Source organism: Loxodonta africana, chromosome X, assembly GCF_030014295.1.
Source record: "Loxodonta africana isolate mLoxAfr1 chromosome X, mLoxAfr1.hap2, whole genome shotgun sequence".
Taxonomy (NCBI): domain Eukaryota; kingdom Metazoa; phylum Chordata; class Mammalia; order Proboscidea; family Elephantidae; genus Loxodonta; species Loxodonta africana.
This window is the reverse complement of record NC_087369.1, coordinates 178,082,585-178,370,942: the sequence shown is the minus strand read 5'-3', so window position 1 is coordinate 178,370,942 and position 288,358 is coordinate 178,082,585. Positions and strand designations below refer to the sequence as shown.

General features: G+C 40.8%; 5 protein-coding genes across 15 annotated transcripts; 3 read left to right on the top strand and 2 right to left on the bottom strand.

Moving 5' to 3' along the window:
- Positions 1 to 68,526: 68,526 nt before the first annotated feature.
- Positions 68,527 to 221,872, top strand: TMLHE (trimethyllysine hydroxylase, epsilon). 11 transcript variants are annotated; one of them, XM_064277831.1, is made up of 9 exons: positions 68,535 to 68,658; positions 69,763 to 69,900; positions 124,772 to 124,953; positions 160,568 to 160,744; positions 171,824 to 172,103; positions 178,415 to 178,534; positions 181,108 to 181,344; positions 215,143 to 215,281; positions 215,998 to 220,012. In XM_064277831.1, exons 2-9 carry the CDS (start codon positions 69,842 to 69,844, stop codon positions 216,127 to 216,129), a joined length of 1,326 nt encoding a protein of 441 aa, XP_064133901.1. In that variant the 5' UTR covers positions 68,535 to 68,658; positions 69,763 to 69,841; the 3' UTR covers positions 216,130 to 220,012. The 11 variants fall into 11 exon arrangements, with proteins under 11 accessions (XP_003421790.1, XP_064133901.1, XP_064133906.1 ...); XM_064277836.1 differs by lacking the exon at positions 69,763 to 69,900 and adding an exon at positions 114,266 to 120,581 and having other exon boundaries at positions 68,548 to 68,658; XM_064277833.1 differs by lacking the exon at positions 68,535 to 68,658 and adding an exon at positions 220,035 to 221,872 and having other exon boundaries at positions 68,668 to 69,900; positions 215,998 to 216,090.
- Positions 221,873 to 222,347: 475 nt separating this feature from the next.
- Positions 222,348 to 222,910, top strand: LOC135228960 (histone H2A-Bbd type 2/3-like). The gene has a single exon (XM_064278506.1). It carries the CDS (start codon positions 222,348 to 222,350, stop codon positions 222,723 to 222,725), a length of 378 nt encoding a protein of 125 aa, XP_064134576.1. The 3' UTR covers positions 222,726 to 222,910.
- Positions 222,911 to 223,904: 994 nt separating this feature from the next.
- LOC104847078 (coagulation factor VIII associated 1) lies at positions 223,905 to 225,664 on the top strand. The gene has a single exon (XM_010601067.3). The coding sequence runs from the start codon at positions 223,921 to 223,923 to the stop codon at positions 225,082 to 225,084; it is 1,164 nt and encodes a 387-aa protein (XP_010599369.1). The 5' UTR covers positions 223,905 to 223,920; the 3' UTR covers positions 225,085 to 225,664.
- Positions 225,665 to 263,218: 37,554 nt separating this feature from the next.
- Positions 263,219 to 264,978, bottom strand: LOC135228825 (40-kDa huntingtin-associated protein). The gene has a single exon (XM_064277829.1). It carries the CDS (start codon positions 264,960 to 264,962, stop codon positions 263,799 to 263,801), a length of 1,164 nt encoding a protein of 387 aa, XP_064133899.1. The 5' UTR covers positions 264,963 to 264,978; the 3' UTR covers positions 263,219 to 263,798.
- Positions 264,979 to 265,972: 994 nt separating this feature from the next.
- LOC100670474 (histone H2A-Bbd type 2/3) lies at positions 265,973 to 266,535 on the bottom strand. Its single transcript, XM_003421704.3, has one exon. The coding sequence runs from the start codon at positions 266,533 to 266,535 to the stop codon at positions 266,158 to 266,160; it is 378 nt and encodes a 125-aa protein (XP_003421752.1). The 3' UTR covers positions 265,973 to 266,157.
- Positions 266,536 to 288,358: the final 21,823 nt, after the last annotated feature.

Genomic DNA, 288,358 nt, shown 5'->3' with positions numbered 1-288,358 from the left:
TTGCATTGGGCAAATCTGCAGCAAAAGACCTCTTTAAAGTGTTGAAAAGCAAAGATGTCACCTCGAGGACTAAGGTGAGCCTGACGCAAGCCATGGCGTTTTCAATCACCTCATATGCATGTGAAAGCTGAACAATGAATAAGGAAGACCGAAGAAGAATTTATGCCTTTGAATTGTGGTGTTCTTAAAGAATATTGAATATACCATGAACTGCCAAAAGAAGGAATAAACCTATCTTGGAAGAACTAAAACCAGAATGCTCCTTAGAAGCAAGGATGGCAAGACTTCGTCTCACATACTTTGGACATATTATCAGGTAGGACCAGTCCCTAGGGAAGGACATCATGCTTGGTAAAGCAGAGGGTCACCAAAAAAGAGAAAGACCCTCAATGAGATGGATTGATACAGTGGCTGCAACAACAGGCACAAGCATAGCAACAGTTGTGAGGATGGCGCAGGACCGGGCGGTGTTTCATTCTGTTGTGCATAGGATCGCTACGAGTAGGAATCAACTTGATGGCCCCTGACAACAACAACAACATTCAGTCTGTATGCTGAGCAAATAATTCAAGAAGCTGGACTATATGAAGATGAACAGAGCATCTAAATTGGAGGAAAATTCATTATCAAACTTCATTATCAGATGACACAACCTTGCTTGCTGAAAGTGAAAAGGACTTGAAGCACTTACTAATGAAGGTCAAAGACCACACCTTCAGTATGGCTTGCACCTCAACATAAAACAAAAATCATCACAACTGGACCAACGAGGAACATCACGATAAACGGAAAGAAGATTTAAGTTGTCAAGGATTTCATTTTACTTGGATCCACAATCAACAGCTATGCAAGCAGCAGTCAAGAAATCAAACGACGCATTGCATTGAGTAAATCTGCTGCAAAGAACCTCTTTAAAGTGTCGAAAAGCAAAGATGTCACCTTGAAGACTAAGGTGCGCCTGACCGAAGCCATGGTGCTTTCAATCCCCTCGTATGCATGTGAAAGCTGGGTGATGAATAAGGAAGACAGAATTGATGCTTTTGAATTGTGGTGTTGTTGAAGAATATTGAATATACCACGGACTGCCAAAAGAAGGAACAAACTGTCTTGGAAGAAGTACAACCATAATGCTCCTTAGAAACAAGGATGGCAAGACTTGGTCTCATATACTTTGGACATGTTATCAGGAGGGATCAGTCCCTGGAGAAGGACATCATGCTTGAAAAAATACAGGGTTAGTGAAAAAGAGGAAGACCCTCAAGGAGATGGATTGACACAGTGGCTACAACAATGGGCTCAAGCATAGCAAGGAACATGAGGATGGCGCCAGACCTGGCAGTGTTTCATTCTGTTGCCCGTAGGGTTGCTGTGAGTTGGAACCAACTCGATGGCACCTAACAACAACAGCATTGTTGTTGTTGTCATCGTTGTCATTATTATTCAGCCCTTGTTGAAACTGCAAGGAGAGCATACTCCACTATCATAGCATGGCCCACTGGAGTATCAGTGACATTTAAAACACCAGAAACAGAATGGAAATCTCAGGCCAGGTACATGATTGTTTACCTAAAAGAATGGAAATGCAGGCAAGACTGCTGGAAGGCACTATTCGTGCTTCCAAGAATCTTGACATAGCTGTAGCAAGGTAAAGGACTCGTGGTTAACCGGGCCTTCCTCTGCTAAATTGAGCTGTTTAAAAATTAGCAGCTTAGCTTCTTGGTCTGAGGCCCTTGGTACCAAAAGTCACTCCTCTTTTTGCATTCTTAACGGAAACTTTTCTTGCTTCCCTTTCTTTAGCTGTGGTAATGGAGCCCTGGTGATGCAGTGATTAAGAACTAGGACTGCTAACCAATAGGTTGGCAGTTTGAATCCACCAGCCACTCCTTGGAAACCCTGTGGGGCAGTTCTACTGTGTCCTATAGGGTTGCTATGAGTTGGAATCAACTCAATGGCAATGGGTTTGTTTGTTTTATAGCTGTGGTAAACGGGTATTACACGTTGCCGTCAAGTTAGCCAGCCTTATATTACACCTACTTTTGATGTTAATGATTATGGTCTTTCATAGTTACGTTTGACACTTCCTGCTGGTTTCCAGTGGTTATATCAGTGACTTGATCTATACCTTTATCAAGTTGAATAGTTTCTTTCCAGTTCTAATGTACTAAGAGGTGTTTGTCAGAAATGGGCGTTTAATTTCATCAAATTTCTCTTTAAATTGGTTAATTAAAATGCATTACATTAATATTAATAGATTTCCTAATTTTGAACCATTCTAGCTCCCCCTAGTTAGTCTGTTAGTGAGATTAAACTACAGGGTTTTTTTTTTTTTTGCTCTGTTTCGTACTAGCTGGCTTTGTTATCAAAGCTGTGCTACCACCACCACCAGTGGCCATTGAGTTGAACTGGACGCATAGTGACCCCATGTGTGTCAGAATAGAACTGGGTTCCGTAGGGTTTTTCAATGGCTGACTTTTTGGAAATAGGTCCTCAGGCCTTTCTTCTGAGGCATCTCCTGGTGGACTCAAACCTTCAACCTTTTGGTTATCAGCCAAGCACTTAACCTTCTGCACCACTCAGGGTCTTCTCAAAGTTATGCTAACCCCATAGAATTATTTGGGAAGTTTTCAGTGTTTTTCTGTGCTCTAGAATTAAACACTGCAAGTCAGGGAAGGAATATTTTTAAGGTGAAAGCAATTACACATTTGAAAAATGTAAATATGGCTTTTGTATTACTATTTAGAAGTTATAGGAAAAGAATCTTCAACATTTTCTCTATTAAACTTTTTATATTTTGTTATATTTTCATAATATTCATCTTAATATAGCCACCTTATTAGTTTTAACTTTGTCAAATATAGTTTTCCTTCCCTGACTTGTAGTTTTTAATTACACTCACATTTCAGTGGAACTTACTGAAGGATGTCTAGATATTTCACTGTAGATTTAGGTATTTCCTATTGGTTTTCATTTGGGAAAAAATTCTGTAATGCTAAACATGACTAGCCATTAATTGAAACAATACTATGGGCACTGCTGTGATTAGCAGATAATGTATCAGCATAGGGATTATAAATATGCTTATGATTCATCATTCTGGAAGGTGTGAGACTTTCAGTTTGAGCTCAGTTTCTTAGAGATCCAGGTAATAATGTGGGAGAATATCGCTTATAGATTTTGTACACCTTAAATAGTTCAATATTTTAAAAAATGGGAGATCAGAGGCCCAAGGATAAATTTTAAAATGTTTTGTGGAGGATGGCTTAGGAATGCATTAGTATTAGTATTTAAAATAAATGGCATGATGTGAAGGAATAGAAACATAAGGATAGAGGAAGAATATGAAAAGAGGTCAAAGGAGAATTAGCTTAAAGGTAACTCTATAAAAGCCATTGATGATTATTTAGAGACACATTAGGAATTATTCAGTGGATACTTAAAGCCCTGAAAGAAACCTTTATTACTTGTCTGATCTAGGTTGTTTATCTCCAAAAGCAAATCACTGGAACGGGGCCAGTGTTGCATTAGAGTTACTAATGCCTCACTGTCTATGATGGCCTATTTTTTTATTTGAAAGACACTTAAAGAACAAATCCTCCATAAGTGCCCCTGAGCCCTTGGACCTTTATATCATGGACAATACTAAATCATGGAACAGGAGGAGGGCAGAAATAGAATATCCTAGAGCTGATGGTTATGGCTTAGAACATAGTGAGTGGAATATTCTATAAGATTGGCTTAAGGTAAAGGAGATCAACAATAGAATAGTGAAGACAAGAAAACAGTATGGGCCCCAAGGAAAGAGAGTTACTCTGGGACCCCCAGGATACAGTTGTGTTTCATGGTCTAAAGCAGAGGTTCAAAATAAGTGAGTGAGAAGAGATGGAATATAAGAATTACCTCAACAGTTTTTAAAATTTTTATTAAGATATAACATACATACATAAAAATGCTTAAACTTAAGTATATAGCTAAATGAGGGAGAAAGATGTGGCAGCCTGCTTCTGTAAAGATTTACAGCTTTGGAAACCCCTTGGGGCAGCTCTATTCTGTCCTATAGTGTAGCTGAGTCAGAGCTGACTCACTGGCAATCGGTTTGGTTTTTTGGGTTTATACAGCTAAATACAATTGTACACGTGGCTACACCTGTGTAACTCTTATTCAGATCAAGACATAAAATGTTTCCAGTATCTCAGAAAGTTCCTTCTGGCCATTTTTTATTCTATTTTCCATTTGTCCTCCCCAGGAGGTAACGACTATTTTGATTTTTTGTTACCGTAGATTAGATTTGACTTTTCTAGAAATTCATATAAATGGAATCATACACTGCGCACTTTTGTGTTTGGTTTCTTTTGCTCAGCATAATGTTTTTGAAATTCATTCATATTGTTGCATGCGTCAGTAGATTGTAATGATATTGAAAAAAAAGTATCCATTCTACTACTGATGGACTGTTGGGTTATGTCCAGTTTGGGGCTCTTACAAGTGATGTTTTTCTGATCATTCATATACATGTCTTTGGGTGAACATGCACATTTGCTGCTGTTTGGTATGTAATTAGGAATAACATTGCTATGTCATAGGGTATTCATACTTTCGGCTTTAGTAAATACTGCCAAATATATTTTAAAGAAATTATTCCAAGTTATACTCCCATGAGCAATATATAAGATTCCAGTTGTTCAACAACGTTGCAATGCTTGGTATTGTCTACTGTTTAATTTTAGCCATTCTGGTGGATATGTTGTTGTTGTTGTTAGGTGCTGTCGAGTCGGTTCTGACTCATAGCGACCCTGTGCACAACAGAACGAAACACTGCCCGGTTCTGAGTCATCCTTACAATCGTTGCTATGCTTGAGCTCATTGTTGCTGCTGCTGTGTCAATCCACCTCGTTGAGAGCCTTCCTCTTTTCTGCTGACCCTGTACTTTGCCAAGCATGATGTTCTTCTCCAGGGACTGATCCTTTCTGACAACATGTCCAAAGTAGGTAAGACACAGTCTCGCCATCCTTGCTTCTAAGGAGCATTCTGGTTGTACTTCTTCCAAGACAAATTTGTTCGTTCTTTTGGCAGTCCGTGGTATACTCAATATTCTTCGCCAACACAATTCAAAGGTGTCAATTCTTCTTCGGTCTTCCTTATTCATTGTCCACCTTTCACATGCAGATGATGCGATTGAAAATACCATGGCCTGGGTCAAGCGCACCTTAGTCTTCAAGATGACATCCCTGCTTTTCAACACTTTAAAGAGGCGTATATGTAGTAGGCACATTGTGGGTTTAATGTGCATTTCTTGATAAGTAATGATGTTAAGCATCTTTTCATATGTTTATTGGTCATTTACATATCCTCTTCTGCAAAGTCCCTGGTCAGGTAGTTTGTTCATTTTTAATTGTCAATTCTCTCCCATGTTGTTGTCTTGTTCTTATTGATTTGTAAGAGTTCTTCATATATTCTGAACACATATATTTTGTTAGACATCTCCCCCCAAAACCCTGTTGCCGCCGAGTTGATTCTGACTCATAGCAACCCTACAGAAGAAAGTAGAACTGCCCCATAGGGTTTCCAAGGAGTGGCTGGTGGATTTGAACTGTTGGCCTCAAGTGTATTGCAAATATCTTCTACACAGTGACTTGCCTTTTCCATCTCATAATGTTGTCTCTTGATGAACAGAACTACTACACATACCACTATCATCACAACCAGCACCACTATTCCCTCAGCAGACAACCTTACTTCCTACTTTGTTGTTGTTGTTAGGTGCTGTCATGTCGGCTCCAACTCCAGGAAGTCTTATTTACAATACAGTGAAATATTGCTTGGTCCTGTGCTATCTTCCTGATTGTTGGTATATTTGAGTCCATTGTTGCGGCTACTGTGTCAATCCATCTCATGAATAGTTTCCTTTGTTTTCACTGACCCTCTACTTTACCAAACATGATGTCCTTTTCTAGCTATTGCTCTTTTCTGATGATGTGTCCAAAGAAAACAAGTCAAAGTCTCACTCCTACTTTATAGAGATAACAAAACCCATCAGATATGAGTTCCCTCATTTTCTTGCCCCAACCCTACACTTCCTACCTCTATCCCCATTCTATTTTCCTAACAACTTATTATAATAGAGAAAATGTTCTTCCCTTTATCTAACATCAATCTCTTCCTCTATACTTTGCATCCCATCCTATCTTAACTTTTCAGAAACCAGGCATTACCAATTGTCCCCTCTTTGTCCTGTATCTTCAAACTCTCCCTTGAACTGCCTCCTTCCCATTAGTATTTAAGCATTTTTCAATTTTCTTCCATTTTGAAGAAAACAATAAACAAAATAATCCTTTGCTTTTTCATCCCTCAACTATATCTCTCTGGACCCCATTCTCAGCCAATTTTATCAAAATAATTATCTTTACTTGCTTTCTCCTTTTCTTTACTCCTATTTACTCCTTAACTATTTCCAATCTGATTTGTGCTCTATCTAGCTACAGAAGTCACTAATGACTTCAGTATCACTAAATGCACCTGACACTTATCAGGCCTCATCTTGTTTGATCTCTTAGTGGCAGCTAACAAACTTAACCACTATATGTTGTACAAAACACTCTGTTATCTTTAATTAAAGGACTCCATACTCTCTTGGTCTCCCTCCTGCCTCTCTTGCATCTTCTTTTTGGTATCCCTTGCTGAATCGTCCTCTCCCACCAAGCCATTAAATGTTAGACTTTCTCAATGCTCTGTTCCAGGTTCTCTTCTAACTTTAAACTAGTGCCTAAGTGATTTCCTCCACTCCCAAGGTTTTAACCATTCATATTTCAAAGACTTCCAAATCTACGTTTCCATTCCAGTCCCCTCTCCTAAGCTTTAAACATATAAAAACCAAAATGAAGTCATCATCTCCATCCCACATATTCAATAAAAACATGCTTTACCTCCATTGTTACCATTGTTAGCAATCTTGGTAAATGACCCAGTTCTCGAATCAAAAACCTAGGAGTCTTGAAGGGGACTTCCGGCAAACATGGCACCTTAGACGGAAGCACCACACTGTCCCTCCACAGCAAAGATCCAAGAAACTAAGCAAAACAGAGACAAACATCAGTCCTAGAACCAAAGTGTCAGATGAAGACATAGAGAACTCAGCCAAGCACCGAATGGAATAAGAAACTGATAGAGAACCAAGAGCAAGGAGAGATATGTGCGGAGGTCCCTTATCAGCTAACACAGCATGGATTCACCATCTTCGACTCCTAACTCCCAACTTTCTTCCCCCCTCCACCCCTGGCCTCCTCTGCTTCCCACTGGCCACAGTCTTTTGGCCCAGAGGCAACTACTTCGGCCCCAAGCTGCTTGGATTCACCCCACCTATACTGGCTGGCTACCTGAGTGCCATTTGTCTGTTGCTGATGCTGCTTTTTTCCATTTCTTTTGGTTTCTTCCATGCCTCCCACCACTTCCCCCTCCTTTCTCCCGAACACCTGACTCCATGTGCCATCTTTGCTACCTCTTGAAAGACCTTGAACCACCACTCAACTGGGAAAGCACTCCCCCAGCCTGCAACACCATGCTGGTGGGATCCTCGAGGTTTTTTTTTGCTTTGTTTTGTTTTGCTTTGTTCTGTTTTGTTTTGTTTGTTTGCTTTCTTTTTCTGGCTTGGGAGCCCCTTCTATCCGGGCTGCACTGCATGGTTTAGGAGCCACTCCTCCAATCTGCACAGTCACATAGGTGGAGATCCCAGGGAATATTTCTTTTTTCTTTTTTTGTCTTTTATCTTTTCTGTCTTTCTTCATTTCTCAGTTCTCATGTCTCTATACTTTCCTTCTTTTCCTGTCTCCTGAACATCTGGCACTGTGTGACACCTATAACCCCTCTATCCAGGCTGTATTGCGCAGCCTGGGAGCCACTTTCCTGGTTTTTGCAGCCACACCAGTGGGACCCCTGGGGGCTCTTCTTTTCTTTCTTTATTTTCTTCCAAATTTTTATCTTGTTTTTTTTCTTTTTCCCTTTTTTCTTTCTGTTTTTCTCCATTTCTTGGTTTCTCATATCTCCACCCCCAGGACAGGCTCCCTTAGTGCTCTTTTGTTTGTTTGTTTTTACTCCTGTTTCTGTCTCCTCTTTCCCATAACCATATTAGCTCCACACATCACAACCTCCCCCTCCTTCTTGCGGTAGGCTTAACATCACACCCCCGAGCAGCGCAGGCACAGCCTACTGGAACCTGCCAACCACTGATTCCCAGCCAGCCCACCCAGTCAGCCCTAGTACATACCACAAACAACCCATCCTAGACCCTCCGCTTCAGCTGAACCTGTCCTGCTGCACCATAGCTGAATGACTGTCCCTGCCCATTGGAAAAGGAAGTGAAAATTATCATGCCCACAGATGACCAAACAACAAGGAATGCACAGCCCGCCTGCTCAAACATAACCAAATAAAACAAAAAAGCAGGACGAGACAAACAGGTCTACAATCAAAAAATGAAGAAATTAACTACTGAATGCCCTGGAGACAGCAGACAATATCAAAACATATTTTTAAAAAATGACAGGATGGTTCCATTAGGTGCCCAAAATAAAACACAGATGACTTTCCAGTAGAAGAAAAGAAACTAGAACTATCTAACAAAGAATTCAAATCTCTACTATTCAGAGCTATCCAAGAGTTGAAGCAAAAAGCAGACAAAAATGAGGAAAAAAATAAACAAATTCATTGAAAAGGCAGACAAATTCATGGAAAATACACGCAAAAAAAATGGAAGAATTCAGGAAAATAATACAGGAACAAACTACCAAAATAAATTCACAACTAGAAATCATACAAAAACAACAATTAGAAATCCAAAAGATAAACAAGCAGCTTTCAGAAATGGACAGTGTCATAGAAGGGCTGAGGAGCAGGTTTGAAATAATGGAAGACAGGATCAGTGAAACTGAAGACAAACACCTGGATACAACTCTGTTTGATGAACAAACAGAAAAAAGAGCAAAGAAAAATAAAGAAACCCTGAGAATTATGTGGGATATAATCAAAAGCAAAAAATTGCAAGTGATCAACGTTCCAGAACAGGGGGAGAAAACAAAAAACACAGGGTGGATCATTGAAGAATTGCTGACAGAAAAGATGAAAAAAAGATGAAAAGCTGACCATCCAAGAAGCTCAACGAACCCCATATAGAATAGACCACAAAAGAAAATCACCAAGGTATATAATCACACTTGCTAAAACGAAAAACAAAGAAAAAATCCTGAGAGCAGCTCAAGAAAAACAAAAGGTCACATACAGAGGAAAAACAATAAGACTAAGCTCTGATTATCTGGTAGAAACCATGCAGGCAAGAAGGCAATGGGATGACATATATAAAACTTTGAAAGAAAAAAATCACCAACCAAGAATAATATACCTTGCAAAACTCTTGCTGAAATATAATGGTGAAATTTGGAAATTTCCACATAAACAGAAATTAAGGAAATATGCAAAAACCAAACCAAACTTAAAAGAATTATTAAAGTGAGTCCTTTGGTCTGAGAACAAACAACATCAGACCACAGGCTGAATCTAGGACTCAAGATTGTACCAGCCAGATACCAACCTAGGAAATGAACTCTCAAGGACTATCCAATACCAAAACAATTACAACGGGGAACCCGAGAGGTTAATCTGTAAATGACAACATCAGAACAATAAAAGAGGAAATAAACAGTGTAGGTATAGAACTTTCTAATTGAGAGGAAGGCAAGGCAATACCAAGTAAAATTAAACTGGTTCAAGTCTAGGAAGATAAGGGTAATTTTCAAGGTAACCACAAAGAAAGTTAACAAACTACTCATCAAAATAAAGAAGAAAAACATGAAGTCTCAAAAAAAACAAAATCTACAAAAGCAGAAGAAATGAAGAAGAAAACCACAAAAAAAAAAAAAGGAATTCAGCACAGGAAAGTAAAAGGAACAAAGAAAATATCAGCATCATAAAAAAGCACTACAAAATGACAGCAATAAACTCACACTTATCAATAATTACACTGAATGTAATGGCATAAATGCACCCATAAAAATACAGAGAGTGACAGAACGGATAAAAAAAATAGGATCCATCAATATGCTGTCTACAAGAGGCACACCTTAAAAACAAAGCTGTAAATTTACTAAAAATCAAAGGGTTGAAAAAAATATATCCACCAAATAACTACCAAAAAAGAGCAGGAGTGACAATACTAATCTCAGATAAAATAGACTTTGAAACAAAATCCACCATAAAAGACAAAGAAGGGCACTATATAATGAATAAAAGGATGACCCATCATGAAGACTTAATCATAATAAACATCTACACACCCAATGTCAGGGCTCCAGTATACATAAAACAAACTCTAACGGCACTGAAAAAAGAAATTGACAGTTCCTCAATAATAGTAGGAGACTTCAACAAACCACTCTTGGTAAAGGACAGAACATCTAGAAAGAAACTCAGCGAAGATACAGAAGAACTAAAGGGCATGATCAGCCAACTTGACCTCATAGACATATATAGAACACTCCACCCCACAGTTGCAAAGTACACCTTCTTTTCCAATACACATGGAACGTTCTCCAGAATAGACCACATCTTAGGCCACAGAGCAACCCTCAACAAAATCTAAAACATTGAGATAATACAAAATATCTTCTCTGACCACAACACCATCAAGGTAGAAATTAAAGACAGAAAGCAAGGCAAAAAAATCGATTACATGGAAACTGAATAACACCCTGCTTAAAAACTACTGGGTAATAGAAGAAATCAGAGATGGAATAAAAAAATTCCTAGAATCAAACGAGAAGGAAAACACATCATATCAAAACTTTTGGGAAACAGCGAAGTCAATGCTCAGAGGTCAATTTATAGCAATAGATGCACACATCAAAAAAGAAGAAAGGGACAAAATCAAAACATTAGCTACACCAAAATCAAAACCAAACCCAGTGCCGTGGAGTTGATTCCGACTCATAGCAACCCTATAGGACAGAGTAGAACTGCCCCATACAGTTTCCAAGGAGCGCCTGGCGGATTCGAACTGCCAACCTTTTGATTAGCAGCCGTAGCACTTAACCACTACACCACCAGGGTTTCCATTAGCTACACAACTTGAACAAATACAAAGAGAACAGCAACAGATGCCCAGAGCCACCAGAAAAAATGAAATAATAATAATCAGAGCAGAAGTAAATGAAATACAGAATAGAAAAACAATACAAAGAATCAACCAAACCAAAAGTTGGATCTTTGAAAAGATCAACAAAATCTACAAACCAATGACCAAATTGACAAAAGAAAAACAGGAGAGGACGCAAAAAAAAACCCAAATAAGAAATGAAATGAGGGACATTACAACAGACTCAACTGAAATAAAAAGGATCATAACAGAGTATTATGAAAAACTATACTGCAACAAATTTGAAAACCTAGAGGAAGTGGGCAAATTTCTAGAAACACACTATCAACCCAAACTAACACAAAATGATGTTGAAAATCTGAACAGAAAAGGTAATTTAAAAATTCCCCCCCCCAAAAATAATCCTTGGCCCAGATGGCTTCAATGGAGAATTCTACCAAACATTCAGAGAAGAGCCTAAGCCAATACTACTCAAAGTATTTCAGAACAGAAAAGGAAGCGATACTGCCAAATTTATACTATGAAGCCAGAATAACCCTGATACGAAAACCACAAAAAAAGAAAATTAGAGACCAACATCTCTCATGAATATAGATGCAAAAATTCTCAACAAAATTCTAGCCAACAGAATTCAGCATCATGTCAAAAAAAATAATACACCACGACCAAGTAGGATTCATAAAAAAAAAAAAATACCACTTGATAATCCTTGACAACTTAAATCTTTTTTTCTGTTTATCATGATGTTGCTCATTGGTCCAGTTGTTAGGATTTTTGCTTCCTTTATGTTGAGGTGCAATCCATACTGAAGGCTATGGTCTTTGATCTTCGTTAGTAAGTGCTTCAAGAAAAGGACTTGGAACCACCGATATCATTGCTGATGTCAGATGGATCCTGGCTGAAAGCAGAGACTACCAGAAAGATGTTTATCTGTGTTTTATTGACTATGCTAAGGCATTCGACTGTGTTGATCATAACAAATTAAGGATAACGTTACAATGAATGGGAATTCCAGAACACTTGTTGGACTCATGAGGAACCTTTACATAGCTCAAGAGGCAGTTGTTCAGGCAGAACAAGGGGATACCGAGTGGTTTAAAGTCAGGAAAGGCGTGTGTCAGGGTTGTATTCTTTCACCATACCTATTCAATCTGCATGCTGAGCAAATAGTCTGAGAAGTTGGACTATATGAAGAAGAACAGGGCACCAGGATTGGAGGAAGACTCATTAAAAATCTGCATTATGCAGATGACACAACCTTGCTCACTGAACATGAAGAGGACTTGAAGCACTTACTGATGAAGATCAAAGATCACAGCCTTAAATATGGATACTACACATAGAAAATCCAAAAGACTCCACAAGACAACTACTGGAACTAACAGAAAGATTCAGCAGAGTAGCAAGGACACAAGATAAACATACAAAAATCGGTTGGATTCCTATACAACAATAAATAGAATGATGAAAAGGAAATCACAAAAACAATACCATTTATAATAGCCCCTAGAAAAATAAAATACTTAGGAATAAATCTAACCAGGGATGTAAAGGACCTATACAAAGAAAACTACAAAACACTACACCAAGAAACCAAAAGTGATCTACAAAAATGGAAAAACATACTATGTTCATGAATAGGTAGACTCAACATTGTGGAAATGACAATTCTACCCAAAGTGATTTACAAATACAATGCAATCCTGATCCAAATATCAACAACATTCTTTAAAGAGATGGAGAAACTTATCATTAATTTTATATGGAAAGGGAAGAAGCCCCAGATAAGTAAAGCACTATTGAAGAAGAAGAATAAAGTAGGAGGACTCACACTGCCTGACCTCAGAACCTACTATACAGCTATAGTAGTCAAAACAGCCTCATACTGGTACAGGACAGACGAATTGACCAATGGAACAGAATTAAGATCCCAGATGTAAATCCATTCACCTACGGTCACCTGATCTTCAACAAGGACCCAAAGTCCAACAAATGGGGAGAAGACAGTCTTTAACAAATGGTGCTGGCAACTAGATGTTCATCTGCAAAAAAAAAAAAAAAAACGGGGCCCATACCTCACACCATGTACAAAAACTATTCAAAATGGATCAAAGACCTAAATACAAAGCCAAGAACTATGAAGTTCACAGAAGAAAAAATAGGGTCAATGCTAGAGGTCCCAATATACGGCATTAACAGGATGCAAACCACAACCAACAACACCCACACTCCAGAAGATAAGCTAGATAACTAGGATTTTCTAAAAATTAAACACTTATGCTCATCAAAAGACTTCACCAAAAGAGTAAAAAGAGAACCTACAGACTGGGAAAAAATTTTGACTATTATAAACCAGACAAAGGTCTAATCTCTAAAATCTACAAGGAAGTTCAAAATCTTTGCAACCAAAAGACAAATAATCCAGTTAAAAAATAGGCAGGGGAAATGAACAGCCACTTCACCAAAGAAGACCTTCAAGCGGCCAACAGACACATTAGGAAATGCTCCGGATCGCTAGCCATTAGAGAAATGCAAATCAAAACCACGAAGAGATACCATCTCGTCCCAACATTACTGGCACGAATCAATAAAACAGGAAATAACAAATGTTGGAGAGGCTGCGGAGAGATCAGAACTCTTATGCACTCTTATGGTGGAAATGCAAAATGATATAACCATTTTGGAAAATGATATGGTGCTTCCTTAGAAAGCTAGAAATAGACCCAGCAATCCCACTGCTAGGAATATATCCTAGAGAAATAAGAGTCATCACACGAATAGACATATGCACACCCATGTCCATTGCAGCATTGTTCACAATAGCAAAAAGATGGAAACAGCCTAGATGCCCATCAACAGATGAATGGATAAACAAACTGTGGTACATACACACAATGGAGTATTATGCAACGATAAAGAACAATGATGAATCTGTGAAGCATCTCATAACATGGATGAATCTGGAGAGCACTATGCTGAATGAAATAAGTCAACTCATGAAAAAGTTTACATACAAAAAGAAAACAATCTTTGATGGTTACGGGGGGGGGTGGGAGTGGAAAAACACTAAATAGACAATAGATAAGTGGTAACTCTGATGAAGGGTGGGACAGTACACAATACTGGGGAAGCCAGCACAACTTGTACAAGGCAAGGTCATGGAAGCTCCATAGACACATCCAAACTCCCTGAGGGACCTAATTGCTGGGCTGAGGGCTGTGGGGACCATGGTCTCGGAGAACATCTAGCTCAATTGGCATAACATAGTTTATAAAGAAAATGTTCTATATTCTACTTTGGTGAGTAGCCATCTGGGATCTTAAAAGCCTGTGAGTAGCCATCTAGGATACTCCACTGGTCTTACCCCTCTGGGAGCAAGGAAGAATGAAGGAAACTAAAGATACAAGGGAAAGATTAGTCCAAAGGACTAATGGACCACATCTACCATGGCCTTCACCAGACTGAGTCCAGCACAACTAAATGGCGTGCATCTACCACCATTGACTGCTCTGACAGGGATCACATAGAGGATCCCAGACAGAGCTGGAGAAAAATGCAGAACAAAACTCTAACTCAAAAAGAGAGGCCAGACTTGCTGGCCTGACAGAGACTGGAGAAACCCTGAGAGTATGGCCCCTGGATGCCCTTTCAGCTCAGTAATGAAGTCACTCCTGAGTTTCACTCTTCAGCCACATATTGGACAGGCCTATAAGGCAAAATAAGACTAAAGGGGCACAGCAGCCCTGGGGCAAGGATGAGAAGGCAGGAGGGGACTGGAAAGCTGGTAATAGGGAACCCAGGGTCGAGAATGGAGAGTGTTGACATGTCGTGGGGTTTTTAACCAATGTCATAAAACAATATGTGTACTATCTGTTTATTGAGAAACTAGTTTGTCCAGTAAACCTTCATCTAAAGTACAATACAAAAAATAAAAAAAGAAACCTACAAGTTTTACTTGGTTCCCAACTCTCACCCATCACATACAGTCAATCACTAAATTCTATTAATATATTCCAAGGAGCCCTGGTAGTGCAGTGGTTAAGAACTCGGCTGCTAACCAAAAGGTTGGCAGTTTCAATCCACCAGCTGCTCCTCGCAAACACTATTGAGAAGTTCTACTCTGTGTCCTACAGGGTCATGAGTGGGAATCGACTCGACGGCAATGGGTTTATGGGCATATATTCTGAAATCTGTTCATTTTTCTGCTTCTCCAGTGTTATCACCTTGGTATAAGCCCACACCATCTCTTACGTGGATTATAGCTCCTAACTTGTCTCTTTACTCACATTCTTGCGGCCCACAGTCCATTTTCTACATTGCAGCCAGAGAAGTCTTTTAAAAACAACTCAATTCAAGTCATCCTCCCACTTGAAACCCTCCAATAGCATTCATCACATTCAGATTAAATTCAGGGTTCTTACCCTGGTTTAAAAGATCCGCATGATCTCGCTCTTGGCTACCTCTCTGGCCCATCTTCTACTTTTAGTCCTGCTTAGTCTCCTTCAGTTACATTTCTCTCCTTAATATTCTTTTAACACTCCAACAATGTTCACACCTCAGGGCTTTTGTACTTGCTGATTTCTTTTCCAGAAATGGCCTACCCCACCAACCTGCATCTAGGTTTTACTCATATTTCAGGATTCAGCTTACATGTCATTTCCTTAGGGAAATTTTCTTCAACTTTCTAAGTGTGTATACCACCACAGCATCAGTTTGCACACTTGTAACCTTACAGTATTTTTAAAGCTTTTATTTTTTAATTAACATTTCAAACATATAGAAGAGTAAAAAGGCACCTATGTATACATATGCTATGTTATGCTGCTGCAGCCACTGTGTCAATCCACCTCATTGAGGGTCTTCCTCTTTTTTGATGACCGTCTAAAAAGCATGATATCCTTTTCCAGGGACTGATCCTTCCTGACAACATGTCCAAAGTATGTAATACGCAGTCTCGCCATCCTTGCCTCTAAGGAGCATTCTGGCTGTACTTCTTCCAAGACAGATTTGTTCGTTCTTTTGTCAGTTCATGGTATATTCAATATTCTTCACCAACACCACAATTCAAAGGTGTCAATTCTTCTTTGGTTTTCCTTATTCATTGTCCAGCTTTCACATGCATATGATGCGATTGAAAATACCATGGCTTGGGTCAGGCGCACCTTAGTCTTCAGGGTGACATCTTTGCTCTTCAACACTTTGAAGAGTTCCTTTGCAGCAGATTTACCCAGTGCAATGCGTCTTTTGATTTCTTGACTGCTGCTTCCATGGCTGTTGATTGTGGATACAAGTAAAATGAAATCCTTGACAACTTCAATCTTTTCTCTGTTTATCATGATGTTGCTCATTGGTCTAGTTGTGAGGACTTTTGTTTTCTTTATGCTGAGGTGCAATCCATACTGAAGGTTGCGGTCTTTGATCTTCATTAGTGCTTCAAGTCCTCTTCACTTTCAGCAAGCAAGGTTGTGTCATCTGTGTAATGCAGGCTGTTAACGAGTCTTCCTCCAATCCTGATGCCCTGTTCTTCTTCATATAGTCCACTGTCTCGGGTTATTTGCTCAGCATACAGATTGAATAGATATGGTGAAAGAATACAACCCTGACGCACACCTTTCCTACTTTAAACCAATTAGTATCCCCTTGTTCTGTTCGAACAACTGCTTCTTGATCTATGTAAAGATTCCTCATGAGCACAACTAAGTGTTCTGGAATTCCCATTCTTCGCAATGTTATCCATAGTTTGTCATGATCCACACAGTTGAATGCCTTTGCATAGTCAATAAAACACACGTAAACATCCTTCTGGTATTCTCTGCTTTCAGCCAGGATCCATCTGACATCAGCCATGATATCCCTGGTTCCACGTCCTCTTCTGAAACCAGCCTGAATTTCTGGCAGTTCCCTGTTGATATACTGCTGCAGCCATTTTTGAATGATCTTCAGCAAAATTTGCTTGCGTGTGATATTAATGATATTGTTCTATAATTTCCACATTCAGTTGGATCACCTTTCTTGGGAATAGGCATAAATATGGATCTCTTCCAGTCAGTTGGCCAGGAAGCTGTCTTCCATATTTCTTGGCATAGACAAGTGAGCACCTCCAGTGCTGTATCTATTTGTTGAAACATCTCAATAGGTATTCCATCAATTCCTGGAGCCTTGTTTTTCACCAATGCCTTCAGAGCAGTTTGGACTTCTTCCTTCAGTACCATCGGTTCCTGATAATATGCTACCTCTTGAAATGGTTGAACATAGACTAATTCTTTTTGGTATAATGACTCTGTGTATTCCTTCCATCTTTTTTTGATCCTTCCTGCATCATTTAATATTTTCCCCATAGAATCTTTCACTATTGCAACTCGAGGCTCGAATTAGAGAACAAATTAATTGTTGCCCGGTTTCAGGGCTAGTGAGGAGGTGGTAGAAGGTGGGTGTGACTATAATAGGGCAGCACAAGGTGTAGTGATGGAACTGTTCTGTGTATTGACTATAAAAATTGACTATATGACTATACCAACGTCAATTTCATGCTTGTGATACTGTAGTATAGTTTGTTTGTTTTTTTGCAAGATGTTACCATAAGGGAAAACTGGGTAAAGAATCTCCTTGCAAGTTAATTTACAATTATTTCAAAGTAAAAGTTTAATTAAAATAAATCAAATGAAAATTCTAGAACTTAAAATGTAATAACCAAAACTAAAAATATAATAGATTAATGTAACTGCAAATCAGACACAGATGGAGAGGGAATTAATGAACTGAAAGATAGGTCAGAAGAAAATTTCCAGAATGAAGCATGAAAACACAAAGATAGAAAAAGTGATTAGAACATAAGAGACATATGGTATACAGTGAGAAGGTATAATATACATTTAATTTGTTATCCAAAAGTAAAGGAGAAAGAGAATAAGGCAGAAGAATATTTCAAGACATAATGGCTGAAACTTTTCCCCAAAAACTGAAGGAAATAATCAAGCTTAGAGATTAAGCAAGTGCTATAAATCCTAAGTAGGAAAAATAAAAAGTAAACCACATCTAAAACCATCGTAGCAAAGTTGCTGAAAATCAGACATATTACTAACAATGCACCCAGAATTAGCCTTACAGTTGACTTCTCAATAGCAACAATGGAATCCAAAAGACAAATGAAATGCTGTCTTCAATATGCTGAAAAAAAATTTATTAACTTGAAGTCTATGCTCAGAAATTTTTCTCAGAAACTTGAAGTGAAATGAAGATATTTTCAGTATCAAAAAAAAAAAAAAACCTGAGAAAAATTTTCAGCAGTGGATACACACTAAAAGAAATGCCAAGTAGATGCTCTTTGGTTTTTTGGGTAGAATGAAAATAATCCTAAATGAATGCAGAAAATAAAGTATGACCAAAAAAATGGTAAATACATGGACAATTTGAATATTGATGAAAGAAACCAATAGTTATAATAATTTTGTGGAGTTTTAAATGTGTATAGAATGAAAATACACCACAAAAAGTTCATATACATTAGAAAGGGAGTAAATGGAGTGGTCTAAGAGCTTCACACTGTCTTGAAAGAGGTAAAAGTATCAATTTATATTAAACTTTGATAAGTGAAGGAATTATGTTATAATCTCTAGGGCAAGTAAAAAATTTTAGTAAAAGTATATATAACTTTCTTCCAAGCAAAAAGAAAAAATGCAATGATAAAATAATGCTTTATTAATAAAAACACAAGAAAGAAAAAATAGCACATGGTACAAATAGAAAGTAAATAACTAGATGAAATATTTAAATACAAATAGGTCAGTAATTAATATTAAATGAAAATAGACTAAATGCACCAGTTAAAAGACAAGAATTAGCAGACTGGATTTAAAAAAAATAGGTAAACTCTGCTTAAAAAGCTCATATATAAAATCTAAGTCTATACAGAGATCAAATATAAAATGATGGAAAAGATATACAATGTAAATGACCAGAAGAAGCTGATGTGGGAATACAAATATTAGACAAAGTGGGCTTTAAGAGAAAAAGCATTACTGGAGATAAAGAGGGACACTTCACAATAATAAAAGTTTCAAATTACCAGGAATATATAACAATAAAAACTTAAGGTATATAATAATGTAGTTCAAAATATATCAAGCAAAATTTGGCAGAACTAAAAACAGAAACAGAAAAATCCACATAGCAGGAGATTTTAATAGTCTTTTCTCAGTAGCTAATTTAGTAAGTTGTATCACTTAAGGCGTTCCGGGAAGCAAAAACCAAGAAAAATTTGAAAGCGCAAAAAATTTATTAGGGGTAACATCTGTGAAAGCCAAAGAGAGACCAGAAGCAGGAATAGGGAGATAAAGTCTTCAGACTGAGATGCAGGTCTGACACCTGTAAAAAGAGGAGGGAAGGAAGTAGAATTGGATAGGAAGAGCCTTAGACTATGGTGCCGCTCTGATAAAATCCTGTCCAACCCTACACTTGAGACTATGTTGGCATCTCCTGCCTGGAGGGGAGATGAGAGGGTGGAGGGGGTTAGAAGCTGGCAAAATGGACACAAAAAGACAGAGTGGAGGGAGAGAGCAGGCTGTCTCATTAGGGGGAGAGTAATTGAGAGTGTATAACAAGGTGTATATGGGTTTTTGTGTGAGAGACTGACTTGATTTGTAAACTTTCACTTAAAGCACAATAAAAATTATTTTTAAAAAAATCCTGTCAAATCCAAATGGGAGCTCAAGAGCAAAGATTCTCTTTAGAAGAGTACTACATTGGGTAATAATAGCCAGGATTTAGTACCTTTATATATTATGCTCAGTTATTGGCTGGGTATGTCTCAGGAAAACTGTGGCCTCCTATCAAACACTGTGGCAGATCACAAAAGTGCTACAGCTAGAGTTTGTCAGCTTAGTGAAGATTTGAACAACTCATTAACAAAATTGACCCAGCTGACATGTATAGAACACTGCATATGACTATTGCAGAACACATATACTTTTCATGTACATTTATACAAGTTGACTATATGCTAAGTCATAAATCAAGTCATAATTCAATTAACCTCAAAAGAAAAGACAAACAAAAATCTAAAAATCCACGTTTGAAAATTAGGCAACAAGCTTTAAAAGCAACTCAAGCATCAAAGAGAAAATAATCACGGAAATTAGAAAATATATTGAACTAAAAGATAATAAAAAATCATATATCATAACTAAATTAAGGCTTAGAGGGAAATTTATAATTATAAATGCATGAATTAGGAAACAACAAAGGCCGAAAAGCAATGATCTGTGCCTAACTCAAGAAATTTGAGAAAAAACAGCAAATTAAGCCCCCAAAAAGTAGGAAGAAGAAAGCAAATCATAAATATAATAAACTAAATGAAATAGTAGACATATAATAGATAGAAATTATTGAGAAAGACAAAAGTAATGCTTTAAAAACACTAATAAAATTGCTAAAACCCTGGAAATAATGATAAAGAGGAAAAAGAGAAGGCACAAATAACCAATAATAAGAAAAAGGGGACACCACTATACATCTTACAGATATTAATATGATCATAAGAAGAAATTATTAATAACTTCATGCTAATAAAATATAAATTTTAGATAAAATGGACACATTTTTAGAAAAAATGGAATTTACCACACTCACAAAATAAACAGAAAATCTGTATTTTCCTATAATTATAAAGTGATATAATGTAAATGGTCCACTGCTATTCATAAGGGTTTCACCAGCTAATTCTATTCAGAAATAGACAACCTGCATTATGCAGATGGCATGACCTTGCTTGCTGAAAGTGAAGAGGTCTTGAAGCACAAAGACCACAGCCTTCAGTATGGATTACACCTCAACATAAAGCAAACAAAAATTCTCACAACTGGACCAATGAGCAACATCATGATAAACAGAGAAAAGATTGAGGTTGTCAAGGATTTCATTTTACTTGGATCCACAACCAACAGCCATGGAAGCAGCAGTCAAGAAATCAAGAGACTCATTGCATTGGGTGGGTAAATCTGCTGCAAAGGACTTCTTTAAAGTGTTGAAGAGCAAAGATGTCACCTTGAAGACTAAGATGCACTTGACCCAAGCCATGGTATTTTCAATCGCATCATATGCATGTGAAAGGTAGACAATGAATGAGGAAGCCGGAAGAAGAATTGATGCCTTTGAATTGTGGTGTTGACAAAGAATGTTGAATATACCATGGATTGCCAAAAGAAGGAACAAATCTGTCTCGGAAGTAGTACAACCAGAATGCTCCTTAGAAGCGAGGATGGTGAAACTTTGTCTCACATATTTTGGACATCTTATCAGGAGAGGCATGCTTGGTAAAGTGGAGGGTCAGCAAAAAAGAGGAAGCCCTTCAATGAGATGGATTGACACAGTGGCTTCAACAATGGGTTCAAGCATAGCAATGATTGTAAAGTGGCGCAGGACCAAGCAGTGTTTTGTTATGTTGTACATATGGTGCTATGAGTTAGAACTGACTCAATGGCACCTAACAACAAACAACAATAACGTAGATAAAGAGAATTAAGAGAAACTCAAGATGACCTGAATAAATGAAAGGATATACCACTACATCAGTCAGGATTTCTATAGGAAAGAGATAATTAGGATTGTTCAGGAGGGTTATTTACAAAGGTTTAAGTATATTGTAGGAGAACCACAAAGGATACTGTAGGACCCAGGGCTAATAACAGTGAAGTAGCAGTGGAGATATCTGCTGCTGCTGTAACAGAAATACCACAAGTCGATGGCTTTAACAAACAGAAGTTTATTCTTTCACAGTCTAGGAGGCTAGAAGTCTGAATTCAGGGCACCAGCTCCCAGGGAAGGCTTTCTCTCTCTCTCTGTCTCTCTCTCTCTCTGTTGATTATGGGAGAAGGTCCTTGTCATCAGTCTTCCCTTGGTCTAGGAGCTTCTTGGTGCAGGGGCCCCAGGTCCAAAGGATGAGCTCCGCCCCTGGCGCTTCTTTCTTGGTGGTATGAGGTCTCTCTCCTCTCTGCTCAATTCTCTCTTTTATATCTGAAAAGAGATTGACTCAAGATACAACCTAATCCTGTAGATTGTATCCCGACTTGTTAATATAACTGCCTCTAATTCTGCCTCATTAACATCATAGAGGTTAGGATTTACAACAGATAGGAAAATTACATCAGATCACAAAATGCAGGACAAGCACATGAGTCAGAATTGACTTGGTGGCAACTAACAACAACAGGAGTTATCAAGCCTAATCCTGGAGGAACATGGGCGGGAAGCAGTTATCAGAACCCAAAAGGGTAGAGTCCTGTAGATAAACGTTTTGAAATAAGCAGTGAGCTTCAGTTGAGTCCAACCCAAGACAACCTTTCAAAGAGTAACCCAGGGGAATAAATACTCCAACCTCACCCTCCTCCCCATTCTGATCTCCTTCTTGTGTACCTCATTCGCCAAATCTAACTAGGAGGCAAGGAATTCCATTAATGTAGCCCATACTGCTGGAATATAGAAAAATAGCCCATACTGCTGGAATATAGGGTAGGGTGAAAAAAAGATCTGGATGGGTAAGTGGATTTACCTGGTGCTACAGGACTGCTGCTGCTCTAGCACCTCCAATTGATGGAGAGTATGAGGAAGCCAGATGGCAAAGCATAGATGTGGTTTGCAGAATCCAAGCCCCAACACCACGGAGCAGAATGTAGAAGTGTGGGCTTGAAGTTGAGAGACGATTTCTTAATAACCAGCACAGTCTATCCCTTTGGCTACCCAACATCCGTACAAACCCTTCTACACGTGTTTTCACTTCCATACACCAACAAAACAACTTTATGCATTTGCTTAGCAAGCTGTAACTATCCTTCACACAAACAAAAACATTGTCACATTCTCCCAAAATGAGGAAAGACGAAGTTTCAGTAGTCACTGTACCTATCTCTGGGAAACAGTCTGCTGGTCATCTCTGGGCTATGTTGATTTTTCCTCAAATTCAGTTACAATTTCATCTGAAAATTCTGTTACCTAAAGACTAAATGTAAAGTTAACCTCCAACAAAAATCTTTGTTTAAACTAATAAGGGAGGAAGGAGAGAAAAAGACATTAGCCAATGCTGTTGTTGTTGTTGTTAGGTCCCGTCAAGTTGGTTCTGACTCATAGCAACCCTGTGCACAACAGAACGAAACACTGCCCAGTCCTGAGCCATCCTTACAATCATTGTTATGCTTGAGCTCATTGTTGCAGCCACTGTGTCAATCCACCTCGTTGAAGGTCTTCCTCTTTTCCACTGACCCTGTACTCTGCCAAGCATGATCTCCTTCTCCAGGGACTGATCCCTCCTGCCAACATGTCCAAAGTATGTAAGACGCAGTCTCGCCATCCTTGCCTCTAAGGAGCTTTCTGGCCACACTTCTTCCAAGACAGATTTGTTCGTTCTTTTGGCAGTCCATGGTATATTCAATATTCTTCACCAACACCACAATTCAAAGGCGTCAATTCTTCTTCAGTCTTCCTTATTCATTGTCCAGCTTTCACATGCATATGATGTGATTGAAAATACCATAGCTTGGGTCAGGTGCACCTTAGTCTTCAAGGTGACATCTTTGCTCTTCAACATTAGCCAATATGTGTATATGTGTGTATATATATATACGTATATATGTATGTATATATGTATGTGTATATATATATCACATACATAACAAACTAGGAAGAAACTATGTCTCATTTGTACAACTGGTCCTGAGGCTGCAGTTAATATCTATAACTTCCTTTTTCTACTACCCATTCATCTATCCTTTGCCCCAGCTTGTCACAGTTTGTCACCTAGTGAGGAGACCCACAGCTTTATTCCTGAAATGTTTGAATCCTTAATGGTCTTGATTATTTTGCAGTTCCTGTAGTTTTCTGTTAACTTTTACTATTGGGCATGTAAGTACTAAGAGGAGCCCCCAGAGAATCCCCTGGGTGCCAAACAGAGTCCCAGCTGACCCGTTTGTGAGGCAACAACCCAATTTTCCTTTGAGGATCACAATCAATCACTCCAGGGAGTAGAGTAACCCCCTTTTCCTGACTGTTCGTTCAGTGTCATGAAGACCTCCAAATTGTCAATATCAGGTGGCAGTATCCACTTCCAATTCAACTGAGCCACTGTTGTGTCCCCTGCTTAAAACATTCCTCCCTTTGTATATAAGACCTACAAGCCAGCAGAGCTCAAAGTTGCCAGAACAGAGAGCAAAAAATCTGTGAGTTATTGGATATTATTGTGAGAGGAACCACTTCCACTTCCATCTCTTAATTCCTAGGCACATGTATTTAGGGTGCTTTCTCCCAACTGATGCTACAACTGTGTTTTCAGGGGCCCATTCCACAGTTCCATAAGCCCATCTAATTTTGGCGATGTGGCATATGGCAAGATAAATAATTCCATGGCATGAGTCCATTTCTGTACTTCTTTTGGTGTGAAATGAGTTTCTTAATCAGAATCAATGTCATTAGAACACCATGATGGAGAATAAAGTATTCCACAAGTCCACAGATAGTGGAGCTAGCAGAATCAGTATGGTGAATCCATATAAAGGGTGCCCCCATGTATCTGTCAGTTTGTTGTACTGCAGGGGCTTGCATGTTGCTGTGATGTTGGATGTTATGTCATCGGTATTCAAATACTAGCAGGGTCACCCATGGTGGACAGGTTTCAGCTGAGCTTCCAGACTAAGACTGACTAGGAAGGAGGGCCTGGTGGTGTACTTCTGAAAAGCATTAGCCAGTGAAAACCTTATGAATAGCAGTGAAACATTGTCTGATATAGTGCCAGAAGATGAGCCCCCCAGGTTGGAAGGCCCTCTAAAGACAACTGGGGAAGAGCTGCCTCCTCAAAGTAGAGTCGATCTTAATGATGTGGATAGAGTCAAGCTTTTAGGACCTTCATTTGCTGATGTGGCATGACTCAAAATGAGACGAAACAGCTGCAAACATCCATTAATAATTAGAACCTGGAATGTATGAAGTATGAATCTAGGAAACTTGGAAATCATCAAAAATGAAATGGAATGCATAAACATCGATACCCAAAGCATTAGTGAGCTGAAATGGACTGGTATTGTTCATTTTGAATTGGACAACCATATGGTCTACTATGCTGTGAATGGCAACTTGAAGAGGAATGGTGTTGCATTCATCAAAAAGAAAATTTCAAGATCTATCCTGAAGTACAATGCTGTCAGTGATAGGATAATAACCACACGCCTACAAGGAAGACCAGTTACTACAAGTATTATTCAAATTTACGTACCAACCACTAAGGCCAAAGATGAAGAAATTGAAGATTTTTACCAGCTTCTGCAGCCTGAAATTGATCGAACATGCAATAAGGATGCATTGATAATTACTGGTGATTGGAATGTGAAAGTTGGAGACAAAGAAGAAAGATCAGCAGCTGGAAAATATGGTCTTAGTGACAGGAACATTGCCGGAGATCACAATAGAAGTCTGCAAGACCAATGATTTATTCATCAGAAATATCATTTTTTGAACAACACAAATGACGACTATACACGTGGACCTCTCCAGATGGTTTACACAAGAATCAAATCAACTATCTGTAGAAAGAGAAGATGGAGAACCTCGATATTATTACTCAAAACAAAGCCAGGGACCAACTGTGGAACAGACCATAAATTGTTCATATGCAAGTTCAAGTTGAAGTTGAAGAAAATCAAAGCAAGTCCATGAGCTCAAAAGTAGAACCTTAAAAATATCCTGCCTGAATTTAGAGACCATCTCAAGGATAGATTTGATGCACTGAAAACTAACCAGAATAACAAATGACTAAAGTCCAGAAGAGTTGTGGGAGGACATCATACATGAAGAAAGGAAAAGGTCATTAAACAGGAAAAGAAAAGCCAAAAACAGATGTCAGAAGAAATTCTGAAACTTGCTCTTGAGCATAGAGTAGCTAAAGCAAACAAAAGAAATGATGAAGTAAAAAAGCTGAACAGAAGATTTCAAAGGGCAGCTGGAGAAGACAAGGTAAAGTGTTATAATGATATGTGCAAAGACCTGGAGTAAGAAAACCAAAACCAAAAACATGCTTGGCATTTCTCAAGCTGAAAGAACTGAAGAGAAAATTCAAGCCTCGAAGTACAATATTGAAGGATTCTATGGGCAAAAAGGAGCCCTGGTGGCATAGTGTTTAAAGCACTCGGCAGCTAACCAAAAGGTCGGCAGTTCGAACCCACCAGCTGCTCCATGGGAGAAAGATGTGGTGACCAGCTTCCGTAAAGATTTATAGCCTTTGAAACCCTAGGCAGTAGCTCTAGTCTGTCCCATAGGGTCCTCTGAGTTGGAATCAACTCAACGACAGTATATATAAAAAAAGGAAGAGGGTAAAAAAATTGAATGACTTACAGAGCATCAAAAGAAGATGGAAGGGGATACACAGAGTCCCTGTACCCAAAACAATCGGTAATGTTCAATCATTTCAGGAGGTAGCATATGATCAAGAACCCATGGTATTGAAGGAAGAAGTTCAAGCTGCACTGAAGGCATTGGCAAAAAACAAGGCTCCATGAATTGATAAAATGCCAACTGAGAAATGTCAACAAACAGATGCAACACTGGAACCACTTACTTGTCTGTGTCAGGAAATGAGCAAGACAGTTACCTGGCCAACTGACTGGAAGAGATCCATATTCTTGCCCATTTCAAAGAAAGGCAAGCGACCGTGGCCAGCTGGGAAATGGTGGAGGCCTAACAGGGGGAAGAATGGTGGGGGGTGGGAAATTCATGTATCCCTGGTTACTGAGTGCTCTGTCTCCTGCTGGAAGCTCCATGAAGCTGCTTTCCCGTACTCCCTTGACCACTGATCTCCGATGGGTAATAATGTTTATCACATACATGAGGCAATTGGAAATTAGAATACTGGCTGGATATTTAATGATATAAAAGAAATATTGTTTGGTGTGATAATGATAACCACACCATGAAATATGAGTCAGTTCTACTGCAGACAGAACCAGCATTAGATACAGCAGTATCTAACAACAGGTGAAGACAGGGGAAAAAAGTATTATGTTGAATAAGAGTCCTTATCTTTTAGATGTTGTCATTAGGTGCTGTCGAGTTGACTGTGACTTATAGAGACCCTATCTATATACAAAGGAACGAAACACTGCCGTTCTCACAATTCTTTCTATGCTTGAGCCCATTGTTGCAGCCACCATGTCAGTCCATCTCACTGAGGGTCTTCCTCTCTTTTGCTGACCTTCTACCAAGCATGATGTCCTTCTCCAGAGACTGGTCCCTCCTGATAACATGCACACAGTATGTGAGATGAGGTCTCGCCATCCTCACTTCTAAGGGGCATTCTAGCTGTGCTTCTTTCAAGACATATTTGTTCATTTTTCTGGTATTTTTTAATATACATACTGAAAAATTTACAGATGAAATGATATAATATAAGGGACTTGCTTCAAATTAATCCAGTGGGGAGGAGTGGATGAATGCATAGACAAAATAAAACTCATCATGAAATTGAACAGTTGAAGCTGGGTGATAGGTATATGGGGATCATTATACTATTCTCTCTAGTGTTGTTGTTGTTAGTTGCAGACAAGTAGCTTCCAACTCATGGCAACCAAATGTATGCAGAGTAGAAGTGCTCCCATAGAGTTTTCAAAGCTGTGTCCTCTCAGAAGCAGATCACCAGGCTTGTCTTCTGAGGCACTTCTGGGTGGGCTTGAACTACCAACCTTTCATCAAGTAGTTGAGAACTTAATCGTTTGCACCACCCAGGGACTACTTTAGTACAGGTTAGATGTTTTCCGTAATAAAAAGAATTTTTTTTTAAGGAAAGATGCTTCAAGGTTGTGCAATGTGGAACAAAGTTAACAGCTTCTTTTATTCCCCTGTTTCTTCAGGCTTAGTGACTTAGATGAATTGACTCAGCTATTCTGAATTGCATAGGTAGTTGAGAGAGAAAACTTACTTTTGTATTAGAGTGTAACCTCCATGACAGCAGTTATTTCTGTCAGTTTTGTTTCCTACTCTATCCCCAGTGCCCAGAATAGGTATATAAACCTGCTGGCATCAGGTTGATTCAAACTCATGGCAACCCCATGTGTTACAGAATAGAACTGCTTCACAGTGTTCTCTTCGCTGTAATCTTAGCTGAAGCAGATTGTAAGACCTTTCTTTCATGGTGCCACTGAGTGGGTTCAAACTGTGAACCTTTAGGTTAGGAGTCAATTGCAAACTGTTTGCGCCACCTAGGGACCTATAAAAGGAGGGCTGGTTGCGCAGTGGTTAAGTGCTTAACTATTAACTGAAAGGTCAGTGGTTGGAACCCACTAGCCTTTTCATGAGAAAGATCTGGCAGTCTGCTTCAATAAAGATTACGGTCTACCCTGTATCCCTCATGAACATAGATGCAAAAACCCTCAATAAAATTCTAGCCAATAGAATTCAAGAACATATCAAAAAAAATAATTCACCATGACCAAGTGGGATTCATACCAGGTATGCAGGGATGGTTCAACATTAGAAAAACAGTTAATGTAATCCACCATATAAATAAAACGAAAGACAAGAACCACATGATTTTATCAATTGATGCAGACAGAAAAGGCATTTGACAAAGTCCAACACCCATTCATGATAAAAACTCTCAGCAAAATACGAATAAAAGGAAAATTTCTCAACATAATAAACAGCATTTACACAAAGCCAACAGCCAACATCATCCTAAATGGTGAGAGTCTGAAAGCATCCTGAGAACGGTAACCAGACAACGAACCCCTTTATCACCACTCTTATTCAACATTGTGCTGGAGGTCCTAGCCAGAGCAACTAGGCTAGATAAAGAAATAAAGGGCACCCAGATTGGCAGGGAAAAATTAAACGTATCTCTATCAGCAGGTGACATGATCTTATACACAGAAAACCCTAAGGATTCCTCAAAAAAACTACTGAAACTAATTGAAGAGTTCAATGGAGTATCAGGATACAACATAAACATACAAAAATCAGTTGGATTCCTCTACAGCAACAAAAAGAACATCGAAGAGGAAATCACCAAGTCAATACCATTTACAGTAGCCCCAAGAAGATAAAATACGTAGGAATAAATCTAACCAGAGACGTAAAGGATCTATACAAAGAAAACTACAAGACACTACCCCAAGAAACCAAAAGAGACCTACATAAGTGGAAATACATACCTTGCTCATGGATAGGAAGACTGCACATTGTAAAAATGTCTATTCTACCAAAAGCCATCTATAGATACGATGCAATTCCAATCCAAATTCCAACATTTTTTAATGACATGGAGAAACAAATCACCAACTTCATATGGAAGGGAAAGAGGCCCCAGATAAGTAAGGCATTACCGAAAAAGAAAAACAAAGTGGGAGGCCTCACTCTACCTGATTTTAGAACCTATTATACCGCCACAGTAGTCAAAACAGCCTGGTACTTGTACAAAAACAGATACATAGACCAATGGAATAGAATTGAGAATCCAGACATAAATCCATCCACATATGAACAGTTGATATTTGACAAAGGCCCAAAGTCAGTTAATTGGGGAAAAGACAGTCTTTTTAACAAATGGTGCTGGCATAACTGGATATCCATCTGCAAAAAAATGAAACAAGACCCATACCTCACGCCATGCACAAAAACTAACTCAAAATGGATCAAAGACCTAACATAAAGTCTAAAGCAATAAAGATCATGGAAGAAAAAATAGGGACAACTTTAGGAGCCCTAAATACATGGCATAAACAGAATATAAAACATTACTAAAAATGCCAAAGAGAAACCAGATAACTGGGAGCTCCTAAAAATCAAACACCTATGTTCATCTAAAGACTTCACCAAAAGAATAAAAAGACTACCTACAGACTGGGAAAAAGTTTTTAGCTATGACATTTCCGATCAGCGCCTGATCTCTAAAATCTACATGATTCTGCTAAAACTCAACTACAAAAAGACAAATAACCCAATTAAAAAATGGGCAAAGGATATGAACAGGCACTTCACTAAAGAAGATATTCAGGCTCACAATCATTAGCCATTAGAGAAATGCAGATCAAAACTACGATGAGATTCCATCTCACTCCAACAAGGCTGGCATTGATCCAAAAAACACATAGTAATAAATGTTGGAGAGGCTGTAGAGAGACCGGAACACTTATACACTGCTGGTGGGAATGTAAAATGGTACCATCACTTTGGAAATCGATTTGGCACTTCCTTAAAAAGCTAGAAATAGAACTACTGTACAATCCAGCAATCCTACTCCTTGGAATATATCCTAGAGAAAGAAGAGCCTTTACACAAACAGATATATGCACACCCATGTTCATTGTAGCACTGTTTACAATAGCAAAAAGATGGAAGCAAAGAAGGTGACCATCAACAGATGAATGGATAAATAAACTATGGTATATTCACACAATGGGATACTACTCACCAATAAAGAACAATGTTGAATCCATGAAACATTTCATAACATGGAGAAATCTGGAAGACATTATGCTGAGTGAAATTAGTTAATTGCAAAAGGACAAATATTGTATAAGACCGCTATTATAAGAACTGGAGAAACAGTTTAAACAGAGAATATTCTTTGATGGTTACGAGAGGCGGGGAGGGAGGGAGGGGGTGTTCGCTATTTAGATAGTAGATCAGTTTTATTTTCGGTGAAGGGAAAGACAATACACAATACAGGAGAGGTCGACACACTGGACTAAACCAAAAGCAAAGAAGTTTCCTGAATAAACTGAATGCTTTGAAGGCCAGCATAGCAGGGGTGGAGGTTTGGAGACCGTGGTTTCAGGGGACATCTAAGTCAATTGGCATAATAAAATCTATTAAGAAAACATTCTGCAACCCATTTTGGAGGGTGGCATCTGGGGTATTAAACGCTAGCAAGCGGCCATCTAAGATACATCAACTGGCCTCAAACTACCTGGAGCAAGCAAGAATGAAGAGCACCAAGGACACAAGGTAACTTTGAGCCTAAGAGATAGAAAGGACCACATAAACTAGAGACTACATCAGCCTGAGACCAGAAGAGCTAGATGGTGCTTGGCCACAACCGATGACTGCCCTGACAGGGAACTCAACAGAGAAACCCTGAGAGACCAGGAGAGCAGCGGGATAAAAAAAAAATCTCGTAAAAAGATCAGACTTAATGGTCAGGCTGGGGCTGGAAGGACCCCGAAGGCCATGGTCCCCAGACCTTCTGTTAGCCCGAGACAGGAACCGTTCCCAAAGCTAACTCCTCAGACAGGGATTGGACCGGAATAGAGGATGGAAAACGATACTGGTGAAGAACGAGCTTCTTGGATCAAGTAGACACATGAGACTATGTCGGCATCTCCTGTCTGTAGGGGGGATGAGAGGCCAGAGGGTGCCAGAAGCTACCCGAATGGACATGAGGAGAGAGTGTGGAGGGAAGAATTGTGCTGTCTTATTGGAGGGAGAGCAATTAGGAGTGTATGGCAAGGTGTGTGTAAATTTTTGTATGAGAGACTGACCGGATTTGTAAACTTTCACTTAAAGCACAATAAAAATTAATTTAAAAAGAAAAAAGAAAAGGATCATATTAAAAAAAAAAAAAGATTACAGTCTAGGAAATCCTATGGGGCAGTTCTCTTCTGTCCTATAGTGTTGCTGTGACTCAGAATCGACTCGACAGCACACAACAAGGCCCTATAGAATAGACATATAAGTGTTTAATAAATATATTTGTTGAATGAACGGAAAAAAAAAGAAATATTCTGTTATAGTCAACTAAACTCGTTATTGTTACTGCTGTTAGTTGCTATGGAGTCACTCTCCTACTCATGATGACCCCATGCACAATGGAAGGAAACACTGCCGGGTCCTATGCCATCACCATGCTCAGTTGTGGATTGAACTGTTGTGATCCATAGGGCTTTCATTGGCTGATATTTGGAAGTAGATTGCCAGGCGTTCCTTCCTAGTCTGTCTTAGTCTGGAAGCTTCACTGACAGATGTATGGTAGCTGCACATGAGGTGCATTGGCTGGGAATTGAACCTGGGTCTCCTGCATGGAAGGCAAGAATTCTACCACTGAACCACCATTACCTCAAACTCATACTAGAATATTAAATTACTGTCAGTGCACAATTTAAAAATCACTTCACTAAAATTTACGTATGTCTTAGGCTGTTTTTTTTAGGCTGAGTTCTCTAGAGAAGCAAAACCAGTGAAGTATGTGTGTGTGTGTATATATATATATATATATATATAGTGACAGAGAGAGAGAGATTTATCTCACATAAACGGCTCATGCAGTTGTAGAGGCTGGCAAGTCCCAAGCCCATGGGTCAGTCATCAGGCAGGAGGCTTCTTCTGACTCACACAGCTGCAGGGGCTGACAAACCCAAGATTGGCAGGTCGGACGGCAGGCTGCTGGCTCATGGGCTGCGGAGGCTGCCAAATCCAAGATCGGCAAGCAAGACAGCAGGCTGCTGGCTCACAGGCTGAGGAGGCTGATGAATCCTAAGACCAGCAGGCACTACATCAGGCTGCTAGCTCAAGTTCCAAGAACCAGAGGTCAGATAATGGCAAGCCAGATGAGGATCCAGAGCAAGCAAGCAAGCTTTGCCAGAATGTCCATATATATATATTGGATGCAGGCCACTCCTCCTCAAGGAAACTCCCCTTACAACTGATTGGCTGATCACATCAGATCACATCATGAGGATGACTACATCATTACATAACTGCAAACCACTGAGAATCATGGCCCAGCCAAGCTGACACACAACCTTAACCATCACAATGTGCTATTATATACTATATCAGGTCTACTAATAACATCTAAAATTAATCTGTGAAAATACTGCATTACAAAGTCTCTTGATAGAAGCAAACTGGTTATTTAAAAAGGATTTTGTAGTGTTGCCTTGGCCACAAACACACATATATGGCAAGAGTAATGAGATTATGAGTATTTAAATTTTCTTCATTTGTGTTTTTCTGTAGCTTCTAGTTTTTTTCTAGAAAACACACATTATGTGTATAATAATTTTCTTAAGAGATATGTAGATATCTTTTACATATTACTGTGGTAATCTGGTGCATGCTGGTTGGTCAAAAAGGAAACCAATTGTAAACAAGTGTCAGACAAATCCCTGAAGAGAAGAAAGGATGCTTTAATTGAATTAATAAAGTAGCCCAAGAATTCCCTTAAAAAGCCAAAAATTTTCACATAAACCAGAAGCAACATTTCTTATTTGTACTAAGGACTCAGAAAAGAAATAAGCAGCCTCCTATCTAACACGGAATGGTCAAAAGATCAAATAAAGCTGTCCCTAATAATGTATTCAACAGAGAATAATAATAATAGTAATGGTTTATTGAGCTTTAAATACGAGCCAGGTGCTTCACATTCATTATCTCATTTAATTCTTGCATTAATCCTGCATGGTATGTATCATTAACCTTATTTTACAGATGTAAAACCAAGACACAGAGAGGCTAAGGAACTTGCCCAAGGTCACACAGACATTAATGATATCCATTTTTATTTCACTCTAAATCCAAAGCTTTTAACCTTCTTCATGAAATGTCTGACACTAGGTATACTTCGAAATACAGAGATCAGCAAAAATACTTCATGGGAGAAGGGCATTTGGCAGAAAATAAGTTAACTGCAAGTTCTTCTGATGTACATTAAACTAGAGAGTCTGGATCCACAAACAAGCATTGACAAGTCCTAACCAAATCATGAAATATTCAGGACCAGTTAGTTCTGCTGCAGACAGAACCAGCATTAGGTAAAGCAGTGACTGATAACAGATGACGACAGGAGGGAAAAATATTTGTAGTTTTTTGAGGTATAAGTTTCCACATCCATAAAATAAGAGTTTAAATTGAAAAAAGTTCCTTGCATCTCTAAAATGCTACAATTCTATGAAATCATGATTTAAATCAGGTATCACATGATTTGCATATCTCAATATGTTATGGCTGATATTTAGAAAAGTGTCCATTTCTCTATTGGAAAAAAGAATGTGGACTCTTACTAGGAAAACTCTCACTTAGGAAAATGAGTCTAGGAAGCAAAGAAGTTCATGGAGAAATAAGTAATGAAGAGCAACAGGCTTAAAGAAGGGATGATATTAAGATAATAGCTGAATATCTTATTTACCTCTATATCCCTAGTATCTAAAACAGGACATTAACTTATAAAATTTGGCCCAGCATCTCTGAAGTTGCTACAAATCTGTGAGGCCACAAATAGATAGCTGAAGATGTGACAGCAATAACTCAGCTGCACCCAGGAGTCAACCCTAACTGTGGTTCAGTGATGGGAATCAAAATGTGGGATCTTGCATGTGTCCTATGTATAGAGCTCCAGCAAAGGCAGTGATTTAATTGCCACTCCTACTGGCTGCTGGATTACCTGTTAGAAATGCCTCTTTTTTTTTCTTTTTTACTGTACTTTAGATGAAGGTTTACAGAGCAAATTAGTTTCTCATTAGACAGTTAATACACATACTGTTTTGTGACGTTGGTTGCCAACCCCACAACATGTCAACACTCTCCCTTCTGGACCTTGGGTTCCCCATTACCAGCTTTCCTGTCCCCTCCTGCCTTCTTGTCCCTGCCCCTGAGCAGGTGCACCCATTAATTCTCATTGTGTTTTATGGGCCTGTCCAATCTTTGGCTGAAGGGTGAACCTCAGGAGTGAGTTCATTACTGAGCTGAAAGGGTGTCCAGTGGCCATACTCTCAGGGTTTCTCCAGTCCCTGTCAGGCTAGTAAGTCTGGTCTTGTTTTGTGAGTTAGAGTTTTGTTCTACATTTTTCTCCAGCTCTGTCCAGGACCCTCTATTGTGATCCCTGTCAGAGCAGTCAGTGGTGGTAGCCGGGCACCATCTAGTTGTGCTGGGCTCAGTCTGGTGGAGGCCGTGGTTGTTGTGGTCCATTAGTCCTTCGTACTAATCTTTCCCTTGTGTCTTTGGTTTTCTTCATTCTCCCTTGCTCCAGTCAGGGTGGGACCAGTGGAATATCTTAGACAGCCGCTCACAAGCTTTTAATACTCATCAAAGTAGAATGTAGAACATTTTCTTTATAAACTATGCTATACCAATTGATTTAGATGTTCCCCAAGACCATAGTCCCCAGTCCTCAGCCCAGTAATTTAGTCCTTCAGGGAGTTTGGATGTGTCTATGAAGCTTCCATGACCTTGCCTTGGCCAAGTTATGCTGACTTCCCCAGAACTGTGTACTGTCTTAACCTTTACCAAACTTACCACTTATTTACTGTCTAGTTAATGTTTTTCCCTTCCCAACCTTCCACTCCCTAGTAACCATCAAAGATTGTTTCTTTCTGTGTATAAACCTTTTCATAAATTTTTATAATAGTGGTCTCATACAGTATTTGTCTTTTTGTGATTGACTTATTACACTCAGCATAATGCCTTCCAGATTCATCCATGTTGTGAGATGCTTCACAGATTCATCATTGTTCTTTATCATTGCATAGTACTGCATTGTGTTTATGTACCATAGTTTGTTTATCCATTCATCTGTTGATGGGCACTTCGGTTGTTTCTATCTTTTTGCTATTGTGAACAATGCTGCAATAAACATGGGTCGGCATGTGTCTATTTGTGTGATGGCTCTTATTTCTCTAGGATATAGTCCTAGGAGTGGAATTGCTGGATCATACAACATTTCTATTTCTGGCTTTCTAAGGAAGCACATATCATTTTCCAAAGTTGTTGTAGCATTTTATATTCCCACCAGCAGTGCATAAGAGTTCCAATCTCCCTGCAGCCTCTCCAACATTTGTTATTTTCTGTGTTTTTTTTTTTAATTTGTGCCAGTACTGTTGGGGTGAGATGGTATCTAATTGCATCATTGTAGTTTTGATTTGCATTTCTCTAATGGCAAATGGTGGCAAGCATTTCCTAATGCGTCTGTTAGCCCCCTGAGTGTCTTCTTTGGTGAAGGGTCTGTTCATATCCTTTGCCTATTTTCTAACTGGATTGTTTGTCTTTTTGTTGTAGAAGTGTTGGATTTTCTTGAAGATTTTAGAGATTAGATATTTGTCTGATTCGTAATAGCCAAAATTTTTTTCCTGGTCTGTAGGTTCTCTTTTTACTCTTTTGGTGAAGCCTTTCGATGAGCAAAAATGTTTAATTTTTAGAAGATCCCAGTTATCTACCTTATTCTCTGGAGCTTGTGTGTTGTTGGTTGTGATTTGTATCCTGCTAATGCCATGTATTGGGGCCTCTAGCATTGATCCTATTTTTTTCCTATGATCTTTATAGTTCTGGGTTTTATATTTAGGTTCATTTTTTTAGAGACGGACATCCAGTTCCTCCAGCACCATTTGTTAAAAAGACTGTCTTTTCCCCCATTTAACAGACTTTGGGACTTTGTCGAAGATCAGATGACCATAGGTAGATGGATTTCCATGTGGGTTCTCGATTCTGTTCCATTGGTCAATGTGTCAGTAATTGTATCAGTAAAAGGTTGTTTTGACTATCATAGCTGTATAGTAGGTTGTGAGGTTGGGTAGTGCGATTTCTCCTGCTTTATTATTTTTCTTTAATAGTACTTTACTTATCCGGGGACTCTTTCCTTCCCATATAAAGTTAATGATTAGCTTTTCCATCTCTTTAAAGAATGCTGTTAGTATTTGGATCAGTATTACATTGTATTTGTAGATTGCTTTGGGTAGAATTGACATTTTCAGAATGTTGAGTCTACCTATCCATGAGCATGGTATGTTTTTCCATTTATGTAGATCTCTTTTGGTTTCTTGCAGTACTGTTTTGTGGTTTTCTTTGTATAGGCCTTTAACATCCCTGGTTAGATTTATTCCTAAGTAATTTTTTTTTTAGGGGTTATCATAAATGGTGTTATTTTCCTGATTTCCTTTTCATAGTTTTCCTTATTGGTGTACAGGAATCCAACTGATTTTTTATGTTTACCTTGTATCCTGCAACTCTGCTGAATCTTTCTATTAGTTCCAGTAGTTTTCTTGTGGAGTCCTTCGGGTTCCCTATGTATAGTATCATATCATTTGCAAATAAGGATAATTTTACTTCTTCCTTACCAATTTGGATTCCCTTTATTTCTTTTTCTTGCCTATTGCTCTTGCTAAGACTTCCAGCACAATGTCAAATAGGGGTGGTGATAAAAGGCATCCTTGTCTTGTTCCTCTTCTCAGGGGGAACGTAGAAATGCCTGTTGATGATCCCAGCTGGGGCTTTGCTTGCAAACAGGTGCCCTTCTGTTGCTCTGCTCGGCTAAAGAAGTTACTGCAAATAGTGCCATCTTCAAATAACTTGTGAATCTTGAGGGACAGTTGTTTTTTAAATAGGAGGTAACTTGGAGAGTGAACCCTGGGAATGTGAGGCATTCTAGTCCAATCTACCAAAGCCATTGCCAGGACATTGTGATGAGAAAACAGTAATTTCCATTCACAGTATTATTTTCTTCTCTTTTAATTCTCAATTTGTATAAATACTATGTTTTCTGAAGAAACTGCAACATTTTCTTCCTGCAATGAAGAGAATTGTGCACTGGGTATCTTTTTTTTCTTTTCCCTAGTTAGCAGACATAGCCCAAATAAATAGGAGCATGGGTTCCATTACACAATGAAGTTCAGGTTTGCTGTCAACAAAGAATAAAATATTAAGATCTGGGCAAGGTCGAGAGGTATAGCCAGAGTTAGGTCTTGAGATAGTGAATTACAGAGTTCAAAATCTTACCAAGATAAATCATACAGTTGCAGGGTGCCTGGTTATTACTGATTTTACAGCATGGAGTTCCCATTGTCATTAAAGATAGTGATTTTACTTCCAGTACCCATAGTACTTCAGGGATGAAACACACCCTGAGGCCACTAGAACCCATTTTCCAAAAGCAGTGATGTTATTAATTCTTGTCAGCTCTCAGTTATTAGACTTTGCATCACGCGTACTTTATAGTTCAAATTGTCCTGACTTTAGAGCACCAAACCAAAACCAAACCAAACCCAGTGCCATTGAGTCGATTCTGACTCATAGCGACATGAAGAGTGTAAATTGAGGGTTTTTCTGATTCTCCGCCACATTCTACTGAGCACAGGTGTTGGTCTGCTATTGCTTCCGAATGAGGCCTGTTGACCCTAGTGCCCATTGGATTGGGTGTCCCTATACTCTAGAGAGGCTGAATTTATAGTGGGAACCACCCACCTACACCTTGGGAGTGGCCTTCGGCTGCTAAGATTTCATAGTAAAAGGATGGGCGGAGCAGCCCACCACCTGTGTGGGGGTCTCTTGCACTGCTCTGTTGAAGAGGCCCTTCTCTCAGGTGCATAGATGTGCTTAAGATTGGGTGTAGCTGAAGAACTCCCTGAATGCCTCGGGCTGGTCTGGAGCCCCAGAGATCCTGTCTCTTGCCCTGGATGTCAGTCATACTGGAGAAATTGGGCCTAGCACTGCTAGTAAAACCCTGTAAACCCCAAATAAGTCTTTGACCACCCTGGAAACAGGAGATTTTGGCTGACTTTCTGAGTGGAGAGGACACCATTTGGTTGCTTGGCCTCCAGACTCTTGAAGACAAAAATTTTTCCTGTTGGCATATGACAAGAGTTCAACTCATTTTATAGGAAACACTTGAAGCAATGGGGAATGTTTAATCTAGGGAAAAGAAGACTTGTGGAAGTGAGGGAGTGGTAGGACAAAGGGAAATCCAAGAAGGGTTACGGTGGACCAGGATTAGATTAGACCAGGATTAGAACCTAGGTTTGTCATACTCCAGATTAGATTAGATTAGATTAGACCAGGATTAGAACCTAGGTTTGTCATACTCCAGATCCCAGGGTCTTTGCCTCAATAGCAGTAACACTGGAAAGAAAGTAACAGGTAATAAGAGAAAAATAAATATTATTTGGTGAGTAGAATATACTTGACTTGTATCCAAAATTGATTTGAAGACATTTATAATGCATGACCTGCATGGAATAAGTCTACTAAAACAAAGGTTAAAAACTGTTTAGAATCACACAATATAAAGAGAATGACTAATCTGTGAATAATACTAGTGACAGAATTTTATCACAAAACTTAGCTCTGAACTTTCTGGACACCCATTTTATTAAATTTTTGAAGCCTGCTATATGTAATCCAGCAGGTTGAAAATGAGAAGACACTTATTTTTCTTTTTGGTCACTCATCATATGAATTCCCTTCCTGTATTTGAGGGGTTTTCATGATGAGTGTTTGTAGGATGCAGAGACCAGCTCCCATTATAGAAACTAAAAATGTCAGAAGCTCATTTTCCCAGCCAGTGTTGAAGTTAGGGCACAAGCATGTGATCGAGACTTGGATCACTCACACTGTACTCATCTGTAAAATGAGGACAAATGTATTATCTATCACAATATTGTGAAGATTATATCAGATAAGCATTTGAACAATAATTAGAAATAAAAGCAGAGAGGATGATGAACTGTTTTTGCATCCTCTTATATTCTCGCTCTATGAGCAGCAATAATAGTTGCCAGATTGAGTTTCCAGGATAGAAGCGGCAACTCTGAACATTATCGATTACAGTAAAGTTGAGTTTCTGTTGTAGAAGAAGTAGTGGAATGGACTATAGTATGTAGTGCTTTAAAGTAGCAAAAGAGATTTTCTCACAACACTAGTTATGCAGTGAATTTTTGGTGGTAGGTCCTGAAAACTTAGCCCCATGCCTGGTTCTCCCTGTCTATGGTAAGCTACCAAATATCCTTTGTTTCCAGCTTAATTTTTATTGAAGTATATTTTATATACACTTAAATGTACAGCTCTTGACTATACAGATCAATGAGTTTGACAATTCTATACACTGTGTGACCAACACCACAGTCAAGATATAGAACACTACCACAATCCCAAAAGGTTCCCTTATTCCCCTGTTAAGTAAATCCACTTCTCCCCCTTCTCCAGGAAATCATTATTTTGCTTTCTATCACCATAGCTTAGTTTTGCATTTTCTAGAATTTCATATAAATTAAATCATAGAGTATGTACTCTTTTGCATCTAGCTTCTTTAGCTCAGCATAATATTTTTGAGAGTCATTCATATTTGTATGAGTAACTCATTTCTTTTTTATGGATGGGAAGTATTTTATTTCATGGATGTACAGTTTGTTTGGGGGCAGTGGTGATTCCGTGGTATAATTCTAACCTTCCATGCTGGAAAGAAACTGAAGTTCAATTCCCAGTCAATATATCTCATGTGCAGCCAACACCTCAGTAGAGGCTTGTGTGTTGCTATGATGCTGAGCCAATGTCAGTGGGGCTTCCAGACTAAGAGAAAAGGCCTAGCAATCTACTTTCGAAAAACAGCCAACGAAAACCCTATGGGTCATAATGTTTCAATCCACAACTGATCATGGAGATGGCACAGGACCACGCATCATTTCCTTCCATTTTGGATGGAGTCACCATGAGTTGGGGCCTGACTCTAGGGCAGCTAACAACAACAGTTTGTTATCCATTCACTCATTGATGTTCCCAGTTTGGGGCTACTATACATTAAGCTGCCATAAACATTTGTGTACAAGACTTTGTATGAAAGTATGTTTTCATTTCTCTCAGGTTTCTGAATCATGGGGAAAGTGTATGCTTAACTTTATAAAAATCTGCTAAACAGTTTTTAAAGTGATTGTGCCATTTTATTTTTCCATCAGCATTATACGAGAGTTCTAATTGCTCCACATCCTCACCAACAGTTGGTTCTATCATTTTTTTAATTTTATATATTTTAATTAGTGCGAAGTATTTCATCTTTATTGCTTTACTTTTTTTTAAAGAGTAAATGATGTTGAGCATCTTTTCATATATTTGTTGGCCATTTATATATCTTCTTTTGTAAAGTGTTCAAGTCTTTTGCCCATTTTTAATTGGGTTTGCTGGCGTTTTTATTTTTTATCATTAAGAGTGTTTTCTCAGGAGGCGGAGCCAAGATGGCGGAATAGACAGACACTTCTAGCGAGCCCTCTTTACAACAAAGACCTGAAAAAACAAGTGAAACGAGTATATTTCTGACAAGCTGGGAGCCCTGAGCATCAAAGGCAAGCTTAGACAATGAACGGAGGGGCAGGGGGAGGAAGAGGCCGTTCAGAAGTGGAGAGGAGTTACCTGACCGGAATCGCGGGGAGCCCTCAGCCACCATTCCCAGAGCAGCGGCGGCAGTGGGCTAGTCCTAGCATTCGCTGCAGTTTCCTCAGGGAGAAGCAGCAGCCACACAGCCCACTCACACCTCCGGGACCTAGGGAGAACGCACTCTCGGCAAAAGCTAAGTACTTGCAGATATTTTACCGCAACCCCCCCACCCCCAGCTGGCTTCAGCGGCTGAATCCCTGGGCCTGAGACAGAACCTGGTAAGCACCTACAGCCATCCTCCCGGCCTTGGGGAAGGAAAAAAATTGCAACTGGGGAGGGGGAAGATAATTTGCTAGCTCCATTCACTGGGGGAGCTCAGGACAGAAGCAGCTCCTCTCCAGGAATAAACCGTCCATGGACCTTGAGCACCTTTCCCTTCTGCATGGACCTGTGTGGGCCTATTTCGGGAAAATAGGCCCTTGTTGGCAAACTCTGACCATTTCAGCAGTGCGGTAGAGAGGTGGGTGTTTGACGTTTGACATTGCTTTGCCTATTAAACAAGGTCCTCACCTACCCACGTCAGGGACCTAAGGACTGGTAGCTCCACCCAGGTAACCCTGCCACCCGCGACAGGGGTCCAAAGATAACTGGTACCTCCAGTCCTTACAACCAAAAACTTTGGGTGCCCATGGTCCCTCTGCAGAACCCACCCACCAGCACACTCCAGGGAACAGAGATGCATTTTCTTCAGAGACACTTGGGGGTCAGTTCTCAGCCCCTTGCTTTGTTCAGAGCGTGACCCCCTGCTGCAATCAGACACCGGTATATAGGCCAATCACCCTTGCCCCTCTAAGACTGTAGAACAGGGCCTGTACCACACACTTGATGATCAGCTACCTGGAAACCTGAGCTGAATTCATACAAGAAAACCGAATGGACTCCTAGACTGATATACCTGATAACAGCTCTAGCCAGCTGGGGACAGGACACCAGAGCTCCAAAGGTGAAAATAATCAAGCTAGCTCACTCAAGCAACCCATAGGGGTATACTGAAATAAAACAAACCAAGCAGCTACGACACAGTAAGCAAGCATAAACTAATACAATAACTTATAGATGGCTCGGAGACAACAGTCAATATCAAGTCGCATAAAGAAACAGACCATGATCACCTCAACAGGCTCTCAAATCAAAGAATCCAGGGATCTTCTAGATGAAAGTGCATTCCTGGAATTACCAGATGCAGAATACAAAAGTTTAATATACAGAACCTTTCAAGACATCAGGAAGGAAATGAGGCAATACACAGAACAAGCCAAGGAACACACAGATAAAGCAACTGAAGAAATTAAGAAGATTATTCAGGAACATAGTGAAAAGTTTAATAAGCTGGAAAAATCCATAGACAGACAGCAATCAGAAATTCAGAAGATTAACAATAAAACTACAGAATTAGATAACTCAATAGAAAGTCAGAGGAGCAGAATTGAGCAGGTAGAAGCTAGAATTTCTGAACTCAAAGATAAATCACTTCGCACTAATATATTTGAAGAAAAATCAGATAAAAGAATTTAAAAAAATGAAGAAACCTTAAGAATCATGTGGGACTCTGTCAAGAGGAATAACCTACGAGTGATTGGAGTACCAGAACAGGGAGGGATAACAGAAAATACAGAGAAAATTGTTGAAGATTTGTTGGCAGAAAACTTCCCTGAAATTGTGAGATGAGAAGATATCTATCCAAGATGCTCATCGAACTCCACATAATGTAAATCTTAAAAGAAAGTCACCAAGACATATTATAATCAAGCTTGCCAAAACCAAAGATAAAGAGACAATTATAAGAGCAGCGAGGGATAAAAGAAAAGTCACCTATAAAGGAGAGCCAATGAGATTAAACTCAGACTACTCGGCAGAAACCATGCAGGCAAGAAGGCAATGGGATGACATATTTAAAAAACTGAAGGAAAAAAATTGCCTGCCAAGAATCGTATATCCATCAAAACTGTCTCTTAAATAGAAAGGTGAAATTAAACATGTCCAGATAAACACAAGTTGAGGGAATTTGTAAAAACCAAACCAAAACTACAAGACTGTTTTCTCTAGATACCTGCCCTTTGTAAGATATACACATTACGAATATTTTCTCCCTAGTTCATGCTTACCTTTACATTTTTCATATCAATGTATTTGATATGAAGTTTTTAATGTTGATGAAGTTGTATTTACCAATTCTTCATTTTATGGTTAATGATTCTTTCTATTCTGAGACATATTTGCCTAACGCAAGGTCATGAAGATATTCTTCCATATTCTCTTCCTTAGGCTTCATAGTTTTGGCAGTTATGTTTGGGTCTATGATTTTATTGTGTGTGTGTATGGCATAAGGTAGGGTTTAAAGTTCATTTTCTTCAAAATTCAGTGGTTTAAGGCAATTCCATTCCCATTTAATGGCATTGGTAACTTTATAAAAAATTAATTGAAGTAATCAAGACAGTGTGGTATTGCCAGAGGGATAGACACAGATCAATGGAACAGAATAGAAAACTCAGAAACAGAACCACACAAATATGCTTAACTTATTTTTGACAAAGGTGTACAAGCAATTCAATGGATGAAGGATAGCCTTACAAGCAATGGTCCAGGAGCAATTGGACATTCATAGGCAAAAAAAATGAACCTCCACCTAAGTCTCACACCTTAAAAAACATTCACTCAGAATGAATCACAGAATTAAATGTAAAACACAAAGCCATAAAACTTTAGGAAAAAACACAAGAAAGCCTTTGGGATATAGTCTGAGTCAAGAGATCTGTCAAGAGTTCTTACATTTGGCACCCGAAGCATGATCTATAAAGGGAAAATTGATAAATTTAAAATTCAAAACTTTTGTTCTGTGAAAGATCTTGTTAAGAGAATGAAAAGACAAGCAACAGACTGGGAGAAAATATTTGTAAACCACATATCTAACAAAGGGCTACTATCTTAAATATATAAATAGCTCTCAAAACTCACCTGTTAAAAAGCAAACAGTCAAAGTAGGAAATGGTCAAAAGACATGAAGAAATATTTCGTTGAAGATATATACAGATGGCAAATAATCACATGAAAATATGTTCACTATCAGTTATCATACTCGAAGGCAACAGCTTTTTTTTGATCAGTTATCAAGGAAATGCAAATTAAAACCACAATGAGATAGCAGTTCAGAACTATCAGAATAGCAGAAATTAAAAAAGAGTGACAACACCAAACTCTGGCAAGGTTGAGGAAAAACTGGATCTCTCATACTTTGCTGGTGGGACTAGGAAATGGTACACCTGTTCTGGAAAACAGTTTGGTAGTTTCTTATAAAACTAAACATGCACTACCATATGACCTAGCAATTGTACTTCTGGGCATTTATCCCAGATAAATGAAAACTTGTGTTCACACAAAAATTTGTACATGAATGCTCATAAAAGCTTTAATTAAAATAGCAAAATACTGGAAATGACCCAAATGGTCTTCAATGGATGAATGGTTGAATAAATGATGGTACATACATACCATGGAATACCACTCAACAATAAAAAGGAGGAAACTATTGATACACACAACAGCTTAGGTAGATCTCAAGGGAATTAAGCCGAAAGGAAAAAGCCAATCCCAAAAGGATACCAACCGCATAATTCAATTTATACTTTGTTGTTGTTAGATGCCATCCAGTTGATTCCAACTCATAGTGACCCTATGTGTGACAGAATGAAACACTGCCCAGTACTGCACCATCCTCATGATATTTGTTATGCTTGAGCCCATTGTTGCAGCCAGTGTGTCAATCCATCTTATTGAGGGTCTTCCTCGATTTTAATGACCCTCTATTTTACCAAGCTTTATGTTCTTCTCCCACCTGATAACATGTCCTAAGTATGTGAGACACCATCCTTGCCTCTAAGGGGCATTCTGGCTGCACTTCTTCCAAGACAGATTTGTTCCTTCTTTTGGTAATCTATAGTGTATTCAATATTCTTTGCCAACACCATAATTCAAAGACATTAATTCTTCTTCGGTCTTCCTTATTTATTGTCCAGCTTTTGCATGCATATGAGGTGCTTGAAAACACCATGGCTTGGGTCAGGTGCACCTTAGTCCTTAAAGTGACATCTTTACTTTTTAACACTTTAAAGAAGTCTTTTGCAGCAGATTTGCCCAATGCGATGTGTCATTTGATTTTTTTTTTAATTGTAGTTTAGATGAAGGTTTACAGAACAAACTAGCTTCTCATTAAACAGTTAGTACACATACTGTTTTATGACATTGGTTAATAATCCCATGACATGTCAACACTCTCCCTTCTTGACCTTGGGTTCCCTATTACTAGCTTTCCTGTCCCCTCCTGCCTTCCAGTCCCTGCCCCAGGGCTGGTGTGCCCCTTTAGTCTCATTTTGTTTTACAGGCCCGTCTAATCTTTGGCTGAAGGGTGAACCTCAGGAGTGACCTCGTTACTGAGCTAAAAGGGTCTCCGGGGGCCATACTCTCGGATTTTCTCCAGTCTGTGACAGGACAGTAAATTTGGTATTTTTTTGTGTTAGAATTTTCTTCACCATTTTTCTCTGCCTGTCTGGGACCCTCTATTGTGATCCCTGTCAGAGCAGTCAGTAGTGGTAGCCAGGCACCATCTAGTTGTACTGGACTCAGTCTGGCGGAGGCTGTGATAGTTGTGGTCTATATTAGTCCTTTGGACTAATCTTTCCCTTGTGTCTTTGGTTTTCTTCATTTTCCCTTTCTCCTGAAAGGGTGAGGCCAGTGGAGTATCTTAGATGGCCACTCACAGGCTTTTAAGACCCGAGATGCTACTCACCAAAGTAGAATGTAGAACATTTTCTTTATCAACTATGTTATGCCAATTGAGCTAGATGTTCCTCAAGACCATGGTCCCCACAGCCCTCAGCCCAGCAATTCTGTCCCTCAGGGAGTTTGGATATGTCTATGGAGCTTCCATGACTTTGCCTTGGACAAGTTGTGCTGGCTTCCCCAGTATTATATACTGTCTTACCTACCCTTCCACCAAAGTTTCCACTTACCTATTATCTAATTAGTGCTTTTCCATCCCCACCCCTGCCCTTCCTCATAAACATCAAAGATTCTTTTCATGTGTAAATTTTTTCATGAGTTTTATAGTAGTGGTCTCATATAATATTTGTCTTTTTGTGATTGACTTATTACACTCAGCATAATGCCTTCCAGATTCATCCATGTTGTGAGATGCTTCACAGATTCATCATTGTTCTTTACTATTGCGTAGTACTTCATTGTATATATTTACCATAGTTTGTTTATCCATTCGTCTGTTGATGGGTATCTAGGTTGTTTCCATCTTTTTACTATTGTGAACAATGCTGCAGTGAGCATGGGTGTGCATATGTCTATTCGTGTGACGGCTCTTATTTCTCTAGGATATATTCCTAGAAGTGGAATTGCTGGATCATATGGTATTTCTATTTCTAGCTTTCTGTGAAAGCACCATATTGTTTTCCAAACTGGTTGTGCCATTTTGCATTCCCACCAGCAGAACATAAGAGTTCCAATCTCCCCGCAGCCTCTCCAACGTTTGTTATTTTCTGTTTTTTTTTTTTGTGTGTGTGTGCGCGCACACACACGCATCAGTAACGCCAGGGTGAAATGGTATCTCATTGTGGTTTTGATTTGCATTTCTCTAATGGCTAGTGATCCTGAGCATTTCCTCACTGTCTGTTAGCTGCTTGAATGTCTTCTTTGGTGAAGTTCTGTTCATTTCCTTTGTCCATTTTTTAATTGGATTATTTCTCTTTTTGTTGTAGAGGTGTTGGATTTTCCTGTAGATTTTAGAGATTAGACCTTTGTTGGATTTGCAATAGCCAAAAAAAAAATTTACCAGTCTGTAGGTTCTCTTTTTATTCTTTCGGTGAAATCTTTTGATGAGCATAAATGTTTAATTTTTAGAAGATCCCAGTTATCTAGCTTATCTTCTGGAGTTTGTGTGTTGTTAGTTATGGTTTGTGTCCTGTTAATGCCATGTATTAGGGCAATTTCAGAGAACACTAAATTGTGCTCATGAGGAACCTGTACTTAGATCAAGAGGCAGTTGTTTGGACAGAACAAGGAAGTACGGCATGGTTTAAAGTCAAGAAAGGCATGCATCAGGGCTGTATCATTTCACCATACCTATTCAATCCGTACGCTGGGCAGATAATCCGAGAAGCTGGACTATATGAAGAAGAACGGGCATCAGGTTTGGAGGAGACTCATTAATAGCCTGCCTTATGCAGATGACACAACCTTGCTTACTGAAAGTGAAGAGGACTTGAAGCATTTACTAATGAAGATCAAAGACCACAGCCTTCAGTATGGATTACACCTCAACAAAAAGAAAACAAAAATCCTCACAACTGGACCAATAGCAATATCATGATAAACAGAGAAAAGATTGAAGTTGTTTAAGATTTCATTTTACTTGGATCCACAATCAACAGCCATGGAAGCACAGCAGTCAAGAAATCAAAAGGCGCATTGCATTGGGTAAATTAGCTGCCAAAGACCTCTTTAAAGTGTTGAAAAGGAAAGATGTCACCTTGAAGACTAAGGTGAGCCTGACCCAAGTCATGGTATTTTCAGTCACATCATATGCATGAGAAAGCTGGACAATGAATAAAGAAGACCGAAGAACTGATGCCTTTGAATTGTGGTGTTGGTGAAGAATATTGAATATCATGGACTGCCAAAAGAATAAACAAATCTGTCTTGGAAGAAGTACAACCAGAAGGCTCTTTTGGACATGTTGTCAGGAAGGATCAGTCCCTGGAGAAGGACATCATGCTTGGTAAAGTAGAGGGTCAGCAAAAGAGAGGAAGACCCTCAAGGTGATGAACTGACACAGTGGCTGCAACAACAGCCTCAAGCATAACAAAGGTTTTGAGCACCATGAAGGACTGGGCTGTGTTTTGTTCATAGGGTTGCTATGAGTTGGAACTGACTCGACGGCACCTAACAACAACAGGGGCTCTAGCATTCATCCTATTTTTTCTTCTATGATGTTTATAGTTTTTGGTTTTATATTTTGGTCTTTGATCCATTTTGAATTAGTTTTTGTGTATGGTGTGAGTTATGGGTCCTGTTTCTTTTATTTTTTATGCAGATGGACATCCAGTTTTGCCAACACCATTTGTTAAAAAAATCTGTCTTTTCCCATTAGATGGACTTTGGGCCTTTGTTGAAGATCAGGTGACTGTAGGTGGATGGATTTACATCTAGATTCTCAATTTTGTTCCATTGGCCAATGTATCTCTCATACCAGTACCAGGCTGTTTTGACTACTATAGCAGTAGGTAGTACAAGTCCTCCTATTTTATTCATCTTCAATAGTGCTTTACTTACCCATGGCCTCTTCCCTTTCCACATAAAGTTAATGATTAGTTTTTCCATTTCTTTAAAAAATGTTGTTGGTATTTGGATCTGGATTGTATTGTATTTGTAGATTGCTTTGGGTGGAATTGTCATTTTCACAATGTTGAGTCTACCTATTCATGAGCATGGTATGTTTTTCCATTTATGTAGCTCTCTTTTTGTTTCTTGCTGTAGTGTTTTGTAGTTTTCTTTGTATAGGTCTTTTACATCCCCGGTTAGATTTATTCCTAAGTATTTTTTTAGGGGCTATTATAAATGGTTTAGTGGCACAGTGGTTAAGAGCTATGGCCACAAACCAAAAGGTCAGCAGTTAGAATCCACCAGGCGTACCTTGGAAACCATATGGGGCAATTCTCCTCTGTCCTATAGGGTTGGCATGAGTCAGAATCGACTCGATGGCAATGAGTTTTTATTATGGATGGTATTGTTTTCCTGATTTCCTTTTCATCATTGTCTTTATTGGTGTATAGGAATCCAACTGATTTTTATATATATTTTTTTATCTTGTATCCTTTTACTCTGCTAAATCTTTCTATTAGTTCCAGTAGTTTTCTCGTGGAGTCTTTTGGGTTTCCTATGTATAGTATATCATCTGCAAATAAGGACAGCTTTACTTATTCATTACCAGTTTGGATGCCCTTTATTTCTTTGTCTTGCCTTATTACTCTAGCTAGGACTTCCACACAGTGTTAAATAGGAGTGGTGATAAACGGCATCCTTGTCTTCTTCCTGTTCTCAAGGGGGCTGTTTTCAGCCTCTCTCCATTAAGAATGATGTTGCCAGGGGCAGGGCCAAGATGGTGGAGTAGTCAGATGCTTCCAGTGGTCCATCTTACAACAAAGACCCAAACAAGCAAGTGAATCAATTATATATGACAATCTAGAAGCCCTGAACATCAAAGACAAAGTTGATGAATCAGACTGAGTGACAGGGGGAGGGAGAGATGGCTCAGAAGCAGCGAGGAGTTGCCAGACCAGACCCGGCAGGAGCCATCACCCTGCAGGCCAGATCCGCTGATGAGCATGGTGAGGCATGCAATGGCATTTGGGACACGTTTTCCACATTGGGAAAGACTGAATGGTGGAGAGTCTGCTCAACCCTGCAGAACCATCAAGAAGTGACCCTCAATCTGCAAAAGATAAGTACATGTATCTAACCTACCGTGCAGATAAAAAAAACACCTTGTTTGAGAAGAACCGCTCTCCCTGCTCCCTCCCCACTCTGCACAGGGTCCTGGGCCAGCTTCAGCAAATGCTGATTGACACTTCCCCTGGGCCAGAAGTAGGGCCTGTCACACACCCTGAGCCATTCTCCCAGCCTGGGAGAGGGAACAAATTAACAAACAGATAAAAATAATCTGCCAGCTCCCCTAAGCTAGAAACTCAGGACAGGCACAGCTCCTTTTCCTAGGCACAGGAATAAGGGGTATAAGGACTTTGAATGACTTTCACTCCTCCGTAGACCTGTGTGGACCCATTTCAACAGCATAGGTCCTCGTTAGCACAGTACAACAGGGTATATACCTGAAGCCTAACTTCACTGTGTCAGCTATATGGTGGAGCGGCAGGTGTGTTACATTTGACACCACTCTGCCCATTAAGCAGGGTCCTCACCTACCCACATCAGGGGCCTGAGGACTGGTGGATCCACCCACGCCACCTAGCCACCTGCAACAGGGGTCCAAGAATAAGTGGTACCTTCCAGTCCTTACAGCCAATAGCATTGGGTGCCCATAGTCTGGCTTCAAAACCCACCCACCTACTACGTGCTCTAGGGAATAGGAACATGCTTTCCTCCCAGACACTCAGGGGCAGCCACCATCCCCCTGTCTTGCTCAGCATGTTACCCCTACTGCACCCAGATACCTGTGCCTAATCCAACCATCCCTGCCCATCTAGGACTGTAGGTAAGAGCCTGCACCATACACTTGGTGACCGACTATCTGGACACCTGAGCCGAATCCATATAAGAAAAGTAAATGGACTCCTGGGCTCACATACCTAGTAACAAATCTAATCACCTGGTGACAGGACATTAGAGCTTCAAAGGTGACAACAATCAAATTAGCTCACATGAGCAACCTATTTGGGAATATCAAAACAAAACAAGAAGCTAGGACACAGTAAGCAAACATAAGATGAATAAATAACTTATTCATGGCTCACAGAAAGCAGTCAATATCAAATCACATAAAGAGACATACCATGATGGCTTCAGGAAGCTCCCAAAACAAAGAAGAAATTTTCCAGAGGAAGAGAACTTCCTGGAATCACCACAGGCAGAATACAAAAGATTAATATAGAGAATTCTTCAAGAGATCAGGAAGGAGATCAGACAAAATGAAGAACAAGCCAAGGAATACACAGACAAAGCAATAGAGGAACACAAGACGTTTATACAAGACCAAATGACAAATGTAACAGGCTGCAAGAATCCATAGAGAGACAGCAAACAGAAATCCAGAAGATTAACAATAAAATTTCAGAATTATACAACTCAATAGAAAGTCACAGGAGCGGAATTGAGGCAATGGAAGTCAGAATTAGTGAAATTGAAGATAAAGCACTTGACACCAACTTATGTGAGGAAAAATCAGACAAAAGAATCTTAAAAAATGAAGAAACCCTAAGAGTTATGTTGGACTCTATCAAGAGGAATAAACTACCAGTGATTGGAGTACCAGGACAGGGGGGGATAACAGAAAATACAGAGAGAATTGTTGAAGATTTGTTAGCAGAAAATTTCCCTGATACCATGAAAGATGAGAAGATAGCTATCCAAGATGCTCATTGAACCCCACACACGGTGGGTCCCAAAAGAGAATCACCAAGACATATTATAATTGAACTTGCCAAAACCAAAGATAAACAGAATTTTAAGACCAGCTAGGGGGAAAAAAAAAAAGGGATACACAAAAAGCAATCTACAAAGGAAAGTCAATAAGACTAAGCTCAGACTACTCAGCAGAAACCATACAGGCAAGAAGGCAATGGGATGACATATAGAAAGTCTTGAAAGAAAAAAATTGCCAGCCAAGAATATTATATGCAGCAAAACTGTCTCTCAAACATGAAGGCGAAATTAGGACATTTCCAGATAAACAGAAATTTAAGGAATTTGTAAAAACCAAACCAAAACTACAAGAAATACTAAAGGGAGTTCTCTGGTTAGAAAATCAATAATATCAGATATCAACCCAAGAGTAGAGCACAGAACAGAGCAACCAGATGTCAACCCAGATAGGGGAGTCACAAAAATAAAACATTGAAAATAGGGAAACAGAGACATCAATATATAAAAGATGACAAAAGTAAAACAAAAAAGAGGGACTAAAAAATGTAGTCATAGATCTTTCATATGGAGAGGAAGTCAAGGCGACATAAAGAAATAAAAGATTGGTTTAAACTTAGAAAACTAGGGGTAAATATTAAGGTAACAACAAAGAAAACTAACAATCCTACATATCAATACAAAAAAACAAGAAAAATAAAGACTCAGCAAATGCAAAATCAACAACAATGAAAAGAATATATATCATGAAAAAAGCACAGAAAATTAAGTAGAACAAAGAAAGTGTCAACACACGCACAAAAAAAAGACATCAAAATGACAGCACTAAACTCATACCTATCAATAATTATGATGAATATAAATGGACTAAATGCACCAATAAAGAGACAGAGAGTGGCAGAATTGACAAAAAAAAGAACACAATCCATCTATATACTGCCTACTAGAGACACACCTTAGACTTAAAGACACAAACGAAAACTCAAAGGATGGAAAAAATATATCAAGTAAACAACAATCAAAAAAGAGCAGGAGTGGCAACATTAATCTCTGACAAAATAGACTTTAAAGTAAAATCCACCACAAAGGATAAGGAAGGTCACTATATAATAATTAAAAGGTCAATACACCAAAAGGACATAACCATAATAAATATTTCCTCACCCAATGACAGGGTTCCAAAATACATAAAACAAACTCTAACGGCATTGAAAAGAGAGATAGACAGCTCCAGAATAATAGTAGGAGACGTCAACATACCACTTTTGGTGAAGGACAGAACATCCAGAAAGAAGCTCAATAAAGACACAGAAGATCTAAATGCCACAATCAGCCAACTTGATCTCACAGACATATACAGAACACTCCACACAACAGCAGCCAAGTATACTTTCTTTTCAAGACATGTGGAACATTCTCCAGAATAGACCACATATTATGCCATAAAGCAAGACTTAACAGCATCCAAAGTATTGAAATATTACAAAGCATCTTTTCTGACCATAAAGCCATAAAAGTAGAAATCAGTAACAGAAAAAGCAAGGAAAAAAATCAATCATACGGAAACTGAACAACACTTTGCTCAAAAACTACCAGGTTACAGAAGAAATTAAGGAGGGAATAAAGAAATTCACAGAATCAAATGAGAATGAAAACACATCCTACCAGAACCTTTGGGACACAGCAAAAACAGTGCTCAGAGGTCAATATATGGCAATAAATGCACACATCCAAAAAGAAGAAACGGCCAAAATCAAAACATTAACCCTACAACTTGAACAAATAGAAAGAGAGCAGGAAAAGAAGCTCTCAGGCACCAGAAGAAGACAAATAATAAAATTAGAGCAGAATTAAATTAAATAGAAAATAGGAAAATAATTCAAAGCATTAACAAGACCAAAATCTGGTTCTTTGAAAAGATCAACAAAATCAATAAATCACTGGCCAAACTGACAAAAGGAAAACAGGAGAGGAAGCAAAAAACCCAAATAAGAAATGAGATGGGCAATATCACAACAGATTCAACTGAAATTAAAAGAATCATAACAGAATACTATGAAAAATTGTACTCTAACAAGTTTGAAAACCTAGAGGAAATGACCAAATTTCTAGAAACACACTACCCACCTAAACTAACACAGAGTTAGAACAACTAAATAAACCTATAACAAAAGAAGATATTGAAAAGGTAATTTTAAAACTCTCAGCGCAAAAGAAGCCCGGCCCTTAACGGTTTCACCAGAGAATTCTACCAAGCTTTCGGAGAAAAGTTAACACCACTACTACTTGAGGCATTTCAGAGCATAGATAAGGATGGAATACTCCCAAACTCGTTCTATGAAACCAGCATAACCCTGACACCAAAACCAGGTAAAGACACCATATACACACACATACATATATATGAGGGATATTTGTCTATATATATATAGACAAATATCCCTCATAAATACAGACATAAAAACCCTCAACAAAATTCTAGTCAATAGAATTCAACAACATATCAAAAAAATAATTCACCAAGACCAAGTGGGATTCCTACCAGGTATGCAGGGATGGGTTCAACATTAGAAAAACGATCAATGTAATCCATCACATAAGTAAAACAAAAAACAAGAACCATATAATCTTATCAATTGACACAGAGAAGGCATTTGACAAAGTTCAACATGCATTCAAGATAAAAACTCTTAGCAAAACAGGAATAGAAGGAAAATTCCTCAACATAATAAAGGGCATTTATACAAAGCCAGCAGCCAACATCATCCTAAATGGAGGGTCTGAAAGCGTTCCCCTTGAGAACAGGCACCAGACAAGGATGCCCCTTATCACCACTCTTATTCAACATTGTGCTGGAGGTCCTAGCCAGAGCAATTAGGCTAGAAAAAAGAAATAAAGGTCATCCAAAATTGGTAAGGAAGAAGTAAAGTTATCTCTCTATTTGCAGATGACATAATCCTATACACAGAAAACCCCAAAGAAGCCACAAGAAAACTACTGGAAATAATAGGCTTCAGCAAAGTATCAGGATACAAGATAAATGTACAAAAATCAGTTGGATCCCTCTACACCAACAAAGAGAATCTCGAAGGGGAAATCATCAAATCAATACCATTTACAATAGCCCCCAAGAAGATAAAATACTTAGGAATAAATCTAATCAGGGACGTAAAAGTCCTATGCAAAGAAAACTACAGAACACTACTCCGAGAAACCAAAAGAGACCTTCATAAGTGGAGAAACATACCTTGCTCATGGACAGGAAGACTCAACATTGTGAAAATGTCTATTCTACCCAAAGCGATCTACAGATACAATGCAATCCCAATCTAAATTCCAAATGGCATTTTTTAACGAGATGGAGAAACAAACTACCAACTTCAAATGGCAAGGGAGGAGGCACTGGATAAGTAAAGCATTGCTGAAGAAGAAAAAAGTGGGAGGCCTCACACTACCTGATTTTAGAATCTATTACACCGGCACGGTAGTCAAAACAGCCTGGTACTGGTACAACAACAGATACATAGACCAATGGGGCAGAATTGAGAATCCAGATGTAAATTCATCCACCTAGGAACAGCTGATATTTGAAAAAGGCCCAAAGTCCATTAACTGGGAAAAAGACAGTCTCTTTAACAAATGGGCTGACATAACTGGATATCCATCTGCAAAAAAATTAAACAAGACCCATACCTCACACCATGCACAAAAACTAACTCAAAATGGATGAAACACCTAAATATAAAATCTGAAACAATAAAGATCATGGGAAAAAATGGGGACAACACTAGAAGCCCTAATACGTGGCATAAACAGAATACAAATCATTACTAACAATGCACAAACACCAGAAGAGAAACTAGACAAATGGACACTCCTAAAATCAAACACTTATGCTCATCAAAAGGCTTCATCAAAAGAGTAAAAAGACAACCTACAGATGGAAAAACTTTGGCTATGACAAATGTGATCAGCATCTAATCTCTAAAATCTACAAGATACTGCAAAACTGCAACAACAAAAAGACAAATAACCCAATTAAAAAATAAGCAAAGGATATGAAAAGGCACTTCAAAGAAGGTATTCAGGCAGCTACTAGATGCATGAAGAAATGCTCACGATCATTATCCATTAGAGAAATGCAAATCAAAACTACAATGAGATACCATCTCACCCCAACAAGCCTAGCATTAACCCAAAAAACACAAAATAATAAATTTTGGAGAGGTTGTGGAGAGACTGGAACACTTCTACACTGCTGGTGGGAATGTAAAATGGTACAACCACTTTGGATATCACTTTGGTGCTTCCTTAAAAAGCTAGAAATAGAAGTACCATACCCACTCCAAAACCAAACCCACTGCCATTGAGTCGATTCCGACTCATAGCGACTCTATAGGACAGAGTATAACTGCCCCACAGAGGTTCCAAGGAGTGCCTGGCGGATTCGAACTGCTGACCTCTTGGTTAGCAGCCGTAGCACTTAACCACTACGCCACCAGGGTTTCCAGAAGTACGATCCAGCAATCCCACTCTTTGGAATATATCCTGGAGAAATAAGAGCCAAAACACAAACAGATACATGCACACCCATGTTCATAGCAGCACCGTTCACGATAGCAGAAAGATGGAAACGACATAGATGCCCATCAGCAGACGAATGGATAAACAAATTACGGTATATTCACACAATGGAATACCATACGATGGTAAAGAACAGCAATGAATCTGCGAAACGTCTCATAACATGGATGAATGTAGAAGGCATTATGCTGAGTGAAATTAGTCAGTCACAAAAGGACAAATATTGTATGAGACCACTATTATAAGAACTCAAGAAGAGTTTTAAACACAGAAGAAAACATTCTTTGATGGTTACAAGGGTGGGGAGGAAGGGACAGGGGTATTCACTAACTTGATAAAACCCAACCAGTGCCGTCGAACTTAATAGTAGATAAGAATTATCTTAGATGAAGGGAAGGACAACACAATACAGGGGAAGTCAGCAAAACTGGACTAAACCAAAAGGTAAGAAGTTTCCTAAACACTTCAAGGGACAGAGTAGCAGGGACGGGGTTGTGAGGACCATGGTTTCAGGGGACTTCTAGGTCAACTGGCATAACAAAGTTATTAAGAGAACGTTCTGCATCCCACTTTGGTGAGTGGTGTCTGGGGCCTTAAAAGCTAGCGAGTGGCCATCCAAGATGCATCAATTGGAGCTAAAGCACCTGGAGCAAAGAAGAATGAACACCAAAGATACAAGGAAAATATTAGCCCAAGACCACATTAACCAGAGACTCCATCCGCCTGAGACCTGAAGAACTAGATGGTGCCTGGCTACCACCAATCACTGCCCTGACAGGAAACACAACACAATCCCTGATGGAGCAGCAGAACAGTGGGATGCAGATCTTAAATTCTTGTAAAAAGACCAAGCATAATGGTCTGACCGAGATCAGAGGAACCCTGATGGGTCATGGTCCCCGGACCCTTTGATAGCCCAAGATTGGAACCATTCCCGAAACCAACTCTACAGACAAGGATTGGCCTGGACTATAAGAGACAATGATGCTGGTGAGGAGTGAACTTCGCGGCTCAGGATGACACATGAGACTATGCGGGCGACTCCTGGCTGGTGGTGAAATGAGAAGGAAGACGGGGACAGGAGCTGGTTGAATGGACATGGGGAATACAGGGTGGAGAGGAGGAATGTGCTGTGTCACTAAGGGAAGAGCAGTTGGGAGTGCACAGCAGGGTGTGTATGGCTTTTTGTGTGAGGCTGACTTGATTTGTAAACTTTCACCTAAAGCACAATAAATTTTTTAAAAATTAGCCCAAGAGACAGAAAGGGCCACATAAACCAGAGACTCCATAAGCCTGAAACCAGAAGAACTAGATGGTACCCGGCTACCACCAATGACCGCCCTGACAGGGAACACAACAGAGAGTCCCTGACGAAGCAGGAGAAAAGTGGAGTGCACAACTCAAATTCTAGTAAAAAGACAAGACTTAATGGTCTGACTGAGACTGGAGGGACCCCGGAAGACATGGCCCCCCAACTGTCTGTTAGCCCAGAACTGAAACCATTCATGAAGCCAAGTCTTCAGACAAAGATTAGACTGGACTATGTGACATAAAATAATACTCGTGAAGAGAATGCTTCTTAGCTCAAGAAGATACATGAGACTAAATGGGCAGCTCCTGTCCGGAGGTGAGATGAGAAGGCAGAGAGGGACAGGAGCTGGTTGAATGGACACAGGAAATCTGGGGTAGAAAGGAGGAGTGTGTTGTCACATTATAGGGAGAGCAACTAGGGTCACATAACCAATGTGTGTATAAATTTTTGTATGAGAAACTAACTTGAACTGTAAACTTTCACTTAAAGCACAATAAAAATATTTAAAAAAGAATGATGTTGGCTGTTTTGTATAAAAAAATTCAAAAACCTGTTGCCACAGAGTTGATTCCAACTCATAGCAACCCTATAGGACAGAGTATAATTGCCCCATAGAGTTTCCAAGGAGTGCCTGGTGGATTCCAACTGCTGACCTTTTAACCACTATGCCACCAGGGTTTCCTGGTTTTGTATAGATGCCCTTTATTATCAGGAATGTGTGTTGGACTTTGTTGAATGCCATTTCTGCATCGGTTGAAATGATCATGTGATTCTTTTTTATTTATGTGGTGGATTATGCTGATTGATTTTCTAATGTTGAATCATCCTTGCATACCTGGTATGAATCCTCCTTGGGTGTGGCGTATTATTTTTTTGATATGATACTGAATTCTATCAGCTAGAATTTTGTTGAGAATTTTTTTCATCTCTGTTCATGAGAGATGTTGGTCTGTAATTTTCTTTTTCGATGGTGTCTTTGCCTGGTTTTGGTATCAGGGTTATGCTGGCTTCATAGAATGAATTTGGAAGTATCCCTTCCTTTTGTATGTTCTGTACTAGTTTCAGTAGTATCGGTGCAAACTCTTCTCTGAACGTTTGGTAGAATTCTCCAGTGAAGCCCTCTGGGTTACGGCTGTTTTTTTGTTGGGAGTTTTTTTTTTAATTACTTTTTAAATCCCTTCTCTTGTTATGGGTCTTTTCACATTTTCAACATCATTTTGTGTTATTTTGGGTAGGTAGTGTGTTTCTAGAAATTTGTTCACTTCCTCTAGGTTTTCAAATTTATTGGAGAATAGTTTCTCATAATACTGTTATGATCCTTTTTGTCTCAGTTGGGTCTGTTGTAATGTCCCCCATTTCGTTTCTTATTTCGGTTATTTGCATCCTCTCCTGTTTTTCTTTTGTCAGTTTGGCCAGTGGTTTGTCAATTTTGTTGATCGTTTCAAAGAACCAACTTTTGGTTTTGTCAATTCTTTGTATTGCTTTTCCATTCTCTATTTCATTTATTTCTGCTCCGATCTTTATTATTTCCTTTCTTCTGGTGGCTCTGGGCTTCCTTTGCCACTCTCTATTTGTTCAAATTGTCTACCTAATGTTTGATTGTGTCCCTTCCTCCTTTTTTGTTGTGTGCATCTGTTGCCATAAATTGACCTCTGAGCACTGCCTTTGCTGTGTCCCAAAGGTTTTGGTATGATGTGTTTTGATTGTCGTTTGATTCTAGGAATTTTTTGATTCCCTGTTTGATTTCTTCTATTACCCAGTGGTTTTTAAGCTGGGTGTTAGTCAGTTTACATGTATTGGCTTTTTTCCTTGCTTTTCCTGTTGTTAATTTCTACTTTGATAGCATTATGACCAGAGAAGATACTTCGTATTATCTCAATGTTTTGGATTTTGTTGAGGGTTGCTTCGTGGCCTAAGATGTGGTCTATTCTGGAGAGCGTTCCATGTGCGTTGGAAAACAATCTGTACTTTGAAGCTGTTCAGTGGAGTGTTCTATATATGAGCTCAAGTTCCCCAATTGTGGCCTTTAGATCTTCTGTATCTTTGCTGAGTTTGTTTCTAGATGTTCTGTCCTTTATGGAGAGTGATGTGTTGAAGGCTCCTACTATTATCGTGGAACTGTCGATTTCTCTTTTCAGTGCTGTTAGACTTTGTTTTATGGAGCCTGTCATTGGGTGTGTAGATATTTATTACGGTTATGTGTTCATGATGGATAGTCCCTTTATCATTATATAAAATGCCCTTCTTTGTCCTTTATGCTGGATTTTGTTTTAAAGTCTATTTTATCTGAGATTAGTATTGGCACTCCTGCTCTTTTTTGGTAGCTGTTTGCTTGATATTTTTTTTCCATCCTTTGATTTTTAATAAATTTGCAGTTTTTGTTTCTAAGGTGTATCTTTTGTAGACAGCACATTGATGGATCCTGTTTTTTTTAAATCAATTCTGTCACTCTTCGTCTCTTTATGGGTGCATTTAGGCAATTTATTTGAGTGTAATTATTGATAGGTGTGAATTTACTGCTGTCAGTTGGTAGTGCTTTTTTTGTGGTGCTGACATTTTCTTTGTTCCTCTTACTCTCCTGTGTTGAGTTCCTTTTCTTTGTGGATTTTTTTTTTATTACTACTTGGTATCGCCTTGCCTTCCTCTCCATTAGAAAGCTCTATGCCTACACAGTCTATTCCCTCTTTTATTGTTCTGACATTGTTGTCATTTACAGATTAACCTCTCTGGTTCCCTGTTGTAAATCTTTTAGTTTTCAATAGTCCTTGAAAGTTCATTTCCTAGGTTGGTATCTGGCTGATGCGATCCTGTGTCCTAGATCCTGTGTCCTGTCACGTGATGTTTGTTCTCAAGCTGAAGGGCCCCCTTTAATAATTCTTGCAAATTTGGTTTTGTTTTTATATATTCCCTTAATTTCTGTTTATATGGAAATGTTCTAATTTCACCATCATACTTGAATGAGAGTTTTGCAGGATATATTATTCTTGGTTGGCAATTTTTTTTTTCTTTCAAGGTTTTGTATATGTCATCCCATTGTCTTCTTGCCTGCATGGTTTCTGCCGAGCAATCAGAGCTCAGTCTTATTATTTCCCATCTGTATGTGACTTTTCATTTTTCTCGAGCTGCTCTCAGGATTCTTTCTTTGTCTTTGGTTTTAGGAAGTGTTATTATGGTATACCTGGCTGATTTTTTTTTTTTTAGTCTATCCTATATGGAGTTTGTTGAGCTTTTTAGATGGTCAGCTTTTCATCTTTCATGATATTAGGGAGGTTTTCCGTCAGCAATTATTCAGTGATCCTCTCTGTGTTTTCATTTTCTCCCCCTGTTCTGGAATTCTGTTCACTTTCAAAATTTTGCTTTTGATTGTATCCCACATCATTCTCAGAGTTTCTTCTTTTTTATGATTTTTTTCAAACAAAATGTTATCCAAGTATTTGTCTTCAATTTTGCTGATTCTGTCTTCTGTTGTTTCACACCTGCTCCTCAGACCTTCTATGACAATGCCCATTTCTGAAATCTTGTTGTTTACCTTTTGGATTTCTATTTGCTGTTTTTGTATGATTTCTAGTTGTGAATTTATTTTCACATTTTGTTCTTGTATTATTTTCCTGAATTCTTCCATTGTTTTGCCTGTATTTTCCATGATTTTGTCTGCCTCTTCCATGAATTGTCTATTTTTTCCTCACTTTTGTCTACTTTTTGCTTCAACCCTTGGATAGCTCTGAATATTAGAGATTTGAATTCCCTATCAGGTAGTTCCAGTGCATTTTCTTCTACTGGAAAGTCATCTGGTATTTTATTTGGACACCTACTGGGACCATCCTCTCCTGTTTTTTTTTATGTTTTGATATTGTCTGCTGTCTTCGGGACATTCAGTAGTTATTTTCTTCATTTATTGATTGTAGATTTTTTTTTTCATGCTGTTTTTTGTTTGTTTTATTTGGTTATGTCTGAGCAGGTGGCCTGTGCATTTTTTATTATTTGCTTGTCTGTGGGCCCAATATTTTTCATCCCCTTGTCTAATGGGCAGGGCCAGTTGTGCCGCTATGGTGCAGCAGGGCAGATTCAGATGAAGGGAAGGAGCTGGGATGGGTTGTTTGTGGCACATACAGGGGCTGACAGAGGGGGCCAGGTGTTAGCGCAGGCCAGGTTTTGGTAGGCTGTGCCTGTGCTGCTCCATGGTGTGATGTTCAGCCCATGGTTCAGATAGGTGGGGGGGTTGTGATATGTGGAGTTAAGTTCAGTATGGGAAAGAGGAGAAACAGGAGAGAGAAACGGGTCAAAAAAAAGTACAGAGGGAGCCTGCTGTTGGCAGTGGAGAGATGAGAAACCAAGAAATGAAGAAAAAGGAAAAAAGAGAAAAGAAAAATAAAGAAAGAAAGAAATGTCCCCAGGGATCCCATCGGTGCAGCTGCGTGACCAGGGAAGTGGCTCCTGAGCCACACAGTACAGCCTGGCTAGAAGGGGCAGAGATGGCACACAGCACCAGGTATTAAGGAGACAGGAAAAGAAGGTAAGTAGAGAGTGACAAGAAACCGAGAAATGAAGAAAAACAAAAAGGAAAAAACAAACAAAAAAAGGCCCCAGCGATCCATCAACATGGCAGCGCAGACTGGGGAAGCAATTCCTCAGCCAAGTGGTGCTTCACAGCCTGTCAAGAAAAAGCATAGAGCCAGAACATGGAGCCAGGTGTTCAAGAGAAAGGAGGGGGAGGAGGTGAGAGACAGGGAAGAAACCAAAAGAAGCCGATAAAAGCAACACTAGCAACAAAGAAATGGCACTGAAGGAGCTGGCTGGTATGGGTGGGGGAAAATCCAAGCAACATGGAGCCAGCACCTCCCTGCCATGTGACCATGGCCCGCTAAGAAGTGGTGGAGGCCAAGCAGGGGTAGAAGGGCTGGGGGTGGGAAATCATGTATCGCTGGTTGCCAGGTGCTCTGTCTCCTGCTGGGAGCTACGTGAAGCTGCTTTGCCATACTCCCTGACCGCCCATCTCCAACAGGAGTCCAATCCATACTGTGTTAGCTGATAAGGGACTTCTGCTCGTATCTCTCCTTGCTCTCTGTTCTCTGTCAGTTTCTTATTCCATTCAGTGCTTGGCTGAGTTCTTTACCTCTTCATTTGACACGGTTCTAGGATTGATGTTTGTCTCTTTTACTTAGTTTTTTGGGTCTTTGCTGTGGAGGGATGGCATGGTGCTTCTGTCTATAGTGCCATGTTGGCTCCCACAACCTTTAATTTCTTGACCTCTGCTTACATGGCCATTGATTGTGGATCCAAGTAAAATGAAATCCTTGACAACGTCAGTCTTTTCTCCATTTATCATGATGTTGCTTATTGGTCCAATTGTGAGGATTTTTGTTTTCTTTATGTTGAGACAGTCGTTCTGACAGAACAAGGGGATACTGATTGGTTTAGGGTCAGGAAAGGTGTGTGTCAGGGTTGTATTCTTTCACCATACCTATTCAATCTGTATGCTGAGCAAATAATACTAGAAGCTGGACTATATGAAGGAGAACAGGGCATCAGGATTGAAGGAAGACTCATTAACAACCTGCATTATGCAGATGACACAACCTTGCTTGCTGAAAGTGAAGAGGACTTGAAGCACTTACTGATGAAGATCAAAGAGCATAGCCTTCAGTATGGATTACACCTCAACATTCCATTTTTATAACACTCTTGACATGACAAAATTATAGAACTAGAGGACAGATTACTAGTTTCCAGGTGTTGAGGGAGAAAGGAGGGGAGTAGGGAGGCAGGGAAGTGGCTGTGGCTGTAAAAGGGCAGCAAGAGGAATCTTGTGATGATGGAAATGTTCCACGTCTTTTTTTGTACTTCAAGTGAAAGTTTACAACTCAAGTTAATGTCTCATACAAAAATTTATACACGTATTGTTATGTGACACCATTCGCAATCCCTATAATGTGACAGCACACTCCCCCTTTCCACTCCAGGTTTCCTGTGTCTATCCAACCAGCTCCTGTCCCTTTCTGCCTTCTCATCCTACCTCTGGACAGGAGCTGCCCATTTAGTCTCCTGTGTCTGTGTGAGCTAAGAAGCACATTCTTCACAAGTATTATTTTATTTTTTATAGTCCAGTCTAATCTTTGTCTGAAGAGTTGGCTTCAGGAATGATTTTAGTTCTGGGTTTACAGAGCATTCAAGGGCCATGTCTTCAAGGGTTCCTCAGTCTCAGTCAGACCATTAAGTCTGGTCTTTTTACTAGGATTTGAGTTCCACACCACACTTTTCTCCCCCCCACCATCGGTAACTCTCTGTTGTATTCCCGTCAGGGCTGTCATTGGTGGTAGCTGGGCACCATCTAGTTCTTCTGGTCTCAGGCTTATGGAGTCTCTGGTTTATGTGGCCCTTTTGCCTCTTGGGCTAATATTTTCCTTGTGTCTTTGGTGTTCTTCATTCTCCTTTGCCCCAGGTGGGTAGGGGCCAACTGATGCATCTTAGATGGATGTGTACAAGCTTTTAAGGCCCCAGATACCACTGACCAAAGTGGGGTACAGAACAGAAATGTTCTATATCTTGATTGTGGTGGTAAATATGCCAACACAAAACCCCACCAAACCCACTGCCATTGAGCCGAATCCAAATCATAGTAACCCTACAAGGCGGAATAGAACTGCCCTACAGGGTTTACAAGGGTATAAATCTTTACGGAAGCAGACTGCCACATCTTTCTCCCATGGAGTGGCTGGTGGGCTCCAGCCGCCAACCTTTTGGCTAGCAGCAGAGTGCTTTAACCACTGGCACCTTTACACCAACACACACATTTGATAAAATCACATATGTATCTGGCAAAATCTGAATACACTCTGTGATTGTACCAATATCAATTTCCTCGTTTTGATATTGTGCTAGATTATGAAAGCTGTTACTAATAGGGGAAACTGGATAAGTAGTACATGGGACCTCCCTGTACATTTTGAAACAATTTCTTATGAATGTGTAGCTATTTCAAAATAAAAAGTTAAAACAAAACAAAATGACCATATATGTATAGTCTATCACTGTATTTTGCTTTATTCCATTCATTGATTTGTTTCTTACTCCAATACTATGGTGTTTTAATCATTATAGATTTATAGTAAGTCTTGAGACCAAAGAAGTTTAAGCTCTATAACCTTCTCTCTCTTTTTCAAGATTTTCAGGAATCCCCAGACATATGTTTACCCAACCCATCTCTGTACAGCTTTATCTTCACTGATGCCTTACACAAGAGATTTTTGCCCCAGAGGTGCTTCTGTTACCTTTAAGTCTGATCTTTGCCTCCTCAGCTCAGTGAATCTGCCAAGATCAGCTTGGAATCCTGCTCTCTCTGCGTTAGGAAATTGTCATCAGGCAAACAGCTGAGGCGATCCTGGGGTTTACCTTGTGAGTTTTTCTTCTCCTGGGGATTGGAGTCATGTGCTTGCCATTGTCCAATGCCTATAAATAGTTGCCTTTATGTATTTTTTATGATTTTTCAATAGCAGAAGTGCTAGTATAGTGCCACCCCCAAAATAGTTTTATTAAACACTTTTTTTCTACTTAAATCAGCCAGATTCAGCTTCTGTTGCATGCAACTAAGAATTCTGACTGATCCAAAAAAAAAAAAAAACAGTGCCATCGAGTTGATTCAGACTCATAGCGACCCTATAGGACAGAGTAGAACTGCCCCATAGAGTTTCCAAGGAGTGCCTGGCGGATTTGAACTGCCAACCTTTTGGTTAGCAGCCATAGCACTTAACCACTACGCTACCAGGGTTTCCTTCTGACTGACATAAGCCCCTAATTTATGCCATGCTGTATGATAACCCACTGCCTTCGAGTCGATTCCAACTCATAGCAACCCTATAGGACAGAGTAGAACTGCCCCATAGAGTTTCCAAGGAGCGCCTGGCGGATTTGAACACGCTCTATGATAGGTGCTTGCAATTCATTGTGTAATTTAATCTTCATTTAGAAAAAGCCTTACTTATGGAAATCAATGCAATGGGCATGAGACATTTGCTTCTAATAGTGGGGGCAAGGGTAGGGAGGTTCAGTAAGAGAGGCATTCTAGACAGAAGAAGCATGTACAAATACACAAGAAAGTGAGCATGACAAGAAATAAAGTATAAGAGATGATTGGCATTTTTGAGGGATTAGTCCTGAGACCTTCATAAACTCTTATAATCCGATAAAACCACTATAGCATAGAATTTTCTCCATAAAATGCAGTAAAATACAGTTGTTTTTATAGTAGGTTCCTATAGGATTGTCTGGAAACCCTGGTGGCGTAGTGACTAAATGCTATGTCTGCTAACCAAGAAGTCGGCAGTTCAAATCTACCAGGCGCTCCTTGGAAACTCTATGGGGCAGTTCTACTCTGTCCTCTAGGGTCACTGTGAGTTGGAATCGACTCGACGGCAGTGGGTTTGGTTTTTTTGGTATAAAAAACCTGGCAGATTTGAACTGCCGATCTCTTGGTTAGCAGCCGTAGCATTTAACCACTACACTACCAGGGTTTCCTTTTTTGGTATAGGATTGTCTTAATTGCCCCTCCCACCCCCATTCACATGGGTGCCTCTAGGGTGACCAACCATCCCAGTTTGCCCTGGAATGTCCCAGTTTCTGTAGTGAAAGTCTTATATCCCCAAAAATCCCTCAATCCTCGCCAAACAGGGACATCTGGTTACCCATGAAAGCTGTATAGTGCAACGTCACTCACATAGCTACAACTGACTGGTCCCAGATAATCACCAGACTCACACTTGGCCAATGAATCCCTACCCCAGATTTATGGATATGGGATCATAATGTCTGTGGCAGCCATGACGGAGCCTTTCAGATCTTCTTTCAAAAGGAAACCTACTATGAAGACTGGAGTCAGCCAACAGCCTCCACCTGCAGCATTTTGAAGATCTTTTTGCAGCATTTTAGCCAAGGTCATTCCGTTATCAGGCATCTCCAGCAAATTTGTGAGCACAGGAAGCATATTAGGGCCATCTGCACAAGGAAGAATTCCTCCACACAGCAACCTTTGCTCTGGAGCTGCACTGCAATCAGAAGCCCTTCCTACCTAATCCTCCTTTGTTTCTTCTCCTTTCACAGGTATCAGACCTGCCTTATGGTCTGAAGGCTCACCCTACCTACTTCTGCTCCCACTCCTGTTTGTCTTCACAGGCATCACCCACAATATATCACTTGCACTTGTAATTCCATCTTGGCATCTGCTTCTTGGAGGAGTCAAACTTGCATAGTGTATTTCTCCAGTGGTTGAATGTGTAAAATGAAATCTAACAGGGTGGACTGGAGAAACAGAGGCTTGTAAGGAGAAAGAGAAAGAAGAAGAAATAGGAGAACAAGAAATAAGAATTATAAAATTTACTATCTGATCCTGATATTTTACAGAAAAATGAGACAAATGGATGAGCAGATTATATTTTGGAAACAGAGCAGGAACAAGCTTGATGTGTTCTGTTCTAGGAACAGAAGGAAGGCCAGTGTTGCTGGAATGTAAAAGGACCCAGAAAGCAGCATTTGTTTTTTTGTTTCTTATTTTCTAGCTCATCTGTACCTATTGTTTTTCATTCAACTATTAATTCACTCATTCAACAAATATGTTCTTAATTCCCATTTTGTGCCAGGCACTGTGTTAGCTGCTTGGAATACACTGTACAAAGCTCCGGGTGTAAAATGGTAAAAAAAAATCAAATACAGTTCACGCCCTCATGGAGTTTACAGAACAAATAGAAGTTAATGAGACAAACAGGAGAAGGAAGAACATTTCACAAAGAACAGATCGTGTGATAGGCAGGCGCATGACAGTAGCAACTAGAATGAATGAAATCAGTAAAGGTAAGGCAAGATGGTGATAGATAAATCAAGTTTTTTGCTCTCAAGAAGCTACTTGTTCATTGGAGAAGACATGTAGAGAGAAATTATGATCCAGAATGTGGTATACCTGAGGCCTGTGCAGAACATATTGGACATATTGGACACATGAAAAAGGGAAAATAAATTCATCTGGGAAAGATGGGGAAGTATTCACAGAGGAGGTAGTATCTGAATTGAGTAAAAACTGATGAGTAGCAGTTCTCCAATTAGACCAGTGGGGACAGAGCATTCCCAGGGGAGAGACTCTAGGGCCAAGTTGTGGAGGCTTTTCCTTGTTTTGTTGATCCTGACTCCTACGAACTGCTTCACTTATCACCTTTTTGCCATTACAGTAAAAATTTTCATATGTACTACAGTACACTCGATTTTCCATTTTTCAGTGTCTGTACATTATATTCCCTGTTTGTTCTCACTCTATTTTTTCCCCTTGGTCCAGTATTTCCATTGCACGTACATACTATTTCAGTACACTTTTTGGTCTTTCTTTGTAATATTTATTATCCTTTAAATTTTATGTGCAAGGTGTGCATTCCTAATGGCTTATTCCGTTTTCCAGTGTCCACTGCATTTAGCACTGTAATTGGACCTTGGATTCAACGTGCTGAGTTGAGCTGGTGGGAGTGCAGCAATGCGGTGGAAACATAGTGGAAGGGTTTTAGTTCCAGCAAACCTCGTACCGTGCTGGATAATGTCACTGCATTCAGCCAAGCTAAAACAAACAAACAAAAAAACCAAACCCACTGCTGTCGAGTCGATTCCCAAGCTGAGCCACCATAAAGCTGAAGCATGGTGTTGGGTTCGGGGCAGCACTGAAAAGGCAGGTGGGCGACCTGGGTGTTACTCGCAGTGTAGCTCTATGGGCTCGTCTTTTTTCCTCCCTGCGCCTTCAACTCCCAATCTGTTACATGAAGGAGACACCCTGGAGCTCCCTGGACCCGATCCTTCTGGATGGGATGCTCTAGAAAGTCCTCCCAGCGCGGCGGACGATACCAAAAAAAAACCAAACCCAGTGCCGTCGAGTCGATTACCGCCTTATAGCGACCCAACAGGACAGAGTAGAACTGCCCCTATACAGTTTCCGAGGAGAGCCTGGTGGATTCCAACCACCGACCCCTTGGTTAGCAGCGGTAGCTCTTAACCACCACGCCACGAGGGTTTCCTCTGCGGAGGATACAGCTTCTTTACTATCCCCGCCCCGCCCCCGCCCCCGCCCCCGCCCCGCCCCCTCCCCGCCCCGCCCCCGCACAGGCCGGAAGCAGAGGGGCGGAGCCTCAGGGTTCTCAGCCTGGCCTGAACGGCTGGCGCAGGGGGGGAGTGTGGGGCTAACAGCTTGAGGGGGGGTGAAAAGCAAAGGAGGGTGCAAAGCTGCCTTCGGAGGCCTTACCTGCTTGACATTCCGTCCGCTCTGCAGAGTTGGAAGTCGTGACCTCCAGCACAGGTGGGTCCCGCGCTGGAGTCCGGGCAGGGTTTGCCCTGGGTGGTTGCGATGGGTGAATTTGCACAGGCACTTTCAGGGCTGGCGCATTGTGGGTGGCGGCGTCTCCCACCTGGGCTCCGCAGCCCCAGGGGGTGGTGGTACTCACCGTAATCCTGGTTGAAGAGAAAGGCCACTCTTGTTTTGCAGCGGGGTTGTCGTCACGGTTTGTGCCAGTTGCGCGACACAGTTCGCCCAGCAATGAGAGCAGCGCCAGATGGGCCTAGCACTCAGGAAGAGCTGGAACAGCAAAGCAAGCTCGCATGGTGACTGACGCCCAGTGTACATGGTTTCAAACTTGGTCTGACTTCCCAGGCCTGGCACTGTCACTGACGCGTTGTCTAGCTTACAGCAAGACCCTTCCCTACCCTCTCCATGCCTCAGTTTGCTTGGCTGTGAAGTGGAAGGTGTAAATCGACTGTCTGCAAGACCTTACAGTGCTGACTTAATTTTGATCTATACGCAAATGTTTACTACTCAGATTTTACCCTTTATATGCCCCTCCAGAGCAAGGCTGGCCCAGCAAGAATCAGGAATGGCAGAGCAGGGCATGGGGACAGCTCAGGGAGTCCATTCTGAAAACAACTCTGAAAAACCTTTTTAGTACTACTTGTTCTTGTTGTTAGTTGTCCTCAAGTCGATTCCGACTCATGGCTACCCCTTGTGTGCAGAGTAGAACTGCTGCTCCATAGGGTTTTCAAGGCTGTGACCTTTAAAACCAGTTTGCAAGGCCTTTCTTCCGAGGTGCCTCTGGGTGTGTCCAAACCACCAACCTTTCAGTTAGTAGTCCAGTGATGAACCGTTTTTGCCACCCAGGGACTCCCTTAAACTGGAAACAATACATTGCCAAGCAAAAGTCACATAATAAAAGAGGTGGATGATTTAACTGTATAGCCAATCAAAGAAAAATTTGAGCTATCATTTTTTGGGAGCACTTTCGTAATCTATTTTTCCATTTATCTATGTAACACTCCTACTCTTTCAGAGTTGTTTCTTAGCCTTGTATTGCCCTTTTAGGACACACGGTAGTAAAAATTACATGCAGCTTATTCTACATTAACTATAAAGGTAAAGAAGAATTGCAAACACTATAGAACAGCATTGTGATGTCAACTTCCAATACCTCCTCATTAAAGAACTGGTGATAATGATAATGGCAACCAGATACTATTCAAGACAATCTAATCTTCACAGCAACCCCAGGAGGTAAATATGCTTATTTATCCATATTTATCCCATAGCAAACATTTCCTTTAGCACACTGGTTATGAGATAAGATATAACCTCTTTAAATATAACCTCTTTATTTAATTACAGAGGTTATATTTAATAACCAGTGTGATAAAGTGAATATTCCCTGTTGGCTTCTTTTGAGTGCCCCACCTAGTTCTTTGTTTCTTTGAGACTGGAACCCATCACTTCCTTGTTTTCGCATCTGCATCAGGAACCACAAGTAGTTTCAGATCTCTGCTTGTCAGCCCTGAGTCAGCAGTAAATATCAGTTTGCATTCCTTCCACTGATCAGGTGGTATCTACAGTGTTTCTGGCAGCTGTGTTTTCTGCCTGGTAGGCCTGAGGAGGGAGGCCTGGATTAATCAACATCCTTGCTTGTAAGAGTCTCTTCCTGCTTGGAGCCAAAATGAACATAGATCCACCAGTTGGGTACCACCATGACCCTCTTTCTACAGAAATACCAAATATTGCCCATGTTCATGTGGACTTAACATGCACATGCCATTGCCCCATGCAAAGATTTACAGGATAAGAGGCTCTTGGCCAAAAATGGCCTGTGCCACACCTCCTGCTGTCCCTTCCTGCCTTCTCATCGTGCCTCTGGACAGGAGCTGCACGTTTAGTCTCATGTATCTGATTGAACTAAGAAGCACGCTCATCATGAATATTATTTCATGTTTTATACTCCAGTCTAATCTTTGTCTGAGGAGTGGCTTTGGGAACGGTTTTAGTTCTCGGTTAACAGAGCATCCGGGGGTCATGGCTTTGGGGGTTCCTACCGTCTCAGGTAGACCATTAAGTTTGGTCTTTTTACATGAATTTGAGTTCTGCTCTGCAGTTTTCTCACACTTGGTTAGAGACTCTCTGTTGTGTTCCTAGTCAGGGCGGTCATTGATGGTAGCGGGGCACTGTCTAATTCTTCTGGCCTCAAGCTGATGTAGTCTCTGGTTTATGTGGCCCATTCTGTCTCTTGGGCTCATAATTACCTTGTGTCCTTAGTGTTCTTCATTCCCCTTTGCTCCAGGTGGCTTGAGACCAATTGATGCATCTTAGATGGCTGCTTGCTAGCATTTAAGACCCCAGATGCCAGTCTCCAAAGTGGGATAGAGAATGTTTTCTTAGTAGATTTTATTACGCCAATTCACTTAGATATCCCCTGAAACTATGGTCCCCAAACCCTCACCCCTGCTACGCTGGCCTTCAAAGCATTCAGTTTATTCAGGAAACTTCTTTGCTTTTGATTTAGTCCAGTTGTGCTGACCTCACCTGTATTGTGTATTGTCTTTCCTGTCACCTAAAGTAGTTCTTATCTACTATCTAATTAGTGAATACCCCTCTCCCACCCTGCCTCCTCTGCCCTCTCGTAACTATCAAAGAATATTTTCTTCTCTGTTTAAACTATTTCTCGAGTTCTTTTAATAGTGGTGTTATATAATATTTGTCCGTTTTCAACTGACTAATTTCACTCAGCATAATGCCTTCCAGATTCCTCCATGTTATGAAATGTTTCACACATTCATCACTGTTCTTTATCGATGTGTAGTATTCCATTGTGTAAATATACCATAATTTATTTATCCATTCATCTGTTGATGGGCACCTTGGTTGCCTCCATCTTTTTGCTATTGTAAATAGTGCTACAGTGAACATGGGTGTGCATATATCTGTTCGTGTAAAGGCTCTTATTTCTCTAGGATATATTCCAAGGAGTGGGATTGCTGGATCATATGGTAGTTCTATTTCTAGCTTTTTAAGGAAGCGCCAAATCAATTTCCAAAGTGGTTGGTCCATTTGACATTCCCACCAGCAGTGTATAAGTATTCCAGTCTCTCTACAACTTCTCCAACATTCATTATTTTGTATTTTTTGGATTAGTGTCAGCCTTGTTGGGGCAAGATAGTATCTCATTGTAGGTTTGATTTGCATTTCTCTAATGTGCTGCGTCTGACCTTGATGGTGAATTTAGGATTGGCTGTCTATCAGGGTCTGGTGAATGCTTTGTTTGGCCATATTTTTACTCCATTAACTCATTTGCTCACTTCAAAGACAATCAGTGAATGCCTGCTCTGTACCAGGGTGCTGGTCCACTCACTGACATTGGCAGCATGGCAGGACAAGCAAGTGGGAGGACAACAGGAATTCAACTTTAAGCACGCCAAGTCTGAGCCATCCTCCTATCCACTCCCAATAGCCAGTCAGTACAAAGTCCTGTCACTTTTACATCTTGAATATTCTAAAAGTCCATTCACTCCACTTTGCCCGCGCTGCTACTCCAAATTTCAGTCCAGCAACATTTCTTTTTTTTTTTTTAATTAAAACTTATTTTTTTTCTTTTTTTAAGACCAAATTGCTGCTTGGTCCTTAGCCCTCATGGGAAAACCACCATCCCTACCATTACCACAGCAACAACAACAACAAACAACAGCCTAATAAGCTCTGTATGGGCTCAAATAAATGATCAAAGTAAATAGGTGACCTCCTGACCCCCTTCCTTTCCTCCCCCCCTTCCTTTCTTTCTGTCCCCAGAGTGCTTCTAAAAAAAAGTTCAGCAAGGTATAATCTACATACCATAAAATTCGCTCTTTTTAATTCATTCAGATAAATGTCTTTAACATACCATCGGTGCAATAAATGCAATTTTCAGTGAATTTAACAGGTGGTGTGACCATCACTACAATCCAGCTTTAGACATTTCCATCATCTCAGTGACATCTCCTTTGCCCTCATGCAGTCAATCCCCATTACCACTCCCAGCATCAGGCAGCCACTAACCTACTTTCTGTCTCTCTGAATTTGCCTATTCTAGATATTTCTTATGAGTGGAATCTATAATATTTGTCTTTTTGTGTCTGGCTTCTTTCACTTAGCATGATGTTTTCAGGGTTCATCCGTGTCGTAACATGTATCAAAACTGTATCCCTTTCTATGACTGAATAATGAATAATATGTATATACCATGTTTTTTTTTTATTTCACCATGTTTTGTTTATCTGTTCATCTTTGATGAGCATTTGAGTCATCTCCACTTTGGGAATATTATGAATGATGCTGCTATGAACACTTGTGTAAAAGTTTTTCAGTGGATATGTGTTTTCAATTCTCTTGGGTATACAACTAGGGGTGGATTTTCTGGGTCATAAGGTAACTGCATGTTTAATATTTTGCCAAATTCTTTTCCAAAGGGCTAACTGTATGTTTAATATTTTGCCAAATTCTTTTCCAAAGGGGCTACACCATTTTATATTCCTAGCAGCAATGTATGAGAATGCCAATTTTGCCAAATCCTTGCCAACATTAGTTATTTTCCCTTTTACTTTTTTAGAATTATAGCCATACTTGTGGGTGTGACGTGTTATCTCATTGTGATTTTGACTCACATTTCCCTAATGACTGATGATGTTGAGCATCTCTTCATGTGTTCATTGGCCACTTGTGTATCTTCTTTGAAGAAACATCTGTTGAAATCTTTTGCCCAATGTTTAAATTGGGCTATTTGTTTTTTAAATTGTATTGCTGAGTTGTAAGAGTTCTTTATATATTTTGGATTGTTGTTGTTATTAGTTGTTCTCGAGTCAGTTCCGATACCAAACCCTTATCAGATACATGATTTGCGATTATTTTCTCTCAGTGTGTGGCTTGTCTTTTTATTTTCCTAATGGTATATTTTGAAGGACAAAGGCTTTGAATTTTAATAAATCTAATTTGTCATTTTTTTTTCTTTTATGGATTGTGCTTTTTGGTATTGTATCCAAGAACTCTTTGCCTAACCTAACCCAAGGCCATGAAGATTATATCCTATGTTTTCTTTTAAAAGTTTTGCCTCTTATATAAGTCTGTGATCTATTGTGAGTCGTTTTTTGTGCATTGTGTGAGGCAAGGGTCTAAATGAGAACTTTTTGTATGTGAATATGTAATTGGCCCAGCACCATTTGTTGAAAAGACTATCCTTTCACCATTTAATTGCTTTGGAACCTTTTTGAAAATAAATTGACCATAAATTTAGGAGTTTATATCTGTACTCTCAGTTATGTTCCATTGGTCTATAAGTTTATCCTCATGCCAGTTCCTCACTGTCTTGAGTACTATAGCTTTGTAGGAAGTATTGAAATTAGGAAAGGTGAGTCCTCTTATTTTGTTCTTTTTCAAAATTTTCTTTGATGTTCTTGGTTCTTTTTATTTCCGTATAAATGTTAGGATCAGCTTCTTAATTTCTGTAAATGATGCTGCTTTGATTTTGAAGGGATTACATTGAATCTATACATCATTTCGGAGAGAACTGCCATCTTAATATTGAATCTTTCAATCCATGAACTTGGAATACCTCTCCATTAATTTAGACCTTCTTTATTTTCCCTCAGCAATATTTTGTGTTTTTTATTGTAGAAGTCTTTCACTTTTTTTGTTAAAATTGTCCTAAATATTTTATTCTTTTTGATGCTACTGTGAATTATTATCTTAATCTCACTTTCAGGTTCTTCTTTGCATGTATATCCAAATGAAAATGATTTTTGTATATTGGTTTTTGTATCTTGTGACCTTCCTTAACAGATGTATTAGTTGTAATTGCATGTGTGTATGTATGGGCGGGGGGGGGGAGCGTTCCTCAGGATTTTCTCATACAGAATTATGTCAAAGATAGTTTTACTTCTTTTTTTTACATGAACAATTCAGTGACATTCATTATGTTTATTTATTTATTTTTTATTGTACTTTAGCTGGTAGTTTACAGCTCAAGTTAATTTCTCATTCAAAAATGTATACACATAGTGTTTTGTGACATTAGTTGCAATTCCCACATTATGACAGCACACTTCCCCTTTCCACCCCAGGTTCCCTGTGTTGATTTGTCCAGTTCCTGTCTCTTCCTTTCTTCTCATCCTGTACTTGGACAGGAGCTGCCCATTTGGTCTCATATATTTGATTGAGCTAAAAACATGTTCCTCACGTGTGTGATTTTTTGTTTTGTAGGCCTGTCTAATCTTTGTCTGAAAAGTGGGCTTCGGGAATGGTTTCACTTCTGGGTCAGAAGAGCGTCCAGGAACCATAATTTCAGGGGTTCCTCCAGTCTCTGTCAGACCAGTAAGTCTGGTCTTTTTAAGTGAATTTGAATTCTGTTCTACATTTTTCTCCTGCTGTGTCTGGGACTCTCTGTTGTGATCCCTGTCAGGGCAGTTGTTGGTGGTAGCCCAGCATTGTCTATTTCTTCAGGTCTCAGGCTGGTAGAGTCTCTGGTTCATGTGGTCTTTATAGTCCTTCATGCTAGTATTGTCCTTTTGTGTTTGGTTTTCTTCATTCTCCTTTGCTCCAGATAGGATGGAACCAGTAGATGTATCTTAGATAGCTGTTCACTACTCACCAAAGTAGGATGTAGAACATTTTCTTTATAATCTATATTATGCCAATTGACCTAGATGTCCCCTAAGACTATGGTCCCCAAGCCCCACCCAGCCCCAGGTACTCGGTCCCTCAAAGTGTTGGGATGTGTCGAGGAAACTTGTTTGTTTTTGCTTTGGTCCAATCGTGTTGACTTCCCCTATATTGTGTGTTGTCCTTCCCTTCACTGAAGTTGACACTTGTCTACTCTCTAGTTAGTGATTTCTCCTCCCCATCCCTCCCCACCTTTGTAACCAGCAAAGAACGTTTTTTTCTGTGTGTAAACCTTTTCTTGAGTTCTTATAATTGTGGACTCATACAATATTTGTCCTTTTGTGACTGACTTATTTTACTCAGCATAATACCCTCCAGATTCATCCATGTTGTGAGATGTTCACTGATTCATAATTGTTCTTTATTGTTGCTTAGTATTCCATTGTGTGCACATACTATAGTTTGTTTATCCGTTCATCTGTTTATGGGCATTTAGGTTGTTTCCATCTTTATGCTATTGTGAATAATGCTGCAATGAACATGGATGTGCATATGTGTATTCATGTGACAGCTATTATTTCTCTAGGGTATATTCCTAAAAATAGGATTGCTGAATCATATAGTGTTTCTGTTTCTATTTTACATTCCCATTAGAAGTGCATAAGAGTTCCAGTCTCTCCACAGCCTCTCCAACATTTGTTATTTTGTTGTTATTGTTTTGGATTAGTGACAGTATTGTCGGGGTTAGATGGTCTCTCAGTGTAGTTTTGATTTGCATTTCTCTAATGGCTATTTATCGCAAGCATTTGCTCTTGTGTCTGTTAGCCGTTTCAATGTCTTCTTTAGTGAAGTGTGTGTTCATTTCCTTTGCCCATTTTTTAATTGGATTATTTGTCTTTTTGTTTTGAAGAGTTGCAGTATCTCATAGATTTTAGAGATTAGACCCTTATTGGATATGTCATAGCCAAAAATTTTTCCCAGTCTGTAGGTTCTCTTTTACTCTTTTGGTGAAGTGTTTTGATGAGCCTATGTGTTTCTCTTCTGGTTAGTTTCTCTTCTGGCATTTGTGCATTGTTAGTTATGGTTTGTATACTATTTATGCCATGTATTAGGGCCCCTCGTGTTGTCCTTATTTTTTCTCCCGTGATCTTCATCATTTTACATTTTATATTTAGGTCTTTGATCCATTTTGAGTTAGTTTTTGTGAATGGTTTGAGGTATGGGCCCTATTTTATTTTTTTACAGCATATTTTTAAAATTTTTTACATATATTTTAATTTTTTTTTACAGCATATCCAGTTATGCCAGCACTATTTGTTAAAGAGATTGTCTTTTCCCCCATTTAATGGACTTTGGGCCTTTGTCAAATATCAGATGCTCATAGATAGATGGATTTACATCTGGGTTCTCAATTATGTTTCATTGGTCTGTGTGTGTGTTGTTGTACCAGTACCATGCTGTTTTGACTACTGTGGCTGTATAATTATGTTGTTAGGTGCCGTAGAGTTGGTTCTGACTCATGGTGACCCTATGTACAACAGAACAAAACACTGCCTGGTCTTGTACCATCCTCACAATCGTTGATATGCTTTCAGTCCGTTGTTGCGGCCACTGTCAATCCATCTCACTAAGGGTCTTCCTCTTTTTTGCTGACCCTGTACTTTACCAAGCACGATGTGCTTCTCCAGGGACTGATCCCTCCTGGTAACCTGTCCAAAGAATGTGAGACCCAGCCTCACCATCCTTGCTTCTGAGGAGCATTCTTGTTGTACTTCTTCCTAGACAGATTTGTTAGTTCTTTTGGCTTTTTTTTGGCCAAAGCCAAACCAAACCTGTTGCTGTTGAGTCGATTCCGACTCATAGTGACCCTATAAGACAGAGTAGAACTACCCCATAGAGTTTCCAAGGAGCACTGGGTGGATTCGAACTGCCGACCCTTCCGTCAAGAGCCATAGCACTTAACTACTACACCACCAGGGTTTCCACAATCCACAGTATATTCAATATTCTTCGCTAAGACCACGATTCAAAGATGTCAGCTCTTCTTTTGTCTTCCTTATTCATCATCGAGCTTTCATATGCATGTGAGGCAATTGAAAACACCATGGGTTGGGTCAGGCACACCTTAGTCCTCAAGGTAATATCTTTGCTTTTCAACACCTTAAAGAGGTCTTTTGCAGCAGATTTGCCCAGTGCAATGCATCATTTGATTTCTTGACTGCTGCTTCCATGGGTGTTGATTGTGGATCCAAGTAAAATGAAATCCTTGACAACTTCAGTCTTATCTCTCTTTATCATGATGTTGCTTATTGGTCCAGTTGTGAGGATTTTGCTTTCTTAATGTTGAGGTGTAATCCATACTGAAGTCCTCTTCACTTTCAGAAAGCAGGGTTGTGTCATCTACATAACACAGGTCGTTAATGAGTCTTCCTCCAATCCTTACGCCCCTTTATTCTTCACACTCTCCAGCTTCTCAAATTTTTTGGTCAGTATACAGATTGAATAGGTATGGTGAAAGGGTACAACCCTGACACACACCTTTCCTGAGTTTAAACCAGGCAATATCCCCTTATTCTGTTTGAATGATTACCTCTTTCTATGTACAGGTTCCTCATGAGCACAATTAAGTGTTCTGGAATTCCCATTCTCCGAAATGTTACCCATAATTTGCTATGATCCACACAGGTGAATGCCTTTGGATAGTCAAAACACAGGTAAACCTCTTTCTGGTATTCTCTGCTTTCAGCCATTTTCCTTCTGACATCTGCAGTGATATCCCTGGTTCCATGTCATCTTCTAAATCCAGTTTGACTTTCTTTATTTTTTTATTTACCTTTTATTATTATTATTGTACTTAAGATGAAGGTTTACAGAACAAGCTAGTTTTTCATTAAACAGTTAGTATACATATTGTTTTATGATCCTGGTTAACAACCCCATGACATGTCCAGACTCTCCCTTCTCGACCTTAGGTTCCCTATTACCACCTTTCCTGTCCCCTCCTGCCTTCTGGTCCCTGACACTGGGCTGTTGTGCCCCTTTAGTCTCATTTTGTTATATGGGCCTGTGTAATCTTTGGTTGAAAGGTGAACCTCAGGAATGACTTCATTACTTAGCTAAAAGGGTGTCCGGGGGCCATACTCCTGGGATATCTCTAGTATCTGTTAGGCCAGGAAATCTTGTCTTTTTTGTTTGTTTGTTTGTTTTTTGAGAGTTAGAATTTTGTTCTACATTTTTCTCCAGCTCTCTCTGGGACCCTTTATTGTGATCCCTGTCAGAGCAGTCGGTGGTGGTACCCAGGCACCATCTAGCTGTACTGGACTCAGCCTGGTGGAAGCTGTGGTATATGTGGTCCATTAGATCTTAGGACTAATCTTTCCCTTGAATGTTTAGTTTTCTTCATTTTTCCATGCTCCCGAAGGGGTGAGACCAGTGGAGTATCTTGGCCGCTCACAGGCTTTTCAGACCCCAGACACTAGTCACCAAAGTAGAATGTAGAACATTTTCTTTATAAACTATGTTATGCTAGTTGAGCTACATGTTCCCTGAGACCATGGTCCCCATAGTCCTCAGCCCAGCAATTTGGTCCCTCAGGGAGTTTGGATGTTTTGTCTGTGGAGCTTCCATGACCTTGCCTTGTCCAGCTTAAATTTCTGACACTTCCCTGTTGACATACTGCTGCAGCTGCTTTTGAATGATCTTCAGCAAAATTTTACTTGCATGTAATATTAATGATATTGTTCTCTAATTTCTGCATTCTGTTGGATCACATTTCCTGGGAATAGGCATAAATATGAATCTCTTCCAAACAGTTGGCCAAGTAGCTGTCTTCCAGATTTCTTGGCATAGATGAACATTTCCAGTGATGCATCCATTTGTTGAAACATCTCAATTGGTATTGCATCAATTCCAGGAGCCTTGTTTTCCCTCGATGCCTTCAGTGCAGCTTGGACTTCCTCCTTCAGTACCATTGGTTCCTGCTCATTTGGTGCCTCCTGAAATGGCTGAACGTCAACCAATTCCTTTTGCTATACTGACCCTGTGTATTCCTTCCATCTTCTTTTGATGCTTCCTGTGTCATTTAATATTTTCCCTGTAGACTCCTTCACCATTGCAACTCGAGGCTTTAATTTTTTCTTCAGTTCTTTCAGCTTGAGAAACGCCGAGCGTGTTCTTCCCTTTTGGTTTTCTATCTCCAGCTCTTTGTACATGTCATTATAATACTTTACTTTGTCTCCTAGAGCTGCCCTTCGAAATCTTCCGTTCAGTTCTTTTATTTCATCATTTCTTCCTATTGCTTTAGCTGCTCAACGTTCGTGAGCAAGTTTCAGAGTCTCTTTGGACATCCATCTTGGTCTTTTCTTTCTTTCCTCTCTTTTCAATGACCTCTTGGTTTCTTCTTTTTTTTAATTTTTTAAAATTTTCATTGTGCTTTAAGTGAAAGTTTACAAATCAAGTCAGTCTCTCACACAAAAACCCATATACACCTTGGTACATACTCCCAATTGCTCTCCCCCTAGTGAGACAGACCACTCCCTCCCTCCACTCTCTTTTCGTGTCCATTTCGCCAGCTTCTAAACCCTCTACCTTCTCATCTCCCGTCCAGACAGAAGATACCAACATAGTCTCAAGTGTCCACCTGATCCAAGAAGCTTGCTCCTCACCAGCATCCCTCTCCAACCCATTGTCCAGTCCAATCCATGTCTGAAGAGTTGGCTTCGGGATAGGTTCCTGTCTTGGGCTAACAGAAGGTCTGGGGGCCGTGACCACCGGGGTTCTTCTAGTCTCAGTCAGACCATTAAGTCTGGTCTCATGAGAATTTGGGGTCTGCATACCACTGCTCTTCTGCTCCCTCAGGGGTTCTCTGTTGTGTTACTTGTCAAGGCAGTCATTGGTTGTAGCCGGGCACCATCTAGTCCTTCTGGTCTCAGGATGACGTAGTCTCTGGTTCACGTGGCCCTTTCTGTCTCTTGGGCTCGCAGTCGCCTTGTGTCCTTGGTGTTCTTCATTCTCCTTTGATCCAGGTGGGTTGAGACCAATTGATGCATCTTAGATGGCTGCTTGCTAGTGTTTAAGACCCCAGATGCCACTCTTCAAAGTGGGATGCAGAACGTTTTCTTAATAGATTTTATGATGCCAATTGACTTAGATGTCCCCTGAAACCATGGTCCCCAGGCCCCTGCCCTGCTACACTGGCCTTCAAGGCATTCAGTTTATTCAGAAAACTTCTTTGCTTTTGGTTTAGTCCAATTGTGCTGACCTCCCCTGTACTGTGTGCTGTCTTTCCCTTCACCTAAAGTAGTTCTTATCTACTACCTAATTAGTGAATGCTCCTTTCCCACCCTGCCTCCCTCCCCCCTCTCGTAACCACAAAAGGATGTTTTCTTCTCAGTTTAAACTATTTCTCAAGTTCTTGTAATGGTGGTCTTATGCAATATTTGTCCTTTTGAACTGACTCATTTCACTCAGCATAATGCCTTCCAGATTCCTCCATGTTATGAAATGTTTCACAGATTCATCACTATTCATTATCAATGTGTAGTATTCCATTGAGTGAATGTACTATAATTTATTTATCCATTCATCCGCTGATGGGCACCTTGGTTGCTTCCATCTTTTTGCTATTGTAAACAGTGCTGCAGTGAACATGGTTGTGTATGTATCTGCTCATGTAAAGGCTCTTACTTCTCTGGGATGTATTCCAAGGAGTGGGATTGCTGGATTGTATGGTAGTTCTATTTATAGCTTTTTAAGGAGGCACCAGATCGATTTCCAAAGTGGTTGTACCATTTTACATTCCCACCACCAGCAGTGTGTAAGTGTTCCCATCTTTCCACAACCTCTCCAACATTTATTATTTTGTGTTTTTTGGATTAGTGCCAGCCTTGCTGGAGTGAGATGGAATCTCATTGTAGTTTTGATTTGCATTTCTTTAATGGCTAATGATGGTGAGCATTTCCTCATGTATCTGTTAGCTACCTGAATGTCTTCTTTACTGAAGTGTCTGTTCATATCTTTTGCCCACTTTTTGATTGAGTTATTTGTCTTTTGGTAGTTGAGTTTTTGCAGTGTCATATAGATTTTAGAGACCAGGCGCTGATCGGAAATTTCATAGCTAAAAACTTTTTCCCAATCTGTGGGTGATCTTTTTACTCTTTTGGTGAACTCTTTCGATGAGCATAGGTGTTTGATTTTTAGGAGCTCCCAGTTATCTAGTTTTTCTTCTACATTGTTAGTAATGTTTTGTATACTGTTTATGCCATGTATTAGGGCTCCTAACTTTGTCCCTATTTTCTCTTCTATGATCTTTATCGTATTAGATTTTATATTTAGGTCTTTGATCCTGTTTGAGCTCGTTTTTGTGCATGGTGTGAGGTATGGGCCTTGTTTCATTTTTTTGCAGATGGATATCCAGTTATGCCAGCACCATTTGTTAAAAAGACTGTCTTTTCCCCATTTAACTGCTTTGTCAAATATCAACTGCTCATATGTAGATTGATTTATGTCTGGATTCTCAATTCTGTTCCCTTGGTCTATGTATCTGTTGTTGCACCAGTACCAGGCTGTTTTGACTACTGTGGCCGTATAATATGCTATAAAATCAGGTGGAGTAAGGCCTCCCACTTTGTTCTTCTTTTTCAGTAATGCTTTGCTTATCCGGGGCCTCTTTCCCTTCCAAATGAATTTGGTGCTTGGTTTCTCCAACTCATTAAAAAATGTTGTTGGAATTTGGATCAGAATTGCATTAAATCTATAGATCACTTTTGCCAGAATAGACGTTTTTACTACGATAAGTCTTCCTATCCATGAGCAAGGTTTGTTTTTCCACTTCTGTAGGTCTCTTGGTTTCTTGCAGAAGTGTTTTGTAGTTTTCTTTGTATAAGTCTTTTACATCTCTGGTAAGATTTATTCCTAAGTATTTTATCTTCTTGGAGGCTACTGTACATGGTATTGATTTGGTGATTTCCCCTTCGATGTTCTTTCCATTGATGTAGAGGAATCCAACAGATTTTTATATGTTTATGTTGTATCCCGCTACTCTGCTGAACTCTTCTATTAGTTTCAGTAGTTTTCTGGAGGATTCCTTAGGGTTTTCTGTGTATAAGATCATGTTATCTGCAAATAGAGATACTTTTACTTCTTCCTTACCAAGCTGGGTGCCCTTTATTTCTTTATCTAGCCTAGTTGCTCTGGCTAGGACCTACAGCACAATGTTGAATAAGAGTGGTGATAAAGGGCATCCTTGTCTGGTTCCCAATTTCAAGGGGAATGCTTTTAGGCTCTCTCCATTTAGGATGATGTTGGCTGTTGGCTTTGTATAAATGTCCTTTATTACATTGAGGAATTTTCCTTCTATTCCTATTTTGCTGAGAGTTTTTATCATGAATGGGTGTTGAACTTTGTCAAATTCCTTTTCTACATCAATTGATAAAATCATGTGATTCTTGTCTTTTGTCTTTTGTTTTATTTATATGATAGATTACATTAATTGTTTTTCTAATGTTGAACCATCCCTGCCTGCATACCTGGTATGAATCCCACTTGGTCATGATGAATTATTTTTTTGATATGTTGTTGATTTCTATTTGCTAGAATTTTGTTGAGGATTTTTACATCTAAGTTCATGAGGGATATAGGTCTGTAATTTTCTTTTGTTTGTGGTGTCTTTACCTGGTTTTGGTTTCAGGGATATGCTGGCTTCATAGAATGAGTTTGGGAATATCCCATCCATTTCTATGCTTAAAATACCTTTAGTAGTAGTGGTGTTAACTCTTCTCTGAAAGTTTTGTAGAATTCTGCAGTGAACCTGTCAGGAGCAGAGCTTTTTTTTTTATTGGGAGTTTTTTGGTTACCTTTTCAATCTCTTCTTTTGTTATGGGTCTATTTAATTGTTCTACCTCTGTTTGTGTTAGTTTAGGTAGGTAGTGTGTTTCTAGGAATTCATCCATTTCTTCTAGGTTTTGAAATTAGAGTACAATTTTTCATAGCAATCTGATATGATTCTTTTAATTTGAGTTGGGTCTGTTATAATATTGCCCATCTCATTTCTTATTCAGGTTATTTGCTTCCTCTCCTGTTTTTCTCTTGTCAGTTTGGCCAATGGTTTATCAATTTTTTAATTTTTTCAAAGAACTAGCTTTTAGTGTTGTTAATTCTTTCAATGATTTTTCTGTTTTCTCTTTCATTTAGTTGTGCTTTAATTTTTATTATTTGCTTTTTTTTTTTTTTTTCTGGTGCCTGAGGGTTTCTTTTGTTGATCTCTTTCCATTTGTTCAAGTTGTAGGGATAATTCTTTGATTTTGGCCCTTTCTTCTTTTTGGATATGTGTATTTATTGATATAAATTGACCTCTGAGCACTGCTTTCGCTGTGTCCCAAAGGTTCTGATAGGAATTTATTCCATCCTTAATGTCTTGTATAATCCAGTCTTTTTTGAGCAGGGTATTGTTCAGTTTCCAAGTGTTTGATTTCTTTTTCCTGCTTTTTCTGTTATTGATTTCTACTTTTATGGCCTTATGGTCTGAGAAGATGCTTTGTAATATTTCAATGGATTCTGCTAAGGCTTGCTTTATGACCTAATATATGGTCTATTCTAGAGAATGTTCCATGTGCACTAGAAAAGAAAGTGTATTCATTGCTGTTGGGTGGAGTGTTCTGTATATGTCTATGAGGTCAAGTTGGTTAATTGTGGCATTTAGATCTTCCGTGTCTTTGCTGAGCTTCTTTCTGGATGTCCTGTGCTTCACCGAAAGGGGTGTGTTGAAGTCTCCTACTATTACTATGGAGCTGTCTATCTCACTTTTCCATGCTGATAGAGTTTGTTTTATGTATCTTGCAGCCCTGTCATTGGGTGCATAAATATTGAATATGGTTATATCTTCTTGGTATTCTGTCCCTTTAATCATGATATAGTGTCCTTCCTTATCCTTTATGATGGATTTAACTTTAAAGTCTATTCTGTCAGAAATTAATATTGCTGCTCCTGCTCTTTTTTGATTGTTTGCTTGATATATTTTTTCCATCCTTTGAGTTTTAATTTGTTTTTTTCTCAAGTCTAAGTTGTGTCTCTTGTAGCCAGCATATAGGCAGATTGTATTTTTAATCCATTCTGCCACTGTCTGTCTCTTTATTGGTGCACTTAGTCCGTTTACATTCAGTGTAATTATGGATAAGTATTTAGTGCTATCACAGTGATGTCTTTTTTTGGTGTTTCGTTGTCAGTTTCTTTTTCCCACTTAATTTTATGTGCTGCGTAGATTACCTTTATATGTTGTCCTTTCCTCATATTCATTGTTGTTGATTTTGGTTCTGCTGAGTCCCTATTTTTTTCTTGTATTTTATTTTGATGTGTAGGATAGTTTGTCTCCTTTGTGGTTACCTTATTATTTACTCCTATTTTTCTAAATTTAAACCTAACTTTTATTTCTTTGTATTGCCTTGTCTTCCTCTCCATATGGAAGATCTATGAGTACATTTTTTGTCCCTCTTTATTGTTTTAATGTTGTCTTTTATATAATAACATCACTGTTTCCCTGTTTTGAGCGTTTTTTTTTTCTTTTTGTCTTGAATTATTTTTTTGATTTGCCTATCTGAGTTGACTTCCGATTGCTCTGCCCAGTGTTCTACTCTAGGGTCGATATCTCATGTTATTGATTTTCTGACCAAAGAACTCCCTTTAGTATTTCTTATCGTTTTGGTTTGGTTTTTATGAGTTCTCTAAACTTCTGTTTATCTGGAAATGTCCTAATTTCACCTTCATATTTGAGAGACACTTTTGCTGGATATGTGATTCTTGGCTGGCAATTTTTTTTCCTTCAATTTTTTTATATAAGCCATCCCATTGCCTTCTTACCTGCATGGTTTCTGCCGAGTAGTCTGAGCTTATTCTTATTGACTCTCCTTTGTAGGTGACTTTTCATTTATCCCTAGCTGCTCTTAAAATTCTCTCTTTATCTTTGGTTTTGGCAAGTTTGATTATAATACATCTTGGTCACTTTCTTTTAAAATCTACCTTATGTGGAGTTCGATGAGCATCTTGGATAGGTATCCTCATCTTTCACGATATCAGGGAAGTTTTCTGCCAACAAATCTTCAACAATTCTCTCTGTATTTTCTGTTACCCTCCCTGTTCTGGTACTCCAATCTCTCGTAGGTTATTTCTCTTGATAGAGTCCCACATGATTCTTAAGGTTTCTTTGTGTTTTTAAATTCTTTTATCTGATTTTTCTTCAAATATATTAGTGCCAAGTGATTTATCTTCAAGTTCAGAAATTCTGCCTTCCACTTGCTCAATTCTGCTCCTCTGACTTTCTACTGAGTTGTCTATTTCTGTACTTTTATTGTGAATCTTCTGATTTTGTGATTGCTATTTATCTGTCTATGGATTCTTGCAGCTTATTAAATTTTTCATTATGTTCCTGAATAACCTTTTTAATTTCTTTAACTGCTTTATCTGTGTGTTCCTTGTCTTGTTCTGTGTATTGCCTGATTTCCTTCCTTCCTGATGTCTTGAAGGGTTCTGTATATTAGTCTTTTGTATTCTGACTCTGGTAATTCCAGGAAGGCACTTTCATCCAGAATATCCCTGGATTATTTGTTTTGAGAGCTTGTTGAGGTGCTCATGGTCTGTTTCTTTATGTGACTTGATGTTGACTGTTGTCTCTGAGCCATCTATAAGTTATTGTATTAGTTTATTTTATGTTTGCTTACTGTGTCATATTTTCTTGCTTTGTTTTGTTTTGATATGTCCAAATGGGTTGCTTAAGTGAGCCTGCTTGATTATTTTCACCTTTGGAGCTCTGACGTCCTGTCCCTAGATGGCTAGAGCTGTTATCAGGTATTTCAGTCTAGGAGTCCATTCACTTTTCTTGTATGAATTCAGCTCAGATATCCAGGTAACTGATCATCTAGTGTGTGGTACAGGCTCTGTCCTACAGTCTTAGAGGGGCAGGGGTGATTGATGGAGGCACCAGTATCTGGCTGCAACAGGGGTTACATTCTGAACAAGGCAGGGGGCTGAGAATCATCCCCCAAGTGTCTCTGAGGAAAGCATGTCCCTGTTCCCTAGAGCGTACAGGTGGGTAGGTTCTACTGACAGAACATGGGCACCCAGTGTTTTCGGTTGTAAGAACTGGGAGGTACCAGTTATCCTTGGACCCCTGTCACGAGTAGCTGGGTGACCTGAGTGGAACCACCAGTCTTTAGGCCCCTGATGTGGGTAGGTGAGGGTCCTGTTTAATAGGGAAAGCAATGTCAAACATCAAACACCCACCTCTCTGCTGCACAGCTGAAATGGTTGGAGTCTCCCAGCAAGGGCGTATTCTCCTGAAATAGGCCCACACAGGTCCGTGCAGAGGGGAAAGGTACTCAAAGTCCACGAACCATTTATGCCTGGACAGGAGCCGCTTCTGTCCTGAGCTCCCCCGGTTAGTGGAGCTGGCAAATTATCTTTTCCCCAATTGCAAATTTTTTCCTTCTCCAAGGCCAAGAGGATGGCTCTAGGTGCTGAACAGGGCCTATCTTAGGCCAAGGAAAACAAGCTGCCGAAGCTGGCTTTGCGGGGGCAGGGGGACGGTGGGCATGGCAAAATATTTGCAAGTAGTTAGCTTTTGTTGAGAGCACCATCCTTCTGTGGTTCCAGAGATGTGAGTAGGCTGTGTGGCTGGCTGCTTCTCCCTGTGGAAACTGCGGCTGAACGCTAGTACCAGCCTGCTCCTGTGCTCCCGGGAATGGTGCCCGAGGGCTCCCTGTGATTCAGGTCCAGTAACTCCTCTCCACTTCTGAATCGTCTCTTCCTGCCTCTGCCCCTCCGTTAATTTTCTAAGCTTGCCTTTGATGTTCAGGGCTCCTAGCGTGTCACATATACTCGTTTCACTTGTTTTTTTCCAGTCTTTGTTGTAAGAGGGCTCACCGGAAGCATCTGTCTATTCTGCCACCTTGGCTCCGCCTCTGACCTGTTGCTTTCTTCATGTATAATATCCTTGATGGCATTCCACAACTCGTCTGGTCTTCGGTCATTAATGTTCGATGTGTGAAATCTGTTCTTGAGATGGTCTCTAAATTCAGGTGGGATATACTCAAGGTTGTACTTTGGCTCTCGTGAACTCGTTCTAATTTTCTTTAGTTTCAGTTTGAACTTGCATATGAGCAATTGATGGTCTGTTCTGCAGTTGACCCCTGACCTTGTTCTGACTGATGATATTGAGCTTTTCCACTCTCTTTTTCCACAGATGTAGTCAGTTGGATACCTACATATTCCATCTGGCAAGGTCCATGTGTATAGTTGCCATTTATGGTGTTGAGAAAACAGTATTTGCATTCAAGAAGTCGTTGCTCTTGCAAAATTCTATCATGCAATCTCTGGCATCCTTTCTGTCACCAAGGTCATATTTTCCTACTACTGATCCTTCGTCTTTGTTTCTAACTTTTGCATTCCAATCACCAGTAATTATCAGTGCATCCTGATTGCATGTTCCATCAATTTCAGACTGCAGAAGTTGGTAAAATCTTCAGTTTCTTTATCTTTGGTCTTAGTGGTTGGTGCATAAATTTGAATAATAGTTGTATTAACTGGTCTTCCTTGTAGGTGTATGGATATCACCCTATCACTGACAGCATCATGCTTCAGGATAGATCTTGAAATTTTATTTTTCACAATGAATGCAACGTAATTGTAAATAAGAAAAAAAGAATAGATTCTAAAAATCAGGTAATGTGAGTCCTCCCCCATTGTTCTTCTTCTTCAGTAATACTTGTCTGGGGCCTCTTCATTTTTCATATAAGGTTGGTGATTTCTTTCTCTATCTTGTTAAAAAATGCTATTGGAATTTGAATGGGCACTGCATTGTATCTGTAGATTGCTTTGGGTAGAATTGACATTTTCACAATTTTTCGCCCTCGTATCCATGAGCATGGTATGTTTTTCCACTTATATAGGTCTCTTTTGGTTTCTTGCAGTAGTGTTTGGTAGTTTTCTTTGTATAGACCTTTTACGTCCTTGGTTAGATTTATTCCTAAGGACTTTATATTCTTGGGTGCTATTGTAAATGGTGTTGATTTGGTGATTTCCTTTTTGAAGTTCTGTTTGTTGATGTAGTGGAATCCTCCTGATTTTTGTATGTTAATCTTTTTTCTTGCAACTTTGCTGAAATCTTTTATTAGATCCGTTCACTTTCTTGTGGATTCTTTGGAGTTTTCTGTGTATAAGATTATGTCATTTGCAAATAGAGATAACTTTACTTCTTCCTTACCAATTTGGATGCCCTTTATTTCTTTTGCTTGCCTTGTTACTCTAGCTAGGACCTCCAGCACAATGTTAAATAAGAGTGGTGATAAAGGGCATCCTTGTCTGGTTCCCATTCTCAAGGAGAATGCTTTTAGTCTCTCTCTGTTTAGTATGTGTTGGCTGTTGGCTTTGCATAAATGCCCTTTATTATGTCGAGAGATTTCCCCTTTTCCTATTTTGCTGAGAGTTTTTATCAGGAATGGGTGTTGGACTTTGCCAAATGCCTTTTTTGTGTCAATTGATGAGATCATATGATGGATTACATTGATAGATTTTCTAACGTTGAACCATCCCCGTGTACATGGTATGAATCCCAATTGTTATGATGTATTTTTTTTGATATGTTGTTGAATTGTATTGTCTAAAATTTTGTTGAGTATTTTTGTGTCTATGTTCATAGAGAGATATTGGTCCTTATTTTTTCTTTTTTTTTGTGGTGTCTTTGCATGGCTTTGGTACCAGGGTTATGCTGGCTTCATAGAATGAGTTCGGGAATATTCCATCCTTTTCTGTGTTCTGAAATACCTTTAGTAGTACTAGCGTTAACTCTTCTCTGAAAGTTTGGTAGAATTCTCCAGTGAAGTCATCAGGGCCAGGACTTTTTTGTAGGGGGAATTTTTTTATTACCCCTTCAATCTCTTCTTTCGTTATGGGTTTTTGTTTATGTTTCCTACCTCGGTTTGTGTTAGTTTAGGTAGACAGTGTGTTTCTCGAAATTTTTCCATTTCCCCTAGATTTTCAAAATTGTTGGAGCGCAATCTTTCATAGTATCCTGGGCATAGTGATTAAGTGCTGTGGCTGCTAACCAAAAGGTCGACAGTTCAGTTCCACCAGACACTCCTTGGGAACCCTATGGGGCAGTTCTACTCTGTCCTGTAGAGTCACTATGAGTTAGAATTGACTCAACGACAATGAGTTTGGTTTTTATTCTGTTATGATTCTTATTATTTCAGTTGGGTCTATTGTGCTGTCATCACCCATCTCATTTTTTATTCGGGTTATTTGCTTCCTCTCCAGTTTTTCTTTTGTCAGTTTGGCCAGTGGTTTGTCAATTTTGTTGATCTTTTCAAAGAGCCAACTTTTGGACTTGTTAATTTTTTCCATCGTTTTTCTAATCTTTATTTCATTTATCCCCCACGTGTCTGTCAGTTTGTTGTACTGTGGGGACTTGTGTGTTGCTGTGATGCTGGAAGCTGTGCCACCAACATTCAAATACCACCAGCAGGGTCACCCATGGTGGACAGGTTTCAGCTGAGCTTCCAGACTAAGACAGACTAGGAAGAAGGACCTGGCAGTCTACTTCTGAAAAGAATTAGCCAGTGAAAACCTTATGAATAGCAGTGGGGCATTGTCTGATATAGTGCCAGAAGAAGAGCCCCTCAGGTTGGAAGTCACTCAAAATACCTGCCTCCTCAAAGTAGAATCGACCTTAATGACATGGATGGAGTCACGCTTTTGGGACCTTAATTTGCTGTTGTGGCACTACTCAAAATGAGAAGAAACAGCTGCAAACATCCATTAATAATTGGAATGTACAATGTATGAAGTAAGAATCTAGGAATATTGGAAATAGTAAAAAATGAAATGGAACACGTAAACATCGATACCCCAGGCATTAGTGAGTTGAAATGGACTGGTACTGGTCATTTTGAATCAGAAAATCATATGGTCTGCTATGCTGGGACTGATGAATTGAAGAGAGATGGTGTTGTATTCATTGTCAAAAAAAATTTCTAGATCTATCTTGAAGTATGATGCTGTCAGTGATAGAATAATATCCATATACCTACAAGGAATACCAGTTAATATGACTATTATTCAAATTTACTCACCAACCACTCAGGCCAGAGATGAAGAAATAGATTTTTACCAACATTTGCAGTCTGAAATTGATTGAACGTGCAGTCGGGATGCACTGTCAATTAGTGGTGATTCGAATGCGAAAGTTGGAAGCAAACAAGAAGGATTGGTAGTTGGAAAATATGGCCTTGATGATAGAAACAATGCTGGAGATCACATGATTGCATTTTGCAAGACCAACGACTTCCTCACTGGAAATAATTTTTTTACCAACATAAACAGTGACTACACACATGGACCTCGCCAGATGGAATACACAGGACTCAAATTGAATACATCTGTGGAAAGAGATGATGGAAAAGCTCAATATCATCAGTCAGAACAAGGCCAGGGGCTGACTGCAGTACAGACCATCAATTACTCCTACGCAAGTTCAAGTTGAAACTGAAAGAAAATTAGAACAAGTCCACGAGAGCCAAAGTACAACCTTGAGTATATCCCACCTGAATTTAGAGACAATCTCAAGAACGGATTCAGTGCGTTGAACACTAATGACCAAAGACCAGACAAGTTGTGGAGTGACATCAAGGCCATCATACATGAAGAAAGCAAAAGGTCATTAAAAAGACAGGAGAGAAAGAAAAGACCTAACTGGATGTCAGAAGAGACTCTGAACCTTCCTCTTGAATGTTGAGTAGCTAAAGCAAAAGGAAAAATGATGAGGTAAAAGAGCTGGACAGAAGATTTCAAAGGCCAGTCCAAGAAGACAAAGTCTTATGAGGACATGTGCAAAGACCTGGAGAGAGAAAACCAAAGGGAAAGATCACACTCAGAATTTTTCAAGCTGAAGAACTCAAGAAAAAATTAAAGCCTCGAATTACAATACTGAAGGATTCTATGGGGGAAATATTAAATGATGCAGCAAGCTTCAAAAGAAGATGGAAGGAATACACAATGTCATGGATTGAATTATGTCCCCCCAAAATGTGTGTATCAAATTGGTTAGACCATGATTTCCAGTATGATGTGGTTATCCTCCATTTTGTGATTGTAATTTTATGTTGAGAAGATTAGAGTGGGATTGTAATACCACCCTTACTCAGGTCACCTCCCCGATCCAAGGTAAAGGGAGTTTCCCTGTGGTGGGACCTGCAAGGCCTTTTCTCTCTCAAGAGATAAAAGGAAAGGGAAGCAAGCAGAGAGTTGGGGACCTCATACCACCAAGAAAGCAGTACCAGGAGCAGAGCACGTCCTTTGGACCTGGGTCCCTGTACCTGAGAAACTCCTCGACCTTGGGAAGATTGAGGACAAGGACCTTCTTTCAGAGTCAACAGAGAGAGAAAGCCTTCCCCTGGAGCTGACGCCCTGAATTTGGACTTTTAACCTACTTTACTGTGAGGAAATAAATTTCTCTTTGTTAAAGCCATCCACTTGTGGCATTTCTGTTATAAGAGCAGTAAATGACGAAGACACAGAGTTACTATACCAAAAAGAATCGGTTGATGTTCAACCATTTCAGGAGGTAGCATATGATCAAAAGCTGATGGTACTGAAGGAAGAGGTCCAAGCTGCACTGAAGGCATTGGCGAAAAACAAGGCTCCAGGAATTGACAGAATACCTATTAAGATGTTTCAGCAAATGGATGCAGTGGTGTAAGTACTCACTCATCTGTGCCGAGAAATTTGGAAGACAGCTACCTGGCCACCTGACTGGAAGATATCCATATTTATGCCTATTCCCAAGAAAGGTGATCCAACTGAATGTGGAAATTATTGAACAGTATCATTAATATCACATGCAAGCAAAATTTTGCTGAAGATCATTTAAAAGCAACTGTAGCAGTATATCAACAGGGAATGGCCAGATTTATAAGAGGACATGGAGCCAGGGATATCATTGCTGATGTCAGATGGATTCTGGCTGAAAGCAGAGAATACCAGAAAGATGTTTACCTGTGTTTTATTGACTATGCAAAGGCATCCCAGGGTGTGGATCATAATAAATTATGGATAACATTGCGGAGAATGGGAATTCCAGAACACTTAATTGTGGTCATGAGGAATCTTCACATGGATCAAGAGGCAGTCATTTGAACAAAACAAGGGGACACTGCCTGGTTTAAAGTCAGGAAACATGTGCATCAGGGTTGTATCCTTTCACCATACCTATTCAGTCTGTATGCTGAGCAAATAATCTGAGAAGCTATACTATATGAAGAAGAACGGGGCATCAGGATTGGAGGAAGACTCATTAACAACTTGCTTTATGCAGATGATAGAACCTTGCTTGCTGAAAGTGAAGAGGACTTGAAGTACGTAATGATGAAAATCAAAGACCACAGCCTTCGGTATGGATAACACCTCAACATAAAGAAAACAAAATTCCTCACAACTGGAGCAATAAGAAACAGCATGATAAAAGGAAAAAAGATTTAGGTTGTCAAAGATTTCATTTTAGAAAGGGCAGAGGGGTTTAGAAGCTGGCATAATGGACATGAAAAGAGAGAGTGGAGGGAAGGAGCGGACTGTCTCATTAGGGGGAGAGCAATTAGGAGTATATTGCAAGGTGTATATGAATTTTTGTGTGAGAGATTGACTTGATTTGTAAACTTTCGCTTAAAGCACAATAAAAATTAAAAAAAAATTTCATTTTACTTGGATCCACAATTAACACCCATGGAAGCAACAGTCAAGTAATCAAAAGATGCAATGCATTGAGCAAGTTGGCTGCAAGAGATCTCTTTAAAGTATTAAAAACCAAAGATACCACTTTGAGGACTAAGGTGTGTCTGACCTAAGCCATGGTGTTTTCAATTGCCTCATATGCATGGGAAAGCTGGACAATGAATAAGGAAGACCAAAGAAGAATTGACGCCTTTGAATTGCGGTGTTGGTGAAGAATATTGAGTATATCATGGACTGCCAAAAGAGCGAACAAATCTGTCTTGGAAGAAGCACAGCCAGAATGCTCCTTGGAAGTAAGGATGGCGAGACTGTGTCTCATATACTTTGGTCATGTTGTCAAGAGGGATCAGTCCCTGGAGAAGGACATTATGGTTGGTAAAGTATCCACCGCCTCCAAAAAAAACCTTTTTTTTTTTTTTTTTTTAAAGTATAGGGTTGGCAAAAAAGAGGAAGACCCTCAATGAGATGGATTGACACAGTAGCTGCAACAATGGGCTCAAGCATAGCAAGGATTGTGAGGATGGTGCAGGACTGGGCAGTTTTTCATTCTGATGTGCATAGGGTCACTATGAGTCGGAACAGACTCGAGGGCGCCTAACAACAACAACAGTTTCATTTATTTCTGCTCTAATCTTTATTATTTCCATTTTTCTGGTGCTTGAAGGCTCCTTTTGCTGTTCTCTATTTTTTTTTTTTTTAGTTGTAGGGTTAATATTTTGATTTTGGTCCTTTCTTCTTTCTGATGTGTGCATTTATTGCTGTAAATTGACCTCTAAACACTGCTTTTGCTGTGTCCCAAAGGTTTTGGTAAGATGTGTTTTCATTCTCATTTGATTTTATGAATTTCTTTATTCCATCTTGACTTCTTGTGTAACCTAGTAATTTTTAAACAAGGTGTTGTTCAGTTTCCATGTATTTGATTTTTTTTCTTTGCTGTTTCTCTTATTGATTTCTACTTTTATGGTATTATGATCAGAGAAGGTGCTTTGTATTATTTTGATTTTTTTGGATTCTGCTAAGGCTTGTTTTGTAGCCTAAAATGTGGTCTATTCTGCAGAGTATTCCATGTCATTGGAAAAGAATGTATACTTTGCTGCTGTTGGATGGAGTATTCTGGATAAGTCTATGAGGTCATTTAGATCTTCTGTATCTTTACTGAGTTTCTTTCTAGATGTTCTGTCCTTCACTGAAAGTGGTGTATTGAAATCTCCTACTATTGTGAAGCTGTTTCTCTTTTCAATGCTGTTAGAGTTTGTTTATGTATTTTGGAGCCCTGTCATTGGGTGTGTATATATTTATTATGGTTATGTCCTCCTGGTGTATTGACCCTTTAATCATCATACAGTGTGCTTCTTTATCCTTTATGGTGGATTTTGCTTTCAAGTCTGTTTTATCAGAGATTAATATTGCCACTTCTGTTCTTTTTTTGTTGTCGTTTGTTGATATATATTTTTTCCATCCTTTGAGTTTTAGTTTATTTATGCTTTTGTATCTAATGTATGTCTCTTGTAGACAATGTTTAGACGGGTCATGGTTTTTTTTTTTTTTTTTAATCCATTCTGCCACTCTCTGTCTCTTTCCTGGTGCATTTAGGCCATTTACATTCAGTGTAATTATTGATAAATACGAGTTCTCTGCTGTCATTATTTGTTTATTTGTGGTGTTGACAGTTTCTTTGTTCCACTTAATTTTCTGTGCTGAGTTTTTTTGTTTATGTATTTTATTTTCATCTCTTTCATTATTCTTGATTTTGTGTTTGTTGAGTCTTTATGGTTTTTTTTTTCTTTTGATGGATAGGTTTGTTAGCTTCCTTTGTGGTTACCTTGAAATTTATCTTTATTGTCTAAGTTTAAACCAGTCTTTTATTTCTTTATATAATCTTAACTTCCTCTCCATATGGACGTTCTATGACTACACCATTTTATTGCCTCTTTTTTGTTTTGACATTGTCATTATTTATATATTGATGTCTCTGGTTCCCCATTTTCAGTCTTTTAGCTTTTATTTTTTTTGGTGAATTCCCTATCTGCATTGATAACTGGTTGATCTGTCCTGTGTCTTAGTCTTGGATTGTTGTCTGATGTTGTTGGTTCTCTAACCAGGGGACTCCTTTAATATTTCTTGTAATTTTGGTCTAGTTTTTATAAATCCCTTTAATTTCTGTTTATCTGGAAATGCCCTAATTTTGCCATTGTATTTTGAGACAATTTTGCTGAATATATAATCCTTGGGTGACATTTTTTTTTCTTCAAGGCTTTATATATGTCATCTCATTGCCTTCTTGCCTACATGATCTCTGCTGAGTAGTCTGAGCTTAGTCTTATTGGTTCTCCTTTGTAGGTGACTTTTCATTTATCCCTAGCTGCTCTCAAGATTCTTTCTTTGTCTTTGGTTTGGCAGGTTTGATTATGATATGTCTTGGTGACTTTTTGGGGGGCTCTACCCTGTATGAGGTTCATTGAGCTTCTTGGATAGATATCTTCTCATCTTTCATGATATTAGGGAAGTTTTATGCCACCAAGTCTTCAACAATTCACTCTGTCTTTTCTATTATCCCCTCCCCTCCCCCATTCTGGTACTCCGATCACTCAGGTTTTTCCTCTTGATAGTATCCCACATAATTCTTAGGCTTTCATCATTTTTTTTTCATTCTTTTTTTCTGATTTTTCCTCGGGGACTTATCTTCAGTCTCACTAATTTTGACTTCCATTGTCTCCATTATGTTGCTATGATCTTCCACTGAATTGTCTAATTCTGAAATTTTATTGTTAATCTTTTGGATTTCTAGTTGCTCTCTCTGTATGGTTTCTAGTGCCTGTTTACTCTGTCGTTTTGTTCATGTGTTGTTTTCCTGAATTATTCTATTGCTCTGTCGATGTGCTCCTTGGCTTGGTCTGAGTTTTGCCTGATCTCCTTCCTAGTCTCGTTGAGAACTCTGTATATTAGTCTTTTGAATTCTTTATCAGGTAACTACATTGATTTATCTTCCTCTGGAAGGTTTTCCAGTTCTTTATTTTGGTCTCTTGCTGGAGCCATCTTGTCTTGTTTCTTTATGTAATTTGATATTGAGTGTTGTTTCTGAAGCATCAATAAGTTATTATATTTATTTATGTCTTGGATTGAATTGTGTCCCCCACAAATGTGTGTCAACTTGGTTAGGCCATGATTCCCAGTATTGTGTGGTTGTCCTTCATTTTGTGATTGATATAATTTTTCTATGTGTTGTAAATCCTAATCTCTGCCTGTGGTTAATGAGGCAAGATTAGATTATGTTAAGAAGGATTATAGTGGGATGTAACACCCTTGCCCATGTCAGATCCCTGATCCAATGTAAGGGGAGCTCCTCTGAGGTGTGGCCTGCACCACCTTTTATCTCTTTTGAGATATAAAAGAGAGAATCAAGCAAAGAGATGTGGGAATCTCATACCACCAAGAAAGCTGTGCCAGGAGCAGAGTGCATCCTTTGGACCTGGGGTTCCTGTGCAGAGAAGCTCTTAGTCATGAGTAACAATGTAACTAGCATTAAAGAAAGAGTAGAAGTTGCAGCAGTGCACCTGGTTGTTTACTTTGGTTGGAAGAAGAAATGGCCAGATGTGCAGTTGTATACTAATTCATGGGCTGTGGCCAATGGTTTGGCTGGATGGTTAGGGACTTGGAAGGAACATGATTGGAAAATTGGTGACAAAGAGGGATGGGGAAGAGATATGTGGATAGACCTCTCTGAATGGGCCAAAGAAGTGAAGATATTTGTGTCTCATGTGAATGCTCACCAAAGAGTGACCTCAGCAGAGGAAGATTTTAACAATCAAGTGGATAGGATGACGCATTCTGTGGAAACTAGTCATCCTCTTTCCCCAGCCACTCTTGTCATTGTCCAATGGGCTCATGAACAAAGTGGCCATGGTGGCAGGGATGGAGGTTATGCATGGGCTCAGCAACATGAACTTCCACTCATCCAGGCTGACTTGGCTACAGCACTGCTGAGTGACCAGTCTCCCAGCAGTGGAGACCAACACTGAGTCCCTGATATGGCACCATTCCTTGAGGTGATGAGCCAAGAAACCTGGTGGCAGGTTGATTACATTGGACTGCTTCCATCATGGAAAAGGCAGCCTTTTGTTCTTACTGGAATAGACACTTACTCTGGATATGGATTTGCCTCCCCTTCACGCAGTGCTTCTGCCAAAACTACCAGCTGTGGACTTATGGAATGCCTTATCCACCGTCATGGTATTCCACACAGTATCACCTCAGATCAAGGTACTCACTTCACAGCATATGAAGTGTGGCAATGGGCCCGTGCTCATGGAATTCACTGGTCTTACCATGTTCTCTGTCATTCTGAAGCAGCTAGCTTGGTAGAATGATGGAATGGCCTTCTAAAGACACAGTTACAGCGCCAGCTGGGTGGCAATACCTTGCAAGGTTGGGGCAGTGTTCTGCAGAAGACTGAGTATGCTCTAAACCAGTGTCCAGTATATGGTGCCATTTTCCCCGTAGCCAGGATTCATGGGTCTAGACATCAAGTATTGGAAATGGGAGTGGCAGCACTCACCCCTAGTGACCCACTCGCAAAATTTTTGCTTCCTGTCCCTGCTACTTCATGGTCTGCAGGTCTAGAGGTCTTAGTTCCAAAGAGAGGAATACTCCCACCTGGAGACACATCACTGATTCCATTGAACTGGAAGTTAAGAATGTGACCTGGCCACTTTGGGCTCCTTATGCCTCTGGATCAACAGGCAAAGAAGGGATTTACCGTATTGACTGGTGTGATTGATCCTGATTAGCAAGAAGAAATCAGATTGATATTACATAACAGAGGTAAAGAAGAGTATGTCTGGAACGCAGGAGATCCCTTAGAACGTCTCTTAGCACTACCATGCCCTGTGGTTAAAGTCAATGGAAAACTACGGCAACCCAATTCCGACATGACTATTAATGGCCCAAACCCTTCAGGAATGAAGGTTTGGATCACCCCACCATGCTAAGAACTATGACCAGCTGAGGTGCTTGCTGAAGGCAAAGGGAATATGGACTAGGTGCTGTAAGAGGGTAGTTCTAAATACCAGTTAAGACCACGTGACTAGTTGCAAAAACAAGGGCTCTAATTGTTATATTTCTTCCTTGATGTGTGCATAAAATATTTTTGTATTTTTCTCTTATAAAATATAAGTTGTAAACAGGGCTAGTGCATGTTCAGTTGTGTGTGTGTTCATTGTATCATATTAGGTGCAAATACGACTTTAAAATTTTCTTTATTCAGAGATTATGGTTTAAGAAGACGTGTGCAGGTGCCAAGTTGACATGGGGTTAACTGTGACCATTAAGGTTGTGTGTCAACTTGGCTGGGTCATGATTTTCAGTGGTTTGGCAGTTATGATGTAGTTTGGCAGTCATATGATGTGATCGCCTTCAAGATGAGATTTGATATAATGTGATCACCTCCGCGATGGGATATGCTGTAGGTGGCCAGTTAGTTGAAAGTGAGTTTCCTTCGGGGTGTGGCCTGCATCCAATATAGGTGGACTTTCTGGCAAGGCTCGAAGGCTTTTACTTCCTTTGGATCCCTCAGCTGACTCCTGTCCGTCTGACCTCCGGTTCTTGGGACTTGATCTAGGAGCTTGCCTGCTGTCTTTACTGCCAACCATGGGATTTGTCAGTCTTTGCAGGTCGTGAGCAAGAGCCCTGCTGTCTGACCTGCCAATCTTGGGTTCGCCAGTCCCTGTGGCTATGTGAATTAGGAGAAGTCTCAAGCCTGACCCACAAACTTGGGACGTTCCAGCCTCTACAACCGTGTGAGCCATTTCCTTGAAATAAATTACTCTCTCTATATATTTATATGCTTTACTGGTTTTGTTTCTCTAGAGAACCCAGCCTAAGACACAACTGCCAACATCCATTAATAATTGGAATGTGGAACATAAGATGTATAAATCTAGGAAAATTGAAAGTTGTCAAAAATATAGTGGAATGCTTAAAGATCGATATCCTAGGCATTAAATTAGTGAGCTAAAATGGACTTGCACTGACCACTTAGAATCAGACAGTCTTATGGTCTACTAGGCCCAGAATGACAAATTGAAGAGAAATGGTGTCGTATTCATTGTAAAAAACCTTTCAAGATCTCTCCTGCAGTACAACACTGTCAGTGATCAGATACTATCCATACACCTACAAGGAAAGCCAGTAAATACAACATTATTCAAATTTACGCACCAACCACTAATGCCAAAGATGAAGAAATTAAAGATTTTTACCAACTTCTGCAGACTGAAATTGATCAAACATGCAATCAAGATGCATTGATAATTATGGTGATAGGAACATGGCAGTTGGAGACGAAGAAGAAGGATTGGTTGTTAGAAAATATGTCCATGGTGATATAGATGACGCCAGATATCATGTGATAGAATTTTGCAAGACCAATGACCTATTTGTTGGAAATACCTTTTTTCAATAACAAGAAACAATGACTATACAAGTGGGCCTTACTGGATGGAATACACAGCAATCAAATCGACTACATCTGTGAAAAGAGACAATGGAGAAGCTCAATATCATCAGTCAGAACAAGGTCAGGGGTCATCTGCAGAATAGACCATCAATTTCTTGTATGCATGTTAAAGTTGAAGAAAATTAGAACAAGTCCATGAGAGCCAAAGTGCAGTCTTAAGCGTATCCCATCTGAAGTTAGAGACCATCTCAAGAGCAGATTTGACGTGTTGAACATTAATGACCGAAAACCAGACAAGTTGTGGAATGACGTCAAGGACATCATACACGAAGAAAGTGGGAGATCATTAAAAAGACAGGAAAGAAAAAAAAGACCAAAATAGATGTCCGAAGAGACTCTGAAACTTGTTGTTCAACATGGAGTAGCTAAAGTGAATGGAAGAAATGATGAAGTAAAAGAGATGAACAAAAGATTTCAAAGGGTGGCTCCAGAGATAAAGTATAATGAAATGTGCCGAGTTCTAGAGTTAGAGAACCAAAATGGAAGAACACACTTGGCATTTCTCAAGTTGAATTAACTGAAGAAAAAATTAAAGCTTCAAGTTGCAATATTGAAGGATTCCATGGGCAAAATATTGAACCATGCAGGAAGCATCAAAAGAAGATGGAAGGAATACAGAGTCACTATACCAAATAGAATTAGCCTGTCTTCATCCATTTCAGGAGTTATCACATGACCAAGGGTTGATGGTACTGAAGGAAGAATTCCTAGCTGCATTGAAGGCACTGGTGAAAAACAAGGCTCCAGGAATTGACCGAATACCAATTGAGATGTTTCAACAAATAGAATCCGTGTTGAAAGTGCTCACTTGTCTATGCCAAGAAATTTGGAAGACAGCAACTGGCCAACCAACTGGGAGAGATCGATATTTGTACCATTTCCAAAGAAAGGTGATCCAACAGAGTGTGGAAATTATCAAACAGTATGATTAATATCACACCCATATTGATTTTTGCTGAAGAAGTTAACAATTGCAGCAGTACGTCAATAGGGAAATGCCAGAAACTCAAGCCAGATTCAGAAGAGGACGTGCAACGAGGGATATCATTGCCAATATCAGATGGATCTTGGCTGAAAGCAGAGACTACCAGAAAGATGTTTACTTGCATTTTATTGACTATGCAAAGGCATTTGACTGTGTGGATCATAACAAATTATGGATAACATTGCAAAGAGTGGGAATTCTAGAACACTTAATTATGTTCCTGTGAAACCTGGACATAGACCAAGAGGCAGTCATTCAAACAGAACAAGGGGATGCCATGTGGTTCAAAATCAGGAAGGGTGTGTGTCAGAGTTGTATCCTTTCACCATACTTACTCAATCTGTATGCTGAGCATATAATCCAAGAAGCTGGACTATATGAAGAATGCAGCATCAGGATTGGAGGAAGACTCATTAACAACCTGCAATATGCAGATGACACAACCGTGTTTGCTGAAAACAAAGAGGCCTTAAAGCACTTACTGATGAAGATCAGACCACAGCCTTCAGTATGGATTACACCTTGACATAAAGAAAACAGAAATCCTCACAACTGGACCAATAAGCAATATCATGATAAATGGAGAAAAGAATGATGTCAAGGATTTCATTTTACTTGAATCCACAATCAGTCCGTAGAAGCAGCAGCCGAGAAATCAAATGAAGCATTGCATCGGGCAAATGTGCTGCAAAAGACCTCTTTAAAGCATTAAAAAGCAAAGATATCACTTTGAGGACTAAGATGCGCCTGACCCAGGCCAGGGTATTTTCAATTGCCTGGTGTATGTGAAAGCTGGCCATTAAATAAGATGAGGAAGAAGAATTGATGGCATTTGAATGATGGTGTTGGCGAGGAATGTCTTAATGGTATTCTCTATTTGATAAGTCATTGTCCTCTTTGTTGTTTTTGTTATTAGGTGCCATCAAGTTGGTTCCAACTCACAGAACAAAACTCTACTCAGTCCTGCACCATCCTCACAATCGTTGCCATGTTTGAGCTTCTTGTTGCAACTGCTGTGTCAGTCCTTCTCCTCCTTGAGGTCTTCCTCTTTTTCACTGACCCTCTACTGTCCTACTCCAGAGACTCTTGCTTCCTGATTACACGTCCAACATATGTGGAATGAAGTCTCGCCGTGCTAACTTCTAGGGACCATTCTGGCTGTACTTCTACCAAGACAGATTTGTTCATTCTTCTGGCAGTCCATGGTATAATTCAGTATTCTTCGCCAACACTGTAATTGAAAAGCATCAGTTCTTCCATCTTCCTTTCACATGCATCATCCTGATACTCTCATTTAATTCTTTAAGCCTGGTTTCCTTTAGGTGTTTGATCATACATATAGTAGTTATTTTGAAATCTTTGTCTGCTAAGTCTTACATCTAGGAATCCCTCAAGGACAGTTTCTCTTAATTGCTTTTGTTTCATGTGTATAGGCCACACTCATATTTCATTGGATGTATCATTGTTTGTTTGTTTGTTTTTAGTTGAAAACTGGAAATTTTATACAACTCCGGTTTCTGATACCTCAAACTTTGGGTTATTGTTACTTTTTTAGTTTGTTTGGTGACTCATATGCACTAATTCCATAGAGGCATTCTCCCCTGTAATATGCAGCTTCTGATGCCTCTACTCAGGTTTATTATTGTTCAGGTTCAGGAATGCTCAGGATACAGTTTTTCCATCAGGAGAGCCTCTCCTCAGCTGTGCCAGCAGGCACACCTATCTCTGGCCGCTCAGCCTCTGCCCGTCTTGGGCAAGTGTTAACAAAACTCTTTTAGCTCTGTCAGTAAGTGCCCAAATGCACCCCTCTCCACCCGTTAGCTTCAGCCTGAAGGCGCTCAGTTCTGGCTCCGTGGGTCAGCAAACCTAGCTTCACCAAGTGCCCAGAGGTACCCTACTCCTCCAGCAAGCCTCCTGCCTGAGGGCACTCAGCTTTCTCACTCAGTGGGGCCAGGAAGCCCATTATGTAGTCTCCTGCTGGTCTCTCCTGCTGCCATTTCTCTGCCACTGCTTGTCACCATCTTCAGTGTTACAGCTCTCTGTCTCTGTCTCTCTCTCATGGTCTCCTGGTTCCAGGAGCTTCTCAGCTCAGGGATCCCGGGTCCAAAGGATGTACTCTACAGAAATACAGATTATATTTAAAATCTCCCAACATGTAATGTTGACAACTACATTAGTCTGAACCCACTGAAAAGCAAATACCAAGATGGCAATAGATGTGCAAGCAATTTATTGGGTGAAATACCTGTGAGGGAAAATAAGGAGTCTGAAAAAAAACTCTATGGGGCAGTTCTACTCTGTCATATGGGGTCACTATGAGTCAGAGTGGTTGTGCTTTTTGTGCAGATCAGACATTCTTCAATTTGCCTCTTTCTCCACATCCCCTTATTATCTTTTATATTCACTTATTTATGTTACTTGACTAGTATTGGTGGACTTCTAATTTTGAGATTCCAATCTAAAGGAACATTTTTTATTCAGGTATTCCAATATGTTTATTGTATTAATTATTACATCAGATGCTGGTTGTATAGTCGTGAACAAAATGAAATAGACCCTGCCCTTCTTGGACCCTTTTCTTGTAATGAGGCAGACAGCCAAATAATCACAGAAATAAAAATAAATAAATATATAATTATAAATAGTGACAAGTACATTGAAGAAACAAACAAGGAATCTGTGAGAAAATAACCAGGGCATTCGTTCTTTTCTTTACCTACACTGACTCCCTTGGTGGTCTCATCCAATTTCATGACTTTAAACAGGAAAACAACTCCCAAATTTAATTTCCACCTCAGGTTTCTTCCCTGAGCTCATATATCCAGCTGCCTGCCTGATGTTTCTGCTTAGAAATCTAGTTGGTTCCAACTCATAGCCACCCTGTGTACAATGGAATGAAACATTGCCCAGTCCAGCGCCATCCTCACAGTCATTGCTATGTTTGAGCCCATTGTTGTAGCCACTGTTTCAGTCCATCTCATTAAGGGTCTTCTTCTTTTTCACTGACCCTTTCCTTTACCAAGTTTTATCGGTTATGCAAAGGCATTCGACTGTGTGGATCATAACAAACTACGGATAACACTGCGAAGAATGGGAATTCCAGAACACTTAATTGTGTTCATGAGGAATCTTTGGTCTTTACTCATTGTCCACCTTTCACATGCATATGAGGCAACTGAAAATACCATGGCTTGCGTAGGTGCATCTTAGTGCTCAAAGTGACATCTTTGCTCTCTAACGCTTTAAAGATGTCTTTTGCAGCAGATTTGTCCGATGCAATACGTTGTTTTATTTCTTGACTGGTGCTCCCATGGGTGTTGATTGTGGATCCAAGTAAAATGAAATCCTTGACAACTTCAATCTTTTCTGTATTTATCATGATGTGGTTTATTGGTCCAGTTCTGAGGATTTTTGTTTTCTTTATGTTGAAGTGCAATCCATACTGAAGGCTATGGTCTTTGATCTTCATCAGTAAGTGCTTCAAGTCCTCTTCACTTTCAGCAAGCAAGGTTGTGTCGTCTGCATAACACAGGTTGTTAATGAGTCTTCCTCCAACCCTGATGCCCCGTTCTTCTTCATATAGTCCAGCTTCTCAGATTTTTTGTTCAGCAGACAGATTAAATAGGTATGGTGAAAGAATACAACCCTGACACACACCATTCCTGACTTTAAACCAATCAGTATCCCCTTGTTCTGTCCAAACAACTGCCTCTTGATCTATGTAAAGATTCCTCACGAACACAATTAAGTGTTCTGGAATTCCCATTCTTCGCAGTGTTATCCGTAGTTTGTTATGATCCACACAGTCGAATGCCTTTGCATAGTCAATAAAACACAGGTAAACATCCTTCTGGTATTCTCTGCTTTCAGCCAGGATCCATCTGACATCAGCAATGATATCCCTGGTTCCACATCCTCTTCTGAAACCGGCCTGAATTTCTGGCAGTTCCCTGTTGATATACTGCTGCAGCTGTTATTTGAATGATCTTCAGCAAAATTTTACTTGCGTGTAATATTAATGATATTGTTTGATGATTTCCACATTCTGTTAGATCAACTTTCTTTGAAATAAGCATAAATATGGATCTCTTCCAGTCGGTTGGCCAGGTAGCTATCTTCCAAATTTCTTAGCAAAGATGAGTGAGCACTTCCGGCACTGCATCCATTTGTTGAAACATCTCAATTGGTATTCTGTAAATTCCTGCAGCCTTGTTTTTTGCCAATGCCTTCAGTGTACTTATTCCTTCAGTACCATCAGTTCTTGATCATATTGCTACCTCCTGGAATAGTTGAACGTCAACCAATTCTTTTTGATACTGTGACTGTGTATATTCCTTCAATCTTTTTTTGATGCTGCCTGCGTCGTTTGGTATTTTGCCCATAGAATCCTCCAGTGTTGCAACTTGAGGCTTGAATTTTTTCTTCAGTTCTTTCAGCTTGAGAAATGTCAAGAGTGTTCTTCCCTTTTGGTTTTCTACCTCTGGGTCTTTGCATATGTAATTATAATACTTTGCCTTCTTGTGCCACCTGTTGAAATATTCTGTTCAGCTCTTTACGTCACCATTTCTTCCATTCCCTTTAGCTACTCGTGATGTTCAAGAGCAAGTTTCAGAGTCTCTTCTGACATCCCTTTTGGCCTTTTCTTTCTTCCCTGTCTTTTTAATGACCTGTTGCTTCATGTATGATGTCCTGAATCACTCCACAACTTGTCTGATCTTTGGTCATTAGTGTTCAGTGTGTTAAATCTATTCTTGAGATGGTCTCTAAATTCAGGTGGGATATACCCAAGTTCGTACTTTGGCTCTCATGGACTTGTTCTAATTTTCTTCAGCTTCAACTTGAACTTGCATATGAGCAATTGATGGTCTGTTCCATAGTCAGCCCCTGGCCTTGCTCTGAGTGACAGTATTGAGCTTCTCCATCATCTTTTTCCACAGAAGTAGTCGATTTGATTCCCATGTATTCCATCCAGCAAGGTCCCATGTATGTTGTTGAAAACAGTTATTTGCAATGAAGTCGTTAGTCTTGCAAAATGTCATGCAATCTCTGGCATTGTTTCTATCACCAAGGCCATATTTTCCAACTACCAATCCTTCTTCTTTGTTTCTAACTTTCTCATTCTAATCACCATTAATTATCAGTGCATTCTGATCACGTGTTCAATCAACTTCAGACTGCAGAAGTTGGTAAAAAACTTTAATTTCTTTATTTTTGGCATTGGTGGTGTGTGTGGAAATTTTAATAATAGTTGTATTAACTGGTCTTCCTTGTAGGCATATGGATATTATCCTATCACTGACAGCATTATACTTTAGGTCTTGAAATGTTCTTTTTGACGATGAATGCCACACCTTTCCTCTTCAATTTGTCATTCCTGTCATAGTAGACCATATGATTTTCTAATTCAAAATGGCTAATACCCACCCGTTTCAGCTTACTGATGCTTAGGATATCAATGTTTATGCGTTCCGTTTCATTTTCAATGATTTCCAATTTTCCTAGATTCATACTTTGTACATTCCACATTCCGATTATTAATGGATGTTTGCAGCTGTTTCTTCACATTTTGAGTTGTGCCACATCAGCAAATGAAGGTCCCAAAAGCTTGACTCCATCCACATCGTTACTCTACTTTGAGGGGGCAGCTCTTCCCCAGTTGTATTTTGAGTGCCTTCCAACCTGGGGGGCTCATCTTCCAGCACTATATCAGACAGTGTTCCACTGCTATTCATAAGGTTTTCACTGGCTAATTCTTTTCATACGTAGACCACCAGATCCTTCTTCCTACTGTGTCTTAGTCTGGAAGCTCAGCTGAAACTTGTCTGCCTTGGGTGACCCTTCTGGTATTTGAATACCGGTGGCATAGCTTCCAGCATCGTGGCACCACTCAAGACCCCACAGTGTGACAGACTGACAGATGCGTGGAGGCTTGAATTAGACTTCTCAAATTTAACACGTCCAAACTGAACTCCTGATTTCCAAACCTGCTCCAGCAGTTTTCCCCGTCTCAGTTGATGACAATTCTATCCTTTCACTTGTTCAGTCTAAATACCTTGGATAAATCATTCACTCCTTTCTTCTCATATCTCATATTGAATCTACCATCAAGTCTTATTCTCTCTACCTTCAAAAAATACACAGAATTGGGCCACTTCTCACCACCTCCACTGCTACCGGAGTAGTCCAAGCCACCATCATTGCTTGCCTGGGTTACTGCAATAGCTGCAATACTGCAAGTAGCCTATTAAAAGTTATCCTTTCTTCCTTCTTTTATCCCTTTACAGTTTATTCTCAATATAGCAGCCAGAGCAATACATTTAAAATATGTCATCATTTTACTTATTTGCTTTAAAACCGAAAATGGTCTCTCATTTCTATCAGAGTAAAGATTAGAGTTTTTATATTAGCCTGCAAGGCCCTGCATGATTCAACCTCCTTCTCCTCACCTTGGTAAGTTCATTTTCTATTACTCTACCTCTTGCTTACCCAGCTCCAGCCAAACCAGGCAAACTGGCTTCTTTGCTGTTCTTTAGAGACAACAGATATAATCCTACCTTAGAGCCTTTTTGCCCTGTCATCTCTGCCTAGAACATTCATACCCTAGATAACCTCTTGACAAACTCCCTGTTTGTTCGGATGCCATCTTTTCAGTGAGGCCTATACTGACAGCCATGTTTAAAAGTCCTACTTCCATCACTTCTCCTTATCCTGCTCTGTTTTGTCATAGCTTTTATCACCTTCTAATATACTATATACTTTACTTATTTATTATGTTTATCTTTAATTTTCTACCTCCTCCTGCTAGAATATAAGCTCCATGAAAGCAAGATTTTTTTGTCTGCTTTGTTCACTGTATCCCAGGTGCTTAAAACAGCGTCTGACATAAAGTAGACACCTAATAAATATTTGTTAAATTAGTTCATTAACTAATTAATTGATTAGTGTGTCAGGGAAGGTTTCCTCAGTGAATCTGTATTTAATCTGAGACCTGAAGGATGAGTAGGAAGAATGAAGGGGAGAGGAAATAATATGTATGAAGGCCCTGAGGTTTTAGGGCAAGATAGATGAGGCAGATTATATAAAGCCTTGAATGCCATTATATGATGATGAATCACACATTTGACCTGCTGCCAAGGAGCTCACAGCAAACAGGAAGAGGAAAATAATTAAACAGGTGATTATTATACAGTTTTGTAAATGCACTAATAAGGGTTTGCACAGAGAGCTGTGAAAACATTGAGTAGGAAGCTGCTAACTTTTTCAGAGAAGATTGGGAAGATCTTTTCAAAGAAGGTGACATTTGAGCTAAGTCTCAGGCAGGAGAGTGACATGATGAAAGTGTTTTAAGAAGATTAGTCTGGCAATAGTATGGAAATGGATGGAAATATGGATGGACTGTAGGCAAGGAGACCATCTAGTCTATGGCACTAGTCCAGGTATGAGGTGATGAAGGCATCCATAGGAATGAAGGACAAGTCTGAGAGACATTCGGAAGGAAAAATTGACAGGAGCTAAATGGACTCTTGGCTTTAAGCCTTTCAGGAGGTAATGCTTCTTTCTTAATAATAACCATGAAAAGATTCAGATTGACCTATTATGTAATTGCCTACTCTGACTAGAATTTCTAGCTATGGCTGTTCTCCAAAAGTTTCTGTTATTGTGATTGATACTTGTTGGACCTTAATTTATATTATGATGCCTTTAGACTCTAAAGGTTGGGAAGCTCTCAAAAACATAATTTTGACTATGAAACAGCAAATTATTCTATTAAAGGAGAAAAGAGGGAAACCGTGGACCTGCATAGGAAGTTTTACAATGAGCTCATGGTTCTTTTTTTTTTTTTTAAGGATAATATATAAAAGATGGAAAAGAAGGGCACAAAACCAAGGATGAACATAAGCAGTGGCATGTGCCTAAAGGATTAGTATTTGGAAGGATAAGGCCCAAAATTACCTCAGTTTTATGGGAATGCATATTTGCAAAGTCAACAAGAACAATATTTTAACTATGCTTGCAGAAGGAAAAAGTACATGTGTCCTAGCATGGATAAATTATAACTCAGATGATATTGTTAAATACTCTCAGTGATCAAAAGAATTGAAGAGAATAGGAGAGGTGCTTTAAGACTTGAATAGGGTAAATGTATTACCACTTCTAACAGAGAAGAAGGGGAAGTCTTCAATCTACTAATCAGTAAGCTAAATATCTCTTGGGGTAGCTTCTAAAACTTACTTTTCAAGTAAGTGAGTACTTAAAAAATGACAATGTTATCAACAAAGTCATCCCACAAACCTAATTTTTGTTTCTGACAAAAGGTTATTAGAAAGGTAATTTGTGGAAATATGACAGATACAGTGTATATGTTAAGTAAATGAATAAATGAAATTTCACCAAGACTTTAACAAGTCTTTTATTACACCCTTCTGGACAAGATAAATAAACATGGGTTAGATAAATAATAGAATTATATATTAATTAATTTAATTACCATATTCAATGAGTCCTGATTAACAGACCATAGGCAAAGGGATAGCTTTTTGATGGCCTGTTGCAAACTCTACCTTTGGTCTAGCCAATCAATATTTTTTTTACTTAATTGGGTGAAAAATTAGAGTATATATCTTATCAGATTTAAAGAGGATATGAAACTGAAAGAAGAGTAATTCAGTCCAATATCCACAAACACTTAATGGAGTTCTACTAAGTACTAGGAACCATGTTAGATATTAGGTACAAAAATGTTCTTCCTATTGAGGAGCATTCAGTATTATTAGGGAAAAAGGCATACAAGCATATAATTTCAACATAATTTATTAAGAAGAAGGAGACAAAAATAGAATATCATAAGAGAGTTTTAGGAAGACTTCTTAGATGCGATGATATCTAGGCTGAATCTTGAAGGATAAATGAAAGGTAGGGTAGGAAGGGGTTCCAGGTTGAGGGAACAAAGACATGAACATGAGTGTCATAGGATCAGGAAACATCATGATAGATCTGGGGAACTATAAGCAGTAAAGTATAAGTAGGGAAGTAGCAGGAAGTGAGGCTGAGAGGTAGCTGGGGAGCAGGAAATGGAAGACATTTTATGATATGCTAAGAAGGTTGGACTTTACCCTGAAGGCCGTGGGGATCCATTAAAAGGTAGTTACATTCTATCATATCTATTTTAGTTCACTATCCTGCAGTGTGTAGAATGGTTTGAAGGGAAGGGGGCAAGAGTGGATATGGATAGTTCAGTTAGGAGGCTGCTGCAGTCTTTGAGTGAGAAATAATGGTGAGGCTGGACTGGGATGGTAGCACGTAGAGATATAATGCTATGAGTTGGGTTTGAGAATCATAAAAGATATCAGAACTTGATAATTGCCTATGGGGAAGAATAAAAAAAAGGAAGTTCCAAGTTTGAAGCACGGATTTCTGAGTTATACAACTGGTTGGATGGTACTGGCGTTTACTGTGAGGAAGAACAATGTGGGAGGAGCCAGTTTATGTATAGAGGAGAAGATTAGGATGTCATTAAAAGGTGGTTTATGAGAACAGAAATATTTATTTTGTTTACTGATATACTTCCAGCATCTAGAACAGTGCCTAGCACTTAGTATATGTGAAGGTATGATATATTTGTAATAGGAGTCTGTCATGGATTGAATTGTGTCCCCCCAAAATATATGTCAACTTGGCTAGGCTGTGATTCCCAGTATTGTGTGATTGTCTACCATTTTGTCATCTGATGTGATTTTCCTATGTGTTGCAAATCCTATCTCTGTTGATGTTGATAAAATGGGATTGGCAGCAGTTATGTTGATGAGATTTACAAGATTAGATTGTGTCTTGAGCCAATCTCTTTTGAGATATAAAAGAGAGAACCGAGCAGAGAGACAGGGGGACCACATACCACCAGTAAAGCAGTGCCAGGAGCAGAGTGCACCCTTTGGACCGAGGTTCCCGTGTGGAGAAGCTCCTAGACCAAGGAAAGATTGATGCCAAGGACCTTGCTCCAGAACCGACAGAGAGAGAAAGCCTTGCCCTGGAGCTGGCGCCCTGAATTTGGACTTCTTGCCTACTTCACTGTGAGAGAATAAACTTCTGTTTGTTAAAGCCGCCCACTTGTGGAATTTCTGTAATAGCGGCACTAGATGACTAAGGCAGAGTCCTAGAACGAGATGAAAGAAAGAATGGTACGGAAGCAATATTTGAAGAGATGAAGACTGAGATTTTCCCAAAAGTAACAAAAAGCTTTGCACTAGTTTTCTACTGCAGCATACAAAATTGCCACAAACAGTGGCTTAAAACAATACCCATTTATAAGCTCACAGTTCTGTAGGTCAGAAGTCCAGTCACGGCATGGCTCAGGGTCACACAGGCTGAAATTAGGGTGTCAGTCAGGCTGCATTCCTATCTGGAGGCTCTGGGAAGGAGTCCACTTTTAGGCTCATTCAAGTTGTTGGCTGAATTCAGTTTCTTACGGTTATAGGACTGAGGTCCCCATTTCCTTGCTGGCTGTCAGCTGTGGGTTGCTCTCAGCTTCTAGAGACTATGTCTGCGTTCCTTGCCACGTGGTACCCTCAATCTTCAAAGCGATCAATAGAGATTCTCCCTGGTATCAAATCCCTCTCATGCATTGAATCTCTTTTATCAGGAAGAGCCTCATACCTTTTAAGGAATGATTGGATTAGATCTGTCCAACCGGGAATCTTCTCCCTTTCTTAAATCAGCTGTACCATATGCATAACTTAATCATGCAAGTGAAATCCCATCCTATTCAGTCTCTCCCACACTCACACTCATAGGGAGGAGATAATACAAGGGCAAGGAACTGGGGGTTATCTTAGAATTCTGTCTACTACAAGCATTAAGCCATAGATTCAAAAAGTGCTACATCTCAAAGCAGGATAAATACAAAATCAAACCTTATCTAGGCATATTATAGTTAAAACTGCTAAAAAGTAAAGAAAAAATATTCAAAGCAGTTGGAGAAAAAAAAGATGTATTACCTTAGAAGAAGTAACAATTAGATTGGCTTTTACTTCTCAACAGAAAAAATGTGAAGATGATGAAATGCTGTATTCAAAATGCTGAGGAAAGTAACGGACAACCCAAAAGTCTATATCCAGTAAAAATAGCCTTCAAAAATGAAAGTAAAACACATGTTATTAAATGGTCCAAAACTCAGGGAATCTGTCACCAATACACCAAAGGAAGTCTTAAGGCTCTTCAGGCAGAAGGCAAATGATACCATGAAATCTTAGAGATGTACAATGGAATGAAGTGCAAAGAAGGTAAATATGTGGGTAGTTCTGAATGTCCATTGATTATATAAAACAAAAATATTAATGTCATGCAGGACGTGTATGTGTGAAATTAAAATGCACAACAGCAGCACTTGAAGGAGGAGGATAAACGGAGTTAATATGAATTCTCTAATTTCCGCTAGACTAGCAATTCAAAGATGTATGTTGTTTCTAGAGTAACCACTGGAACAAATAGTAAAGAAATGTATAACTAACAACTAAATAAAGAAGAAAATACAATAAACGAATTACCTAATCAGTGCAAAAGAAAGCAAAAATGGAGAGAAACAGTAACTTAGAACAGGTAGGACAAAGAAAAAGCTCTACTTTTATAGTGATATAGTAGAGTTAAATATGTCACTAATTGTATTAAATGTAAATGGAGTAAACACATAATTTAAATGACAATTATTAAGACTGGTTAAAAAAACAGAACCCAACTACGTGCTGCATGTAAGAGACACATTAAATGTAAGAATATAGGAAGGTTTGAAGTAAAAGGGTAGAAGATAAACCATGCAAACAGTAACCAAAAGAAAGCTATGTAGCTATATTAATATCAGACAAAATTGACTTCAAGGCAGGTTTCTTTATTAGACATGTTGTTGTTGTTAGATGCTGTCGAGTGGGTTCCGACTCATAGAACAGTACGAAACACAACAGAGTGAAATACTGCATGATCCTGTGGCATCTCACACAGTAGTTGCTGTGCTTGAACCCACTGTTGCAGCCACTGTGTCAGTCCAGCTCATTGAGGGTCTTGCTCTTTTCTGATGATCTTCTATTTAACCAAGCATAATGTCCTTCTCCAGGGACTGATCCCTCCTGATAACATGTCCAAAATCTGTGAGACGTAATCTCACCATCCTTGCTTCTGCGGAGCATTATGGTTGTACTTCTTCCAGGACAGATCTTTTCATTCTTTTAGCAGCCCATGGTATATTCAATATTCTCCAACTTCACAATTCAAAGGTGTCAATTCCTCAGTTTTCCGTATTCACTGTCCAGCTTTCCCATGCATATGAGACAATTGAAAACACCATGGCTTAGGTCAGGTGCACCTTAGTCCTCAAGGTGGCATCCTTGCTTTCCAACACTATGAGGTCTTTTGCAGCTGATTTGCCCAATGCAGTGCATTGTTTGATTTCTTGACTGCTGCTTCCATGGGTGTTGATTGTGGATCCAAGTAAAATGAAATCCTTGACAACCTCAATCTTCTGTCAGTTTATTATCATGTTGCTTATTGGTCCAGTTGTGAGGAGTTTTGTTTTCTTTATGTTGAGGTGTAATCCATACTGAAGGCTGTGGTCTTTGATCTTCATTAGTAAGTGCTTCAAGTCCTCTTCACTTTCAGCAAGCAAGGTTGTGTCATCTGCATATCTCAGGTTGTTAATGAGTCTTCCTCCAATCCTGATGCCCCATTCTTCTTCATATAGTCCAGCTTCTCGGATTATTTGTTCAGCATACAGATTGAATACGTATGGTGAAAGAATACAACCCTGACACACCTTTCCTGACTTTAAACCATGTAGTAACCCCTTGTTCTGTTTGAGTACCTGCTTCTTGATCTATGTACAGATTCCTCATGAGCACAATTAAGTGTTCTGGAATTCCCATTCTCCGAAATGTTATCCATAATTTGTTACCATCCACACAGTTGAATGCCTTTGCATAGTCAATAAAACATAGGTAAACATCCTTCTAGTGTTCTCTGCTTTCAGCCAGGATCCATCTGACGTCAGCAATGATATCCCTGGTTCCACGTCCTCTTCTGAAACTGGCCTGAATTTCTGGCAGTTCCCTGTCGATATATTGCTGCACTGCTTTTGAATGATCTTCAGCAAAATTTTGCTTGAATGTGATTGTCATGGATTGAATTGTATCCCCCCAAAATATCTGTCAAGTTGGCTAGGTCATGATTCACTTGTATAATTGTCTACCATTTTATCATCTGATGTGATTTCCCTATGTGTTGTAAATCCTATCACTATGATGTAATAAAATGGATTAGTGGCAATTATATACATGAGGTCTACAAGATTAGGTACTGTCTTAAGCCAATCTCTTTAGAGATATAAAAGAGAGAAGCAAGCAGAGAGACAGGGGGATCTTGTCTTAGTCACCTAGTGCTGCTATAAGAGAAATACCACAAGTGGATGGCTTTAACAAAGAGAAATTTATTTTCTCACAGTCTAGTAGACTAAAAGTTCAAACTTAGGATATCAGCTCTAGGGGAAGGCTTTCTCTCTCTCTGTTGGCTCTGGATGAAGGTCCTTGTCATCAGTCTTCCCCTGGATTAGGAGCTTCTCAGGTGCAGGGACCCCAGGTCCAAAGGGTAGCTCTGCTCCCAGTGCTGCTTTTTTGGTGCTGTGAGGTTCTGTGTCTCTATTCACTTCTCTCTTTTATATCTCAAAGGAGATTGCCTTAAGACACAATCCAGTCCTGCAAATTGAGTCCTGCCTCGTTAACATAACTGCCACCAATCCCATCTCATTAACAACGCAGAAAAATCACATTGGAAGACAAAATGATGGACAACCACACAACACTGGTAAACATGGCCCAGACAAATTGATACACAATTCAATCCATGACTGACCTACCACCAAGAAAGGAATGCTGGGAGCAGAGCACTTCCTTTGGACTCGGGCCCTTGCACTGAGAGGATCCTTGATCAGGGGAAGATTGATGACAAGGACCTTCCTCCAGAGCCAGCAGAGAGAGAAAACCTTCCCCTGGAGCTGACTCCCTGAATCTGGACTTCTAGCCTACTAGACTGTGAGAGAATAAACTTCTGTTTGTTCAAACCATCAACTTGTGCTATTTCTGTTATAGCAACGCTAGATAACTAAGACATGGGTCAAATAAAAAAATCAAAGTGGGAATTAGAAAATACTTTCAGCTGGCTGGTAAATGAAAATATAGCATATCAAAACTCATGGGATACACCTAAGTCGTTCTCAGAAGGGAATTTTATAGCTTTAAAATACATATTCTAGATAAAAGGCTAAAAATCAATCACCTATGCATCCGTCTCAAGGGATTGGAAAAACAATAGCGTATTAATCCCAAAGAAAGTAGAAGGAACCAAATAAAGATAAAACAGAATTTTCTGTAGGAAATACACATTTAATAGAGAGCATTAACAAAGCCAAAAAAATTTTGTATGAAAGGACTAACCAAATTGGTAAATTTCACTGGAAATACTGATCAAGAAACAAAAAAGAGAGAAGGCATAAATAACCAATATTGTGTTGTTATTGTTGTTAGGTGCCATCAAGTTGGTTCCGACTCATAGCAACCCTATGCACAACAGAACGAAACACTGCCCGGTCCTGAGCCATCCTTACATTCCTTCTTATGCTTGAGCTCATTGTTGCGGCCACTGTGTCAATCCACCTCATTGAGGGTCTTCCTCTTTTCCGCTCACCCTGTACTCTGCCAAGCATGATGTCCTTCTCCAGGGACTGATCCTTCCTGACAACATGTCCAAAGTATGTAAGACACAGTCTCACCATCCTTGCTTCTAAGGAGCATTCTGGTTGTATTTCTAAGACAGATTTGTTCATTCTTTTGGCAATCCATGGTATATTCAATATTCTTTGCCAACACCACAATTCAAAGGCATCAATTCTTCTTTGGCCTTCCTTATTCATTGTCCAGCTTTCACATGCATATGATGTGATTGAAAATACCATGGCTTGGGTCAGGCTCACCTTAGTCTTCAGGGTGACATCTTTGCTCTTCAACATTTTAAAGAGGTCCTTTCCCAGCAGATTTACCCAATGCAATGCATCTTTTGATTTCTTGACTGCTGCTTCCGTGGGTGTTGATTGTGGATCCAAGTAAAATGAAATCCTTGACAACTTCAATCTTTTCTCCGTTTCTCATGATGTTGCTTATTGGTCCAGTTGTGAGGATATTTGTTTTCTTTATGTTGACGTGCAATGCATACTGAAGGCTGTGGTCTTTGATCTTCATTAGTAAGTGCTTCAAGTCCTCTTCACTTTCAACAAGTAAGGTTGTGTCATCTGCATTACGCAGGTTGTTATTGAGTCTTCCTCCAATCCTGATGCCCCATTCTTCTTCATATAGTCCAGCTTCTCAGATTATTTGTTCAGCATACAGATAGAATACGTATGGTGAAAGAATACAACCCTGACACACAGCTTTCCTGACTTTAAACCAATCAGTATCCCCTTGTTCTGTCCAAAAAACTGCCTCTTGATCTATGTATAGGTTCCTTATGAGCACAGTTAAGTGTTCTGGAATTCCCATTCTTCGCAATGTTATCCATAATCTGTTATGATCCACACAGTTGAATGCCTTTGCATAGTCAATAAAACATAGGTAAACATCCTTCTGGTATTTTCTCCTTTTAGCCAGGATCCATCTGACATCAGCAATGATATCCCTGGTTCCACGTCCTCTTCTGAAGCTGGCCTGAATTTCTGACAGTTCCCTGTCGATATACTACTGCAGCAGTTTTTGAATGATCTTCAGCAAAATTTTGCTTGCGTGTGATATTAATGATATCGTTCTATAATTTCCACATTTGATTGGAACACCTTTCTTGGGAATAGGCATAAATATGGATCTCTCCGAGTGAGTTGGCCAGGAAGCTGTTTCCACATTTCTTGGCATAGACAAGTGAGCACCTCCAGTGCTGCATCTGTTTGTTGAAACATCTCAATGGATATTCCATCAATTCCTGGAGCCTTGTTTTTCACCAGTGCCTTCAGAGCAGCTTGGGCTTCTTCCTTCACTACCTTCAGTTCCTGGTCATACGCCATCTCTTGAAATGGTTGAACATCGACTAATTCTTTTTGGTATAATGACTCTGTATTCCTTCCATCTTCTTTCGATGCTTCCTGCGTCGTTTAATATTTTCCCCATAGAATCCTTCACTATGGCAACTCAAGGCTTGAATTTTTTCTTCAGTTCTTTCAGCTTGAGAAATGCGGAACGTGTTCTTCCCTTTTGGTTTTCCATGTCCACCTCTTTGCACTTGTCATTATAATACATTACTTTGTCTTCTCGAGGCGCCCTTTGAAATCTTCTGTTCAGTTCTTTTACTTCATCAATTCTTCTTTTGCTTTAGCTGCTTCACATTCGAGAGTAAGTTTCAGAGTCTCCTCTGACATCCATCTTGGTCTTTTCTTTCTTTCCTGTCTTTTCAATGACCTCTTGTTTTCTTCACGTATGACGTCCTTGATGTCATTCCACAACTTGTCTGGTCTTCGGTCACTAGTGTTCAATGTGTCAAATCTATTCTTGAGATGGTCTCTAAATTCACATGGGATATACTCAAGGTCATATTTTGGCTCTCGTGGACTTGCTCTGATTTTCTTCAGTTTCAGCTTGAACTTACATATGAGCAATTGATGGTCTGTTCCATAGTCGGCTCCTGGCCTTGTTCTGACTGACGATATTGAGCTTTTCCATTGTCTCTTTCCACAGATGTAGTCAATTTGATTTCTGTGTGTTCCATCTGGCGAGGTCCATGTGTACAGTCACCTTCTATGTTGGTGAAAGAAGGTATTTTCAGTGAAGAAGTCGTTGGTCTTGCAAAATTCTATCATTCGATCTCCGGCATTGTTTCTATCACCAAGGCCATATTTTCTAACTACTGATCCTTCTTTGTTTCCAGCTTTCGCATTCCAATCGCCAGTAATTATCAATGCATCTTGATTGCATGTTCGATCAATTTCAGACTGCAACAGCTGATAAAAATCCTCTATTTGTTCATCTTTGTTCCTAGTGGTTGGTGCGTAAATTTGAATAATAGTTGTATTAAGTGGTCCTCCTTGTAGGCGTATGGATATTATCCTATCACTGACAGCATTGTACTTCAGGATAGATCTCGAAATGTTCTTTTTGAGGATGAATGCAACACCATTCCTCTTTGAGTTGTCATTCCCAGCATAGTAGACTATATGATTGTCCAATTCAAAATGGCCAATACCAGTCCATTTCAGCTCACTAATGCCTAGGATATCAATGTTTATGAGCTCCATTTCATTTTTGACAATTTCCAGTTTTCCTAGATTCATACTTCATACATTCCTGATTCCGATTATTAATGGATGTTTGCAGCTGTTGGTTTCTTCTCATTTTCAGTCATGCCACATCAGCAAATGAAGGTCCCAAAAGCTTTACTCCATCCACATCATTAAGGTCGACTCTACTTTGAGGAGGCAGCTCTTCCCCAGTCATCTTTTGAGTGCCTTCCAACGTGGGAGGCTCATCTTCCAGCACTATATCAGACAATGTTCTGCTGCTATTCATAAGTTTTTTACTGGCTAATGCTTTTCAAAAGTAGACTGCCGGGTCCTTCTTCCTAGTCTGTCTTAGTCTGGAAGCTCAGCTGAAACCTGTCCTTCATGGTTGACCCTGCTGGTATCTGAATACTGGTGGCATAGCTTCCAGCATCACAGCAACACGCAAGCCCCCACAGTACAACAAACTGACAGATATGTGGGGTAACTAATATTAGGAATGAATAAGAAAATATCACTATATGCCATAAAACGGGAAAGTTATAACCAAAACCAAACTAAACCTATTGCCATCAAGTTAATTCCAACTCATAGTGACCCTATAGGACACAGTAGGACTGCCCCATAGGATTTCCAGGGCGTAGCTGGTGGATTTAAACTGCTGACCTTTTGGTTAGCAGCCGAACTCATAACCACTGCATTACTAGGGCTTTGGAAAGTTATAAGGGGATACTATAAACAACTTTAAGCCAATATATTTAAAATTTAGAGGAACTTGAGGGAGTCCTAAAAAAGAAAATAACTTACCAAAAAGGACACCCATTGCCATCAAGTCAATTCTGACTCATAGCAACCCTATAGGACAGAGTAGAACTGCCCCATAAAATATCCAAGGATTGGATGCTGGATTCGAACTGCTGACCTTTAGCAGCTGAGCTCTTAATCACTGAGCCATCACAGGAAGACAAAATTTCTGAATTGACCTATAACTGTTAAAGAAATTGAACCTATGGAGATCATGGTCTCGGGGAATATCTAGCTCAACTGGCATAACATAGTTGATAAAGAAAATGTTCTACATTCTACTTTGGTGAGTAGTGTCTGGGATCTTAAAAGTTTGTGAGCAGCCATGTATGATACTCTACTGGTCTCACCCCATCTGGAGCAAAAGAAGAATGAAGAAAACCAAAGACACAAGGGAAAGATTATTCCAAAGGACTAATCGACCACAACTACCACAGCATCCACCAGACTGAGTCCAACACAACTAAATGGTGCCTGGCTACCACCACTGACTGCTCTGACAGGAGTCACAATAGAAGGTCCCAGACAGAGCAGGAGAAAAAAGTGGAACAAAATTCTAACTCACAAAAAAAAAAAAAAAACCGACCAGATTTACTTGTCTGACAGAGACTGGAGAAATCCAGAGGGAAGGCCCCCAGACATCCTTATAGCTCAGTAATGAAGTCACCCCTGAGGTTCACCCTTCAGCCAAAGATTAGACAGGCCCACAAAACAAAATGAGACTAAAGGGGTGCAACAGCCCAGGGTCAAGGACAAGAAGGCAGGAGTGGACAGGAAAGCCAGTAATGGGGAACCCAAGGTCAAGAGGCGGAGAGTGTTGACATGTTGTGGAGTTGGCAACCAATGTCAGAAAACAATATGGGTATTAATTGTTTAATGAGAAACTAGCTTGCTCTGTAAACCTTCATCTAAAGTACAATAAAAAGAGAAAACTAGAAAATATTAGTCCAAAGGGCTGAAGCACCAAAAAAAATTTTTTTAAAGAAAGAAAGAAAAAGAAATTGAACCCATAATTGAAAACCTTTCCACAAGGAAAACTCCAAGCCCAGATGGCTTTACTGGTAAAATCTCCCAAATTTTAAGAAGAAATATTACCAATCTCAGAACATTTTCCTGAGAACAGAAAAAAAGAGAAGTCTTTCAAACTCTTTTTATGAGGTTAGTATAACCTTGTAACTAAAACCTTACAAGAACAGTATGAGAGGAAAATTTCAGGCCAATTTCACACATGAACATAGATAGAAAATTTCTAACAAAATATTAGAAAAGTGTATCCAGTGATATATTAAAAGGATAATGCATCCTGATTTAGTTGGGTTTACGCCAGGGATGCGAGATAGGTTTAAAATTTGAAAATGAATCAGGATAATTTACCACAGTAACAGAATAAAGAAGAAAAGTCATATGGTCATATCAAGAGATTCTAAAGAACATTTGATAAAATTCAACATCCATTTATGGGAGAAAACAACTCTTAGAAAACTAGGAATAAAGTATAACTTACAGTTAACAGAATTTACAAAGTACAGCAAATATACTTAGCGGTGAAATATTGAACACTTTCCCCCTAACCTTTAGGGATCAAGACAAAGATGTCCACTGTTATCACTTCTATTCAATATGGTACTGAAGTTCTTAGCCAATACACTGAGGTAAGGAAATATATGTAAAAGGATTGAAGAAAAAATAAAACTTATTATTCACAGCTGATATAATTGTGTATGTAAAAATTCCTAAAGAATTGGCTCTTCTCCAAGTTGGTGATGTGAGCAGAAGCTCATCTCAAACCCACCTCAACAATTATAAGAAATAAACAGGAAAATAGCACCATCAAGGAGACGGAATTACAAATGTAGAACCCTGGAAACCAACCCAAATATTATACCAACTAGCTGTGAATCAAAAGAGAAAGAAAAACAACAGAGAAGGTAAGAAACTTTGTCTTTCTCTCTCTGTTGCGTGGGAAACTTGTCAGCCCAATCACCAATGCAGTGAAGCCAGAGCTAGTGGCTATGGGCCATATCTCACAAATAGAGACAGCCCCCAATAAGAGGCTGATGGTGAGACACAAATACAATAAGATAATTCTGCTCCCTAGGAGCAGGAAAAAAAATTTTTTTTTTGAGCAGGAAGGAGGCAGTAAAACTTATCTTTCACTGATCCAGAAGAACAGAAAAGGCTCAGGTCTCAAACAGAAATAACCAGTACCACCTCTGCATTCAGAGACTTGAAGCTTTCAGAGTAAAGGAAAAAAATAAAAGAGGAGGGGCTGGAAGGCCATGCCCAAAACAACAGTCATATACTGTGTAACAGTGGCATCACTGGGGGGTGGGGGAGTGCAGACTGCACTGGGGGTGACACTGTCAGAGGGGGTGACACCAAAATGACTGCATATAAAATTTTTGTGCAGTGTTTCAGCAGAAATTTATTATTTTTTATAAAAAATCCTCATAGGTAGTTATAACAACAAAAATATTTTTCATAAGCCTTACCTTACATGTATCAATATACATACAAGGCTAAAACTTTATGCTAATTTACTTTTTTTAACTTTCTAATGCACTTTGGTTAGAAAAAAAAAGCACATTAGAAAGTTAGAGCTGTCATTATTACCTGATTACAGTGGCACTTCGAATTACATGGTTTTGTTTGCACGTGCTATGAGCATGCACTGTTGGTTTTGTTGTTGCTGGTGTTTTCATAGTCACTGATTTTGTCAAATTTTCTGGTGTTTTAGCTACAATATTGTGGTAATTAGTGTTTGTGAACGTACATCAATAACTTTGAGAATCGTAATAATTCAAGGAAAAGAAGGAGTGATATACGGGAATTACGATTTACAAGTAATGTTAGCACAAAAAAATTACTAAGGATTCTATGCGGTCTGTTATGGGAGGAGACTCATGGGGTGGATGACACCATGAGTTACCGCACTGGGTGACACCAACCCAAGTGACACCACTGCCATGTAAAAAGGATAGAGGATCTACCTGAGGGTTTTGAAAACTTGGTTGGGGAAGTGGGAGGGCTGCAAGCATCAGCTGATTACCTGGCTGGTGCTAAACCAAAGACGTTCCTACCCTTCCCCAACGCTGTGGGATCTTAAATCTACATAGCAGTTCTGACAAAGTGCTGAGCAAATGCTGGAAGAACCATAAGGCTAGAGCACCCTCTAGGGAAACTTAGAGGAAGCAAAGAGAAATAATAACAATAAACAAACACAAAGGAAAAACCCTTTTGGGGAAAGAGAGAAATCTGAAACCCAGAATTACCACAGCAAAGTATTCAGATGCCCAAAGTGCAACAAAAAATGGTAAGAGATACAAGAAAGCAAGAGAAGAGGGTCCAATTTAAAGAACAGAATGAAGAGGCAGAAATCACTCCCATGGAAGTAAGGATAATAGAAAAAAATAGAGGACTTCCAAAAAACAAATTTAAATATGTTCAAGGAATTCAAGGATCACTCAGACAACAAACTAATGAATATCAAAAAAGAATATGAGAATTTTAATAGGGAGATAGAAAACATAAAAAAAGAAACAGAAATACCGGAATTGAGGAACATAATAACCCAACTGGAGTATGCAAGGGAGGGATGCAACAATAGACTAGAGCAGGCGGAAGAAAGAGTAAGTGAATTAGAGGACAAAACAGCTGAACATACTGAATCCCAAGAGAAACACAACAACAAGTGAAAGAAAATTGAGCAAACCCAAATGGAACTTTGGGACACCATCAAGGAGAACCAATATACATATTATGGGGATTCCAGAAGGTGAAGAAAGATACAATATTGGAAGAAATTGTAGCAGAAAACTTTCCAGACCTGAGTAAGGAAATGAACCTGCAAATCTAAGAGGCTTGGAAAATTCCGAGTGAATCCAAAGAGGTCTTCACAAGACACATTGTAATCAAGCTCCTGAAGACCAAAGACAAGGAAAGAATCTTGAAAGCAGAAAGAGAAAAACACAAAATAACATATGAAGGGTCCTTGATAAAACTAAGTGCCAACTTTTTCACAAGAACCTTAGAGACCAGAAGGCAATGGAAAAATATATATAAAGCACTGAAAGAAAAGAATTGTCAACCAAGAATTCTTTATCCAGAAAAACTATCCTTCAAAAACAAGGGCATATTCAAGACATTCCCAGACAAGCAAAAGTTGTGGGATTTTGTAACTACCAGAGCTGTGTTGAAGAACTGCTAAAGGGCGTCCTTCAAGTGGAAAGGAAACAACACTGGACACAATCCAGTACAAGGGAAAGAAAACTGAAAAATAAAGGCGAGCTCTCCAATAAAGGTAATGGCACAGGCAAATGAAAAGGGCTGTTGCAGGGTATTTTAAAGGGGTAAATTTAGTTGGTATGTGCTACAAGTTTCATATCATCAAATGGATAAGAAATAAGTGCAAAGTAATTTTTTTTTTATCCTAACAGACACGGAATATATAATGATATGATAAGTGATACAATAGCAGAGATGGGAAGAGAGAATTTGGACTAGAGCTTAAATATGTTAATATTGTATTCATTTTCTGTTTGTGTGTTAACTGTTGATATCAAGATAAAGTAGTTTTTTTGTAAATGTAAGGCCTGAATTGTAATTTTTATGGTAACTACTAAGAAAGTATTTTAAAATATACAAAGAAGTTAAGCAGGAAGAAAGCAAACAAACTTAATACAAGAAAGCAACAACTCGTATAACAACAAAATTCCAAGAAAAGTAGGGCAAAGAAATTATAAGACACACAAAAAACAAGCAACAAAATGACATAAGTAAGTTCTTCCATATAAATACATATCTTAAATATAAATGGACTAAACTCTCTATGCAAAAGGTGGAGAATGGCAGAATGGATAAGAAAATATGACCTATCCATAAGCTGTCTACGAGAGACACATCTTAGGCCCAAGAACGCAAATAGACTGAAAGTGAAAGGATGGAAAAGAACATTCCATGCACATAATAACCAAAATAGAGCAGACAAAAGAACCTTTAAGCCAAAATCTATTACAAGAGATGGAGAAATATAACCTAAATATCAAAAGAGGCCTCTATGTGCTCTCTTCCTTCCACCCACCTACAAATTTTCAATAAATTTGATGTGTGCTCTCAATTTCTTAGACTGTTATTCATAACCCTACCCCAAGTCATCAGCAAATTCTGTTATGTCCCTAGCCTTTGTGCATGTAATAGTTTCATTCCACATCAACATGAAATTCAGTTCCTTCATCAGCTTACACACCATACAAATGCACATACACACACACATACACTCAAGCAACCAGTTTATGGTTTAGTGAGTTTACTGTGTATTTGAGGGGTCATTGAGAAGGTTCACATCAAGCACCACACAGCCTCTCTGCAGTTGCATGGCTTTCTCCCTCTTTCCACAGAGCAAATTAATTTCTTTTAAGGTCTTATATGCAAAGGGAGTTGTTTTATTAATTTTTCTGAAATCCTGCCACTCAGGCACTCACTAACTCCAGGAAGGTTTATCAAGGCACTTTTCCCAACAGACATAGTTTATCAGTAACAATAATAATAATGATGATGATGATAATAGCTGCTGGCACTTACATAAGGCTTACTGTGGGCCAGACACAGTTCTAAGTACTTTAGTTTTCATACTAACCCCACAAGATACTTATTATTATTATTATCCTCATTTCACAAAGGAGGAAATGGGGTCACTGAGGACTTAAGTAACTTGCCCATGGTCACACACAGTCAGTGGAGAAGAAAGTTAAGGATTCAGGATAGGAATGATTGATAATGTCACAAGCAGAGAGGCATAGAAGGATGAGACCTGAAAAGCAATCATATTTGCTTGGAAGGTAAAAATTCATTAATTTTTGAAGAGCCACTTCAGTTTGGTAGTGGGGCAGAAAAAAGATTGCAAGGCATAAAATAGTAGTATCTGGTGAGAAAGTGGAAGTAATTAATGGTTATAGACCACTTATGCTTAGCTTTTCAGAATTTCTCCTTTGTTTAATCCTCTGTAATTGAAATAATTAAATCTGTTATTTTTCATAGTTATATATGTAGTGATTATTTCTGTAGTCTCATGAAAGTTGCCTTATGTTGTTTTTAATTCTCTTCTTGTTGAATTTTCTAGGATGTGGTGCCACAGGTTGTTCCACTTACAAAGCAGGCTCCAGAATCTGCTGAAGGGAGGAGTCACATGTTGGGCCCTTCAACAGCCCAACTTCAAAAGCTTGTTTCCATTAGGCATCCATGGGCACCATACAGCCTCCAAGTCTCTGAACTGTGCTTGGCAGCAACATGAAGATCATTTTGGTAAGAGATGTGTAGGACTAAGATACTTTTTATATGATCTGAAAATGCTTTCTATGGAGTTGAGAGGACCTCTAGCTATCTCTTTCTAAAATTATCCTAAAGACTATGAGAAAGAGAAAAAGTTGGGACTCTGTCACTCAGTGGACTATTACTAGCAACGCTGTTAAGTATTCCTCTAGAGTAATGTTTCTCAAAGTGTGGTCAGCAGACTATCAGTATCACAGTTGCTACTGAATAATAATCTCTGGAGGTTGGGCTCTGGAATCTGCATTTTTAATGAACTCCTCTGATGACTCTGATATAAAATAACATTTGAGAACCAAAAATCAAGAGTTCTATTGGATATATTAAGATTAAATTGTCTGTGAGATGTTAAAATGGATTTACAAGTCTGGAAGTCCATGCTGGAGATACAAACTTGGTAGTCATCAGCATACAGATGGTATTTAAAGTAATGAAAATAAACGAGATTATCTAAGGAGTTGTATTAGTTTCCTAAGGCTGCCATAACAAAATACTACAAATTGGGTGGCTTACAAGAACAGAAATTTATTGTCTAATAGTTCTGGAGGCCAGAAGTCCAAAGCAACATGTTGGCCAGGCCATACTCCCTCTGAAGTTTCTAGAGGAAGATCCTTTTTTCATACTCCCTCTGAAGTTTCTAGAGGAAGATCCTTTTTTTTTTTTTTTGGTCTCTCTCAGCTTCAGGTAGCCCCACACTTTTCTTGGTGTGTAGGTGCATCTTCGTATGGCCATCTTTCATTTGTGTGTCTCTTCTCTTTTATAAGGACGCCACGCAGATAGGATTAGGACCTACCGTACTCCAATAAGACCTTGTCTTAACTTCATTACATTTGGAAAAAACCTATTTCCAAATAAGGTCATGTTCATAGGTACCAGGGGTAAGGACTTCAACATATCTTTTTTGGGGGACACAATCCAATCCATAACACAAATTATATAATCCATGAAGGGAATAAATAAAATGACAGAGGCAACATTTAGCACAGAAGGAGGATCCAGCAAAAGGAGTTTGAGAGGGAGAAGCTAATGAAAACCAAAACCCATTGCCATCGAGTCGAATCCGACTCATAGCAACCCTATAAGACAGAGTAGAACTGCCCCAGAGGGTTTCCAAGGAGCACCTGGTGGATTTGATGTGCCAGCCTTTTGGTTAGCAGCTGTAGCACTTAACCACTATGCCACCAGGGTTTCCAGAAGCTAATGAGTTAGGAGGAAAAGCAAGTGAGTGTGGGTTCCCAGAAGTAAAGAGAAAAAAAAGTATGTAAGGGAAGAAAGAGTAGATGGTTTTGTCAAATGTTGCTGGGAGAGGTCAGAGATGAAGACTTAGAAGTAACCATTGGATTTGGCAACACAGAGGTCATTAGTGACCTTGACTGGAACAATTTCAGTTGACCTGTGAACAGGGAAGAAAGCTTAATTGGAGTTTGGGTGACTTTTCAGTTTTAACTTGGACATGTAAAGAGCTTGGAAGTAGGCATTCCTGCCCTTAAAACAAGAAAATGCTGGACAAACATAATCAACAATTTCTCTTGGACCTATCAGAGTACTGGGGTTTCAGGGCAAATCACCATTGCAAAATCTGGAGAGACATGTGCCTCCAGAGAGATCAGGACCTGAGATTTGCTTACCTGGAGCAGAAATTGTGGGAAACCAGAAACTGGTAAGAATATTAAGCTAGGGATTTTGAGGAACTCCTGGAGGAGTGAGTGAGTGTGAGAAATGCATGGGAGCTGCAGTTCCACAGGCTTTTCCTCCAGGTACCCCACTAGACACCCCCTCCCCCAGCCAAAGCTAGGGGAGATGTAGAGTAACCATTGTGTACTTTGGCTGGACTCTTTTCCCTTACAGAATAAAAAGACTTAGCTTTGGGAATGACATAGCCATTGGGCAGCAGTGAAATCTCATTCCAGCTAGGGGAAGGGAACTCTGCCTTTCTCCAGCCCCACCCCAATCTTCCTGTCTCACCTAAGAAAAAAAAAGGGAAAGGCTCAATATACAAGGGAAAGGGTTTATATACATGAACTGGGAATACTGCAGCCAGGGAAGAGATCAGGGGACAGGGTGAGAAAAACTTTACCCCTGGAAGAGGGACAAAAACAATTTTAAAGTCCACGTCCTCAAGACACAGGCCCACTGTGAACCCCAAAGACTGAAACTCAATAAAAAGAGAATGATTTCTCCTCCACACCCTACCACTAGCTAATAAGCCTCCATTTAAAATAACAGTGGGTTACAGCTGGAAGAGCTATAAGAAGAAGACTGTCTCTGAGGAACAACACAAAGGGAACGATCAAAGCCAATAAGGGAGACAAAACAAAATCACTAGAGAAATTTACACCTCCTTGTTGTTGTTGGGAAACCCGGGTGGTGTAGTGGTTAAGTGCTATGGCTGCTAACCAAAGGGGTGGCAGTTCGAATCTGCCAGGCGCTCCTTGGAAACTCTATGGGGCAGTTCTGCTCTGTCCTATAGGGTCGCTATGCATCAGAACCGACTCAACAGCACTGGGTTTGGTTTTGTTGTTGTTGGGAAACCCTGGCGGAAACCCTGGTGGTGTAGTGATTAAGTGCTATGGCTGCTAACCAAAAGGTCAGCAGTTCAAATCCGACAGGTGCTCCTTGGAAACTCTGTGGGGCAGTTCTACTCTGTCCTATAGGGTCGCTATAAGTCGGAATCGACTCGACGGCACTGGGTTTGGTTTCTCGTTTGTTGTTGTTAGGTGCTGTCAAGTCCGTTCTGACCCATTGTGACCCTGTGTACCACAGAATGAAATACTGCCTGGTCCTGCGCCATGCTCACAATCATTGTTATGCTTGAGCCCATTGTTGCAGCCACTGTGTCAATCCATCTCGTTGAAGGTCTTCCTCTTTTCCGCTGACCCTGTACTCTGCCAAGCATGATGTCCTTCTCCAGGGACTGATCCCTCCTGACAACATGTCCATAGTATGTAAGATGTGGTCTCACCATCCTTGCTTCTAAGGAGCATTCTGAGCATTCTAAGGAGTATACGCCTCAAAAAAAAAACCCATAAACAGAATAAGCATCAAAGATAGCTCAACTCATAAATCTTACACTGAAGTCTTATTTATATCACTGCCTACTGTCCGTACAACATATCCAGCTTTCAACAACAAAAGTGACAAAATATGCCCCACATCAAGAAATAACACAGTTTGAAAAGACAAAGCAGCATCAGAACCAGACTCAGATATGACACAAGTGTTGAAATTACCAGAAAGAAAATTTTAAATAATAATTTAATAATTTAAAGAGGTCTAATGGAAAAGAGGCAATGCGAAAGACAAAATAAATAATGCCAGCAGAGAGTTGGAAAATATAAGAAAAAATCAAAAGAAAATGCTAGAAATTGAAAACACGATAACAGAAATGAAGAATGCCTTTGACAGGCTATTCAGTACACTGGACACATCTCAGAATAGAATCAGTGAATGTCAAGATAGGTCAATAGAAATTACCCAAACAAAAATGCAAAGAAAAAAAATGTATGTGTGAGGGGAAGGAAGAACAGAAGAGAATATCCAGGAACTGTGAAACAATATCAAAAGTTATAACATATGCATGATAGGAATTCTAGAAGGAGAAGAGAGAACTAAGCAGAAATATATGAAGAAATAATGGAGAACTTTCCAAAATTAGTGACAGACACCAAACCACAGATTCAGGAAGCTCAGAGAATACCAAGCAGGATTAATTCCTCCCAACACATACACACATACACACACACACACACACACACATACACACACACACACACACACACACACCCCTGGGCATATCATACTTGAACTGCAGAAAACCAAAGAGGTAGAAAACACCTTACCTACAGAGAAACATGGATAAGAATTACACCAGACTTCTCTTCAGAAATGATGTAAACAAGAATACAGTGGAATGAAAACTTTAAAGTGTTAAAAGAAAAAAAAAACTACCAACCTAGAATTTATATCCAGCAAAATTATCCTTTAAAAGTACAAAGAGAAATAAAGACTCGCTCATAAAAATTTTCATGAAGTTCTTCTGACAGAAGGAAAATGATACAGGTCAGAAAACTACATCTACCTAAAGAGTATAAGAAAACTAATAAATGAAAATAAAATGCAGTATCTTATTTTTCCTTATTCTTAATTGCACTAAATTGTAATTCACTTTAAAGAAATAACAGTATGTTTAGTGCATATATCATATGTAAAAGTAAAATAAATGACAACAGCATGACAGGGAATAGAGGGGGAAACTAGGAATATTCTGTTATAAGATATTTGTACTACACATGAAGTGATATAGAATTATCTGAAAGTGGGCTTAGATTACTTAAAAGGTATATTGTAAACATTGGGGAGACTACTAAATTTTTTTAAAATATAAATAAGTCAAGAAAACAGATAAAATGGAATCATTAAAAAATATATTCAGTGAAAACCAGAGAAGGCAGAAAATAAGGAACAAATACAACAAATAGAAAACAGCAAGATGGTAGATTTAAATCCAACTGTACCAGTGTTGTTGTTATTGCTGGGTGCTGTTGAGTCAGTTCAGATTCATAGTGACCCCATGTGACAGAGTAGAACTTTCTCATAAGGTTTTCTTGGCTGTAATCTTTACAGAAGCAGATCACCAAGTCTTTCTCCCGTGAAGGTGCTAGGTGGGTTTGAACCACTAACCAGTTAATTAGCAGCCAAGTGCTTAACTGTTTGTACCCCAAGGGCTCCTTAACTATATCAATAGTCACTTTAAATGGCCTAAACATTCCAGTTAAAAGACAGAGATTGTCAGATTGGATAAAATAAGAGAAAAACAAGATCCAACTCTATGTTTCCTGCAAGAAGCCCACTTTAAATATAATGACACAGATAGGTTAAGAGTTAAGGAATAGGGAAAGAAATACCGTGTAAACACTAATCAAAATAGTAGAAACTACATAAATTTCAGACAAAGCAGTCTTCAGAACAAGGAAAATTTAAAGAGCCACATCGTATAATGATTAAATGGATCACTTCTCCAAGAGGACACAACAATCCTAAATGTGTAGCACCTAACAACACAATGTCAAAATGTATGCGGCGAAAGCTGATAGAAATGAAAGGAGACATAGACAAATGCGCAATTATAGTTGGAGACTTTAATACTAACCCTTTCCTCTCTCAGTAACTGATAGATTAAACAAGCAGAAAATGAGTAAGAATATTCATGACCTGACTAACACATCAACCAATTTGACCTAATTCATATCTATAGAACAATCTACCCAACAACAGTAGAATATACATTTTTCTGAATTGCACAAAGAACATCCACCGAGACAGACCACATTATGGGCCATAAAGCAAAGCTCAACAAATTTCAAAGAATTAAAATCATACAGACTGTGTACTCGGAACCATAATGGAATCAACTGGAAATCAATAACAAAAACATAGTTAGAAAAGACTCAAATATCTGGAAATTAAGCTACATACTTCTAAAGATACATGGGTCAAAGAAGTCTCAAGGGAAATTTAAAAAAATATTTTGAACTAAATGAAAATGAATATAGAACTTATCAGATTTTCAGGTAGTAATTAGAACAGTGCTCAGACAGAAATGTATGGCAATAAATGCATAGAAAAGAAGAAAGATCTAAAATAAACCTAAGCTACCACAAAAAAAGCATTTAACAAAATTCATTACTCATTCATGATAACAAATCTCAAATCATTAGGAATAGAAGGAGACAATCTAATAAGTGAAAAGCATTCAGTGAGCATCATACTTAATGGTGAGAGGCTAGAAGCTTTCTTTGAAAGATCAGAAACAAGACAAGGATTTTCCCTCTCCAATCCTGTTCAATATCCTTCTGGAAATCCTAGCTAGTGCAGTAAGAAAAAGAAATAATGGAGAAATACATTGGGAAGTAAAAAATAAGACTGTACTTTCCCACAAGCATTATGATTGTCTATGTAGAAATCCCCAAGGAATGTACAAGAAGCTCATGTAACTAACAAGGAAATGTAATGAGGTTGCATAATACAAGGTCAATATACATAAGTCAATTGCTTTCCTATATACCAGCAACAAGCAATTGAAATTTGAAATTGAGAAAACAATACCATTTCCATTAGCACCAAAAAAAAAAAAAGACTTAGGTTAAGTACTTAAACATAAATCTTAAAATATATGTGCAAAATCTGTGTACAGAATACTACAAAACACTAATGAAAGAAATCAAAGATTAAAATAATTGCAAAGACATTCTATGATCGTGGATTAGAGGATTCAGTGTTGTTATGTCAGTTCTTCCCAATTTGGTCTATAGAGTCAATGCAATCTCAGTTAAAATCCCAGCAAGTTTTTTAGTTTTATTTTTTTGTAGATATCAGCAAACTAATTCTAAAGTTTATGCAGAAAGACAAAGGTACTAGAACAGACAAAACAATTGTGGCAGAAAAAAGTCAGAGTACTCAAATCACCCTATTTTAGAACTTACTTTAAAGCTACAGTAATCAAGAAAGTGTGATTTTGGCAAAAGGATAGACACATACAACAGTGGAACAGAATAGAGAGCTCAGAAATAGACCCACACATATATAGTCAACTGATTTTTGGGCAAATGTGTGAAGGCAATTCAGTGGAGAAAGGATAGTTTTTCAACAAGCAATGCCAGTAAAATTGTATGTCTATATGCAGAAAGAAAAAACCAACCAACCTCAGTAGGAGCCCTGGTGACACAAATGGTTAGAGTGTTTGACTGCTAACCAAAAGGTCAACGGTTCAAACCCACCAGAGACTTCATGGGAGAAAGATGTGGCAGTCTGCTTCCCTAAAGACTTAAAGCCTTGGAAACCCTATGGGGCAGTTCTACTCTGTCCTATAGGGTCACTATGAGTCGGAATCGACTCAGTGGCAGTGGGTTTGGTGTGGTACATGCAAAAAACAAACTTAATGCCACATCTACCGTACGCTTTATGCAAGAATTAACTGGAAATGGATCATAGACCTAATATAAAGCTATAAAACTTATAGAATAAAACAGGAGAAAGTCTTTGTTACCTTGGATTAAGCAGAGTTCTCAGCATGACATCAAAAGCACAATCCATGAAATTAAAAAAAAGATATATTGGACTTTACCAAAATTTAAAAATTGCTTTGTGTATGAAAGGCACTCTTAAGAGAATGAAAAGAAAAGCCACAGACTAGGAAAAAAATAATTGCAAAACACATATCTGAGAAGGGACTTGTATCCAAAATATGTAAAGATGTCTTAAAACTTAACAATAACAAAACACATAACCCAATTTAAAAAGGTGGGGGGAGGAGATCTGATCAGACATCTCCCCAGAGAGAATATAGGGATGGCAAATAATCATATGAAAAGATGCTTAGCATCATTTGTCATTGTTGTTGTTATTAGGTGCTGTCCAGTCAGTTCCAACTCAGCGACCCTCTGTACAACAGAGCGAAACACTGCCTGGTCCTGTGCCATCCTCACAATTGTGTTATGCTTCAGCAAGTTAGAACCACAATGAGATACCACAGTATATATACCTATTAAGAATGACTGAAATCCAAAAAACTTGAACAATACCAAATGCTGGCAAGGATGTAGAACAACAGGAATCCCTATTGCTGCTGGAAATGAAAAATGGTATAGCCACTTTGGAAGATAGTTTGGCAGTTTCTTATAAAGTTCAACATAGATTTATCAGCAGTTGCTTTTCTAGGTATTTGCCCAACTGATTTGTGAACTTATGTCCATAGAAAAACCTGCACATGAACATTTATAGCAGGTTAATTCATAATTACCAAATATGGGACACTACCAAGATGTCCCTTGGTAACTGAATGAATAAACAAACTGGTACATCCATACAATGGAATGCTAGGGTTAGGGTTAGAAATGAGCTACTAATTCATGCCACAGCATACATGAGTCTTAAATGCATTTTGCTAAGTGAAAGAAGCCTGACCAGAAAGGCTACATAGTGTATGATTTCATTCATATGCCATCTGTCTAAGTTATCTAGTGCTGCTACAACAGAAATACTACAAGCGGATGGATTTAACAAAGAAAAATTTATTCTCTCACAACCCAGGAGGCTAGGAGTCCTAATTCAGGGTGCCAGCTCCAAGGGAAGGCTTTCTCGCTCTGTCGGTTCTGGGGGAAGGTCCTTGTCATCAATCTTCCCCTAGTCTAGAGGCATTGCAGGGACTCTGAGTCCAAAGGACGCCTTCTGCTCCTGGCTCTTCTTTCTTGGTGGTGTGAGGTCCTTCTCCTCTCTACTTGATTCTCTAATATCTCAAAAGAAATTGACTCAAGATACAACCTAACCCTGTAGCTTAAGTCCTGCCTCATTAATGTAACTGCCTCTAATCCTGCATCATTAACATCATGGAGGTAGGATTTACGACACATAGGATAGTCACATCAGATCACAAAATGGTGAACAACCACACAACTGCAAATCATGGCGTCGCCAAGTGGACACACGTTTTGAGGGGACACAATTCAATCCAAAACAGATAGTGTAATCTGTTGGGTAATGCACTGGTGGATACATGACCATGTGTATTTGGCAAAACCCATAGAACTTTATATCAAAAAGTGACTCTTAATGTATGCAAATTTTAAAAAATCAATCAGAAAGTCAGTGGATCCTAGGATGGAATACAGCCTGTGACAAATGAATCTAACTGTATTACAAATGTATAACATACTTCATTGAAAGGGATGAGGGGGAAAGATGCTGACATAGTTAACTTTAGAAAGTGGTGTTTTGACTGGAATCTGTAAGACTAAAGACAAAAGAAACATCACATAAATACTGTATTCTAGTTAAAACAAACCCTAGTGGCACAGTGGTTAAGTACTCGGCTGCTAACTGAAAGGTCAGCAGTTCGAACCCACCAGCCAATCTGCAGGAGAAAAGACCTGATGATCTGCTCCTGTAAAGATTATAGTGTAGGAAACCCTATGAGGCTGTTCTGTTGTTGTTAGGTGCCATCGAGTCGGTTCAGACTCATGGCGGCCCTATATGTACAATAGAACGAAACACTACCCAGTCCTGCGCCACCCTCACAATCATTATGCTTGAGCCCATTGTTGCAGCCACTGTGTTAGTCCAACTCATTGAGGGCCTCCCTCTTTTTCGATGACCCTCTACTTTACCTAGCCAGATGTCCTTCTCCAGGGACTGATCCCTCCTGATAACATGTCCAAAGTATGTGAGGCATAGTCTCGCCATCCTTCTAAGGAACGTTCCGGCTGTACTTCTTCCAAGACAGATTTGTTCATTCTTCTGGCAGTGTGTGGTATATTCAGTATCCTTCGCCAACACTATAATTCAAAGGGGTCAATGCTTGTTCAGTCTCCTTTATTCATTGCCCAGCTTTCACATGCATATAAGGTGATTGAAAACACCTTGCCTTGGGTCAGGTACATCTTAGTCCTTAAAGTGGCATCTTTGCTCTTCAACACTTTGAAGAGATTCTTTGCAGCAGATTTACCCAATGCAATGCGTCTTTTGATTTCTTGACTGCTGCTTCCGTGGCTGTTGATTGTGGATCCAAGTAAAATGAAATCCTTGACACCTTCAATCTTTTCTCTGTTTATCATGATGTTGCTCATTGGTCCAGTTGTGAGGATTTTTGTTTTCTTTATGTTGAGGTGGAATCCATACTGAAGGCTGTGGTCTTTGATCTTCATCAGTAAGTGCTTCAAGTCCTCTCCACTTTCAGCAAGCAAGGTTGTGTCATCATCATAACGCAGGTTGTTAATGAGTCTTCCTCCAATCCTGATGCCCCATTCTTCTTCATATAGTCCAGCTTCTCACATTATTTGCTCAGCATACAGATTGAATAAGTATGGTGAAAGGATAGAACCCTGATGTACACCTTTCCCAACTTTAAACCATGCAGTATCCCCTTGTTCTATTCAAACAGCTCCCTCTTGATCTATGTACAGGTTCCTCATGAGCACAATTAAGTGTTCTGGAATTCAGATTCTTTACAGTATTATCCGTAATTTGTTGTGATCCACACAGTTGAATGCCTTTGCATAGTCAGTAAAACACAGGAAACATACTTCTGGTATTCTCTGCTTTTGTTCAAGATCCTTCGGGCATCAGCAATGGATATTCCTCATTCTACGTCCTCTTCTGAATCCAGCTTCAATTTCTGGCACTCCACTCTTCATGTACTGCTGCAGACACTTTTGAATGATCATCAGCAAAGTTTTACTTGTGTGTGATATTAATGATATTTGTCATGTCCCCAAAAAAATATGTGTATTAACTTGGTTAGGCCATGATTCCCAGTATTCTGTGGTTGTCCTCCACTTAATTTTATATAATTTTATGTTAAAGAGGGTTAGAGTTGGATTGTAACACCCTTACCAGGTCACATCCCTGATCCAGTGTAAAGGGAGTTTCCCTGGGGTGTAGCCTACACCAGTTTTTATCTCTCAAGAGATAAAAGGAAAGGAAGCTAGCAGAGAGACGTGGGGACTTCATACCACCAAGAAAGCAGCACCTGAAACAGAGCACGTCCTTTGGACTCGGGGTCCCTGCACCTGAGAAGCTCCTCAACCAGGGGAAGATTGATGAGAAGGACCTTGCTCCGTAGCCGACAGAAAGCCTTCCTCTGAAGCTGATGCCCTGAATTTGGATTTGTAGCCTACTAGACTGTGAGAGAATAAATTTCTCTTTGTTAAAGCCATCCACTTGTGGTATTTCTGTTATAGCAGCACTAGGTGACTAAGGCAGAATTTGGTACCGAGAGAGTAGGGTACTGCTCTAACAGATACCTAAAATGTGCAAGCGGTTTTGAAACTGTGAATGGATACAGGAGCAGCAGCGACAGAGAAGTGGCAGCAACAGAACCAGGAGACCAGCAAAAGATAGTGCTGGAGCTGACCCATGGAGCAAGAGAGCTGAGTGCCTGTGTGCAGAGGGTTTCCTGGTGGAGTGGGATGCCTCAGGGCACCTATCGGTGGAGCTACTGAGCTTTGGAAAACTTACCCAGCAGGGCAGATACAGGTGTGAGGCCTGAGGAGCTGAGAGGCCAAGAAACCAGGAAGCAGAAACTGAAGAGACAAGGAACACAGGAAACCGAGCTGCCTCAGTCTCAAAAGGTATGGCCTGGACCTCTGGGGTTTCAAAGGGTGGAGCCATGGCCTCCAGTGTTTCTAAGGGTGGAGTTGCCACTCAGATGGAAAAACAAAATGGTGCACCTAAAGCCAAGGAAGCAGAGTTGCTTTCCCAGTGGGCCTGGAAGGCGAAGCTAAAGCCCAGAGTCAAGGGACCTCCACTCAGAATCCGGAGAGTGTGACCAATAACTAGAGTCTAGAGGGCAGGACCATTGTGTAAATTGTCTCAGAGAACAGAAGATTATTTTCACAGCCTTGAGGGCTGATGTAATGTGTTCTGCTGACTTGCTTCTTACCTGTTATGCATTCTTTTCCTCCAGTTTCTGCTGTTTGTAATGAAAATGTCTAGCTTGTGCCTGTTCTGCCATTATGCCTTTGGAAGCAGATAACTTGTATTCTAGATTTCACAGATGAAGAGGGATTTTTGGATTTTTGGACTTGGAGTTAAGATTTTTGCTATGATATGATGGGATGAATATGTTTTGCATGTTGCAAGAATATGATTTTTTAGGGGCCAAAGGATAGAATATCATGGATTGAATGTGTGTATTAATTTGGTTAAGCCATGATTCCCAGTATTCTGTGGTTCTCCTCCATTTTGTGATTGTAATTTTATGTTAAAGAGGATTAGGGTGGGATTATAAGATCCTTACCAGGTCACATCCCTGATCCAATGTAAAGGGAGTTTCCCTGGGGAGTGGGGAAAGGGAAACTAGCAAAGAGACATGGGAACCTCATACCACCAAGAAAGCAGCACCGGGAGCAGAGCGTGTCCTTTGGTCCCCAAAACTCCTTGACGAGGGGAATATTAATGAAGAGGACCTTCTTCCAGAGCCAACAGAGAGAGAAAGCCTTCCCCTGGAGGCGATGCCCTGAATTTGGACTTGTAGCCTACTAGACTGTGAGAGAATAAATTTCTCTTTGTTAAAACCATCCACTTATAGTATTTCTGTTATAGCAGCACTAGATAACTAAGACAATATCGTTAAATAATTTCCACATTCGATTGGGTCACCTTTCTTGGGAATAGGCATAAATATGAATCACTTCCAGTCGGTTGGCCAGGTAGCTGTCTTCCAAATTTCTCCTGGTATTCTCTGCTTTCATCCAGGATCCATCTGATACCAGCAGTGAGATCCCTGGTTCCACGTCCCTTTCTGAAACCAGCCTGAATTTCTGACAGTTCCCTGTCGATACACTGCTGCAGCCGCTTTTAAATGATCTTCAGCAAAATTTTGCTTGCGAGTGATATTAATGATATTGTTCAAAAATTTCCTCATTCGGTTGGATCACCTTTCCTGGGAATAGGCATAAATATCGATCTCTTCCAGTCAGTTGGCCAGGTAGCTATCTTCCAAATTTCTTGGCATAGACAAGTTAGCACTTCTAGTGCTGCATCTGTTTGTTGAAACATCTCAGTTGATGTTCCATCAATTCCTGGAGCCTTGTTTTTCACCAATGCCTTCAGTGCAGCTTGGACTTATTCCTTCAATACCATCGGTTCTTGATCATATACTACCTCTAGAAATGGTTGAATACTGACCAATTCTTTTTGGTATAATGACTCTGTGTATTCCTCTCATCTTCTTTTGATGCTTCCTGAGTCGTTTAATATTTTCCCCATAGAATCCTGCACTATTGCAACTCGAGGCTTGAATTTTTTCTTCAGTTCTTTTAGCATAAGAAATGCTGAGCGTGTTCTTCCCTTTTGGCTTTCTAGCTCCAGCTCTTTGCGCATGTCATTATAATATTTTACTTTGTCTTCTCAAGCTGCCCTTTGAAATCTTCTGTTCAGTTCTTTTACTTCATCATTTCTTCCTTTTGCTTTAGCTGCTGGACATTTAAGAGCAAGTTTCAGAGTCTCTTCTGACATCCAGTTTGGTCTTTTTTTGTTTCCTGTCTTTTTAACAACCTCTTGCTTTCTTCACATATAATGTCTACAACTTGTCTGGTCTTTGATCATTAGTGTTCAGTGTGTCAAATCTATTCTTGAGATGGTCTCTAAATTCAGATGGGATACACTCAAGGTCGTACTTTGGCTCTTGTGGACCTGTTCTAATTTTCTTCAATTTCGACTTGAACTTGCATATGAGTAATTGATGGCCTGATCCACAGTCGACCCCTGGCTTTGTTCTGACTGATGATATTGAGCTTTTCCAACATCTCTCCATAGATGTAGTTGATTTGCTTCCTGTGTATTCTATCTGGTGAGGTCCATGTGTATAGTTGCTGTTTATGTTCGTGAAAAAAGGTATTTGCAATGAAGAAGTCATTGGTCTTGCAAAATTCTATCATATGACCTCAGGCATCCTTTCTATCACCAAGGCCATATTTTCCAACTACTGATCCTTCTTCTTCGTTTCCAACTTTTGCATTTCAATCACCAGTAATTATCGATGCATCCTGATTGCATGTTCGATCAATTTCAGTCTGCAGAAGCTTTTAAAAATCTTCAATTTCTTCATCTTTGGCCTTACTGTTGGTGTGTAAATTTGAATAATAGTTGTATTAATTGGTCTTCCTTGGAGGCACATGGATTTTATCATATCACTGATGACTTTGTACTTCAGGATAGATCTTGAAATGTTCTTTTTGACAATGAATGCAATGCCATTCCTCTTCAAGTTGTCATTCCTAGCGTAGTAGACCATTTGATTGTCTGATTCAAAATGGCCGGTACTGGTCCATTTCAGCTCACTAATGCCTAGGATATTGATGTTTATGCATTCCGTTTCATCTTTTTTTAAAATTTTTACTGTGCTTTAAGTGAAAGTTTATAAATCAAGTCAGTCTCTCATACAAAAATTTATATACACCTTGCTATATACTCCTAAATGCTCTCCCCCTAATGAGAGAGCACACTCCTTCCCTCCCCTCGCTATTTTCCTGTCCATTCGGCCAGCTTCTGACCCCCTCTGCCCTCTCATCTCCCCTCCAGACAGGAGATGCCAACATAGTCTCATGTGTCTACTTGATCCAAGAAGCTCATTCGTCACCAATATCAATTTCTATCCCATTGTCCAGTCCAATCCCTGCCTGGAGAGTTAGCTTTGGGAATGGTTCCTGTCTTGGGCTAACAGAAGGTCTGGGAGCCATGACCACCAGGGTCCTTCGAGTCTCAGGCAGACCATTAAGTCTGGTCTTTTTATGAGAATTTGGGGTCTGCATCCCACTGCTCTCCTGCTCCCTCAGGGGTTCTCTGTTGTGTTCCCTGTTAGGACAGTCATCGGTTATAGCCAGGCACCATCTAGTTCTTCTGGTCTCAGGATGATGTAGTCGCTGGTTTATGTGGCCCTTTCTGTCTTTTGGGCTCATAATTACCATGTGTCTTTGGTGTTCTTCATCCTCCTTTGCTCCAGGTGGGTTGAGACCAATTGATGCTTCTTAGATGGCTGCTTGCTAGCGTTTAAGACCCCAGACACCACTCTTCAAAGTGGGATGCAGAATGTTTTCTTAATAGATTTCATTATGCCAATTGACTTAGATGTCCCCTGAAACCATGGTCCCCAGACCCCTGCCCCTGCTACGCTGGCCTTCGAAGCATTCAGTTTATTCAGGAAACTTACTTGCTTTTGGTTTAGTCCAATTGTGCTGACCTCCCCGTATTGTGTGCTGTCTTTCCCTTCACCTAAAGCAGTTCTTATCTACTATCTAATTAGTGAATGCCCCCTCCCACTCTCCCTCCCTCCCCCCTCTTGTAACCACAAAAGAATGTTTTCTTCTCAGTTTAAGCTATTTCTCAAGTTCTTATAATAGTGGTCTTATACAATATTTGTCCTTTTGCAACTGACTAATTTCACTCAGCATAATGCCTTCCAGATTCCTCCATGTTGTGAAAGGATTCATGGTTTCATCATTGTTCTTTATTGATGAGTAGTATTCCACTGTGTGAATATACCATAATTTATCCGTTGATGGGCACCTTGGTTGCTTCCACCTTTTTGCTATTGTAAAAAGCGCTGCAATGAACATGGCTGTGCGTACATCTGTTCGTGTAAAGGCTCTTATTTCTCTAGGATACATTCCAAGGAGCGGGATTGCTGGATCGTATGGTACTTCTATTTCTAGCTTTTTAATGAAGTGGCAAATCGAATTCCAAATTGGTTGTATCATTTTACATTCCTACCAGCAGTGTATAAGTTTTCCAGTCTCTCCACAACCTCTCCAACATTTATTATTTTGTGTTTTTTGGATTAATGCTGGCCTTGTTGGAGTGAGATGGAATCTCATTGTCGTTTTGATTTGCATTTCTCTAATGGCTAACGATCGTGAGCATTTTCTCACGTGTCTGTTACCTACCTGAATGTCTTCTTTAGTGAAGTGTCTGTTCATATCTTTTGCCCATATTTTAATTGGGTTGGTTGTCTTTTTGTAGTTGAGTTTTTGCAGTATCATGTAGATTTTAGAGATCAGGCACTGATCAGAAATGTCATAGCTAAAAATTTTTCCGGGTATAAATTCTCTTTTGGTGAAGTCTTTGGATGAGCATAGGTGTTTGATTTTTAGGAGTTCCCAGTTGTCTAGTTTCTCTTCTGCATTGTTGGTAATGTTTTCTATACTATTTATGCCAGGTATTAGGGCTCCTAATGTTCGCCCTGTTTTTTCTTCTATGATCTTTATTGTTTTAGATTTTATATTTAGGTCTTTGATCCATTTTGAGTTCGTTTTTATGCATGGTGTGAGGTATGGGTCTTGTTTCATTTTTTTGCAAGTGGATATCCTGTTATGCCAGCACCATTTGTTAAAAAGACTGTCTTTTCCACATTTAACTGACTTTGGGCCTTTGTCAAATATCAGCTGCTCATATATGGATGGGTTTATATCTGGATTCTCAATTCTGTTCCATTGGTCTATGTATCTGTTGTTGTACCAGTATCAGACTGTTTTCACTACTGTGGTGGTATAATAGGTTCTAAAATCTGGTCGAATGAGGCCTTCCACTTTGTTCTTGTTTTTCAGTATTGCTTTACTTATCTGGGGCCTCTTTCCCTTCCATATGAAGTTGGTGATTTGTTTCTCCATCTCATTAAAAAATGTCGTTGGAATTTGGATCGGAATTGCATTGTATCTATACATTGCTTTTGGTAGAATAGACATTTTTACAATGTTGAGTCTTTCTATCCAAGAGCAAGGTATGTTTTTCTACTTATGTAGGTCTCTTTTGGTTTCTTGCAGTAGTGTCTTATAGTTTTCTTTGTATAAGTCTTTTACATCTCTGGTAAGATTTATTTCTAAGTATTTTATCTTCTTGGGGGCTACTGTAAATGGTATTGATTTGGTGATTTCCTCTTCGGTGTTCTTTTTGTTGGTGTAGAGGAATCCAACTGATTTTTGTGTGTTTATCTTGTATCCTGATACTCTGCTGAACTCTTCTATTAGTCTCAATAGTTTTCTTGAGGATTCCTTAGGGTTTTCTGTGTATAAGGTCACGCCGTCTGCAAATAGAGGTAATTTTACTTCTTTCTTGCCAATCTGGATGCCCTTTATTTCTTTATCTAGCCTAATTGCTCTGGCTAGGACCTCCAGCACAGTGTTGAATAAGAGTGGTGATAAAGGGCATCCTTGTCTGGTTCCTGATCTCAGGGGGAATTCTTTCAGACTCTCTCCATTTAGGATAATGTTGAACATTGGCTTTGTATAAATGCCCTTTATTATGTTGAGGAATTTTCCTTCTATTCCTATTTTGGTGAGAGTTTTTATCATGAATGGGTGTTGAACTTTGTCAAATGCCTTTTCTGCATCAATTGATAAAATAATGTGATGCTTGTCTTTCGTTTTATTTATATGATGGATTACATTAATTGTTTCTCTAATGTTGAACCATCCCGGCATAGCTGATATGAATCCGACTTGGTCATGGTGAATTATTTCTTGGGTATGTTGTTGAATTCTATTGGCTAGAATTTTGTTGAGGATTTTTGGATCTACGTTCATGAGGGATATAGGTCTGTAATTTTCTTTTTTTGTGGTGTCTTTACCTGGTTTTGGTATCAGGGATATGCTGGCTTCATAGAATGAGTTTGGGAGTATTCCATCCTTTTGTATGCTCTGAAATACCTTTAGTAGTAGTGGTGTTAACTCTTCTCTGAAAGTTTGGTAGAACTCTGCAGTGAAGCAGTCTGGGCCGGGCTTTTTTGTTGTTGTTGGGAGTTTTTTGATTACCTTTTCAATCTCTTCTTTTGTTATTGGTCTATGTAGTTGTTCTACCTTTCTTTGTGTTAGTTTCGGTAGGCAGTGTGTTTCTAGGAATTCATCCGTTTCTTCTAGGTTTTCAAATTTGTTAGAGTACAATTTTTTGTAAAATCTAATATGATTCTTTTAATTTCAGTTGGGTCTGTTGTAATATCGCCCATCTCATTTCTTATTCAGGTTATTTGCTTCCTCTCCTGTGTTTCTTTTGTCAGTTTGGCCAGTAGTTTATCAATTTTGTTGATTTTTTCAAAGAACCAGCTTTTGGTCTTTTTAACTCTTTTAATTGTTTTTCTGTTTTCTATTTCATTTAATTCTGCTCTAATTGTTATTATTTGTTTTCTTCAGGTGCCTGAGGGTTTCTTTTGTTGCTCTCTTTCTATTTGTTCAAGTTGTAGGGATAATTCTTTGATTTTGGCCCTTTCCTCTTTTTGTATGTATGCATTTATTGATATAAATTCACCTCTGAGCACTGCTCTCTCTGTGTCCCAAAGGTTGATAGGAAGTGTTTTCATTCTTATTGGATTTAATGAATTTCTTTATTCCATCTTTAATGTCTTCTATAACCTGGCCTTTTTTGAGCAGGGTATTGTTGAGATTCCAAGTGTTTGAATTCTTTTCCCTGCTTTTTTCTGTTATTGATTTGCACTTTTATGGCCTTATGGTCAGAGAAGATGCTTTGTAATATTTCGATGATTTGGATTCTGCTAAGGCTTGCTTTATGACTTAATATGTGGTCTATTCTAGAGAATGTTCCATGTGCACTAGAAAAGAAAGTATACTTGGCTGCTGTTGGGTGGAGTGTTCTGTATATGTCTATAAGGTTAAGTTGGTTGACTGTGGAATTTAGATCTTCCATGTCTTTATTGAGCTTACTTCTGGATGTCCTGTCCTTCACCGAAAGTGGTTTGTTGAATTTTGCTATAATTGTGGAGCTGTCTATCTCACTTTCAGTGCTGTTAGAATTTGTTTTAGGTGTCTTGCTGCCCTGTCGTTGGGTTCATAAATATTTAATATGGTTATATCTTCTTGGTGTATTGTCCCTTTAATCATTATATAGTTTCCTTCCTTGTCCTTTCTGATGGATTTAATTTTAAAGTCTTGATTTTGTCAGAAATTAATATTGCCACTCCTGCTCTTTTTTGATTGTTGTTTGCTTGATATATTTTTTTCCATCCATTGAGTTTTAGTTTGTGTCTCTAAGTCTAAGGTGTGTCTCTTGTAGGCTACATATAGACGGATCGTGTCTTTTTATCTATTCTGCCACTCTCTGTCTCTTTATTGGTGCATTTAGTCCATTTACATTCACCGTAGTTATGGATAAGTATGAATTTTGTGCTGTCATTTTAATGTCTTTTTTGTGTTTTGTTGAGTTTCTTTTTCCCTCTTAATTTCTTTGTACTGAGTAGTTCATCTTTATATATTGTCTTTTCCTCTTATTTGTTGTTGTTGATTTTGTTTCTGCTGAGTCTCTATTTTTTTCTTGTATTTTATTTTGATGTGTAGGATACTTTGTCTCCTTTGTGGTTACCTTAATATTTACCCCTATTTTTCTAAATTTAAACCTAACTTTTATTTTTTTTATATCGCCTTGTCTTCCTCTCCATGTGAAAGATCTATGTCTACAGCTCTTAGTGCCTCTTTATTGTTTTAATGTTGTCTCCTTTTACATAATAGCATCACTGTTTCCCTGTTTTGAGTGTTTTTTATCGTGATTTATTTTTGTGATTTCCCTGTCTGGGTTACCATCTGATTGTTCTGTCCAGTGTTCTAGTCTTGGGTTGATACCTGATATTATTGATTTACCAACTAAAGAACTCCTTTTAGTATTGTTGTTTTGGTTTGGTTTTTATGAATTCCTTAAGCTTCTATTTATCTGGAAATATCCTAATTTCACCTTCATATTTGAGAGACAGTTTTGCTGGATGTATGATTCTTGGCTGGCAATTTTTTTCCTTCAGTTTTTTATATACGTCATCCTACTGCTTTTGCCTACATGGTTTCTGCCGAGTAGTCTGAGCTTATTCTTATTTACTCTCCTTTGTAGGTGACTTTTCATTTATCCCTAGCTGCACTTAAAATTCTCTATCTTTGGTTTTGGCAAGTTTGATTATATGTTTCGATGACTTTCTTTTAAAACCTACCTTATGTGGAGTTCGATGAGCATCTTGGATAGATATCTTCTCATCTTTCACAATATCAGGGAAGTTTTCTGCCAACAAATCTTCAACAATTCTCTGTGTATTTTCTGTTATTCTTCCCTGTTCTGGTACTCCAATCACTTGTAAGTTATTTCTCTTGATAGAGTCCCACATGATTCTTAGAATTTCTTTTTTTTTTAAGTTCTTTTATCTGATTTTTCTTCAAATATATTGGTGCCAAATGCTTTATCTTCAGTCTCACCAATTCTGCCTTCCACTTACTTAATTCTGCTCCTCTGACTTTCTGTTGAGTTGTCTAATTCTGTAACTTTATTGTTAATCTTCTGAATTTCTGATTGCTGTCTCTCTGTGGATTCTTGCAGCTATTTAAATTTTTCATTAGGTTCTTGAATAACCTTTTTAATGTCTTAAGCTGTTCTATCTGTGTGTTCCTTGGCTTGTTCTGCATATTGCCTAATCTCCTTCCTCATGTCTTGAAGGGTTCTGTTTAATATTCTTTTGTATTCTGCATCTGGTAATTGCAGAAAGGCACTTTCATCTAGAAGACCCCTTGATTCTTTGTTTTGAGAGCTTGTTGAAGCAATCATGATCTGTTTCTTTATGTGATTTGATATTCACTGTTGTCTCTGAGCCAATTATAAGTTATTATACTAGTTTTTTTAGTGTTTGCTTATTGTATCCTAGCTTCTTGTTTTGTTTTGTTTTGATATGCCCAAATGGGTTGCATGAATGAGCTAGCTTGATTGTTTCTGCCTTTGAAACTCTGACATCCTATACTGGATGGCTACAGCTGTTATCAGGTATATCAGTCTAGTAGTCCATTCACTTTTCTCGTATGGATTCAGCTCAGGTGTCCAGATAACTGGTCATCACGTATGTGGTACAGGTTCTGTCCTTCAGCCTTAGAGGGGCAGGGGTGATTGGTGTAGGTACCCATATCTGGTTGCAGCAGGGGTCACACTCTGAACAAGGCAGGGGGCAATGTCTCTGAGGAAAGCTCGTCCTTGTTCCCCAGAGCATACAGGTGGGTGGGTTCTGCAGACAGACCATGGGCACCCAGTGCTTGTGGTTGTAAGGACTGCGAGGTACCAGTTATCCCTGGACCCCTGTCACGGGTGGCTGGGTGACCTGTGTGGAGCCACCAGTCCATAGGCCCCTGATATGGGTGGGTGAGGACCCTGTTTAATTGGCAAAGTGGTGTCAAATATCAAACACCCACATCTCCATTGCACAGCTGAAACAGCTGTAGTCTGCCAACAAGGGCCTATTCTGAAATAGGCCCACACAGGTCCATGCAGGGGGAAAGTTATTGAAAGTCCATGGACCATTTATGCGTGGACAGAAGCTGCTTCTGTCCTGGGCTCCCCAGGTCAGTGGAGCTGGCAAATTATCTTTTCCCCCAATTGTGAATTTATTCCTTCTCCAAGGCCGGGAGAATGGTTCCTGGCACTTAGCAGGGTCTATCTCAGGCCCAGGGAAATCAACAGCCTCTGAAGCCAGCCTGGGGGCTGGAGGCACAGTAAAATATATGCACGTATTTAGCCTTTGCCAAGATCACCGTTCTTCTCTGGTTTTGGAGGTGTGAGTAGGCTGTGTGGCTGGCTGCTTCTCCCTGAGGAAACTGCAGCTGAACGCTACTACCAGCCTGCTGCAGCCACTCCCGGGAATGGTGCCTGAGGGATCTCAGAGATTCAGGTCCAGCAACTCCTCTCTGCTTCTGAACCGTCTCTCCCTCCCCCTGCCTCTCAGTCCATTTTCTAACTTTGCCTTTGATGTTCAGGGCTCCTACCTTGTCATAAATATAATCATTTCACTTGTTTTTTGGGGGGTCTTTGTCGTAAGAGGGATGGCCGGAAGTGTCTGGCCATTCCGCCATCTTGGCCCCACCTCACATTTCATTTTTGTTGATTTCCAATTTTCCTAGATTCATACTTCGTACATTCCACATCCCTATTGTTAATAGGTGTTTGTAGATGTTTCTTCTCATTTTGAGTCATGCCACATCAGCAAATGTAGTTCCTGAAAGCTTGAATCTTATCTACATCATTAAGGTCGACTCTACCTTGAGGAGGCGGCTCTTGTGCAGTCACCTTTTGAGAGCCTTCCAACCTGAGGGATTCATCTTCCAGTACTATAACATACAGCATTCCACTGCTTTGCATAAGGTTTTCACTTGCTGAGGGTTGCTATTAGTCAGAATCAACTGGACGGCACAATAACTACAACATACTCTAGTTGGTAAAGTTGTTTCTTACATGGATACAGGTTTACAATTCTGAAGCTTCTATACTATTATACCGGGATTGAACATATAAGTGAATGACAGATGCTGGGAGCCAGGTTTCTCACTATGGAAGATAATCAAGGGGAAAAGGCTAGAATGAATCACGTACTAGATTAGAGTCTGAGAAGTCAGTATGAACTCATGTTGAGCTTAATATAAATACAGGTGGATAGATATAGAAATAATTTGAAGTGTGTGCATATAACCAAAAAAAAAAACAAACCCAGTGCCGTCAAGTTGATTCCGACTCATAGCAACCCCATAGGACAGAGTAGAACTACCCCGTAGAGTTTCCAAGGAGTGCCTGGCGGGTTCGAACTGCCGACCCTTTAGTTAGCAGTCGTAGCACTTAACCACTATGCCACCAGGGTTTCCATATGTGCATATACACGGGTTAATATATTTCCAAGTTCTATTCACTGACAGGGTCTAGAAGCAATAACACCCTAATAGCAATGAACGTACTCATACCATTCTCCGGTAAAAGGAACCAAAGTCCTTGGAGAATGGCTGATTCCAGTGCTGGTGCAGTGAAAACACAAAATGAACTTGGAACATCTTGTAGTGCCATGAAGTAAGAGAGTGCTAGATAAGTAAATACACATACCCCACATTGATGGGGGAATGTCAAAGGAGCACAGGAAACAAATGAAAGAGCTCCCAGTGGTCAAAGGTAAAACCACTGAGCAAGAAAATACAGTGGTATTGGATTAATAACCCACAGTATAAAAGAAATATCCATGAGTCCATACTGATATAAATAAATGATTGAATAAACAAATGGGGAAAGTAGAGACAAATCTTTCACAGAGAAGAATTCCTAATAATTTATGTAGATACACTCCCCCCAAAGGAGATAGATCTTAACTCCCAAGCCCTAGAGTGTAGGCTGTGCTTAGTGATTTGCTTCCAAAGAGTAGAGGATAAGAAAGGGGAAGAAAGTAACTTTAAAGTGCAGAAACCTGACAAACACTGCCTTAGCCAAGTGTTCAAGGTTAATATAATCAGTGATAAATCATGTTGAAAGCATGTAACCTTGATAAGAGTGATGAGGATGGTACTTTATTTCTGTGGTCATTCTCTCAAAAACCCATAACCCAATCTAATCACGAGAAAAGCATCAGACAAACCCTAATTAAAGGACATTCTAACAAAATACCTGACCAGTGCTTCTCAAAACTGTCAAGGTTTGAGAAGGAAGGAAAAAATGAGAAATTGTTATAACCAAGAGGAGCCTAAGGAGACACGATGACTAAATGCAGTGTGGGTCCTAATGGGATTCTGGAAGAGAAAAAGGACTTTAGGGAAAAGCTCATTAAATCTGAATAAAGCATGGATTTTATTTAATAATAATGTATCAATATTGGTTCATTAGTTGTGACAACCATGATGTGTCTGTCTGTCTGTCATACTGTGGTAACTTGTGTGTTGCTGTGATACTGGAGGCTTCACCACCGGTATTTCAAATACCAGCAGGGTCAACCTTGGTGGACAGGTTTCAGCTGAGCTTCCAGACTAAGACAGACTGGAAAGAAGGACCTACTTCTAAAAAACTTGGCCAGTGAAAACCTTATGAATAGCAGCAGAACATTGTCTCATACAGTGCCAGAAGATGAGACCCTCAGGTTGGAAGGCCCTCAAAAGATGACTGGGGAAGAGCTGCCTCCTCAAAGTAGAGTCAACCTTAACAGTGTGGACGGAGCTAAGCTTTCTGGCCTTCATTTGCTGATGTGGCACAACTCAAAATGAGAGGAAATAGCTGCAAACATCTATTGATAATAGGAACATGGAATGTATGAAATATAAATCTAGGAAAATTAGAAATCATTAAAAATTAAATTGAACGCATAAAGATTGATATTCTAGGCTTCAGTGAGCTGAAATGAAATGGTACTGGCCATTTTCAAGTGGACGATCATATATTCTGCTCTGCTGGGTGTCATGAATTGAATTGTGTCCGCCAAAAATATGTGCACCAATTTGGCTAGGCCATGATTTCCAGTATTGGGTGATTGTCCACCATTTTGTCATCTGATGTGATTTTCCTATGTGTAGTAAATCCTATCTCTATGATGTTAATGAGGTGGCAATAGTGGCAGTTATGTAGACCCAATCTATAAGATTAATCTACAATTTAAGTCAATCTCTTTTGAAATATAAAAGACAGAAGCAACCAGAGAGATGGGGGACCTCATACCGGCAAGAAAGTAGTGCCAGGAAAAAAGCACATCCTTTGGACCTGGGGTCCCTGCACTGAGAAGTTCCTAGTCCAGGGGAAGACTGATGACAAGGACCTTTCTCCAGAGCCAACAGAGAGAAAGCTTTCCCCTGGAGCTCATGTCTTGAATTTGGACTTCAAGCATTCTTGACTATGAGAGAATAAACTTCTGTTTGTTGAAGCCATCCGCTTATGATATTTCTCTTATAGCAGCACCAGATAACTAAGACACTGGGAATGACGAACTGAAGAGGAATGGTGTCACATTCATTGTCAAAAAGAACGTTTCAAAATCTATCCTAAAGTACAGTGCTGACAGTGACACAATAATATCCGTATGCCTACAAGGAAGACCAGTTAATATGACTATTATTCAAATTTACGCACTAACCACTATGGCCAAAGATGAAGAAATTGAAGATTTTTATCAGCTGCTGCAGCCTGAAATTAATCAAATATGCAGTCAATATGCATTGATAATTATTGGAGATTGGAATGCAAAAGTTGGAAACAAAAAGGATCAGTAGTTGGAAAACATGGCCTTGATGATAGAAACAATGCCAGAGATCACATGATAGAATTTTGCAAGACCAACAACTTCTTCGTTGCAAATACCTTTTTTCACCAACATAAACGGTGACTGTACACATGGACCTCACCAGATGGAATACACAGGAATCAAATGGACTACATCTGTGGAAAGAGATGATGGAAAAGCTCAATATCATCAGTCAGAACAAGGCCAGGGGCTGACTGTGGAACAGACCATCAATTGCTCTTATGCAAGTTCAAGTTGAAACTGAAGAAAATTAGAACAAGTCGATGAGAGACAAAGTACAACCTTGCACCTGAATTTAGAGACCATCTCAAGAACAGATTTGAGGCACTGAACACTAATGACTGAAGGCCAGATGAGTTGTGGAATGACATCAAGGAAATCAGACATGAAGAAAGCAAGAGGTCATTAAAAAGACAGGAAAGAAAGAAAAGACCAAAATGGATGTCAGAAGAGACTCTGAAACTTCCTCTTGAACATTGAGTAGTTAAGTGAATAGAAGAAATGATGAAGTAAAAGAGCTGAACAGAATATTTCAAAAGGCAGCTCGAGAAGACAAAGTAAAGCACTGTAATGAGATATGCAAAGAGCTAGAGATAGAACCAAAAGGAAAGAACACGCTTGGCACTTCTCAAGCTGAAATGACTGAAGAAAAAATTCAAGCCTCGAGTTGTAGTACTTAAGAATTCTACAGGGAAAATATTAAACAATGCAGGAAGCATCAAAAGAGGATGGAAGGAATACACAGAGTCACTACACCAAAAAGACTTGGTCGACGTTCAACCATCTCAGGAGGTAGCACATGATCAAGAACCAATGGTACTGAAGGAAGAGGTCCAAGCTGCACTGAAGGCATTGGTGAAAGACAAGGTTCCAGGAATTGATGGAATACCAGCTGAGATGTTTCAGCAAACAGATGCCGCACTGGCAGAGCTCACTCGTCTATGCCAAGAAATTTGGAAGATAGCTACCTGGCCAACTGACTGGAAAGGATCCATATTTGTACCCATTCTAAAGAAAGGAGGTCCAACAGAATGAGGAAATTATCAAACAATATCATTAATATCACACACAAGCAAAATTTTGCTGAAGATCATTCAAAAACAGCTGCAGCAGTATATCGACGGAACTGCCAGAAATTCAGGCCAGTTTCAGAAGAGGACGTTGAACCAGAGATATTATTGCTGACGTCAGATGGATCCTGGCTGAAAGCACAGAATACCAGAAGGATGTTTACCTGTTTTTATTGACTATGCAAAGACATTTGACTGTGTGGATCAAAACGAATTATGGATACCATTGTGAAGAGTGGGAATTCCAAAACACTTAATTGTGCTCATGAGGAACCTGTACTTAGATCAAGAGGCAGTCGTTCGAACAGAACAAGGGAGTACAGTATGGTTTAAAGTCAGGAAAGGTGTGCATCAGGGCTATATCCTTTCACCATACTTATTCAGTTCATATGCTGAGTAAATAATCTGAGCAGCTGGACTATATGAAGAAGCACATGGCATCAGGACTGGAGGAAGACTCATTAACAACCTGCGTTATGCAGATGACACAACCTTGCTTGCTGAAAATGAAGAGGACTTGAAGCAGTTACCAATGAAGATCAAAGACTGCAGCCTTCAGTATGGCTTGCACCTCAACAAAGAAAACAAAAATCCTCACAATTGGACTGATAAGCAACATTGTGATAAACGGATAAAAAATCGAAGTTGTCAAGGATTTCATTTTACTTGGATCCACAATCAACACCCATGGAAGCAGCAGCCAAGAAATCCAATGAGGTATTGCATTGGGCAAATCTGCTGCAAAAGATCTCTCTAAAGTGAAAAAGCAAAGATGTCATTTTAAGGACTGAGGTGCACCTGACCCAAGCCATGGTGTTTTCAGTCACCACATATGCATGTGAAAGCTGGTCAATGAATAAGGAAGACCGAAGAACTGATGCCTTTGAGTTACGGTGTTGGTGAAGAATATTGAATATACCGTGGGTTGCCAGAAGAATGAATAAATCTGTCTTGGAGGAAGTACAGCCAAAATGCTTATTAGAAGCAAGGTTGGTGAGACTTTATCTCACATACTTTAGACATGTTATCAGGAGGGACCAGTCTCTGGAGAAGGACATCATGCTTAGTAAAGTAGAGGGTCAGTGAAATCGAGGAATGCCCTTGTCTTAGTTATCTAGTGCTGCTGTAACAGAAATACCACAAGTGAACGGTTTTATCAAAGAGAAATTTATTTATTCACAGTAAAGTAGGCTAGGAGCTTCTCTGTGCAGGAACCCCAAGTCCAAAGGACACGCTCTGCTCCTGGCACTGCTTTCTTGGTGGGATGAGGTCCTCCTGTCTCTCTGCTCACTTCTTTCTTTTATATTTCAAGAGATTGCCTCAAGATACTGTCCAAACATGAAGGTTGAGTCCTGCCTCACTAACACAACTGCTGCCCATCCTCCCTCATTAACATTATAGAGGCAGGACTTACAACATATAGGAAAATCACACAATACCAGGAATCATGGCCGAGCCTAACTGATACACACATTTTAGGGGGGTTCTACTCTGTCCTAGAGGGTCGCTATGAGTCGGAATCTACTCTACGGCACTGGGTTACTGGGGTTTAATTCAATCCATGACATTCCACCATTTGGCCCCCCCAAAATCACATCCTTCCAACATGCAAAACATATTCACCCCATCATATCATAGCAAAAGTCTTAACCCTGAGCCCAAAATCCAAAAATTCTTCTTCATCTGTGAAACCTAGAATACAAGTTATGTGCTTCCAAGGGTATAATGGCAGAACGGGCACAAGCTAGACACTTCCATTACAAATGGGAAAAACTGGAGGAAAAAATGGGATAACAGGCACCAAGCAAGTCAGCAGAACACATTACATTAGCCCTCAAAGCTTTAAAAATAATCCTCTGTTCTCTGAGACAATTTACACAATGGCCCTGCCTTCCATGCTCTAGGTATGGGCCATACTCTCCAGATTCTGAGTGGAGGCCCCTTGGCTCTGGGCTTCAGGTAAGCCTTCCGGGCCCACTGGGAGCGCAACTCTGCTCCCTTGGCTTTAGATGCACCATTCTACTAGTCCATCCGAGTGGTGACTCCACCCTTAGAAACACCAGAGGCTGTGGTTCCACCCTTTGAAACCCCTGAGGTCCTGGCCATACCTTTTGGGACTGAGGCAGCTCAGCTTCCTGTGTTTCTTGTCTCTTCAGCTTCTGCTTCCCAGTTTCTTGGCCTCTCGGCCCTCAGGCCTCATACCCGCATCTGCCCTGCTGGAGCAAGTGTTCCAAAGCTCAGTAGCTCCACCAATAAGTGCCCAGAGGCACCCTACTCTGTTAGGAAGCCTCCTGCACACAGGCACTCAGCTGTCTCGCTCCGTGGGTCAGCTCCAGCGCTGTCTGGCACTGGTCTTCTTGTTCTGCTGCTGCCGGTTTGCTGCTGCTGCTGGTCCTCTGCTGCTGCCACAACTCTATCCATTCACAGTTTCAAAATTGCTTCCACGTTTTAGGTATCTGTTAGAGCAGCACCCCACTCTCTGAGTACCAAATTCTGTCTTAGTTATCAGAGTGCTGCTATAACAGAAATACCACAAGTGGATGGTTTAAAAAAAGACAAATTTATTCACAGTAAAGGAGGCTTAAAGTCCAAATTCAGAATGTCAGCTCCAGGGAAAGGCTTTCGCTCTCTGTCAGCCTCCTGATCAGTCTTTCCTGGAGCTAGGAGCTTCTCTGCACAGGAACCCCAGATCCAAAGGACATGCTCTGCTCCTGGCACTGCTTTCTTGGTGGGATGAGGTCCCCCTGTCTCTCTGCTCGCTTGTCTCTTTTATATCTCAAGAGACTGCCTCAAGACACAATCCAAACTTACAGGTTGAGTCCTGCCTCACTAACACAACTGCTGCCCATCCTCCCTCATTAACATTATAGAGGCAGGATTTACAACATATAGGAAAATCACACAATACTGGGAATCATGGCCCAGCCCAATTGATAAACACGTTTTGGGGGAGACATAATTCAATCCATGACAACCCTCAATGAGATGGATCGACACAGTGGGTGCAACGGTGGGCTCAAAATTAGCAACGATTGTGAGGATGGCGCAGGACCGGGCAGTGTTTCATTCTGTTTGTACGTAGGGTTGGTGTGAGTTGTAATCGAATAGATGGCACCTAACGAGAACAAGTTATGGCAAATGTACCATACTAATGTAAAATGTTAACAGTAAGGGAATGTGGGAGAGTATATAGGAACTCTTTGTAGTATCTTTGCAACTTTTCTGTAAATCTAAAACTATCCTAAATAGATTATTATTAAGAGAGAGAGCAAGAATTTTGGAAGATGGTGGAAACATCAAGCCATAAGTTTCACTGTGAAAGGGAGCAGAAATGAAGTGGAGTCATAGTGGAAGGGTAAATGGAGTGAAGGGGAGTGTCATTTTAAGATGGGAGATATTACAATATGTTTGCTGATTAGAATGATCCAGTAGGGAAGAAAAACTTGATGATTCAAAAGAGGGGAAGTGGAACAATTTTGAAAGTGTAGTCCCTAAGTAAACCAAAACCAAACTGATTGCCGTAGAGTCGATTCCGACTCATAGCGACCCTGTAGGACAGAGTACAACTGCCCAGTAAAGTTTCCAAGGAGCACCTGATGAATTCAAACTGCCGACCTTTTGGTTAGCGCCTCAACTCTTAACCACTATGCCTCTAGGGTTTCCAGTCCCTAAGTAGGAGAGAAGAAATAATATTGTAATTCACAAATGGAAAGGTTGGCCTTGGTTAAACGCACAGATATTTCAACCATAGTAATAAGAAGGAAGGAGTCCCTGGGAGGTGCAAATGGTTAAATGTTCGACCACTAAATAAAAGGTTAGTGTTCGACTGCTAACTGAAATTGGCAGTTCGAATCCACTCAAAGGCACCTTTAAAGAAAGACCTGGCAATCTGCTTCTAAAAGGTAACAGCCTTGAAAACCCTATGGAGCAGTTCTATTCTGCACATGCGAGGTCACCATGAGTCAGAATTTGCTCGGTGGCAACTAACAACAAGAAGAAGAAGGAAGGCTGAATATACGGGCACAGATGCTGATAGGTGAGTGGATATGCCGCATGACTTTGTGGAGATTCTCCTCTAATCGCTTCCATATTTTCTTTGAAGGAGAAGCAAGATCATCAGTTGACAGGAGGAAGAGGGAGGAGCTATTGGCAGTTTGAGAGAGAAGAGGTAAAATTATGTTCTTGGACAGTGAGTAAGGGATTTTACTAAAACATGAAAGGATTGTTCGGCAGGGTTGAGTACTCATTTGAGATTTTTGATGAATTTAAAATGAGACTAACCAAAACCAAACCAGTTGCCATCGAGTTGATTCTCAGTCATAGCAGCCCTATAGGACAGAGTAGAACTGCCCCATAGGGTTTCCAAGGCTGTTAATCTTTACAACGCCCAGGCCTGCGCCATCTTCACAATCGTTGCTATGTTTCAGCCCATTGTTTCAGCCACTTTGTCAGTCCATCTTGTTGAGGATATACCTCTTTTTCGCTAACCCTGTACTTTATCAAGCATGATGTCCTTCTCCAGGAACTGGTTCCTCCTGATAATATGTCGAAAGTATGTGAGACATAGTCTCACCATCCTTGCTTCTAAGGAGCATTCTGGTTGTACTTCTTCCAAGACAGACTTGTTCATTCTTTGCGCAGTTCATGATTTATTCAATATTCTTTGCCAACACCATAATTCAAAGGCATCAATTTTTCCTCATTCTTCCTTATTCATTGTCAAGCTTTCACATGCATATGAGGTGATTGGAAGTACCATGGCTTGGGTCAGATGCACCTTCGTACTCAAATTGATATCTTTTGCTTTTTAATACTTTAAAGAGATCTTTTGCAGCAGATTTGTCCAATGCAATACCTCATTTGAATTCTTGACTGCCACTTCCACAGGCGTTGATTTTGGATCCAAGTAAAATTAAATCCTTGACAACTTTAATCTTTTCTCCCTTTATCATGATGTTGCTTATTGGTCCAGTCGTGAGGATTTTTGTTTTCTTTATGTTGAGGTTTAACCCATACTGAAGGCTATAGTCTTTAATTTTCGTCAGTAAGTCCTTCAAGTCCTTATCATTTTCAGCTAGCAAGGTGGTGTCATCTGCTTAGCACAGGTTGTTAGTCTTCCTCCAGTACTGATGCCCTGTTCTTCATATAGTCCAGCTTCTCGGATTATTTGCTCAGCATAGTTTGAATAAGTATGGTGAAAGAATACAACCCTGACGCACACCTTTCCTGACTTTTTAAACCACGCAGTATCCCCTTGTTCTGTCTGAACAACTGCCTCTTGATCTATGTAAATTTCCTCATGAGCACAATTAAGTGTTCTGTAATTCCCATTCTTCCCAATGTCGAATGCCTTTCTATAATCAATAAAACACAGGTAAACATCTTTCTGATATTCTCTGCTTTCGTTCAAGATCCATCTGACATCATTAGTGATATCCCTTGTTCCACATCCTCTTCCGAATCCAGCTTGAATTTCTGGCAATTCCCTGTCAATGGACTGCTACAACCATTTTTGAATGATCTTCAGCAAAATTTTACTTGCATATGATATTAATGGTATTATTCGGTAATTCTCGCATTCTGTTGGATCACCTTTCTTTGGAATGGCCACAAGTCGGTTTGCTGGGTAGCTGTCTTCAAAATTTCTTGGCATAGATGAGTGAGGACTTCCAGGGCTACATCTGTTTGTTGAAACATCACAATTGGTATTCCGTTAATTTCCTGGAGCCTTGTTTTTGGCCAGTGCTTTCAGTGCAGCTTGAATTTCTGCCCTTCATACCATTGGTTCTTGATCATACAGTAAATTGAGGTGGGATATACTCAAAGTAATACTTTGGCTCTTATGGGCTTGTTTTAATTTTCTTCAACTTCAACTTGAACTTGCATATGAACAACTGACAGTCTGTTCCACAGTCGGCCCCTGGCCTTGTTCTGACTGACGATATTGAGCTTCTCCATCATCTCTTTCCACAGATATAGTCTATTTGGTTCCTGTGTATTGCATCCTGAGAGGTCCACGTGTATAGTCACGGTTTAAGTTGTTGAAAAAAAGTATTTGCAATGAATAGGTCATCGGTCTTGCAAAGTTCTGTCATGTGGTCTCTGGCGTCATTTCTGTCTCCAAGGCCGTATTTTCCGACTACAGATCCTTGTTTGTTTCCAAATTTTGCATTCCAATCACCAGTAATTATCAATACATCTTGATTACATGTTTGATCAATTTCAGACTGCAAAAGATGGCAAAAATCTTCAATTTCTTCATCTTTGGCCTTAGTGGCTGGTGCATAAATTTGAATAATAGTCGTATTAACTGGTCTTCTTGTAGGTATGTGGATATTATCCTACCACTCACAACATTGTACTTCAGGATAGATCTTGAAATGTTCTTTTTGACAATGAATGTGTTGCCATTCCTCTTCAATTTGTCATTCCCAGCATAGTAGACGAAATGATTATCTGATTCAAAATGGCCAATACCAGTCCATTTCAGCTCACTAATGCCTAGCGTATTGATCTTCAAACGTTCCATTTCGTCTTTGACAACTTCCAATTTTCCTAGGTTCATACTTCGTACATTCCACGTTCGGATTATTAATGGATGTTTGCAGCTGTTTCTTCTCGTTTTTAGTCATGACACATCAGCAAATGAAGGTCCCGAAAGCTTTACTCCATCCACGTCATTAAGGTCAACTCTACTTTGAGGAGACAGCTCTTCCCTAGTCATCTTTTCAGTGTCTTCCAACCTGAGGAGCTCCTCTTCCAGCACTATATTAGACAACGTTCCGCTGCCATTTGTAAGGTTTTCACTGGCCAGTTTTTTCAGAAGTAGATCACCAGGATCTTCTTCACAGTCTGTCTTAGTTTGGAAGCTCTGCTGAAACCTGTCTACCATGGGTGACCTTGCTGGTATTTGAAATACTGGTGGCATGGCTTCTAGCGTCACAGCAACATGTAAGCTACCACAGTATGACAAACTGACAGACATGTTCTTTTATTAGGGGACTTCAAGAGTTCCCTAATAAAATATAGATATTCCTGGGAGGATGTGTCAGTTATCTATTGACACAATAATGCTGTGTAACAACCATCCCAAAACTTAGTGGCTAAAAATAGTAACCATTTGTTATTGGTTACAAGTGTTCCGGTTGGCTGGGCAGCACTTCTTGTCTCAGCTGGGCTCACTCATGCATGTGGTCTGCTGAGGTTGGATAGGCACCTCTGCTAATCATGGCTGGGCTGTCTCACATATTTGGTAGCTAATTGACTCAGCTATTCTAGGGTGGTATCAGATTCTCCATATGTCTCTTGCATCCCTCCAGCAGATAATCCTGGGTATGTTCTCATGGTGAAGCAGAGATGAATGAACAAGAAAGCCCAATAGTGCATGTGGGTAAGCAGAAATACACACACAGCCTCTTTTTGTATTATGTTTTTGAATATCATGGCTGATCCCAGAGACAGAATAGGAGAGGACTACTACAAAGTTACTAGTGCAGATACAAGGAGGAATTGGGGCTATTAGTGCATTCCGTCTACCACAGAGGGGCCTCATCTTTGGCTCATTATCAAAGAGTACCTTAAAGGGATTGTATTCTACTAGCAAAGAGTAAGGCCGTATTGGAGTGCAACAGTGATGTCTGGAAGTACCTTGAAGCAGAGAGCAGGACATGAAAGACTCTGGCTTCTACCCTCCTCCTGCCCCTCAGTATTCAAGCCATGTCTCCCAGGGTCTGAAACTACTTGAAGTCCAGATGGCAAGGGAGGCTGGGAAATGTGGTTCCTTATGATACAGAGCATTATGGGGGTAGAGTAGAGATGAGTCTGAGAACAAACAGGTGGTTAAGCAACACACCCCATTATATTCTACTCTGAACATTTGATCAGCAAGTACCCAGTATGGATGCCTTATTATAAGTAAGGTTGAATATCTTTTCTTATGCTTAAAGGGCATTTTAATTTCTTTTGGGGGGAACCATCTGATTATGCCCATTTTTATATTACATTTTTACTTTTTCTTTTCAATTTTTAGAGCTCTTTTTTTTACATATTAGGAGCCCTGGTGGCTCAATGGTTAAGAGCTACGGCTGCTAACCAAACGGATGGCAGTTCTAATCTACCAGCCACTCCTTGGAAACCCTTTGGGGCAGTTCTACTCTGTCCTGTAGTTTTCTTTTAAGGTTTAAGAGTTGTTTCCAGACAGTAGATTCAGGGGTTCCTCTAGTCTCAATGTATCCAATAAGTCTGGTTTTCATAAGAATTGGAAATTCTGTTCCACATTTTTCCTCCTTTTTGATCAGGATGTATCTATTGGGTCCTTGATCAAAATGTTCAGTAATGGTAGTTAGGCACCATCCATTTCTTCCGGTCTCGTGGCAGAGGAGGTAGTAGTTCATGGAGGCAATTAGACCTGTAGTCCCTTTCGTTCTCTGATTCCTGAATCTCCCTCTTCCTCTGTTGCTCTAGGGAGCTAGAGAACAATTGTTGTATATTGGGTGGCTGCTTGCAAGCTTTTAATACCGAGGCACTACTCACTGAACTAAGAGGTAGAGTAAAAACTAAAAACAATATTAGGCCAATTGAACAGACAGATCCATGAAACCATGACTCTGAATCCTGGAACCAAGAAAATTAATCCCATGAGGTGTTTATTTGTACTTAAGTAATATCAACAGCTGCAGCCTTTTTTGGGGGGAGATGTTGTTTTGGTTATAAAATTATATATAGTATTCCGTTTGCCATTTCATCCTTTTTTTCTGGTGTACATCTTAGTGATATCAGTTACAATAGTCAAGTTGTGTACCATTATCCTTAGTCAATGCCAATTTTGCCATCACTATAAACAAAAATTCAGTACTTCCCAAAGAATGATTCCACCTCTCACTGTCCCCTCCTGCCCGTGTTATCTACTAGTAACCATTGGTTTTTATATATTTACCTATTCTTGTCATTTCATGTAAGTGAGAACATACAATATTTGCCTTTTCTGTAGTTGACTTATTTTACTCAGCATAATGTCTTCAAGGTTAATCCATGTTGTAGCATATATCAGGACTTGATTTTTCATTAAGACTGAGTATTATTCCATGGGATCAGTTCCTGGAGAAGGATATCATGCTTGGTAAGGTAGAGGGTCAGTGAAAAAGAGGAAGACCCTCAACAAGATGAATTGACACAGTGGCTGCAACAATGGTCTCCAGCATTAAAACGATCATAAGAATGGTGCAGGACTGGGCAATATTTCATTCTGTTGTACATAGGATCACTATGAGTCAGAACTGACTCAATGGCACCTAACAACAACAGTCTTCCATAGTACGTATGTATCACATTTTGTTTATCCATTCATCTGCTGATGGGCACTTGGGTTTTTTCTACCTTTTTGCTATTGTGAATCAAAAATTTTTTGATATTTATTGATCTTTCATTGCTTTTGGAGTTTGAGTCACGATTAGATGGGCCTACGCAAGACCCATGTTATAAAGGAATCCACATGTTTCCTTTTCAAATGGTTTCCATTTCCAAATTTAGAACTCTGATCTATTTTAAATGGTTTCCATTTCCAAATTTAGAACTCTGATCTATTTTGAGTTTGTCTTGGTGACCTGGTGACAGTATGAGGTATGGACCCAATTTTATCCCTTCCCAAGTGGCCATCTAGTTGTCCCACACTGCTTATTTAAAAATTCATCTTTTCTCCTAGGGATTTTAGCTAATGCTTCATTATATACCAGATTTGGGTATATTTCTGGGCTTTTTAATACTTTTCCATTGTTTTATTTGTCTGTTCCTGTATCAACACCCTACTAGCTTAATCATAGATGTGCTATAGCATGTTTTAATATCTGGGAGGGTTAGTCTGTCCTCATCGCGATTGCTTGTTTATTAGTAGAAACCTTTTGAAGCAAGTTTTCTGGCTACGTATTTTTTAAGCTTTCCTAAATATTTCTGATGAATATGATCTTTTCCACAGAACTGCAATACGCTAACACTGTTATGCGTTTTGATTATGTCTGGCTTCGAGATCACTGCCGCTCAGCATCCTGCTACAACTCTAAGACTCACCAACGCAGCCTGGACACTGCCAGTGTGGATTTATGTATCAAACCAAAGACTGTTCGTCTGGATGAGACCACACTATTTTTCACTTGTGAGTGGACAGATTGTCTTCTTGTGGGGTACTCTTCTAGAGAATAATTATTTTGTGAAAAATAGTTCATCCTTTTCCAAAATAAGGTATTCTTTAAGTTACCTTTCCTTTTTCTTTGCTTTTAGAAGCATTTATTTTTGGAATATATATATGCCTTTTATTTTTCCTTTTAAATAAATTTGTGATACTGTTACAGACATAACTGCCATCATTTGGACAATTGTACCATGAGATGATCTGTGACTGCAGTGGCACGGCCTAGTGGAGAAAGAGGGAAAGACAAGAAAAGGCAGGATCAGTAATAGAAAAATTAACCAAACTGTGGTGGAATCGATGGTTTAAGCCTAGTAGGTTTGACCTATGGCAGTGTTACCACTCAGGAGCATCAGGCAGAGGAAATCTGGAACAGAAAGTAATGCTCCATAAATGTCACTAGTATCACTGTCCTTTTATGTTGAGGGTAGAGGGCTTATATGCTATTTAATTGGTTCTAAGTTGAAACCAGTGGTTGCATGTACTCCTGGGTTTACACATAGATGACCCAAAGATACCATGCAGAAATATTTTTAAAGGAATCAATTTCTGTATGCTCACTTTCCAAATGTACACTTTAAAAAAAACTTGGTCTGTTTGAGAGTATGCTTGTATGCCCTTCCCTTTCACACAGTATGCCATTTTCAGTTTTACAAAATAAAAGCATACTTCTCTCCCATCCTGAGTATTGTTATGGCTCATTAAATCCTGAGTATTAAAAAAACAAAATCCTGCTGACCTCCAAACAAAGGAACAACTTGAAATTTGACGTTCATGATGAAAAAGTGAATGTCTGTAATAATGGAGTAAAAATTCCTTTTGTAAATTAGATAGTTTACAATTTTTTGTTTTTAACAAAGTTTAAGGAGTACTCAGTTCATAGATAATTACAAATATTGTAAAACAATGTTCACTGTGTATTTTTTTTAACATATAATTCAGAGGGAGTCCAAAGAATTGAGTGACATTTTTAATTTCACCTTCATATTTAAGAGACAGTTTTGCCAGATATATGATTTTTGGCAGGCAATTGTTTTCCTTCAGTTTTTTAAATATGTCATCCCATTGCCTTCTGGCCTGCATGGTTTCTGCCGAGTAGTCTGAGCTTATTCTTATTGGCTGTCCTTTGTAGGTGACTTTTCATTTATCCCTCGCTGCTCTTACAGTTCTCTCTTTATCTTTGGTTTTGGCAAATTTGATTATAATATGTCTTGGTGACTTTCTTTTAACATCTACCTTATGTGGAGTTCGATGAGCACCTTGGATAGATATCTTCTCATCTTTCACAATATCAGGGAAGTTTTCTGCCAACAAATCTTCAACAATTCTCTCTGCATTTTCTGTTATCCTTCCCTGTTCTGCTACTCCAATCACTTGTAGATTATTTCTCTTGATAGAGTCCCACATGATTCTTATGGTTTCTTCATTTTTAAAAAATTCCTTTTTACCTGATTTTTCTTCAAATATATTAGTGCCAAGTGCTTTATCTCAAGTTCAGAAATTCTTCCTTTCACTTGCTCAATTCTGGTCCTCTGACTTTCTATTGAGTGTCTAATTCTGTAATTTTTTTGTTTATCTTCTGAATTTCTGATTGCTGTCTGTCTATGCATTTTTCCAGCTTATTAAACTTTTCATTATGTTCCTGAATAATCTTCCTAATTTCTTCAGTTGTTTTATCTATGTGTTCCTTGGCTTGTTCTGCGTATTGCCTCATTTCCTTCCTGACGTCTTGAAGGGTTCTGTATATTAAACTTTCGTATTCTGCATCTGGTAATTCCAGGAATGCACTTGCATCTAGAAGGTCCCTGGATTCTTTGTTTTGAGAGCCTGTTGAGGTGATCATGGTCTGTTTCTTTATGTGACTTGATACTGACTATTGTCTCCAAGCCATCTATAAGTTATTGTATTAGTTTATGCTTGCTTACTGTGTCGTAGCTGCTTGCATTGTTTTGTTTTGGTATATCCCTATGGGTTGCTTGAGTGAGCTCTGATGTCCTGACCCCAGCTGGCTAGAGCTGTTATCAGGTGTATCAGTCTAGGAGTCCGTTCAGTTTTCTTGTATGAATTCAGCTCAGGTTTCCAGGTAGCTGATCATCACATGTGTGGTACAGGCTCTGCCCTACAGTCTTAGAGGGGCAGGGGTGATTGGCGTATATACCGGTATCTGATTGCAGCAGGGGGTCATGCTCTGAACAAGGCAGGGGGCTGAGAACCGACCCCCAAGTGTCTCTGTTCCCTAGAGCATGCAGGTGGGTGGGTTCTGCAGATGGACCATGGGCACCCAAAGTTTTTGATTCTAAGGACTGGAAGGTACCAGTTATCCTTGTACCCCTATCGCAGGTGGCTGGGTGACTTGAGTGGAGCTACCAGTCCTTAGGTCCCTGATGTGGGTAGGTGAGGAACTTGTTTACTAGTCAAAGCAACGTCAAACATCAAACACCCACCTCTCCACCGCACAGCTGAAATGGTTGGAGTCTGCCAACAAAGGCCTATTCTCCCGAAATAGGCCCACACAGGTCCATGCAGAAGGGAAAGGTGCTCAAAGTCCACGGACAGTTTATGCCTGGAGAGGAGCTGCTTCTGTCCTGAGCTCCCCTGGTTAGTGGAGCTAGCAAATTATCTTTTCCCCCAAATGCAAATTATTTCCTTCCCAAGGCCAGGAGGATGGCTCTAGGTGCTCGACAGGGCCTATCTCAGGCCCAGGGAATTCAGCCACCGAAGCCGGTTTGCAGGTGGAGGGAGTGCGTTAAAATATATGCAAGTACTTAACTTTTGCCGAGAGTGCTGTTCCGGAGGTGTGAGTAGGCTGTGTGCCTGGCCGCTTCTCCCTGAGGAAACTGTGGCCAAACGCTAGTACCAGCCCGCCGTCACCACCACGGCTCCGGGAACGGTGCCCGAGGGCTCCCCGCGATTCCAGTCTGGTGACTCCTCTCCGCTTCTCAACGGTCTCTTCCTCCCCCAGCCCCTCAGTTCATTTTCTAAGTTTGCCTTTGAAGCTCAGGGCTCCCAGCTTGTCACAAATATACTTGTTTCGCTTGTTTTTTTGGGTGTTTGTTGTAAAGAGGGCTCGCCGGAAGCATTTGTCTATTCGGCCATCTTGGCTCCGCCCCCTCGACTGTAATCTTTATGGGAGCAGATCGTCATGTCTTTTTCCTGCAGAGATGCTGGGTGGGTTTTCAACACCAACTTTTTGGTTAGTAGCCAAGTATTTAACCATTCCGCCTCCAGGGCATTTTTTTTTTTGGCCCTTTACAAAAAATATTTGCTGACCCCTTTCCTAGAATTCATTTAGCATTTTTTTTTGCCTGCTATGTGCCTGGCCAAGCGATGCATAGCATGTGACTCAACTATTTAAACACACTCTATGACAGCATAATTATTACTCTGTTTCCAATCACAGTGGCATAACAGAAACCAAAGTTGCCCTCCTGGTATAATCAACTATGAAAGTAAACAAAATGTGTGAAAAAAAATACTGGTCTTAGACATTGAACCACAGGCAGCACAAGTGCTTGGAGAAGGGAAACAAATGAAGTGAGTCTCATATTTGCCTGGATTTTAGCTTAGAGAAATATTGAGAATCCAGGTGTAGGGAAGGGAATCCAAGTAGAACATGGCAGTTTCACAGAGTTAAGTATTCAAAGATCAGAGTTTGGGAAGGCTGAGGTGGCTGAAATTTGCAAAGAAGAGTAACCAGGAGTAGGGAGTTACACAGAAGAACACTTTTAGAAATCTGCACAGACATCCCTTTGAGTCTGTGACTGAATACTATGCTGTGCATGTGTAGGGTGAAATTCCATGAGGTTGGGCACAGATCTTCTGGGGAGCTGTAAGCAATAAAATTTCCATAGCTCACAGAGGCTGAGAGGCATTGGTGTTCCAACCAGTCAGAGTGGAGAGACCTCACTGAACACCCAGGGAATTTAGTAGAGACCCCAGAGGGTAACAGTGTACTATAGACTTGCTTTACAAAAACTTAAAAAACAAGCCTAAAAGGGTCAAGCCAATCTACAAGTAACTACCTAGAAAACAAGTACAACACGGTGTAAAGGAAGACAACAAAATCCACATAGTCAATAATGTTAAGTACATGATGTCTAACATACAGTAAAAAAAAAAAAAAAAGCTACTAGATATGCATAGAATCAAGAAAATGTTACCCATAATGAGGAGAAAAATCAGTCAGTCCATAGAAACAGACCCAGAAATGACAGATGTGATGAAATAAGGAAATGAGAACTTTAAAACACCTCTTATAAACATGACCAAAGATTTAAATAAAAGTCTGAAATTGATCGAACATGCAATCAAGATGCATTGATAGTTACTGGCGATTGGAATGCGAAAGTTGGAAACAAAGAAGAAGGATCATTAGTTGGAAAATATGGCCTTGGTGATAGAAACAATGCCAGAGATCAAATGATAGAATTTTGCAAGACCGACTTCTTCATTGCAAATGCCTTCTTTTACCAACATAAACGGCAACTATACACATGGACCTCGCCAGATGGAACACACAGAAATCAAATTGCTACATCTGTGGAGACTATGGAAAAGCTCCATATCATCAGTCAGAACAAGGCCAGGGGCCGACTGTGGAACCGACCATCAATTGCTCATATGCAAGTTCAAGCTGAAACTGAAGAAAATCAGAGCAAGTCCATGAGAGCCAAAATATGACCTTGAGTATAAAAAAAATATGACCTTGAGTATATCTCACCTAAATTTAGAGACCATCTGAAGAACAGATTCGATGCATCGAGTACTAGTGACCGAAGACCAGACGAGCTGAGGAATGACATCAAGGACATCATCCATGAAGAAAGCAAGAGATCCCTGAAAAGACAGGAAAGAAAGAAAAGACCAAGATGCATGTCAGAGGGGACTCTGAAACTTGCTCTTGAGCGTCAAGCAGCTAAAGCAAAAGGAAGAATTGATGAAGTAAAAGAATTGAACAGAAGATTTCAAAGGGCCTCTGGAGAAGACAAAGTAAAGGATTATAATGACATGTGCAAAGAGCTGGAGATGGAAAACCAAAAGGGAAGAACACACTCGGCGTTTCTCAGGCTGAAAGAACTGAAGAAAAAATTCAAGCCTCGAGTTGCAATAGTGAAGGATTCCATGGGGAAAATATTAAACAACGCAGGAAGCATCAAAAGAAGATGGAATACACAGAGTCATTATACCAAAAAGAATTAGTGAGTATTCAACCATTTCAAGAAGTGGCATATGATCAGGAACTGATGGTACTGAAGGAAGAAGTCCAAGCTGCTCTGAAGGCATTGGCGAAAAACAAGGCTCCAGGAATTGATGGAATATCCATTGAGATGTTTCAACAAACAGATGCAGCGCTGGAGGTGCTCACTTGTCTATGCCAAGAAATATGGAAGACAGCTTCCTGGCCAACTGACTGGAAGAGATCCATATTTATGCCTATTCCCAAGAAAGGTGATCCAACCGAATGTGGAAATTATAGAACAATATCATTAATATCACACGCAAGCAAAACTTTGATGAAGATCACTCAAAAACAGCTGCAGCAGTACATCAACAGGGAACTGCCAGAAATTCAGGCCAGTTTCAGAAGAGGACGTGGAACCAGGGATATCATGGCTGATGCCAGATGGATCCTGGCTGAAAGCAGAGAATACCAGAAGGATGTTTACCTGTGTTTTATTGACTACGCAAAGGCATTTGACTGTGTGGATCATAACAAACTATGGATAAGACTGCAAAGAATGGGAATTCCAGAACACTTAATTGTGCTCGTGAGGAACCTTTTCATAGATCAAGAGGCAGTTGTTCGGACAGAACAAGGGGATACTGATTGCTTTAAAGTCAGGAAAGGTGTGCGTCAGGGTTGTATTCTTTCACCATACCTATTTAATCTGTATGCTGAGCAAATAGTCTGAGAAGCTGGAGTATATAACAAAGAACAGGGCATCAGGATTGGAGGAAGACTCATTAGCAACCTGCGTTATGAAGATGACACAACCTTGCTTGCTGAAAATGAAGAGGACTTGAAGCACTTACTGATGAAGATCAAAGACTGTAGACTTCAATATGGATTGCACCTCAGCATAAAGAAAACAAAAATCCTCACAACTGGACCAATAAGCAACATCATGATAAATGGAGAAAAGATTGAGGTTTTCAAGGATTTCATTTTACTTGGATGCACAAGCAACAGCCATGGAAGCAGCAGTCAATAAATCAAAAGACACATCGCATTGGGTAAATCTGCTGCAAAGGACCTCTTTAAAGTGCTGAAGAGCAAAGATGTCACCCTGAAGACTGAGGTGCGCCTGACCCAAGTCATGGTGTTTTCAATCACATCATATGCATGTGAAAGCTGGACAGTGAATAAGGAAGGCCGAAGAAGAGTTGACGCCTTTGAATTGTGGTGTTGGCAAAGAATATTGAATATACCATGGACTGCCAAAAGAATGAACAAATCTGTCTTGCAAGAAGTAAAACCAGAATGCTCCTTAGAGGCAAGAATGGCGAGACTGCATCTTACATGCTTTGGACATGTTGTCAGGACGGATGAGTCCCTGGGGAAGGACATCATGCTTGGCAGAGTACAGGGTCAGCGGAGAAGAGGAAGACCCTCAATGAGGTGGATTGACACAGTGGCTGCAACAATGAGCTCAAGCACAACGATTGTAAGGGTGGCGCGTGGCGCAGGACCAGGCAGTGTTTCGTTCTGTTGTGCATAGGGTCACTATGAGTCGGAACTGATTCAATGGCACCTAACAACAACAGCAACAACAATAATGAGTATAATGAGAATAGAAATGCACGATATAAAAATAAACAAATGAAATGTTTACAGCTTAAAAATATAATACCTGAAATGAAAAATCCCATGGGTAGGCTTAACAGTAGATTGGACACTACAGCTGTTTTTGTTGTTAGCCACCATCCAGTGGATTCTGACTCAAAGAAACCCCATGTGACAGAGTAGAACTGCTTCATAGGGTTTTCTTGGCTGTAATCTTTATGGAAGCAGTTCACCAGGCCTTTCTTCCATGGAGCTGCTGGGTGGGTTCAAGCCACCAACGTTTAGGTTAGCCACCAATTGCAAACTGCTTGTGCCACCCAGGCTCCTAGTACACTAGTAATAGAGGGGAAGTTCCTCAGCATCATAAAGAGCATCTATAAAACACTTAAACAGTTAACGTCCTACTTAATGGTGAAAGACTGCTTTCCCTCTAAGATTGGGAATAAGGCAAGGCTGTCCACTCTCACCATACTTACATAGTACTGGAAGTTGTAGCATTACAGTAAGGCAAAAGAAAGAAATAAAAGGCATACAGATTGGAAAGGAAAAAATTGAAACTATCTCTATTTGCAAATATATGATTGCTACATAGAATATCCCAAAGAATCTAGAAAATAATGCCTAAAACTAATACATGAGTACAGTAAGGTCACAGGATACAAGATAAGCACACAAAAATCATTTGCATTTCTAAATACTTACAATGAACAAGCAAAAACTGAAATTAAAAACACAATACCATTTACAATTGCTCCAAAGAAAACTAAATATGTAGGTGTTTAAAAAAAAAAAAACCATTGCCGTAGAGTTGATTCCGACTCGTAGCCACCAGGGCTCCAAAAATACATAGGCACGTATAGAGCTAACGAAATATCATACAGCATCTGTATGATAAAAATTACAAAGTGCTAATGAGAGAAATCGAAGACCTACATGAATGAAGACACATACCATGTTCATGCATTAGAAGATTCAACATAGTAAAGATGTCAGTTCTCCCAGATTAATCAGAGATATAGATAAGCTTATTCTAAAATTTATTGGACAATCACATACCCTGTAATAGCCAAAACTATTTTGAAAAAGAAAGATGAAAGTGGTAGGAATAATTTTCCATTGTTACGGTTACAGGAACCAAAATAGTGTGGTACTGGCAGATATACACATAGATACATACAGATCAATGAAACATAATAGAGAACGCAGAAGTAGACCTACATATTCTCAATTTTTGACAAAAGAGCAAAAGCAGTTCCATGGAGGAGGGGTAGCTAGAACGATCGAACATGATTCGGCAAAAAATAAACCTTGACCTAAACTTCATACCTTTTACAAAAATTAAGTCATGGACTTAAGTGTGAAACATAAAATTATAAAACTTCTTGAAAAGAGCATGCACAGACATTTCACCAGATAGGATATGCAGATGGCAAATAAGCACGTGCAAAGATGTTCACCATCATTAGAGAAATACAAGATGATATCACAATGAGATTTTACTACACAGCTATTAGAAGGGCTAAAATAAAATAGTGACAACACCAAATGCTAGAGAAAATGTGGAGAAACTTTATCACTCATACATTGCTGGTGGGAATGTAAAATGGTAGAGCCACTCTAGAAAACAATATGACAATTTCTTTAAAAACTAAACATGCAACTACCACATGACTTGGCAGTTATACCACCCAGTACCCAGTGCCGTCGACTGCCTGGCATTTATCCCAAAGAAATGAAAACTTATGTTCCTACAAAAACCTGTAAATGAATTCCATAGCAGCTTTATTTGTAATAGACAAACACCAGAAATTAGCCAAATGTCCTTCACTGGGTAAATAAAAAAATTGAACTATTGACACACACAAGGTTCCTGGGTGGTGCAAACAGTTTGTGATTGGCTGCTAACCTGAAGGTTGGTGGTTTGAACCCCTCCCAGCAGCACCACGGAAGAAGGCCTGGTGATCTGCTTCCATAAAGATGACAGCCAAGAAAACACTATGGAGCAGTTCTTTTCTGTAACACATGAGATCACCATAAGTCAGAATCTACTCAACAGCAACAGGTTTGGTTTATGAACACACATAACAACTTGGAAGAACCTAAAGGAAATTATGCTGAGTGGGAAAAAAGCCAATCTGCATGATTCCATTTATGTTACATGTATGAAATAAAATAATTCTAGAAATGGAAAACTGAATAGTAGTTGCCAGGAGTTAGGGATGGGGGAGGGATAGATGTGACTATAAAAGGATAACATGAGGAAGTCTTGTGGTGATGATACAGTTGAGTATCTTGATTGTGGTGGTTCTTAAGTTACATGTGTAATAAAATTACATAGATCTACACACACACACACACACAGAAATGAGTGCAAGTATAACTAGAGAAATCTGAATAAGCTCTATGGACTGTGCCAATGTAAGTTTCTTGATTTTGCAATTGTATTATAGTTGTATAAGATGTTAACATTGGAAGAGGCTGGATGGAGAGTGCAGACAACTTCCCTATACATTTCTTTGTAACCTCCTGTGAATCTAAAATTACTGCAAAGTAAAATATTTTTAAAAAGTGTTGGAGGAAGAATTGTTTGCAATCAAACCATTTGACTGAATTTCTCTACAATAAAATAATGCCACAGAAAGGTTAAAAAGAAAAAAGCCAACTGAGGAAAATAGTTGCAAATTTTATAAGAGTAAATGCTCTTTTATAAAAAAGCACCAGTATTCCAATAGAAAAGTATGAGGGAGAAGTATACAATTCATCAAAGCAAGAGTCAGCAAACATTTTCTATAAAGGGGCAGATAGTAAATAGTTTATGCTTTGCGGCCATGTGGTCTCTGTCCCAACTATTCAAGTACTCACCTCTACAGTCGCAGGGTGCAAGCAGCCATAGACAATATACAATTGAATGAGCATGGATATGTTCCAAAATAGGTATTACAAAAACAGGTGTTGGGCTAGATTTGGCCTATGGGCCATAGTTTGCCAACCCCTGCATTAAATAAATATAAATGGTTAACAAGCATAAAAAATACTCATCCTTATTAGTAATCAAATACATAATACAGTAAGATGGCAGTTTTACTTACCAAATTAGAAAAAACTATATTTAAAAAATAAGAATACTCAATTTTGATGAACACACGTATATACTGTTGGAGGAAATGAAACCTGATATACTATTTCAGGAAGCATTTAAAAGATTATATATTTGGATTCAACAATTCTATGTTTATGTTTTAAGAAAATGATCAGAAGTATGGACAAGGATGATCACTATTACATAATAGGGAAAATTTTCAAAAATAAGCCTACATACCCCAGAATAGCAGATCAGTTAGGTAAATCTTTAAGAATTAATTCTTATGAAGATTTTTCAATTGTTAAAATGTTCAGTGACAAAGACAAGGTACACAATTCTGCATGTTATATATTACATATTTTAGATTACATATTATATATTAAAGTAAAAGAATGCATAGAAAAAAAGGTAGAAGGGATGATGCCAAGCTGTCAATAGTGATTTTTTTTATTTCGTCATACTTTCCTAATGCTTTCCCAATTCTTTACAATGAGTGTTACACTTTTAGTTATTATCCAGGGGCGAGAGATAATGAATACTAGCATAGCTCTTTACTCCTCCTGCTTCATCCTTTGCTTATTCTGAAAAATTGCTAAAGAATTTTGGGGGTCAATTTTTTAATTTTTTTGCACAGTGGGCAAATTCACTTACAAAGTCACTTTATCATACTGTATTGATGATATATCATTGTACAGAAATGCCTTAAATCATTTAGAAGAGAAAGGCAGCAGGAGACTAGAGTTCTAGTTCCAATTGTGGTACTTAATAGCTGTCTGATCTTGAGTGAGTCACTGACTTTTTTCCTCCATCCGTAAAATAAAAATTAGTTTTGTCTAACTCAAACATCATGAGTCTATATAGATGGGAGGTGAGGATGAGAGCAAGGGGAGAGAGAGGGGAGAAGGCTGGGAAGCTACTGCTGCTATTTCATTATCATTCTTTGATAACCTGATGAATGCTTCCTAATTCCATAAAGCTATTTATCTGCTGGGAAGATTTATTTTTTCATTCATTTACTCATTCCATACAACCCACAAATATTTATGTGTCAGGAACACTCTAGGCACTCATTGTAATTTTGTTTCACAACTGTTTAATAAGAACAGCATTTTTAACCAATAATTTATGGGCAATATTTATAAATATTATTTTTAATGCTTTTTATTTTTTCCTTTAAAAGGGCCAGATGGTCATGTGACTAGATATGATTTGGAATGGCTGGTGAAAAACAGCTATGAAGGACAGAAACAAAAGATCATCCAGCCTAGAATCTTATGGAATGCTGAAATCTACCGGCAAGCCCAAGTTACACCGGTAGATTTCCAGAGCTTTTTAGAAACCAATGAGGGACTGAAGAAATTTCTGCAAAACTTTTTGCTCTATGGAATTGCGTTTGTAGAAAACGTCCCTCCTACTCAAGAGCACACAGAGAAGTTGGCAGAAAGGATCAGCTTGATCAGGTAACCTATTAGTTTCCTAAAATCCACAGTAATTAGTTTCCAGAGCATAAGCACCAATAAAGAAATGTAACAAGTATGGTCACCCTCGTTCTTAATTCAGAATATTCTGGGTCTGGATAAAGGTACTCCCACTTACAGTGCTTTATTTATTGAGGTCAGGATTTCTAATCACTAGACACTTGTATATTAAATATAGTGAAGACATTAGAGTTATTGGTGTATTTTTCTAGCCTGGTGGTTCTCAAAGTGAGAGGTATCATAATACACTAGAAAGAGCCCTGACTGTGAATTGGGAGAACTGGGTAGTAATCTGTGTTTGCCTCCAAGAAGTAGTATGGCTATAGGCAACTCTGTTCCCCCCCCCACACACACACATGCACACACGCACACACACACACACACACACACATACACACACACACACCTCTGCCTGTAATCTTCCATTGGCTTCTATTTGCCCATCTGTACAATTGTTGTCATTAGGTGCCACCGAGTCGGCTCCAACTCACAGCAACCGTATGTACAACAGAACAAAACACTGCCCAGTCCTGTGCCATCCTCATAATCGTTGCTATGTTTGAGCCCATTGTTGCAGCCACTGTGTCAATCCATCTAATTGATGGGCTTCCTCTTTTTCACTGACCCTCTACTTTACCAAGCATGATACTCTTCTCCAGCAACTGGTCCCTCCTGATAACATGTTCAAAGTATGTGAGATGAAGTCTTGCCATCCTTGCTTCTAAGGAGCATTCTGGCTTTACTTCTTCCAAGATGATTTGTTCATTCTTCTGGTGGTCCATAGAATATTCAATATTCTTCATCAATGCCATAATTCAAATGCATCAATTTTTCAGTCTTATTCATTGTCCAGCTTTCGCATACATATGAGGCAATTGAAAATACCATGGCCTGGGTCAGGTGCACATTTTACTTCTTGCTTTTTAACACTTTAAAGAGGTCTCTTGCAGCAGATTTGCCCAATACAGTGCATCTTTTGATTTCTTGACTGTTGCTTCCATGGGCATTGATTGTGGATCCAAGTAAAATGAAATCCTTGACAACCTGAATCTATTCTCCATTTATGATGATGTTGCTCAGTCCAGTTGTGAGAACTTTTGTTTTCTTTATGTTGAGGTGTAATCCATACTGAAGGCTGTGGTCTTTGATCTTCATCAGTAAGTAGTTGAAGTCCTCTTCCCTTTCAGCAAGCAAGGTTGTGTCATCTGCATATCACAGGTTGTTCTTTAGTCTTCCTCCAGTCCTGATGTCCTGTTCTTCTTCATATAGTCTAACTTCTCAGATTATTTGCTCAACATACATACTGAATAAGTATGGTGAAAGGATACAACCCTGACACACATCTTTCCTGATTTTAAACCATGCAGTATCTCCTTGTTCTGTTCAAGCAACTGCCTCTTGGTTTATGTACAGTTTTTACATGAGCACCATTAAGTCTTAAGGAATTACCATTTTTCGCAATGTTACCCATAATGTTTTATGATCTACAGAGTCAAATGCCTTTGCATAGTCAATAAAATCCATGTCAACATCTTTCTGATATTCTTTCTGCTTTAGTTCAAGATCCATCTGGCATCAGCAATGGTATCCCTCATTCTATGTCCTCTCCTGAATATGACTTCAATTTCTAGCAGTTCTCTGTCAATGTGCTGCTGAAGCCATTTTTTAATTATCTTCAGCAAAATTTTACTTGCATGTGATGTTAATGATATTGTTGTTTGATAATATCTGCATTCTGTTGAGTCCCCCTTCTTTGGAATGGGCACAAATATGGATCTGCTTCAGTCGGTTGGCCAGGTAGCTGTCTGTCTTAGGCTGGGTTCTTTAGAGAAGCAAAACCAGTGAAGGGTCTAGATAAATGGATGGATGGATGGATGGATGGATGGATGGATGGATGGATGGATGGATGGATGGATGGATGGATGGATGGATGGATGGATGGAGAATAGAGTATAGATAGGTAGATGATAGATAGATGATTGATAGATAGATAGATAGATAGATAGATAGATAGATAGATAGATAGATAGATAGATGTTAATTATACACACACACATATATATAAACTGCAGATGACACAACCTTGTTTGCTGAAAGTGAAGAGGACTTGAAGCTCTTACTGATAAAGAACAAAGACAACAAAGCCTTCAGTATGGATTACACCTCAACATAAAGAAAACAAAAATCCTCACAGCTGGACCAGTAAGCAACATGAAGATAAATGGAGAAAAGATTGAAGTTGTCAAGGATTTCTTTTTACTTGGATCCACAATCAACCCCCCTGGAAGCAGCAGTCAAGAAATCAAAAGATGCATTGCATTGGGCAAATCTGCTGCAAAGGACCTCTTTAAAGTGTTGAAAAGCAAAGATGTCACCTTAAAGATTAAGGTGCGCCTGACCCAAGCCATGGCGTTTTCAATCACCTCATATGCATGCAAAAGCTGGATAATGACTAAGGAAGACCAAAGAAAATTGATTCCTTTGAATTATGGCATTGGCAAAGAATATTGAATATACCATGAACTGCCAGAAGAACAAACAAATCTGTCTTGGAAGAAGTACAACCAGAATGCCCCTTAGAAGCAAGGATGGCCAGACTCTGTCTCACATACTTTGGACATGTTACCAGGAGGGATCAGTCCTTGGAGAAGGAAGTCATGCTTGGTGAAGTAGAAGGTCGATAAAAAAAAGGCCCTCAATGAGATGGATTGACACAGTGGCTGCAACAGTGGGCTCAAGCATACCAACAATCATAAGAATGGCTAAGGACTGGGCAGTGTTTTATTTTGTTGTACATAGGATTGCTACAAGTTGGAACCGACTCAACGGCACCTAACAACAATGAGATATATGTATGTGTGTGTGTGTGTATGTGTGTATACACACACAGATATACATACACATACATACACACAGAGAGAGAAAGAGAGAGAGATCAAGGGTATGAGTCAAGCAGTTTTAGAGGCTGGAAAGTCCCAAATCCATGGGTCAGGCTGGACACTTCTCCCAATTCATGTAGCTGCAGGGGCTGGAGAACCCAAGATCCAGACCTCGGAGGCTGATGTACCCCAAGATCAGCAGGTAAGCTGCTAGCTCCAGTCCCAAGAACCAGAGGTCAGATGAACAGGAGCCAGCTGCAGGATCCAGAAAGAGCAAAAGCCAGTGAGCCTTGTCAGAAAGTCCACCTATATTGGATGCAGGTCACACCCCCAAGAAAACTCCCTTTTAGCTGATTGGCTACTCACAGCAGATCCCATCATAGAGGTGATCACACTATAGCAGATCCCATCATGGAGGTGATCACATTATAGCAGATCTCATCATGGAGGAGATTACATCATTACATAGCTGCCAAACTACATCATAACTGCCAAACCACTGAGAATCATGGCCCAGCCAAGTTAACACACAACCTTAACCATCACAGTCCACCCCTTGTCAACTTGGCACCTGTACACATCTCCTTAAACCATACATAATCTCTGAATAAAGACAGTTACGAAGTCATACTTCCATCTAACATGATACAACTAACACATATACAGCCAAAAACACACTAGCCCTGCTTACATCTTATATTTTATAGGTGCAGAAAACAAAAATATTTGATACACACATACAATGAAGAAATACTCATTACAATTACAGTCCTCTTTTCTGCATCTGGTCACATGGCCATAACTGGTACTTAGAACTACCTTCTTCCACCCCCATTCCATATTCCCTTTGCCCTCAGCAAGCACTTCAACTGGTCATGGTTCTTTGTATGGTGCAGTGACCCAAACCTTCATTCCTGAAAGGTCTGAGCCATTAGTAGTTATGTAGAAATTGGGTTGCTGTAGTTTTCCATTGACTTTAATCACAGGAAATGGTAGTATTAAGAGACACCCTAAGAGATTTCCTGCACTCCAGATATACTCTTCTTTACCTCCATTATGTAATATCAATCTGATTTCTTCACACCAGCCAATATGGTAACTCCCTTCTTTGCCTGTTGATCCAGAGGCATAAGGAGCCCAAAGTGGCCAGGTGGCATTCTTAACTTCCAGTTCAATGGGATCAGTGATGTGTCTTCGGGTGAGAGTATTCCTCCCTTTGGAACTAAGACCTCTATACATGCAGATCATAAGGTAGTGGGGACAGGAAGCAAATTTTGCGAGTGGGCCACTAAGGGTAATAGTGAGTGGTGCAACTCGCATTTCCACCCCTTGATTCCTGGACCCATGAATCCTGGTGTCACGGATTGAATTACGTCCCCCCAAAAATGTGTGTATCAATTCCCCTGGGCCATGATTCCCGGTATTGTGTGATTTTCCTATAGGTCGTAAATCCTGCCTCCATGATGTTAATGAGGGACGATGGGCGACAGTTGTGTTAATGAGGCAGGACTCAATCTACAAGATTGGATTGTGTCTTGAGGCAATCTGTTGAGATATAAAACAGAGAAGCGAGCAGAGAGACAGGGGGACCTCATACCACCGAGAAAGCTGTGCCAGGAGCAGAGCATGTTCTTTGTACCTGTGGTCCCTGCGCAGAGAAGCTCCTAGTCCAGGGGAGAATTGACGAGAAGGCGGACAGAGAAAGAAAGCCTTCCCCTGGAGCTGACACCCTGAATTTGGACTTGTGGCCTACTAGACTGTGAAAAAATAAATTTCTCTATTTTAAAGCCATCCATTTGTGGTATTTCTGTTATAGCAACACTAGATGACTAAGATACCTGGCAATAGGAGAAACAGCACCACATATTGGATGCTGATTTAGAGCATATAGAGCCTCCTGGAGAACATTGCCCCAACCCTGCAATGTATTGCCACCTGGCTAGTACCATAATTTTGTCTTTAGAAGGCCATTCCATTCTTCTATCAAGCCAGGTGCTTCAGGATGATAGGGAACATGATAAGACCAGTGAATTCCATGAGCCTGGGCCCATCGTCACACTTCATTTGCTGTGAAGTGAGTCTCTTGATCCAAGGCAATGCTGTGTATGATTATTCATGATTGTAGATAAGGCATTCTGTAAGTCCATGGATGGTATTTTGGTAAAATGCATCCTGATCAATTTCAGACTGTAGAAGTTGGTAAAAATCTTCTTTTTCTTCATCTTTGGCCCTAGTGGTTGGTGTGTAAATTTGAGTAATAGTCGTATTAACTGGTCTTCCTTATAGGCGTATGGATATAATCCTATCACTGGCAACATTGTAGTTCAGGATAGATCTTAAAATGTTCTTTTTGACAATGAATGCAACAGCATTCCTCTCCAAGTTGTCATTCCCAGAATAGTAGGCTATATGGGTGTCCGATTCAAAATGGCCAATACCAGTCCATTTCAGCTCACTAATGCCTAGGATATCGATGGTTATGCATTCCATTTCATTTTTGATGATTTCCAATTTTCCTAGATTCATACTTCGTACATTCCAGGTTCCAATTATTAAATGGGTATTTGTAGCTGTTTCTTCTCATTTTGAGTCGTGCCACATCAGCAAATGAAGGTCCCGAAAGCTTTACTCCATCCACGTCGTTAAGGTCGACTCTACTTTGAGGAGGCAGCTCTTCCCCAGTCATTTTTTGAGTGCCTTCCAACCTGGGGGGCTCATCTTCCAGCACTGTATCAGACAATGTTCTACTGCTATTCATAAGGTTTTCACTGGCTAACACTTTTCAGAAGTAGATTGCCAGGTCCTTCTTCCTAGTCTGTATTAGTCTGGAAGCTCAGCTGAAACCTGTCCTTCATGGGTGACCCTGCTGGTATCTGAATACCAGTGGCATAGCTTCCAGCATCACGGCAACACGCAAGCCCCCAGTACGACAAACTGACAGACATGTGGGGACACTCCAGTAGAGCATAATCAACAGCATTCGTGAACTATTCAGTTTGAAATACGGTTTGAGAATTTTCAGGTAATGGAAGCTGTGCTGGTAGCAATAAATTGAGGGGGTTTGGAGATTATGGTTAAAAAAGAATAACATCTCTTTGGACTTGAAGGGTTCAGAGAACCAGATGAACTCTGAAAGCTAAAGAATTAAAATGACATCTGAGCCTACCAAGAAAATAACTATAAAATCAAAATCTATGATGTATACCTCATGGAGAGATGGAACAAGAATCATACAGGAAGCCTCATAAATACTTGCTAGCATAAACTGTACTTTTCTTTATTCCTCCATATTCAAAAGGTGATTGAGGTTCTCCGTAAACAGAATGGGATAAAAAAAAAGCATTGGGAAGAGTTTTGAAAGACAAGAATTAAAATTCAAATAGCTAATAGGTCTTCCTTTACTTCATTTTACAGAGAAACCATCTATGGGAGGATGTGGTATTTCACTTCAGACTTCTCCAGGGGTGACACTGCATACACCAAGTTAGCTCTGGATCGGCACACTGACACTACCTATTTTCAAGAGCCATGTGGGTACGTGGATTAGACTTTTACAGAATGGGATCTTTACATGTGATGGTCTCAAATAGTTTCTTAATCACTTCCTCTTCTATCTGAACCAAGATCATATCTGGCTGCTGCTTATTTGTATGACTATTTCTTTCTGTTCTCCTAGAAACATGATCATTTTGAGATATCCTGGCTCAGTCTTCTTTAGACTCATGGGCATAAACATTTAAAAAATGATTGAAAATCCACCTTAATAGATAAATGGAATCTTAATTTTATTGAATTTACATTTTTTCTCAAAGTAATTACAGTATGAATAACTTACCAAAAAAGTATTGGTTAACTGTTAGTTTTGGAATTTGTACAGTTTTCTTGCATTCTGTTATTATCATACTGCAAAGAGTTCAGTCTTGCAAATAAAGCTGCTTTAGGTATGGTATTAAGAGGAATTTGAATCAGATTTACAAGAAATTGGAGAGAAGGAATGATTGAAAAATATCCCTTTTCACATGGAATCAGAGGCTATTGAGCCAAAATGTTATACGCCGTACTTAATCTTACTACCATTTGCCACTTTCTACAGGCACCTTTATGGTTGTTATGTTGTTGTTGTTGGTACTGCCTCTGAATATAGATGATGAGCCCGAGGTGCAGAGATTAGTAAAGTGAGTGCACATATGGATTTATAAAGACAGCATGAGAGGGTGATAATATACAGTTGATTGTGGTTGCATTGATTTCCTTTATGAGTTTGGAATTGAATATTTGGTTCAAGGGAGAAAGAATAAAGCAACTTCTAGAGATCCTGCTCAATATTGTAGAAATATGGAGACACCAACAACCCTACATTCTCATTCTAGGGGATACAGAAGGAAGAAAGAGGAAATGAGATGAGAAGGAGCTGGACAGGGGTTGAAGTTAAAATACTGACTCAGTCTTCCTCTCCAAAGACCACAAGCAACTATCCATGCCTTTATTTTAACCCTTTCTAATCAATGGCAAGGATCGAGTAGATTAGCAATATATCAACGATGGTTAAGAGTTCAGGCTATGGCATCAACCAGATCTGAATTTGCATCCCAGTTTGAACATTTTTTTTGAACATTTATTAGCTATGTGATCTTGAACAAGTTAGTTAACCTCTCTCTGCCTCAGTTTCCTTATCTGTAAAGTAGAAATATTAATAGAACCAATTATTAGTATTTTTCCTCCTATACCTCTGGCCATTTTTCTTCAGCCTCCTTTGCTGGCCTATTTTCCTCTGTGCATGTGCTAAATCTTGTTGTTCCTCAGAGTTTTCTCTTTGTCCTTTTCTTAACTTGAAGTGATCTCTCCAAATGACTTCTTCCATGCTTTTGGCTTTAGCTATCTCCTACAGACAACTACAAAGTCTATATCCTTAGTTTGACCTGTATTCTGAGTTAAACATCTTTAGCTGGCTATGAAATAATCTTGATTTGGAAGTTTCACAGAAAGTTCAACGTGGCCACAACTGACCTTTATCATTTTAATTGTATTTATGTAAGGTTTTTCTTGATTGTATTCCTTCCAGTTTTCTTTATGTTTGTTATTTAATTTCCTTTGTTGTTTACTCTTTTCCTTTTTTCTTATTTTTGCTTATTTGTTTCAATTACTGTTAATTTTATTTCCCCTTGTTAATTTGAAAGTTCTGCTTTAGTTTTCCAGTCCATTAATGGTCACCTTCCTTTTTTTGTTAACGTATTCAGACATATGACTCAACTAGTTCAGCATGCTCTTAAACTGAACTTCCTCCTCAACCTCTTACACCCCCTCATTACCATCCAGTTGCTCTTCTGCCTGTATTCTCTGCCTTAGAACATTGCATTATCATCCATAAAGTGGCCCAAGTGAAAAACCTGGACTCATCCTAGATTTCTGCGTGTCCCTGATCCTTTACATTTAATCAATTTAATCAAAACATTTCTTTATACAACACCTTATTAGAATAGATCATTCCTTTCTTTTTGACCCCAGTGTATCTTATACGGGTGTCCCTGGGTGGTGCAAACAATTAACACGTTGGGCTGCTAACTGAAAAGTTGGAGGTTTGAATCTACCCAGAGGCACCTTGAAAGAAAGACCTGGCCATCTACTTCCAAAAAATCAGCCACGGAAAACCCTATGGAACACAGTTGTACTCTGACATACAGGGGGCTGCCGTGAGTCGTGATTGACCCCACGGCACCTGGTGGTGGTGATATCTTGTATACAAATTTATTATAGTACCTATCTTTTTTATTGGTACTTATTTCTCCATTTCTTCCTATTAAACTGTAGACTTCTTTAAAACAGAAATTGTATCTTATTCATGCCTATATTTCTAGAGCCTGGCATATGTAAGTTTCAATGCATATTGAATGTGTTTGGCAGAAACCTCTATTGGCATTAATATTTCAAACCACAGAAAAACTACAACTGGCTATTAGTGGAAAACAATTAAGAAGTGAGATTTATTTCTTCATGAAAAGAAAATGACACAAGTAAATTCAGTAGCAATTTCATATATAATTTTCTAGAATTTTGAAATGTTCTCTTTCTCCATTGAACAGAAGAAATTTACTCTTTTTCCTCTTTAGCATTCAAGTGTTTCACTGTCTTAAGCATGAAGGAACAGGTGGCAGGACACTACTAGTAGATGGATTCTATGCAGCAGAGCAGGTACTTCAAAAGTCTCCTGAGGAATTTGAACTCCTCAGCAAAGTGCCATTGAAGCATGAATATATTGAAAATGTTGGAAAGTGTCACAACCACATGATTGGGGTTGGGCCAGTCTTAAATATCTACCCATGGAATAAAGAGCTGTATTTGATCAGGTGAGTACCAAAAAAATATCCCCCAGTGTAATGTATTTACCAAATCTCAGCCTGTTAATCTAATGAAAATCACTAAAATCCTTATATCTGCAACATTTAATCTTGGTATTCCATAGCTTTTTCTTAGAGCACAATTTCTATTCTTATTATCATTCCTATGGACCAGGCAGTGTTTCGTTCTGTTGTACATAGGGCTGTTGTGAGTCAGAACTGACCCAGTGGCACCTAACAACAACAACATGGAATAATAAATAGTCCAACAGCCAAGGAATACTATATTTGGGGGCCACATATTTGTGGCACTATTTAAAAGTGAAACCATGATTAAAATGAAAACATTTATTAAATTGCCCTCAGTGACCAAATAGGTAGGGTACTCAAAGATAGTTATAAAAAAAAATAACTAATGATGATGAGTACTTGAGAAAAAATAAGTCAGGGAGGGAAATATGAGGTGCAGGGGCAGGATAGAGGTGGCTGGAAAATTAGTTTGTCATACTGCAAAGAGCATAGGCTTTGTAATCAGGAAGTTCAGTGTTCATTGTGAAATCCTGGCTGCCACGGCCTGGCACAAGTCACTTAGTCTGCAGGCCCTGAGTTTCCAGTTAAGATAATAATAGGCTACTTTATACCCAGTTGTAAAGATAAAAATTAATTGCTGCCCCTGCCTTTGCTGCTGGCTTATAGTAGGAACTACATAAATAATTCACTTCCCCCAGATACATTCCTCTGGGAAACCCTCTTCAGTCATCTCTGTATCCCCATTGCCTAGAACAAAGAGTGAGTGCTAAATATTTTTTCTAACATTTTACTATAAACATTTTTAAATATCTAGAAAAGTTTAAGGCATTTTACAGGGAAAACTCATAGACCCACCACCAAGATTCTACCATTAAGAAATTACTATACTTGGCTTTATTATCTATCGACCATTCATATATCTTCTTTTCTGAAGTGTCTGGTTAAATATTTTGCCCATTTTTTAATTGGGTGTCTTTTTCTTACTGAGTTGAAGTCCTTTATATGTCTTGGTTAACAATTCTTGCCTGATGTATATTTTGTGAATATTATCTTTCAGTCTGTGGCTTGCCTATTTACTTTTTCAATGGTGTCTTTTGATGAGCAGAAATTTTTAGTTTTGATGAAATGTAATTTATGGGTTTTTTTCTTTAATGTTCATCGTTTCTGTGACCTGTTTAAAAAACCTTTGACTACCCCTAAGACATGATAATATTCTCCTGTTTTCTTCTAAAGATGTTATAGTTTTAGCTTGTACATTTAGGTCTATGATCCATCTCAAATTACTTTCTAGTATGTTGTGAGGCAGGGGTTGAAGTTCATTTTTATGCATATGAATACCCAGGTAGTATAGTGCCGTTTGTTTAAAAGACCTACTTTCCCCCCATCGGATCACCTTTTTATTTCTGTCACAATTCAAATGACCATATAAATGTGGATTTAGTTCTGGGCTCTCTGTATAGATTATTCCATTTATCTATTTGTGCATCCTTATGATTAATCGACACTGTCTTGGTCATTATGGGTTTACAGTAATTCTTGAAATCAGTGTAAGTTTTTCAACTTCGTTCTTCTTTTTCAAGATTGCTTTGGATATTCTAGATCCGAGGTCTGCAAACTTTTCTGTAAAGGGCCAGATAATAAATATTTTGGGTTTCGAAGGCCATGCACCCTCTCTTGAAAATACTCAACTCTTCCACTGTAGCACAAAAGTAGCCACAGACAATACATACATTAATGGGTGTGACTGCGTTCTAATAAAACTTTATTTACAAAAACAGGTAGCAGGCTAGATTTGGCTCTTGGGCCACAGTTTGTCAGCCTCTCTTCTATATCCTTTACATTTTGATATAAATTTTGCAATCAGATTGTCATTTTTTATGAAAAAGCTTGTTTTGGATTAATGATTGGGATTGCTTTTGTATCTAAGATCATTTTGATGAGAATTGACAAAATAACAGTTTTGAGTCTTCCAGCCCATGAACATGATCTATCTCTCCAATTATTTATGTCCTGTTTAATTTCTCTCAATAGTGTTTTGTAATATTGAGGATACAGATCTCATACATGTTTTAAACTTATATTCCTAAGTTTTTTTGTGTGTTTTTGATGGTATTTTAAAATAAATTTTAATGTTATTTTCCAGTTGTTTGCTGCTAGTATGTAAAAACACAATTGATTTTTTAAAGTAACATTGTATCCTGCAAACTTGCTAAAGTCATTTATCTCTAGGAGTTTTTGTTGTGGTTGTTTGATTGTTTTAAATTTCTTGTCATTTTCTATGTAGACAATCATGTTGTCTGTGAGTAGGGACAGCTTTATTTTTTCCTTTCTGATCTGTATGCCTTTTACTTGTTTTTCTTGCCTTATTGCACTGACTAGCACCTCCAGCACTATATTGAGTAGGACTGATGAGAGAAAACACCTTTGCCTTGTCCCCAGTCTTGGGATGAAAGTGTTCAATATTCACTATTAAATATGATGGTAGCTGTAGGTTTTTTTGGTAATGCCCTTTATCAGATTAAAGAATTTCTTTTCTATTCTTAGATTGCTGAGGTTTTTTTTTAAATATGAATACATATTTAATTTTAATAAATGCTTTATATGCATTTATCTATGTAAGTAATCATGTGAATTTTGTTATTCTGTTTATATGATGAATTACATTGATTGATTTCAATTGTTAAACCAACCTTGCACTCCTAGGATAAACCCTACTTGGTCATGATGTATTACTACACACACATACACACACACACACACATTTACTTATGTACACATGTGCGTGTGTGCGTGTATGTATATATGTGTGTGTATGTTATTGTTAGTTGCCATCGAGTTGATTCCAACTCATGATGACCCCATTTGTACAGAGTAGAACTGCTCCATAGGGTTTTCAAGGCTGTGACCTTTCAGAAGCATATTGCTAGGCAGTCTTTCAAGGCACCTCTGAGTGGGTTCAGACAATCAACCTTTCTGGGATGAGGGAGAGTACCGAAAGAAGAACAAACCAGGAAGGGGTTTAGACCTCGAAGAGTGATTCACCTACTAGACAGCAGAGAAGTTCTCTGGTTTGGCCAGGCAAGAGCTGGTCTGGAGTTGCTGGACAAACAGTAGAAAACCTTGCCAAGTGTAGATGTGGGAGCAGGCAATCAACAGCTAGTGGCATAAGCACGCAGGAGTCCAAGTGCTAGTGTGTAGAGGAGGCCTTCAGAGCACACAGGTCGCATAGGTTGGAGGTGAGAGGGGTTCCGTGCATGACCCTTAGGACTGTAGGAGGCTGCATACAGGGTGTGTGGGAAATCTGGTTTACCGTGTCAAGAGGGCTGTGCAAGGGTTATAACCAGGCTGAGGCTACAAGGCTGCAGAGGGACTGTATCCTGGGTCCAGTGGCTGGGGCAGGCTCTGCTAGGTATCCTCACACCCACACCACCAACCCCTGGCACATGATGAAAAATTGTAGGAAACCTCTTCTTTCTGCAATGTCCTTCCAGCTCCATCTACTAAGAAAGATGAACATAATTCTCACTATAAAGGAGGAATGCTTAAAGGAATTCCAGTGTTTATCACAGAGCATTGATGGAGAAGTGCATTTGGAGTTTAGAGTCAGTAAATTGATAACATACATATATATACATAACTGGTTTTGTTTTAATAGTATTGTGTTGAAAATTTATTGCATCTAGGTTCGTGAGAGATACTGGTTTGTAACTTTTTCTTATAAGGAGTTTGTCATTTTTGATATTACGTTTATGCTGGCTTCATAAAATTCTGGTTTACCAAAGACTTTGGGTAGTATTTGTGTTATTTCTTCCTTAGATGTCTGCTAGAATTCACCAGGGAAATTCTCTTGGGATGCATTTTACTTTGTGGGAAGGTTTTAGATAATCAATTCAAATTTTTACATTTTTTAGAGCTAGTAAGATTTTATGTTTCATCTTTAGTTAGTGGTTTCTTTGAAGAAATATGTCCATTTTATCTAAGTTGTCAAATTTGTAGTCATAAAATCATTCATAATATTATCTTAGTATCTATAGATACTATATTGATATCAGATTATTGATAATAGTATTTTTGCTCTTTTTTTCTTGTTCAGTCTAGCTGGGGGTTTATCAATTTTGTTGGTCATTTTCTTTGAAAATCACCTTTTTGTTAATTTTCTCCATTTTGTGCTTGTTTCTATTTCATTGATTTGATTTCTGCTCTTATTTTTATTATCACTTTCTTTCTATATACTTTAGGTTTAACTTATTCTTGTTTTTCTACCTCCCTATGGAGCCCTGCTGGTACAGTGGTTAAGAGCTATGGCTGCAAACCAAAAGGTCAGCAGTGCAAATCTGCCACATGCTCCTTGGAAACCCTATAGCACGGTTCTACTCTGTCTTATAGGGTCTCTGTGAGTCGAAATCGACTCGAAAGCAATGGGTTTTTGTTATTAGAGTAGAACCAAGGAACTCTGGTTGCACAGTGGTTAAGCAGTCAGCAGCTAACCGAAAGGCTGGTAGTTCAAACTCACCAGCCACTTCCTGGAAGAAAAATGTGGTAGTCTGCTTCTGTAAAGATCACAGCCTTGGAAATGCTATGGGGGGCAGTTCTGCTCTGTTCCATAGGATCATAGCAAGTCAAAATCAACTTGACGGCAAAGAGCTTGTTTTTTTTTTTTTCCTCAGGTAGAACCTTAGGTTGTTGGTTTTACACATTTAGTCTTTTCTAATATAAGCATTTAAAGCTGTGTTTTTACCTTTACACCTTTTTTAAGCTTTACCACACACTAATTTATGTTTTATTTTCATGATCATTAAGTACAAAATATTTTCTTTCTCTTACATTTTCTTGTTAACCATGTATTAATGAGAAGTATGTTCTTTAACAGGGCTGAATTAAGATATATGGGGCCCTAAGCACTGATAATCTGTAGTGTCCCCTCCTCCGCTTGTTCACGCATTCAAACAAGATATGTGAGTTATGTATATACATACATATGTGTGTGTGCGTGCACACGTGTGCACATGTGTTTTAGCTATCCATGATGTAACTTCTTTTTAAATATTAGCAATTAAACAGAAAAGTGGCATATGCCATTTTAGCAGAGTGGGATGAACTGGATTATAAAATTTTGAATGGGTGAATGTACCAAGAGTTAGACTCAACAGTTCACCCCACCTCTTGTTTATTAGAAAGAAATAGTATACTTCCAAGAGACCCACCGAGATAAGGAGCTTCAGTTTCACTGGAGGGGACCGTAGAAGACATATGTTGATGAAGGTGTTGAAGTGGTAGGGGCCTCATAGCTTAAACAACCTTGAGTGTGAACACCCTCATGACCCTGTGTGAACTGTATTTCTGGCCGACACCTTCTCAAGCACTGGAGCTGGGATCAGTTTCATTCGGTGCCCTGCCAGTTCCCTCCCACTGAGGTGCTCACTTTTCCTGGTGTCCTATCTGCTTGACATCTATGGGTATTTGCTTTGGGCAGTTGGTGCCCCTGTTTTGTTCATACCCTGAGCACGTGCTTACCTTGCTTATTGGGTAATCCATCCCTGTTCTTCAATATCCAAATATTTGAGATTTTTCTAGGTATCTTATTGATTTATAATTCAATTCCATTGTTGTCAGAAAACATATTCTGTAATATTTTAATTTTTTTCCATTTATTGTACCCTGGGGTTCGGCCCAGAAGATGGTCTGTCTTGGTGAACAGACCATGAACACATGAAGAGATATACATGTGTTTTGCATTTGCTCGGTGTACTGTTTTCTAAACATCAATTAGGTCAAAGGCATTCGATAGTATGAGTTGGTATTCTGTGTCCTTTCTGATTTGTCTAGTTGTTTTGTCAACCGATAAAAAAACAGTGATAAGATATGCAACTAATTATTGTGCCTTTATCTTTTTCTTCTTTTAATTCTATCAGTTCTTGGTTCGTGTATTTCCAAGATCTGTTATTAAGTGCATACATCTTGATGATCATTGTGTCCTCCTGATGAAATGACATTTTGTCACCATGAAATATCCCTCTTTAAGTTTACTTTGAAGCCTATTTTATTTGATATTAATACAGCTGCTTCAAATTTCTTATCCTTCCTCCTGTAAAACGGCATAGCTTCCAGCACCACAGCAACACACAAACCCCCACCGTATGAAAACTGACATAGTAGACAGGTTTCAGCTGAGCTTCCAGAATAAGACACAGTAGGAAGAAGGAACTAGCGGTCTTTGTTGTTGTTGTTAGGTGCCGTCGAGTCAGTTCCCACTCATAGTGACCCTATGCACAACAGAACGAAAAACTGCCCAGTCCTGCACCATGCTTAAAATCATTGTTATGCTTGAACTCATTGTTACAGCCACTGTGTCAATCCACCTCATTGAAGGTCTTCCTCTTTTCTGCTGACGCTGTACTCTGCCAAGCATAATGTCCTCCTCCAGGGACTGATCCTTCCTGACAACACATCCAAAGTATGTAAGACACAGTCTCACCATCCTTGCCTCTAAAGAGCATTCTGGCCGCACTTTTCCAAGACAGATTTGTTCCTTCTTTTGGCAGTCCATGCTATATTCAATATTCTACACAAACACCACAATTCAAAGGCATCAACTCTTCTTCAGTCTTCCTTATTCATTATCCAGCTTTCACGTCCATACGATGTGATTGAAAATACCATGACTTGGGTCAGGCGCACCTCAGTCTTCAGGGTGACATCTTTGCTCTTCAACACTTTGAAGAGGTCCTTTGCAGCAGATTTACCCAATGCAATGCATCTTTTGGTTTCTTGACTGCTGCTTCCATGGCTGTTGATGGTGGATCCAAGTAAAATGAAATCCTTGACAACTTCAATCTTTTCTCCATTTATCATGATGCTGCTCACTGGTCCAGTTGTGAGGATTTTTGCTTTCTTTATGTTGAGGTGTAATCCATACTGAAGGCTGTAGTCTTTGATCTTCATTAGTAAGTCCTTCAAGTCCTCTTCACTTTCAGCAAGCAAGGTTGTGTCATCTGCATAACAGGTTCTTAATGAGTCTTCCTCCAATCCTGATGCCCCGTTCTTCTACATATAGTCCAGCGTCTCGGATTATTTGTTCAGCATACGGATTAAATAGGTATGGCGAAAGAATACAACCCTGGCGCACACCTTTCCTAACTTTAAACCAATCAGTATCCCCTTGTTCTGTCCAAACAACTGCCTCTTGATCTATATAAAGGTTCCTCATGAGCACATTTAAGTGTTCTGGAATTCCCATTCTTCGCAGTGTTATCCGTAGTTTGTTATGATCCACACAGTCGAATGCCTTTGCTTAGTCAATAAAAAACAGGTAAACATCCTTCTGATATTCTCTGCTTTCAACCAGGATCCATCTGACATCAGCAATGATATCCCTGGTTCCACGTCCTCTTCTGAAACTAGCCTGAATTTCTGGCAGTTCCCTGTCAATATACTGCTGCAGCTCTTTTTGAATGATCTTCAGCAAAAGTTTGCTTGCGTGTGATATTAATGATATCGTTCTATAATTTCCACATTCGGTTGGATCACCTTTCTTGGGAATAGGCATAAATGTGGATCTCTTCCAGTCAGTTGGCCAGGAAGCTGTCTTCCATATTTCTTGGCATAGACAAGTGGGCACCTATGGTGCTGCCTCTGTTTGTTGAAACATCTCAGTGGATATTCCATCAATTCCTGGAGCCTTGTTTTTTGCCAGTGCCTTCAGAGCAGCGTGGACTTCTTCCTTCATTACCATCAGTTCCTGATCATATGCCACCTCTTGAAATGTTTGAATATTGACTCATTCTTTTTGGTATAATGACTCTGTGTATTCCTTCCATCTTCTTTTGATGCTTCCTGCGTTGTTTAATATTTTCCCCATGGAATCCTTCACTATTGCAACTCGAGCCTTGAATTTTTTCTTCAGTTCTTTCTTGAGAAACACCGAGCGTGTTCTTCCCTTTTGGTTTTCCATTTCCAGCTCTTTGCATATGTCATTATAATACTTTACTTTGTCTTCTCCAGAGGCCCTTTGAAATCTTCTGTTCAGTTCTCTTACTTCATCAATTCTTCCTTTTGCTTTAGCTGCTCGACGCTCAAGAACAACTTTCAGAGTCTCCTCTGACATCCATCTTGGTCTTTTCTTTCTTTCCTGTCTTTTCAGTGGCCTCTTGCTTTCTTCATGGTTGATGTCCTTGATGTCATTCCACAACTCGTCTGGTCTTCAGTCACTAGTGTTCAATGCGTCAAATCTATTCTTGAAATGGTCTCTAAATTCACATGGGATATACTTAAGGTCATATTTTGGCTCTCATGGACTTGCTCTGATTTTCTTCAGTTTCATCTTGAACTTGCATACGAGCAGTTGATGGTCTGTCCCACAGTCGGCCCCTGGCCTTGTTCTGACTGATGATATTGAGCTTTTCCATTGTCTCTTTCCACAGATGTAGTCAATTTGATTTCTGTGTGTTCCATCTGGCGAGGTCCATGTGTATAAGTCACCTTCTATATTGGTGAAAGAAGGTATTTGCAATGAAGAAGTCGTTGGTCTTCCAAAATTCTATCATTCAATCTCCGGCATTGCTTCTATCACCAAGGCCATATTTTCCAACTACTGATCCTTCTTCTTTGTTTCCAACTTTTGCATTCCAATCGCCAGTAATTATCAATGCATTTTGATTGCATGTTCGATCAATTTCATACTGCAGCAACTGATAAAAATCTTCTATTTCTTCATCTTTGGCCCTAGTGGTTCATGCATAAATTTGAATAATAGTCATATTAACTGGTCTTCCTTGTAGGCGTATGAATATTATCCTTTCACTGACAGCGTTGTACTTCAGGATAGATCTTGAAATGTTCTTTTTGACGATGAATGCAATGCCATTCCTCTTCGAATTGTCATTCCCAGCATAGTAGACTATATGATTGTTCAATTCAAAATGGCCAATGCCAGTCCATTTCAGCTCACTAATGCCTAGGATATCGATGTTTATGCGTTCCATTTCATTTTTGACGATTTCCAATTTTCCTAGATTCATACTTGGTACATTCCAGATTCCAATTATTAATGGATGTTTGTAGCTGTTTCTTCGCATTTTGAGTTGTGCCACATCAGCAAATGAAGGTCCTGAAAGCTTTACTCCATCCACCTCATTAAGGTCGACTCTACTTTGAGGAGGCAGCTCTTCCCCAGTCATCTTTTGAGTGCCTTCCAACCTGGGGGGCTTATCTTCCAGCGCTATATCAGACGGTGTTCCACTGCTATTCATAAGGTTTTCACTGGCTAATGCTTTTCAGAAGTAGACCGCCGGGCCCTTCTTTCTAGTCTATGTTAGTCTGGAAGCTCAGCTGAAACCTGTCCTCCATGGGTGACCCTGCTGGTATCTGAATACCAGTGGCATAGCTTCCAGCATCACAGCAACACACAAGCCCCCACAGTACGACAAACTGACTAAGACAGAGTAGGAAGAAGGAACTAGCAGTCTACTTCTGAAAAAAATTAGCCAGTGAAAACCTCATGAATAGCAGCAGAACATTGTCTGATATTGTGCCAGAGGATGAGCCCATCAGGCTGGAAGGCACTCAAAAGATGACCAGGGAAGAGCTGCCTCCTCAAAGCAGAGATGATCTTAATGACACGGATGGAGTCAAGCTTTTGGGACCTTCATCTGCTGATGTGGCATGGCTCAAAATGAAAAGAAACAGCTGCAAACATCCATTAATAATCGGAACCTGAAATGTACGAAGTATGAATCTAGGAAAATTGGAAATCGTCAAAAATGAAATGGAACACATAAACATCAGTATCCTAAGCAGTAGTGAGCTGAAATGGACTGGCATTGGCCATTTTGAATTCGATAATCATATGTCTACTATGCCATGAATGACAACTTGAAGAAAAATGGTGTTGCATTCATCATCAAAAAGAACACTCCAAGATCTATACTGTAGTACAGCACTGTCAGTGACAGGATAAGATCCATATGCCTACAAAGGAAGACAAGTTAATACGACCATTTTTCAAGTTTACACACCAACCACTAAGACCAAAGATGAAGAAATTGAAGATTTTTACTAACTTATGCATTCTAAAATTGATCAAACATGCAATCAAGATGCATTGATAATTACTGGTGATTGGAATGCAAAAGTTGGAAACAAAGAAGGTTCAGTAGTTGGAAAATATGGCCTTCGTGGTAGAAACAATGCCAGAGATCACATGATAGAATTTTGCAAGACCAGCGACTTCTTCATTGCAAATACTTTTTTTCAACAACATAAACAGCAACTGTACATACAGACCTTGCCAGATGGAATGCACAGGAATCAAATTGACTACATCTATGGAAAGAGACAATGGTAAGCTCAATATCATCAGTCAGAACAAGGGTAGGGGCCGACTGTGGAACAGACCATCAGTTGCTCATATGCCAGTTCAAATTGAAGCTGACGAAAATTAGAACAAGTCCATGCGAGCCAAAGTATGACCTTGAGTAGATCCCACCTGAATTTAGAGAATGTCTCAAGAATAGATTTGATTCTTTGAACACTAATGAACACTAATGACCGAAGACCAGAGGAGCTGTGGAATGACATCATGAAGAAAGCAAGACGTCATTAGAAAGACAGGAAAGAAAGAAAAGACCTAAATGGATGTCAGAAGAGACTCTGAAACTTGCTGTTGAATGTAGTGTAGCTGAGGTGAAAAGGAAGAAATGATGAAGTAAAAGAGCTGAACAGAAGGTTTCAAAGCCTGGCTCAAGTAGACAGTAAAGTATTATAATGACATGGGCAAAGACCTGGAGTTAGAAAACCAAAAGGGGCATAAGGGCAAAGCCAACATGGCGCTATAGACAGAAGCACCATGCCATCCCTCTGCAGCAAAGACCCAAAAATCTAAGTGAAACAGATACAAATGTCAATCCTGGAACCCTAAGTACCAAATGAAGGAATAAAGAATTTGATCAAGCACCAAATGGAATAGAAATTGACAGAGAACGAGGAGAGCTACGGCCAGCTAACGTGTCCAAAATCGCCATCTTGGGCTAAAGCCACCAATGAACTCAGGCAGGGAGTACGTGAAGGCAACTCCACTGATCTCCCAGCAGGAGACAGAGCACCCAGCAACCAGGGATACATGCTTTCCCACCCCTCATCCCTCTTCCCTCTATGTGGCCTCTACTGCTTGCCAACTGGCCATGGTTGCTCAGCCAGAGAGACACTAGCTCACTGCCACCAGAGTCCACCCCACCCCCATCAGCTGGCCCCTTCAGCGCCACTTTTTTTGTTTATTTTTTTGGTTTGTATTTTTGTTTGTTTTTTGATACTTTTGTTTTTGGCTTTTTTGTTGTTGCTTCTCCCTCCCTTCCTTCCTTTCCATTTTTTTTTTCTCTCTCCCTTCCTTCCTTTCCATTCTCCCACCCAGCTTGCTCTGTGTGCTGTGATCTTGACAGGCAGTGATCTTTTGGTTTGCTTTCTTTGCCCTTTTTTATTTTTTCTTCTTTTTTTCTGTTTCTTCTCTCTCCTTTCCTTTCTCCTGCCCACCCAGCCCTGTGCACCACCCCTGCCCCTTCTGGAGGAGCCGTGTTACACAGCTTGGTTGGAGAGTCACTGCCCTTAGCCTCCCTGGGTCTGCGCCACTGTCATCGACTGGCTCCTTCAGCACTATTTTACTTATTTATTGTTTGGTTGTTTGTTTTCTTTTTGTTGTTGTTGTTATTGTTTCTTCTCACTCTCTCCCTTCCTTTCTTTCCTTTCTTCTCATCCACTCAGCCTCATGAGCCACCCCCAACTTCTTAGTGGGCTGTGCTGTACTGCTCAGCTGGAGAGCCTCTGGCACACAGCCTTCCCAGGTCTGCGCCACTCCCACAGACTGGCTCCCTCAATGCCATATTTTTTATTTTGCTTTATCTTTCCCGGTCTTCTTTTCCTTCTCCTTCCCACAGAGGCCCTGTACTGCCTCCAGTCCTTACTGATGAGTTGTGCCATGCCACATAGCGAGAGAGACATCAGCTTGCCACCACCCCAGAATTCCACCCCGCCCCCAAAGGCTGGCACCCCTACCACCATGTTTTTTTGTTGTTCTTTTTTAATTCTTTATTTTTGTATTTGATTGTTGGTTTCTTCTGTCTCTTTCCCCTCTTTCCTTTTTCCTACCCACCTAGCCCCATGTGCCACCCGTGCCACTTCTCAACAGGCTGAACCACACCACTAGGCTAGAAAGCCACCATCACAAGGCCTTGCAGGGTCTGCCCCACCCTGACCTGCTGAATCCTACTGCACCACCATTTTATTTACTTTTTTCTTTTCTTTTATTTTTACCTTTTCTTTTTAAATTTTTTTGCCTTTGTTTCTCTCTCTTTTCTTTCATCCACCCACTTAGCTCTGCACAGCACATCCTCTCCTTTCCCTCCTGCCTATCTGTACCATATGCCAGGTGCCACACCCCTGAGCAATACCAACGCAGTCCACCAGACACCACCCTACACTACCCCTCAGCCTCACCCCATTGCCCCCAGTTTGGCCACAAACTACCTATCTCCACCTCCCTACCCCGCTGGACCCGCCCTGCTGCGCCACAGCTGAGTGACCAGTCCTGCCCACCTGGACAAGGTGGTGAAAAGTATCATGCCCACAGGCGAGCAACCAAGAAAATATGCCCAGCCCACCTGTCCAGACACAACCAAATAAAACAAAAAAGCAGGACAAAGCAATCAAATCTACAATCAATAAATGAAGAAAATAATTCCTGAATGTCCCAGAGACAGCAGACAATATCAAAACATATATAAAAAAGAGAGAGAGAGGATGGCTCCAGAAAGCAACCAAAATAAAATACCAGATGACCTTCTGCTAGAAGAAAAGGCACTGGAACTACCTGGCAGGGAATTCAGAACTCTAATATTCAATGTTCTCCAAGATGAAGGAAAATGCAGCAAAAATAAGGAAAACATAGACAAAATCATGGAAAAGACAGGTAAAACAATGGAAGAAATCAGCAAAATAATACGGGAACAAAATGTCAAAATAAAAAACAACTATAAATCATACAAAAATGGCAGTTACTAATCCAAAATATAAACAACAAGATTTCAGAAATGAGCAATGCAATAGAAAGTTTTAGGAGCAAATTTGAAACAATGGAAGACAGGCTGAGCAAAATTGAAGACAAATCCTTGGATACCACATTTGTTGAGTAAAAATCAGAGAAAAGAATGAAGAAACCCCGAGAATGATGCAGGATACAATCAAAAGCAAAAATTGTGTGTGATTGGAGTTCCAGAACGAGGAGAAAACGGAAAACATGAAGAGGATCATTGAAGATTTGCTGACAGAAAACTTTCCTAATATCATGAAAAATGAAAAACCGACCATCCAAGAAGCTCAACAAACTGCATATAGAATAGACCCCAAAAGAAAAACACCAAGACATATCGTAATCACACTCACTAAAACCAAAGACAAAGAAAGAATCCTGAGAGCAGCTTGAGAAAAACAAAGTCACATACAAAGGGGAAACAATAAGACTAAGCTCTGGTTACTCAGCAGAAACCATGCAGGCTAGAAAGCAGTGGGATGACTTATATAAAATCTTGAAAGAAAAAAACTGTGAACCAAGAATAACATGCCCTGCAAAATTCTCGCTCAGATATGATGGTGAAATTAGGAAAATTTCCAGATAAACAGAAGTAAGGGAATATGTAAAAACCAAACCAAACTTACAAGAATTATTAAAGAGAGTCCTTCAGTTAGAGAACCAACAACATCAGACAACGACCTGAATCTAGCACATAAGACAGCATCAGCCAGATACCAACCTAGGAAATGAACAGTCAAACATAAAACAAAACTCAAAAATTTACAACAGGGAGCCAGAGAGGTCAATCTGTAAATGACAACAACCTATAGAACTTTCAAATGGAAAGGAAGGCAAGGCATTATCAAGTAATAAAAGACTGGTTTAAACTTACAAAGATAAGGGTAAATTTCAAGGTAACCACAAAGAAAGTTAACAAACCTGCTCATCAAAATAAAGAAGAAAACATAATGTCTCAGTAAACACAAAATTTACCAAAAAAAAAAAAAAAAGAAACAAAAACCACAAACAAAACGAATTTAGCACAGAAGAGTAAGAGGAACAAAGAAAACAGCAGCACTACAAAATGACACTATCAAAAATCACACTGAATGTAAATGGCCTAAATGCACCCATAAAGAGACAGAGAGTGATAGAATGGATAAAAAAAAAAACCAGGACCTACCAATATGCTGTCTGCATGAGACACACCTTAGAAACAAAGACATAAATATATTAAAACTGAAAGGATGGAAAAATAGATATCAAGCAAACAGGAACCAAAAAAGAGCAAGAGTGGCAATACTAATCTCAGATAAAATGGACATTAAAACAAAATCCACCATAAAAGATAAAGAAGGGCATTATGTATTGATTGAAGTGACAATCCACCGTGAACAAAAAACTGTAATAAATATCTATGCACCCAATGACGCGGCTCCAAAATGCATAAAAACTCTGACAGCACTGAAAAGAGAAATTTACAGTTCCACAATAATAGTAGGAGACTTCAACACACCACTCTCAGAAAAGGACAGAACATCTAGAAAGAAACTCAACAAAGATACAGGAGATCTAAAGGCCAAAATCAACCAACTTGACCTCATAGACATATATAGAACACTCCACCCTACAGCACCAAAGTACACATTCTTTTCCAACACGTGTGGAACATTATCCAGAATAGACCATATCTTAGGCCACAAAGCAACCCTCAACAAAATCCAAAACATTGAGATAGTACAAAGTATCTTCTCTGACCAAAACACCATCAAAGTAGAAATTAATAACAGGAAGAGCAAGGAAAAAAGAAATCGAGTATGTGGAAACTGAATAGCACCCTGCATAAAAACCACTGGGTAATAGAAAAAATCAAACATTTCCTAGAATCAAAGGAGAATGAAAACTCATCTTACCAAAACTTTTGGGACATAGCAAAGACGGTGCTCAGGGTTAATTCATATCAATAGATGCACACATCAAAAAAGAAGAAAGGGACAAAATCAAAACATTAGCTACACAACTTGAACAAACATAAAGATAACAACAAAAGAAATAATAAAGATCAGAGCAGAAACAAATGAAATAGAGAATAGAAAAACAATAGAAAGAATCAGCAAAACCAAAAGTTGGTTCTTTGAAAGGGTCAACAAAATCTACATAGGCCAAACTGACAAAAGAAAAACAGGAGAGGAAGCAAATAACCCAAATAAGAAATGAAATGGGGGACATTACAACAGACTCAACTGAAATAAGAAGGATCATAACAGAGTGCTCTGAAAAAATATACTCCAACAAATTTGAAAACCTGGAGGAAATGGACAAATTTCTAGAAACACACGCCCTACCCAAACTAACACAAACTGAAGTTGAAAATCTGAACAGACCCATAACAAGAAAAGAGATTTTAAAAGGCAACTAAAAAAAAAAAACCCAGCACTGACCCAGATGGCTTTACTGGAGAATTCTACTAAACATCGGAGAATAGCTACACCAGTACTACCCAAACTATTTCAGAACATAGAAATGAAAGGGATACTTCCAAAATCTTTCTATGAAGCCAGCATAACCCTGACACTAAAACCAGGCAAAGACCCACAAAAACAGAAAATTACACAACAATATCTCTCATGAATATAGATGCAAAAATTCTCAGAAAATTCTAGCCAATAGAATTCAGCATCATATTGAAAAAATAATACACCATGACCAAGTGGGATTCATACCAGGTATGCAAGGATGGTTCTACATTAGAAAATCAATCAATGTAATCCACCACATACAAGAATCACATGATCATCTCAGTTGACACAGAAAAGGCATTTGACAAAGTCCAACACACATTCCTGATTTAAAAAAAAATTCTCAATAAAATAGGTTTAGAAGGGTAATTCCTTAACATAATAAAGGGCATCTTTATACAAAACCAACAGCCAACATCATTCTTAATGGAGAGAGGCTAAAAATATTCCTTGAGAACAGGAACAAGACAAGATGCCCTTTGTTACCACTCCTATTTAACATTGTGCTGAAAGTCCTAGCTAGAGCAATAAGGCAAAAAAAAAAGAAATAAAGGGCATCTGAATTGGTAAGGAAGAAGTAAAACTCTCCCTATTTGCAGATGATATGATATTACACAGAGAAAACCCAAAAGACTCCACGAGAAAACTACTGGAAATACTAGAAAGATTTGGCAGAGTAGCAAACTACAAGATAAGCAAACAAAATCAGTTAGATTCCTATACAGCAATAAAGAGAACTATGAAATGAAATCAGGAAAACAACACCATTTATAATAGCTGCTAAAAAAATAAAATACTTAGGAATAAATCTAAGCAGGGATGTACAATACCTATACAAAGAGAACTACAAAACACTAACTGTAAGAAACCAAAAGAGACCTACAAAAATGGAAAAACATACCATGCTCATGGATAGGTAGACTTAAAATTGTGAAAATGTCAATTTAACCCGACACAATCTACAAATACAATGCAACCCTGATCCAAATACCAACAGTATTTATTAAAGAGCTGGAAAAAAACTAAGCATTAACTGTATATGAAAAGGAAAGAGGCCCTGGATCAGTAAAGCATTACTGAAGAATAAAGTAGGACTCTCAATACCTGCCATTGGTCTTGTCGTTATTAGGTGCCATTGAGATGGTTCCAACTCATAGGGACCCTTTGTACAACAGAACGAAACACTGGTCCTCCGCCATGCCCACAATCATTGTTATGCTTGAGCCCATTGTTGCAGCCACTCTGTCAATCCATCTCGTTGAGGGTCTTCCCCTTTTCCACTGACCCTGTACTCTGCCAAGCGTGATGTCCTTCTCCAGGGACTGATCACTCCTGACAACATGTCCAAAGTATGTAAGACATAGTCTCACCATCCTTGCTTCTAAGGAGCATTCTGGTTGTACTTCTTCCAAAACAGATTTGTTCGTTCGTTTATCAGTCCATGGTATCTTCAGTATTCTTCGCCAACACCACAATTCAAAGGCGTCAGTTCTTCTGTCTTCCTTATTCATTGTCCAGCTGTCACATGCATATGATATGATTGAAAATACCATGGCTTGGGTCAGGCGCACCTTAATCTTCAAGGTGACATCTTTGCTTTTCAACACTTTAAAGACGTCTCTTGCAGCAGATTTGCTCAATGCAATGTGTCTTAATTTCTTGACTGCTGCTTCCATGGGTGTTGATTGTGGATCCAAGTAAAATGAAATCCTTGACAACTTCAGTCTTTTCCCCATTTGTCATAATGTTGTTTATTGGTCCAACTGTGAGGATTTTTGTTTTCTTTTTGTTGAGGTGCAATCCATACTGAAGGCTGTGGTCTTTGATTTTCGTCAGTAAGTGCTTCAAGTCCTCTTCACCTTCAGCAAGCAAAGTTGTGTCATCTGCATATTGCAGGTGGTTAATGAGTCTTCCTCCAATCTTGATGCCCTGTTATTCTTCATATAGTCCAGCTTCTTGGATTATTTGCTCAGCATACAGATGGAATAGGCATGGTGAAAGAATACAACCCTGACACGCACCTTTCCTGACTTTAAACCAATCAGTATCCCCTTGTTCTGTCCAAACGACTGCCTCTTGATCTACAGGTTCCTCAAGAGCAGAATTAAGTGTTGTGGAATTCTCATTCTTCCCAATGTTATCCATAATTGGTTATGATTCACACAGTCGAATGCCTTTGCATAGTCAATAAAACATAGGTAAACATCTTTCTGTTATTCTCTGCTTCCAGCCGGCATCCATCTGACATCAGCAATGATATCCCTGGTTCGATGTCCTCTTCTGAATCCGGCCTGAATTTCTAACAATACCCTGTCGATATACTGCTGCAGCTGCTTTTGAATGATCTTCAGCAAAATTTTACTTGCATGTGATATTAATTATATTATTCAATAATTTCCACTTTCTGTTGGATCACCTTTCTTGGAATAAGCATAAATATGGATCTCTTCCAGTCAGTCGGCCAGGAAGCTGTCTTCCAAATTTCTTGGCATAGACAAGTGAGCACTTCCAGCACTGCATCTGTTTGTTGAAACATCTCAATGGATATTCCATCAATTACTGGAGCCTTGTTTTTTGCCAATGCCTTCAGTGCAGCTTGGACTTCTTCATTACCATCAGTTCTTGATCATATGCTACCTCTTGAAATGTTTGAACATCAACCAATTCTTTTTGGTATAATGACTCTGTGTATTCTTTCCGTCTTCTTTTGATGCTTCCTGAGCCATTTAATATTTTCCCCACGAAATCCTGCACCATTGCAACTTGAGGCTTGGATTTTTTCTTCAGTTCTTTCAGCTTGAGAAACGCCGAGCGTGTTCTTCCCTTTTGGCTTTCTATCTCCACCTCTTCGCACATGTTATTATAATACTTTGTCTTCTCGAGCCACCCTTTGAAATCTTACATTCAGTTTTTTTACTTCATCATTTCTTTCTTTTGCTTTAGCTACTCTGTGTTCAAGAGCAAGTTTCAGAGTCTCTTCTGACATCCATTTTGGTCTTTTCTTTCCTGTATTTTTAATGACCTCTTGATTTCTTCATGGATGATGTTGGTGTCATTCCACAACTTGTCTGGTCTTTGGTCTCTAGTGTTTATTGTGTCAAATCTATTCTTGAGATGTCTCTAAATTCAGGTGGGATATACTCAAGGTTGTACTTTGGCAGTTCAAACCCACCAGGTGCTCCTTGGAAACTCTATGGGGCAGTACTTCTCTCTCCTATAGGGTCGCTATGAGTCGGAATCGACTCGATGACAATGGTTTTGGTTTTTATTTTTGTTTTTCAATAAATGTGAATAACAGTTGTATTAACTGGTCTTCCTTGTAGGCATATAGATATTATCCTATCACTGACAGCATTGTACTTCAGGATAGATCTAGAAATGTTCTTTTTGACAATTAATCCAACACCATTCCTCTTCAGGTTGTCATTCCTGGCAAAGTAGACCATATGATTGTCCGATTCAGAATGGCCAATACCAGTCCATTTCAGCTAGCTAATGCTTTTTTTTTTTTTTAATGCCTAGGGTATCGATGTTTATGTGTTCCATTTTATTTTTGACGATTTCCCATTTTCCTAGATTCATACTTCATACATTCCACATTCCGATTATTAATGGAAGCTTGCAGCTGTTTCTTCTCATTTTTAGTTGTGCCACATCAGCAAATGAAGGTCCCAAAAGGTTGACTGCATCCATGTCATTAAGGCCAATTCTACTTTGAGGAGGTAGCTCTTCCTCAGTCGTCTTTTGAGTGCCTTCCAACCTGGGTGGCTCATCTTCTGGCACTATATCAGACAATGTTCCGCTGCTATTCATAAAGTTTTCACTGGCTAATTCTTTTTAGAATTCGGCTACTAGATCCTTCTTCCTAGTCTGTCTTAGTCTGGAAGCTCGGCTGAAACCTCTCCACCATGGGTGACCCTGCTGGTATCTGAATACCTGTGGCATAGCTTCCAGCATCACAGCAACACATAAGCCCCCACAGTATGACAAACTGACAGACAGTATGGTTGCAAAGCTGAAACTTAAAAGAATTGATGGACGAGCACCACCAGGAGTGGAGCCTGTGGCTTAATTTGACCTACCTTAGAACCTACTATACAGCTAAGGTAGTGAAAACAGCCTGATCCTGGTACAAAGATAGACATATTGACCAATGGAACAGAATTGAGAACCCAGATGTAAATTCATTCACCTTCGGTCACCTGATTTTCGACAAAGGCCCAAAGTCCATCAAATAGGGAAAAGAGAGCCCTTTTAATAAATGGGAACCCTGGTGGCATAGTGGTTAAGAGCTATGGCTCCTAACCAAAGGGTCAGCCGTTCAAACCCACCGGGTGCTCCTTAGAAACTCTATGGGGCAGTTCTACTCTGTCCTGTAGGGTCGCTATGAGTCATAATTGACTCGAAGGCAACGGGTTTTGGTTTTGGTTTTCAGTAAATGGTGCTGGCAAAACTGGATGTCTGTCTGCAAAAAAAGAATGAAACAAGACCCATACCTCACATTGTACACAAAAACTAGTTCAAAGTGGATCAAATACCTAAATATAAAACCAAAAATTGTAAAGATCATAGAAGAAAAAATAGGGTCCATACTAGAGGCCCTAGTGCAGCACTAACAACATATAAACCATAACTAACAATACACAAACACCAGAAGATAAGCTAGATAACTGAGAGCTTCTAAAAATTAAACACTTGTGCTCAAGACTTCACCAAAAGGGTGAAAAAAAAAGAACCTACTGACTGGGAAAAAAAAATTGGCTACGACAAATCTGACAAAGGTCTAATCTCCAAAATCTACAGGAAAATCCAATACCTCTACAACAAAAAGACAAATAATCCAATTTAAAAAATGGGCAAAGGATATGAACAAGATGCTTCACCAAAGACAACCTTCAAGCAGCTAACAGATAGATACATAAAGAAATGCTCGTGATCACTAGCCATTAGAGAAATTGAAATCAAAACTACAGTGAGATACTATCTCACCCCAGCATTAATGGCAAAATCAAAAAAGCAGAAAATAACAAATGTTGGAGAGGCTGCGGGGAGGTTGGAACTCTTATGCACTGCTGATGGGAATTCAAAATGGTACAACCATTTTGGAAAATGATATGGCACTTCCTTAGAAAGCTAGAAATAGAAATACCATATGATCCAGCAATCCCACTCCTAGGATTATATCCTAGAGAAATAAGAGCCATCACATGAATAGACATATGCACACCCATGTTCATTGCATCCTTGTTCACAACAGCAAAAAGATGGAAACAACCTAGATGCCCATCAACAGATGAATGGATAAACAAACTATGGTATGTACACACAGTGGAGTACTGTGCAACAATAAAGAACAGTGATGAATCTGCAAAGCATCTCACAACATGGATGAATCTGGAGGGCATTATGCTGAGTGAAATAAGTCAATCACAAAAGAACAAATATTGTATGAGACCACTAGTATAAAAACTCATGAAAAGGCTTACACACAAAAAGAAACAATCTTTGATGGTCACGAGGGAGGGGAAGGGTGGGGATGGAAAAACACTAAATAGACAATAGATAAGTGGTAACCATGGTGAAGGGTACAAGAGTACACTATACTGGGGAAGCCAGTACAGCTTGTACAAGGCGAGGTCATGGAAGCTCCATAGAAACATCCAAACTCCCTGAGGGAACTAATTACTGGGCTTAGGGCTGTGGGGACCATGGTCTTGGGGAACATCTAGCTCAATTGGTATAACATAGTTTATAACGGAATTGTTCTACATTCTACTTCAGTGAGTAGCGTCTGGAGTCTTAAAAGCCTGTGAACAGCCATCTGAGATACTCCACTGGCCTCACCCCTTAGGGAGTAAAGAAAGCTAAAGATAGAAGGGAAAGATTAGTCCAGAGGACTAAAGGACCACATCTACCATGGCCTCCACCAGACTGAGTCCAGTACAACTAGATGGTGCCTGACTACCACTACTGACTGCTCTGACAGGGATCACTATAGAGGGTCCCAGACAGAGCTGGAGAAAATTTAAAACAAAATTCTAACTACAAAAAAAGACCAGACTTACTGGCCTGACAGACTGGAGAAACCGCAAGAGTATGGCCCCCAGACACCCTTATAGCTCAGTAATGAAGTCACTCCTGAGGTTCACCCTTCAGCCAAAGATTACATAGGCCCATAAAGCAAAACAAGACTTAAGGGGCACACCAGCCCAGGGGCAAGGACTAGAAGGCAAAAGGGCACAAGAAAGCTGGTAATAGGGAACCCAAGGTCAAGAAGGGAGAGTGTCGACATGTGGTGGGGTTGCTAACCAGTGTTATAAAACAATATGTGTACTGTTTAGTGAGAAGCTAGTTCTGTAAGCCTTCATCTAAAAGAAGATGGAAGGATTACACACAGTCACTGTACCAAAAAGAATTAGTTGACATTCAGTCATTTCAGGAGGTAGCATATGATCAAGAACCAATGATACTGAAGAAGTCCAAGGTGTACTGAAGACACTAGTGAAAAACAAGGCTCCAGGAATTGACGGAATACCATTTGAGATGTTTCAACAAACAGATGCAGCACTAGATGTACTCACTCATCTATGCTAAGAAATACAGAAGACAGCTACCTGGCCAACCAACTGAAAGAGATCCATATTTGTGCCTATTCCAAAGATAGGTAATCTAACTGAATGCAGAAATTATCAAACAATATAATTAATATCACATGCAAGTAACATTTTTTTGAAGATCTTTCAAAAGCAGTTGCAACGGTACATTGACAGGGAACTCCCTGAAATTCAAGCCAGATTCAGAAGAGGACGTGGAATGAGGGATATCATTGCTAATGTCAGATGGATCCTGGCTGAAAGCAGAGACTACCAGAAGGATGTTTACCTGTGTTTTATTGACTATGCAAAGGCATTCGACTGTGTGGATCGTAACAAATTATGGATAACGTTCCAGAGAATTGGAATTCCAGAACGCTTAGTTGTACTCATGAACTGTACATAGACCAAGAGGCAGTCGTTTGAACAGAACAAGGGGATACTGCATGGTTTAAGGTCAGGAAAGGTGTGCATCAGGGTTGTATCCTTTCGCCATACTTATTCAATCTGTATGCTAAGCAATAGACAAGTTGGGCTATATGAAGTTGAACAGGGCATCAGGAATGCAGGAAGATTAATTTACCTTCTGCGTTTTCCAGATGACACAACCTTACTTGAAGAGGACTCAAAGCAGTTACTAATGAAGATCAAAGACCACAGCCTTCAGTATGGATTACATATCAACATAAAGAAAACAAAAATCCTCACAACTGGACCAATGAGCAACATCATGATAAACGGAGAAAAGATTGAAGTTGTCAAGGATTTCATTTTCCTTGGATCCACAGTTAACAGCCATGGAAGCAGCAGTCAAGAAATCAAAAGACGTGTTGCATTGGGTAAATCTGCTGCAAAGGAACTCTTCAAAGTGTTGAAAAGCAAAGATGTCACTCTGAAGACTAAGGTGCACCTGACCCAAGCTATGGTATTTTCAATCACATCATATGCATGTGGAAGCTGGACAATGAATAAGGAAGACCAAAGAAGAGTTGACTCCTTTGAATTGTGGTGTTGGCGAAGAATATTGAATGTACCATGGACTGCCAAAAGAATGAACAAATCTGTCTTGGAAGAAGTACAACCAGAATGCTCCTTAGAGGCAAGAATGGCGAGACTGCATCTTACATACTTTGGACATGTTGTAAGGAGGGATGAGTCCCTGCAGAAGGACATCAGGCTTGGCAGAGTACAGGCTCAGCAGAAAAGAGGAAGACCCTACACGAGGTGGATTGACGCAGTGGCTGCAACAATGAGCTCAAGCATAACAACGATTTTAAGGATGGCACAGGACCGGGCAGTGTTTCATTCTGTTGTGCATAGGGTCGCTATGAGTCGGAACCGACTCGACGGCACCTAACAACAACAACCCTACTTGCTGAAAGTGAAGAGGACTTGAAGCACTTACGGATGAAGATCAAAGACTCCAGCCTTCAGTATGGACTATAAAAGGAAACAAAAACTCTCACAGCTGGACCAATAAGCAACATAATGATAAATGGAGAAAATATTGAAGTTGTCAAGGATTTCATTTTACTTGGATCCACAATCAACGCCCATGGAAGCGGCAATGAAGAAATGAAAAGATGCATTGCATTGGACAAATCTGCTGCAAAGGACCTCTTTAAAGTGTTGAAAAGCAAAGATGTCACCTTGAGGACTAAAGTGTACCTGACCCAAGCCATGGTGTTTTCAATCACCTCATATGCACGGAAAAGCTGGACAAAGAATAAGGAAGCCAAAGAAGAATTGATGCCTTTGAATTGTGGTTTTGCGAAGAATATTGAATATACCATGGAGTGCCAAAGGAGCAAACAAATCTGTCTTGGAAGAAGTACAGCCAGAATACTCCTTAGAAGCAAGGATTGTGAGACTCCATCTCACATACTTTCGACATGTTATCAGGAGTGATCAGTCCCTGGAGAAGGGCAGCATGCTTGGTAAAGTAGAGGGTCACTGAAAAAGACCCTCAGTGAGATGGATTGACCCAGTGGCTGCCACAGTGGGCTCAAAGCATATCAACAATCATGAGGATGGTGCACGACCCGGCAGTGTTTCGTTCTGTTGTACGTAGGGTCAGTATGAGTTGGAACTGACTCAAGGGCACCTAAAAACAAGAACTCTTTATAGTGTATATAACTTTTCATCCTCTTTTCCAACCTATCTGTGTTTTTGTATTTAAAGTGTGGTTTCATAAACAGCGTATATTTGGGTCTTGCTTTTTTATGCAGTCTGACAATCTGTTTTTTTATTGGAATTTTTAGTGCATTAGTATTTTAAAACCTTTATTGAGGTGTAATTTATGTACCATAAAATTAATCTGTCTTAAGTTTACAACTTAATGGTTACAAGTGTATTTAAAAAGTTGCATAATCATCATATTCAGTTTTAGGACATTTTCATCACCCCACAAAGTTCCCCCATGCCTATTAGCAGTCAATCTCCATTTCCAGTTCACCTCCAGCCCTTGGCAACTACTAATCTTTCTGTCTCTATGAATTTGCTTATTCTGAACATTTCATATAAATGTAATCACACAGTACATGGTCTTTTGCATCAGCTTTCTTTCACTTAACATAACGTATTAACATGTTGTAGCATGTTTCAGTAGTTTATTCCCTTTAACTGCTGAACTGTACTGGCATAGGACCAGGCAGCTTTGTTCTATGTGCATAGAGTCACTATGAGTGGGAACGGACTCAACAGACCTAATTACAACAATTTCATTATATGGATATACCACATTTTGTTTATCCATTTACCAATAATGGACATGTGGATTGTGTCCAGTTTGGAGCTATTCCAAATGATGCTCCTCTGAACATTCGCATACAACTCTTTGTATGGACATATGTTTTCATTTCTTTTGGGTCAATGTCTTGGTCATCTAGTGCTGCTATAACAGAAATGCCACAAGTGAATAGCTTCAACAGAGAGAAATTTATTCTGTCACAGTCCAGTAGGCTACAAGTCCAAATTCAGGGCATCAGCTCCAGGGGAAGCCTTTCTCTGTTGGCTCTGGAGGAAGGTCTTTATTATCAATCTTCCCTTGGTCTAGCAGTTTCTCCACGCAGGAACCTCAGGTCCAAAGGATGCACTCTGCTCCCACCGCTTCTTTCTTGGTGGTATGAGGGCCCCAACTCTCTGCTCGCCTCCCTTTCCTTTCATCTCATGTAAGATAAAAGGAGGTGCAGGCCACGCCCCAGAGAAACTCCCTTTCAACTGCTTGGCTACTCACAGCAGATCCTATCATGGAGGTGATCGCATAACATCAAATCTCATCATGGATGTGATCACACCATCATTCAACTGTCAGATCACTGAGGATCATGACCCCACCAACTTGATACACATTTTTGGGGAACACAATTCAATTCATAACATTCCACCCTTCGACCCCTGTCTCAGTCGTCTAGTGCTGCCATAACAGAAATACCACAAGTGGATGGCTTTAACAAAGAGAAATTTGTTTTCTCACAGTCTAGTAGGTTACAAGTCCAAATTCAGGGCATCAGCTCCAGGGAAAGGCTTTCTCCCTCTGTCAGCTCTGGAGGAAGGTCCTTGTCCTCAATCTTCCCATGGTCAAGCAGCTTCTCCATGAAGGAACCCTGTGTCCAAAGGATGTGCTCAGCTCCTGGTGATACTTTCTTGGTGGTATGAGGTGCCCAACTCTCTGCTTGCTTTTCATTTTATCTCTTCAGAGATAAAAGGTGGTGCAGGCCACACCCCAGGGAAACTCCCTTTACCTTGGATCAGGGAGGTGACCTGAGTAAGGGTGGTGTTATAATCCCACCCTAATCCTCTCAACATAAAATTACAACCACAAAAGGGAGGGCAGCCACGCAATACTGGGAATCATGGCCTAAATTGATACACAAATTTTTTGGGGGGTGCATAATTCAATCCATGACAGCCCCCCGAAAAATTGTCCTTGCCACACGTAAAACACGTTCACCCCCCATCATATCATAGCAAAAGTCTTAAATCAATTCGAAGTCCAAAATGCAAAAAATTCCTCTTCATCTGTGAAATCTAAAATACAAGTTATCTGCTTCTAAAGTACAGTGGCAGAACAGGCACAAGCTAGACATCTCCATTACAAATGGGAGAAATTGGAGAGAAAGAAAGCATAACAGGCACAAAGCAAGTTAGCAGAACACATTAGCCCTCAAGGCTTGAAAATAATCCTGTTTTCTCAGACCGTGTCATGGATTTAATTATGTCCCCCCAAAAATGTGTGTTATTAACTTGGTTAGGCCACGTGTGGTTGTCCTCCATTTTATGATTTTCCTATTTGTTATAAATTATAATCTCTGCCTGTGGTTAAAAGGATTAGGGTGGGATGCAACACCCTTGCTTAGGTCACCTCCCTGATCCAATGTAAAGGGAGTTTCCCTGGGGTGTGGCTTGCACCACCTTTTATCTCTCAAGAGATAAAAGCAAAGAGAAGCTAACAGAGAGGGGGACCTCATACCACCAAGAGCCCTTCCTTCGGACCTGAGGTTCCTGCGCTGAGATTCTCGCAGGCCAAGGGAAGACTGATGCATCACAAGGACCTTCCTCCAGAGTCAACAGAGAGAGAAAGCCTTCCCCTGGAGCTGACGCCCTGAACTTGGACTTGTAGCCCACTAGACTGTGAGAAAATAAAATTCTCTTCGTTAAAGCCATCTTCTTGTGGTATTTCTGTTATAGCAGCACTAAATGACTAAGACAGACTGTTTACACAATAGCCCTGCCCTCCAGACTCTAGGTATTGGCCACACTGTCCGGATTCTGAGTGGAGGCCCTTCAGCCCTGGGCTTCAGCTCCACCTTCTAGGCCCACCGGGATGGCCACTCTGCTCCCTCAACTTTAGACACACCATTCTCCTAGTCTGCGTGCCAACTGCACCCTTAGAAACACCAGAGGCCATGGCTCCACCCCTGAAACCTCAGAGGTCATGGTCATACCTTTTGAGACTGAAGCAGCTCAGCTTCCTGTGTTCCTTGGCCTCTCGGCCCTCAGACCTCATGCTTACATCTGCCCTGCTGGGGCAAGTGTTCCAAAGCTCAGTAACTCCACCAATAAGTGTCTGAAAGCACCCCACTCCACCAGGAAGCCTCCTGCACACAAGCACTCAGCTCTCTCGCTCTGTGTGTCGGCTTCAGTGCTGATTGGTGCTGGTCTCCTGGTTTTGCTGCTGCTGCTTTGCTGCTGCTGCTGCCAGTCCTCTGCTGCTGTTTCTCACCATCTGTGCGCCTTCTCTGATGTTAACAGTTCTCCTCACTTCCTTCTGAATCTTCTATCCATTCAGTTTCAAAACCACTTCCACATTTTAGGTATCTGTTAGAGCAACACCTCACTTTCTTGGTACCAAAATCTGTCTTGGTCATCTAGTGTTGCTGTAACAGAAATACCACAAGTGGATAGCTTCAACAAAGAGAAGTTTATTTCTTTACAGCAAAGTAGGGTAAACGTCCAAATTCAGGGTGTTGGCTCCAGGGGAAGGCTTTCTCTGTTGGCTCTGGAGGAAGGTCCTTGTCATCAATCTTACCATGGACTAGGAGTTTCTCCACGCAGGAACCCTGGGTCCAAAGGACACGCTCTGCTCCCAGCACTGCTTTCTTGGCAGTATGAGGGCCCCAACTCTCCGCTGCCTCCCTTTCATCTCTTGTAAGATAAAAGGTGGTGCAGGCCATACCCCAGAGAAACTCCCTTTCAACCAATTGGCTACTCACAGCAGATCCCATCATGGAGGTGATCACATAATATCAAATGTCGTCATGGAAGTGATCATACCATCATACAACTATCAAATCACTGAGGATCATGACCCAGCCAAACTGATACACATTTTGGGGGGACACAATCCAATCCATAGCAGTCAATATATAGGTATAGAATTGCTGGGGCATGTGGGTATCTACATTTAGCATTTTGAGGAATTGCCAAACTGCTTTCCAAAATGGCTACACCAATTTAAATTCCCACCAATAATGTATGAGTCCCAGTTTCTCCACATTCTTGCCAACACTTGTTACTAACAGACTTTTTTATTCTAGCCATTCTAGTCAGTATGAAGGGGTATCTCTCTGTGGTTTTGATGTGTATTTCCCTGATGACTAATAATGTTGAATATCTTTTTTATGTGCTTATTGGCTATTTGTGTATCTTTTTTGGTCAAATATATTGCCCATTTTTAAATTGGATAATTTTTCTTCGTATTCGCGAGTTTTTGTGAATTCTTTATACATTCTGAATACAAGTCTGTTAGATATATGATTTGCCACTATTTTTTCCTAGTCTGTGACTGACCTTTTCACTTTCTTGATGGTATTGTAGGCAACACAGAAAGTTTTTTTTTATTTTGATGATGTCCAATTTATCTGTTTTTGTTTTTGTTCTTGTTTTTGTTTTTTTTTGGTCAATTATGGTTTTGGTGTTGTATCTAAGAAGGCTTTGTCTAATTCAGGGTCACAAAAATTTATTCCTGTGATTTTTCTAAGATTTTTGTAGTTTTAGCTCTTACATTTAGGTCTCTGATCCATTTTGAGTTAATTATTTTTGTAAGGTAGGATTTCATCTTCATTCTTTTGTATGTGGCTATCCAGTTGTCCCAGCACTGTTTGTTGGAAAGAATTTTCTTTCACCATTGAATTGTCTTGGCACCCTTGTTGAAAATTAATTGACCATAAATATATGTGTTTTTTTTCCGGATCCTCTATTCTGTTCCGTTGATCTATAAGTCCGTATGACTAATCTATGAACTCTTAATGCGATTATGTATGCGGTTGTCTTTTTTTTTTCCCCTGTTTACATGCTGTATTTTTTGTTCCTCTGTTTCTCCTTTTCTGCCTTCTTCTGGATTATTTTAATTTTTTTTAATCTGTTTTAATTTATGCACTATGTTAACCCTTTCTGGCTACTTCGAAGATTTGCTCTTTATTTTTAGTTTTCATCAGTTTGACTATGATATTCCTAGATGTGTTTTTCTTTGTATTTATCCTGATTGGGATTTGCTGGACTTGTTGAATCTGTAAATTTATGTCTTTCACCAGATTTGGGATTTTTTTTTTTTTGGGTCATTATTTCTTCAAATATTTTGTCTGTACTGTTCTCTCTCTCTTCTCCTTCTGGAACTGCAATTATATGTCAGACCTTTTGATAGTGTCCTCAGGTCCCTGAGACTCTGTTCATTTTTAATTTTTTTTCTCTCTTCTTCAGGTAGATCTAAAGAGATTATCCAGTTTTCAAACTCATAGACTCTTTAATCTGTCGTTCATATATTGTATTTTTCAGTTCTAGAATTTCCATTTTGTCCTGTTTTATAGTTTCTCTTTCTTTGCTAAGATTTTCTGTTCCTTCCTCTGAAGCATATTTTTCTTTACCTCATTGCACATAGTTGCAACAGCTGCTTTAAAGGCCTTGTCTGATAATTCCAACATCTGAGGCATCTCAGGGTTGGCCTTTGTTGATTGTTTTTTCCTTTGAGAATAAGTCAGATTTTACTGAATTTTGTTATACTGGGTAATTTTGGATTATATTCTAAATATTGTGAATATTATGTTGTCAACACTCTAGATTGTTATATCTCTCCAAAGTTCTGTTCTTTGATAACTCAAATTTTCTTTCAGTTATTTTATCTTTAGCTAAATTGGTGGGAATCTGTAATTATTATTATTCTCAGTTTTCAGATGGGGAAACTGAGACTCAAAGAGATTAAATAGCTTCTGCAAGGTCATATCTGAACTGGGATTATAGCAGTGGTCTGTCTGACTAAAAACCAAAAAAAAAAAAACCAAACCCATTGCCGTCAAGATGATTCTGACTCATATCTGACTACAGTGCCCATCATCTTTCACTTATACCACGGTACTCAAATCCATCAAATGTATCTTCTATTCAATCTTTGAGCTCTCTTTATTTGAAATTGTTTTAAATTGCATATCAATTAATAAGAGGAATAGTTTTATTAAGCCTTCTAACTTTCCTTATCAGGTAAATTTTTACATTATTTGCCTTACCCTACTTCTAAGTCTCTCTTGCTTCATATCAAAGCAGAAGAAAAAAAATTTACACTAGAGTATGATGACATTACTTTGTGCAAACATCCATAAATAGTCTTATTCCAATCAAAAGAACATTGCATAGCCATTTTACTAATTTCTAATAAGTTTTTCCTGCTGTTTCCTGCTATTGGCCTTAGAAAGCAACATCATCTAATGGAAACAGTGAAAACTGGATTCCATGTGACCTTGGGCAAATCACAATGCCTTATCTTTATCATCCTTATCTATAAAGATGATAATAGCTGTCTTGCTTACCTCACAGCGTTATCATGAGGATCAAATGAGATAGTGTATATAAAAGCACTTTGTAAACTGTAAATCTGTATTTGAAGTTGAGATTACAATTGTGGTCTGTATACAGTTAGCCTAATTAACCAACATCTACAGAATTAGATCATTCTACTGTTCTTTAGTATATAACCCACTGCCATTAGTATATAAAAAAAAATATTAGTATATACAAAGAGTTAATATATTCGGTCTAATTTCAAAACCCATTCTGCTACTTATAAACTCTGTGGTAGGTTTAACTTCTAAACTTCAGCTGCCTTACATGTAGGAGGAGCCAAATACAACCTTCTTGTCTTGGGTGATAAAAGGAGTAAATGAAATAATATTTGTCCAAGCATCTAGCACAGCACTGGAGGTCTCAGGAAGTAACAGTGGGTCACAGGACCTGTTGAAGATTATGCTTCTTCACCCCATTCTGCCTGACAGCATGGCCCCTTGCAGCCTGGGAGTAATCACTATTATGCTCATTCTTTCATCTGATTCGCATAATATCCCTGTGAGATCAGCTAAGCAGGTGTCATTATGTTCATTTTGTATAAGAGAAAAATAAGAACATTAGCTTTTATTGAACTATGTAATATCTAAAACTAATGAATACTGTCTGATGTCCAAAAAAGGCACCATTGGGAGTTTATTTGAAAGCAATAACTTTGGCGGTATCTATTAAAACTAAGAATACACATACCTTAAACAACTAAACCCACTACCGTCGAGTCAGTTCCAACTCATAGCGATCCTATAGGACACAGTAGAACTGCCTCATAGACTTTCCAAGGAGCACCTGGCAGATTCGAACTGCCAACCCTTTGGTTGGCTGTGGTAGCACTTAACCACTACGCCACAAGGGTTTCCAACACATACCTTATGACCTAGCAATTCAATTCTTAGATTTCTATGAAACAAATGAATATTTTTTTTCCACCAAAAGACATGTAATAGAATATTCATAGCAGCACTATTTGTAGTAGTCCCAAACTGGAAACTACTCAAATGTCCACCAACAGTGAAATGGATGAATAAATTGTGGTATGGTCACACAATGGAATTCTATACAGCACTGAAGATGAATGAACTAGTGCTACACATAACAGCAAGGATGAATCTTACAAACATAATATTAAATGAGAGAAGTCAGACACAAAAGAGTACATACTGTATGATTCCGTTTATATAAAGTTTTGTAAACAGGCAAAACTAATCTCTGGTGATAGAAGTCAGGATGGTGATTACCCTTGGGTCAAGGGAGAGGAGTGTCTGGAATGGGGCACAAAGGAGGGTTCTGGAGTCTTGGGTGCTGGTTATATGGATATGTTTTAAAAAATATGGATATGTTTACATCATAAAAATTCATCAAGCTGTACACTTATTTGTATACTTTTCTGCATGTATGCTGTATTTCTGTAAAAAGTTAATTTGCCTTAGACAAAATAGCAATAGTCTCTTAGCAAAGACTTTTCAGTGGCTCCCCATAGTACTCAGAATAAAATCCAAAGTCTTTACTATGGCCCGCAAGGCTATATGAAATTTTGCCCCTGAATACCTCCTCCACGTCATTTCTTACCATTAACCCCCTTGCTTACTCAGCTCCAGTTACACGCCCTTCTTGCTGTTTTGCAAACACACTGAACTGCTCTTCACCCCAAGACTTTGTACTTGCTGTTCCCTCTGCCTAGAACACTCTTGTCACATGGCTGGTTTATTATCGTACAGGTACCAGCTCAAATGTCACTTCCTCCAAAAGTCCTTCACTCAGCACGCCATCTCAATTAGACTTCCCAGTCACTATCATGTAGCGCTATTTTTTTCTTCGTAACATCTATAACTGACTGAACTTATCTTGTTTATGTATTGATTTATTTATTATCTATTTTCCTCAATAGAATTCAAAACCCATGAGGGCTAGGGTCATGTCTGCCACGTTCATCATTGAATCTCTAATGCCTGACACACTGCCTAGCACACAGCAGGTACCCATATAAATGTTAGGATTGATCAAATGAATAAAGATCCTTGGGTGAACTATCCACTAGTCTCCAGCTGGGATTTATCCCACAAAGGGAGATACCTGAGAAATTGTAAGCCATCCTGTTAAAAAGAAGCTTTGTTAGTACAACCTCTCTTGCCCACTTCAGCTTTGTGAGGAGAAAGCTCAGCTCTTTCCCCAATGTGTCCATGAACTTTGGCCAATCAGGATTTACTGCATGGAAGTGCTTTATATAGAATCTCATATCCAAAGATGGGAGAAACCAGCTTAAACCTACTTCTATCCCTTACACCTAGAAGCTTCAAAGAAAAATAAGATATGTTCAACAGGCCGTGGAACTCCTCTCTCCAATCTTATATTCCTGAAAACATAGACTTACTATTCCCATCTCATCTCTGGAACAAGTAGTGAACATTGTCGTTGTTGTTAGGTGCTGTCAAGTCAAATTTGATGCACAGTGACCCTATGTGACAAAGTAGAACTGCGGGGTTTTCTAGGCTGTAATCTTTATGGGACATCTCCAGGTCTTTCTCCCATGGAGCCGCTGGATGGGTTCAAACTGCCAACCTTTCAGTTAGCAGCTGAGCACTTAACTGTTATGCCACCAAGGCTCATATAAAGCTTTATGTCTTAGTTATCCAGTGTTTCTATAAAAGAAATACCACCAGTGGGTGGCTTTAACAAACAAAAATTTATTCTCTCACAGTTTAGGAGGCTAAAAATACCAAAAAACCAAACTCGTTGCCATTGAGTCAATTCCGACTCATAGCAACCCTATAGAACAGAGTAGAACTGCTCCATAATAGGATTTCCAAAGAGCGGCTGGTGGATTTGAACTGCTGACCTTTTGGTTAGCAGCCATTTATCACTTGACCACTGCAGAAGTCCAAATTCAGGGTGTCAGCTTTAGGGGAAGATTTTTACTCTGTCAGCTCTAAAGGAAGGTCCTTGCCTCTTCAGCCTCTGTTTCCTGGTTCTTTGGAGATCTTCGTGTGGCTTGGCATCTCTCTTCCCCCATCTCTGCTTTCTAGTTTGCTTGTTTAATCTCTTTTATATCTCAAAAGAAATTGACTCAAGAGATGCCCTACACTAATCCTGCCTCATTAACATAACAAAGACATCCCATTCCCAAATGGGATTATAACCACAGGCACAGAAGTTAGGATTTACAACACATATTTTGGGGGACATAATTCAATCCATAACACTTTATATAAAGTTGTTCAATAAACAAGAGACATCTTTAACGTGTTTGAGAGATCTTTTTTTTCTCGTGATTCCATCTTAGGTACAACAACTATGACCGGGCTGTCATCAATACTGTACCGTATGATGTCGTCCATCGTTGGTATACAGCACACCGGGCTCTAACAGTGGAGTTGAGGAGACCAGAGAATGAGCTTTGGGTCAAACTAAAGCCTGGCAGGGTGGGTTCCAAATTCTAAAGAGTTAAGTAAAGTTTGTTTTACTAAAGCAGTGAAGAACAAGTACTTATTTAATACATGAGACGTAATGTTGTAAAGGAAAAAGAGTCCTAAGGTTTGTCCTGCTCCTGCCATTCACTCACTGAATGACCTGGAAGCAGCCCCACCCCATCTCTAGGCATCAATGACCCTATTTGTATGACAAGGGAGTTGACCTAGATGATCTCTAAGGGTCCTTCCACAGTTTTGGCACTTCGTGATTCTGTTGCTGTTTTTTGTTTGTTTTTGGTGTTTTGCTTATTTTTGTTTTTATTTTTTGTTCTTGATATTTCCTCAAGATGATGAAGAGTATCTTCAGCTTAGCACAAAGCATGATAAACTATTTCCCCCTTGGAGAAAGTACAGAATATGAAAGAGTTAAAAAGAAAAAGAAACCAGTTACCCGATTTGCTTCGATAAGAGAACAATTACCCAAGAAACAAATTCCTCAGGTGCAGGGCCCATTATCTACTAATACCTTTGTGACTTCCATTTAGCCTACTATAGGGCTCTACACATTCTGGTTTCCAAATGTCTGCTTAATTAAAAAAAAATACCTCATTGAGAATAAGCAGAGAGCAACCTAAAGCTTTTCCTTAAAATTCTCTCTGCTGATTTAGGGTTCCTTTGGTATGCCCCCGTTCTAATGGCGTTTTCTCTCTTTTTTTGCCCATTCACAGGTCCTGTTTATAGACAACTGGCGTGTCCTACACGGCAGGGAATCCTTCACTGGCTACCGCCAACTCTGTGGCTGCTACTTAACAAGAGATGATGTATTAAATACTGCTCGTCTCTTAGGGCTTCAGGCTTAAAATTGGGATTATGAACACACCTGGTACTCTGCCTACCAGAATTTCCTATCAGCAGAATAATACTGTGTCATAACCTACTTCAAATTGTCTTCTTATCCCATCCCACAGAACAGAAGTTTTCCTTTTTCTCTGGTAGGAGTAAACTGTTAAAGAGGGGCCTCTGAGTTACCTGATGTCAGCCATCTAGTGGGTAGCTCTCTTCCCCAAGTTATAACATAGACCCACTTGTCTTTTAAATCTTTTGATACTATTTTGGTCAATCTATTTCAGAAATGGAATACTAATATTGATGGGGAAGGAATAATAGTCCTTAGGTAAAAAATTGTTCCAACTAGATCACTTAGAAAACAAATCTTGATAACGCAGTACTTTGCAAATTTTTGGTCTCAGGATACCTTATCGCTCTTAAAAGTTATCGAGGACCCCAAAGAGTTCTTGTGTGTGGGTATATCTATTGTGTTCTAATACTAATTTTATTAGAAATGAAAACTGAGAAATGTTTAAAGCTCAAGAATACACAAGCACACATTTCTCAACTGCCAGAGCCACAGCATCATCACACATCGTGGAGCCACTGGAAAAGTCCCCCGTATACTTGTGAGGGAAAGAATGTGAAAAGCCAAATATAATCTTAGTGATATTATAAAAGTAGCTCTGAACTCATGGTCCTGATAAAAGGGTCTCAGGGAAACCTCCAGGTGTCTTCACACCACACTTTGAAAAACCAATGGCCTAGAGGATACCTTAGGATAGTCCCTTTACAAAAGCCTATGAATTAAAGCATTTACCTGAAATCCTAGATTTTTCACTACAGTATAGGAGACACTAGGAATTGCTCAGTAGCACAAGTTCAGTGATGAAGTGGGAATAAAATACAAATATAATATTTTATTGAGTAACTTCCAGAACAAGGCTTACTCCCATCCAGATAATCTCTCCAGAAATTAAACTAGAAAATCACAATGGCTCCTGCTTTTTTTCTTTTAATGGTTCCCTCACCACCATTACAGAGAGAGAGAGAGAGATAGGGAGTCACAAAGCAATGTCAGGATTGTAACAGAGACTAAAGTCTAATCTGATATTTTCAGGGAGTTCCTAGGTCACACTTGGTAGTTTATACATAATTTTATTGACCTGTTGAACATTTTATGTTATCAAAATATTTCTGCATTTTATTTGCACTATATAGGATCTTTAGGGGCCTTCCATGAAATTCGTTAGGTCAAAGAATTAATAATTAAGGTCAAGTGTTAAAGAGCATACTCTTTACCAATCAGAACAGAACATGCAATCTTTTCTGTCTTCTACTATGACTCCTAAAGTAAGTGTCCATTCATTTTCATCAGGATATTTGCCCTTTTTAGAATTCTGCCTAAATTCACCTTGAAGTTTACACTATATGTGAGGTCAATATTGATTGATGACAAGCAAAAAACATATCCATAGCCCTCGAGGGATAGGTACACAAATCAACCTTTTCCCCTTACTGAAGGACTCCCCTTACCTCCTGTCTCTCCTGGAATCTTGATTCATTATTTCACCCTCCTTCTCATAAATTTGAAATCAACCCCTTTCTGAAATGTATTTCCCTTGAGAGGAAGAAATATGGAAAGGAAATATTTTAGTGTAAACCACGCTGCATTGAAAACTTTCTTTTTACATTTCTTTCAGGTGTCCCGGAGACTATAAGCAGGGATCTTGTCTACTAAGCTCAACTATAAAGTGTCCTTTATCTTTTTCCATGGTGGGATGGGATCATAGGAGTCAGAAGCACAGATCTAACACAGTGCCCTAAAAATAGTAGTTTCATAATACAAATTTGCTCACAAAAGAATGAATAAATTGTTTTCATACAAACTCATGAAAAATTACTACATTTCTCTAGAAGTATGTCCTTTGTGTTTGGCAGTTAAATCGCAATAAATTTTGGCACATACTTTGGTCCTACCCCAGACCAAGTTAAGTGTACAAGTTCAGTGATAGTGAGAATGGAGTACAGTTTTTTATTAAGTAACTTCTCAGAACAAGGGTTACTTTCATTCAAATAATCTCTAAAGAAATTTAACTAGGAAATCACAACAGCTGCAATTAACCTGTCAGTTCTATAATTCTGCGAGGGATAATTGATCAGAAACTCTGGGAATTGAGCCCAACAATCAGTTTTAGCATCCCTCCAGGGGCTTCTGAAGCACACCAAAATTTGAGAATCACTGAAGGCAAAAACTCTATTGTAGAGATGTAGGTTGAGTTATACCACTGACTCACTAAATTACCTGAGGCATGTCCCTCTTCTATTATGTGGTTCACTTTGCTGTTTTATGAAATCGAGGCCTTGGACTAGCCAGTATCTAAAAGCTGTGCCACTCTAGTTGTATGGCCTTGGTCATTTTGTTTGACTTCTTGTTGCTTCCATTTCTCACATGGATACAGTAAGAATAATACCTACCTCACAGGGTTTTCAAACTATTTTGTGAGTATTAAGTAAGATGTTTGAAGCACATATTGATGGTCAGTAATACTATGTAACTCTTAAATAGTGCTTTATATGTGCCAGGCACTGTTCTAAGGGCTTTTAATCCCAACAGCAACCTTGTCCCCATTTTACAAATGAAGAAACACAGACGACGAGAGATTAAATAGCTTGCCAAAGATCATGCAGCAAATAGTCAGAGCTTGGATAAGAATCCCAGAAATATGGCCCCAGAAAAAAATGCTTTTAACTAATATGCCTTAAAAAAAAAATTTTTTTTTTTATTACTCAATAAATGTTCACTACCTCTCACTTTCCCAATTTAGAAAACACTGTGAAGTCTCTTTTCTAAGCACTTCCCTCTCCATCATCCCCAGAATACTTTCCAGTAAATTAGTGTATATATATATATTCTGGATAACTTGGAGTTAATGAGTTTTGGACAAATTTAAGATTTTTAATCTTTCATATGTGGGATACTAACGGATCAAAGCTTATCAAGGTCCTTAAATTTTTATCATGAATCCTTCATTTTATCAAGTCTTAAGTTAGTCATCATCTCCAGTTTCATCCCAAATAATACAAGAACCTTGTCTGACAAGTGAATGTTGTCCAGTATTTTAGTTCATTTTGTCGGTTGTACTGTTTTATACAGTCTATTTTTTTTTAGACTCAGGGCCATGGTTATTAATTTCTTTGTTTGCCGTGTGCCTGTTACATCTTGCTTCTTCTCTGTTCAATTTACTTATATTGGAGGAATATCTTTAAGTTTTTCTTCTAGTGAGTGGTCAACTCTCTCAATCTTTTTTCAAGAATATTTTGATTTCACCCTCATTTTTGAATGACCGTGTTGTTGGGTATAACATTCCTGGTAAACACTGTTCTTTTTTCGGAGTGCATTAATGATATGATTCCACTTTCATTGTGGCTGGTAAGAAGTCTGCTGTCAGTTTATTATTTATTTGGTAGTAATGTGTCTTCTCTTTCTAGTTGCTTTTAAGATCTTCCCCTTGTGTTTGCTGGCCTGCAGTTTCCCCATAATTTGGTTTTATTGATTCTCCTTGAGGCCTCTCCTTTCAGAATATGAGGAATCATGTGTTTTATCAAATCTGGAAATTTTTCAGCTAGTTTCTCTTTGAATATTGGTTTCTCTCTATATCTTTGTAACGCAGCCCAGCATAACCTTCCGTTCTATTTCCCTATACACTGACTTCCCAGAGTTTCTGATCAATCATCCCTCACCCAATTAGAAATTCCTTTGTAAAAGATGGTAGAGTGAAGAAGGATCAAAGCATTTCCTTTGCCCAATAATGCTTAATTAAATGAATAAGAAAGGGTAAAATGCAAAAAGGGGGAGGGGGGAGAAAGGCTTCCAAGGAATAAAAGAAGATTCTAGTGGTGAGAATGGTTTAGCATGCTTCTTATCCTTCCACAGCCCCCAGAAGGAATACTGAGCAAAAAGATGTGAGTGAAATCCTGGGAATAGTCTCCGGTACCCTCTTAACATGAAGAGAAGTGGACTGAGGGAGTAAGTAGAAAAGAAATCAAGAATATACCTATGTGAGTAAAAAACCAAACCTGTTGCGCTCAAGTCAATGCCGACTCCTAGTGACCCTACAGGACAGAGTAGAGAGTAGAACTGCCCCATAGGGTTTCCAAAGCTGTAATCTTAGCGGAAGCTGCCACATCTCTCTCCCATCTCCCACTGGAACCTCCGACCTTTTGGTTAGCAGCTGAGCTCTTAACCACTGCACCACCAGGGCTCCTTGTGCATAAAACCAAACCCGTTGCCACAGAGTCAGTTTCAACTCACAGCGACCCTATAGGACAGTAGATTTGCCACATAGAGTTTGCAAGGCTGTAAATCTTTACGGAGGCGGACTGCCACATTTTTCTCCGGGGGAGCAGCTGATAGTTTGAAACCCCGATGTTTTGGTGAATAAACAAACAAAAAAAAAAACCCAAACCCACTGCTGCTGAGTCAATTCTGACTCATAGCGGCCCTACAGGACAGAGTAGAACTGCCCCATAGGGTTTCCAAGGCTGTGATCTTTACCGAAGCAGACTGCCACATGTTTCTCTGGAGGGGTTCTTTTGGTTAGCAGCCCAGCACATTACCACGGAGCCATCAGGGCTCCTTTTTTGGTGAATAGATGCCCTCAATTGCCACTGTTAGATTTCGAAAGGGTTAGGAAGGACTGCCAGTGCAGCTGCTGTGGAAAAGTTTGGCAGTTCCTCAAAAAGTTAAACATAGAGTTACCACACATGTGACCCAGCAATTCTACTCCTAGGTATGAGTCCCAGATATACACTTGAAACCAGGTATTCCAACAAAAGTTTGTCCATGCGTGTTTAAAAAAAAAAAAATTTTTTTTTTAAACATGCATGTTTACAGCAGCACTATTCCCCATGGCCTAAAGGTGGAAAGGGCACGCCCAATTGTCCAACCAGGGATGAATGGATAAACAAAAAAAACAAAAACAAAACTGGGTTTCCCCATAGGGTGGACTATTATGCAGCCATAAAAAGGAAATGAAGCACCGATGATACATGCTAGGGCGTGGATGAACCTGGGAAACCTAATGCTGAGTGAAAGAATCCAGGCATAAAAAGCCATCTATTGTATGGTTCCATTGATATGAAATGCCCGTAACAGACAAAGCATAGAGAAGGAAAGCAGATTAGGGGTTGCCAGGGCCTGGCTGGAGGGGAGAATGCCGGAGTGACTGCTTAATCGAGCATTTTGTCCCAGGCAGTACATACAGCGACCATGAATTTTTTCAGCCTCTGGGGTTTATTGTGAAGCTCCTGTACCACTGACAGTGCTTCCTGCTGCAAGGCAGGGGCCTTTATGACTGAAACTGAAGAAACGGGCATGCGCCTCAAATTACTGCTTTTTACAGGGTATTGAGGTGTCTATTTGTGGTAGGAAAAATAGACATTTTGGAAATTTTGATTCGTTACACATTATGTACCAAGAGAACCCAGTGGGGACTCTAGGGTATAATTAGTGGTACTTCATATGTACCACTAAACACAGGGTAGGCTTGTGGGAGGGGGCAAGGAAAAAAAAAATCCATACTACCTACCAAAAGTTCTGAGCCCTAATGGCGCAGTGGTTAAGAGGCTACAGCTGCTAACCTTAAGGTCGGCAGTTGGAATCCACCAGCCGCTCTCTGGCAACCCTATGGAGCAGTTCTACTCTGTCCTATAGGGTCACTGTAAGTCAGGATGGACTCCACGGCAACTTTTTTTTTTTTTTAACCAAAAATTCAGACACAATGATTCAGCATGCTTCCATTAAGGACAACACACGGTGTCAACAAAACATTCAAAGCAGAAAATAATCGGGTCGCCAATTAATGTAAGAGGGTGATGAAAACGTTCTGGCGTTAGGAAGTGGCGCTGGTTGCACGACACGCGGGCTGGTACTGCACACGGTCTTGCGGGCCACGTTGAAGTCGAGCAGCAAAGCGGAGTCCCCCCCCACCCCCCACCCCCCCGCCCCCAGGCCGTGCCAGCGATTGACAGTGGCCCTTCCGGGCCCAGCTGGAAGGAAGCCAGTGACGTCACGCAGGCCACGTGTCTCACAAAGGCTGCCCCTCTGACCAGTGAGGGGCCGGTCGGCGGGCGCTAGGAGACAGCGGGGTGCCTGCGTCGAAGCGTCGGTTGTGAGAGGCCGGTGGAGGCCGCAGCAGCTGGACGGTTGGACCAGGCGCGCCGGAGAAGTCGCAGCGAACCGAGCCGCATGGCCGGGAAACGGAGCCGTCGTGGTGGTGGTGGTGGTGGTGGAGGTGGTGGAGGTGGAGGGGGAGGTGGAGGGTCCTCCCGTCGCCAGAGGCGGACCCGCTCTCGCACCGAGCTGATCTTCTCCGCCAGCCACGTGGCGCATCTGCTCCGGGAGGGCCACTACGCCCAGCGCCTGAGTTCGTCGGCGCCCGTGTTCCTGGCGGCCATCCTCAAGTGCCTGACGGCCAAGATCCTGGAGCTGGCGGGCAACGAGGCCCAGAACAGCGGCAGGAGGCTCGTCACCCCGGAGCTCGTGGATATGGCCGTGCACAACAACGCTCTGCTCAGTGGCTTCTTCCTGACTACGACCATCTCCCAGGTGGCCCCGGCCCGCTAGTGAGGGTCCCAGGGCCCGTGCCAGACGCGCTCCCAGCCCCCAGCCGGGGAGGCACCCGGCGGCCTGCCTTCCCTTCGGCCTCGGGCAGCCTCCGTATCAGTTCTATTAAAGTGTTTTCAGAAACCCTGGGTGTGCGTGAGTCCCTCTGTGGCCGGCCGGTGGCCCTGAGGCCTGCACGTGGAGAATCCCAGAGGGACATGGCTGGAGGGGTGGGGGGGGTGGGGGGGTGGGGTGAGAGTGGTGGTGGTCTGGGCCGGGGCTTGACTCCCGGGCTTCAGAGACGGAGGAGGAGCAGTCTCTCCTGGCGACGGTGCAGGGAGAGGGCGCGGGGGGTGCAGAAGACTCCCCCCCTCCCCCCACGGCCTCTGAGGAGGTCAAGGTCTGGGGGCCCCCTGGCAGGGTGAAGCCCCCAAGGTGGGGGTGCCAGCTGCGATGGAGCCGAAGACCGTGGCTGTGGCGCCCAAGGCTTTATGCAGAGGAGGCAAGCCTAAGGGCCACAGGGGCGGGGTGGCAAGGGGGACACAGCGGTGGACAGGGACTTCAAGGGGGCAGGGGCGACGATGAGGAGGCAGGCGGAAAACAGTAAAGAGAGGCACCAAAAAGGAACGGTGGTCGTGCAGGACCACTTTAGTCGGAGTCCGTAAATTTTGAGCCGCCTAACGGGTTTAGGGAAACCCTGGCGGCCTAGTGGTTAGGAGCCGGACTGCTAGCCGAAAAGGTCAGCAGTTGGAATCCACCAGCCGCCCCCTGGAAACCCTAGGGGGCAGTTCCGCTCGGTCCTATAGGGTCGCTTAGAGTCAGAATCAACTCAATGGCAATGGGTTTGGTGGTTTTTGTTTTGCTTTTTGTTGCTGTTGTTGTTGTTGTGGCTGTTTGTTTGCTTTTAACAGGTTTAGAGCACCTCTGGCAACGCGGGTAAACAAGCCGTCCTAACCTAGCAGCAGCCCTAGCCCGGCCAGGCCCCTCCCGCCCTCCATTTTTGCATACGCGGCCAGCGTCCGGCCAGGCCCCGACTCCCAAAGCTCGATGTGCCTGTCACCTCGGCCAAGGGGAGGGCGGGGGGCGCCCCGCGGGGGCGCGGCCGCGGCTGCCGCAGCGTGACGCCGGCACGTCGCGGCCGCCGTGCCCGCCCGCTGCGGCCGCCGTCACGTTCGCCGCTTACGTCTGCGCGCCCGGAAGCGCTGAGGCGGCGAAGATGGCGGCTGCCGGCGCCGGTTTGGGCGGCGGTGCGGGCCCGGGGCCCGAGGCCGGGGACTTCCTGGCCCGGTACCGGCTGGTGTCGAACAAGCTGAAGAAGCGGTTCCTGCGGAAGCCGAACGTGGCCGAGGCCGGGGAGCAGTTCGGGCAGCTGGGCCGCGAGCTGCGCGCCCAGGAGTGCCTGCCCTACGCCGCCTGGTGCCAGCTGGCGGTGGCCCGCTGCCAGCAGGCGCTCTTCCACGGGCCCGGCGAGGCGCTGGCGCTCACCGAGGCCGCGCGCCTCTTCCTGCGGCAGGAGCGTGACGCGCGCCAGCGCCTGGTCTGCCCCGCCGCCTACGGGGAGCCGCTGCAGGCCGCCGCCAGCGCCTTGGGCGCCGCCGTGCGCCTGCACCTCGAGCTGGGCCAGCCGGCCGCCGCCGCCGCGCTCTGCCTCGAGCTGGCCGCCGCCCTGCGCGACCTGGGCCAGCCGGCCGCCGCCGCCGGCCACTTCCAGCGGGCCGCCCAGCTGCAGCTGCCCCAGCTGCCCCTGGCCGCGCTGCAAGCGCTCGGCGACGCCGCCTCCTGCCAGCTGCTGGCGCGGGACTACAACGCGGCCTTGGCGGTCTTCACGCGCATGCAGCGCCTGGCGCGGGAGCACGGCACCCACCCGGTGCAGCCTCCGCCGCCGCCGCCGTCGTCGTCGTCGTCGTCGTCGTCGTCGCTACAGCTACAGCTACAGGGGCCGCAGCCGCCCGGGCCCCCGCCGGGACCCGACACGGCCCTGGTCCTGCCGGTGCCGCTCCCTGCTAGCGCCGGCTCTGCGGCGCCTTCTCCCGCCGCTCTGGGCGCCTTCTCAGACGTGCTGGTCCGCTGCGAAGTGTCCCGCGTGCTGCTGCTGCTCCTCCTGCAGCCACCGCCCGCCAAGCTGCTGCCGGAGCACGCCCAGACCTTGGAGAAGTACTCCTGGGAGGCTTTCGACAGCCACGGGCAGGAGAGCAGCGGCCAGCTTCCCGAGGAGCTCTTTCTGCTGCTCCAGTCCTTGGTCATGGCGACCCACGAAAAGGACACCGAAGCCATCAAGTCGCTGCAGGTGGAGATGTGGCCGCTGCTGAGTGCCGAGCAGAACCACCTCCTGCACCTCGTCCTGCAAGAAACCATCTCCCCCTCGGGACAGGGGATCTGATCAGTCCCATTAACCAAGTGACTCTTTTCCTGTTAGCAAACCTCACGCATCCACCTTTGCATCTGGGGAGAAATAAAAGACGTTTTTCCTCATCGTACTGTTTTGTGTTATTGCTGTGGTCACCATGGGAATCAGAATTTAGTTTACTGAAGATTAGCTGTGTCCCAAGTGCTTGTTTCCATAATAATTAAAAAAAAAAAAAAAAAAAAACACCAGTTGCCGTGGCTGGGTTCTGAGTCATGGGGACCCGGTGTGTGCAGAGTAGCACTGCACTCCCTGCATAGGGTTTTCCAGGCGTGACCTTTCAGAAGCAGATCGCCAGGCCTTTCTTCCGAGGCATGTCTGGGTGGCTTCGGAGAGTAGGAGGAAACACGTGATGATAGACTCGGGCTAGGGGCCCGATTCTCTTCCCCAAGACGGCAACATAGAGATGAGAATCTCCCTAGTAGTTGCCTAGGGCTACCCGAACAAGTGACCACAAACCCGGTAGCTTTTAAGGAACTTTTATTCCCTCACAGTTCTCGAGGCCAGAAGTCCAGATTCAAGGCCCTAGGGGAGAATGCTTCCTTGCCTCTTCCATGTTCTGGTGGTTCCAGGCGTTCCTTGGCTTTTAGACACATCATTCCAATCTTCTCTGCCTGTGTCTTCCCATGGCAGCCTCCTCTCTCCTCTGTGTGCCTTCACCCCTTCTCTCTGTGTCTTCTCCTCCTCTTAGAAGGACAAATCTCACTGAATTTTGGGCCCACCAGGATAATCCAAAGCGATCTCACCTCAGGATCCTTCACTTAGCTACATCTGCAAAGACCCTTTTCCCAAGTAGGGCCACTGTCACAGGTTCCGGGCTGGACATAATTCTCTCTCTCTCTCTCCCCGCCCTCTTTTTTTTTTGGTGGGTGGAGAGGGGGAGCACCATTCAACCCACTACACTCTTTTATTCCCCTCCTCTTTTTCCTCCCCCCAACCCAGCCCCATCTTTATTTTATACTGAGGATTTTCTTTTGCATAAAACCAAAACCCGTTGCCGTCCTGTCGATTCCGACTCGTAGCGACCCTATAGGACAGAGTAGAACTGCCCCGTAGGGTTTCCAAGGAGTCCCTGGTGGATTCGAACTGCCGACCTTAATTAAGGTTAGCAGCCCTAGCTCTTAACCACTACGCCACTGGGATAACCAACAACAACAACAACAAACCAAACCCACTGCCGTCGAGTCAATTCTGACTCACAGCGACCCTATAGGACAGAGTAGAACTGCCCCATAGAGTTTCCAAGGAGCGCCTGGCAGATTCCAACTGCTGACCCTTTGGTTAGCAGCCCTAGCACTTAGCCACTAGGCCACCGGGATAGCTCTGCTTAAATTCTTAAGCTATGTGATTTTATCCTGACTCTGGCCTCACCTCTCAGCTGATTTCTATGTCTTGGTGATCACCAATTTCTCCTGCGTTTCATCCGCCCCGTACATGTTCCTGGGAATAATTTTATTCCTTACAGCTGGGTGGTTGTTAACAGCCCTAAATCCATGATTGATAGAGCTATTCTAATACTCCTAACTGGTGGTTTAGATTTGACTCATCTGTATAATGTGAATATCTTACCTACTTGTCAGGAGGCAAAAAGCAGAGCTAGATAACTTCTCTTTCAGCTCCGATAGATACTTGTGCATTTGAAACGTACAGCGTATCTAGCACGTGCGCGATGCCGGGAAATGAACCTGCGGAGCTGATTTGCCACGCAGTCCTTATTCTGATAGCTGCGGCGCACGTGTGTCCAGTGCAATAGTTCCAAGGCATTGGGGTTCACAGTTTTGGTTCTATTCTGATACCAAAAACCAAACCAAACCAAACCAAACCTGTTGCTGTCGAGCCAGTTCCGACTCAGAGCAACCCTGGAGGACAGAGTAGAACTGCCCCCATAGAGTTTCCAAGGAGCGCCTGGCGGGTTGGAACTGCTGACCTTTTGGTTAGCAGTCGTAGCTCTTAACCACTACGCCACCACGGTTTCCTCTAGTCTTCCGATAGCTGTGTGTAATCTAGATTACAACTTTTATTTGTAATAGGGATCTTTCCGCAGTTTTTCATTCAAACGCGTAAAATCAGAGCGTGTCTCTTTGCTATTTTGTGATTATGTACATGCGAGGCAGTATCGTTGTTCACCATTTCGTTTCTTTCCTTCCTTCCTTTCCTTCCTTTCCTTCCCTTCCTTCCTTCCTTCCTTCCTTCCTTCCTTCCTTCCTTCCTTCCTTCCTTCCTTCCTTCCTTCCTTCCTTCCTTCCTTCCCTCCCTCCCTCCCTCCCTCCTTCCCTTCCCTTCCCTTCCCTCCCTCCCTCCCTCCCTTCCTCCTCTTTCTTCCTTTCCTTTTCCTTTCTTCTTTTTTCTTTTTTACAGTTTTAGGGTAGTAGTAAGAGCTCCTCAAAATAAGCCTCATCCTTAAACACTCAACTTTGGGGAAATGGATCCTTTAGGCTGGAGTTGTATACACTACTAAGCTTTTAGGGTGAGATTTAAGGGCACAGCTTGGGGGTGGATTTTCGTGTGTTTGTTTTGAGGGGAGCCGGGATGGGGGAGGGTTGCGATGCTGAGTTAAGCGGCTCAAAATGGGTGTGACTTTTAGGGTACTCTTTTCTGTTTCTGGAGTCCCTAGGTGGGGCGAATAGGTTACCATGCCCCACTGCTAACTGAAAGGTTGGAGGTTCAAGTCCACCTAGAGGCACCTCAGAAGAAAGGCCTGGAAATCTACTTCCAAAATATCAGGCCTTGAAAACCCTATGGAGCACACTTTTACTCTGACACGTGGAGCTGTCATGAGTCAGAGTCGACTTCAATGGCAACCGGTTGGTTTTCATTTCTACTTCAGTGTGGGCCTAGCAGGTCAGGAAATCCAGGAGCGGCCCATTTGAGACAGATCCAGCCACCATTCCTCTGCTCTCATTTGGCTGCCAGGAAGGGGTCTACTGACCTCTAGACTCCTAGTCCAATTTATTGCAAATGTTGTCACAGTACACGCTTCTTTGTTCTTTGGCTTTTTCTGGTACGCTCCTCGACCCGGGACTGCAGACCTGGTCGGCCGCCCTACTCTCTTATGACAGGAATGCCAAGGAGTTACGGAGGGTGACCGCTGAGATCATTTGGATTGGGGCTTAAGGAAAAGCCGCCTTGGGCCTCTGGTCTAAACTCCTTGTGGCGGGGCGTTGGGGCTGGGGGTGGGGGTGGGGGTGGGAGGGGATTCCCAGAGAGCCCAGTATGGGGTATGCAAGCATGATTGGAAGGAAACACTGAAGCGCCTTGTTTTCCGTTGGCTCATTAATGGATCTCTCTCAGAATCTTAGTGCCACGGATAGCTGGTCCAAGGCCTGGTTCCATCATTTCGGAGTTCGCTTGCTACATAGCACCTCAATATCAAAGTTAACACTGATTCCTAACACTATCAAAGATAAATATTTTTCTAAAGGATGTGATTAGTGTGATTTTAAATGTGAAGACCGGGGGAAAGATCCTTATTATTTAAATATTCATTGAAAAGTAGAAATTAGCATTCAAAATATTGGAAACTATTCGAAACGGTGGCAGTGAAGTTGTGCTCCTCAATGGGTGTGGGGGCTCCCCTTTGCCTCCATCAAGCAATACTCCTATAATGAAAAATATTGCATAAGAAAGAACATATGTGAGTATTACCAAGACATAAAAACTTTTGTGAGCCTCTACTGTGGAGGAAGATGATTAAGACTGAAAGTAATAGATTAGGCATGCTCTGGAACCGAAGGGTTCTGGTACGTAAGATTACCATTAAGTGTCTGGGAATCTGTACTGCCATTAGACTAGGCCGCTGGTCTGCAAACTTTTTCTGTAAAGAGCCAGCTAGAAATTTTTAGCCTTTGCAGGCTACAAATGATTTCTCTTGCGTAATCTTTGTCTTAGCCTGGGTTCTCTAGAAAAGAAAATCCAGTGAAGCATGTGCGTGTATATATACATAGAGAGAGAGAGAGAAAGGGAGGGATTTATATCAAGGAAATGGCTTATGTGGTTATAGAGGCTGGAAAGCCCCAAGTCCGTGGGCCAGGCTGGAGGCGTCTCCTGACTCATGTAGCTGCAGGGGCTGACGAACCCAAGATTGACAGGTAAGCAGGAAGGCTGCTGACTCGCAGGCTGTGGAGGCTAAAAATCCCAAGATCGGCAGGTAAGCTGGCAGGCCGACAGCTCACAGGCTGCAGAGGTGGATGAATCACAAGATTGGCAGGTAAGCTGCTAGCTCAAATCTCAAGGTCTGGAGGTCAGATGAACAGGAGCCAGATGCAGGATCTAGAGCAAGCAAAAGCCCATGGGCTTTCCCAGAAACTTCACGTATTTTGGATGCAGGCCACACCCTCAATGAAACTCCCTTTCAACTGACTGACTGCTCATAGCAGGTCTCATCATGGAGGTGATTATGTTATATCAGATATCATTATGGAGGTTATTACATCATTACATAGCTGCCAACTACTTCATAACTGCCAAACCACTGAGAATCATGTGTCCGCCAAAGTGGCACAGAATCTTAACCATCACAGTCCACCCCTTGCCAACTTGGCACCTGTACATATCTCCCTAAACCATATGCAACCTCTAAATAAAGGCAATTATAAAGTCATACTTGCACCTAACATGATACAACTAACACACGTACAACTGAAAATGCACTAGCTCTGTTTACATCTTATATTTTATAAGTCAAGAAAACAAAAATATTTGATGCACACCTACAAGGAAGAAATATAACAATTACAGTTCTCGTTTCTGCAACTGGTCACGCGCTTGTAGTTGGTATTTAGAACTACTTTCTTCCACCACCCATTCCGAAGTCCCTTTATCCTCAGCAAACACATCAGCTGGTTGTGGCTCTTTGCCTGGTGCGGTGACCCAAACCTTCATTCCTGAAGGCTCTGGGCCATTAGCAGTCACGTTGGAATTGGGTTGTTGTAGTTTTCCATTGACTTTAGTTACAGGGCATGGTAGCGCTAAGAGACGCCCTAACGGATCTCCCGTATTCCAGGCATACTGTTCTTTACCTGCATTACACAATATCAATCCCATTTCCTCTTGATAATCAGGATCAATCACACCAGCCAATACGGTATCCCCCCTCTTTGCCTGTTTATGCAGAGGCGTGAAGAGCCCATAGCGGCCGGGTGGCATTCTTAACTCCCAGTTCAATGGGATCAGTGTTGTAACTCCAGGTGGGAGCGTTCCTGCCTTTGGAGCTAAGACCTCCAGACCCGCAGAACATGCGGTTGAGGGGACAGGAAGCAAAAATTACGTGAGTGAGTCACTAGGGGTAATAGTGGATGGTGCCACTCCCATTTCCACCCCTTGATTCCTGGACCCATGACCCTGGCTATGGGAGAAACAGCACCATATATTTAACACTGGTTTAGAGCATATACAGCCTCCTGGAGAACATTTCTCCAACCCTGCAAGGTATTGCCACCTAGCTGGCGCTGTAATTGTGTCTTTAAAAGGCCATTGGACCAGTGAATTCCATTGAGCATGAGCCCATTGCTGGACTTCATTTGCTGTGATGTGAGTCTCTTGATCTGAGGTGGTCCTGTGTGGGATGCCATGACAGTAGACAAGGTATTCTGTAAATCCATGGATGGTAGTTTTGGCAGAAGCGCTGCACACAGGGGAGGCAATTGAATGGAAGCAGTCTAATGTAATCACCCTGCCACCAGGTTGCTTGCTGATCACCTCGAGGAATAGTGCCATATGAAGGACTCAGTGTTGGTCTCTGCTGCTGGCAGGTAAGGCGCTCAGCAGTGGCTGTAGCCAAGTCGGCTTTGGTGAGTGCAAGTCTATGTTGCTGAGCCCACGCATAACCTCCATCCTTGCCACCATGGCCACTTTTTCATAAGCCCATTGGGCAATAATGGGTATGGCTGGGGAAAGGGGATGACTGGTTTCCACAGAACATGTCATCCTGTCCACTTGATTGTTAAAATCTTCCTCTGCTGAAGTCACCCTTTGGTGAGCATTCATATGAGACACAAATAACTTCACTCCTTTGGCCCATTCAGAGAGGTCTATCCACATGCTTCTTCCCCATACCTCCTTGCTGCCAATTTTCCAATCATGTTCCTTCCAAGTCCCTGACCATCCAGCCAAACCATTGGCCACAGCCCATGAATCAGTATACAATCATACATCTGGCCACCTCTCTTTCCAAGCAAAGTGAACAACCAGGTGCAGTGCTCGAAGTTCTGCGCATTGGAAGGATTTCCTTTCACCACTGTCCTTCAGGGAGGTCCCAGAAAGGGGCCGTAGTGCTGCTGCTGTTCGCTTTCAAGTGGTGCCTGCATATCACACACAACCATGTGTAAACCAGGCACGAGTTTTCTCTTCCTCAGTCAACTGATCATAGGGAACTCCCAATGAGGTCATAAGCGCAGACTGGGAGATGGAAAGTAATGTGACAGGAGTGGAGACCATGAGCATTTGAGCCTCTTCCTCATGCAATTTACTTGTGCCTTCAAGTCCTGCTTGGGCCTGATCTCATATATAGCACTTCCATTTAATGATGGAGCGCTGCTGTGCATGTCCGATTTTATGACTCTGTGTGTCAAACAACATGATGGACAGCACATGCCTCATGGTGACTTAGTGGCCCATGGTTAAGTGTTCAGTTCAGTCTCCACTAAGGCCCAGTAACAAGCCAAAAGCTGTTTCTCAAAAGGAGAGCAGTTATGTCGATGATGGCAGGGTTTTGCTCCGAAACCCTAAGGGTCTGCACTGTGATTTACCAATAGGGGCCTGCCAAATACTCCAAACAGAATCTCCAGCTGCCACTGACATTTCAAGCACCATTGGATCAGCTGGATCATACGGCCCAAGTTACAGAGTTCTTGCACAGCAGCCTGAACCTGTTGCAGAGCCTTATCTTGGTCTAGGCCCACTCAAAACTAGCAGCTTTTCAAGTTACTTGATAAATAGGCCAGAGTAGCACACCCAAATGAGGGATACATTGCCTCCAAAATCCAAAGAGACCCACCAGGCATTGTGCCTGCTTTTCAGTTGTGGGAGGGGCCAGATACTTATCCTTCACTGTAGAAGGAATATCTGGACATGCCCCACGCCACTAAAAAAAATCTCGCTGAGGTGGAAGGCACCTGAAAGTTTTACCAATAAGTCCAGAGTCACTGACACTTCTTTCTTACTAGGTCCAGTCAGCATAATGTCATCAGTGTAATGGACCAATGTGACGTTCTTGTGGAAGTGAAAGGCGATCGAGGTCCCTGGGGACTAAATTATGAGATAGGGCTGGAGAGTTGATATACCGCTGAGGTAGGACACTGAAAGTGTATTGCTGACCTTGCCAGCTGAAGGCAAGCTGCTTCTGGTGCTCCTTTGAAATAGGTACGGAGAAAAAGGCAGATCAATAGCTGCATACTGGGTAGCAGGAGATATATTAATTTGCTCAAGCAATGAAACCACATCTGGAACAGCAACTGCAATTGGAGTCACCACCCGGTTAAGTTTCCAATAATCCACTTACCGTCTTTCTCCAAGATCCGTCTGTCTTTTTTTCACAGGCCACATAGGTGACTTGAATGGGGATGTGGTGGGAATCACCACCCCTGCATCTTTCAAGTCCTTGATAGTGGCAGTAATCTCTGCAATCCCTTCAGGAATGCAGTATTGGTTTTGGTTTACTATTTTCCTAGTTAGGGGCAGTTCTCATGGCTTCCACTTGGATTTTCCTACCATAACAGCCCTTGCTCCACTTGTCAGGGATCCAATGTGTGGATTCTGCCAGTTGGTGGGTATATATATTCCAACTATGCATTCTGGGACTGGGGAAATCACTACAGGGTGGGTTCTGGGACCCACTGGACCCACCGTGAGATGAAGCTGAGCTAAGCCTCCATTAATAACCTGACCTCCATATGCCCCCACTCTGTCTAGTGGGCCACAGTGACGTTTTGGGTCTCCTGGAATTAACACCAGTTCAGAGCCAGTATTCAGTAATCCTTGAAAATTCTGATTATTCCCTTTTCTCCAATGAACCATCACTCTCATAAAAGGCCATAGATCCCTTTGGGGAAAGCTGGGGGAAAGATTAACAGTATACATTTTTGGCCCTGCAGTGGGTTACTTCCCCAAGGGGACCCAGTCTCCCCTTCATTCAAGGGGTTGTGGGTCTGTAAACTGGCTCAAGCCTGGGAATTGATTGACAGGTGGTGACTTTCTATTCTGGTGATTCGAATTAGACTGCTGTTCACTTGACCTAGGATTCTTCTGCCTCTACAGATCAAGTAAATATTTAGTAGATTTCCCATCTATTTCACTCCTAGGGACACCATGACTAAGTAGCCAATGCCATAAGTCCATATGAGTCAGACTATTCTCATTACTGCTTTGACTCCACTGCCCATTATGGTAACCAGATCCACCTTGTCTTTTTCAATTGAGTGCCGCCACTTGGCCCCTACCACCACGGGGTCCAATCAGCCCCATTGTAGCTAGGTGTCAAATCTGTTAGGGCAGCTCCCACTGTCAAATCTGACTTACATAAAACAGCAATCACAGCAGTCTTCAGAGATCCTGTGGCTACCTTCACAAATTTGTTCCTCACCATTTTGGCAGAAGGTGTGTCCTCTGGGCACTCCACGTGTGGGTCTTTGGGTCTAACCCGATAAATCCACTCTAACATGCTGATTTCCCTAAGCCTTTGGATACTTCTTCTACAATATACCAGAGCAGGTCTGGCACTTCAACTTGATTTAGTGTATGCCACCGCATAATCCATGCTTCAGCGAGCCAACCAAATAAACTATTAGCTGTTTTCTTAACCTCTTGAGCCAAAATGTTGAATGAAGAACTGGTGGTTAGTGGGCCCCTATCAGTAAGCTCAGACTGATCCAACTTTATGTTCCTTGCACCATTACCCTACACCCTTAATATCCATTTCCACACATATTCCCCAGATTTCTGTTTCTGCATGTTACAAAAGCCAAGCAGTTCTTTTGGAATGTAGGTGTACCTCCTCTTGGATCACACTTTGTAGTTCACCTTTTGAGGGTCACTGGGACTTTAGTTATAGGTCTAGAAGCAAAATGGGTGATGGGGATGTGTTTTGAGAACATTCAGCAATGTCTTGTAAGCCATCTGCCTCAGGTGATGCCCCAGGCAATGACCCAGATGCCTTGCCAGGTGATGACTCAGATGCTGCCCCAGGCAATACCTCAGACAAAGGCTCTTCAGACAGCTGGGTTAATTTCATCTGATGGGGGTAGAGTGGTTAATGGTTTTGTTGGCAGGAGTGACTCAATGGAATTTAGGAGCTCAGTGTCTCCAGGTTCCTGATTATCTGCCCATATGTCCTTACCCCAAAATTCAGGATCCCATTTCTTCCGAATCAATACCCTTACGGTAACTTCAGACTCCATTTGAGGTTGGGAATTCGACTGAATTTGTAATTCAGCCTCTCTTATGATAAGACTCTGATTTTGTCCCTGAGGACCGAATTGCTGGGCTGAGGGCTGCAGGGACTGTGGTCTCGGAGAACACCTAGCTCAGTTGGCATAACATAGTTTATAAAGAAAATGTTCTACACTCTAGTCTGGTGAGTAGCGTCTGGGGTCTTAAAAGCCTGTGAGCGGCCATCTAAGATACTCCACTGGTCTCAATCCTTTGGGAACAAGGAAGAATTAAAAAAACTAAAGATAGAAGGGAAAGATGAGTCCAAAGTGCTAATGGACCACATCTACCACGGTCTCCACCAGACTGAGCCCTGGATGGTGCCTGGCTACCACCACTGACTGCTCTGACATGGATCACAGTAGAGGGTCCCAGACAGAGCTGGAGAAAAATGTAGAACAAAATTCTAACTCAAAAAGAAAGACCAGACTTACTGGACTGACAGAGACTGGAGAAACCCTGAGAGTATGGCTCCTGGACATGCTTTCATCTCAGTACTGAAGTCACTCCTGAGGTTCACCCTTCAGGCAAAGATTAGACAGGCCCATAAAACAAAATGAGAGAAGATGGCTGACTAGGTAGACGCTACCCCGGATCCCTCTTACAACAAAGACTCAGAAAAACAAGTGAATCGATCACATACATAACAATCTACGAACCCTGAACAACAAACACAGATTTAGAGACGGAGAACGAACAAATACGGGGAAGCAGTGACTGTTTTCGGAGCCTGGAGCCAGCGTCCCAGTCTGGTAACCTTGGCGCCGGGCTTAGGTCTGGGCCCAGGGGAGCTGACCACAAAATCTTGTGACAGTGCAAACAAGGGGCACAGACCTACCCCCCTGAACTGACCCCAGGAGGGGGCCCAGCCGGTCCGCGTAGGTGGCGTGGCGACGCGGCTGGTGGGAGAAATCCCCGGGAGGCAGTGACTGGTTTTGGATCTGGGAGTGCAGCGTCCCAGCAGGGGAACCTTGGCGCCGGGCTTTGGACTGGGCGCTGTCACGGAGCAAGCACGGGGCGTAGCCCTACTCCCCTGAACTAACCCGGGGGGGGCCCACCTGGTCCGCGGGTGCGGCGCGGTGACGCGGCTGGCGGGACGAGAAGTCCCCGGGAGGCAGCGACTGATTTTGGAGCCGGGAGTGCAGCATCCCAGCAGGGGAACCTTGACGCTGGGCTTTGGACTGGCAGCGGAGGATCTGACCGCGGCTTCAGCGGGCCAGACCCTCGGGGGTAATCTCCACACAGCCAGCACACATAGGCGACACGCCCCTCGGGAATCTTAGATAAAATAGTCATCCCAAGCAAGATAAGCAACTTTGGCTATATTCCGGGGTGCTACTCTCTCCTGTTTCTCTGAACCCTCCCCCACCCTTCCCAGGTGGCTTCATTAACACTGGAATTTCCTGAGCCAGAGGGAGAACAGCTCCGGCTCCGCGGCGGCTTTGCTTTTCCCTTTTTTTTTTTTTGGTCTTTTCCTAACCCATTCTTCTGGCCTGAGAGAAGGAACCACAAAAAACCCAGGGACCAAAAATCCATCCCTAATTGGACTAAAAACACAGAACCAGCTACAGCCAAGCATATATGATCCAAATCTCGGACTTTCATTCTTACAGGGAACAAGGTGGCGGTTATAATCCAAAGTCAGTTCTGATAGGGATCTGACTGCATTTTTTTTTTTAGTGGATTTTCTGGAAAAACAAGTTTCCCAGGTCTGATATCTCTGCTTATTCAACAGAGCCCTAACTGACCCACAACAGGGAACTGAGGGCTGAAGATCCCCCCAGATCACCCAGCCTCTTGCCTTAGGGGTCTAAGGAGGGTGAAACCTACCAATCAGTAGAGGTACTTGCATTGGGGGCCTAAGGTACAGCTGCAGTGCCCTCCCACCAAGGTGCTATTGGAATAGAGACACACCTACCTCACTGACACTTGGGGGAAGCCTGTCAGCATCCTGCACCCCCTGGAGGGTGAACCCCAGCTGCTAATAGAATCTGGTGCACACAACTATCACCACTACTTCTCAAGGTGGATAGGTGTTAGGGTGCAGCACACACTTGATGACCCAAAATCAGATTCTACTCAAGAATAGTGAATACACTCAGGCATATATATATCTGGCAACAGCCCAAACCAGTTGGTAATAGGTCATAAGTGAGTCAAGGGCTACAACAAACAAGACAGCACAATCTAGTAGCCCATCCACATATATGGAAAGAAAACAAAACAAGATAAGACTCAGTTAGCAATTACAGAATAAACCATATATATATATATATTTTATATCTTAGTGACGGCTTGGAGACAGCAGTCGATATCAAACCACATAAAGAAGCAGACCATGACAGCTTCTATAACCCCCCCAAAAAAAGAATCAAAATCTTTCCCAAATGAAGATACAATCCTGGAATTATCAGATACAGAATATAAAAAACTAATTTACAGAATGCTTCAAGACATCAGGGATGACCTCAGAAATGAAATAAGGCAAACTGCAGAAAAAGCCAAGGAACACACTGATAAAACAGTTGAAGAGCTCAAAAAGATTATTCAAGAACATAGTGGAAAAATTAATAAGTTGCAAGAATCCATAGAGAGACAGCATGTAGAAATCCAACAGATTAACAATAAAATTACAGAATTAGACAACACAATAGGAAGTCAGAGGAGCAGACTCAAGCAATTAGAATGCAGACTGGGACATCTGGAGGACCAGGGAATTAACACCAACATAGCTGAAAATAAATCAGATAAAAGAATTTAAAAAAAATGAAGAAACCCTAAGAATCACGTGGGACTCTATCAAGAAGGATAACTTGCATGTGATTGGAGTCCCAGAACAGGGAGGGAGGACAGAAAACACAGAGAAAATAGTTGAAGATCTGCTGACAGAAAACTTCCCTGACATCATGAAAGACGAAAGGATATCTATCCAAGATGCTCATTGAACCCCATTTAAGACTGATCCAAAAAGAAAAACACCAAGACATATTATCATCAAACTCGCCAAAACCAAAGATAAAGAGAAAATTTTAAAAGCAGCCAGGGAGAAAAGAAAGGTCTCCTTCAAGGGAGAATCAATAAGAATAAGTTCAGACTACTCAGCAGAAACCATGCAGGCAAGAAGGCAATGGGATGACATATACAGAGCAGTGAAGGAGAAAAACTGCCAGCCAAGGAACATATATCCAGCAAAACTCTCTCTGAAATATGAAGGCAAAATTAAGATATTTACAGATAAACACAAGCTTAGAGAATTTGCAAAAACCAAACCAAAGCTACAAGAAATACTAAAGGATATTGTTTGGTCAGAAAACCAATAATATCAGATACCAGCACAACGCAAGGTCACAGAACAGAACATCCTGATATCAATTCAAATAGGGAAATCACAATAACAAATTAAGATTAATTTAAAAAAATGCTCAAAACAGGGAATCATTGAAGTCAATGTGTAAAAGATCACAATAATCAAAAAGAGGGACTAAATACAGGTGGCATAGAACTGCCATATGGAGAGTGATAAAAGGCGATATAGGACAATACAAGTTAGGTTTTTACTTAGAAAAATAGGGGTAAATATTAAGGTAACCACAAAGAGGTATAACAACTCCAGAACTCAAGATAAAAGCCAAGAAAAACGTAACGACTCAACTAACATAAAGTCAAACACTACGAAAATGAGGATCTCACAATTTACAAAGAAAAACGTCTCAGCACAAAAAAGTATGTGGAAAAATGAAATTGTCAACAACACACATAAAAAGGCATCAAAATGACAACACTAAACACTTATCCATAATTACGCTGAATGTAAATGGACTAAATGCACCAATAAAGAGACAGAGAGTCTCGGACTGGATAAAGAAACACGATCCATCTATTTGCTGCCTACAAGAGACACACCTTAGACTTAGAGACACAAACAAACTAAAACTCAAAGGATGGAAAAAATATATCAAGCAAACACTAAGCAAAAAAGAAGAGGAGTAGTAATATTAATTTCTAACAAAATAGACTTTAGACTTAAATCCACCACAAAGGATAAAGAAGGACACTACATAATGATAAAAGGGACAATTGATCAGGAAGACATAACCATATTAAATATTTATGCACCCAATGACAGGGCTGCAAGATACATAAATCAAATTTTAACAGAACTGAAAAGTGAGATAGACACCTCCACATATATAGTAGGAGACTTCAACACACCACTTTCGGAGAAGGACAGGACATCCAGTAAGAAGCTCAATAGACACGGAAGACCTAATTACAACAATCAACCAACTTGACCTCATTGACTTATACAGAACTCTCCACCCAACGGCTGCAAAGTATACTTTTTTTTCTAGCGCACATGGAACATTCTCTAGAATAGACCAAAAATTAGGCCATAAAACAAACCTTTGCAGAATCCAAAACATCGAAATATTACAAAGCATCTTCTCAGACCACAAGGCAATAAAAGTAGAAATCAACAACAGAAAAACTAGGGAAAAGAAATCAAATACTTGGAAAATGAACAATACCCTCCTGAAAAAAGACTAGGTTATAGAAGACATCAAGGAGGGAATAAGGAAATTCATAGACTGCAACGAGAATGAAAACACTTCCTATCAAAACCTCTGGGACACAGCAAAAGCAGTGGTCAGAGGCCAATTTATATCGATAAATGCACACATACAAAAAGAAGAAAGAGCCAAAATCAGAGAACTGTCCCTACAACTTGAACAAATAGAAAGGGAGCAACAAAAGAATCCATCAGGCACCAGAAGAAAACAAATAATAAAAATTAGAGCTGAACTAAATGAATTAGAGAACAGAAAAACAATTGAAAGAATTAACAAAGCCAAAAGCTGGTTCTTTGAAAAAATTAACAAAATTGATAAACCATTGGCTAGACTGACTAAAGAAATACAGGAAAGGAAACAAATAACCCGAATAAGAAACGAGAAGGGCCACATCACAACAGACCCAACTGAAATTAAAAGAATCATATCAGATTATTATGAAAAATTGTACTCTAACAAATTTGCAAACCTAGAAGAAATGGATGAATTCCTGGAAAAACACTACCTACCTATACTAACACAATCAGAAGTAGAACAACTAAATAGACCCATAACAAAAAAAGAGATTGAAACGGTAATCAAAAAACTCCCAACAAAAAAAAAGCCCTGGCCCGGATGGCTATACTGCAGAGTTCTACCAAACTTTCAGAGAAGAGATAACACCACTACTACTAAAGGTATTTCAAAGCATAGAAATGACGGAATACTACCCAACTCATTCTATGAAGCCACCATCTCCCTGATACCAAAACCAGGTAAAGACATCACAAAAAAAGAAAATTACAGACCTATATCCCTCATGAACATAGATGCAAAAATCCTCAACAAAATTCTAGCCAATAGAATTCAACAACATATCAAAAAAATAATTCACCACAATCAAGTGGGATTTATACCAGGTATGCAAGGCTGGTTTAATATCAGAAAAACCATTAATGTAATCCACCACATAAATAAAACAAAAGACAAAAACCACATGATCTTATCATTTGATGCAGAAAAGGCATTTGACAAAGTCCAACACCCATTTATGATAAAAACTCTCAGCAAAATAGGAATTGAAGGAAAATTCCTCAACATAATAAATGGCATCTATGCAAAGCCAACAGCCAACATCACTCTAAATGGAGAGAGCCTGAAAGCATTTCCCTTGAGAACGGGAACCAGACAAGGATGCCCTTTATCACCGCTCTTATTCAACATTGTGCTAGAAGTCCTAGCCAGGGCAATTAGGCTAGACAAAGAAATAAAAGGCATCCGGATTGGCAAGGAGAAAGTAAAATTATCTCGATTTGCAGATGACATGATCTTATACACAGAAAACCTTAAGGAATCCTCCAGAAAACTACTGAAACTAATAGAGGAGTTTGGCAGAGTCTCAGGTTATAAGATAAAAAACATACAAAAATCACTTGGATTCCTCTACATCAACAAAAAGAACATCGAAGAGGAAATAACCAAATCAATACCTTTCACAGTAGCCCCCAAGAAGATAAAATACTTAGGAATAAATCTTACCAAGGATGTAAAAGACCTATACAAAGAAAACTACAAAGCTCTACTACAAGAAATTCAAAAGGACATAATTAAGTGGAAAAACATACCTTGCTCATGGATAGGAAGACTTAACATAGTAAAAATGTCTATTCTACCAAAAGCCATCTATACATACAATGCACTTCCGATCCAAATTCCAATGTCATTTTTTAAGGAGATAGAGAAACAAATCACCAACTTCATATGGAAGGGAAAGAAGCCTCGGAGAAGCAAAGCATTACTGAAAAAGAAGAAGAAAGTGGGAGGCCTCACTCTACCTGATTTCAGAACCTATTATACAGCCACAGTAGTCAAAACAGCCTGGTATTGGTACAACAACAGGCACATAGACCAGTGGAACAGAATTGAGAACCCAGATATAAATCCATCCACATATGAGCAGCTGATATTTGACAAAGGCTCAGAGTCAGCTAATTGGGGAAAAGATAGTCTTTTTAACAAATGGTGCTGGCATAACTGGATATCCATTTGCAAAAAAATGAAACAGGACCCATACCTCACACCAAGCACAAAAACTAACTCCAAGTGGATCAAAGACCTAAACATAAAGACTAAAACGATAAAGATCATGGAAGAAAAAATAGGGACAACGTTAGGCGCCCTAATACAAGGCATAAACAGAATACAAAACATTACCAAAAATGACGAAGAGAAACCAGATAACTGGGAGCTCCTAAAAATCAAACACCTATGCTCATCTAAAGACTTCACCAAAAGAGTAAAAAGACCACCTACAGACCGGGAAAGAATTTTCAGGTATGACATCTCCAACCAGCGTCTGATCTCTAAAATCTATATGATTCTGTCAAAACTCAACCACAAAAAGACAAACAACCCAATCAAGAAGTGGGCAAAGGATATGAACACACACTTCACTAAAGAAGATATTCAGGCAGCTAACAGATACATGAGAAAATGCTCTCGATCTTTAGCCATTAGAGAAATGCAAATTAAAACCGCGATGAGATTCCATCTCACTCCAACAAGGCTAGCATTAATCCAAAAAACACAAAATAATAAATATTGGAGAGGCTGTGGAGAGATTGGAACTCTTATACACTGCTGGTGGGAATGTAAAATGGTACAACCACTTTGGAAATCTATCTGGCATTATCTTAAACAGTTAGAAATAGAACTACCATACAACCCAGAAATCCCACTCTTCGGAATATACCCTAGAGAAACAAGAGCCTTCACACAAACAGATATATGCACACCTATGTTTATTGCAGCTCTGTTTACAATAGCAAAAAAAAGCTGGAAGCAACCAAGGTGTCCATCGACGGATGAATGGTTAAATAAATTGTGGTATATTCACACAATGGAATACTACGCATCGATAAAGAACAGTGACGAATCTGTGAAACATTTCATAACATGGAGGAACCTGGAAGGCATTATGCTGAGCGAAATTAGTCAGAGGCAAAAGGACAAATATTGTATAAGACCACTATTATAAGATCTTGAGAAATAGTATAAACTGAGAAGAACACATACTTTTGTGGTTACGAGGTGGGGAGGGAGAGAGGGTGGGTGAGGGTTTTTTACTGATTAAGTAGTGGATAAGAACTGCTTTAGGTGAAGGGAAGGACAATACTCAATACATGGAAGGTCAGCTCAACTGGACTGGACCAAAACCAAAGAAGTTTCCAGGATAAAATGAATGCTTCAAAGGTCAGCAGAGCAAGGGCAGGGGTTTGGGGACCATGGTTTAAGGGGACTTCTAAGTCAATTGGCAAAATAATTCTATCATGAAAACATTCTGCATACCACTTTCAAATGTGGCGTCTGGGGTCTTAAATGCTAACAAGCGGCCATCTAAGATGCATCAATTGGTCTCAACCCACCTGGAGCAAAGGAGAATGAAGAACACCAAGGTCACACGACAACTAAGAGCCCAAGAGACAGAAAGGGCCACATGAACCAGAGACCTACATCATCCTGAGACCAGAAAAACTAGTTGGTGCCCGGCCACAATGGACGACTGCCCTGACAGGGAGCACAACAGAGAACCCCTGAGGGAGCAGGAGATCAGTGGGATGCAGACCCCAAATTCGCATAAAAAGACCATACTTAATGGTCTGACTGAGGCTAGAGGAATCCCGGCGGTCATGGTCCCCAAACCTTCTGTTGGCACAGGACAGGAACCATCCCCGAAGACAACTCATCAGACATGAAAGGGACTGGACAGTGGGTAGGAGAGAGATGCTGATGAAGAGTCAGCTAATTATATCAGGTGGACACTTGAGACTGTGTTGGCATCTCCCGTCTGGAGGGGGGATGGGAGGATAGAGAGAGTTGGAAGCTGGCAAAATTGTCACGAAAGGAGAGACTGGAAGGGCTGACTCATTAGGGGGAGAGCAAGTGGGAGTACGGAGTAAGGTGTATATAAACTTAGACGTGACAGTCTGACTTGATTTGTAAACGTTCACTTGAAGCTCAATAAAAGTTAATAAAAAAAAAAAGCCTAGAAGAAAAAAAGAAAAAAAAATGAGACTAAAAGGGCACACCAGCCGTGGGGCAAGGATTAAAAGGCAGGAGGGGACGGGAAAGCTGGTAATAGGAAGCCCAAGTTTAAGAAGGGAGAGTGTTGACATGTCGTGAGGTTGTTAACCAGTGTCATAAAACAATATGTGTACTAATTGTTTAATGAGAGATTAGTTTGTTCTGTAAACCTTCATCTAAGGTACAATAAAAAAAGAAGAAGAAAAAAAGATCATTAGGTAGATTCAAGGCAAAAGGAAAAAGAAAAAAAAAGTTTGGTTTTAGGCAATATCACCTCTCTTTTTTTTTACTATTAGAAATAAGGTTTTCTTTCAGGGTGCGGGCACAAGTGGCAACTTTGAGGTCATTTATGTGTTGCCTGAGCTTTGACCCTGAAGCCCTGAGCTCATCTCTTTCACCACTTTGTCTAGCAAAAGTAGGACCAACCAACCAACTTCCTTATACTTCTCATTCTGACAAAATTGTAGAAAAGTATCAAACATACAATCACCAAGAGCCTCTCCTCTCACCAATACTTGACCTATTCGGTGGTGATGTTTTGCATATTTCTACTGCCACCTCACACCACAGATTACCAGTGCCCTCTTTATTACTGGAAGCAGAGTAATCAACATCTTTAATACTAACCAGGCTTGAGAACCAATTTAGAAAACTCATCCTTGCAATTTTGTTTCTCTAGAACCACTCCCAGTATGAAATGTCTTAGGCTGGGTTCTCTAGAGAAGGAAAACCAGTGAAGTATATATATATACCAAAAGACGCATTGCGTTGGGCAAATCTGCTGCAAAGGACCTCTTCAAAGAGTTGAAGAGCAAAGATGTCACCTTGAAGACTAAGGTGCACCTGACCCAAGGCATGGTATTTTCAATCACATCATACGTATATGAAAGCTGGACAATGAATAAGGAAGGCTGAAGAAGAATTGATGCCTTTGAATTGTGGTGTTGATAAAGAACATTGAATATACCATGGACTGCCAAAAGAACGAACAAATCTGTCTTAGAAGAAGTACACCCAGAATGCTCCTTAGAGGCAAGGATGGCGAGACTGAGTCTTACACACTTTGGACATGTTGTCAGGAGGGATCAGTCCCTGGAGAAGGACATCATGCTTGGCAGAGTACAGGGTCAGTGGAAAAGAGGAAGACCCTCAATGAGGTGGATTGACGCAGTGGCTGCAACAATGAGCTGAAGCATAGCAACGATTGTAAGGCTGGCTCAGGACTGGGCAGTGTTTCGTTCTGTTGTGCATAGGGTCGCTATGAGTTGGAACCAACTCGACGGCACCTAACAATGTAACAACACATATATATATATAATATACACACATATATGTATATATATGTACATATGTATATATAGAGAGAGACAGAGATTTATATCAAGGGAATGGCTCATGCTGTTGTAGAGGCTGGAAAGTCCCAAGTCTGTGGGTCAGGCATAAGGCTGGAGGCTTTCCCTGACTCACATAGCGTAGCTGCAGGGGGTGACAAACCCAAGATTGGCAGGTTAGACGACAGGCTGCTGGCTCAAGTTTCAAGAATCGGAGGTCAGATGATGATGAAACAAGTGCAGGATCCAGAGCACAGCAAAAGCCAGCAAGCTTTGCCAGAAAGTCCATATATATTGGATGCAGGCCACACCCCCAAGGAAACTCCTTTTCAACTGATTGGCTGCTGATAGCAGATATCATCACGGAGGTGATTACATCGTTACGTAACTGCCAAACCATGGAGAATCATGGCCCAGCCAAACTGACACACAACTTTAACCATCACAGCACCTAACAACAACAACATAACCATAATCTGTCATGGTCTTTTCGCAAAATGACCAGATTGCCTTTCCTTCCCACTGTTAGAGGTGACCAGCCCATCTTCTAGGGCTTAATTTAGATTAAATTTTGTTTTTTTCTTTGTTTATATTGTAAATGTGATATATGTCCAGAGAAAATTTAGAAAATACAAAACCAAAAAAACCAAACCTGTTGCCGTCGAGTCAATTCCTACTCATAGTGACCCTATAGGACAGAGTAGAACCGCCCCATAGGGTTTCCAAGGAGCACCTGGTGGATTTGAACTGCCGACCTTTTGGTTAGCAGCTGTAGCTAGGTGGTGGTACTGTGGGTGATTTCTATTTTTTATCCACAAACCAAAAAATAAAAAATAGAAATCACCCACAGTACCACCAAAAAAAAAAAAATTTTTTTTTTTTAATTAAACACCATTAACTTTTTTATATAGATTTGTCAGGTAATTTTTTAAACTTTGTTTAATGATGTCATATTCTGTATAACTTAAAGCTGTTAAGACCCTAAATATATATATTGTCAATTTTTTTCCTGAGATTTATATCAGTACACACATCATCCACAAATGCTAGTGCCCATAATTTCACTTTCACCAACATGTAGTATTGCATTTTCTTTAAATTGTCACTTTAATAAGAAAATGTGTTATCAATGTTTAATTTTGCATGTCTTTGATTCCTTGTAATGTTAAATAGTTTTTAAATTTTTATTGTGTTTTTAATGTTAAACATTTTTGATGTTTATTAGAGGTTTGTGTTTCTTTTGACAATTTTATATTAATATTCTCATTCCCTCATTGAGAGAAGTTAGTAATTTTTTAAAAATGAATTTCAAAAAGTTCTTATACATTATTGATATTAGCTCTTTGACAGGATTGCTGCAAATAGTTTTCCTAGTTTGCCTTTTGATATTAGTTTCAGTTTTGTTTTTGTTTTTGCTTTTTGATGGTCACAGGCTTAATTTTTCTTTTTTAATTTAGTCAAATCTAGGACTTTTTTCCTTACAGTTTCTGTTTTTGAAGCATAATAATATTAATAAATTAGGAAATGATGATACTTAAAAAGTAATTTCCCCTCCACAAGGTTATATATTTCACTTTGATTTCGTGTAATCAAAAAATCAGTTTTTTCCCCTTTTTGGCAATTTCCATTGCTATTATGCTTTTGTACTTATTTCCCCTGCCAAAAAAATTTAGATCATCACCTATATTTTCTCTTGTTGTTGTTGTTAGGTGCCGTCGTGTTGCTTCCAACTCATAGTGACCCTATATACGACAGAATGATACACTGCAACTGCTGGGTCCTGCGCCACGTCCACAATCATTGTTATGTTTGAGCCCATTGTTGCAGCCACTCTGTCAATCCATCTTGTTGAGGGTCTTCCTCTTTTTCGCTGACACTCTTCTTTACCAAGCATGATGTCCTTCTCCAGGGACTGATCTCTCCTGACAACATGTCCAAAGTATGTAAGACTCAGTCTTGCCATCCGTGCTTCCAAGGAGCATTCTGGTTGTACTTCTTCCAAGACAGATTTGTTTGTTCTTTTGGCAGTCCGTGGTATATTCAGTGTTCTTCACCAAACGCCACAATTCAAAGGTGTCAATTCTTCTGTCTCCCTTATTCATTGTCCAGCTATAGTATGCATATGATGCGATTGAAAATACCATGGCTTGGGTCAGGCACACCTTAGTCTTCAACATGTCATCTTTGCTCTTCAACACTTTAAAGAGGTCTTTTGCAGCAGGTTTACCCAATGCAATGTGTCGTTTGATTTCTTGACTGCTGCTTCCATGGGTGTTGGTTGTGGATCCAAGTGAAATGAAAGCCTTGGCAACATCAATTTTTTCTCCATTTATCATGATGTTGCTTGTTGGTCCACTTGTGAGGATTTTTGTTTTCCTTATGTTGTTTTTTTATTGAGGTGCAATCTATTTTCTTTTAGATATTCATTATTTTTACACATCCTTTTTAAGTAAAACTGGATTTTATAAGAAAAAGCAAAGAAAGAAAAACAACCAGCTGCCATTGAGTCGATTCTGACTCATGGTGACCCCATGTGTTGCACAGTAGAACTGTGCTACATAGAGTTTTCAAGGCTGTGACCTTTTGGAAGCAGATGGCCAGTCCCGTCTTCCAAGGTGCCTCTGGGTGGGTTAGAACCACCAACCTTTGGCTAGTAGTCGAGCACTTAACCATTCGGGCCACCCAGGGACTCCATGAAAAAAACACGTAAACTTATATTTATATTTATAGCTATATCTATCTATCCATTAATTTATATACACATACACACACCTCTCTTCTTATTTTATTCCTTTAAAAAACATAGACTGCACGAAACAATAATTACAGCACTCTACTGTTAGACTCATGATATATATTCATGTAACATATATGGTAGAAATAGCACAAAAGAGGGGGGAGAAAATGGACCTCTGTTGAATCAAAGTCTCTGTATTTTACTGGATCAAGTTAGTGTTCATCAGAAGTAGATTGTGGTAAGTAAATATACATATTATAATCCCTAGAGAAATCAATTAGAAAATAATTTTAAAATCTGGTAAATTTTATAGTAAATTTTTAATACCATAAAATAACAAAGAATTAAAAATCACCTATTTGGCACAAGGGAGAGCAGTAAAAAAGGAAGAGAGGAGCAAATTGAGAACACATAGCAAAATGACAGATGTAAATCCAACCATACCAATAACGACTTTAAATGTAATTGGATTAAATATTCTAATCAAAAGAAATTCTCAGGATAGGTTTTTTAAAAATCTGGATCCAACTATATGCTCTCTACAAGAGACATACTTTAGATTGAAAAACAAAGGTAATTCAAAAGTTAAAAAATGGTAAAAGTTATACCATGCAAATAGTAAATATAAGAGAGCTGGAGTAGTTATATCAGCTCTGTGTTTCAGAAGATCTGTTATAAACCAGAGCGGCTGAGAGGGTCCCATCCTCCACCCAGCACTAACTCAAAGTGTGAAAGCGCTACTCTGGACAGGGCAAGCTGGGAATACTGGGCCCCTAACACTGTGTCCCACATTGTTTGGGCTTGCTGTGAAGACCAGGCACTAGTGTTCCCACCCAGCACTCGACTCATAAAGCGCAGGATTCACTCCAAGAAAAGCGGGCTGCTGCTCTGCCTCCAGCTCTGGAACAGTGGCACAGAAGTTTTTCTCAGGAGAAGAGGTGCGCCATAAGAAAAGACAGTACCATAGCTCTCCCTAAGAGGATGGACTTTATTTGGAACAGAGCATGGGGAAGGTCAAGCCTAAGGGCACTGCCAAAAACAATGAAGACTTTGGTGGTAAGAAATTTTAAAAAGGCCGGTAACTCCTGATAGCAACAAGTTAAGCTGTATACCATCTGTAGGCTAACGGAGAGAACTAGGGAAAGAGATAACTAAGAAGAGCCCTCCTGGTGTTGCAACAAGCCTCAAATACCAGCTTCAAACGCTGCCCCTGCAAAAAAAAATTGGATCAGACTGTGGCACAATTTATGCCCTGGGGCATTGTCAAAAACAATGGATAAATCAGCTGACAATTAGTGGAGGGTAACAGCTGAGTGTGATAACAACAGAGACAGATCCACTAGAATCTTAATGGAGAGATCAGGGAAGAAGTCTGTCAAAAACAACCCTGCTAAAATCAGTCATCACTGGATGTCTGTGCACATTTCAATGGCCACTTCTTCTGAAAAGCAACATCAGAGGCTGAGCACTGCAAGAGAAGCAGACTTCACTGTAATAGTTCTGCCAAGTCACTAACTAAATAAACTAGCACACAAGAAAAGCAAAAAAGCTCCAGAGGGGGAGGAGAATCAGTAATCAAAGCTGCCACAATATCTAAAATATCCAGTGTTCAACAAACAACCATAAGGTATGAAAAGAAAGAGGAAAGTGTGCCCATGCACAGAGAAAAAAATCAGGCAACAGAAACTGCTGTTGAGAGGACCCATATGCCAGAAGTAGCAGACTAAGATTTCAAGGCAGATACTATATACATTATTTAAAAAACTACAGGAAACCATGCTTAAAGAAATAAAGGAAGGTACGATGACACGTCTGTCCGTTTGTCATACTGTGGTGGCTTGCACGTTGATGTGATACTGGAAGCTTTGCTGCTGCTATTTCAAATACCAGCAGGGTCACCCTTAGTGGACAGGTTTCAGCGGAGCTTCCAGACTAGGATGAAGGACCTGGCAACCTACTTCTAAAAAAATTGGCCAGTGAATACCTTACGAATAGCAGCAGAATATCGTCTGATATAGTGCTGGAGATGAGCCCCCCACGTCGGAAGGCACTCAAAAGATGACTGGGGAAGAGCTGCCTCCTCAAAGTAGAGTCAACCTTAATGACACGGATGGAGTCAAGCTTTCGGGACCTTCATTTGCTGATGTGGCACGGCTCAAAATGAGAAGAAACAGCTGCAAACATCCATTAATAATCGGAACCCGGAATGTAGGAAGTATGGATCTAGGAAAATTGGAAATCACCAAAAATGAAATGGAACACATAAAGATTGATATCCTAGCCATTAGTGAGCTGAAATGGGCTGGTATTGGCCATTTTGAATCAATCACATAGTCTGCTATGGTGGGAATGACAAATTGAAGAGGAATAGCATCGCATTCCTCATCAAAAAGAACATTTCAAGATCTATCTTGAAGTACAGTGCTGTCAGTGATAGGATAATATCCATATGCCTATGAGGACAACCAGTTAATACGACTATTATTCAAATTTATGCACCAACCAAAATTGAAGATTTTTATCAACTTCTGCAGTCTGAAATTGAACAAACATGCCATCAGGATGCACTGATAATTACTAGGGACTGGAATGTGAAAGCTGGAAACAAAGAAGGATGGTTGTTTTGTTAGGTGCCGTCGAGTTGGTTCTCACCCATAGCGACCCCATGTACAACAGAACGAAATATTGCCCAGTCCTGTGTCATCCTCACAATCGTTGTTATGCTTGAGCCCATTGCTGCAGCCACTGTGTTAATCCATCTCATTGAGGGTCTTCCCTTTTTTGCCGACCCTCTACTTTACCAAGCATGATGTCCTTCTCCAGGGACTGATCGCTCCTGATAACATGTCCAAAGTATGTGAGAAAAAGTCCTGCCATCCTTGCTTCTAAGAAGCATTCTGGTTGTACTTCTTCCAGGACAGATTTATTCGTTCTTCTGGCAGTCATGGTATATTCAATGTTCTTTGCCAACACAATAATTCAAAGGTGTCAATTCTTCTTCAGTCTTCCTTATTCATCGTCCAGCTTTTGCATGCATATGAGGTCATTGAAAACACCATGGCTTGGGTCAGGTGCACCTTTGTCTTCAAGGTGACATCTTTACTTTTTAACACTTTAAAGAGGTCTTTTTGCAGCAGATTTGTCCAATCCAGTGTATCATTTGATTTCTTTACTGCTGCTTCCATGGGTCTCAATTGTGGATCCAAGTAAAGTGAAATCCTTGACAACCTCAATCTTTTCTCCATTTATCGAGGCATTGCTTATTGGTCCAGTTGTGAGGATTTTTGTTTTCTTTAAGTTGATGTGTAATTCATATTGAAGGCTGTGGTCTTTGATCTTCATCAGTAAGTGCTTCAAGTCTTCTTCACTTTCAGCAAGCAAGGCTGTGTCATCTGCATAACACAGGTTGTTAGAGTCTTCCTTCAATCCTGATGCCATGTTCTTCTTCATATAGTCCAGCTTCTCGGATCATTTGCTCAGCACACAGATTGAATAAAATATGGTCTTGGTGATAGAAATGACACCAGCAACTGCATGCTAGAATTTTGCAAGACCAATGACTTCTTCGTTGCAAATACCTTTTTTCAACAACATAAACAGTGTCTATACAAGTAGACCTCTTCAGATGGAATACAGAGGAATCAAATCAACTACATCTGTGGAAAGAGATGATGGAAAAGCTCAATATCATCAGTCAGGAACAAGGCCAGGGGCCAGCTGTGGAACAGACCATCTATAGCTCATATGCAAGTTAAAGTCGAAGTTGAAGAAAATTAGAACAAGTCCATGAGAGCCAGAGTACAACCTTGAGTATATCCCACCTGAAATTTAGAGAGCACCTCAATAGATTTGACCCATTGAACACTAATGACCAAAGACTAGGTGATTTGTGGAATGACATCAAGGACATCATACACAAAAAAAACAAGAGGTCATTGAAAAGACAGGAAAGAAAGAAAAAAGACCAAAACGGATGTCCAAAGGGACTCAGAAATTGCTCTTGAATGTAGAGTAAAACCAAAACCAAACCCACTGCTGTTGAGTCGATTTCAACTCATAGCGACCCTATAGGACAGAGTAGAACTGCCCCATAGAGTTTCCAAGAAGCACCTGGAGGATTGAAACTGCCAACCTCTTGGTTAGCAGCTGTAGCACTTAACCACTATATCACCAGGGTTTCCTGAATGTAGAGTAGCTAAAGTGAAAGTAAGAAATGATGAAGTAAAAGAGCTGAATAGATTTCAAAGAGTGACCCTAAAATACATGAAACAAATTTTGACAGAATTGAAGGTAGAAATAGACAGTTCTACAATAATATAGACTTCAATACACATTCTAAAATGAAACAAAAGCACGAATACCATTAAATTTGGCATTTAGATTTTTGACTCAACTAATTAGTAGGAACTATAAGTTTCCAGCCTTAAATCATGGGCCAGGGATCTTGCTTTAGAATGGACTGAAGAGCAGTTAACAATTCAGTGATCTGATAAAAAGATCTGATAAGCTCTAGTAATGCTGTGGATGATACAAATTGTCATATTGTCCAGAAGGCTGGATTTGGTTTTTCCGCTTACTTATCCCCATGGTTAAATATTTATATCTCATTTGACCACATTTTTCCTTTCTATACAGCAAGAGAAGAAAATGTTTTCCTGACACCTAGGCCAAGACTGATGCTCACGTGTCACTTTATGTAATGTCCTCAAGAGTCCTCTGGAGGGAGGCATAAAATCCTTCAAATCTAGTTTGTCCCCCACTGGCAAGACAGCTGGCCTAAATCATTAAGATAATTGTCTTGAGGATCTAATTTACTCTGCTGGTGAAGATTCTGTCTTTGTCTTCTCCAGGAAAGTATTTGGTCTGAACCCATTTCCTTCTCTGAAATACTTTTTCTATAACCTGGGGCTCTAGCGCAGAAATATAGGGGATATTTTCAGTATCAACAGGAAGAAGGCTGCCCCTGAAACATTCACAAAATTCAAGCAATACTTCTTGTTGTTAGTTGCCATTGAGTCGATTCCAATACTTAGACCCTGGGGCTGGGGGAGAGAAGAGATATTTGGTATCTCTCTCAGAAGTCTATTAAAAAAAACGCATTGCTATCGAGTCGATTCTGACTCATAGCAACTCTACGTGACAGAGTAGAACTGCTGGATTTGAACTGTGGACTTATGGTTAGCAGCCGAGCTCTTAACCACTGAACCACCAGGGCTCCTACAGGCCATTTATTCTTGACTTCTCTTTCTTGCCCTAGCAGTTATCTGACATCATACACCTTCCTCTTGCAAATAAGCACAGAACCTTCATCGGTCTGCAAAGCAGCAAGAAGCATTTGGAAAAAGTGTTTTCTCAGGTGAATCTCTTGGGTTTTTAAGAGGAAACACCCCTCTCTTCTATCCTCTTCTCACACCAGTTTTCTTATCTTCCCTTACATTTCACTTCAAAATTATCTTTCCCAAAGTCAGCTACATTGTCTATGTTCCAAGAATAATTTGGTTCAGTGCAACCCCCTTCCTCCTCAGTGGTGTTGATCAGGTGATGTGAGGAAACATCATTCCAAAACAAAATGGAGATTCCTAAATATGTGATGGACAGGGATGGAGACTTTGCTAGTGTCAAAACAAGAGTACAAACATCAGAAATTCTCAACTCACCTGAAAATTCTGAGGATGCTTCCAGCACAACTGCCAGACAGAGACAAATCAGCACTGGTGCAAAATGCAGGCCTGTGTGGCTCACATATTGTCTCAGAATAGCCATTTGATGCTGTGCTTCCTCACTTGCCTGCACTCAGCTCCCAATGGCACTGGAACTCGGAATTACTAGTCTCAAACTCTTTAAAGACTCCTATTGTCTATAAACAAAGAGTCCACTTTTTGACTCTTGGGGTGTGTGTGTGTGTGTGTGTGTGTGTGTGTGTGTAAGATAAGCGAGGGTGGGAGAGAGAGACACAGAGACAGAAATAGAGATCCACAGAGAGAGAAAAAGAAAAAAGAAGAAAAAACAAGAAGACTGTTTCTCAGTACTATGAAAGTGAGTCGTTTTGACTGATCATATGAAGGACTAACAGAGCCTAAGTAGGTGTTATGGATAGAATTGTGTCCCCCCAAGATATGTGTCAACTTGGCTAGTCCATGATTCCAATATTGTGTGGTTGTCCACCATTTTGTGATCTAATGTGATTATCCTATGTGTTGCAAATCCTAAACTCTATGACGTTAATGAGGCAGGATTAAAGGCAGTTATGTTAATGAGGCAGGACTCAGTCTACAGGATTAGGCTGTATATTGAGTCAATCTCTTCTGAGATATAAAAGAGAGAATTGAGCAAAGAGGAGAGGGACCTCCTACCACCAAGAAAGAAGTGTCAGGAATGGAGCGTGTCCTTTGTACCCAGGGTCCCTGTGCTGAGAAGCTCCTAGACCAGGGGAAGATTGATGACAAGGACTTTTCCCCAGAGCGGACAGAGAGAGAAAGCCTTCGCCTGGAGCTAGCACCCTGAATTTGGACTTCTAACATCCTAGACTGTGAGAGAACAGCTTTTTGTTTGTTAAAGCCATCTACTTGTGGTATTTCCTTTATAGCAGCACTAGCTAACTAAGACAGTAGATATTGTACACTGAACTAGTTCATGGCTTTGGCTTTCACTACGGAAATGAGATCAATAAATAATTAAGATTGGAGTGATAAAAAAAAAAGTGACGTGCTTCTCCGCCTGCCCTAACCCCATCCACTTAATGTAGCATGAACTAGGCTTGAAATTTAATCCAAAGTTCTTGTCTGTAGCCTAAAATTGTGGCATTGTAGCTAAGGAAGCCACGCCATCATCTACAGAGGGAAAAGGTGTGCAGAGAATATCCAATAACCCACCTCCAATTCAAGGGTCACATACAAATATTACTTGAGTTTCATTAGCCATGTGTTAAAATATTTTTAAAAACCAAAACTAAGAAATTATTTGCATATGTAGAGATAATTAGTTCCTCACTGTAAAATGACTAAGATAATGATAGAGAAGAACATTAGCTAAAAAGGTTAAGCATAAGTTAGAGGCTGAGAAAAAAAACTGTGTAAAAATAGTCTTTAACATTAGGTAAAAATGATCTGTCAAGGCTATGGGCACAGAGTCAGAGAAGACAGAGGGAGAAATGGGAAAATATAAGATGCTCTCATGAACCCTGCTCAGTGAGTATCCAACAGAGAGAATGATAGTCCAGGTCCTTAGTTCTGACTATAACTATTTGATAGGCCGAAAACCTTGAATAAGCCACTATCAGAGGAAGCAAATTCTTGGACCTTTTAAAGAACCCTCACTTCTGCCTTTGTATATTGAATCCTAGGTGTTGTTGTTAGGTGCCATTTAGTCAGCTCTGACTCATAGTGACCCTATGTACAACAGAAAGAAACACTGCCTGATCCTGCGCCATCCTCACAATCATTGTTATGGTGGAGCCCGTTGTTGCCGTCACTGTGTCTATTCATCTCATTGAGGGTCCTCCGCTTTTTTACTGACCCACTACTTTACCAAGCATGATGCCCTTCCTCAGGGACTGGTCCCTCTTGATAACATGTCCAAAGTACGTGGGATGATATCTTGCCATCCTCACTTCTAAGGAGCATTCTGGCTGTACTTCCTCCAAGACAGACTTGTTTGGTCTTTTGGCAAGCCATGGTATATTCAGTATTCTTCGCCAGCACCATAATTCAAAGGCATCAGTTCTTCTTCGGCTTCCTTATTCATTGTCCAACTTTCGCATGTATATGAGGCAATTGAAAACACCATGGCTTGGGTCAGGCGCACCTTAGTCTTCAAGGTGACATCTTTGCTTTTTAACACTTTAAAGAGGTCTTTTGCAGCAGATTTGCCCCGTGCAATATGTTGATTGATTTCTTGACTGCTGCTTCTGTGGGTGGATCCAAGTAAAATGAAATCCTTGACAGCTTCAATCTTTTCTCCGTTTATCATGATGTTGCTTATTGGTCCAGTTGTAAGGATTTTCGTTTTCTTTATGTTGAGGTGTAATCCATACCGAAGGCTGTGGTCTTTGATCTTCATCAGTAAGTGCTTTAAGCCCTCTTCACTTTCAGCAAGGTAGTCTTGGGGAAAAATCTGTCAACTGAAAAAAAAAAAAGATCAAAAGTCTCTGTAAAATGGTGGCATCAGACCTCATCTAACTTCAGGAGGAAAGATGAGAGTCACCATCAGCACAAAGCTGATCTCTATGAGGTGGAGGTCAGACACACCTCCACTCTCCAATCCCTTTTTTACCAATTCTGAAACCAGCCGTCCCTCCCACAGCACTCTCTACTTCTCTCTGGATTTGATAACGCATTGCAATGGCCACATAAAACTCACATACCACACTTACACTTAAGTGGTTTATTAAGGAAGCAACAGGGTACAGCTCTAGATCAGGATCAACAGACTGCAACTCAGAATGAGGATCAGGAAGCATGTATGCAAAGACTCCCTTCTTCAGGGCAGGACAGCTGTCTCAGCTCCTCTCAGTCCCTCTCAGCCGCCTGAGGACAGGCTTCTCTTGGCCTCCTCAGGGCAGGCTCCTCTTGGTCTTGCCATCTGTCACCTCCAGCTCTTTTGCTGGGCCCCTTCTGGTCCTCTCACTGTCTTCACTGTTAAGAGCCCTTGACCGTGTTACAGCCCTTTTAGAAGGTTCTTTGTCTCCTCTCTCTCTGCTTCTTTTATTTTTTCTCTTCCTTCTGCTTCTCTGGTTGCTTCTTTCTGTCTGAAAAACTTCTGTGGGGTTGGCTGCCCATATACACCACCCCCGGCAATTTCAAGGCATGGCCCCTCCCAGCAGGGGCTATAAACTGACCAATCCCATCTTGGTAAGCCACAGACTCTTTATTTGCATAGCAGTAGGCTATAGTCACCTCATTTGCATAGCCCATAGTCATTTCATTTGCATAGTATATTGACCAGTCCCTGCAAGGTGCACCCCAATCATAGAACAGGCTGAAGCCAAGGACTAGACAAAAAATGTCAAAACTAGATGTTTACAGCTTACACATGAAAAGTAACAAAGCCTCTGTAGTAGAAAACTAGGGCAAAGGTAATGCCTCAGGGCTTTGGGGGGAAATCTGTCAAGCTGTTTTTCCAAGGAACCAAGGCAAAAGGCCACAAAAAGGAACTCATTTCACCACAGAATTACTAAGATTTTTTTTTAATTCCGTGGGTCATTGTACATGAAAAAGGTAATGATACCTAGAGCAAGAGGTGGAACGAGGAACTAGATATTGAGTTCCCATTCCTAGTATATGAGTTAGTGGAAAACTATTTTGCAAAAGCTGTTGGGTGGAGAGGAGCAAAGAATATTTTAAGCTACAGTTCCAACCAAAACTAGGCTCCAACATCTTTGAAGCACTGATAGGATTTTCACCTCTGGCAAAATAGCAGACTGATCTAATGTGGCTAGCCCTATCCCATTAAAACATATGTTTGTTTTTGTTAGATGCCATTTCCTATGCATTCCTCACAATTTTTCTTATGCTTGAGCCTGAGATCTCGTTGAGGGTCTTCCTCTTTTTCACTGATCCTTTACTTTAAAGCATGATGTCCTTCTCCAGGGATTGGTCCTTCCTGATAGCATATCCAAGTATGTGAGAAGAAGTCTTGCCATCCATGCTTCTAAGGAACATTCTGGCTGTACTTCTTCCAAGACAGATTTGTTCATTCTTCTAGCAGGCCATGGTATATTCAGTATTCTTTTGCCAATGCCACAATTCAAAGGCATCAAATCTTCTTCGAATTTCATTATTCATTATCCAGCTTTCCCATGCATATGAGACAACTGAAAACACTATGGCTTGGGTCAGGCGCACCTTAGTCCTTAAAGTGACATCTTTGCTTTTTAACACTTTAAAGAAGTCTTTTGCAGCAGATTGGCCCAATGCAATGGGTCGTCTGATTTCTTGACTGCGGATCCAAGTAAAATGAAATCCTTGACAATTTCAATCATTTCTCAGTTTATCGTCATGTTGTTGATTGGTCCAGTTGTGAGGATTTTTGTTTTTTTATGCTGAGTTGTAATCCATACTAAAAGCTCTGGTCTTTGATCTTCATCAGTAAGTACTTCAAGTCCTCTTCACTTTCAGCAAGCAAGGTTGTGTCATCTGCATGTCGCAGGTTGTTAATGAGTCTTCCTCCAATCCTGATGTCCCATTCTTCTTCATATAGAACAACTTCTCTGATTATTTGCTGATTTTAAGCCTCACAGTATCCCCGTGTTGTGTTTGAACGATTGACTCTTGGTCTATGTACAGGTTCCACATGAGGGCAATTAAGTGTTCTGGAATTCCCATTCCTCCTAATGTTATCCATAATTTGTTTTGATCCACACAGTCGAATGCCTTTGCATAGTCAATAAAACACAGGTAAACATCTTTCTAGTATTCACTTTTTTCAGCCATGATCCATCTGGTGTCAGCAATGATACCCCTCATTCCACGTCCTCTACTGAATCCAGCTTGAATTTCTGGCTTGAAAAGTCATACTGGTGAAGAAATTACAAATCAAGTATTTCATTATTTATGTGAAGTCTGAAAAATTGATTTTTCTAAGGGCAGAGGCCAGTCCTGTGACAATGTTGCCAATATGTCAGGGCAATGCAGTAGACAATTTTAGGAAGTAATGAATATGCTATTTTCATACTATGTACCGTGCATTCACTTAATCTTGTTTAACATAGTGTAGTAGATTGTTGTCCAGAATCATCTGATTTTTTTCTACTGTTTAGTTATTCTACATATTTTTTGCCACCTCTACTCACTGATGCCCCCACACGTCTGTCAGTTTGTCATACTGTGGGGGCTTGTGTGCTGCTGTGATGCTGGAAGCTCTGTCACCAGTATTCAGATACCAGCAGGGTCGCCCATGGAGGACAGGTCTCAGCTGAGCTTTCAGACTAAGACTAGGAAGAAGGACCCGGCAATCTACTTCTGCAAAAAATTAGCCAGCAAAAACCTTATGAATAGCAGCAGAACATTGTCTGATGTAGTGCCGGAAGATGAGCCCATCAGGTTAGAAGACACTCAAAATACGACTAGGGAAGACCTGCCTCCTCAAAGTAGACATGGATGGAGTCAAGCTTTTGGGGCCTTCATTTGCCGATGTGGCATGACTCAAAACGAGAAGAAACATCAGCAAACATCCATTAATAACCAGAACTTGGAAGGTACGAAGTATGAACCTAGGAAAATTGGAAATCATCAAAAATGAAACGGAAAGCATAAACTTCAAAATCCTTGGCATTAGTGAGCTGAAATGGACTGGTATTGGTCATTTTGAATCAGAAAGTCATATACTTTACTACGCTGGCAATGACAACTTGAAGAGGAATGGCATTGCATTCATTGTCAAAAAGAACATTTCAAAGTTAAGAATGCCACCCGGCCGCTATGGGCTCTTCACGCCTCTGCATAAACAGGCAAAGAGGGGGGATACCGTATTGGCTGGTGTGATTGATCCTGATTATCAAGAGGAAATGGGATTGATATTGTGTAATGCAGGTAAAGAACAGTATGCCTGGAATACGGGAGATCCGTTAGGGCGTCTCTTAGCGCTACCATGCCCTGTAACTAAAGTCAATGGAAAACTACAACAACCCAATTCCAACGTGACTGCTAATGGCCCAGAGCCTTCAGGAATGAAGGTTTGGGTCACCGCACCAGGCAAAGAGCCACAACCAGCTGATGTGTTTGCTGAGGATAAAGGGACTTCGGAATGGGTGGTGGAAGAAAGTAGTTCTAAATACCAACTACAAGCGCGTGACCAGTTGCAGAAACGAGAACTGTAATTGTTATATTTCTTCCTTGTAGGTGTGCATCAAATATTTTTGTTTTCTTGACTTATAAAATATAAGATGTAAACAGAGCTAGTGCATTTTCAGTTGTACGTGTGTTAGTTGTATCATGTTAGGTGCAAGTATGACTTTATAATTGCCTTTATTTAGAGGTTGCATATGGTTTAGGGAGATATGTACAGGTGCCAAGTTGGCAAGGGGTGGACTGTGATGGTTAAGATTCTGTGCCACTTTGGCGGACACATGATTCTCAGTGGTTTGGCAGTTATGAAGTAGTTGGCAGCTATGTAATGATGTAATAACCTCCATAATGATATCTGATATAACATAATCACCTCCATGATGAGACCTGCTATGAGCAGTCAGTCAGTTGAAAGGGAGTTTCATTGAGGGTGTGGCCTGCATCCAAAATACGTGAAGTTTCTGGGAAAGCCCATGGGCTTTTGCTTGCTCTAGATCCTGCATCTGGCTCCTGTTCATCTGACCTCCAGACCTTGAGATTTGAGCTAGCAGCTTACCTGCCAATCTTGTGATTCATCCACCTCTGCAGCCTGTGAGCTGTCGGCCTGCCAGCTTACCTGCCGATCTTGGGATTTTTAGCCTCCACAGCCTGCGAGTCAGCAGCCTTCCTGCTTACCTGTCAATCTTGGGTTCGTCAGCCCCTGCAGCTACATGAGTCAGGAGACGCCTCCAGCCTGGCCCACGGACTTGGGGCTTTCCAGCCTCTATAACCACATAAGCCATTTCCTTGATATAAATCCCTCCCTTTCTCTCTCTCTCTCTATGTATATATACACGCACATGCTTCACTGGATTTTCTTTTCTAGAGAACCCAGGCTAAGACAAAGATTACGCAAGAGAAATCATTTGTAGCCTGCAAAGGCTAAAAATTTCTAGCTGGCTCTTTACAGAAAAAGTTTGCAGACCAGCGGCCTAGTCTAATGGCAGTACAGATTCCCAGACACTTAATGGTAATCTTACGTACCAGAACCCTTCGGTTCCAGAGCATGCCTAATCTATTACTTTCAGTCTTAATCATCTTCCTCCACAGTAGAGGCTCACAAAAGTTTTTATGTCTTGGTAATACTCACATATGTTCTTTCTTATGCAATATTTTTCATTATAGGAGTATTGCTTGATGGAGGCAAAGGGGAGCCCCCACACCCATTGAGGAGCACAACTTCACTGCCACCGTTTCGAATAGTTTCCAATATTTTGAATGCTAATTTCTACTTTTCAATGAATATTTAAATAATAAGGATCTTTCCCCCGGTCTTCACATTTAAAATCACACTAATCACATCCTTTAGAAAAATATTTATCTTTGATAGTGTTAGGAATCAGTGTTAACTTTGATATTGAGGTGCTATGTAGCAAGCGAACTCCGAAATGATGGAACCAGGCCTTGGACCAGCTATCCGTGGCACTAAGATTCTGAGAGAGATCCATTAATGAGCCAACGGAAAACAAGGCGCTTCAGTGTTTCCTTCCAATCATGCTTGCATACCCCATACTGGGCTCTCTGGGAATCCCCTCCCACCCCCACCCCCACCCCCAGCCCCAACGCCCCGCCACAAGGAGTTTAGACCAGAGGCCCAAGGCGGCTTTTCCTTAAGCCCCAATCCAAATGATCTCAGCGGTCACCCTCCGTAACTCCTTGGCATTCCTGTCATAAGAGAGTAGGGCGGCCGACCAGGTCTGCAGTCCCGGGTCGAGGAGCGTACCAGAAAAAGCCAAAGAACAAAGAAGCGTGTACTGTGACAACATTTGCAATAAATTGGACTAGGAGTCTAGAGGTCAGTAGACCCCTTCCTGGCAGCCAAATGAGAGCAGAGGAATGGTGGCTGGATCTGTCTCAAATGGGCCGCTCCTGGATTTCCTGACCTGCTAGGCCCACACTGAAGTAGAAATGAAAACCAACCGGTTGCCATTGAAGTCGACTCTGACTCATGACAGCTCCACGTGTCAGAGTAAAAGTGTGCTCCATAGGGTTTTCAAGGCCTGATATTTTGGAAGTAGATTTCCAGGCCTTTCTTCTGAGGTGCCTCTAGGTGGACTTGAACCTCCAACCTTTCAGTTAGCAGTGGGGCATGGTAACCTATTCGCCCCACCTAGGGACTCCAGAAACAGAAAAGAGTACCCTAAAAGTCACACCCATTTTGAGCCGCTTAACTCAGCATCGCAACCCTCCCCCATCCCGGCTCCCCTCAAAACAAACACACGAAAATCCACCCCCAAGCTGTGCCCTTAAATCTCACCCTAAAAGCTTAGTAGTGTATACAACTCCAGCCTAAAGGATCCATTTCCCCAAAGTTGAGTGTTTAAGGATGAGGCTTATTTTGAGGAGCTCTTACTACTACCCTAAAACTGTAAAAAAGAAAAAAGAAGAAAGGAAAAGGAAAGGAAGAAAGAGGAGGAAGGGAGGGAGGGAGGGAGGGAAGGGAAGGGAAGGGAAGGAGGGAGGGAGGGAGGGAGGGAGGGAGGGAAGGAAGGAAGGAAGGAAGGAAGGAAGGAAGGAAGGAAGGAAGGAAGGAAGGAAGGAAGGAAGGAAGGGAAGGAAAGGAAGGAAAGGAAGGAAGGAAAGAAACGAAATGGTGAACAACGATACTGCCTCGCATGTACATAATCACAAAATAGCAAAGAGACACGCTCTGATTTTACGCGTTTGAATGAAAAACTGCGGAAAGATCCCTATTACAAATAAAAGTTGTAATCTAGATTACACACAGCTATCGGAAGACTAGAGGAAACCGTGGTGGCGTAGTGGTTAAGAGCTACGACTGCTAACCAAAAGGTCAGCAGTTCCAACCCGCCAGGCGCTCCTTGGAAACTCTATGGGGGCAGTTCTACTCTGTCCTCCAGGGTTGCTCTGAGTCGGAACTGGCTCGACAGCAACAGGTTTGGTTTGGTTTGGTTTGGTTTTTGGTATCAGAATAGAACCAAAACTGTGAACCCCAATGCCTTGGAACTATTGCACTGGACACACGTGCGCCGCAGCTATCAGAATAAGGACTGCGTGGCAAATCAGCTCCGCAGGTTCATTTCCCGGCATCGCGCACGTGCTAGATACGCTGTACGTTTCAAATGCACAAGTATCTATCGGAGCTGAAAGAGAAGTTATCTAGCTCTGCTTTTTGCCTCCTGACAAGTAGGTAAGATATTCACATTATACAGATGAGTCAAATCTAAACCACCAGTTAGGAGTATTAGAATAGCTCTATCAATCATGGATTTAGGGCTGTTAACAACCACCCAGCTGTAAGGAATAAAATTATTCCCAGGAACATGTACGGGGCGGATGAAACGCAGGAGAAATTGGTGATCACCAAGACATAGAAATCAGCTGAGAGGTGAGGCCAGAGTCAGGATAAAATCACATAGCTTAAGAATTTAAGCAGAGCTATCCCGGTGGCCTAGTGGCTAAGTGCTAGGGCTGCTAACCAAAGGGTCAGCAGTTGGAATCTGCCAGGCGCTCCTTGGAAACTCTATGGGGCAGTTCTACTCTGTCCTATAGGGTCGCTGTGAGTCAGAATTGACTCGACGGCAGTGGGTTTGGTTTGTTGTTGTTGTTGTTGGTTATCCCAGTGGCGTAGTGGTTAAGAGCTAGGGCTGCTAACCTTAATTAAGGTCGGCAGTTCGAATCCACCAGGGACTCCTTGGAAACCCTACGGGGCAGTTCTACTCTGTCCTATAGGGTCGCTACGAGTCGGAATCGACAGGACGGCAACGGGTTTTGGTTTTATGCAAAAGAAAATCCTCAGTATAAAATAAAGATGGGGCTGGGTTGGGGGGAGGAAAAAGAGGAGGGGAATAAAAGAGTGTAGTGGGTTGAATGGTGCTCCCCCTCTCCACCCACCAAAAAAAAAAGAGGGCGGGGAGAGAGAGAGAGAGAATTATGTCCAGCCCGGAACCTGTGACAGTGGCCCTACTTGGGAAAAGGGTCTTTGCAGATGTAGCTAAGTGAAGGATCCTGAGGTGAGATCGCTTTGGATTATCCTGGTGGGCCCAAAATTCAGTGAGATTTGTCCTTCTAAGAGGAGGAGAAGACACAGAGAGAAGGGGTGAAGGCACACAGAGGAGAGAGGAGGCTGCCATGGGAAGACACAGGCAGAGAAGATTGGAATGATGTGTCTAAAAGCCAAGGAACGCCTGGAACCACCAGAACATGGAAGAGGCAAGGAAGCATTCTCCCCTAGGGCCTTGAATCTGGACTTCTGGCCTCGAGAACTGTGAGGGAATAAAAGTTCCTTAAAAGCTACCGGGTTTGTGGTCACTTGTTCGGGTAGCCCTAGGCAACTACTAGGGAGATTCTCATCTCTATGTTGCCGTCTTGGGGAAGAGAATCGGGCCCCTAGCCCGAGTCTATCATCACGTGTTTCCTCCTACTCTCCGAAGCCACCCAGACATGCCTCGGAAGAAAGGCCTGGCGATCTGCTTCTGAAAGGTCACGCCTGGAAAACCCTATGCAGGGAGTGCAGTGCTACTCTGCACACACCGGGTCCCCATGACTCAGAACCCAGCCACGGCAACTGGTGTTTTTTTTTTTTTTTTTTTTTAATTATTATGGAAACAAGCACTTGGGACACAGCTAATCTTCAGTAAACTAAATTCTGATTCCCATGGTGACCACAGCAATAACACAAAACAGTACGATGAGGAAAAACGTCTTTTATTTCTCCCCAGATGCAAAGGTGGATGCGTGAGGTTTGCTAACAGGAAAAGAGTCACTTGGTTAATGGGACTGATCAGATCCCCTGTCCCGAGGGGGAGATGGTTTCTTGCAGGACGAGGTGCAGGAGGTGGTTCTGCTCGGCACTCAGCAGCGGCCACATCTCCACCTGCAGCGACTTGATGGCTTCGGTGTCCTTTTCGTGGGTCGCCATGACCAAGGACTGGAGCAGCAGAAAGAGCTCCTCGGGAAGCTGGCCGCTGCTCTCCTGCCCGTGGCTGTCGAAAGCCTCCCAGGAGTACTTCTCCAAGGTCTGGGCGTGCTCCGGCAGCAGCTTGGCGGGCGGTGGCTGCAGGAGGAGCAGCAGCAGCACGCGGGACACTTCGCAGCGGACCAGCACGTCTGAGAAGGCGCCCAGAGCGGCGGGAGAAGGCGCCGCAGAGCCGGCGCTAGCAGGGAGCGGCACCGGCAGGACCAGGGCCGTGTCGGGTCCCGGCGGGGGCCCGGGCGGCTGCGGCCCCTGTAGCTGTAGCTGTAGCGACGACGACGACGACGACGACGACGACGGCGGCGGCGGCGGAGGCTGCACCGGGTGGGTGCCGTGCTCCCGCGCCAGGCGCTGCATGCGCGTGAAGACCGCCAAGGCCGCGTTGTAGTCCCGCGCCAGCAGCTGGCAGGAGGCGGCGTCGCCGAGCGCTTGCAGCGCGGCCAGGGGCAGCTGGGGCAGCTGCAGCTGGGCGGCCCGCTGGAAGTGGCCGGCGGCGGCGGCCGGCTGGCCCAGGTCGCGCAGGGCGGCGGCCAGCTCGAGGCAGAGCGCGGCGGCGGCGGCCGGCTGGCCCAGCTCGAGGTGCAGGCGCACGGCGGCGCCCAAGGCGCTGGCGGCGGCCTGCAGCGGCTCCCCGTAGGCGGCGGGGCAGACCAGGCGCTGGCGCGCGTCACGCTCCTGCCGCAGGAAGAGGCGCGCGGCCTCGGTGAGCGCCAGCGCCTCGCCGGGCCCGTGGAAGAGCGCCTGCTGGCAGCGGGCCACCGCCAGCTGGCACCAGGCGGCGTAGGGCAGGCACTCCTGGGCGCGCAGCTCGCGGCCCAGCTGCCCGAACTGCTCCCCGGCCTCGGCCACGTTCGGCTTCCGCAGGAACCGCTTCTTCAGCTTGTTCGACACCAGCCGGTACCGGGCCAGGAAGTCCCCGGCCTCGGGCCCCGGGCCCGCACCGCCGCCCAAACCGGCGCCGGCAGCCGCCATCTTCGCCGCCTCAGCGCTTCCGGGCGCGCAGACGTAAGCGGCGAACGTGACGGCGGCCGCAGCGGGCGGGCACGGCGGCCGCGACGTGCCGGCGTCACGCTGCGGCAGCCGCGGCCGCGCCCCCGCGGGGCGCCCCCCGCCCTCCCCTTGGCCGAGGTGACAGGCACATCGAGCTTTGGGAGTCGGGGCCTGGCCGGACGCTGGCCGCGTATGCAAAAATGGAGGGCGGGAGGGGCCTGGCCGGGCTAGGGCTGCTGCTAGGTTAGGACGGCTTGTTTACCCGCGTTGCCAGAGGTGCTCTAAACCTGTTAAAAGCAAACAAACAGCCACAACAACAACAACAGCAACAAAAAGCAAAACAAAAACCACCAAACCCATTGCCATTGAGTTGATTCTGACTCTAAGCGACCCTATAGGACCGAGCGGAACTGCCCCCTAGGGTTTCCAGGGGGCGGCTGGTGGATTCCAACTGCTGACCTTTTCGGCTAGCAGTCCGGCTCCTAACCACTAGGCCGCCAGGGTTTCCCTAAACCCGTTAGGCGGCTCAAAATTTACGGACTCCGACTAAAGTGGTCCTGCACGACCACCGTTCCTTTTTGGTGCCTCTCTTTACTGTTTTCCGCCTGCCTCCTCATCGTCGCCCCTGCCCCCTTGAAGTCCCTGTCCACCGCTGTGTCCCCCTTGCCACCCCGCCCCTGTGGCCCTTAGGCTTGCCTCCTCTGCATAAAGCCTTGGGCGCCACAGCCACGGTCTTCGGCTCCATCGCAGCTGGCACCCCCACCTTGGGGGCTTCACCCTGCCAGGGGGCCCCCAGACCTTGACCTCCTCAGAGGCCGTGGGGGGAGGGGGGGAGTCTTCTGCACCCCCCGCGCCCTCTCCCTGCACCGTCGCCAGGAGAGACTGCTCCTCCTCCGTCTCTGAAGCCCGGGAGTCAAGCCCCGGCCCAGACCACCACCACTCTCACCCCACCCCCCCACCCCCCCCACCCCTCCAGCCATGTCCCTCTGGGATTCTCCACGTGCAGGCCTCAGGGCCACCGGCCGGCCACAGAGGGACTCACGCACACCCAGGGTTTCTGAAAACACTTTAATAGAACTGATACGGAGGCTGCCCGAGGCCGAAGGGAAGGCAGGCCGCCGGGTGCCTCCCCGGCTGGGGGCTGGGAGCGCGTCTGGCACGGGCCCTGGGACCCTCACTAGCGGGCCGGGGCCACCTGGGAGATGGTCGTAGTCAGGAAGAAGCCACTGAGCAGAGCGTTGTTGTGCACGGCCATATCCACGAGCTCCGGGGTGACGAGCCTCCTGCCGCTGTTCTGGGCCTCGTTGCCCGCCAGCTCCAGGATCTTGGCCGTCAGGCACTTGAGGATGGCCGCCAGGAACACGGGCGCCGACGAACTCAGGCGCTGGGCGTAGTGGCCCTCCCGGAGCAGATGCGCCACGTGGCTGGCGGAGAAGATCAGCTCGGTGCGAGAGCGGGTCCGCCTCTGGCGACGGGAGGACCCTCCACCTCCCCCTCCACCTCCACCACCTCCACCACCACCACCACCACCACGACGGCTCCGTTTCCCGGCCATGCGGCTCGGTTCGCTGCGACTTCTCCGGCGCGCCTGGTCCAACCGTCCAGCTGCTGCGGCCTCCACCGGCCTCTCACAACCGACGCTTCGACGCAGGCACCCCGCTGTCTCCTAGCGCCCGCCGACCGGCCCCTCACTGGTCAGAGGGGCAGCCTTTGTGAGACACGTGGCCTGCGTGACGTCACTGGCTTCCTTCCAGCTGGGCCCGGAAGGGCCACTGTCAATCGCTGGCACGGCCTGGGGGCGGGGGGGTGGGGGGTGGGGGGGGACTCCGCTTTGCTGCTCGACTTCAACGTGGCCCGCAAGACCGTGTGCAGTACCAGCCCGCGTGTCGTGCAACCAGCGCCACTTCCTAACGCCAGAACGTTTTCATCACCCTCTTACATTAATTGGCGACCCGATTATTTTCTGCTTTGAATGTTTTGTTGACACCGTGTGTTGTCCTTAATGGAAGCATGCTGAATCATTGTGTCTGAATTTTTGGTTAAAAAAAAAAAAAAGTTGCCGTGGAGTCCATCCTGACTTACAGTGACCCTATAGGACAGAGTAGAACTGCTCCATAGGGTTGCCAGAGAGCGGCTGGTGGATTCCAACTGCCGACCTTAAGGTTAGCAGCTGTAGCCTCTTAACCACTGCGCCATTAGGGCTCAGAACTTTTGGTAGGTAGTATGGATTTTTTTTTTCCTTGCCCCCTCCCACAAGCCTACCCTGTGTTTAGTGGTACATATGAAGTACCACTAATTATACCCTAGAGTCCCCACTGGGTTCTCTTGGTACATAATGTGTAACGAATCAAAATTTCCAAAATGTCTATTTTTCCTACCACAAATAGACACCTCAATACCCTGTAAAAAGCAGTAATTTGAGGCGCATGCCCGTTTCTTCAGTTTCAGTCATAAAGGCCCCTGCCTTGCAGCAGGAAGCACTGTCAGTGGTACAGGAGCTTCACAATAAACCCCAGAGGCTGAAAAAATTCATGGTCGCTGTATGTACTGCCTGGGACAAAATGCTCGATTAAGCAGTCACTCCGGCATTCTCCCCTCCAGCCAGGCCCTGGCAACCCCTAATCTGCTTTCCTTCTCTATGCTTTGTCTGTTACGGGCATTTCATATCAATGGAACCATACAATAGATGGCTTTTTATGCCTGGATTCTTTCACTCAGCATTAGGTTTCCCAGGTTCATCCACGCCCTAGCATGTATCATCGGTGCTTCATTTCCTTTTTATGGCTGCATAATAGTCCACCCTATGGGGAAACCCAGTTTTGTTTTTGTTTTTTTTGTTTATCCATTCATCCCTGGTTGGACAATTGGGCGTGCCCTTTCCACCTTTAGGCCATGGGGAATAGTGCTGCTGTAAACATGCATGTTTAAAAAAAAAATTTTTTTTTTTTTAAACACGCATGGACAAACTTTTGTTGGAATACCTGGTTTCAAGTGTATATCTGGGACTCATACCTAGGAGTAGAATTGCTGGGTCACATGTGTGGTAACTCTATGTTTAACTTTTTGAGGAACTGCCAAACTTTTCCACAGCAGCTGCACTGGCAGTCCTTCCTAACCCTTTCGAAATCTAACAGTGGCAATTGAGGGCATCTATTCACCAAAAAAGGAGCCCTGATGGCTCCGTGGTAATGTGCTGGGCTGCTAACCAAAAGAACCCCTCCAGAGAAACATGTGGCAGTCTGCTTCGGTAAAGATCACAGCCTTGGAAACCCTATGGGGCAGTTCTACTCTGTCCTGTAGGGCCGCTATGAGTCAGAATTGACTCAGCAGCAGTGGGTTTGGGTTTTTTTTTTTGTTTGTTTATTCACCAAAACATCGGGGTTTCAAACTATCAGCTGCTCCCCCGGAGAAAAATGTGGCAGTCCGCCTCCGTAAAGATTTACAGCCTTGCAAACTCTATGTGGCAAATCTACTGTCCTATAGGGTCGCTGTGAGTTGAAACTGACTCTGTGGCAACGGGTTTGGTTTTATGCACAAGGAGCCCTGGTGGTGCAGTGGTTAAGAGCTCAGCTGCTAACCAAAAGGTCGGAGGTTCCAGTGGGAGATGGGAGAGAGATGTGGCAGCTTCCGCTAAGATTACAGCTTTGGAAACCCTATGGGGCAGTTCTACTCTCTACTCTGTCCTGTAGGGTCACTAGGAGTCGGCATTGACTTGAGCGCAACAGGTTTGGTTTTTTACTCACATAGGTATATTCTTGATTTCTTTTCTACTTACTCCCTCAGTCCACTTCTCTTCATGTTAAGAGGGTACCGGAGACTATTCCCAGGATTTCACTCACATCTTTTTGCTCAGTATTCCTTCTGGGGGCTGTGGAAGGATAAGAAGCATGCTAAACCATTCTCACCACTAGAATCTTCTTTTATTCCTTGGAAGCCTTTCTCCCCCCTCCCCCTTTTTGCATTTTACCCTTTCTTATTCATTTAATTAAGCATTATTGGGCAAAGGAAATGCTTTGATCCTTCTTCACTCTACCATCTTTTACAAAGGAATTTCTAATTGGGTGTTGAAGGGTTATCACCAACCCCTGGGATATATTCTGGATAACTTGGAGTTAATGAGTTTTGGACAAATTTAAGATTTTTAATCTTTCATATGTGGGATACTAACGGATCAAAGCTTATCAAGGTCCTTAAATTTTTATCATGAATCCTTCATTTTATCAAGTCTTAAGCTAGTCATCATCTCCAGTTTCATCCCAAATAATACAAGAACCTTGTCTGACAAGTGAATGTTGTCCAATATTTTAGTTCATTTTGTCGGTCGTACTGTTTTATACAGTCTATTTTTTTTTAGACTCAGGGCCATGGTTATTAATTTCTTTGTTTGCCGTGTGCCTGTTACATCTTGCTTCTTTCTTCTCTGTTCAATTTACTTATATTGGAGGAATATCTTTAAGTTTTTCTTCTAGTGAGTGGTCAACTCTCTCAATCTTTTTTCAAGAATATTTTGATTTCACCCTCATTTTTGAATGACCGTGTTGTTGGGTATAACATTCCTGGTAAACACTATTCTTTTTTCGGAGTGCATTAATGATATGATTCCACTTTCATTGTGGCTGGTAAGAAGTCTGCTGTCAGTTTATTATTTATTTGGTAGTAATGTGTCTTCTCTTTCTAGTTGCTTTTAAGATCTTCCCCTTGTGTTTGCTGGCCTGCAGTTTCCCCATAATTTGGTTTTATTGATTCTCCTTGAGGCCTCTCCTTTCAGAATATGAGGAATCATGTGTTTTATCAAATCTGGAAATTTTTCAGCTAGTTTCTCTTTGAATATTGGTTTATCCCTATACTCTTTAAGCTCTGATTCTATCACCCCTATTAGATGTTTTGGGGGTCTTTACGAATGGTGTGGGGAGGTTTCTGACCTCTATCTTCACAAGGGGGAAGGAGAATCAAGATCAACAGCCCATTGCTGATTCCTACAAGGTGGAGGTCAAACACGCCCCCTCTCTCTGCCATTTTTACCAATGCTGACACCAACTGTCCCTCCCATGGTACGCTCTACTTCTCTGCTGGGTTTGATAATTCATTGCAATGGCCGCACAGTATTCACAGACAAGACTCATGATTATGGGGTTTATTAGGGAAGTAACCAGTTACAATTAAGGATCAGAACCATTCAGGATATGGTTCTTCCATCAGGACAGCCTTTTTCCAGCCATACTGACAGGCAGGACTCTCTGTGGCCCTCGGCCTCTGCCCTGCTCAGGCAAGCATTACAAAGCTCTCCTAGCCTCTGTCAACAAGTTCCCCAGAGGCACTGCACTCCACCAGTAAGCTTCCTGCCTAAAGGCACTCAGTTTTCTCACTCTGTGGGCCCAGAAGCCCACTGTACTGACTCCTGCCAGTCTGTCCTGCTGCCATTTCTCTGCCACTGCTTCTCAAACAGCTTGTTTCTTCCTTGGTGGTGGTGGAGTCCTCTCTCTGCCGTGGAATTGGAACTCTTTTAAGGCATAACTGACCAACCCCCTTGGTGGACCACAATTGCCAATCACTTGGGTGGGAGTTACAAGATCATGGCTTAAAAAGCCACACAAAAGCGACACATTGCACCACAGGACCTTTGCATTTTTTGTCATATCTGTTAACTGTTTATGTATTTTCTCTCTTTGCTGCCTTCTGAGTTATTTACTGAGCTCTACCTTCCAGTTCACTGAACCAGACAAATCTGCAGACATCTGTAATGTCACTGGAAATATTGTTTTTCACTTCTAGATATTCTAGCATTTTTTCTTTTAAAAATCAGTCTCTTATTTTTCCACAGAACTTTGTTCTTTCTCATTTGTTTGATTTTTTATTTTTTGTAGGATCTTAAATTTACTTTATATTCTCCGTTTGTCCTATTATCTGGGAGTTCTTCTTGCCCTAATTGTGCCTGTCACTGTGTTTGCTGACCCACAATCCTGGAAGGTTTTTGTTTTTGTTTTTTCTTATGTGTTTTGTAATTTGGGACTTCGAAGTTAGAGATTTCTCCAGCAGGTCTTCATCTGTGGGACTACTGTGAGGTCTGAACTGAGGATACATCTCTCCAAAAAGATTATGTGTTTACTTCTGCCAGGAGATCCAAGGTGTATCACTGGACTGGCCTTTTATGTTTTGTGTGAGTCGATTCACGGCACTGGGTTTTTTCTGTCAGCTTGAAGCTTCCTGAACTAAACATTAAGTATTAATTCTACCACTAGGCCTGCATGAGAATAGCCCTTGAGTTACAAATTATCAAGGGAAGTGTTTTACCAGGACCCATTGTAAAAACGGTGTGGAGGCAGCATCTGATCTTCTCTAACTTCCCAAGGGGGAAGGAGAATCAAGATCAACAGCCCAGGACTGATTTCTATGAGGTGCAGGTCAGACATGCCTCCTTTTGCCACCATCTTTACCAATTCTGACACCAAGTGTCCCTCCCACAGTACACTCTACTTTTCTGCTGGGTTTGATAATTCATTGCAATGCCCACACAGAACTCACAGACAATACTCAGGATCATGGGAAGTAAAACTTATTAAGGAAGTAAGAGGTTATAATTCAGGATCAGGAACACCCAGGATAAAGTTCTTCCATCAGGACAGTCTCTTCCCAGCCTTGCTCACTGGCACACCTCTCTCTGGCCCTAGGCTTCTGCCCTGCTCAGGCAAGTGTTACAAATCTCTTTTAGCCCCTGCCAGTAAATCCCCAGAGGCAACCCAGGTACTCAGCTTTCTTGATCTGTGGACCGGGAAGCCCACTGCGAGGTCTCCTGCTGGTCTCTCTTACCACAGCTTCTCATAGTCTTCAGAGTCACAGCTCTCTCTCTCTCTCTCTCGGTATCGTGGTTTCAGGAGCTTCTCAGTGCAGGGATCCCAGGTCCAAAGGATGCAGTCTCCACTCCTGGCTGTTCTTCCCTGGTGGTGGTGGGATCCTCTCTCTCCTGCTTCTGCAATGGCTCACCTCAAGGCCAGCACAGTGGCAAAACTGACCAATTCATTTGGTGGGCCACAATTACCCTATTTGCACAGTTCCACCCAATCACTTGGGTGGGAATTATAAGACCATGGTGAGAAAGTCCACACAAAAACCATCCATCTCATTACACCTATGAAGTGGTAAACCCCCTTGTCATCTTGCCATGGTAATGGAAATATTTTTACCTAGTCCATTCTGTCATTGACAGTGTAGCCCTTGTCAGGCCCCAAAGCTTTTCTTCTCTCCCTGATGGTTATTAAACCCATTCTCCTACCTGCCTAACATTAATTTTTTTGACACCTGAGGATAACTCTTTCTTTACTGCAGGCTGATCACATGTATAGAAAGGGATATTTATTAAATTTTATCCATGTGTTCTAGGTATTTTGCTAGCAGAAGAGTTTCCAGGTTGTCTAGTGTGCAGTATTTCCAGGTTGTTGAGCACTTAACCACTGCACCACCAGAGCTCCTTTGCTGTTAGGATTACAAGTGGAAAAATGTGAAGATCCTGTCATAATGGAAGCTCTGCCCCAGGACAAAGGTGGTAAAACATGGTCACTTTTAGAGCATTTATTACCTGGAGCCATTAAAGCAAGTGCTGAAGGCTGGAGAAAAGTAACAAGGTGTGTCTTAGGCTGGGTTCTCTAGAGAAACAAAATGAGTAAAGTGTAAAAAAATATATAGAGAGAGAAAGATTTATATCAAGGAAACAGCTCACATGATTGTAGAGGCTGGAATGTCCCAAGTCCATGGATCAGGATAAGGTTTCTCCTGATTTACGTAGCCGCAAGGCTGGCAAATCCAAGATCAGCAGGTGGAGGACAGCCGGACTCTTGCTCACAGACTGTGAAGCTCAACAAATCCCAAGATCAGTAGGCAAGACCACAAGGCTTCTTTTGATTCACTTAGCTGCAGAGGCTGGTGAACCCAAGATCGGCAGGAAAGCTGCTAGCTCAAGTCCCAAGAACCAGAAGTTAGGGAGCAGCTGCAGGATCCAGAACAAGCCAAAAAAAACCTTGGCAAGATGAGCAGGAAGGAAGTAGGTGGTGTAGGGTGGAGAGGTGAAGGCTGAGGGGGTGGTGAGCTGCCACAGGCCCTGCCCCTTCAGTACCACTCAGCAGATTCCATCATGGGGGTGATCACAACATTATACAACTGCCAAAACACTGAGAATCACGACCCATCCAAGTTGACACACAATCTTAACCATCACAGGATAGAACTCAAAATCAGTTAAATCTACCATTGAGGGTGGCTCTCTCCTGAGGCACAGAGACTGATAGTTATGTACACTCTGAAAGGAAATATAAAGCTAGTGTCTGAGGCTGGGTTCCCTAAACAAGCAAAACCAGTGAAGCATATAGAGAGAGAGAGAGAGAGAGAAAGAGAGAGAGAGAGAGAGAGGTTTATCTCAAGGAAATGGCTCATGCAGCTGTAGAGGCTGGAAAGTTCCAAGACCGTGGGTCAGGCTGGAGGCTTCTGACTCATGTAGCTGCAAGGGCTGACGAACCCAAGATCGGCAGGTCAGAAGGCAGGCCTCAGGCTCACAGGCTGCAGAGGCCAATGAATCCCAAGATGGACAGATAAGATGGGAGGCTGCTGACTCACAGGCTACGGAGGCTGGCAAATTCCACGTAAGCTGCTAGCTCAAGTCCCTAAAACCGGAGGTCAGATGATGAGCCAGATACAGGATCTAGAGCAAGTAAAAGCCAGAGAGCTTTGCCAGAAAGTCTACATATATTGGGTGCAGGCCACACCCCCAAGGAAACTCCCTTTCAACTGATTGGCTACTCACAGCAGCTCCCACCTTGGAGGTGATCACATTATAGCAGATCTCATCATGGAGGTGAATAAATCATTACACAACTGCCAAACTACACCATAACTGCCAAACTACACCATAATTGCCAAACCACTGAGAATCATGGCTCCGCCAAGTTGATACACAACCTTAACCATTACATCTGGTATTAAGCTTTATTCATAAAATTTAAAAAATAGGGTCAGGGATGCTGCCATAACTTTAACATAATAGGAATGATATAAGAATGGACACAATGTTTCTTCAATACATTCACTTCTCTCCTTGGCACTGTTGAGAGAAGTAGGGCCCAGGGTCCCACTCCTCTTGGGAACGACAGAGGTTTCTCCTCTTCTGCTCCTTCCCCCAAACTTGTGGAACTGTCTTGTCTGGAGGAAATCCTTTTCCCTTCCTGTTTCTATAGAACAATCTCCAATTCAAGCTCTGGGTTTCCGAATTCAACACAGAAAGAATTGCAGGCTATTTGTTTCCCTCCAGGCTGAAATTAAAATCTTCTGGGCAGTGGGGAGGGCAAGCATGTGCATCGTTGCATACCCTCTCAAGTGATTCTGATGTGCAGCCCCAGTTAGGAACCGCTGCACAACATAGTGAGATATTTGAATGCAATAATTATGCCCTTCAACTTATATTCACCAATACTTGATACAGAATTGGTGCTCAGTAAATGTTTAAGTGAATGAGAACTGAAGAATGAGAGGGCTGAAAGAAATGGATGGGAGGGCTCTTAGCAGTTACTTAGTGTAACTTTTTCAGTTGCTTTAGTGTTGGAATTAGTTTTTTTTTTTTTTTTTTTTTTTTTTTTTTAGTGTTGGAATGGATTGAGGCTACCAGGTATTCACAGGATATAATTTTTGGCAACCACCACCCACTAGTTATACAGCTTTTCTAGGTGTTTTATAGCAAGGACAGATTTCAGGCTGTCTACTCTGTGATGTTTCCAGAAGTAGAATTTTTTTTTCTTTTATAACTCACAGAGCACCAGGAAACTGCCACAAAATTTCTGGAAGAAGAACATGATGAAGGAAACCACTTTACTTACTTTTTATGGAGCTACCCCTGAAATAGTGGACCTGGCGAGAAGACACCACTTTCCTGGTATCTCCGGAGAACTTTTTTCTCTCAGTAGTTATTTTCTTCTGCAAGTTCATTTTTGTTGGGGCTCTCTTTCTATTTTCTCTCTACCTAGGCTTGTTGAAAACCCAGGAACCAGTGTTTCAAAACCCTCCCCACTCCAAACATGTATACACGTGCCAATGCGCATACACACACACTCTAAAGGAATTTATAAGATGAAGACTTTTATTTTTATCTCTCTATATATACATAAGCCAAACCAAAAACCTGTTGCTGTGGAGTCAATTCTGACTCATAGTGACCTTATAGGACAGAGTAGAACTGCTCCATAGAGCTTCTAAGGAGCGCCTGGTGGATTCAAACTGCTGACCTTTTGGTTAGCAGCCATAGCACTTAACCACTGAGACACCAGGGTTTCCATATATATACATAAATTTATATATATACTTATATACACATTATATAAATAATATATAAAAACAAACAAAAAACCCAAACCCATTGCCGTCGAGTCGATTCTGACTCATAGAGACCCTATAGGACAGAGTAGAACTGCCCCACATGGTTTCCAAGGAGCGCCTGGTGGATTCGAACTGCTGACCTTTTGGCTACCAGCCGTAGCTCTTAACCACTGCACCACCAGGGTTTCCAAATAATATATACATATATATATCCGTCCCACCCATTGCTGTTAAATCAATTCCGACTCATAGTGACCCTGTAGGACAGAATTTAACTGCCCTATAGGGTTTCCAAAGCTGTAAATCTTTTACAGACGCAGACTACCACATCGTTCTCCCGCAGAGTGGCTGAAGGGTCCCAACCGCCAATCTTTCAGTTAGCAGTTAGTTGGTTGCACCACCAGGGCTCACTACATATCTATGAGAACAACAGAAACATTCTGGACACATGGAGATATTCTAACCCAAAAATTCCTATCACCTGGAAAGGAGCTACAGGATGTGAAAGAACCTATCTTACATCACATACATTAGGCTTAACATATTTACAAAGCAAAAGAGGCAGCTGTGGTGAGACAGAAAAAGTCCTGACCTAGACTTAAAAGACCTGGGTGGATTAGAGTACTGCTTCTGGTACTTGCTCTGTAAGTCTCAGTTTCATTTTCTCATTTGTAAAATCGGGGTAATGATACTATATCATACGAATATAACTTCACCTGCAAAAGACTGGTTTAGGCACCCTTGTTCTGAGCTGCCACAGATCCCTTGTGTTTACCTGGTGTTACAATTCTCAGTTAATACATCTGTCTCCTGTGGTAGCAGAAGGCAATCTTCTTGAGGGCAGAAATCATATTTGTCTCACCTCCACTGTGCCTGTCCTTGATGCACAGCAGAGTAGTCCGTGAATGTTGCTTGAGTTAACGAAGACCAGTTGGAAACTTGCATATTTATGTCTGTCCTTTTTTAGGTGTTATATTTCCAAAAGAATGTTGTCATTGTTAGGCGCCGTCAAGTCGGTTCCAACCCATAGCAACCCTATATACAACACAACAAAACACTGCCCTGTTCTGTGCCATGCCCGCAATCATTGTTATGGTTGAGCCCATTGTTGTAGCCACCGTGTCAATCCATCTCAGTAAGGGTCTTCCTCTTTTTCACTGACCCTTTACTTTACCAACCATGATGTCCTTCTCCAGGGACTGATCCTTCCTGATAACATGTCCAAAGTACGTAAGACGCAGTACTTCTTCCAAGACAAATTGGTTCATTCTTTTGGCAATCCACAGTATATTCAATATTCTTCACCAACACCACAATTCCAAGGCATCAATTCTTCTTTGGCCCTCCTTATTCATTGTCATGGAAACCCTGGTGGCATAGTGGTTAAGTGCTACGGCTGCTAACCAAGAAGTCAGCAGTTCGAATCCACCAGGCGCTCCTTGGAAACTCTATCAGGCAGTTCTACTCTGTCCTGTAGGGTCACTATGAGTCGGAATCGACTTGACGGCAGTGAGTTTATTCATTGTCCAGCTTTCACATGCGTATGAAACAATTGAAAACACCATGGCTTAGGTCAGGCGCACCTTATTCTTCAAGGTGACGTCTTTGCTTTTTAACGCTTTAAAGAGGTCTTCTGTAGCAGATTTGCTCAATGCAACACATCTTTTGATCTCTTGACTGCCGCTTCCATAGGTATTGATTGTAGAGCCAAGTAAAATGAAATCTTTGACAAATTCAATTTTTTGTCCATTTCTCATGATGTTGCTTATTGGTCCAGTTGTGAGGATTTTTGTTTTCTTTATATTGAGGTGTAATTCAAAAGAATAATTGCTGTTTTATGCTCATTGATAGGCTACCAGGATAAATATGAATCTATTTTTATTGTATGTAAATTTGATGTGTAGACATTCCAAATTAACAAGAGTTGATTCATTCACCATGTTACCTAACAACTAGTTTTGCAAACTCATTAGATTCTCATAGCAGAATATTTCAGTAAATTTGTTTCCCTGGTTATTCAGTTGATAATGTGTTTCTAGGAAATGTGTTTCCTCAATAATAAGTCTTTACATGTGTACACTGCCACTTTAAAGGTTTGTTAAAAGGTGTTTTCATGTTTCATAATTCAATTGGGTTGCATTTTGTGAGTTGCTTCAATGACATTTTTGCATCTCACTCTATTCCTGCTTTCCAACTCTACCTCACACTACCTGCCTCCTCATACTTTGTGCTTAGGCAGGGCCACTCCCTCTTCCCTGAATGCATCCTCTTGCAATTTTCTACTTCTGAGTCTTTGTATCTGTTTCCACCTATTGGTTTCCCCTGCCCACCCCTGCCTCTCTGCAAGTTGAAACAAACCGTAAGTATCCTCTTAGTTTCAACTCAAGGACCACCTATTTCATGAAGCCTTTGGTGATTGGCCTCACTTGTTGAGGTCTCTTTTCCCTTGAACCCACGGAGCAGTCTGTGCCTTATATGTGGCATGTTCCTTGTTCTATAGGCATTTTCATATCTGATTAATTCTCCTTGGAGCCCTGGTGGCTCAATGGTTAAGAGCTATGGCTGCTAACCAAAAGGTCGGCTGTTCAAATCCCCAAGCCTCTCCTTGGAAACCTTATGGGGCAGTTCTGCTTTGTCCTGTAGGGTTGCTATGAGTCAGAATCGACTCCACAGCACAGGTTTGGTTTTTGGTTTCAATTCTCTTTACTCTGTAGTGTTCCCACACCACCCACTTACCACCTTATGTCATGGTTCCTGCCTTTCCCCCAAGATTGTGAGCTCCTTGAGGATTGGGACTGTGTCTGATTCATCTGTATATCTCCAGCACCCAGTGCAGGGCCTGAAACAGTTGTTGCTCAGAAAACAAATGTTGGGTGAATAAGTGGATGGATGAATGAGCACCACCCAGCATAATAATAGTGGATTGAATAGATTTTTCACCCAAATCTCACTTCTTCCCATCGTATTCCAGTGGCCTCAAGCTGTCACTTCCACTTGTGCTCTGAATTTCCTCTCATCCTGCCTCCTCAGGTGCATCACTCCATCAAGTATCTCCTCTCTCCAGAATCTCTAAGCTCTCCCTCTTCACTGTCTGACCCCTTTCTCTGCAGTAACAGATATGCTCAAGTCTCCCCTCCCATTCCAAAAATAAATACCCTCAACTAGATGAATGCCCTTCTCTTCTTTCTCCTTTTCCTTTTCCTCATCCTCCTCCTCCCCCACCTTCTTCTGCACCTCATATTTATTATTAGACTATGAACCTCATTGCAGAGTAATTCAGTTGGGTCCTTTATTGGGGAACCTTCATTGTCAGTATCTTTTTCACTTTTCTTTTATTCTCTTAGGTTGTTCAGACAGCCCACAGAAGACACTTCCAGTCTCTAGATTGGAGGGTAGAGGCCTGGATGCCAGATTTTAGGGGAAGAGTCAGAGAAGAAGACTGGAGGTTCACAGCTTTCAGCATGCATGCCTCCACTAACTCTCCTGTTTTCAATATGGGACCCTAGTTCTTGACTGGGTCTGGAAACTACCAGTTCAGAGGCTCCCTGCTTTGCCCTCTCCAGAGAATAAAACTCCAGACTTCTGTCAGGGCAAAGAAGGGCCAGCCCCTCTGTGGCATCAACCACAGGAAGGGATTTGGGGATGAATCTATTTCTTAAACAATTTTTAAACAACCCTCATTATTTTGGTGCCCACCACCTTCACCTCTACTTCCAGAGTTATCTATTGTAGTCTTTAAGATTCTTAGGGGGAGGAGGAAGTAAATCAGGTTGTTTTTTGGTTTTTCCCATGAATGGCTTAGGAGTCCTAGTTTGTGGCCTTCTTGGGTCTGCTAAGTAAATTACTACTCATCCATTAATCAAACTAAGACATATACTAGTACATAAACTGACAGTCATAATGATAAGCCTGAATCATCAAGAAAGTATGCAGCCATATCTTGTCAACACAATTTATTTAGGGAAAAAGGGAAGGGTAAAATCCGTATTGGAAAGATTCCCATTCAAGAAGGTACAAAGAGTTCATACTATGGAAAGCCTGTTTCTCCAAATACATAGCGTGATGGGCAAAATATAAAAAGGTAAAAACAAAAAGACATGACCAGGACCCCACCCCGCCCCGCCCAACACACACATTAAAAGGATAAATGGCTCTATGGTGAAGTGGCAGTGTTCCTGGACTGGAAGCAAACAACAATAGCCAGAACTTCAGCTCCCATAAGGCTATAATGTCAAAAAGTATACTGAGCAAGATGGAAGGCAAAAGTCAGGCTCACTACTTAAAGCCAAGGAGTAAGAAGGATCTCTCTGCAAACCCACCAGCCCCTGAATGTAAGTCTGACAAAAAAAAAAAGAATTACCAAACTCTGCCAGGGTCTTTGGCTCCAATGAGCTGCAGGTCTAGGGAGATGGGAACACAGACACTGCCTTATGACTAGAGAATTAAGCTAAATCACCAGCTGGCTCTGTGAGTGGATCTCCAATATGCCCGAGTACTTTGGGAGCAGTGAAATGGATATATCGTGAAAAATTGTTTGGATGCCAACAATTATTTGGTATTTTGCAAGAATTCATTAAGAAGGAAAAAAATGCCACATAAGTTAATTTCCTTCTATCATCAAACTTCCATCTTTGAATGAAGTAAAATTAGGAAAAGTGAAAAATACTTTTTAGAATTTTTTTGGATGTTTGAAAAATATTTGCAAAACTAATGTAGACATTCTCACATTTATTTTAAGAGATCCCTATCCTCTTTAAGGCTTTTCTTCTAGGAATCACACCAAACTCTCACAGGGAAGATTGGATAGAATCCAGAGAAAATTCACCCCATGGTGTTGGCTGGGGAGGGAAAGAGTAGTCCTTGCTGAAATCCACCCAGTTCCATCTCCTATATTCCTTTGTAACAAATGGCTTAATCTGCAGAGGGAAAATCATCAAAATCTGTGCCCTCAGTGCACTAGTGGAATCTCATTATAGCTGGAGCTCGCCACTGAAACTCCATCCAGAACCATTTTCTCTATCTTCCCTAAGTAATAAAACCCTAATCTGCAGAGATGAGAGCCTCAAGATGCAGCCCAGGCACACTGGTGGATACTCACTGCAGCTGGGAAAAAGGAAGCAGGAATGTTTTACTCCTGGAAGAAGAGCAAAAAACACTTGTGAAGGCCTTAATCCCCAGTGCCACAGTGCCCGCAAAAGAATGATGCTTAATCGAAACCTTACAGAATGCCTCCCTCCACCACACCACACCGCCATTATAACAATCATTAAGTAAAAACAACAGTGGTTTATGGATGGGAGAACTGCAAGAGACAGACTCTTTCTGCGGAGCAGCACAAACAAAAGACCCAAAGCCAAGCAAGAAGATAAAAACAAGGCATCACTATAGGAATATGAAGTTTCTGGTGCCCTCAGTAACAACAAGCTTCAATTCTGGCAACAAGAGCAGTAACAAATTTTAAACACAACTCAATTCTTGTAGAGGGAAACATGAATGTTTCTCCAAAGATAAACACCCAAGTATCTATTTTCCTATACGACATGTCTGGCTTTCAACCAAAATTACAAGAAATGCCAAAAAAATCAAGAAAAAAAAGTATGAAAAGGCAATCTAATCTCCAGAGCCTTATTCACACTTGAGATAGATGTTGGAACTATCAGATGGAAAATTTTAATAACTATGATTAATACATTAATCACAGGAAGCAACAAAAGAAGATGAAGGGAATACACAAGGTCACTGTACCAAAAAGAATTGGTCAATGTTCAACCATTTCAGTAGGTAGCAAATGATCAAGGACCGATGGTACTGAATGAAGAGGTACAAGCTACACTGAAGGCATTGGCGAAAAACAAGGCTCCAGAATTCACAGAATACCAATTGAGATGTTTCAACAAATGGATGCAGTGCTGGAAGTGCCTACTCGTCTATGCCAAGAAATTTGGAAAACAGCTACCTGGCCAACTGACTGGAAGAGATCTATATTTATCCCTATTCCCAAGCAAGGTGACCCCACTGAATACGGAAATTATCGAACAATATCGTTAATGTCACACATAAGCAAAATTTTGCTGAAGATCATTCGAAAGCATTTGCAGCAGCACATAAACAGGGAACTGCCAGAAATTCAAGTCAGATTTAGAAGAGGACATCAGATGGATTAGGGCTGAAAGCACAGAATACCAGAAAGCTATTTACCTGTGTTTTATTGACTATGCAAAGGCATTCAACTGTGTGGATCATAACAAATTATGCATAACATTGTGAACAATGAGAATTTCAGAACACTGAATTGTTCTCATGAGAAACCTATACTTAGACTAAGAGGCAGCTGTTTGAACAGAACATGGTGATACTGGGTTGTTTTAAGTCAAGAAAGGTGTGTGTCAGTGTTGTATCCTTTCACAACTTATTCAATCTGTATGCTGAGCAAATAATCCGAGAACCTGGACTATATGAGGAAGAATGAGGCATCACAATTGGGGAAAGACTCATTAACAACCTGTGATATGCACATGACACAACCTTGCTTGCTGAAAGTAAAGAGGACTTGAAGCACTTATTGATGAAGATCAAAGACCACAGCCTTAAGTATGGATTACACCTCAACATAAAGAAAACAAAAATCCTCACAACTGGACCAATGAGCAACATCATGATAAACAGAGAAAAGATTGAGGTTGTCAAGGATTTCATTTTACTTGGATCCACAATCCACACCCATGGAAGCAGGAGTCAAGAAATCAAACCTCGCATTGCATTGGGCAAATCTGTGCAAAAGATCTGTTTAAAGTGTTGAAAAGCAAAGATGTAACTTTAAGGGCTAAGGTGCACCTGACCCAAGCCATGGTGTTTTCAATTGCCTTGTATGCATGTGAAAGCTGAACAATGAATAAGGAAGACAAAAGAAGAATTGACTGCTTTGAATTACGGTGTTGGCAAAGAATATTGAATATACCATGAACTTCCAGAAGAACGAACAAATCTGTCTTGGAAGAAGTACAGCCAGAATGTTCATTAGAAGCAAGGACAGCGGGACTTCGTCTCACACACTTTCAACATGTTATCAGGAGGGACCAGTCCCTGGAGAAGGACATAATGCTTGGTAAAATAGAGGATCAGTGAAAAAGGGGAAGACCCTCAATGAGATGGATTGACATCGTGGCTGCAACAATGGGCTCAAACATAACAACCATTGTGAGGGCAGTGCAGAACAAGGCAGTGTTTCATTCTGTTGTACATAGGGCCGCTATGAGTCTGAACCGACTCAATGACAATTAACAACAACAACAGTGGAAAAAGCAGACACCATGCAAGACCAGATAGGTAATTTCAACAGAGATACGAAAAGAATCAAATGAAAAATGCACAAAATAAGTAAATAATAATAATAAAGAATGCCTTCAGTTGGCTCATCAGTGTACTTGACACAGCTGAGGAAAGAGTCAGTGGGGCTAAAGATACGTCAGTGAGAATTACCAGAAATAAAATACAAAGAGAAAAAAAGACTGGGAAAAACACTACACGGCATCCAAGGGTTGTGGGACAATATATAACACTGTAATACATGCATAATTAAAATCCCTGAAGGAGAAGAAAGCGACAGAGGGGCAGAAGAAATATTTGAAGAAATAATGTCTGAGAATTTTCCACAATTAGTGACAGACACCAAATCATACAGTTGCTGTCAAGTTGGCTCTGATGTATTGCAACTTTATGTATAACAGAATGAAAGGTTCCCTGGTCCTGTGCCATCTTCAGGATCATTGGGATGTTTGAGTCCATTGTTGCAGCTATCGTGTCAATCCATCTCACTGATGGTTTCACTGGTTTTTGTTGAACTTCTTTGCCAAATGTGATGCCCTTTACTAGCAATTGCTCTTTCTTGATGATGTTTCCAAAGTAAGCAAGACGAAGTCTCATCGTCCTCACTTCAAAGGAGCATTCTGGTTATATTTCTTCTAAGACTGACTTGTTCATTCTTCCGGATATTGTTGTTTGGTGCCATCGAGTCATCTCCTACTCACAGTGACCTCAGGTATAACAGAACAAAACATTGCCCAGTCCTGTGCTATCCTCACAGTCGTTGCTATGTTTGAGCCCATTGTTGTAGCCACTGTGTCAATCCATCTCATTGTCTTCCTCTTTTTTGCTAACCGTCTACTTTACCAAGCATGATGTCCTTTGTTAGGGATTGGCCTCTCCTTATAACATGTCCAAAGTAAGTGAGATGAAGTTTCTCCATCCTTGCTTCTAAGGAACATTCTGGCTGTACTTCCTCCAAGACGTATTTGTTCATTCTTCTGGCAGTCCACAGATGAACTAATGAAAAAAGTAGACAACATGCAAGACCAGATAGGTAATTTCAACAGAGATAAAGAAAGAATCAAATGAAAAATGCATAAAATAAAAAATTCAATTTTCTTCGCAAACACCACAGTTCAAATGCATCAATACTCCTTCAGTCTTCCTTATTCATTGTCTAGTTTTCACGTGCATTTGAGGCATTTGAAAATAATATGGCTTAGGTCAGGCACATCTTAGTCCTCTAAGTTACATCTTCGCTTTTCAACACTTGAAAGAGCTCTTTTGCAGCAGATTTGCCCAATGCAATACATCATTTGATTTCTTGACTGCTGCTTCTGTGGACATTGATTGTGGACTCAAGTAAAATGAAATTCTTGACAACTTCAATTTCTTCGCCATTTATCATGATGTTGTTTATTGGTCCAGTTGTAAAGATTTTCACCTTTCCTTCATGCACAGGTATAATCTCCACTGAAGGCTGTAGTCTTTGACCTTCATCAGTAAGTGCTTCAAGTCTACTTCATTTTCAGCAAGCAAGGTTGTGTCATCTGCATATCATAGATTGTTAATGAGTCTTCCTCCAATCCTGATGCCATGTTCTTCTTCATATACTCTAGCTTCTCAAATTATTTGTTCTGCACATAGACTTAAAAAGTGAGGTGAGAGGATACAAACCTGTCACACGCCTTTTCAACTTTTTCAAAAAATAATTTTTATTGTGCTTTAAGTGAAAGTTTACAAATCAAGTCAGTCTCTCACACAAAAACCCATATACACCTTGCTACTTTTGAATCACACAGTATCTCCTTGTTATGTCTGAAAGACTGCCTCTTGATCCATGTACAGGTTCCACATGAACACAATTAAATGTTTTGGAACTCCCATTCTTTGTAACATTATCCATAATTTTTATGATCCACACAGTCGAATACCTTCCCATAGTCAATAAAACACAGGTGTCGTGGATTGAATTGTGTCCCCCCCAAAAATATCTGTCAACTTGGCTAGGTCATGATTCCCTTGTATGATTGTTTACCATTTTATCTTCTGATGTGATTTTCCTATATGTTGTAAATCCTATCACTGTGATGTATTAAGATGGATTAGCAGCAGTTATATTGATGAGATCTACAAGATTAGATAGTGTCTTAAGCTAATCTCTTTTGAGATATAAAAGAGAGAAGCAGAGAGACTTGGGAACCTCATACCACCAAGAAAGCAGCACCAGGAAGAGAGTGCATTTTTTGGACCTGAGGTTCCTGTACTGAGATGCTCCCAGACCAAAAGAAGACTGATGACAAGGACCTTCCTCCAGAGCTGACACAGAGAGAAAGCCTTCTCCTGGAGCTGACACCCTGAATTTGGATTTGTAGCCTACTAGACAGTGAGAGAATAAATTTCTCTTTGTTAAAGCCACCCACTTATGGTATTTCTGTTATAGCAGTACTGCATGACTAAGACAGCAGGTAAACATATTTCTGATATTCTCTGCTTTTGGCTAAGTTCCATCTGACAACAGCAGTGATATCCCTTGTTCCACGTCTTCTTTTGAACTTCTGGAAGTCCCCTGTTGATATATGGCTATACTCATTTTTTAGTTATCTTCAGCAAAATTTTTCTAGCCTGTTCACCATGCGTAATCCTGCTGGTATTTGAAATACTGGTGGTATAACTTCCAGCATCATAGTAACATGCAAGCCACCCTAGTATGACAAACTGACAGGTGATGGAACAGCCACACCTAGGCATATAATATTCAAATTGCTCAAAACTAAAGACAAAAAGAATATATTTAAGGGTCCAACTTGTGGGGGGCGGGGAGGGAAGGACACTACCTACAGAGAAATAAGGACAAGAATTACAGCAGATTTCACGTCACAAACCATGCAAACAAAAAATAATGGAGTCACATCTTCAAAGTGTTGAAAGAAAGGAGTCGACCCACAATTCTATACCAAGTGCAAATACCCTTTAAAAGTAAAGGAAAAATAAAGACTTTTCAAGCAAACAAACAAAAACTGAAAGAATTAATTGCCAGCACACTTACCTTACAAGATATGTTAAAGGAAGTGCTTAAGTAGAAGGAATATGATAGGTGTTAGAAACTTGGATCTTCACAAAGAAATGAAGAACTTCAGATGTAGAATAAATTAATGTGAAATACAATTTTTTTTCTCATTTTTAATGGCTTTAAAAGTCTTAGTCATCTAGTACTGCTATAATAGAAATACCACAAGTGGATGGCTTTAACAAAGAGAAATTTATTCTCTCACAGTAAAGTAGGCCAAAAGTCTAAATTCAGGGTGTCAGCTCCAGGGGAAGGCTCTCTCTCTTTGTTGGCTCTGGAGGAAGATCCTTCTCCTCAATCTTCCACTGAGGAGTGCCTCAGGCACAGGTCCAAAAGACACACTCTGCTCCTGGTGGTTATTTCTTGGTGATATGAGGTCCCCTAACTCTCAGCTTGCTTCCCTTTCCTTTTACCTCTTGAGAGATAAAAGGTGGTGTAGGCCACACCCCGGGGAAACTCACTTTACCTTGGATCAGGGAGGTGATCGGAGTGAGGGTGGTGTTACAATCCCACCCTAATCCTCTCAACATGAAATTACATCACAAAATGGAGGACAACCACACAATATTGGGAATCATGGCCCAGCCAAATTGGTGCATATTTTGGGGGGAAACAATTCAATCCATCACAAAAAGATAACTGTTTAAAGCATTAATGGTAAAAATGTATGGGATGTTTATAACACACGTAAAATTGAAAGGTATGACAATAATGGCACAAGGGATTGGAGAGAAGAACTGGGTATATAATGTTAGGCAGTCCTTACAGTAAACAAGAAGCAATATAACATTACTTGAAGCTGAATTCAGATTGGTTAAAAGTTCATATTGCAAACACTAAGGCAACCACTAAAATTGTTTAAGAGGTATAAATAATAAGTCAGTAGAGGAGATAAAATACCACCATAAAAATTGCCCAGAGTAAAACCAGAGAAGGCAGAGAAAGAGGGAAAATAACACAGAAGACATGCGGTGAATAGAAAACAGCTAGCAAGACGGTAGGTTTTAATCCAACTATGTTAATAATAATATTTAATGTGAATAATCTAAACACACCAATAAAAAGAGATTGTTAAATTGCATAAAAAGACCCAAGTATATGGTGTCTACAACAAATCCACTTTAAATATAAAGACTTAGATAGACTAAAAGTAAAGACATGGAGAAAGTCATGCAAACACTAACCAAAATAAACCTGGAGAACCTATGTTAATTTCAGACAAAGTAGACTTCAGAACAAGGAAGATTATCAGGGATAAAACTGGGCATTACTTAGTCATAAAGGAGTCTATTTTATAAGAAGACATAAAAATCCTAAACAAGTAGTCACCTAGCAACAGAGCTTCAAAATATGTAATGCAAAAACTGATAAAAACAAAAGGAGAAATAGGCAAATCTTTTTTTTTTTTTTTTATAGTTCTAGGTGAAGGCTTCAACACCCTTCTCTCAGTAATTGGTAGAACAAGCAGGAAGGGAATCAGTACGGATGTACCAATTCTGACTTACAGCAACCCCATAGGACGGAGTAGAACTGCCCAATAGGGCTTCCAAGGAGCAGCTGGTGCACTGAAACTGCCAATCTTTTCATTAGCAGCCAAGCTCTTAACCACTGTGTCACCAGGGCTCGTAACGATATAAAAAAAAAAAATCAAACAACTTGATCTAACTGACATTTTCAGGATGCTCCATCCAACAACAGCAGAATATGTATCAAGTGCACATGGAACATGCACCCAGATAGGCCATATTCTGGGCCATAAAAGAAAGATTATCAAATTTAAAAGAATAGAAATTATACAAAGTACATTTTCAAGCCATAGCATAATTAAATTAAAAATCAATAATATAAAAATATCTGTAAAATGTGAGGGGGGGGCCAAGATGGCTGACTAGGTAGACGCTACCTCGGATCCCTCTTGCAACAAAGACTCAGAAAAACAAGTGAATCAATCACATACATGACAATCTACGAACCCTGAACAACAAACACAGATTTAAAGAGTTGACCTGAGTGACAGAGACGGAGAACGAACAACTACGGGGAAGCAGCGACTGTTTTCTGAGCCTGGAGCCAGCGTCCCAGTCAGGTAACCTTGGCACCGGGCTTAGGACTGGGCGCAGGGGAGCTGAACACAACATCTTGTAATGGCGCAAACACGGGGCGCAGCCCTACCCCCCTGAACTGACCTCGGGAGGGGGCCCAGCCAGTCTGCGTGGGCAGCATGGTGACGTGGCTGGTGGGAGAAGTCCCCGGGAGGCAGCGACTGGTTTTGGAGCCAGGAGTGCAGCGTCCCAGCAGGGGAACCTTGGCGCTGGGCTTTGGACTGGGCACAGGGGAGCTGAACATGGCATCCAGTCATGGCACAAACACGGGGCGCAGCCCTACTCCCCTGAACTAACCCTGGGAGGGGGCCCAGCCAGTCCGCGGGGGCGGCGCGGCGACGCGGCTGGCGGGACGAGAAGTCCCCGGGAGGCAGCGACTGATTCTGGAGCCGGGAGTGCAGCGTCCCAGCAGGGGAACCTTGACGCTGGGCTTTGGACTGGCAGCGGAGGATCTGACCACGGCTTCAGCGGGCCAGACCCTCGGGGGCAATCTCCACACAGCCAGCACACATAGGCGACACGCCCCTCGGGAATCTTAGATAAAATAG

Coding starts and splice junctions, on each gene's coding strand:
- TMLHE (XM_064277831.1), top strand. CDS start 69,842: ATGATAATGGCAACCAGATACTATTCAAGACAATCTAATCTTCACAGC. Junction 172,104..178,414: donor GAAAGGATCAGCTTGATCAG/GTAACCTATTAG, acceptor TTCATTTTACAG/AGAAACCATCTATGGGAGGA. Junction 215,282..215,997: donor TCAAACTAAAGCCTGGCAGG/GTGGGTTCCAAA, acceptor GCCCATTCACAG/GTCCTGTTTATAGACAACTG.
- LOC135228825 (XM_064277829.1), bottom strand. CDS start 264,962: ATGGCGGCTGCCGGCGCCGGTTTGGGCGGCGGTGCGGGCCCGGGGCCC.
- LOC135228960 (XM_064278506.1), top strand. CDS start 222,348: ATGGCCGGGAAACGGAGCCGTCGTGGTGGTGGTGGTGGTGGTGGAGGT.
- LOC100670474 (XM_003421704.3), bottom strand. CDS start 266,535: ATGGCCGGGAAACGGAGCCGTCGTGGTGGTGGTGGTGGTGGTGGAGGT.
- LOC104847078 (XM_010601067.3), top strand. CDS start 223,921: ATGGCGGCTGCCGGCGCCGGTTTGGGCGGCGGTGCGGGCCCGGGGCCC.